We start from the raw sequence: 288,358 nt of genomic DNA, 5'->3' as shown, positions 1-288,358 counted from the left end.
ATGGCAAACTCTGTTGGAATTTTACAGCTGATACATAAACAGTGAAACCATCTACAGCGGAAGGCAATTCCCCATGCATGGAGCTTGAATCCTGAGCACAGTCGTGGCTGAGGGTGACTCCTGCGGGTGGACTGGGCTCCCCGCCCTCTGGTCAGTCCTGCTGAGTGAAGTGACTCTGATCATGGTACTAAGAAAAGGCAGATCCGGGTTCATCCCAGAGTGTCCAGGGCTGACTGGAGAGAGAGAAGCTTAGCAGGGGCCCAGGAGGGGCTGGGACTCGGGCTGGGAGGTGAGAGGGAGAGGCTGCTCAGATGCAGGGTTAGCTCGCACCCGTGTCTGCAGAGTGCTCACAGAGTGCTCTGGAGACCACGCGTTCTGCTGTGCTGAGAGCCACAGCCACGTGTCCTCGGATGCCTTGTCACAGCCTCTCCTGCTTTAGAGGAGACTGTCGGGAGGAAACCCAGAACCCATGTCCACCAGGACCCACCCAGTGCCTCCTCCCAGCAGAGCCCAGAGGGGCAGGACCAGCGGTGGACGCCTGGCGATCCCTGCACACAATGTGTCCACTGCTGCTCACCCCTGGGCTCCTGGGAAACGCAGTCCCTCTGCTCTCAGGGCAGAACCCCCTCAGGGACAGAGTCTGAGAGTCAAAGCTCAGCCCCACAGATGCTGAATTTCTCTATAGCTTCTCTTGATGACAGCTACAGCTGTGAGCATCTTTGGGAAGCTTTCACATTGGGGACAGTGTGAGGGAGTGTCCACTGTTCCTCCTGACTAGGGGAATCTATATAATCTGACCCAGGCCATGGAAGATATGGATCAGGAGGAGAGAAGCCCATGCAAACCCTCACCCTCACTGTCCTGTCTCTGGTTCCCAGAAAACCCTCTGTTTATGGCATGGCCAGATCACCAACCTTCAAGGAAGGGCTGGAGTGGGCAGTACCTTTGGTCCTGCTCAAGCTTAGACTACACACAACCTCCACAGTGACTCATCCCAGACACTCAGTCAAGAGCACCGTCCTCTGTGCCCTGAGCCCTGTGGTCACAAGGACACAGGACTGTGTGTGTGGGACCCAGGGAGGGGAGTGGGTGGTATCCCAGACTCATGCCTTCTTGCAGGGGGACAGAGGGCTGATCTGCAGGGTCCTGGACCTGAACCCCACCCTGCATTCTGGGTCAGCACAGCAGCAGTTGCAGAAGGAGGTTAAGGGGCTCCTTGTCTAGAGTTCCTCAGAGACATCTAGGTTCGTGATTCTCTATCTGTGCTTCGTGATATCCTGGAATATGGGCGTGTTTCCTGTTTGGGTGACAAAGGCAGAACCTTTAGTGGCTCATGACCTGCTCAGAAGCAAAGGCTTGGGGCTTCCTGAGGATGACTGACCCCTCTCACCCTCAGGGAAAAGCTCAGGGCTGTGGGAACTGCGCCGTTCCCACTGGGGTCCCCACAGGAGGAGGGGGCACTCTGAGTCTCACCCCCTTTTTCCTAGCTCATGGTCCCTGTGCCCTGCCTGAGGATCAGTCATTCAGAGGAATGCGGTACTGTCCTGAGGAAAATCGACACACTCAGGGGAGGGTTTGTTCTGACTCTGGGAGGGGGTGGAGTCAGGGGCCATCTACAAGCCAGAGAATTCCTGGTGATACTTCTTCAATATCCGTCAGATACCACAAAGACTTTAACACTTTGTCAGAGGCAGTTGATGGAGGAACCGAAATAGACTGCGGCATTATGGAGAGTGACAAGGCTGAGCACAGAAGGACACTCAGTGACAGATAATTCAGGCCCCAACTCTAAACCATCAATCCTAGAGTCAGGGTTTGAACCCTCCATAAGCTTCGTCTCATGGCTTTTTGGAAGTCGCTCTAGTTCTGTCCTAGAAAGCATTGGGGGCTGAGAGGAACATGTCTATTCTTTGGGTTTTTCTTGTCATCTCAGACAGGATGAGAGTTTCAATCAAATCTTGGACATGAATATTAGGCGGCCGTGCCCGCCCCCACAGCTGCCTCATGCCCACTTACCCACCGGTCCTGCTCCTCAGATTCCACCAAAATCTCCCAGGAGAGGCAGCCCAGCACCTGGAACTCACGGGCACACCTACACGGGCTGAGCATTAGAGGGCGCTCAGTAGCTGCACCCATCCGCACTGACCCACCACACCTACTGCCCAAGGCCTAACTCCAGGGCTGCAATGAGAGTCTCCTCAGACTCATCCCAGTCCTACAGATCCTAAAGTTTCAGGACTGACCGACATCTCCTCATTCCTCAGAACTGAAAATCCAGTTGGAGCTCACCAAGTAGATGACAAAGTAATGTAGAAGTCAACTAAACTCAAATATATATATACATACATATATATATATATATATATATATATATATATATATATAACGCTCAACCAAGACCACAGCTTAGCAAATTTTCAAAGACTCCATAAGCCTGAGATGAGATGGAGCAATTTCACAGATGTTATTTTACTGAAGTAATTTTGATTATTCCTTTAGCCATTTGATTGAAACAAGTAACATAGAATAAATCATCGTGTGTCTGATAAAAGGGGCTGGTTGGGGAAATGACGACAATGAGGAAGGAAGGTCACTAGGAGGTGGGATTGGTGTGGGAATGTCAAAAACCTATTATATCTTCCTTAGGAACAACTTTGCAAATGATGGTGTTTAAATAAAGAAAATAGGATTTAACTTTTGAGTTCTGAAGAACAGAAAGGGGAAAATGTGAACTATTTTATGTATATATGAAAGACCTGTCAATTGAGGGAATATCGATCCTCTCTTCTTCTCTGGTTATGAAGATGAATAAGTCAGGACCCTCCTATGACCTGTTTCAATGTGCCCCTTTGACCAATGCTCAATCCACCAGACAGGATTGTGAGTTCAGCATCGATTAGGACAAAGGGGACCTGAAGTCAGAGGTCTCTGCTAATAACAGACTTGTTCACCTCATGCAAATCCCTCTCAGGCTCTGGGATTAAATGCTCTCTGGGCTGTGGAGTTCACAGCTGTCTCCTCACTCAGGGCTGAGTCTCTGGGGAAGGCAGAGCTGTGGTTGAGAAGAAGATGATTCTGTGGGGTCTTCTCCTCTGCCTAGGGACAGCCCCCCTGGGTGAGTGTCCCAGATGTGACAGGGTCTAGGAGAGGGAGTGACTGCAGGGACTGACAGTGACTGACAGGGAACACCTCCTTGTTCCCAGGTGCTGTCTGCTCTGACACTGCAGGAGTTGGGCCCAGGCCTGGTGAAGCCATCCCAGACCCTCTCCCTCATCTGCTCTGTCTCTGGTAACTCCAGCTCCTCTGGTTACTGCTGGGCATGGATCCGTCAGCCCCCAGGGAAGGGCCTGCTCTGGTTGGGGCATATATGTTGGGATGGAAACACTTACTACAGCCCATCCCTCGAGAGTCGCCTCTCCGTCACCAGAGACACGAACAAAAACCAGTTCTCCCTGCAGCTGAGCTCAGTGACCCCCCAGGACACAGCTCTATATCACTGTGCTAGAGAGAGTCACAGTGAGGGGAAGGCAGGGTGAGCCCAACACAAACCTGCTGAGACAGGGTGGGCTGCAGGTCTCTCTAGGGCCACCTGAGGGCGCTCAGGACTGAGAGGGGTACAAGGACCAGGAGGGGGTCAGGCCCACAAAGGGAATACTAACAGCACAGTAACTAACCCTCACTGTTCTCAGAGTGACTGCGGGGTCACATAGGGGCCCCTGTCCTGCCATCACTCACTCTCAGGACAGGTCCATTCTCAAATCTCCCACAGGGATCTCTGTACCAACTTCCTCCAGCATCTCACACTTCCTGCACCTCCTGTTTCTGCCCACCCATATGGAGGAGAAGGTCTCTAACCCTCCCCCGCAGTGACCCCGCACACTCCCCTCCTGTCTGCTCCCCGGAGAGTCTCACTCCCCTGCTCAGGGACACGCAGAGATGGGCTCAGCCGAGTCTCCTGTCAGACGGTGCCTCTCACATGAGGAACCACCTGTGACCCCTGAGCCTTCTCTTCTGTGTGTCCACACTCTGCTGTGTCCCTCTGTGCGGGGCTAAGGGAGGGGCTGCAGGAGGACTCTGGGGGAAGCTCCAGCCCACACCCCTCGGCTCACTCCTGGGCACTCGCCTCAGGAAGGGGCCCTGTCACTCACTAGTGTCTAAGGTCAGGAAGATGCTGTGGGCGTCACACCTGAACTGAATCCAATTAAAACACTGATCCTGGAGCTAGAATGCTCATTAATTGCCAGCAAAAATGCCATCTGAAAAACATGCATCAATGATGATTAATTATTCTCTTGCTGTCCCCTGTGCATGCTGGGAACCAGGAAATCGGGGGCTGCAATTCCATCTCATTCTGCACCCTGAGACCCAGAGCCCCCGGATATGTCCCCCAGACAGGGGGAAAATGAACTGAGGTGCCAGAAGAAGGAAGGGAAAACGTTCATTCCTCCTGCATCTACTTTTTGTTTGTTTGGAACCTGAATAGCCTGGCTGCTGTCACTCTTTGGTAGAGAAAAACTGTTTTCTTAAAAACTGTCACTGTCACTGTCACTGGCCTCCCATTGTTCATCGATTTGCTTGAACTGGCCCAGTAACGTCTCCATTGTGACAATTGGTACTGTGTTTGGCATATAGAATACATCACGGGTAGCTTGCCAGGCTTTGCCGTGAGGGGGAGACACTCTCGGTAGCTTGCCGGACTTTCTGGAGGAGTATCTGGAGGAGTATCTAATCATTATCACTCTGGAGGAGTATCTAATCATTATGAAAATCTGTTATTATCCAAATCCCAAATAATATGTGTTTTCTTTGGTTTGGGGCCACATCTGGCATTTTCCATGTTTACTTCCTGTCTGTGTCCTGGTCCCCCCTGTAATGCTCAGGGTATCAGCTAGTGGTAATGTATAAAGACTTGAGACACTCATGAGTTATCATGTGCATATTCTATTGTACGTGCCCAAATTGCTGTCAAGAACAAAAATCATGAAAGTATTTCTGTCATGCCGGGAGTGTCCAATAATGAGAAATGCAAAATGAGTGATTTATGGTTTTTTTCATTTCTTTCATTTTTTTTTAGTAAACTACTAATTATGATCCAGGATGACTTACTTTACAATGTGTAAGGAATAAAAAAACATATAAAATGAGTATGGGAGGACTGATAAAAGAGATTTATCTTCATTAATGTACTGAATATAGAGTAAATCATGTTAATAAAATCTTTAGCTAAAGTGAGCTTTCATCAGTTTAAGAACGTTTTCATCGCCTTCCCCTACCCCAATGGGACTCTGAGGTGACTCCCACATACGGCCACTGTCTACTTAAAGTCCCACATGGCCATCATCCAGATACATACACATGAATCTCTGACTTGAACAATTTGCTGCAGAGATGTCTCTTAATTTTGCCATAGGCCACTTTCACTGGGCCACTCCAGACAGGGGCAGGTGTCATCCCTCCGCCTCCTCCCTACGAATACAGACTTCCTCCATCTTCTAGAACTCATCAAAAAGCTCCAGGAACAAGGTGGCAGTGGCAGGAAACACCAGACCTCACAGGACAGGGGAGATGTCGGCCCTTCTCTTTACCTCCACACCGATGGGACTCTGAGATGATGCCCACATATGGCCACTGTGTACTTAAGCTCCCACACGGCCATGATCCAGAGACACACAAATGAATCTCAGACCCCAGTAATTTGCTACAGCGATCTCTCCAGACCCTAATTATTAAAATTTTAAAATTCCTAGAGCACATGAAGCAATACAAAATACATTAGCATTGCCTTTTCGAAGATATGAGTGGTGGATGGTGGGACTGGTCTGAAATATCGAAGGTAACCACAGTAGAGAAAGAGAGTACTGTGCAAATTGTCTGCCACACAGGCAGGGGGATGTGTGGAATGGTGGTGTGTGGGGGAGGGATGATACTGGAGATTTGGGTAGTGGAAAGCGTGCATTGGTGAAGGGATGGGTGTCTGATTATTCTGTGATTGAAGCTCTAACATGAAAACTGTTACTGTACCTCACAGTGAATCAATAATAAAGGGGGGTAGTAGGATAAAGTTACCATAGGTTTTAGCGAAGTGGTTTAGGAAATGTTCCCATCATTGTTCATCTCCTGTTCACTCCATTTCTTCCTGAGCTCTGGGGTCCAGCCTCCCTGAAAACTGCTGGTTTGGGTGGGCATAAGGAGACAGCACAGGAGAGGGCAGGGCTGTGAGGATTCTGGGTCCTGAGCCTGCAGCTGTGCTGGGACAGGACCCCCAGGACAGAGCTATAGCAAGTCATGTGCTTTGCACACCAGAGAGTCGGTCAATCGTCTCAGTGTTATATCCTGTTTTGAAGAGATGGCGATAGTACCGAATTGGAAAGAGAACTTCAGCCATACTGGGCACTGCTGGGTCAAACAAGGATGGAATTTTGTCGCCAAGATACAAGGGCTCCACGTGTGCCCACTCTTTATCTATGTTTATCTCTAAGTCCTGACTAGTCTCTGGACTTCTGGATCACCACCTGAAAGGTCTCCCTGGTAAGGTCCGAGGAAGTTGCCTTCCCCCCCCAAGTTGTGTAAAAGAAATTGTTTTCTCCCATTTGTTCACGTGAATGTAAACATATCTTGGACCCCACACATCTAGTCAGGATGTGAGGCAGTTGTCTCTTTTACTGTTTAAAAAAAACATAAAAGGTTATCTAGTCTGCTCTTAAATACATGCTGGGATGTAGTTTTGAAGTATAAATCCAATAGGAGTCTTGGGGTCCTTGTTGGAGGTAAGAGGCCCTGCCCCAAGGTGCAGTGATAGGAGGACAAGTAACACTTCTTGTCCATGTCTCTGATTTGGCTCTGAGGTCTCAGGAGATCTCAGGGACAACATTAGAGCTACCGTTAATGTGAAGGGGAGACTCACCCAACCCCAATCCTCACACTGCCTGACTTGTTTGTGCATTTGAATTTATTTCAATTCAATTTGGTTAAATTAGTGGGGTACATTTTTCACTTTTGACTCTTCATGATGAATTATTTTTTAAATCATATTTTCTGGCTTCTTGGATTTATCTCAACCCCTGCACTGCATAGGAATAGGAGGTACAATATGTGACAAAGCCTGTGTCTAGGATCTATTCATCTGGGGATTGGGGTGGGTCATATCTGGCAGTGATCAGGGCTTGTGTGCTTGTACCCTTGTTGTTGTGTGAGTTTGAGTACTAAGATCAGGCTCCCTTCCCAATAGATTGTGCACTGAGAGTCTCTATAAGCTGTTTCTGTGCTCCTGACAGGGTCAGGCTTCCTCAGTGATGACCCCAGTACAGGGTCCTTAGGTTCAAGCTGGTCTATGGACACTGAATTATAGACAGGACAGAGTGGTGTCAGGCACTGTTACCAGGACAACCAGACCAGTCAGGTCACCGAACAGAGGCTCTTCACTGTCCATATATAAACCCGACAACAGTGACAATGATCATTCTAACACCACCTTGGCTCTACTTCAGGTGAGGGTATTTTCATCTAAGTGTGTGAAGAACCTAATGCAAACTTTGATTGACTTTCGGTTGAAACAAACTTTATCAGAATTCACGGTAATAATAAATCTGACTGTTTGAAACCAAAAGTTGGAAAGATAGTTGTAGAACAGGAGCAAACACAGATGGACACGGAGGGGCAGGGGCCTGTCTACAGGTAGAGACCCTGGAGTGCTGGGTTTGGTCATCAGAGACCTGAGACACGGGAACTCTCCTCCACAGCTGCTGTTGCCCCCTGAGCAATTCCTGTTCCCAGAGAGCTCCTCAGTACGTTTTTTTTTTGTGCTGGAGAAAGAGTCTCATCTCTGACAGTGACAGACCTGATCCTCCTGACTTCCTCCTCAGAGAGTCAGGGTCTGAGACACAGATTGGGGCTCACAGGGTCAGGCTTCATTTGAGAAGAAGGTTCAGGATCGCTCTCTGTCCTTCAGCAACAGACCATAGAAAGATGGCTTCTCTGGAGAACACCTAGTGTCCCTCATATTTTCTTCCAGGATTTTTTCGAAGTGACCAGATGGTACAGAAAGAACCACATGGAAGTTTGGGCTGGTGTCATTGCAGTTTCCTGAACTGTATGTAGGTCTACCCATTGCAGAATCTCAATGTTACACATTAAGGTTGAAATTCTGTCTCTGCTAGATATCCTTTTCTCTGAGGTGAATTCCTTGTGGTGGCCAGACCCCATTCTGGAGTTTCTGTGAAGACTTGTCCCTTTGTACATCTTCATATCTCTATATTCCTGAGCTGGAATCCTGCCATTGGACAAGGGCAGTGGAGGATATGAACCTATATGAAAGGAACCAAGGTTACATTTCTCCTATCACGTAGTGTTAAGGAAATGGTCAGAGTCAGTTTCTGTGAAATCCTGATGTTGGGGGCATCTAAACCCAGCTCTGGGGAAAGTCATGACCCAAGCACAGACACACGGTCTGGGGTGTGCTCAGGGGACTGGCAGTAGCATGGACCAGCAGACAGGATCTAGAGCAAGGCCTCAGGGACTGCTCCCTCCAATCCAGGGTCATGCATCCCAGATGAGTTTACCTGGGTCTGACCGCAGCAATTGACCAATATTCCTGGGAAATTAATGGTATTGAGTGAGACATTAATTTTTTGCGTGCCTTAAAATCTGGATATAACTAATTACAATTCAAAACTTTCTTTCAATTTATATGGAGGACCTGTGTTCATGGATATATATCCATGCACAAATGTATACTCTAGATGAGTGGAAAACAGAAATATATGTATATATGTGTATATACATTATACATATCCTATTAGTGTCCACTGGGAAGCCTCAGACAGCGTGACTACATGATGGACTATCAGTCATGCAGACCACAGTATTACTGGGAATATTTGTGCTTCTATAGTTGGACTATGAGTTTTACTTCTTAGGCTGAAACCAGATTCATACCTGCACTTTGAAAACTGTTACCATATTTATCAAAATAGTCAATTTAATAAAAAGGAACAAAACCCTTCCCAATGACAGGGAAAATGCTCATATCTGATGTGAGAATATTTTCATTCCCCTTCCTAGAAGAACATTGAATATATATGAATCAGGACGACCCTTCAATTCTTGAAGGCACAAAGAGCACAATATTGGGGAAAGTTTCGACCGAGGTCAATGCAGAGCACAGAAGAAGGGACCCGAACTGAAGGCCAGCCTGGATTGTAAATGTGGTAAACCAGAAAGACGCAGATTCCTGGGACAGGGCAGACCAGAAATCAAACCTCGAGGATTGTTCTCAATGCACCCTTCCTGACTCCACACAGAGCAACTGTCTAGATGGGCCTCGTTGGTGACTGAACTGTTACGTACAGTTCAGGAATGTCAGCCTGCTCTCAGTCTCCCACTGTCCTCTGTGTGTAGTGACAACTCCAAGTGACACTGGGAATCTCCAATCACTAACCACTCCCCTAATGCTACACACTTCCAGCTGATTCCAGAAAGTCTGGGGCATTGCCCTGAAGACATTTTACTCATAAATTTTACATACATGAGGAACAACTGAAAAGAGTCCTAATCCTGCCTACCCTCTGGGCCTTACCATGCTTACTGAGGTCCAGATGTGTCTCTGCAGTTTGTTATTGCTCTCCAAGATTTATTTGTAATCTCCGAATCGTGATCATTAATGAGTTTTCATGGCACAGAAGCTGTTCCTGGGCGTGACTGCTAGAGAACAGTGAGATGGTGCCAGGAGTGTGTCACAATGAGAAAACACAAAATGAATGATTGAGGCTTTCAATTAACCTCTAATTGGTTTCATTCATCATTTCTAATAAACTAGTAGTGATAATCCAGGGTATTTTATTAGTCAACATCTGTATGAATGAAACAGCCACAAATGAGTCAAGAACATTTTAACAAAGAAATCCATCTTATTTAATAGCCTTAAAACAAATTTTTTAAAAGTTTATAAAATGATCAATTAAGGTTGGTAGTTGGAAACCATTTTTCATAGATTTAAGAAGATTTAAGAAACTACCCTTTGCTCTGGTGAAGTAGCATTAGGAAACGGTCCCATCATTGTGCATCTCCCCATCCATCCGAATATATCTGAGGTACAGGGATCGCTACCCTGAAAAATGTTGCCAGTGGTGGAGCTCACAGAGAGAGTGCAGGTGGGTCAGAACTCGGAGGACTCACCGTTCTGGCCTGCAGCTCAGGCACAGGATACCTAGGCACAGAGAGCCATAGTGACTCACATGCTTTACATAAGAGAAGGTTTATTAATCCTATTAGAGCTATCTGTATGTGAGGTGCAATATTGATCCGTTTAATCCGCATCTTGTCTGAATTCTTTGTATATCTTTCTGTGTTTATTTTATAGAATTGTGTTGAACGTGCTAGTTGTTTCAATTACTTTGACCCTTAATGCTGACATTTTGAACATGAAAATTAAGAGCATATTTTCTTGTCCCTTAGATTGAACTCAAATTCCTAATGCTCCATAGAATCAGGGGTACAATTAGGTGACACAGGCTGAGTCTAGGTTCCATGCATTTGGGGGCAGGGTAGAGCCTCATGTGTCACTACTGAGGGCTTGCACACTGTATATTTGATCATTGCACAAAGACCAAAAGTCTGGCCCAAGAGATTATGTGTTGAGGACTGTTTACTGGGTCTTTCTAAGCACTTCCAAGGTTGCGATTCCTCAGTGATGACCACCAAGAACATAGTCATCTTTTGGACACTGAGCTATACACAGAACAGAGCAAGTTTTGGTACTGCTGATCAGGCCAACCATGCCTGGAAGTTTATCTAGGCAGAAGTAACTTCCTTGTCCTGAAACAAATGAATCATCAGAAAGAATTGACATCTATAACGACCTGTATACTTATGAATAATGCTACTACAGGCAAAGGAATGTTCATCTTTGCTAAGTGTCTGAATAAACTCTGTGAAATTTGATTGACCTGGGATTCGACCAAACCAAGTCAGAATTCACTGTGACAATTACACTGTGTGTTTGGTCTCAGATTTTGTATATACAGTAGAACAGGAGTCACCACAGAGTGACATGGAGGGGCAGGGGTCTGTCTGCAGGGTAGAGGCCCTGAGGGTGCTGGGATTGGTCATCAGGGATCTGAGACAGAGGGACTCTCCTCCCCAGCTGCCATTTCCCCCTCAGCAATTCCTGTTTCCTGAGAGCTCCTCAGCACATTTCCTGTGCTGGAGGAAGAGGCCTGGCTCTGAAAGGGCCCCAGGAACAGGCATGAGTGCTCTGAGCCACAGTCAGCACCTCACCAGCCCACACACCAGCCTTCCCCGGGTTCCCTCCTTCCTCTACAGAGGCTCCCCCATGCAAATCTGCACTCAGGACCCAGGATTAAAACCACCGTCACACTCAACCCAACTCAGGCTCCCTCTCCCCCTGACACAGTATCTGAGATCATGGACCTCGTGGGCAGGAACGTGCATCAGCGCTGGTTCCTCCTCTTTCTGGTAGCAGCTCCTGGATGTGAGTATCCCCTGGACAGAGGCTCCAAGGTGGGCATGGGGCCTCTGAGCCCGTGACTCACTGTGAATCTCTATTCCCAGGCGTCCTGTCCCAGATACAGCTGCAGGAGTCGGGACCAAGCCTGGTGACGCCCTCGCAGACGCTGTCCCTCACTTGCTCGGTCGCTGGATTCTCTCTAACCAGCTATTATGTCAACTGGGTCCGCCAGGCCCCTGGAAAGGGGCTGGATTGGATTGGTGTTATATGGAATCATGGAGGCACAGGCTATAACCCAAGTCTTAAGTCCCGAGTCAGCATCTCCAGGGACACCTCCAAGAACCAAGTTTACCTAAAACTGAGCAACTCGGTAACTGAGGACACAGCTGTGTATTATTGTGCAAGAGACACAGTGAGGGCAAGTCCCTTTGAGCCCAGACACAAACCTGCTGAGGGACACAGGGCAGCTGCAGGGGTGACTGTGGCCATCAGGGGACGCTCTGCTCCAAGTGATTCCAGGCTGTGCCAGGGGCAGGGGGAGAAGGGCCAGTAAGTCACTTTCTTTTTTTTCTTCTTCTTCTGAGTGGGGGGATCATTTTCCTCTGTATTAGAATATTTATACCAACTTAAAAAAAAAAAACAAGTATATACACTTCAGTCACCACTTCCTCTCCATGGGGACTCTCCTGCTTCTGGTGGGAATAAGTCAACAACTGCACGATTCTGTGTTCCCACCAGCAATGAATGAGAACTTCTGTTACTATGTATCTTTACCAGCATTTGGTGGTGCTGGTACTCTGAATTTTAACCCTTCTGAAAGGTTGCAGCTCTTTTTGTTTTCTTTTTGGGTCACACCCTGCAGAGCTCAAGGGTTTCTGCTGGCTTTGTACTCAGGAATTACTCCTGGTGGTTCTTGGGAGACCAGATGGGATGCTGGGAATCGATCCTGGATCGGCCGTGTGCAAGGCAAACGCCCCACCTACTGTACTATCACTCCAGCCCCAAGGTTGAAGCTTTCTTTGTTGTTGTTGTTTGTTGTTGTTGTTATTGTTGTTTTTGAGGGAGGAGTTACACCTAGCAGTGCTCTGGCCTCACTCCTGGCAGAGCTCAGTGGGACTCTATCTGGTACTGGGATTGAACCCAGGCCTGCTTTGTGTGACTCAAGTGCCCTGCCCGCTATACTACCTCTCTGGCCCCCAAGTAGCTTGTTGTTTTCATTGCAGTTTCCCAACAGCGCATAATATTGAGCATCATTTTCATGAGCCTAATGCTATCTGCTTCTCTCCACAGGTGTGAGTTCAGATCTTTAATCCATTTTAAAAATTGGATTTTTGTAGATGGGCTTTAAGAACTCTTTGTGTTGTGGGGTTGGGCCTAACCCAGAGGTGCTTGTGAGCATCTCAGTGATCCGTTCCTACCTCTTGCAGAGCTCAGGGCACTATGTGGTACCAGGAATTGAACCTGGGCCTCCAGCCTGCAAAGGATACACTCCAGCCCATTGAATTATTTATTATTATTATTATTATTATTATTATTATTATTGGGGCTAGAGTGATAGCACAGCGGGTAAGGCTTTTGCCTTGTATGCAACCGACTTGGCCGACACGAGTTCGATTCCACCGCCCTTTTGAGAGAACCTGGCAAACTACCGAGAGTATCTCGCCTGCACGGCAGAGCCTGGCAAGCTACCTGTGACATATTCAATATCCCAAACACAGTAACAAGTCTCACAATGTCACTGGCGAGCAAATCGATGAACAGCGGGAGGACAGTGACAGTGATGATTGCTATTATTATTTTTGCTTTTTGGGTCACACCCAGGGATGCTCAGGGGTTACTCCTGACTCTGCACTCAGGAATTACTCCTGGTGGTGCTCAGGGGACCCTATGAGATACCCGGGATTGAACCCAGGTCAGCCGCATTCAAGGCAAACACCCTTCCCACAGTACTATTGCTCCACACATCGTTTCCCCTTTCTCCCCGCCCACGCACCCCCCGAGGGTTGAACTATTTCCCCTGCATTTATAGGTTAAGTTTCATAGGATTGCATTCATCGGGAATTGTTTCTGGTCACTTTTGTGTTTCAGTAACAGACACTCCCCCTACGCTCCCCCACAATAATTTTAATTTGCTAGAAAATGTTTACATCTGGTTTCTATCTTTCTTTTTAAAAAGAACCTAATTTGGGTACACCTGGCAACTATATATATATATATATGTATATATATATATATGCAAGTAATTTGTCTAATTTTCAAAATTCTCCCAATATCTTCTTTCAAATTTTCAGCTAATTTATTTTCATCCAACAATCCTGCATCATTGCCTTGAGATGCATTACAAATAACGACTCTCTCAACCCCTGAAATGAAATTGAAGTGTCTGTTCTGTTCTTGTTTTCGCTTTTCTTTTTGTTTGTTACCCCTTCCCAATCACCTGGTGGTGCTCAAGGCATACTCTTGGTTTTGTCTGTGCTTAGGGATTAATCCTGGAATGGCTCAGGACACCATATGAAATGCCAGGGATGAACCCAGATCAGCCATGCGTAAGGCAAGCGCCCTGCCGCTGTACTATCTTTCTAGTCCTACAATTCGTTTTTTTCTTTTAAAGTTTTGTGGCTGCAGCGATAGCAAACTGGGTAGGGAGTTTCCCTTGCACTCAGCAAGCACGGCAGACCCGGCAACCCGGGTTCAATTCCTCCGCCCTTCTTGGAGAGCCTGGCAAGCTACCGAGAGTATCTCGCCCACAGGGCAAAGCCTGGCAAGCTTCCTGTGACCTATTCGATAGGTCAAACACAGTATCAACAAGTCACACAATGGAGACGTTACTGGGCACGATCGAGCAAATCGATGCACAACGGGAGGACAGTGCTACAGTGCTACTTCCTCTTCTAGTACAAATTAGTTTTCCTCTTCCTGTCTCAGAGTCCACCAGAGACTGTTATTTCCTGCTAGGGCAGGTGTGATTGATTTTTCTTCCAGTAGAGATCACTCCTCTTCACAGTAATGAGAGATTTCTCCCCTTCCCTTCTTGATTGTCACTGAGGGAACATGATGACAATAGTCTGAGTGTTGATGCTTGTGGGCCCCAAACTCCCTGTGCTTCTCCCAGCACCAAAACCTCACAGACCCCCAAAGACTCCCGTGGCCCCTGTGCTTGGCCTCTTATTCCCAGTGATATAAGCCCTCACCCGACTCCTCTTGGGAACCCGAGCATGTAGTTATGATGCAGGGGTTTTTAATCAATGGATCCTGTCCATCCTGATGCTCTGTTCTCTGTGTGCCACAGTTGAATGAGATTGTCCGAATTTGTCCTTCTCCCTCTGACAAACTTCACTTAATCTGATATTCTCTAGTTCCATCCATGGGGCAGAAAATACTGATATTTTGTCTTTTTTTTCTTAATAACTGCACAGTATCCCTTTTTGTATATATACCACAGCTTCTTACTCATGAAACTGTCATTAAGCATTAATCATTTCTGTGTCCTAGTCAGTATATCAAATGCTTCAGTGTATGTTTTCTTATAACTTCTTAATTCGATATTTTCACCTTCGGGTGAAGGTATCTAGCTCGAATCAGTGCGTTATATGGAAACTCTAATTTCACCTTTTAGAGAAATCTCCTGCTGTTTTTCATAGACATCAAATCAGACATTCCAAGCTAATGAGGAAACAGATTTGCTTTTGACAACATCCCAACTCTTGTTCTTTTGAGTCTTTTTCTGACATAGGTCTTTCTCCGTGACACCTCTCATTGTCCCTCTGTTTTATATTTCCTTTACATTCCCGCCATCTTTCTGTAGTTCTGGAATCCCAGGCAATCACACACATGCCCCAAAGGCGTCCCCAGTTGAAGATTTAACTTCAGCTACTTTACCTCTTTAAAAACTCTGGATTTCCTGGAGCGACACCTCAAACACTGCAACTTGATCAAACAGGAGTAGCACAGCAGATTGGAGATAGGATGAAATGTAATGTGGAGTTCCAGCTCCAATCTCAATTAACAAGATGTAATCACTGAAGGCTTAACCTGGAGGGGTGGAGGGAGAGAGAGACATAAACATAGACAGAGATGGAGTCTCTCCTGTGCACATTCTGGTCAGCAGCTCCTGAACGACCAGGTCACCAGGCCCAGGGCAAGGGCAGGCCTGTGTTAGAACAATCACCCCCTGACTCTCTGGGAGGGGCTGATGCACCATCTCCAGAGACCAAGAAACCCTGTGACCTGTCTGAAGGGGAGCAGCCTGAGAGCAGGTGAACCCGGGGTGTGACTGTGCAGGGGACTGTGGGTCAGTCAAAGGAGCCCAGACACCAAGTCCTGAGGGAACACGGAGCGGCTGCAGGGGCGCTGCCCACCACCAGAGGGTTTGGGAGCCACCTGGGAAAAGGCATCAGTCCCACCAGGGGACAAAGAGGGTCACCATGTGTTAGAAGCCCACAAGGGCCAATATTCTGTCACAACACATAGAAGCTCAGCCCCCCTCACCCGCATCCACTCCCATCCATGCCCAGTTCCAGAGTCCTAACCCTTCCCCATCACTCCCAGAGCAGCTCCACTCTCAGTGACACCCTCATACTCCCAAGCCCTTCCTGTGATCTGTCCTCCCTGTCCCCCACACTCACCCCGCAGGCCCCCAGGACTCCAATGCCTAGCAGGGTATTAATATGTACTTTTCCGTTTGTTATTATTTTTATAGTTTTCTCTTTGATATTCATGTAATATGTAGAAGAGCTTTTCCTCATTTTTATCCCTCTAGAAAGCTCATGTGACCTATTTTAAAGATCCAGGACTGAGAGTAATCCCAGACACCTTTTGGCTTGAGTAAAAACCCATAATATATCCCGAGAGTAGAAGGCTACTGAGAGTGAATCTCTGTCATCACACCCTTTATACACTCACACAAACAGGGAACACTGCAGAGAGCATGAGAGAGGGGTGAGGCATGGAGGGAGGAATAATATGGGTCAAGGGGAAACACTGGAGTAAGGGGTTCATCCACTGTTTTGAATGTGATTATCACTGCACAGGTTTGCCTATATACGTCAGTGCGCTGAAACATCAATGTCACATAAGTGAGTATTCTGTGTAGGGCGTAGACTCAAATGCTTACAGGGAAAGAAAGAGAGACAGAGATAAAATTGATGTGAAGAGTCACACTCCATGCACCTCGGTGCACCCCGGTGCCAACATCACTTGATCACTGGACTTCCCGTTAATCGTCGATTTGCTTGAGGGGGCGCCAGTAACATCTCTATTTGTCCCTGTTGCGTGTTAGTGTAGCTCAATGGCGTCTGTTTGCTCGAGAAACATGAAGAGTCTCAAACTGATCATTCATGATCTTGATGAAGAAGTCTGACCATCTGGTAGGTGGGCAGCCACGCGGTCTTTTGACATCCCGTGGAATGCAGTCGGTAACAGCTCTAGTCCAGCGGTCGTCTTTAAATCTCATTACGTGACCAGTCCATCTGATTTTTGACACCTTGGCAAACGAGACAGCGTCCCTGATTCTTGATCATCAACGGAGGTCGGAACTCCAGATTCTTTATCTCATTTGAGTGAAACGTGATATTCCAAGCATAGCTCTTTCAATTCCTCTTTGGGAGACCCGAATAGTGTTCTCATCCTGTTTGCGTAGGGCCCAGGTCTCTGAGGCATATGTTAATGCAAGAAGAACAGTGGAATCAAAAAGATGTGCCCGGAGCCGGAATTTCTTCGTCCTCTTAGCTATTTCTTCTATGCTTTTGACGGCGTTCCAAGCCGCTCTCTTCCTCCTGCGCCACTCGGGTGCCAGGTCATTTGTCATGTTGACTTCTCGACCTAGGTACACATAGCTGTTGCATTAGGAGATGGTCGTTCCGTTGAGAGCTAATGGGGCATCAGGAACAAGGCTGTTTCTCATAAACATTGTCTTCGTAAGATTCAGCTGTAGACCAACCTTTCCACACTCACGGTTGAAGTCGACCAGCATTTGTGCCGCTTGGCTGATGTTTGGTGTTATTAAAACAATGTCATCAGCAAAGCGGAGGTGGTGTAGTTGCCGACCATCTATCTTCACTCCCATTCCTTTCCATTCCAGTCATCGCATGATGTTCTCGAGGGTGGCATTGAAGAGTTTCAGTGAATTGGTATCACCCTGCCGAACCCCTCTCTTGACGTCGATGATTACCTCTTTGTAGAATGGTGAGATCCTGGTAGTGAATCCGCAATACAGCTCACAGAGGATCTTAAGGTATTGAGCTTGAATGTATTTGAATAGATGTGGCTCACTGCTGGCAGTTTCTATCTTCGTTGTCTACGCACCAACATCTCATTATGATGAAGGAGAAATTGAGAAATTCTACATGGAGCCGGAGAAGTTCTATAAAGAAGACCACACCATCTACAAGATCATTGTGGGTGATTTTAATGCCAAGATAGGACCGAGAAGATCAGCTGAAGAACATCACATCGGGACGCATGGCCTTGAATGGAACGAACAGGGTGAGAGACTGAGTTCATCATGTCGACCAAGACCATCCATGGTAACTCACAGTTCCAGAAGGCCCAATCTAAACTTGGACATGGGAGTTTCCCGGTGGACGATTCCACAACGAAATAGACCACATCATATTCAATCAACGGTTTTGCCTGACTGATGTCTCTGTTGTCCCAAAATTCCAAACGGGATTGGGCCACCATCTCATTCGTGCAAAATTCTACTTCACAGAGCGGGGAGAAAGGGTTTCAAAGTTTAAAAGGAGAACTCCCTGAACGACCACCAACTGGGAGCTCTTTGGCACTATTGCGGCAACATGGGAAGATGTCATAGTTGACAACATTGATGAGGAATACGATCAACTGGTTCAGCACCTTCATGAATGTGCGAGGAACGCCAAGAGAGAGATAGCCACAAAAAAACGCCTGTCTTCGAAAACTCTTGTGCTTGTTCGCCAACGTGGTTTGGCGCATGCCTCAGGCAACCACAAGCGAACGTCCGAGCTCGCAAAGCAGTGCAGAGATGCGATCAAGGAAGACCTCAAAGAGAGAAGAGGAGAAGTGCTGGTAGATGCGGCAGAAGCCGGGAAAAGTATTCGTAACGCCCACCTGTCCTTCTCTAACTACAAGACCAAGATGACTGCCCTCCATCATCCTGATGGATCTATCACATCCTCCAGAATGGCAATGGAGAAGATTATCCATGACTTCCACTAAAATCTCTTCGATAGCCATGTCCACCTGCCGACATACCAAATTCCACAGGATGGATTTGTTGTTCCCAATGTTCTCCCTTCCGAAATCCGACATGCCATTTCGTTGGTAAGGAAACGAAGAGCACCTGGCCCAGACAAGGTCAGACCTGAACACCTGAAGAACCTGCCGTCAGTACTCATCAATACACTGTCTCGGCTCTTCACATGCTACCTGTCTGAATGCAAGGTTCCATCCCAATGGAAAACCAGCAGGACTGTACTAATATTCAAGAAGGGAGACATCCATGACATTGGCAACTATCTTCCAATCTGCCTATTGTCTGTCATCTAGAAGTTGTTCAAGCGAGTCATCCTGAATAGGATTGGCAGAACACTAGATGAAGGACAACCATGCGAGCAAGCCGGATTCCGCAAAGGATTCAGCACCATCGACCATATCCACACAATAACCAAGCTCATTGAGGTTTCTCGGGAGTTCAAGATGCCGCTCTGTCTAACGTTCATTGATTTAAAGAAGGCCTTTGACTTTACTATATGCAAATATTGAAAGAGAATAAAGTGACATGAAGAAAATAATTCCATTCTCAATTGTGCCCCAGAAAATCAAGTACCTAGGAATCATCTTAACTAAGGAAGTAAAGGATCAGTACAAAGGAAACTACAAAACGCTACTTCACGAAATAAAAGAGGACACGAGGAAATGGAAAAATATCCCCTGTTCATGGATGGGGAGAATCAACATTGTCAAAATGGCAATACTTCTCAAGGCACTGTACAAATTCAATGCAATTCCTATAAGAATACTCATGACATTCTTCAAAGAAATGGAGCAAACGCTCCTGAAATTTTTATGGAACAATAAGCCCCCATGAATAGCTAAAGCAATTCTTGGGAAAAAGAAAATGGGAGGAATCAACCTCCCGAACTTCAAGCTCTACTACAAAGCAGTAATAATCAAAACAGCATGGTACTGGAACAAAGGCAGAGCTGCAGACCAATGGAACAGAGTTGAATATACTGACATTTCCTCACAAACATATAATCATCTAATCTTCGATAAGGGGCAAGAAAACTGAAATGGAGCAGAGAAAGCCTCTTTAATAAATTGTGCTGGCAAAACTGGACGGCTACATGCAAAAAAGTGGGCTCAGATCTCTGCCTAAGACCATGCACAAAAGTAAGATCGAAAAGGATTTATGACCTCAACATCAGACTGGAATCCATAATGTTTATTGAAGACAAAGTTGACAAAACTCTCCATGACATTGAAGCTAATGGTGTCTTCAAAGATGTCACACAACTGGCTAAGCAAGTAAAAACAGAGATAGACAAATGGGACTATCTTAAACTAAGAATCTTCTGCACCTCAAAAGAAACAGTGACCAAAATACAAAGACAGCCTACAGAATGGGAAAGAATATTCACCAAATACACATCCGACAAGGGGTTGATATCAATGATATACAAGGTACTGGTTAAACTACACAAGAAGAAATCACCCAACCCCATCAAAAAAATGGGGCGAGGAAATGAACAGAAACTTTCGCAAAGAAGAAATCCGAATGGCAAAAAGGCACATGAAAAAATGCTTTACATCACTAATCATCAGAGAGATGCAGATTAAAACAACAATGAGATATCATTTCACACCACAGAAACTGGCCCACATCCAGAAGAACAAAAGCAACATGTGCTGGCGCGGATGTGGCGAGAAAGGGACCCTCCTTCACTGCTGGTGGGAATGCTGGCTGGTCCAACCCTTTTGGAAAACAATATGGATGATTCTCAAAAAATTAGAATTTGATCTCCCATTTGACCCAGCTATAGCACTCCTGGGAATATATCCCAGAGAGGCAAAAAGGTATAGTCGAAGTGACATTTGCAATTGTTTTTTCATTGCAGCACTCTTTACAATAGCCAGAATCTGGAAAAAACCTGAGTGCCTGAGAACAGATGACTGGTTAAAGAAACTTTGGTACATTTACACAATGGAGTACTATGTAGCTGTTAGAAAAGATGAATTTATGAAATTTACATACAAGTGGTACTACATGGAAAGTATCATGTTAAGCGAAATGAGTCAGAAAGAGCGGGATAGACACAGAAAGATTGCATTCATCTAGGGAACATAAAGCAACAAAACGGGAGACTAACACCCAGGAATGGCTGAGATTAGTACCAGGAATTTTGCTCCATGACTTTAAGGCTAGCCACATGTGCTAGGTGAAAAGGAAGCTCAGATAGAGAAGAGAGCACCAAACAAAGGGTGTTGTGAAGACCCTCCCAGGGTGGGAGAGACATGCTAAAAGTAGTCTATAGACCAAACATAATTGCCACTCAATGCCTCTCTTGTAAAACACAGTACCCAAAAGAAGAGAGAGAGAACAAGGGGGAATGCCCTGCCACAGCAGCAGGGTGGTACGGGGGAAATGGGGGGTGGGAGGGATGCTGGGACCCGTGGGGGGGATGGGCACTGGTGGAGGGTTGGGTACTTGATCATTGTATAACTGAAACCCAAGCACAAAAATTTATAAGTCTATAACTGTACCTCATGTTGTTTCAAAATCTTTTATATTTTTTAAAATATAAATAAATAAATAAAAATAAATAAGTAAAGAAGGCCTTTGATTCTGTTGAGACGGAAGAGGTCATTGAAGCCCTAGCCAATCAGGGTTCCAACATACTCCAGGTGAAAACAAATTTAGAATAAAGACAAGTTTTTCTCAATACACGGAAAAAGTTCTTGAGAGTTCTATAGTCTATATTTTTTTTGTTATTTTTGTTTTTCTCTCCGTTTGGTTTTGGTTTTAGGGTTAGACTCAGTGATGCTTAGGGTTTTTCCTGGATCTGTACTCAGAAACTACTCTTGAACGTGCTTGGGGGACCACACGGAATATAGGGGATTGAACCTGGGTCAGCCGTGTGCAAGGCAAGTGCCCTACCACCGCACTATGTCTAAGTCCCTGTTGGTTTAGTTTTATTGTTTGTGCCACTTTGGGTATACTCCTGGCTCTGTATTCAGAGGCATACCTGCTAGGTGCATGGGAAACCAAATGAACTGCAGGGAATTAACTTGAATAACCACATTCAGGGGAGGAAACTTACCCCTCTACTACCTCTGTATCTCTAGTTACTGGGGACCGATCCTGGTGAACAGAGACAAACCCTGGGATGCTGTGAGTATCAATAGACAGACAGACTGAAGAGAGAAAGGTGTTGCTCAGGGGACTAACTCCCTAGTGGACTGAAAGCTCCAAATGCCCAAAACATTGAGAATTATTGCTTAGAGCCAGGAATCGTCAGGAGAATGACGTTCTTAGGTCAATTTTTGAGCTTAGTCTGTCTGGGCTTAGCTCTTACACATCTGAGGGTCATAAGTAATTGGGACAAATACCTTTAAGCCCAGAAGTGTTTCCTCTGAGATAAAGTACAAAAACAGCCAACACACGTTCTTGCTTCAGTGGAATTCAAGACATGAGGGCCCTGTTATCCTGCCATTCTGCCTTACTCCTGATTCTATCTTAACACTTGGTTCCCAAAACATTGACAACTGTGAGTGACTCAGTGGATTCCTTTTGTCTAGAGAGTGGGACCAATTCTGAAAATGTATTTGAGTAGTACTAGCACTGTCCTTCCATTGTTCATCAATTTTGCTCGAACGGGCACCAGTAACATCTCTATTTTGAGAATTGTTGTTACTGTTTATGGCATATTGAATACGCCATGGGTAGTTTGCCAGGCTCTGCCGTGTGGGTGGGATACTTTTGATAGCTCGCTAGGCACTCTGAGAGGGACGGAGGAATCAAACCCGGGTCGGTTGCATGCAAGACAAATGCCCTACCCGCTGTGCTGTCACTCCAGCCCCAGTAAAATGCTGCGCACCAGGGACTCAAGTATTTTGAGAACATTGTAAAAATCATTTAAACTTTTATGTGTCATGATATAACATTAAATAGAAGTAATACTGTACTTCTGTATATACTCACACAGCACACAGTACTCACAGAGTACTCTAATACATTAATACTCCTCCACCCAGACCCCCCACCGTTCAATAGCTAGACAGTTACACCCACCAACTGCTGTGTAACCTCGTCAACGACCCGGATCCAGAGACTATAAAACCAAGTTCCCGGACCTCTTATTCTCTAGTTCTCACTCTCAGAGAATCTGGCATACTGAGAGTATCATACCCGCATTTATGCATGACTGGGAACACCTGTAAAGGTCATTAGAGGCTTCCCCCAAAGCCTTCATCCCTCTCAGAGAGGCCGCAAGCTACAGAAAGTATCCCGCCCGCACTGCAGATCCTGGCAAGCTACCCGTGGTGTACTCGATATGCCCAAAACAGTAACAATGATGGTCCTCATTCCTCTGACCCTGAAAGAGTCCCCAATATGTCATCGGGCTACACTAGCACGTGACAGGGACGAACTGAGACGTTACTGGGTCCGGTTGAGCAAATCGATGAACAATGGAGTGATAGTGATAGTGACTGTACAGATCATAGGATTTATATTAAACATAAACTTTAAAGTATAACAATTAAATCAGTTATCTTGTAACAATTGCATGCGGACTAGCAGAGCTTCGAAATCTTTCCTGGTCACAGGCACCCCCAGAACCCCTCATATGCTCTGGAGTCCTCCCTTTTCTCTAGAAGGTCAAAGAGATCTTTTTATAAAGGTGGAGGATATGCAAATAAGACTCTTTCCACAGTGATGAAAACAGCTGCGCCCAGCCTCAGCTCCAGGAGAGGTGTCAGTTCAGGGGTTCCCAGGGGCTCCATCCTGACTCACACAGAACCAACATGGCATGTGGGCTGAACTGGCTTCTCCTGGTGGCTGTGTTAGGAGGTAACTCATGGGTGACAGAAACACAAAGCATGGGAGTGATGGGAGAGGCAGATCCTCTGTGTAAGGAGAGTTTCCTGACCAGGATGTCTTTGTGTTTGCAGGGGTCCAGTGTGAGGTGCAGCTGGTGGAGTCTGGGGGAAACTTGGTGCAGCCTGGGGGGTCCCTGACACTCTCCTGTGCAGCATCTGGATTCAATTTTGGCAACTATTATATGAGCTGGGTCCGCCAGTCTCCAGGGAAGGGACTAGAGTGGATTTCATACATTAGTGGTAGTGGTGGTGATATGAGCTATGCCGACTCTGTGAAGGGCTGATTCACCATCTCCAGAGACAACAGCAAGAACACGCTCTCTCTGCAAATGAGCCGCCTGAGGGAGGAAGACATGGCCCTATACTACTGTGCGAGATACACAGTGAGGAGAAGGCCCTGTGGGCCCAAACACAAACCACCTGCAGGAGGAAGCAGGGTGAGCTTCAGGGGTGCAGACCCCCAGGAGGCTCTGAGGACTCTCCCTTGAGGAAATGGTGCTCATGACCAGATGAATCATCTTTCTGTGGGGATCAGGCCTGACCTGCCCCTCAGCTCTCAGAAGACCCCATGGGCACCTTGTACTGTGGGTTGTGGCTCTGACTCCTCCATCCCCACTGGGCGGGAAGGAGTTTGTCTCACTTTTCTCATGTTGTAAGTTTTCACTAGTGGAACCATGACTTCCCTGGGGCCTGAGGGGCACATTATTCTCTTGTAGAAATTAAAATGACCCTGTAGGTATTATCATAGTCTCATGGTAAGGGTTACTTTGTCGGAAAGAGAAATCCTGATGTCCACTCAGCTGTGTGCTGGCTCCATCCTTCGGAAACACACTCTGTGACCACTGACCTCTACCCTCTGACCTACACCAGGTAGCCTCTATCTGGTAACCCCACACCTGGGAGTCCTGCTCTTTGGGAAGGGCTGACCTCTCATCCCCCATCTAGTCACTAAATGGACGTTCAGATTTCCCCATTCCCTCTCCAGCCCTCAGCCCTTGCAGAGGAGAGACCAGGTCTTGTGACACTGGCAGCTCTGAGCTCTTCAGAGTGAGACAAGATGCAAGGACCCAGAACATCTCCTGTGCCCCCACTTTCCCGACATCCAGAAATATGCCACACCCCAGAGCCCAAGGACTTTTCTTACACTGAGGCTCATACGGAGACCATTTAAGGTGTGAGTTTTAATGAATTTCTCATTGTGGATCAACCTCAACCTCCGTTCACCCTCCTGAGACACTGGAACTTGGAGATTAGAATCTACATTCCCCTCCTATCACATGGCGACACCACTGAGGCAGCTCTCCTGTTTTGCTGACCTTCCAAAGTCACCTGTTCAACATCACAAATGTGCAATTAAATCCTCTTCACTTTGAAAATAGAAAAAGTTTCATAGATTCAATGTCAATAATAAAGTTAAACTGTGAAGATATATTTCTTATTAGAATCACATTATCAGCCTAGATACAACACGACTAAATTGGGATAAAATGAATGGGTATCTAATCATTATGAAAACCTGTTCTTATCCAAATGCAGAAAATATATATTTTCTTTGGTTTGGGGGCCATACCTGACATTCTCCACGTTTACTTCCTGTCTGTGTCCTGGTTCTCCCTGTAGTGTTCAGGGTATCAGCTAGTGGTAATGAATAAATGCTTGAGACACTTATGAGCCATCTTGTGCATAGTCCATTATAGCACTGTACTGTCCTCCCGTTGTTCATCGATTTGCTCGAGTGGGCACCAGTAACCTCTCACAACAAATTGTGAGACTTCTTGTTACTGTTTTTGGCATATCGAATACGTCACGGGTAGCTTGCCAGGCTTTGTCATGCTGGCGAGATACTCTCGGTAGCTTGCCAGGCTCTCCAAGAGGTGAGGAGGAATCAATCCCAGGTCAGATGTGTGTAAGGCAAGTGCCCTCCCCGCTGTGCTATTGCTCCAGCCCCGTCTTTCGAAGTACAGACTTTAAATATATATATTTATTGTGATGAAATTCAGCATACCTGTGATTCCTCTTATAGGTACGTTTTTTGATGGGGGATTCTGCCCATAAAGTCTTTATGGAACTCAAGGTTGCAAATACTTCGCCCTATGAGTTTTAGAAGTTTATAGGCTTTTTTGTTTTGGTATGTTTTGCTTTTGGATTTGGTTTTGGTTTGGGGTCACATCGAGCAATGCTCAGGACTTACTCCTGGCTCTGCACTCAGGAATTACTCTGGCAGTGCTCGGGGAACAATATGGGATACCAGGGAACTAACCTGGGTTAGATATTCCATTCTACCTGTTCAAATTGCTGTCAAGAGCAAAATCACGAAAGTATTTCTGTCATTCTGGGACTGTCTAATAATGAGAAATGCAAAATTATTTATGGTTTTATTAATTTCTTTCATTTTTTTCGTAAATTACTAACTATGACCCAGGATCACTTACTTTACATGTGTAAGGAATAAAAAACACATAAAATGAGTATAAAGGACTGATAAAAGAGATATATCATCATTAATATACTGAATATAGAGTAAAGCATGTTAATAAAATCTTTAGCTAAAGTGAGCTTTCATCAGTTTAAGAACGTTTTCATCTCCTTCCCCCCACCCCAATGGGACTCTCAGATGATGCCCACATACAGCCAACATCTACTTAAAATCCCTCACGACCGTGATGCAGACACATACACATGAATCTCGGACCGGAGCTACTTGCTGCAGAGATGGCTCTACTTTGCAATAGGCCACTTTCACTGGGGCCACTCCAGGCGGGGTCAGGTGTTGTCCCTCTGCCTGCCTCCTTGGAATCCGGGCAGGTGCCATTTTCTAGAACTCAGCAAAAAGCTCCAGGTAAGGGGTAGCAGTGGCGGGAAATGCCAGGCCTCACAGTTCAGGGGAGAAATTGACCCTTCTCCTTCCCTTTGCCCTGATGGGACTCCGAGATGATATGGACACATATGGCCACCGTTTACTTGTACTCCCACACGGCCATGATCCAGAGACACACAAATAATCTCAGACTCCAGTAACTTGCTTCAGTGATCTCTCCAGACCCTAATTATTAAAAATTTAAAATTCCTAGAGCACACGAAGCAATACAAAACTTTGTCTAGCACGGCCTTTTCGGGAGGTATGAGCGGTGGTGGGACTGGTCTGAAATATCAAAGGTAACCAGAGTAGAGAAAGAGATTACTGTGCAAATTGTCTGCCACACAGGCAGGGGGAGGTGTGGGATTGTTGTGGGTGGGGGGTGGATACTGGGGATTTTGGTGGTAGAAACCGTGCACTGGTGAACAGATGCGTGTTTGACTATTATGTGATTGAAGCTTAAACATGAAAACTTTGCTATTATACCTCATGGTGAATTAATAATAAAGTGGGGGAAATAATGTTACCAGTGTGTTTTGGAGAAGTGATTTAGGAAATGTTCCCATCACTGTGCATCTTCCATTCACTACGGGTCCTTCCTGTGTATCTTCTGTTCACTACGGATCCTTCCTGAGCTCTGGGGTCCAGCCTCCCTGGAAACTGCTGGTTTGGGTGGAGCATGGGGAGACAGCACAGGTGAGGGCAGGGCTGTGAGAATTCTGGGTCCTGGGCCTGCAGCTGTGCTGGGAAAGGGCACCCAGGACAAAGCTACCGTGAATCATGTGATTTGTACACGAGAGTCTATCAATTGTCTCAGTGTTACACCCTGTTTTGAAGAGACGGCGACAGTATCGAATTGGCAAAGAGAACTTCAGCCATACTGGGCACTGTTGGGCCAAACAAAGATGAAAAGTTTGTCCTCAAGATTCAATGGCCCCATGTGGCCCACTCTTTATCTAGGTTTGTCTCCAATTCCTTACTAAACACTGGACTTCTCGAGAAACCACCTGGATGATCCTCCTGATAAGATCTGAGGAAGTTACCCTCCCCCTGAGCTGTGTATAAGAAATTGTTTTCTCCGATTTGATCACATGAGTATAAATATATTGTGGACCCCACACAACTGGTCAGGATGTGAAGCAAATTTTTCTTTTTTTTTTTTAACACGCAAGAGTCCATCTTGGCTGCTATTAAATGTATTCTGGGATGTAGTTTTGAGGTATGAATGTGACAGGAGTCTTTGGGTCCTTGGTGGAGGTTAGAGGCCGTGCCCCACAGTGCTGTGATGGGAAGACAAGTACCGCTTCTTGTCCGTCTCTCCTATTGGCTCGCAGGGCTCTCACTGAGCATTGGATAACTCAGATGCCAGATTAGAGATACCACAGATGTGAGGGGGAGACTCACCCACCCCCAATCCTCACACCGTCTGACATTTTTGTGCATCTGTGTACATTTCGGTTTAATTTTGTTGAATTTGTGGGATATATTTATTACTTTTGACAATTAATGTTGAATTAGTTTTTTCACACTAAAGAAGAGATTAATCACTTAATCACTGAACTTCCAGTTAGTCGTCGATTTGCTCAAGCGGGCACCAGTAACGTCTCCATTTGTCCCTGTCGAGTGCTACAGTAGTCCAATGGCATCTGTTCGCTCTGAGAACATGAAGAGCCTCAAACCGATCGTTCATGATCTTGAAGAAGAAGTCTGACCATCTGGTAGGTGGGCAGCCACGAGGTCTTTTGACATCCCGTGGAATCCAGTCGGTAACAGCTCTAGTCCAGCGGTCATCTTTAAATCTCATTACGTGACCAGCCCATCTGATTTCTGACACCTTGGCAAACGAGACAGCGTCCCTGATTCTTGATCGTCGACGGAGGTCGGAACTCTGGATTCTTTCTCTCATTTGAGTGAAACGTGATATTCCAAGCACAGCTCTTTCAATTCCTCTTTGGGAGACCCGAATAGTGTTTTCATCCTGTTTGCGTAGGGCCCAGGTCTCTGAGGCATATGTTAATGCAGGAAGAACAGTGGAATCAAAGAGATGTGCACAGAGCTGGAGCTTCTTCGTCCTCTTAGCTATTTCTTCGACGTTCTTGAAGGTGTTTCAAGCCACTCTCTTCCTCCTGCGCAACTCGGGTGCCAGGTCATTTGTCATGTTGACTTCTCGACCTAGGTACAGAAAGCTGTTGCATTCGGAGATGGTCGTTCCGTTGAGAGCGAATGGGGCATCAGGAACAAGGCTGTTTCTCATAAACATTGTCTTCATAAGATTCAGCTGTAGTCCTACCTTTCCACACTCATGGTCAAAGTCGGTCAGCACTTGTGCCGCTTGGCTGATGTTTGCTGTTATTAAAACAATCTCATCAGCAAAGCGGAGGTGTTGTAATTGCCGACCATCTATCTTCACTCCCATTCCTTCCCATTCCAGTCGTTGCATGTTGTTCTCAAGGGTGGCACTTAAGAGTTTCAGTGAAATGGTATCACCCTGCCGAACCCCTCTCTTGACATCAATGATTACTTCTTTGTAGAATGGTGAGATCCTGGTAGTGATTCCATAATACAGCTCATGGAGGATCTTGATGTATTGGGCTTGAATGCCCAGTTTGGCTAGGGCTTCCATGAGCGCTTCCGTCTCAACAGAATCAAAGACCTTCTTTAAATCAATGAACATTAAACAGAGTGGCAACTTGAACTCCCGAGAAACCTCAATGAGCTTGGTTATTGTATGGATATGGTCGATGGTGCTGAATCCTTTGTGGAACCCGGCTTGCTCGCATCGTTGTCCTTCATCTAGTGTTCTGCCAATCCTATTTAGGATGACTCGAGTGAACAACTTGTAGATGACAGACAATAGGCAGATTGGGAGATAGTTGGCAATGTCATGGATGTCTCCCTTCTTGAACAGTAGTACGGTTCTGCTGGTTTTTCATTGGGACGGAACCTTGCATTCAGACAGGTAGCGTGTGAAGAGCAGAGCCAGTGTATTGATGAGTACTGACGGCAGGTTCTTCAGGTGTTCAGGTATGACCTTGTCTGGACCTGGTGCTGTTCTTGTCTTTACCGACAAAGTGTCGGATATCGGAAGGGAGAACGTTGGGAACGACATATCCATCCTGTGGAATTTGGTATGTGGGCAAGTGGACATGGCTATCAAAGAGATTTGAGTAGAAGTCATGGATAATCTTCTCCATTGCCATTCTGGAGGATGTGATGGATCCATCAGGACATCGGAGGGCAGTCATCTTGTTCTTGTAGTTGGCGAAGGACAGGCGGGCGTTACAAATACTTTCCCAGCTTCTGCTGCATCTGCCAGCACTTCTGTTCTTCTCTCTTTGAGGTCTTCCTTGATCGCATCTCTGCACTGCTTAGAGAGCTCGGACAATAGCTTGCGGTTGCCTGAGGCATGCGCCAAACCACACTGGCGAATAAGCTCAAGAGTTTTGTAAGACAGGCGTTTTTCTGTGGCTATCTCTCTCTCGGTGTTCCTCGCACAATCATGGAGGTGCTGAACCAGTCGATCGTATTCCTCGTCAATGTTGTCAACAATAGCATCTTCCCATGTTGCCACAATAGTGCCAAAGAGTTCCCAGTTGGTGCTCTTTCTGGGAGTTCTCTTTTTAAACTTTGCAGCCCTTTCTCCCCGCTCTGTGAAGTAGAATTTTGCACGAAGGAGACGGTGGTCTGATCCTGTTAGGAATTTTGGGACAACAGTGACATCGGTCAGGCAAAACTGTCAATTGAGTATGATGTGGTTTATTTCGTTGTGGAATCGTCCACTGGGAGACTCCCATGTCCAACGTTTAGATTCTGCCTTCTGGAACTGTGAGTTACCATGGATGGTCTTGGTCGACATGATGAACTCAGACAGTCTCTAACCCTGTTCGTTCCATTCTAGGCCAGGGGTCCCGATGTGAAGTTCTTCAACTGATCTTCTCAGTCCTATCTTGGCATTAAAATCACCCACAATGATCTTGTAGAAGGTGTGGTCTTCTTTATAGAACTTCTCCAGCTCCATGTAGAACTTCTTGATATCTCTTTCATCATAATGAGATGTTGGTGCACAGACAACGAAGATAGAAACTGCCTGCAGTGAGCCACATCTATTCAAATGTAAACGTCCGATTCAGGTTGTTAGGCATTCGAATGAATCAATGCTCATGGCCAAGTTTGTTTTGACAAGAACACCGACGCCTCCGACACCTCTTTTATCACATGTTCCGATGAACAATTCTTCTCCAGTGTCAAAGACGGCAAGGCGAGTTTCGTGTCTTCTTGTCTTGGTCAGATCAATGATGTCGTACTTGATCATTCACGCTTGTACCATCAGGTCCTTGATGGATGCATCTGATGCTAGTGTACGTGCATTGAAAGTACAGACGATCATTTTTGTCTTCCTTCATCGTGGCAGCCTAGTTTGTCCATGAGATTTTATCGGCCTCTCCTTTCTCATCCTTCTCAGTGCTGCCATGTCGGTGAAGCCTTCAGGGACAGGTGAATGAGACCCATTGTAGTTACTGTTTTTGGCATATCGAATACACAATGGATAGCTTGCCAGGCTCTTCTGTGCGGGCGGAATACTCTCAGTAGCTTGCCAGTCTTTCCAAGAGGGATAGAGGGATAGCCTGACACAGGAACAATTTCAACATTTGATGGGAGTCTCCAACAGCAATCAGATACTTTCATACATCACCATGGAACTTACTGTCATTTCACAGGGATGTGTCAGTAAGAAATGTGTCATTAAAAAAGCACACAAACAGTGATTTTAAATATTTTGAAATATTAAAATCCAGGCTACTCTCTCAGATACAATGTTTAGTACACGTGTATGGCAGAACAATTTTTAAACATTTTCCAAAACTTGAAAACACAACTTAGAAACAATGGATCTATACCAAATTAAAAAACTAAAATTACATTTAAAAAAACCATGAAATAAGTTAAACTAACTGTATTTAGAGATAGGGAAAAAGGGATGTTTCTAAGTAACCTATATTTTTCAGGTGAATGAAGTAAATACATTATTTTTTTGTAGGAGTAGTGGTATTTATTCAGCCACTGATCATCTGATTGAATTGTGCATGAACTCCTCCTTACGTTTTTTTAAATTTTTTATAATTTTATTTATTGAATCACCGTGAGAGCAGTTACAAAGCTTTCGGGTTTAAGTCTCTGTCATACAATGAAACACCCATACCATCACCAGTGCCCATTCTCCACCCCCGACAACCCCAGTATACCTCCATCCCACACCCATCCCCTACCTGTGGGGCAGATGATTTCCACATTACGCTCTCTCTACTTTGATCACATTCAATATTTTCACACCAGATCCACCATTATTATTTGATATTTTACCCCAACACTCAGATCTGCTGAAAAGGCAACAGGAGACAATTTGTTTTCTATTGCTGGTTATGAATAATATATGATTTTGCGTGGCTGCAGTAGTGGCCGTGAGATTTTGACATTCTGAAATTTTAACATTTAAATCTGGAGGGATTTCTGCCAAAAACTGCTGGGTTCTGAGATTTTCTCCTGAGTCTCTGGCATTATGGCCGTTAAGCAGGTTGATCAGGAGCTAGAAAGGCCATTCGTGGACATGACTTGGGGTCTCGTTGGGGTGGGGAGGACAGAACCAGCTTCACCCCCATCCCGTGAGACCCAAAATGTCTCTTCACTGCGGGCCCAAACCTGACTATCCAATGGCCTCTGGAGAATGATGGCCACCGAGCCGCCAAGGGGAAGTAGGCGGAGGGACAACACCCTTCCCCCCCACCCCCGTGGTGACCTGGCAACAGTAACCTACTGCGGGGTTCAGACACATTTCTGCCAAAAACTGCTGGGTTTAAAGATTTGTTTCTGAGTCCCTGGGATCATGGCCATTAAGGAGCTTGATCAGGAGCCAGAGAGGCCTTTCGTGGGTGATGACTTGGGGTCTCGTTGGGGTGGGGAGGACGGGACCAGCTCCACCCCATCCCGTGAGGCCCTGCGTGTCTTGTCACTGCAGGCCCAAACCTGACTGTACAGTGGCCTCTGGAGGATGGCGGCCACCGGGGAGCCAGGGGGAACAAGCCAAGGCACGAAACCTATTCTCACCTGGGTTGGCCCAGCACCGGTAACCTACTGCAGGGCCAGACACATTTGTGCCAAAAGCCGCTGGGTTTCAAGATTTGTTTCTGAGTCTCTGGGATCATGGCCATTAAGCAGTTCCATCAGGAACCAGAGAGACCATGCCTCCAATTATATAGCTGAGCCAGAGGTGGTTAGTGGGTGTTTCCCACACACCTAACTTTTGGCTGTTTACTTTCTTTATAAACTTTGCCCCAAGTTTTTAGGGTCTGGCCAAAGGCACAGCAGCAATTTTGGGGTATCTGGAAGTCTGAAGGAGCCATCAGGCTTCTGATGCACTCGCCTTACAGGTACAGATTGACCTGCTGGTGGCACCATACCCCCTGAATTATTTTTTAAATCAAATTTTAGAGCATATGTTCTGGCTTCTTGAATTTATCTCAACCCCTGCACTGCATAAAAATAGGAGGTAGAATTATATGACACAGCCTGTGTCTATTTATTTCCATCTGGGGCTTGGGGTGGACCACACCTGGCAGTGTTCAGGGTTTGTGTACTTGTACCCTTGTCGAATGTGAGTCTGAGCACTAAGACCAGGATCCATGCCCAATTGATTTTGTGTTGAGGATCCTCCATGACCTATTTCTATGCTCCTGACAGGGTCAGGATTCCTCAGTGATGACCTCAGTACAGGGTCCTGTGGTTCATGCGGGTCTATGGACACTGAGTTTTATAGACAGGACAAAGCAGGATCAGGTGCTGTTACCAGGCCAACTACACCAGGCAGGCCACCTGGCAGAGACTCTTCCTTGTTCGTATATAAACTCATGATCAGTGAAAATGATCCTTCTAAGAACTACCTTGAATCTGCTTCAGGCAAGGGAATTTTCATCCAAGATAAGTGTATGAAGAAACTACTATAAAATTTGATTGACTTTGGGTTGAACCCAGATCTGTCACAATTCACGATAACAATAAATCTTGCTGTTTGAAACCAAATTTTGCACAGACACTGGGAAAACAGGAACACACAGAAAAACGGAGGGGCAGGGGCCTATCTACAGGTTAGAGGCCCTAGGGGGGCTGGGTTGGGCCATCAGGAACCTGAGACATGAGGACTCTCCTCCCCAGCTGCCATTTCCCCATCAGTAATTTCTGTTTCCTAAGAGCTCCTCAGCACATTTCCGGTGCTGGAGGACGAGTCCCGGCTCTCACAGGACCCCAGGGACAAGCCTGAGTGCTCTGAGCCACAGTCAGCACCTCCTCCAGGGAGCCCACACACCAGCCTCCCCGGGGTCCCCTCCTTTCTTGAGAGAGGCTCACCCATGCAATTATGCACTCAGAACCAGGGTTAAAACCACGTCCATACTCACCCCAACTCGGGCTCCCTCTCCCCCTAACATGGTGTCTGAGATCATGGACCTCGTGGGCAGAAACGTGCATCAGTTCTGGTTCCTCCTTTTTCTGCTGGCAGCTCCCGGATGTGAGTATTCCCTGGACATAGGCTCCAAGGTGGGCATGGGACCTCTGAGCCCGTGACTCACTGTGGGTATTTGTCCCCAGGTGTCCTGTCCCAGGTTACAGCTGCTGGAGTCGGGCACAAGCCTGGTGACGCCCTCGCAAACGCTGTCCCTCACCTGCTCGGTCTCTGAATTCTCTATAATCAGCAATGGTGTACACTGGGTCCTCCAGGCCCCTGGAAAGGGGCTGGATTGGGTTGGAGCTCTATGGGCTGGTGGAAGCACAGACTATAACCCAAGTCTTAAGCCCCAACTCAGCATCTCCAGGGACACCTCCAAGAGCCAAGTTTACCTAAAACTAAGCAATTCAGTAATTGAGGGCACAGCCATGTATTATTGTGCAAGAGACACAGCGAGGGTAAATTTCTGTGAGCCAAGACACAAACAAACCTGCTGAGGGAGATAGGGGAGCTGAGAGGGTACATGTGACCACTAGGTGGCGCTCTGCTCTTGAAGTCCTGGTAGGCTGAGAGGGATTCAAGGTATTACTTTTACCTCTTTTGTTGAAATGTATTTAAAAAATTACATTATCCGCATATATAAGTTTTAGTCATTACTTTCTCTTCTAGTTCAAAATTGTTTATTCTCTGTCTCCTTGTCTACTGGAGACTCGTGTGTTTTTATATAAGGTATGTTTGATTTTCCTTCTTAAATAAGTACCTTTAAACAAATGAGTGTTTTCACCCTTTCATATTTGTTATTTTAACTAAGGAAATACTCTGAGTATTGATGCTGGTGGGTCACAAACTCTGTGCACTACTCCCAGCACAAAATCCCCATAGACTCCCACACCCTCCTGTAGCCCCTGTGCTCAGACTCTTCTTCCCAGTGATCTAAGCCCCCACCTGACTCCTCTCGGGAACCCCAGCGTGTGGTTAGGATGCAGGGGTTGTTATCATTGGATCTTGTTCATCCTGATGCTCTGTTCTCTGTGTACCACAGTTGAATTTATCCTTCTCCCTCTGACAAACTTCATTTAATCTGTTATTGTCTAGTTCCATTCATGGTTCAGAAAACACTGGTATTTTGTGGTTTCTTATAACTGCACAGTATCCCATTGTGTATGTACATGACAACTTCTTATCTATGAAACTCATTAAGCATTAGATTGTTTCCTTGCCCTGGTAACTATTCTAAATTCTACAACTGACATATGTTTGCCTGTATTTTCTCTATTGACTGTTTTAATACTTGAGTGAAGTTACCAAATATAGAATCACTTGTAACTTGGAAATTCTATTTTCACTCTTTAGTTCAATCTTTTACTGTTTTCTGAAGATATGTTTCCACAAATATAGGAACATTGTTCCCTTTGGCAACCTTCCAATATTGATTGTTTTCATTATTTGATAATAAATGCTATTTTCACTGGGGAGATATGGTCTTTGTTGTACTTTATATTAACATATCCTCAATAGTAAGTGTTGATAAACACCTTTTCATATGCCTACAGCCCTTAAGAATGTTGTTTTAGGAAAGAATCTGTTTATTTCCCACACCATTTTATGATGGGTGATTGGTTCTGATGTTGAACTTGGTGAGTGCTGTGAATATCTTAGATATTAGGTTGGATCTGATGTTTGGTGGGTACACGTTTTCTTTCATTCAGTAAGGAATTTTAATTTTAATGTTATTTACATTGCCAGTAAAATCCTTTAATTGATATAGTGCAATTGATTGATTTTAGTTTGCCATCTCTTTGCCAATGGAGTGAAAATATAGATGTGTACTCTAAGATAATGTCACATAGACAAGCCTAGGTTTTTCTTTGTGTATGTTAAAGATTATGCTGTCAAAGCTGGATAAGTATTGAACTCTATCTTCTATTGTTGTTTTTGTATGTGGTGTTGTTTTCCCAACACCATTTGTGGAAGAGATTTTCCTTGCTTCACTCCATAGGATGGAATCCTTTCCCAAATATTCACTTTAAAGATCTAAGAATTTATTCTGGGCTCTCAATTCTGTACAATTTGACTGAGTTTATATTCCTGAAACTCACTGGATAAATTCTATAGCTTCATTATATTATTGAAAGCTTGTTCCCCAAGGGGTGTCATAGGTCTCAGTGAGGCTTGTCAGCACCAGAACCCACAGTTATTCCTGCCAACCGACCTCTGTCCTCCCCAGTCCCATAGAGAAAACACTATAGGCTTTGTGATTGCCAGAAGTTCCTAGAGTCACAGCCCTAGATGAACAGATTGATTCATGTCCAGACCACCGGGCACTTACACGATCACCTCCTATAGAGCACTAGGAACAATGAAAACATAATTCGATTGTCTAATGAATATGGGCTGAATCCAGGTAAGAACATCAGAACATCCGATGCTCTGTGGGTGTGTGGACAGAAACAATCCTCTCAGTGCTCTCTGACCTGAGGAAAACACTGACAGAGAGACTCAGAAATCTCAGGGACAGAAGGAAGGAAACAATGATCACTGTCCCTGAAACAGAACTGAAGGAGAGAAAGAACGGACTCCACGGCTGAAGGAGGAAACAGACAGAATTGAGTGCTGTGTTGTGTGTTGTGTGTGCATCTTGGTTACTGTACTTGGTGATGCCATGAACACGACTATGATCTTCTCCACCAGTTAATGCTTTTGGTTTTCCAGGAGACACATAAAGTACCCGAGGCTCATTTTTGTCTGAAAGGGAAGTGGTGAGCCCTGGTGACTCTCTGAGAAGGCAGTGCGGAGTGAGTCCAGAGCTGATTTTGTTTTGCCTTGTACTTGTGGAAGGAGGAACCACATCCTAACACTTCACTATGTGCACAGAGGCTGAGTGAGGCGCTGTGCTGTGAAGACGCATGAGATGTGTCCCGACTCTGGACCTGCAGTGATTCACCCACATTGATCATAATTTGACCTGAAGATTCACCCACTCTCTCAGCTGTTTGTGCACCCAACATTGAAGGTGACTTTGTGTTTGTGATTATGGTCAGCCCGTGACAAGCATTTTGTGTTGCCAACAAACACATGGTCTCTGTGTTCTTGTTTCAATTTTTCTCACGTAAACAAATAATTTTAAAATCAATCTGGAGCCAAAGTTTTCACTCATTTCATACTTTTTGGGTTCTCGGTCTCTCTTTATTTATTTATTTATTTTTATTTTTATTAGTGAAACACCATGAGGTACAGTTGTAAATTACAAATTTATGTGCTTGGGTTTCAGTTATACAATGATCGAGTACCCATCCTTCCACCAGTGCCCATTCTCCACCATCACTCATTTCAGTATCCCTCCCACCCCCTATCTCCCATCCCACCCTGCCTCAGTCTCTCTTTTTAAAATGGCCCAATCAATGTAAATTAAATGATGACCAGAATCAAAAAACAACACAAACCTGGGGGAAAATATCTGCCCACGCCTCATTTGATATAAGATTACTAAAACATATATAAAGCACTTAGAGAGCTTATCAAGAAAAAATCAACCCCATCTAAAATGGGAGTTTTGAACAGATAACATACTTAAGTAGACTTTGAGGCAGATAATTGAATGAACAAATTCTCCAAAGCTCTTATCAGAGAAATGCAAATTAAAGAATAATGAGATATAACCTCATAATGAGATGCGATCAAGGAAGACCTCAAAGAGAAAAGAGCAGAAGTACTGGTAGAAGCGGCAGAAGCCGGGAAAAGTATTCGTAACGCCCGCCTGTCCTTCGCCAACTATAAGACCAAGATGACTGCCCTCCGACGTCCTGATGGATCCATCACATCCTCCAGAACGGCAATGGAGAAGATTATCCATGACTTCTACTCAAATCTCTTCGATAGCCATGTCCACTTGCCGACATACCAAATTCCACAGGATGGGTATGTCGTTCCTAACGTTCTCCCTTCCGAAATCCGACACGCCATTTCGTTGGTAAAGAAGCAAACAGCACCCGGCCCAGACAAGGTCAGACCTGAACACCTGAAGAACCTGCCGTCAGTACTCATCAATACACTGGCTCGGCTCTTCACTCGCTACCTGTCTGAATGCAAGGTTCCGTCCCAATGGAAAACCAGCAGGACCGTACTACTGTTCAAAAAGGGAGACATCCATGACATTGGCAACTATCGCCCGATCTGCCTATTGTCTGTCATCTACAAGATGTTCACTCGAGTCATCCTGAATAGGATTGGCAGAACACTAGATGAAGGACAACCATGCGAGCAAGCAGGGTTCCTCAAAGGATTCAGCACCATCGACCATATCCACATGGTAACCAAGCTCATTGAGGTTTCTCGGGAGTTCAAGATGCCGCTCTGCTTAACGTTCATTGATTTAAAGAAGGCCTTTGATTCTGTTGAGACGGAAGCGGTCATTGAAGCCCTAGCCAATCAGGGCATTCAAGCCCAATACATCAGGATCCTCCGTGAGCTGTATTGCGGATTCACTACCAGGATCTCACCATTCTACAAAGAAGTGATCGTTGATGTCAAGAGAGGGGTGCGGCAGGGTGATACCATTTCACCGAAACTCTTCAGTGCCACCCTCGAGAACATCATGCGACGACTGGAATGGGAAGGAATGGGAGTGAAGATAGATGGTCGGCAACTACACCACCTCCGCTTTGCTGATGACATTGTTTTAATAACACCAAACATCAGCCAAGCGGCACAAATGCTGGCCGACTTTGACCGTGAGTGTGGAAAGGTAGGACTACAGCTGAATCTTACGAAGACAATGTTTATGAGAAACAGCCTTGTTCCTGACGCCCCATTCGCTCTCAATGGAACGACCATCTCCGAATGCAACAGCTATGTCTACCTAGGTCGAGAGGTCAAAATGACAAATGACCTGGAACCCGAGCTGCGCAGGAGGAAGAGAGCGGCTTGGAACGCCTTCAAGAACGTCGAAGAAATAGCTAAGAGGACGAAGAACCTCCGGCTCCAGGCACATCTCTTTGATTCCACTGTTCTTCCTGCATTAACATATGCCTCAGAGACCTGGGCCCTACGCAAACAAGATGAGAACGCCATTCAGGTCTCCCAAAGAAGAATAGAAAGAGCTATGCTTGGAATATCACGTTTCACTCAAATGAGAGAACGAATCCGGAGTTCTGACATCCGTCGACGATCAAGGATCAGGGACGCTGTCTCATATGCCAAGGTGTCGAAAATCAGTTGGGCTGGTCACGTAATGAGATTTAAAAACGACCGTTGGACTAGAGCTGTTACTGATTGGATTCCACGGGATGTCAAGAGACCGCGTGGCCGCCCACCTACCAGATGGTCAGACTTCTTTGTCAAGATCATGAACGATCGGTTTGAGGCCCTCCATGTTCCCGGAGCGAAGAGATGCCATTGGGCTACACTAGCACGCGACAGGGACAAATGGAGATGTTACTGGCGCCCGCTCGAGCAAATCGACGACTAACGGGAAGTTAAGTTAAGTGATTTAAGTGAACCTCATACCAGGGAGAAGGGCATACATCACAAAGAATGAAAACATTCTGTGTTGACCTAGATGTGGAGGAAATGCAATACTTATTCTTGTTGGAATTAATCAACAGGATAGACCTTTTTGGAAAAATCTTGGATACTTCCCAATATATGTAGAATTGACCTTCTATCTGACCCATAAATTCCATTGTTTGTATCAACCCCAAAGGATCTAAAACACTAATTTGGAAATATACTTGCACGTCTATGTTTACTGCATCAAAATATTGCATTCATAATAGCCAACTGAAAAAACCAGAGTGTCTGAGAAGAGACAACTGGATGAAATACAGTACATCTACATAATGGAATACTCTATGGCCACCAGGGAAAATGAAGTCATGAAATTTGCTTGTAAATGGATAGACATGGAGATTTCAGACTGAGCGAAATGTGTCAGAAAGAAAGGGATAGATACTGAATAATTGCACTCTTCCATGGGATTTATACTTTTTTATGAGATCAATATTCAGTGCCAGGAAACACAGGAGCCTTAATGACTACGGTTGGAAACTTGCTTCATGTGTGTGGGGGGTGAAGGAAGGAGGAGGAGCATTATGAAAGGAATAGGTAGATATGATCACTCCAGACAAGAACTGAGTATTGAAAGTAGGAAAAGGAATATATATATAATCTTTCAGTGTGTCTATTGCAATCTATAGACCAGAGAGAGTGAGTGAGAAAGAAAGAGAGAGAGAGAGAAGTAGAAATAAACAGAGAGAGATCCCTATAGATCCTATAGATCAATATAGGATCAATGCAGGATCCTATAGATCAATAAAGGAGAATGATGGCTCACATGATGATGACCAGATTCTGTGTTTGGACTGTCCTTCCTGTCACAATCTTGTGTAGCCGGATGGCGTATTGGAGTATTTCAGGGTCGGGGCAATGAGGACCATAACTAGCATGCGACAGGGACAAATGGACATGGCACACACTCGAGCAAATAGATGAACAACGTGATGACAGTAATAGTTATACTTATATATATAAATTATTGGCAAATCAAGTATATATGTGTGTATATATAATATATATATTCGAATATATATATATATATATATATTCGGAACCCGCGTGGCTTTGTCCCTCTGCCAGTACCTTCAGGTGTGCGGAGAGTGGTCTCAGCATGGTGGTGGCTGGTCCTGGAGGTCTCCGGCTGCCGTAGCCCTGGCCGGGGCGGGGAGGAAAGCTCAACCCGCTCCCCTCCAAGGGACTCCGGGAAGGAACACCGAAGCGCGGGGGCAGAAACTGCACTGCTCTCGTCCGGGATCTGGATTTTATAGTCTCTGAGTCTTGGCCGCTGATGGGATTACACGGCGCCAGGGGGCCAGGTGGTGGGTGTGACCCCCGCCTACTGGAATTTGGAGGATCTGGGTGGAAGATGCTCGACTCCAATTCGAGTAGGCTTGGAGGTCTCGGCCCCGGAACCCGCGTGGCTTTGTCCCTCTGCCAGTACCTTCAGGTGTGCGGAGAGTGGTCTCAGCATGGTGGTGGCTGGTCCTGGAGGTCTCCGGCTGCCGTAGCCCTGGCCGGGGCGGGGAGGAAAGCTCAACCCGCTCCCCTCCAAGGGACTCCGGGAAGGAACACCGAAGCGCGGGGGCAGAGACTGCACTGCTCTCGGGTTCCGGGGCCGAGACCTCCAAGCCTACTCGAATTGGAGTCGAGCATCTTCCACCCAGATCCTCCAAATTCCAGTAGGCGGGGGTCACACCCACCACCTGGCCCCCTGGCGCCGTGTAATCCCATCAGCGGCCAAGACTCAGCGACTATAAAATCCAGATCCCGGAACCGCGCGGCCGCATTCGCGGCCGCGCGACATCTTATTATCTCATTCCTACTTTGGACAAACTTGCAGGCTGTCGAATGTAGCCTGCCCACAGGGCAGAGTCTGGCAAACTCCCCGTGGCCTACCAAATATGCCAAATACCAGTAACAATGATGGGTCTCATTCTCCTAAAGAGCCCTGAATATAATCTCAGGGCTAGGATGAAAGAGACGTTACTGGGGCCTGCTCGAGGCAATCGACGATTAACAGGATGATGAAAATGAAAAATATATATTCGAGGATACATTGACCTCAGCAATATTTGAGTGCAAGCCAGAAGTCAGTCTTCGGAACGCCCGATGTGGCTCAATACCAAACCAAAAGTGCCATAAAAGAATATGATTCAAGAACAAGGCTTCTGAAGTGAACAGCCTGGATTCAGTCCTGTGTTAGAGACATGACAAATTAACGCACCTGTGAGCCCAGAGTCTCTCCTTGCATGGGGCGACTGGGCTGTAGGGGGCGCCAAGTCCCTAGACTGAACCCCGAGTTGCAGGCTTGAAGGGGTGTAGAAAGGGAAGAAATGAGTGCAGATACGCAGAAATCTCTTAGAAACGGGATTTCCTTCTTCAATAAAACTAAGTTTTGTTTTCTCAGGAAAATAGAAATTAAAATCAGTATAGGACACAGAATGTGAAATTGTGCATATTTATCTTGAGGACAGAACACATAACCTATTGATAAGGCAGTAAAACTTGTATGCAGGTGATGTCTCTGGACTTCTTAAAACCTCCAATGGAAACTACAGGAGCATTAAGATGGCTTTGTAGTCTCAATGTAGTATCCGTTGGACAGTTACAGGATCCCAGAAATAACCTCAAAGCTCAGGTGTGTCCAGATGTGTTCAGATTACACAGATGTGGGGGACCCTGAGGGGAAGGTCCTGAAAGGGCTTGGCCCCTCCGGAGGGGGAGCTCGGTTTGTACAGAGTCCTGGGACAGGGCAGGGTCTCGTCTCCTCATGAGGATGGACCGGTTGACTTCCACCAGCCCCTTCTCAGGTTGGACCAGGCCTTCAGCTATAAATTCTAACTCCCCATGAATATGCAAATGACACGAGAGACACTGAGTTAAATATAGATGTGTCTGTGTCCTGACAACCTCACACAGCAGGCACACCCACACCTTCACAAGCCCCTGAGGGCACGGTCCCCACCATGGACTGGACCTGGAGAATTCGTTTCCTGGTGGCAGTGGCTGCAGGTAAGCGTCCCATGTCTTAGGCTGAGAAACGGGGTCAATCAAGTGGATTCCAACCACTCTGTCTACTGTCCACAGGTGTGAACTCACAGGTGCAGTTGTTGCAGTCAGGGGCTGAGGTTCCCACCCAGGGAAAACCTGGGACATCAGTGAAGATCTCCTGCAAGGCGTCCGGATACACCTTCACGGCCTACTTGATGAGCTGGGTGCGGCAGGCCCCAGGACAAGGGCTCGAGTGGATGGGAGACCTATACCCTTACAATGATGTTACAAGCTACACACAAAAGTTCCAGGGCAGACTTACAATCACTGTAGACACGTCCACGACCACAGCCTTCATGGAACTGAGCAGGCTGAGCACCAAGGGCTTGGCCGTGTATTACTGTGCAAGACACACAGTGTGACAACCACATCCTGAGTGTGTCAGAAACCTGAGAGGGAGGCAGCTGTGTGGGTGAGGACATGACAGGGATTCTGATCCTCCTGACTTCCTTCCTCCTCAGAGAGTCAGGGTCTGAGTCAAAGAATGCGGCTCACAGGGCTAGGCTTTATCTGAGGGAAAGGCCCAGGATCTCTCTCTGTCCTTCAGCAACAGCCAAGAGGAGGATGGCTTCTCTCTAGAACACCTAGTGTTATTCACATTTTATTCCAGGATTGTCTAGTAAAGTGCCCCAGATGGTACTGGGAGAACCACTTGGCCTTTGGGCTGGGGTCATTGCAGGTTCCTGAACCATGGCAGCCTCCAAATGTTACACATTTTCTTCAAAATTCTATCTCTACAAGAAATCTTTTTCTCTGAGAAGAAATCCTGGTGTTTGCTAGACTCCCTTCATGAGTTTCTGTGGAGACTTACTCCTTTGCACATCTTCATATCTCTCTATTTCTGAGCTGGAATCCTGCCATTGAACAAGAGATAGTGGAGGAGATGACCCTACATGAAAGGGACCATGGTCATATTTCTCCTATCACTTGGTGGTAAGGAAATGGTCGGGGTCAGTTGTCTGTGAAAGACTGATGTTGGGGGCATCTCAGCCCAACTCAGGGTAAGGTCGTAATCCAAGCAGAGACACATGTCTGGGATATGCCCAGGAGGGCTGGCAGTATCCCGGACCAGCAGACAGGTTCTAGAGAGAGGCCTCAGTTGCAGCTTCCTCTGCCCCAGGACTCATGCACCTTAGCTAAATTTACTTCCGTTCTGATTTCACCAATTGATCAATAATCCTGGGAAATATATGGTATGGAGTGAGACATTAATTTTGTGCAACCATTCAACATAGGAATCACACGATCATGATCATCCTGTTGTTCGTTGATTGCCTCGAGCAGACCCCCGTAATGTCTCCTTTGTCCTAGCCCTGAGCTTTTAAAAAGTGCCATATTCAAGGCTTTTTCACGGTTAAGAGAATGAGACCCATCATTGTTACTGGTATTTGGCATATTGGGTATGCCACGGGCAGTTTGCCAGACTCTGCCGTGCGGGCAGGAAACATTCAGTAACCTGCCAGGTTGTCCAAAGAATGAGATAATAAGATACCTGGGTTTTATAGTCTCTGGGTCTTGGCCATTGGTGGGATTACACGGCTCTGGGGGTCAGATGGTGGGTGTGACCCCTGCTACTGGAAGATGGAGGATCTGGGTGGAGGATGCTCAGCCCTGATCCGAGCAGGCTTGGAGATCTCAGCCCTGGGTCCCGCATGCCTTTTTTCCTCTGCTGGTACCTTCATGCTTGTAGAGAGTGGTCTCAGCATGGTGGTAGCTGGTTCTGGAGGTCTTCGGCTGACGGAGCTCTGTTCAGGGCAGGGAGGGAAACTCAACCCACTCCCCTTCCAAGGGGACTCATCGAGGACAGCCAGGATTGGGGGCAGGAGACTCTGCACTGTTCTCTTCCGGGAGCTGGGTTTTATAGTCTCTGGGTCTTGGCCGTAGATGGGATTACACGGCACTGGGGGTCAGATGGTGAGTGTGACCTCTGCCTACTGGAAGATGGAGGATCTGGATGGAGGATGCTCAGCCCCAATCCGAGCAGGCTTGGAGATCTCAGCCTCGGGACCCGCATGCCTTTGTTCCTCTGCCAGAATAAATAATCAAAATGAATCACTTTTCCAAACTGATATCCAGGACATATATCAATGGACTTATATCTATGCACAAACGCATAGACTAGATGAGTGGAAAACAGCATCATATACAAACATATATGTATACATGTGTAAACTCAAAAAAGAGCACAGCAGAGGCGGTGGCTCTTTCTCTCCCACCGCCCGCGTTTCTCTCCCACCCTGCTTCCCCCACCCTGGGGAGGTCGATGGAGATGGGCAGGTGAAGAAAGGAAACGAGGGCCAGGCTGGTTGGTCTTAGTTGCCGTTTATTCCAATCCTCTCTCCATCCACTTCTGTTTCTGCCTCTCCTCCTGCTTCTTTCTCCCCCATGCTACTTCATTTTCCTTCTAAATCCCCATTCATCCTCTGTCTCTGGAGTCTGGATTCTGATCCTGATCTCTTTCTCCTCTTGCTCTGGAGTCTGGATTCTGATCCCTAAGCCCAGTCTTACAGTACAGTTATATCCCAAAGCATGAGGGTTTGGGGTAACAATTACACATAAGTGTGGTCACAATCAATAAGGGTAGAATTCTTTCCCTCGAAGAAAGTCGTTTCCAGTACAGATACTCTCTCAGCAGGACAACCCACCCTAGAGCAGAATCCCATGGGTTTGTTTCTCCTCTCCTTGTCCAACAAACATATAAGCATATATAATATAAATCATTTTGTATGGATACAGTAAGAAATACCTTAAACTTCTAGAATACCCTCCTAGGGCCATCTTGATCTCAGATTACAGTGTTCAGGCCAGATAGTCTTTCCTACCCCTAACAGGGTCCTACTCTCATAGTTACTTTTGGATCATGACAGCATTTGTCTATGATCAAGCTCTTAACTTATAGTTAAGAATTGTGGCACTTTTCCCTGGCCCATTTCGATGCCAGGGTAGCTCATCGATTGCCTGGTGTCCATTCAGTCCCTCGTCTGGACCCTGCTTTTGGGGTGTTAGGATCTAAGGGCAACTGAGGCTTAAGTCGAGAAAGCAGATGCCTGGGAGTGAATTATATTCAAAGTCAATTAAATCCTAAGTTACGAAGCATAATGTTAACGGTCTTCCTGTATCTATACAAAAAGGGCATTGCTTTAAAGTAAACTGTTCATAAGACATAAGGAGAGGAGAAAGGCAATATTTCACTCATACATATAAAATCATAGATTTCTGAGGAATCTAACCTTACAAGTTAAAAGAGTCTGTTTAGGGGGAAAGCTGATTAACTGGTTGTGGAAGAGAGCATGGGGAAGAATTTACAGATAAACAAAATGGAATGGAAGTGCCTCAGGAGCACTGTTAGGGGTGTATCCAGATAAACATAAGCTTCTTGTGGAGAAAGGGAGAAAGGACAAAGCAATGTCATCCTACATATATACATATATATATATATTTATAAAGTAAAGGCCCTCCCGTTGATCATCGATTTGCTCGAGCGGGCCCAGTAACGCCTCCATTGGAGACTTTGTTGTTACTGTGTCTGGCATATCGAATACATCACGGGGAGCTTGCCAGGCTCTGCCGTGCGGGCGAGATACTCTCGGTAGCTTGCCGGGCACTCCGAGAGGGGTAGAGGAATCGAACTCGGGTCGGCCATGTTGGCTGTATGCAAGACAAACGCCCTACCCACTGTGCTATCGCTCCAGCCAGTGTATATATATATATATATATATATATATATATATACACACACACATATATATATATACCATATATACCATATATACATATACATATATATCTCCTATTCATGTCCACTGTGAAGCCTCAGTCAACATGACTCTGTGATCAGCTATTAGTCATGCAGTCCACAGTATTAGTGGGAATATATGTGCTTCCGTAGTTGGACTATAACCTTAATTTCTTATGCAGTATCCAAGATTCATACTTGCACTTTCAATAATGTTACCAGATTTATCAAAACTGTCAATTTACAAAAAGTGAGCATAACTCTTCCCAATGACAGGTGAAATGCCCATATCTGATGTGAAAGTATTTTCATTCCCTCCTCTAGGAGAACATTGAACATACATTACTCACGACGACCCTTCAATTCCTGAAGGCAGAATAAGCTCAATATTGGGGAACATTCCAACTGAGGTCAATGTAGAGCACAGAAGCAGGGGCTTGACCTGAAGGCCAGCCTGAACTGTTATTGTGGGTAGAGCAGAAAGACGCAGACAGACTCCTGGGATGCGGCAGTCCAGAAATCAGACCTCTAGATTGTTCTCAATGCACCCTTCCTGCCTCTGCACAGAGCATGCACCTAGATGGGGCTCCTTGGTGACTGAACTGCTACCTACAGTTCTGGAGTGTCAGACTGTTCTCAGTCTCCCACTGTCCTCTGTGTGTAGTGACAACTCCAAGTGACACTGGGAATGTCATGTTCTCAAATCACCAAACACTCTCCTTGTGCTACACACTTCCAGCTGAATCCAGAAAGTTGGGGGCATTGCCCTGAAGACATTTCACTGATCACTTAATCACTTAACTTCCCTTTAGTCGTCAATTTGCTCGAGCGGGCGCCAGTAACGTCTCTATTTGTCCCTGTCGCGTGCTAGTGTAGCCCAATGGCATCTCTTCGCTCCGGGAATATGAAGGGCCTCAAACCGATCGTTCATGATCTTGACGAAGAAGTCTGACCATCTGGTAGGTGGGCGGCCACGCGGTCTCTTGACATCCCGTGGAATCCAATCAGTAACAGCTCTAGTCCAACGGTCGTTTTTAAATCTCATTACGTGACCAGCCCATCTGATTTTCGACACCTTGGCAAATAAGACAGCGTCCCTGATCCTTGATCGTCAACGGATGTCAGAACTCCGGATTCGTTCTCTCATTTGAGTGAAACGTGATATTCCAAGCATAGCTCTTTCTATTCTTCTTTGGTAGACCTGGATAGCGTTCTCATCTTGTTTGCGTAGGGCCCAGGTCTCTGAGGCATATGTTAATGCAGGAAGAACAGTGGAATCAAAGAGATGTGCCTGGAGCCGGAGGTTCTTCGTCCTCTTAGCTATTTCTTCGACATTCTTGAAGGCGTTCCAAGCCGCTCTCTTCCTCCTGCGCAGCTCGGGTGCCAGGTCATTTCTCATGTTGACCTCTCGACCTAGGTACACATAGCTGTTGCATTCGGAGATGGTCGTTCCATTGAGAGCGAATGGGGCGTCAGGAACAAGGCTGTTTCTCATAAACATTGTCTTCGTAAGATTCAGCTGTAGTCCTACCTTTCCACACTCACGGTCAAAGTCGGCCTGCATTTGTGCCGCTTGGCTGATGTTTGGTGTTATTAAAACAATGTCATCAGCAAAGCGGAGGTGGTGTAGTTGCCGACCATCTATCTTCACTCCCATTCCTTCCCATTCCAGTCGTCGCATGATGTTCTCGAGGGTGGCACTGAAGAGTTTCCGTGAAATGGTATCACCCTGCGCACCCCTCTCTTGACATCAACGATCACTTCTTTGTAGAATGGTGAGATCCTGGTAGTGAATCCGCAATACAGCTCACGGAGGATCCTGATGTATTGGGCTTGAATGCCCTGATTGGCTAGGGCTTCAATGACCGCTTCCGTCTCAACAGAATCAAAAGCCTTCTTTAATCAATGAACGTTAAGCAGAGCGGCATCTTGAACTCCCGAGAAACCTCAATGAGCTTGGTTATCGTGTGGATATGGTCGATGGTGCTGAATCCTTTGCAGAACCCGGCTTGCTCGCATGGTTGTCCTTCATCTAGTGTTCTGCCAATCCTATTCAGGATGACTCGAGTGAACAACTTGTAGATGACAGACAATAGGCAGATCGGGCGATAGTTGCCAATGTCATGGATGTCTCCCTTCTTGAACAGTAGTACAGTCCTGCTGGTTTTCCATTGGGACGAAACCTTGCATTCAGACAGGTAGCGAGTGAAGAGCCGAGCCAGTGTATTGATGAGTACTGACAGCAGGTTCTTCAGGTGTTCAGGTCTGACCTTGTCTGGGCCGGGTGTTGTTTGTTTCTTTACCGATGAAATGGCGTGTCGGATTTCGGAAGGGAGAACGTTGGGAATGACATACCCATCCCATTTCACTGATAACTTTCACATATGTGAGGAACATTTGGAAAAAGTCCTAATCCTGTCGACCCTCTGTGGGCCTTACCGTGCTTACTGAGTTGAAAATCATACAACTTTCTGCAATATAGATAAGACTAGAGGATATCATGCTGAGTGAGTCAGTCCGAAGGAAATGGAGAGATATAGAATGCTCTGTCTCATAATATCGGGCTTAAAGGATCCACAGCAAGATAGCAACAAGGGTTAAGAGCAGCTCAATGGGACAATTGGTCCTCACAGTTGAGTATTTTGGGGAAATGGCTTTAACCCTGACTTCAATCTCTGAATCCTCGCAACATTCAATTCCCTGAACACCAAGACTTGAACCTGTTTCAACCTCCCAAGCCCTGAACCAAGTGTCAGGGGCACAGAATGGTTGTCCCAGCTGCACATAGACAGGGCACTGGGACAGGAATTACTCCCTTATGATCAGAAGTGTGGTGGGGTCTCCTAGCCCTGATCCAGGTCGAACCATCCACCTGTGTCCTGGGAGAGACAGGAAACTCAGTTCCCCTCACTCAGTGCCTGAAGGAGACTTTCTGTTTCCTGTTCTGAGGAGGTTCAAGGTACACAGGCTCCTGTGTTCAACATTTCCTCAGGGGACTCTCAGGTCACATTCTAAATGACAAGAAGACAGGAAATATTTTGGCTGACATTGAGGGCATGTTTTCTGCACTTTCTATTTTCTCAGGAAAATACTCTCCTCTCAAAGGTGTTGAGTTCAAAAATCCCACATAGTTCGATCCATGCCCTGTCATCCCTGAGAGGTCTCAGCATGAAGTGTGGAGCATCTCCGTGGGACTGGGGAATCATCTCCTTTGCAGAGGTCATTGATCAAATTCTTGGGCCCGATGTCTCCCTACATGTAGTTATCTCGTACTACAGGGACTCTGGGAACAAGGAGATGGTCCGTCTCTCTTGGGCAGTAGATGCTCAAAGATTTATGAGTGCAGCATGGCTGAGACATAGCAGTCCACATGACCCTTAGTCATATGATAGAGTTTATTGGGAGAGCAATGGTCCCTAGAGGCTGAGGGAGGATGCCTGTGTGCAGTAAGGAGCAGGAGACAGAGAGAAGCAGGGGATCGTTATGACTGGAAGAAGTTTCTGGAGCACTGGCCTTGATGCTATAAGGCAGAGGCAAGTTTGAAGTATTGCTGACACCAAAAATGTCTATTTCCCAAGTCTCGAGCCATTGGATACCAGCAAATCAAGGCCAATTAATAAACATTATTCTTATAAATGTCACAAGTTGGGTCCTGGGGAACTCTCTACAGGCCCAATGTCTTCTAGTGGCCTAGAAGGGGCTGTGCAGGGATAACTGCAACACCTCCAGGCATCCAATGGGACACTGTCCCCTTAATAATGAGCCTAAAGGGGTGGTCCCCTGAGAATTCTGTGACTAACTAAAAGGATTCTAAAGCAGGCAAGATTTGAAAACTCTCATTGCTGTGCTCCAGATAAAAACAGTGTAGGAAATTTCCATCACTGTGTCATGCTTTAAATGTGATTGCTGGTTGTGTGATCACCCTAAGGCCACATGTGTGAATATCCCAGCCCTGCTCTTAAGCTATGGAACTCTTCTCAGTGTTTGTTGGATATTAACCGAAAATACTTTAGGCTTCCTCTGTGAATTGCCACTTTCCTCCTCCTTGAGAAGATTGCTAGCATCCTTAATTTAGGTAAAATTTATCTTTAACCTTTCCTTTGTATTTTACCTCTCATTGCCTCAGTTCCTCAGTTGATTACTTATAAGGCAAAAAATTCTGGTAATTCTGAACTTTGTATTTGGACTGCTTTGTATTTGAAGTGCTGTGTATCTGTACCTGCTTTTCTATTTCCCCTTATAGCCTTTTTATATATTTACTATAGAGTTATGTTCTTTGAATAAACACAGAAAGGCCATAACTGCTATGCTTCTAATATCTGGAGGAAGTTGATAGAATCAAAATATATCTATTCCTAGGCGTAATTACTTGGTCATAATTATTTGACTCACGCTTTAGTTGCTGTATTTCCTAACACCCCAAAAGGGACTGGGATGGACCCAGGCGAGAGGCAAAGCTACCCTGGCATCAAAACGGGACATTCTAGAAAGCATAAATGCATGGTCTTGATGCAGGCTGTTACAAATTAAGAGACAAGAGCCCATGGGAAAGGACAAGCTAAACTGGCCTGAGGGCTTAGTCTGGAATTTATGGTAAAAACCTTGCTTGCTCTCACAGCCCAGAGAACTAAGTGTTGAGATATTTGTCTCTTACTTTGTTTATCAAAACAACCACAAGTATTGGTAACTTATACAACTAGAGGGAAAGATGAAAGCAATATAGATGTGCCTGGGAGACAGAATGTCTCCTTGAATAAGGCTGTAAGGCTGTGTCCCCCCCCCCCCCCCCGCCCCGTGTAGGGAGGCCTGAGGAGGTGGGGAGGTAGCTCTGGGCTAGGCCACCAAACCCACAGGCATCTCAGCAGTGCCCCTCACCTTATACTCCAAACTAGGGCCAGAGAGAGGGTACAGTGGGCAGGGCCTTGCTTTGATCAATCTGGATATGATTTCTGTCACCACCACCCCCTCCCACCCCCCAACACAAACCTGAGCTCCACAAGAGTGATTCTTAAGAACAGAGTTGGGAATAAGCCCTGAGCACCACCAAGTGTGGTCCATATTTTTTAAAAATCAATTAAAAAACTTTCCAGCCTATTTCCTTGGTCAAGGCTTTTGAGGCTAGCTTGTAACCAGGACATCCCACAGAGTCTGTCTCACCTTTTGAGACTGTCCCTGAGGGAAAGAGGACAAAGGCTCCAAGTCTTTGACTTTATAGTGGTAAATTTAAACAGCATCTGAGTTTTCACATCTCCACTTTGAGTTTGGCACCATGAATTCATTTCTCTGAGAAGTGAGAGATACTTCTTTAGCTACTTCCTAACATTATTCTGTTACATTTTTCGATAATGCTATTAACTTGCCTTCGCCGCTCCAAATCTGCAGAGTGAGACGGTGTGTCTTTATAAGAGGCAGGCATTGAGCAAATTCCAGTTGCACATCCATATGTGAGAAACAAGCTCAATATGTTTATACAGTGGATCACTCCTCAGCAATGAATCAGTGTCTATCTGACCTGTCTAACCTGCATGCATGATCTGGCAGCATGTGGGAGGCTGGGTAGGGTGAGAAAGAGGAATTACTGGAACAACAGAAAGCACCTGCAGTGAGTGATCAGTACACTGTTCTGTGGCAATGGTTGCACAGAGCCAGTGCTGGAAACAAGATCTATGTGCAGACTTTATGGCATTACTAACAACTTTTTTAAGTTAGTTATAACATAGGTAATAGAATTTGAAAGTGTCAAAGTTTATGGGATCAGTGTACAGTTAGTGCACACCATGGTTACCAAGTGTCTGTTACCCCGCAAGTCCGACCCTATTTGATTGACGTGGACTGAATCCAGCCAAGTGAGAATTCACTGAGACAATGGTACAGTGTGATGGGCCCAGGATTTGCACACAGAGTGGGAGAAGAGGAGCCACCACCAAGGGACACGGAGCGGCAGGGGTCTGTCTACAGGGTAGAGGCCCTGGGGGGCTGGGTTTGCTCATCAGGAACCTGAGAGACGGTGACTCTCCACACCACCTGCCGTTTCCCCCTCAGCAAATCCTGTTTCCTGAGAGCTCCTCAGCACGTTTCCTGTGCTGGAGGAAGAGGCCTGGCTCTGACAGGGCCCCAGAGACAGACCTGAGTGCTGAGCCACAGTCAGCACCTCCTCCCAGGGAGCCCACACACCAGCCTCCCGCTGGTCCCCTGCTTTCTCTACAGAGGCTCCCCATGCAAATCTTAAAGAGGATTGGGAGTAAATCCTCTTTAAAGATTTGGAAGAATTCACTAGTGAATCCATCTGGGCCAGGACTTTTGTGCTTGGAGAGACTTTTTATTACCGTTTCAATTTCTTTGACGGTGATAGGTCTGTTCAGAAATTCCAGGTCTTCTTGATTCAGCCTTGGGAATCTATAAGAATCTAGGAATTTATCCATTTCCTTGAGGTTTTCATGTTCCGTGGCATAAAAATTCTCAATGTACTCCTTAAGGATCCTTTGAATTTCTGTAGTTTCTGTTGTAATGACCCCCTTTTCATTTCTGATTCAGTTTATTAGGGTTTTCTCTCTCCCATTCCTTGTGAGTTTTGCTAGAGGCTTATCGATCTTGTTTATTTTCTCAAAGAACCAGTTCTTAGTTTCATTGATCTTTCGGATTGTTTTTTGGGTTTCCATCTCGTTAATCTCTGCTCTGAGTTTTATTATTTCCTTCCTCCTGTTTGGGTTGGGCCCCTTTTGTTGTTCCTTCTCCAAGCTCTGAAACTGTGAGGTTAGGTTACTTTTGTGGGTTCCCTCCTTCTTCCTTAGGAATGATTGTAGAGCTATAAACTTTCTCTTAACACAGCTTTTGCTGTGTCGCATCAAGTTTTGGTAACTCGTGTCCTCATTTTCATTTGTTTCCAGGAATCTTTTGATTTCGTCTTTGATTTCCTTTCTAAGCCACTCTTTTTCCAATAGTGAACTGTTTAATTTCCAGGTGTTTGATTTAGTTTTCTGTTTTTGTGTGTGATTTACTTCTAATTTCAGCGCATTATGGTCTGAAAAGATTGTTGATATAATCTCTATCTTCTTAATTTTATGGAGATATGTTTTGTGGCTCATCATGTGGTCTATCTTGGAGAATGTTCCATGCACGCTTGAGAAGAATGTGTATTCAGCTTTTTGAGGATGAAGTGTCCTGAATATATCGACTAAGTCCCTTTCTTCCACTTTTTCCCTCCGATGAAGTATGTCCTTGCTAAACTTGAGTCTTGTTGATCTATCAAGAGGTGATATGCAGTGTTGAAATCTCCCACTAGTATTGAGTTGCTATCAATGTCTTTCTCCAAGTCTATGAGTAAAGGTAAAAGGTAAAGGTCCTCCCGTTGATCATCGATTTGCTCAAGCGGGCCCAGTAACGTCTCCATTGGAGACTTTGTTGTTACTGTGTCTGGCATATCAAATACTCTCGGTAGCTTGCCGGGCTCTCCGGCTGGAGCGATAGCACAGCGGGTAGGGCGTTCGCCTTACAAGCGGCCAACATGGCCGACCCGAGTTCGATTCCTCCGCCCCTCTCGGAGAGCCCGGCAAGCTACCGAGAGTATCTCGCCCGCACGGCAGGGCCTGGCAAGTTCCCCATGATGTATTCGATATGCCAGACACAGTAACAACAAAGTCTCCAATGGAGACGTTACTGGGCCCGCTCGAGCAAATCAACGATCAACAGGAGGACCTTTACCTTTCAGCAAGTCAGGATGGCCGAGCAGTCTAAGGCGCTGCGTTCAGTCTATGAGTAGTTGTTTTAAGTACTTTGCTGGTCCCTCATTAGGTGCATATACATTTAGTTCTTTAGTAAGTTCTTCCTGTTGTACAGATCCCTTGATCAATATGAAATGGCCTTCACTGTCTCTTGTGAACTTCTTCATTCTGAAATCAATGTGGTCTGACACTTGGATGGCTACCCCAGCTTTTTATGGGAGCTGGTTGCCTGTGGGATTGTTTTCCAACCTTTGAATCTGAGCCTGTGTTTGCTTTGACAATTACGATGTGTTTCTTGGAGGCAGCAGAATTTTGGGCTCAATTTTATAATCCATCCTGCCACTCTGTGTCTTTTAATTGGTGCGTTTAGCCCATTGATGTCGAGAGAGATTATTGTTATGGGGTTTTGTCCCATTTTTCTGTTGAAATTTGGTGTATTTGAGGTGCCTGTCCTGTCTTAAAGTAGCCCATTTAGCTGTTCTTGTAACCATGATTTTGAGTCTATGAAGTTCCTGAGCTGTTGTTTGTCTTTGAAACTGTGTGTTGTTCCTTCTGTTATAAATGAGAGTTTCGCTGGGTAAAGTATTTTTGGTGAATCATTTATTTCATTGAGTTTTTTCACTATATCCCACCACTGTTTTTGGGTCATGAGGGTTTCATCAGACAAACCAGCTGTGAATCTTAAGGATCCTCCTTTGTAGGAAATTTCTTTCTTTGATCTTTCTGCTTTCAGAATTTTGTCTCTATCTAAGGTTTTGGTCATTTTGATCAGGATTTGTCTTGGGGAATTTTTATTTGGATTTCTTCTAGCTGGTACCCTTGGGGCCTCCTTAATGTGGTCACATGTTTTCTTCAGCTCTGGAAAGGTCGTAGCAATGATGTCTTTGACAGTTTCTTCTTCATCATGGTTTTCTTCCTATCCCTCTGGAACTCCAATCATTCTTATGGTACACCTCTTAGCTTCATCACGATCTTCTCTTACCATCTGTTCCCGAATTGTGAGTCTCTTTTCCATTTTCTGCTCTTTTCTGGAGAGCGTCTGGACTTCGTCTTTGATCTCACTGATTCTGTCCTCAACAACTGTTACTCTGCTGCTGAGGCCTTCCACTGAGTTTTTCAATTCGCAAACCAAGTTTTTCAGGTCTGATATTTCTGTTTGCATTTTCCTCATTTCTGCCTTCAAATCCTCTTGTCTTTTATTGGCATTGCTTTCCATTGTTTCTTTTAGCCCCCTAAGGATCCTCAGTAGCTCCCTTCTGAATTCCTTGCCATAGAGATTGTCTAGCACTTCATTACGGTTGGTGTCTTCTGGGCTAGCCTCTTCAATAGGAAAGCTTGGTGGGCTTTTGCGTTGCTTTACAATATGCCAGACAAAGTAACAACAAAGTCTCCAATGGAGACGTTACTGGGCCCGCTCGAGCAAATCGATGATCAACGGGAGGGCCTTTACCTTTACCATTGTGACCAGTGTGGTTTAGACCTTTACGCTCACTGTTACTATTCTGCTTGAGATGCAGAATAAATTGAGATGGACCTAATTTTCATTTCATTTCATTTCATCATCCTGTAATTCGTCGATTGTCTCGAGCAGGCCCCAGTAACGTCTCTTTCATCCTAGCCCTGAGATTATATTCAAGGCTATTTAGGAGAATGAGACCCATCATTGTTACTGGTATTTGGCATATTTGGTACACCACGGGGAGTTTGCCAGACTCTGCCCTGTGGGCAGGCTACATTTGATAGCCTGCAAGTGTGTCCAAAGTAGGAATGAGACAATAAGATGTCATAAAAAAAAAGTTCTGATAAGATGTTCCGGGATCTGTATTTCATAGTCTCTGAGTCTTGGCCGCTGATGGGATTACACGGCGCCAGGGGGCCAGGTGGTGGGTGTGACCTCCGCCTACTGGAATTTGGAGGATCTGGGTGGAAGATGCTCGACTCCAATTCGAGTAGGCTTGGAGGTCTCGGCCCCGGAACCCGCGTGGCTTTGTCCCTCTGCCAGTACCTTCATGTGTGCGGAGAGTGGTCTCAGCATGGTGGTGGCTGGTCCTGGAGGTCTTCGGCTGCCGGAGCCCTGGTCGGGGCGGGGAGAAAAGCTCAACCCGCTCCCCTCCAAGGGGCCTCGGGAAGGAACACCCAGGCGCGGGGGCAGAAGACTGCACTGTTCTCGTCCGGGATCTGGATTTTATAGTCTCTGAGTCTTGGCCGCTGATGGGATTACACGGCGCCAGGGGGCCAGGTGGTGGGTGTGACCCCCGCCTACTGGAATTTGGAGGATCTGGGTGGAAGATGCTCGACTCCAGTTCGAGTGAATTATTGCTAATGTGTTTCTGGTGGTTAAGCTAACCTAGTTAAAGTTCCATCTAAGAGGGTAACTTATGATTCCCTATTGGATATGTAGTGGGAGAATACTTGGTGGCCGCGTTTGGCGCAGTGGCTCCGGGAAGGGCCCTAGTGCTGGGTGAATACCTGTTTTAGTGAGAAGAGAGTTCCTGGAGTTCTTCAGCTTTGTTTCTGTGCGGTGTGTCTCAGTTCCCATCCCCTGCAGACCAAAGGTGAAAACCGGCTATTCTCAGGGGGATCTAGTTAGCTACTCATGGTGTATTCATTATGCCAAAAACAGAAACACCAAGTCCCACAATGGAGACATTACTGGTGCCCGCTCCAGCAAATCGATGAACAAGGGGAGGACAGTGACAGTTCTACAATACATTTTTGTTTATGTTAAAGTCTTTTACTTAAAGACTTAAATTTTCTTTTAGTTTGATTTTTACTATTCTTATTTGAGTGAATTACGTATTTATTATATTACTTTTACATAATGTCAGCAAAGAGCACTGCAATAGCACAGCGGGTAGGGTGTTTTCCTTGCACGCGGCCGACCTGGGTTCGATTCCCAGCATCATATATATATATATATATATATATATATATATAATTAATTACTTGTTTTGCCAATATTTTCCTATGATGCATGTGCCTGAGTGATTCCTGAACACGGAGCTGGAAATAAGCCCTAAGAACAGCTGGGTGTGGCTCAAAACCAAAACAAAAGGCCCATGAAATAATATGACTCATGAACAAGGCTTCTGAAGTGAAGACCCAGAATTCAATCCTGTGTTAGAGATGCCAAGAGGTTGAAGCCCCTAAGAGCCCAGAGGCTCTCCCTACAGGGTGGGGACTGGGCTGCAGGGGGCGCCAAGCTCCAAGAGCACGGAGGAGTTGCAGGTTAGAAGGGGTGCAGAGATGGGGGAAATGGGTGCAGAGAGGCAGAAATCTCAGCATGGATTTTCTTTTTCACTAAAACTAAATTTTGCTTTCTCAAGAAAACCAAAATTAAAATACATATACGACAGTGAGAGTGAATTTGTGCAGACTTATCATTTTGCAAGAACATTTATCATATTGATAAGGCAGTAAATCCTATATGAAGGGGGTGTTTCTGTACTTCTTAATATCTCCAAAGGAAACCACTTGGGCATTGGAATGGTTTTGTAGTCTCATTGTGGCATACCTTGGGGAGTTACAAAATCCAAGAAATAACCACAATGCCCAGGTGTGTCCAGATGTGTCCAGGCCATAGAGATGTGGAGCTCCTGAGGGGAAGGTCCTGAAAGGGCTTGACCCTCCGGAGGGGAAGCTATGTGTGCACAGAGTCCTGGACAGGGCTAGATCTCATCTCGTCAAACATGGATCAGAACGTGAACCTCTTCGCTCCCCTTGACTATGGACCCGGTGGCTTCCACCAGTCTCTTTGAAGGTTGGACCAGGCCTTCAGCTATGAATTCTACCTCCTCATGAATATGCACATTACGCAAGGGATACTGAGTTAAATAGAGATGTGGCTGTGTCCTGACAACCTCACACAGCAGGCATACCCACACTTTCAGAAGCCCCTGAGTGCACGTTCCTCACCATGGACTGGACCTGGAGAATTCTCTTCCTGGTGGCAGTGGCTGCATTTAAGTGTCCCTATGCCTTGGGCTGAGGGAATGGGGCCAGTCAAGTGGAGTCCACCCACTCCTGTCTGCTGTCCACAGGTGTGAACTCCCAGGTGCAGCTGGTGCAGTCGGGGGCTGAGGTGGGAAAACCTGGGACATCAGTGAAGATCTCCTGCAAGGCATATGGATATACCTTCACCAACCACGCAATGAACTGGGTGCAGCAGGCCCCAGGACAAGGACTCGAGTACATGGGATGGATAAACACTAACAATGGTGTTCCAAGCTATATGCCAAAGTTCCAGGGGAAAGTCACCTTCACTCTAGACAAGTTCAAGAACACAGCCTACATGGAACTGAACAGGCTGAGCACTGAGGACTCGGCCATGTATTACTGTGCGAGACATAGTGTGACAACCACATCCTGAGAGTGTCAGAAAACTGAGGGGGAGGCAGCTGTGCCAGGTGAGGAGATGACAGGGACGCTGATACTCCTGACTTCCTCCTCAGAGAGTCAGGGTCTGCGACACCGAATGAGGCTCACGGGGCCAGGCTTCATCTGAGGGAAAGGCTCAGGATCTCTCTTTGTCATAAACAGCCAAGAGGAAGATGGCTTCTCTGTAGAACACCTGGTGTCACTCGTATTTTCTTCTAGGAATTTGTGTGGAGCGCCCCAGATGGTACAGAAAGAATCACACGGAAGTTTGGGCTGGTATCATTGTAGGTTTCTGAACTGTAGGTCTATGCATGGCCGACTCAAAATGTTACACATTTTATTTTAAATTCTGTCTATGCAAGAAATCCTTTTCTTTGAGACGAAATCCTTGTGGTGATCAGAGTCCCTTCTGTGAAACCCTGCCCCTCTGTGCATGTTTGTATCTCCATATTCCTGAGCTGGAATCCTGCCATGGAGAAGGAAGAGTGGAGGAGATGACCCTCTAAGATAGGGACCATGGTCACATTTCTCCTATCAGGTGATGCTAAAGAAATAGTCGGGGTCAGGGTTTGTGAAATTCTGATATTGGGGGCATCTCAGCCAAGCTCAGGGGAAGGTTGTGATCCAAACACAGACACAATGTCTGGGGTGTGCCCAGGAGGGCTGGCAGTAGCATGGACCAGCAGACAGGATCTAGAACAAGGCCTCAGGGGCTGCTCCCTCCACCCCAGTGACATGCATCCCAGCTGGGTTTACCTGGGTCTGATCTCACCAATTGACCAATATTCCTGGAAAATATATAATGTTGAGTGAGACATAAATATTGTGGATGCTTCGTAACTTTGGAATAAATAATCACAATTTTTCACTTTCTCTCAATTGATATCGATGACATATATCCATGGACATATATCCATGCACAAATGCATAAGTCTCACACAGTCCACCAGCAACATCTGTCCCCACACTCCCTGCCCACCCACAGTACCAGGGTGGAATTGACCTCAGACCCACATAAGAGCCCTTTCCATTCCTTGCTCCCCTGCTGATCACTGCCCCATCACCTGGGAGAGCCAGGTGAACCACCTCAGCACATGGCACCCCAACACTTCCCTCCTTGTCACCCCAAGGTGCCTCAATCTAGGGATTGAGAGAAGCCGTGTCCGCCCAGAGGCCACCTTGACAAGAGGCATCTGGTACCAGCTTCCATAAGACCTGGGGTTCAGTGCCCCCACACTGGGATGCACACAAGACACCCCCACACACTCCAGGGGTGCAGAGCCCCAACTCTGGAGTCCACAGTTTCCCGGTGTTGTAAAACACCCCAAGGAGATGCGGGTCTGTGTGGGGATCAAAGGGTTAATTCAGGAGGACTAAGAACAAGGGCAAGATGGGGCTGATCTGCACTTTCTAGAGGGTGAGCCAGCGCTGATGCAGAAAGCTGCTGAGGAGGGGTGGGGTCTCCTGTAAAGGCGTTATCTCTCCTCTTTCCCAAAGGAAACACCCCTGAGATAAAACCACTTTAAGACATTGTCCCTCAGTCCTGCAGTGCAGAGACCCTTTGACAGGGAGCAGCTTCCCTGGGCAGGTGAGCAGGGGAATGTCTGTAGTTGCCGCCCCTGTGCTTCTGATGGCCATTGGTGTAGAGCAGTGAGAAGGGGCGAGTCAGGACTCAGTCCACGAGCTGTGGGCCCTGACCCCGTGCTTCTGTCTCACGTATCTGTCTTGTTTTCTTAGTCCTGGTGGTGACCCTGCTTCAGCTCCGTTCCCCGGAGGCCAGTACCGGCAGGTGTGTGCTGACCCTCTGCGGGGCCTGCTGACCAGATGCAGCTCAGTTCCTCACTGCAGTTGCCTGTTCTGCTCCAGACCTTCCATGGGACCCTCTCCTGTCCTGGGGCCTGACCCCACTGTCTCTCCACATGGTTTCATGTGCGCTGAAAGACAGGAACAAGAGTCTTTGCTCAGGGACAGAGCAGGGGAGGGACAACACACGCAGGTCTGTGGTCCATGTTGTGACTCTGTGACTGGGATATCAGCTCATCATTCCTTGACACCACCCGTGTCCCCGAGTACCCTTGGCCCCTGCCCCTTTACTCCTCTTCTGTCTCCTCTCCCCTCCCCTTCAGTCTATTTCTTTCCTTCTCCTCCCTAAACTCTGCGGCCAATGGGGGATTTAGGCATCCACCCTGTACACCATTGCAGTTCCTCATCCAGTTCCTACAAATGCCACATATAACTGATATCACCCCATGTTTGTACTTCTTCTGGCTAACTTCCTTTAACATGGTATCTTCCAGTTCCATCCATGTGGCAGGAAATTGAATACTCTCTACATTCCTTACAAAAGTTTTAGTCTTTCTGTTTTATCAGTGTCTAATAATGAGAAAATACAAAATTAATGGTCTAGATTTTTATTCATTTCTAATTTTTTCCTTTCGGTAACACTCATATATTACTAATTATAATCCAGAATAGTATATTTACAATAAAAATGTTGTAGAACAATGTTTTTTTTCAAATTACATGTTAAGGTATGGAACACCATGAAATAAACCAAGAATGACTGAGAAAAACTATATATCTAATTTAATGACATGAAAATAAAGCAAAGAGATTAATAAAACCTTCAGTTAAAGTTGGTGATTGGAAACCCGTTTTCACAGAGTTAAGAGGTGTCCGTTGCTCTGTTGCTATGTCTCTAGGAAAGTTCCCCGTCCCTGTCATCTCCCTTCACTCTGCTGTCCTTCCTGAGGTCTGAGCTCCCTGGGAACTGCTGACTGAGACAGGCAGGCGGGTCAGTCTGTAAGGATTCACGTCCTGGACTCGCCTGGACAGACCCGGGGACAGGGGTCACCGTGAATGAGAGGCTTTATATCAGGGAACCTCAGTATCCCTGTCAGAGCCACCTAGTGCGGGAAGGGGACAGCGTGGCAGCCCTCGCCTGCACGCAGTCCTCCCAGATTGAAACCCAGAGCCCAGTCCAGTCCCCAGGAGGGTCCTGAGGGCAGAGCCCAGAGTGTCCCCGAGCCCTGCTGGTGACCACGAACTAAGAGGAAATGCAGAGAGTCAGAATTCTGTGCAGACGGGCCGGACGGTGTCAGGAGCACTAGGAGGGAAACTGAGTCACACCCAAACCTGAGCCCGGCCGGGGTCCCGGAGTGACACTAGGGGAGACCCGTCACTCGGCCGCGGGCACCTGGGGAGCAGCCGGGTCTGTCAGAGGCAGACGTGGGGACAGGGACATGATGACCAAGGGTCTCCTGCCCTCGCGGGGGGGGGGGGAGGGTGCTATCCGGCCTCGGTGTGACCCCCGGGGAGGCCCAGGGCAACAACCCTGAGGGTCCGGCCCATCTCCGGATATCCTCAGGCCCTTCTGACCCCCGAGACCCTCAGCCCCAGCGGCGGAGGGGCCTCTGTGGGGTCCGCCTGGCTCCTCCTGGAGGGGAGAGAGTGAGAGAGAGAGAGAGGGAGAAAGAGACGGAGAGGAAGAGAGAGGAGAGAGAGAACCCATATACAATCCTATAGATCAATAAAGGAGAAGGATGACTCAAGTGATGATGACCAGATTCTCGATTCTTGGTTTGGACTGTCCTTCCTGTTACAGTCCTGTGCCATGTCTCTCTCTCTCTCTCTCTCTCTCTCTCTCTCTCTCTCTCTCTCTCTCTCTCCTTGCTTCTCTGAGAAAATTTCTTTAGATAATACTGGTTTCTTCTCTCTCCATCTCTCTTTTCCTAGTATTCACAGGGAAACAGAACGTGAATCTCTGAGTTTTACTTGTTCAGGTTCCCATACGTGCTGAGTGGGAAGGTGTTTTCCAGATTCTAACATGTCTGACCAGAAATAAAGACTCAAAGATATTTCCCATTTGGAGAAGCCCATGTGTTCTCCTGAACCCGACTCTTTCTCTCCCCTTCCATTTCTCTAAGTAAATTTCTTTAAATAATACTCTTGTGTATCACTGAAAAAGTCAGAGTTCAAATCATATGTTCAATAAAACTTTATTAATTTTATCCTATTGATTTCTCTGGGTCTGGGTCAAGACCCAGAGACTATAAAACCCAGCTCCTGATAGCGTGAGGCTGCATTTGCAGCCATGTGACATCTTATTATCTAGTTCTTACTCTGGAGAACTCCGCAGGCTACTGAAAGCATACTGCCCCCATGGCAGAGTCTGGCAAACACCCCATGCTGTACTCAATATGCCAAAAACCAGTAACAATGATGGGTCTCATTCTCCTGACCCTGAAAGATCCTTGAATATGGCACTTTCTAAAATTTATGGACAAAGGAGACGTTACCGGTGCCTGCTCAAGGAAATCGATGAACAACAGGATAATTGTGATTGTGATTGATTTCTCATTTATTTGTCCTACTACTATAGTTAAATTGTAAACTTGTTGGCAGCCGTGTTTTAACAACAAAGTCTCCAATGGAGATGTTACTGGGCCCGCTCGAGCAAATTGATGATCAACGGGAGGGCCTTGTTTTAATTTAATAAATTTAATATGTTTTTGCTCATATTAAAGTCTTTATCCAAAGACTTAAATCCTCTTTATTTTGATGGTTTTACTACTTTATTTGATTAAATTAAATATTAATTGTATTACTTTACATAATCTCAACAATAAATTATGTATTAATTTACATGAATTGATCTTTAATTTTATGTAAAACATTTTATTTTACATAATAAAAGAACACTCACTGTCATCTTTTATTTTTTATATATAACTACTTGATTTGTCAATATTTTACTATAATGCATCTACCTGAGTGATTCCTGAACACAGAGCCAGGAATAAGTCCTCAGAACAGTGGGGTGTATCTCAAAACCAAATCAAAAGGCCTATAAAAGAATATGTCTCGTGAACAAGGCTTCTGAAGTGAAGTCCCAGAATTCAGTCCTGTGTTAGAGATGTCAAGAGGTTGAAATGCCTGAGAGCGAAGAGGCTCTCCCTGCAGGGTGTGAACCGGGTTGCAGGGGGTGCCAAGTCCCAAGAGCACCAAGTTGAAGGCTGAAGGGGTGCAGATATGGGGGAAATGGGTGCAGAGAGGCAGAAATCTCCTCAGCATGGATTTCCTTCTTCACAAAAACTAAATTTTGCTTTCTCAAGAAAATCAAAATTAAAATACATATACAACACAAGGTTAAATTGTGCACACTTATCATTTTGGAAGAACATTTATCATATTGATAAGGCAGTAAAACCTGTATGCAGGGGCAGTTTCTGAAATTTTAATATCTGCAGTGAAAACCACTGGTACATTAGTGTCATTGTAGTAACTCTTGGGGAGTTCCAGGATCCAAGAAACAACCTCAAAGTCCAGGTGTGTCCTAATGTCTACAGGCCATAGAGATGTGGGGGACCCTGAGAGGAAGGTCCCAAAGGGGCTTAGCCCTCCGTGGGGGAGCTCTGTGAGCACAGAGACCTGGGACAGGGCAGGGTCTCATCTCCTCAAAAAAGGGTCAGACCGTGGACCTCTTCACTCCCCTTGAGGACGAACCTGATGGCTTCCACCAGCCCCTTCTCAGGTTGGACCAGACCTTCAGCTATGAATTCTACCTCCTCATGAATATGCAAATTACACGAGGGGCACTGAGTTAAATACAGATGTGTCTGTGTCCTGACACCATCACACAGCAGGCATACCCACACCTTCACAAGCCCCTGGGTGTATGGTCCCCACCATTAACTGGACCTGGAGAATTCTCTTCCTGGTGGCAGTGGCTTCAGGTAAGCGTCCCATGCCTCGGGCTGAGGGAACAGGGCCAGTCAAGTAGAGTCCACCCACACTTGTCTGCTGTCCACATGTGTGAACTCCCAGGTACAGCTCATGCAGTCAGGGGCTGAGATAGGAAAACCTGGCACATAAATGGAGATCTCCTGCCAGGCGTCCGGATACACCTTCAGTGACTACTGGATGTACTGGGTGTGGCAGGTCCCTGCACAAGGGCTAGAGTGGATGGGAAGGATAAACACTAACACTGGTGTTCCAAACTATGCACCAAAGTTCCAGGGCAGACTCATACTCACTGTAGATGCATCCATCGACACAGCCTACGTGAAACTGAGCAGGCTGAGTACTGAGGACACAGCCGTGTATTATTGTGCGGGAGACAGTGTGACAACCACATCCTGAATGTGTCAGAAAACCGAGGGGGAGGCAGCTGTGCCGGGGAGAAAATGATAGGGACGCTGATCCTCCTGACTTTCTCCTCAGAGAGTCAGGTCTGAGACACAGAATGGGGCTCACAGGGCCTGGCTTCATCTGAGGGAAAGGCTCGGGATTACTCTCATTCAGCAACAGCCAAGAGGCAAATACATCTCTAGAACAACTGCAGTCACTCATATACTCTTGTTGGATTTTTCACTGGTGCTTCCCAGGCGCTATTCATAGAATCACTTTTTAAATATGTGCTGGGGGCTTTGCAGATTCTTGGACTGTTTTCTCTAGAAGAGTCATTCACTCCTGTTTCCGGTATGACTGAGATCCTTGTGTTTCACAGTTACCACAGGAGCTAACACATGTCATTGTGTGCTGGGACCATTGCAGGTTTGGGATCATGGCTCCAGCTCCAGAAAAATCTTTGATTATTCTACATTTTGGGACAAAAGTCTTGTCCTTTGGGAAATGTCAATAGATTGAAATGGTAGCTGAACTTCATTTTCTCTTCTCAGCATCACACAAAGGGCACTCAGCAGGACATGGGGACACAGGACACCATCTGTGGGGAGGAGTAACCCAGGTGCATCAGTGTCTGTGCCTGTCTACCCCTCATTTCCTGACCTCCTTTCTGTGATTTGTGCCTGAAAAGAAATGGACATTCCTGGGACTAATGTGTAAAAGTAGAAAACACTCTAGCATCTAAATATGCACATATTCACCTGCTATGGGCCAGCAGGCAATCATTTTTTCTGAGATGGAATCCAGGTGTTGGGAGACCCCTTCTGAGAGTCTGTAGGCCCCGCCCCATGTGCCTATTTACATCTCCATATCCCTCAGCTGGAATCCTGCCACTAGACATGGGGAGTGGAGAAGGTGACACTAGGATAGTGGCCAAGGTCAGAAGTACAGGACCACATGGTTTTGTGTAATGAGAGCATGTCCTTGTCTTGTCCCAGCCTCGCTGTGACTTTTCTCTGTGATCATGATGCAGTAGCATGAACACTGAGTGCCTCTCCCTCTATCCCGGTGAACCCTGATCTTGGAGGCGTCATACCCATGCTAAGGAGATGCTTCACTCGGAGAGGGCAGAGACACCAGAGGTATGTGCGCAGAGGGACTGATCCCTGAGTGACAGCAGCAGCAGATTCTGAGCAAGGTTCAGGGCACCCTGTTGGCAATGCCAGAACTCAGCGCTTCCAGCTGAGGGAAGGTGACACCTTAATTCACCTGCCGTAAAATTCCTAGGAAATAAATGCCATTTATTGAGCCACATTTGGAAGTATTTTGAGATGCAAAATGAATAACCAAGCAATTCCACTTGGTATCTGTTGGTAGAGAAGACAGACACCGAGGGAGAAATGCATGGACACTCAACATTTAAAATGAGCCTATGGGGGTATGGTGCCACAAGCAGGTCAATCTGTACCTGTGAGGCGAGTGCATCAGCAGCCTGATGGTGTCTTCAGACTTCCATATACCCCAAAATTGCTGCTGTGCCTTTGGCCAGATCCCAAAAACTTGGGGCAAAGTTTACCAAGAAAGTAAATGGCCAAAAGTTAGGTATGTGGAAGACACACCTACAAACCACCTCCGGCTCAGCTATATAATTGGAGGCAAAGGCCTCTCTGGTTCCTGATCGAACTGCTTAATGGCCATGATCCCAGAGACTCAGAAACAAATCCCAAAACCCAATGTTTTTGGCAGAAATGCATCTGGTCCCTGCAGTAGGTTACTGGAACCAGGCCACCACAGGTGGGAATAGGTTTCGTGCCTTGGCCTGTTCCCCCTGGCGACCCAGTGGCCGTCATCTTCCAGAGGCCACTGGACAATCAGGTTTGGGCCCACAGTGACGAGAAACGTGGGGCCTCACGGGATGGGGGTGGCGCTGGCCCTTTCCACCCCGTCCCAACGAGACCCTAAGTCGCCGCCCACGAACGGCCTCTCTGACTCCTGATCAAGATGCTTAATGGCCAGGATCACAGAGACTCATGCACAAATCTCAGAACACAGCAGGTTTTGGCAGAAATCCCTCCAGATTTAATTGTTAAAATTTCGGAATTTCAAAATCTTATGGCCACTACTGCAGTCACGTGACATCATATGTTACTCATAACCAGCAATAGAAAACAAATTGTCTACTGTTGTCTTTTCAGAAGATATGAGTGTTGGGGTAAAATCCCAAATAATAATGGTGGGTCTGGTGTAAAAATATTGAATGTAATCAAAGTAGAGAGAGAGTAATGTGGAAATCATCTGCCCCACAGGTAGTGGGAGGGTTTGGGATGGGGGTAGACTGAGGTTATTGGTGGTGGAGAATGGGCACTGGTGAAGGTACGGGTGTTTCATTCTACGACCAAGACTTAAACCCGAAAGCTTTGTAACTGCTCTCACAGTGAGTCAATAAATAAAATTAAAAAATAAAAAAAATGTAAGGTGGAGTTCATGCCCAATTCAATCAGCTAATCAGTGGCTAAATAAATAGCAGTACTCCTACATAAAAATAAAATAAAATAAAATAAAAATGAGCCTCAGAACCTAGAGAAAAGTGACAAAACCCAGAAATAAAAACTAGAGATTCGGGGGCTGGAGCAATAGCACAGCGCGTATGGCATTTGCCTTGCATGCGGCAGACCTGGATTTGAGTCCCAGGATCCCATATGGTCCCCCAAGCACCACCAGAAGTAATTCCTGAGTGTATGATCCAGAATTAACCTCTGTTTACAGCTGGGTGTGACCCAAAAAGCAAATAAATAAATAATTAACAAGAGAATCGGTACCTGGGGCGATAAGCACATCTCCCATTAGTGTCTATGGAGACTCCATGCAGACATGATAAAGGCCACAGGACGGGTTGCCACACACATGTTTACTCACAGTCTTCCTGCACATCTGGGGGCAGCAGAAGATATAGTATCAGTTTTACTTATTATGCTGTCCCAACATCTCAATTTTCCCCTTTAATATATCCCCAAATTACATTAGTAGTGGTGATTTAACACTTTATGAATCAGGGACTGAGTTCAAAGCCCCCACAATGACACCCTTGGTTCCCTCCCTAAGAGAAATATTGCCCACCCACAGCCACAAATCTGCTCCAACAGAGACCAAGGAAGATCAAGAAAACAAAGACCCTAATTAAGGGCCATTTTCGAGAACATGTGTGCCAACACAAATCTATGACAGGCAGAGGAACTTTCACAGGGGATCAAGTCCAGAAATGAAGCTTTTGTGATGGTTCCTGATGAACTTTTCCTGTCTTTGTTCCAAAACAGACACCTATGTGGGTCCCTGGATATTAAGCTGCTGCTTACTATGGTGCAGTGTCTCACTCTACCCTCATTTCTTTCTCTGTACATGGTGCCAATCTCAGATGTCACCTGGAATTTCCCAAGTTCTCAAGGCAACAACCACTGTCCTCGTCATCTTAAAGTTCTTACTTATTCTTAATCATGGAATACATTTCCCTGGGAGACATATGTCAATAACACAATGCTGGTCTGGAGCAACTAGATGACTGGTGGAAATTTCCATAATGACACAGTGGAAACCCACCTCAGTAAGGCCAGGAGAGAGACAGGACCCCCAGACATTGTCAGAGAGGAATGCTAAGGGCTGACTACCATAAAGGGAATCTCTCTCATACTGATGGCATCACCTAAGAGAGGTCTCTGCAAAGTTGGGAAAATATCTCTAAATTATTATTGCCCTGGTATACAGGTTTTATGTTGCTAACAACGGACTATCCCACCTGAATTACTCAAATGACAATTTTGATAATGGTAATCAAATTCATGGATCAAAGTTAAATTCTCTGCATAATACATCAAAGAAACTTACTTATTAGAGATTATGATAGTTTTGTGTGTAATCAGCTAATGTATCTGCTTCCTACCTGCAGTCAGAATTTTACAGGTTCAAAATCATATGGGAGATGACTGATAAAATTGTACCATTCTAGTAGAAACATTAAAAAACACATGAAATTCTTTCATGGATCAATTATTTGGTTTTACTTTTTACCCACTAACTATTCATGTATTCCTAATGTCCTTCTTGTGGGTGTGCAAATTCTGTGATAGATGCAATTTCCCCTGGGACATCCCTTGTCTGGACCGTGAGTGGGAACTGAGCAGAAACAGTTTCCTGCGGATGCTGACTTGCACAAACTTTAGACAGATTGTGTCTGGGCCTGACCTGGACTCGGTCCTGGCTGTGCATCATATTCGCATCCAGATATGATTTCCCGGTGCTCAGAGCAGAGGTGAGCTGCAGGACCTACAGAGGAAAGAGGTGGAGATAGTGACCTGGTGGCAGCCCATCAAGGAGCCTCCAGAAATCCAGATATTCCAAGGCAATTAGTCACTGAAATAATGGAAGGAGACTGAGCAGTAGGGGGAGCTCAGGTCCTCACAAAGGCTGGAGTCCAGCAGGAGGCACTGGGGGGTGAGTGAGTGTTACCTCAGGTCCTGGGTTTCCCTCATTCAATTAAAACAAATGAAATTATCCTAGGGAAGGACTTTGTGCTTGGCAGGCTGAACTGTTCATAAATACCTGATATTATGAGGAGAATTAAACAACAACAACAAACCTGATAATGACAATAATTCAAAGACAATTTCAAGTACTGCTTGAGGCTCTACAAGCCTACAGAACTTGATGATGAGATTAATCTATTTATTACAATGATTAATATTGCGGGGAAATCTAACTCTCAAACACGGGGCATGGAAGTATTCAAACTCTGATGTGAACCCTAGGTCAGGACTAGGGTTTCTGTACTCCTCAGAGGTGGATTCTGTGCTCCTCAGAGGTGGGTCACCTGAGGGGAGTGAGCTGAGGGGACTGTTCCTCAGAAGAGGAACTCTGCTCAGAGTTCATGGATAGGTAGGGCAGGGGTCAGGCTCACAAATAAGCACTGTCACGGACTTGGACACTCCTCACTCGGTGAGCACTGTACCCTGCGTCACCCACCTGATCTCCCTCAGATTGGGACAGGTCTTCAGCTCTGATACTTCATCATGAATATCAACATCAACCAAGGTACACTGAGTTAATACAGACAAATGTGTTCCCTGAGAACAGGTTACAACAGTACGACCCTCCTACCTATCCCAGAGACCTTCCCCCAAACCTCCTACACGAACCCGCACCTGGGACGGGCCTATATGATTGTCTCCCATGAGAACGGCTCTTGGTGAAGGTCTCCTGTCCTGGCGGAGGGGGCCAGGACCCTCAGGGGATGCCCACGCCCCATGTCCCCTCACAGGGCAGCAACCTCAGGTGCAGCAGGTGCCCTGTGGGCTGAGGGGGACTCTGGGCGTCTGCGAGGGTCTCTAAGGTATCCTGGTCCCTCCGCAGGCATCTCTGTGTGCATGTGGACTCAGCCCAGACCCAGTTTTGAGACGGGACAGACACCCTGGATGACGGGGACCTGGTCAGCACAGCAGTGGCCGGGCAGCGTCCCCCTGACTGGACACGTCTCAGCGCAACCCACACAGCGCTGCAAGTCTGGGGTCTCGGGATGAGCCTGGGGGACCCCCCACGCGCGGGACACCCGTGGCGGTGTGGGACAGTGACCACCGGATGCCCCTGAGGACAGTCCCATCGTGTCGGAGAAATGCGGGCTCTGGGTGACCATTAGGGAGAAGGACCTGGAACGTCAGGGCTCCAGGGAGCACCTCGAGATGAGCCTGATCCAGACGCGGGCCCGGATCTGGCTCGGCCAGGCCGGGGGAGGCCATGGGCAGCGCTGGCCACGGGGCCCGCGGCCTCGCGTGGACACAGGGAACCCCGGGACAGGCCCGAGCAGACACTGGCTCCCGCTGACCCGTCCAGCGGCCGCGCCCGACTTGGGCTGTCCGGGGCGCTGGGCCCAGAGAGGGTCGGTTGGAAGGAGCAGGAGGGCCAGTGCGGGGCTGCTCGACCTTTGCCCCCTGACCCTGAAACAGCTCCTATGGGCGAGCAGAGGGGTGGTGGTTGCAGAACCTTCCAGGGCTCCTGAGCCAGGTACCAGCTACTCCCCCCTTCTACCCTTCCCCCACATCTCGCTCTCTCTCCATCTCTCCCTTCCTCCCTTTCTCTCTCTCTCTCCCTCTCTCTCTCTCCCCCTTGTCCTTGTGTCCTGCCCTCCCTCCTCTCCCTTGGCCCCTACAGCTTCTCTGAGGAACGGAGGTGTGCGTGCTGGGTCCTGGGGCTCAACTGAGGCGCCGTCTCCCCCTGTGGTTTCCTCCTTTCCTCCACCCCGCGGGAGACCCTGGCCGCCCCATATTCTCTCTGTACCCCTCTGCCTGCACGGGGAGTTCTGCTTTGTTCTGGCTTTCCAGAAGGCACCAGAGCAGGGCCTGGGCCAGCACCTCTTGTGACTGGCCAATCTCGGGGGCAGGACCTGTTTGGACTGGCCGCCCTCCTGAACCATGACCCATGTTCCCAAAACAAGTAGAAAGTTCCATGGTCCCTGTATTTGCCTCCCTGTCCCGCTTTCTATGGCCCTTGCTCTGCTGCCCTCTCCCCAGATGGGTGGACTGAGCAGAATGGGCGCTCCCACTTCAGACAGCAAGGGAGATGTTGGGCGCAGGGACATGAGTCCTGTGCAGCCACTTCATGCTCTGGACATATCCAGACTCATCCTGCTGCTCTTCTACTGGTTCTACAGTGTAGGGGCTGGGAGTGTGTGCCTGAGTGGGGTACAAACCCATGGTCTCATCAGACCACTTCTGTCTGCCCCTGCACATGGGGAGCTCCTGCCTCCCCAAAACTGGCACAAAGTGGGATCCAATTGGTCTCAGAGATTAGGGTCATTCTGTGGATTATCTCCATGGCATTGAGTGGATCATCTCTGTGACACCTGCCAGGGATCAGGAGACTTGGCTGTTACTTTTGAGTTAACACACAGGTATAAACATTCTGAGGTATTCCAGGGCTGGTCAATCTGGGGGAGAGTCTGGGCACTAGCAGGGTGCTGAGCCCTTGGGCAACATCAGGGAAGGAGGGTGTGGAGCAGGGTGCAGGGTCAGAGCTCCTTTCAAGCAGGACCTTAAGCTTCCCTCATGCCATTTCTGTCACAAGTCCCCAGCAATATCCAGAACTCTCCCTCTTCTTCTGCCTGTCACGTCTGCTTCCAAAAAAAGAAAGCTTTGTGTAACAGCAATACTTAAGGAAGACATACATTGTGTGGGCTCTTTAACCAAAGGTTTCAGAGCAACTAGTTATATCTCAATCTGTACTGATAAGTAAAAACAAATATATCTACACTCTGAGAAACTGGACTGACATGAGAAATAAATGCCATTAGCAAAAATTTTGGTAGATGAAATGAAAAATGCAATCGTGTTCTTAACACTAGAGTAACAATGGAAAACATAACCTTGAGGATAAGATGCAGAAAACCTCCAGGCAACAACAAAAGTTGGGAAAACACCTCAAAAAACTCAAGGCCAAAGCAGAGATTGATTCAAGAGCAGTGTAAGAACCCTCAGAGACACAGAAGGAAAAGGAAGTAAGCAAAATGAGGTAATAACAGTTATGGACATCATTGTTGAAAACATTCACATCCAAAATGTACCAGCTAAAATAGACCCTAATAAAAGGCTCCAAGACATATCCTAATCAGAAGGACCAACACCATAAACAGAGAACAGTACTGAAAGCAGCAAGATCAAAGAAGGAAATTACATACAAAGGAGTTTCCCTAGATTTACAGCAGACCTATCGAATTGATATAGGCAGGCAGATAGGGAAGGCCCCTTCCCAAGGTAATAGCAGTAAATATCCTGTAAATTAATAGCCCTGGGAGAACTGGTGCCTGTCTATAACAGACCCTGAGGAGGCTGGACCAACTCCCTCCAACAGAAACACCTGCAGAAGCAAAAGTAAAGAAAGGAATTCCCAAAAAGACCATCACCATTCCCAATCCCCTGGGAACTTCCCTAGAATTTTACATAGGTAGAAGTGCCACATGGGAGCAGGTTGGAAAAACCCTATAAAGGCCACCTTGAATAAAGGAGGCACGTACAAATGCTGCCTGAGCTCATGTGCTGCCTGCTCCCATGTGGCTGAGCACATGAGGTGCCTGAGTGTTGGAGTACACGGAGCTTAGGTTTATCAGATTGTACCCATCACAGTGCTCCCGAGTCACTCCCATTACTTTGTCTGTCTGTAACCTCTTCTATGCTCTCTTCCCCAACCAATTTGTAAGGTCTCATCCTTCTTAGACACTGAAGCTGTACTGTAAGTCAATATTGCCTTTCTCCTCTCCTTATGTCTTTGAGCAGTTTACTTTAATGCAATGTCCTTTTGTATAGATACAGGAAGACAATTAATTAATATTATGCTTTATAACTTAGGAATTGATTGGCTTTGAATATTATTCACTCCTGGGCATCTGCCTTCTCAACTTAAGCCTCAGTTGCCCTCACTTCCTAGCACTCCAAGGGCAGGGTCCCGACGTGGGACTGGATGGAACCAGGGCAAGCCGGTAAGTTATGTGCTACCCTGGCATCGCGATGGGCCAGGCCAAGGTGCCACGATTCTTAACCATAAGTTAAGAGGTTGATCATAGACAGTTTTCAACACTGGAGAAGAATTGTTCCTCGGAACATGAGATAAAAGAGGTGTCGGAGGCGTTGGTGTCCTTGTCAACACAAACTTGGCCAAGAGCATTGATTCATTCGAATGCCTAACAACCCGAATCGGACATTTACATTTGAATAGATGTGGCTCACTGCCTGCAGTTTCTATCTTCGTTGTCTACGCACCAACATCTCATTATGATGAAAGAGAAATCGAGAAGTTCTACATGGAGCTAGAGAAGTTCTATAAAGAAGACCACACCTTCTACAAGATCATTGTGGGTGATTTTAATGCCAAGATAGGACCGAGAAGATCAGCTGAAGAACTTCACATCGGGACCCATGGCCTAGAATGGAACGAACAGGGTGAGAGACTGTCTGAGTTCATCATGTCGACCAAGACCATTCATGGTAACTCACAGTTCCAGAAGGCCGAATCTAAACGATGGACATGGGAGTCTCCCGGTGGACGATTCCACAACGAAATAGACCACATCATATTCAATCGACGGTTTTGCCTGACTGATGTCGCTGTTGTCCCAAAATTTCGAACGGGATCGGACCACCGTCTCCTTCGTGCAAAATTCTACTTCACAGAGCGGGGAGAAAGGGCTGCAAAGTTCAAAAAGAGAGCTCCCAGAATGACCACCAACTGGGAACTCTTTGGTACTATTGCGGCAACATGGGAAGATGCCAATGTTGACAACATTGACGAGGAATACGATCGACTGGTTCAGCACCTCCATGAATGTGCGAAGAACGCCAAGAGAGAGATAGCCACAAAAAGTCGCCTATCTTCGAAAACTCTTGAGCTAATTCGCCAGCGTGGTTTGGCGCATGCCTCAGGCAATCGCAAGCTAATGTCCGAGCTTGCAAAGCAGTGCAGAGATGCGATCAAGGAAGACCTCAAAGAGAGAAGAGCAGAAGTACTGGTAGATGCGGCAGAAGCCGGGAAAAGTATTCGTAACGCCCGCCTGTCCTTCGCCAACTATAAGACCAAGATGACTGCCCTCCAATGTCCTGATGGATCCATCACATCCTCCAGAACGGCAATGGAGAAGATTATCCATGACTTCTACTCAAATCTCTTTGATAGCCATGTCCACTTGCCAACATACCAAATTCCACAGGATGGGTATGTCGTTCCCAACGTTCTCCCTTCCGAAATCCGACACGCCATTTCGTCGGTAAAGAAGCAAACAGCACCCGGCCCAGACAAGGTCAGACCTGAACACCTGAAGAACCTGCCGTCAGTACTCATCAATACACTGGCTCGGCTCTTCACTCGCTACCTGTCTGATTGTATTCCACGGGATGTCAAGAGACCGCGTGGCCGCCCACCTACCAGATTGTCAGACTTCTTTGTCAAGATCATGAACAATCGGTTTGAGGCCCTCCATGTTCCCGGAGCTAAGAGATGCCATTGGGCTACACTAGCACGCGACAGGGACAAATGGAGACGTTACTGGCGCCCGCTCGAGCAAATCGACGACTAACGGGAAGTTAAGTGATTAAGTGATAGGCATTATGTCATGATCCAATAGTAACGATGAGACTAGGGCCCTGCTGCTAGGAATAGGAAAGATATCTGGCCTGAGCACTGCAGTCTGAGATCGAGATGGCCCTAGGAGAGCAATTCTATAAGCTCAAAGTATTTCTTACTGTGTCCATACGAAATGATTAATATTATGTATGCTTATATGTTGTTTGGACAAGGAGAGGAGAAACAAGTCCTAGAAGCAGTTTTCTGTGTGTCCTGACTAGCTTGGATGAGACTGCTTTTTTGGAGATGTAGATTCCAAGCTCTAGCAGACTGGTCTTTGTTGTGCTAATCTAAGTGCTTGTAGCTTGTGAAAAGGTGAGGCCAGGATTACTGGCCTGCGGATGTAAGGAAACTATGTATGTTTGCCACCTGTTCTTTCTGTAACTCCTTTTGATGACATCACTATATTGCGCCCTTTAGAGGTACTATGATCTATATAAGGGAGATTTCAGGGCTCTCTGGGGGGACACGTGCATCAGAGAACCTGGGAAGATGGGGCTGAGGACAGAAGCGGAGAGAACAAAGGCGCATGTGCTCGAGGATTCCTGAGGCCTCCATGACATACATCTCTTCCTTGTAATAAACGGCTACTAAGACCAACTAGCTTGGCCTCGTTTCCTTCCTTCACCTGACCATTGCCATCGACCTCCCTGGAGTGGGGAAACGGCAAGACTGCCGGCCGTTTTATTTTTTGTGTGTTTACACACCTGAGCACATGTGTCATCCGCATCTCGCCTCTTGAGATGTGTACTTTCATGTTTTCATGCCTAATGCTGAGATGTGTGTAGGGGCTCTCTCTTGAGCAGGATACTGTCCACTCTCTCCCACTTTCCCTCCCACCTTCCGTTCAAAACCTCCAAATAAAAACTGTCATTTCACTGCTCGTCTACTCCTGAAATTCCTTTATTTGAGGTGAGACAAGAACCCAGTAACCCTGGGTCCCGGGTGAAAGAGGCGGATGGGGAGAAAGAGATCGTCTTTCTCCTGCCCTCTTCACATAAGTCACCCGTGGAGCACACCTACATCAAAATGAATCGTCTGGGTCCAAGAAATATGGTAGTATATCACTTCACTTAATCACTTAACTTCCCGTTAGTCGTCGATTTGCTCGAGCGGGCGCCAGTAACGTCTCCATTTGTCCCTGTCGCGTGCTAGTGTAGCCCAATGGCATCTGTTCTCTCCGGGAACATGAAGGGCCTCAAACCGATCTTTCATGATCTTGACGAAGAAGTCTGACCATCTGGTAGGCGGGCGGCCACGCGGTCTTTTGACATCCCGTGGAATCCAATCAGTAACAGCTCTAGTCCAACGGTCGTCTTTAAATCTCATTACGTGACCAGCCCATCTGATTTTCGACACCTTGGCAAATGAGACAGCGTCCCTGATCCTTGATCGTCGACGGATGTCAGAACTCCGGATTCGTTCTCTCATTTGAGTGAAACGTGATATTCCAAGCATAGCTCTTTCTATTCTTCTTTGGTAGACCTGGATAGCCTTCTCATCTTGTTTGCGTAGGGCCCAGGTCTCTGAGGCATATGTTAATGCAGGAAGAACAGTGGAATCAAAGAGATGTGCCTGGAGCCGGAGGTTCTTCGTCCTCTTAGCTATTTCTTCGACGTTCTTGAAGGCGTTCCAAGCCGCTCTCTTCCTCCTGCGCAGCTCGGGTTCCAGGTCATTTGTCATGTTGACCTCTCAACCTAGGTAGACATAGCTGTTGCATTCGGAGATGGTCGTTCCATTGAGAGCGAATGGGGCGTCAGGAACAAGGCTGTTTCTCATAAACATTGTCTTCGTAAGATTCAGCTGTAGTCCTACCTTTCCACACTCACGGTCAAAGTCGGCCAGCATTTGTGCCGCTTGGCTGATGTTTGGTGTTATTAATAAAAATGTCATCAGCAAAGCGGAGGTGGTGTAATTGTAATGGTAGTATATAGTATAAAAATATCATAGCAAAATGGAGCTTCACCAAGAGTACTTTATCCAGTGCTTTCATTCACATTCAAAAGAAATATACAGAGGTACAGTCACAGGCAGTGAGGTTGGTGGCGGTGGTGAATCACGTCAGAGATGTAGAGCTGGTGGGGCTGACACAGCTCTGGGGGGTGGCGAGCAGGCGGAGTTAGTTGGATGGTGGGAGAAGGAGGCTATGGCGAATCACTTATAAATGTCGTCCAAACTTTCACCGAATACCACATATCCCAGCCTGTATTTAAGGATATTGATTATTTCTGTGTCAGAAATGCTCCAGGACAATGAATCAATCTCCGATTATAATGGACTGCCACAGAAACTGAGTCTTACCTCATAATTTGTTTCTTTCCTATATTTACATCTCTTTGTACTGGCCCTTTGCTCTCCCTTTGCAGGGCTTCTCCTATCCGGCCCTTTCTCTGTAACCCAGACTTACTCTAAGGTCTCCGTGAGCTGTGATGTGACTCAGGCATGAGATACCTCCACGTGGAGGCAGGAAGGATTCCCTTCTCCATGGAACTGTCTCTGAACACACTTCCCTGGGGAAACTGGTGTGAATCAAGCCCGACTCATTTCCCAGTGCTCACACTTCCTATCCCCAATGGTGCTGAGGACACACTTCCTCTATTCACTCTGGGAATTGTGGAACTCTGAAGGACCCCTCCAGACCATAGGAGGGGCTACAGGGACTCTGACGACCACCAGTGGGCACTAGAGAGCCACTTCAGAAAAGGCCTCAGACTCACCAGGGAACAAAGAGGGTCACCATGTGCTAGAAGCCCACAGGGGCCAATATTCTGTCACAACACAGAGACACTCAGCCTCCATCAACCCCACCCAGTCCCATTCATGCCCAGTTCCAGCGTCTTTCCTGGGACCCCTCCCCATCACTCCCAAAGCAGCTCCACTCTCAGTGACACCCTCACACTCCCAAACCCCCTCCCGGTGATCTGTCCTCCCTGTTCCCCACAGTAACCCCACCAGGCCCCCAGGACTCCAACGCCTTGCAGAGTGAGTATTAATCGGTGCTTTCCTGTTTGTTACTATTTTTATAGCTTTCTCTTTGATATTCATGTAAGAGCTTTTCGTCCTTATACCTCTTCCTTCTAGAAAACTAGTGTGACCTATCTTAAAGGTCCAAGACTGAGAGTTATCTAAGCTTTTAGTCATGAGTAAACACCCATAATATATCCCTAGAGTGGGAGGCTACTGAGAGTGAATCTCTGTCATCCCACCCTGCATACACTTACACGAACAGAAGGCACTGCAGAGAGCATGAGAGAGAGGTGAAGCATGGGGGGAGGAATAGCATGGGCCAAAGGGAAACACTGGAGTGAGGGGTTCATTCACTGTTTTAGGTGTGATGATCTCTGGATAGGTGTCCATATATGCCAGCGCTCATGAAACATTAATGACCTATAAGTCAGTATTGTGTGTAGGGCTTGGCCTCCTGTGGTTTTTACTGCTAATCAAATATTGTTATGGTAAGAAGGAGACGTGTGGTAGGGCTGATGTGAAGAGTCACACCCCATGCCCCTCCATGCACACTAGTCTCCAACATCCTTCTCCAGGTAAAGGCAAAAATTCAGAATAAATACAATTTGTTCTCATTACAGGGAAGAAGTTCTTGACAGCAGCTAGCCCATATTTTGTTTGGCATTATTTGTGAGTTTTTGTCTGGTTTGGGGGCTATTCCTGGCGATGCTCATGACTCTGCACTCAGCAGTTACTCTTGAAATTGCTGGGGGAAGCATATGGGATACAAGAGTTCAAACCTGGGTTACCATGTGCAAAGCAAGCTCCCCGCAACTATGCTATCCTTCAGCCCCAGTTGTTTTGGATTTGTTATTGTCCCACTCTGGGTATACTGCTGGCTCTGTACTCAGAGGTCACTCTTAGTGGGGGCATGAGAAACCATATGAAGTGCAGGGAATGAACCTTGATCTGCCACATGCATGGGAAGAAGCTTACCCCTCTGCTGCCTCTACATCTCTTGTTACTGGGGAATGAACCCGGTGAACAGGGACAATTCATGGGATGCAGTGAGTATTTTAAACACAGACTTAAGAGAAAAGGGGTAGGGATCAGAGGACTAACATGCTCGTGGACCTAGAGCTCCTAATGCCCAACACAGTTAGAGTTTTCAATTAGAACCAGGAATCATCAGAAGAATGGCATTCTTAGGTCATTTACCTGACTTAGTCTATCTGAGCTAAGCTTTTACACATCCGAGGACCTTTGACATAACGACAAACATGTTTAACCTTGGGGATGTTTCCTCTGGGAGAAACAGCAGAGACAGAGCAGACACAGGATCCTGCCTCAGGTTTCCCAGATATCAGGGCTATGCTGTCTGGCCTATCTGCCTTACTCCTGATTCTGTTTCAGTTCTGGGTTCCCAACTCATTCATAACTTGGTGTGATTCAGTGGATTACTTTTGTCTCAATAATGGGTATCAGGGTATCAGTTAGTGGTAACAGATAAAGTCTTGAGACACTCATGAGCTATCATGTGCAAATTCCATTGTACCTGCCCAAATTGCTGTCAAGAACAAAATCATGAAAGTGTTTCTGTCATGCCGGGAGTGTCTAATAATGAGAAATGCAAAATGAATGATTTATGGTTTTATTCATTTGTTTCATCTTTTAGTAAATTACTAATTATGATCCAGGATGACTTACTTTACATGTGTAAGGAAGAAAAAACACATAAAATGAGAACGGGAGGATTGATAAAAGAGATATATCTTAATTAATGTACTGAATATAGAGTAAGGTAAAGGTAAAGGTAAAGGCCCTCCCGTTGATCGTCGATTTGCTCGAGCGGGCCCAGTAACGTCTCCATTGGAGACTTTGTTGTTACTGTGTCTGGCATATTGAATACTCTCGGTAGCTTGCCGGGCTCTCTGAGAGGGGCGGAGGAATCGAACTCGGGTCGGCCATGTTGGCCGCTTGTAAGGCGAACGCCCTACCCACTGTGCTATCGCTCCAGAGTAAAGCATGTTAATGAAATCTTTAGCTAAATTGAGATTTCATCAGTTTAAGAACGTTTTCATCTCCTTCCCCCTGCCCCAATGGGACTCAGAGGTGACACCCACATCGACCACTGTCTACTTAATGTCCAGCATGGCCATGATCCTGACACATACACATGAATCTCGGACCTGAGCAACTTACTGCATAGATGTCTCTTGAATTTGCCATAGGCCACTTTCACTGGACAACTCCAGACGGGGGAAGGTGTCCTTCCTCCACCTGCCCCCTATGAATCCAGGCTTCCGCCATCTTCTAGAACGCAGCAAAAATCACCAGGTACAGTGGGGAAGTGATGGGAAACACCAGGCCTCACAGGACAGTGGAGAAGTCAGCCCTTCTCCTTCCCCCCACCCCGGTGGGACTCTGAGATGATGCCCACATATGGCCACTGTGTACTTGACGCTCCCACACGGCCACGATCCAGAGACACACAAATGAATCTCAGATCCCAGTAATTTGCTTCAGCGATCTCTCTAGACCCTAATTATTAAAAATTTAAAATTCCTAGGGCAAACGAAGCAATACAAAACAATGTCTAGCATGGCCTTTTCAGCATGTATAAGTGGTGGTGGGACTGGTCTGAAACATTGAAGATAACCAGAGTAGAGAAAGAGATTACTGTGCAAATTGTCTGCCACACAGGCAGGGGGAGGTGTGGAATGGTGGTGGTGATGGGGTATGATACTGGGGATTTGGGTGGTGGAAAGCATGCACTGGTGAAGGGATGGGTGTCTGATGATTGTGTGATTGAAGCTCAAACATGAAAACTTTGTTACTGTGACTCACAGTGATTCAATAATAAAAGGGGGGGATAATGTTACCAGTGGATTTTAGCTAAGTGGTTTAGAAAATGTTCCCATCATTTTGCATCTCCTGTTCACTCCATTCCTTCCTGAGCTCTGGGGTCCAGCCTCCCTGGAAACTGCTGGTTTGGGTGAGCATGTGGAGACAGCATAGGTGAGGGCAGGGCTGTGAGGATTCTGGGTCCTGAGCCTGCAGCTGTGCTGGGACAGGACCCCCAGGACAGAGCCACGGCGATTCATGTGCTTTGCACACCAGAGAGTTGGTAAATCGTCTCAGCGTTATACCCTGTTTTGAAGAGACGGCAATAGCACCAAATTGGAAAGGGAACTTCAGCCACACTGGGCACTGCTGGGTCAAACAAGGATGGAATTTTGTTGCCAGGATTCAAGGGCCCCACGTGTGCCCACTCTATATCTAGGTTTGTCTCTAATTCCTGACTAGTCTATGGACTTATCAAGCAACCACCTGAACGGTCTCCCTGGTAAGGTCCGAAGAAGTTGCCACCCCCCCCCCCCCCTTAAGTTGTGTAAAAGAAATTTTTTTCTCCCATTTGATCAAGTGAATGTAAACATATCTTGGACCCCCACACATCTAGTCAGGATGTGAGGCAGTTGTCTCTTTTACTGTCATTTAAAAAAAAGTTTATCTAGTCTGATCTTAAATACATGCTGGGATGTAGTTTGGAAGTATAAATCCAATAGGAGTCTTGGGGTCCTTGGTGGAGATAAGAGGCCCTGCCCCAAGGTGCAGTGATTAGAAACAAGTAACACTTCTTGTCCATGTCTCCTATTTGACTCCGAGGGCTTTCACTGAGCTCAGGAGAACTCAGGGGCAACATTAGAGCTACCGTGGATGTGACGGGGAGACTCACCCAACCCCAATCCTCACACTGCCTGACTTGTTTGTGCATTTGTAGTTATTTCAGTTCAGTTTGGTTGAATTCGTGGGGTATATTTTTTCGCTTTTGACCTTAATGCTGAATTATTTTTTAAAACCATATTTTAGACCATATTTTATGGATTCTTGGATTTATCTTAACCCCTGTACTGCATAGGAGGTACAATATGTGTGACACAGCCTGTGTCTAGGCTCTATTCATCTGGGGGGTGGGGTGGGTCATATGTGGCAGTGATTAGGGCTTGTGTACTTGTACCCTTGTTGCTGTGTGAGTTTGACTACTAAAACCAGGCTCCCTGCCCAATAGATTGTATGCTGAGGGTGTCTATAAACTGTTTCTATGCTCCTGACAGGGTCAGGCTTCCTCAGTGATGACCCCAGTATAGGGTCCTTAGATTCATGCTGGTCTATGGACACTGAGTTATAGACAGGACAGAGTGGGGTCAGGCGCTGTTAACAGGACAACCACACCAGTCAGGAAACCGGACAGAGGCTCTTCATTGTCCATATATAAACCCGACAACAGTGACAACAGTGATCATTCTAACAACCACCTTGGCTCTACTTCAGGAGAGGGTATTTTCATCTAAGTGTTTGAAGAAACTAATGCAAACTTTGATTGACTTTGGGTTGAAACAAACTTTGTCAGAATTCACGGTAATAATAAATCTGATTGTTTGAAACCAAAAGTTGGAAAGACAGTGGTAGAACAGGAGCAAACACACAGGGACATGGAGGGGCAGGGGCCTGTCTACAGGTAAAGGCCCTGGGGGGGCTGGGTTTGGTCATCAGGGACCTGAGACATGGGGACTCTCCTCCCCAGCTGCTGTTGCCTCCTGAGCAATTCCTGTTTCCAGAGTGCTCCTCAGCAGTTGTTTGTGCTGGAGAAAGAGGCCCATCTCTGACAGGACCCCAGGGACAGGCCTGATACTCTGGACTTCCTCCTCAGAGAGTCAGGGTCTGAGACACAAATTGGGGCTCACAGGCTCAGGCTTCATTTGAGAGAAGGGCTCAGGATCTCTCTCTGTCCTTCAGCAACAGCGCAGTGGAAGATGGCTTCTCTGGAGAACACCTGGTGTCCCTCATATTTTCTTCCAGAATTTTGTGTGAAGTGACCAGATAGTACAGGAAGAACCACATGGAAGTTTGGGCTGATGTCATTGCAGGTTCCTGAACGGTATGTATGTATGTCACCCATGGCAGACTCCCAATGTTACACATAAAGCTTGAAATTTTTTCTCTGTAAGAAATCCTTTTCTCTGAGGTGAATTCCTCTTGGTGGCCAGACCCCATTCTGGAGTTTCTGTGCAGACCTGCCCCTTTGTACATCTTCAGATCTCTATATTCCTGTCCTGGATTCCTGCCATTGAGCAAGGGACAGTGGAGGAGATGACCCTCTATGAAAAGGACCAAGGTCACATTTCTCCTATCATGTGGTGTTAAGGAAATGGTAAGGGTCAGGTTCTGTGAAGTCCTGATGTTGGGGGCATCTCAGCCCAGCTCTGGGGAAAGTCATGACCTAAGCACAGACACATGGTCTGGGGTGTGCCCATGGGGGCTGGCAGTAGCATGGACCAGCAGACAGGATCTAGAGCAAAGCCTCAGGGACTGCTACCTCCACTCCAGGGTCATGCATCCCAGATGAGTTTACCTGGGTCTAACCACACCAATTGAACAATATTCCTGGGAAATAAATGGTATTGGGTGAGACATTAACTTTATGCATGCCTTGAAATCTGGGAATAACTAATTACAATGCATAACTTTCTTTCAATTGATATGGAGGACACGTATTCATGGATATATATCTGTGCACAAATGTATACACTAGATGAGTGGAAAACATAATATGTATATATAATATACATATATTATTAGTGTCCTTGGGAATCCTCAGACAGCGTGACTACATGATAGACTATCAGTCATGCAGACCACGGTATTACCGGGAATATTCGTGCTTCTTTAGTTGGACTATGGGATTTACTTCTTATGCTGAAACCAGATTCATACCTGCACTTTGAAAACTGTTACCATATTTATCAAAATGGTCAATTTAAAAAAGGGAACAAAACCCTTCCCAATGACATGCAAAATGCTCATATCTGATGTGAGAGTATTTTCATTCCCTCTCCTAGAAGAACATTGAATATATATATGAATCAACACGACCCTTCAATTCTTGAAGGCACAAAGAACACAATATTAGAGAAAGTTCCAACTGAGGTCAATGCAGAGCACAGAAGCTAGGGCCCGACCTGAAGGCCAACCTAGATTGTCAGTGTGGTAGAGCAGAAAGACGCAGATTCCTGGGACAGGGCAGTCAGGAAATCAGACCTCGAGGATTCTTCTCAATGAACCCTTCCTGCCTCCACACAGAGCAGCTGTCTAGATGGGCCTCCTTGGTGACTGAACTGCTACCTACAGTTCGGGAATGTCAGCCTGTTCTCAGTCTTCCACTGTCCTCTGCGTGTAGTGACAACTCCAAGTGACACTTGGAATGCCACGATCTCAAATTACCAACCACTCCCCTAGTGCTACACTCTTCCAGCTGATTTCAGAAAGTCTAGGGCATTTCCCTGAAGACATTTTACTCATAAATTTCACATATATGAGGAGCACCTGGAAAGAATCCTAATCCTGCCTACCCTCTGGGCCTTACCGTGCTTACTGAGTTGAAAATTACTCAATTTTCTACAATATAGAAAAACCGAGAGGATATAGTGCTGTGTGAAGCAATTATCAGAAAAGGGAGAGATACAGAATGATCTGTATCATAATAAAGGATCCGCAGCAAGGTAGCAACAAGGGTTAAGAGCAGTGCAATAGGAGAACTGATTTGCACAATTGAGTATTTTTGGAGCAGGGGCTATAACCCTGACTTCAGTCTGAATTCTCACAACATCCTATTCCCTGAACTCCAAGACTTGAACCTGTTTCAATCTCCCAGGCCCTACACCTAGTGCCAGGTTGTTGTCCCAGCTGCCAACAGACAGGGCACTTGGACAGGAAGTGCTCCCTGATGAGCAGAGGTGTGGGGGAGTCTCCTAGCCCTGACCCATATCTAACCATTCACTTGTGTCCTGGGACAGACGTGAATCTCAGTTTCCCTCACTCAGTGCCTGGAGGAAACTTTCAGTTTCCTGCTCTGGGGAGGGCCAAGGCACCAAGGTTCCTGTGTTCAACATTTCCACAGGGAACCCTCAGCTTACATTTGAAATAACCGAAGAAAGGAAATGTTATAGCTGACACTGGGGACATTTTTTCTACCATTTCAAGATTTTAAGGAAAATACACTCCTCTCAAAGCTGGCTCGGCTCTTCACATGATACCTGTCTGAATGCAAGTTTCCATCCCAATGGAAAATCAGCAGGACTGTACTACTGTATAAGAAGGGATACATCCATGACATTGGCAAGTATCGCCCAATTTGCCTATTGTCTGTCATCTACAAACTTTTCACTCGAGTCATCCTGAATAGGATTGGCAGAACACTAGGTGAAGGAGAGCCATGAAAGCAAGCCGGGTTCTGCAAAGGACTCAGCACCATCGACCATATCCACACAATAACCAAGCTTATTGAGGTTTCTCGGGAGTTCAGAATGCTGCTCTGTCTAACATTCATTGACTTAAAGAAGGGCTTTGTTTCTGTTGAAACGGAAGCGGTCATTGAAGCTCTAGCCAATCAGGGCATTCAAATTTAATACATCAGGATCCTCCGTGAGCTGTATTACGAATCCACTACCAGGATTTCACCATTCTACAAAGAAGTGATCATCAAAGTCAAGAGAGGGGTTCTGCAGGATGATACCATTTCACTGAAACTCAGTTAACCCTTGAGAACATCATATGACGACTGGAATGGGAAGGAATGGGAGTGAAGATAGATGGTTGGCAACTATACCACCTTCGCTTTGCTGATGACAGCATTCTAATATCACCGAACATCAGCCAAGCAGCACAAATGCTGGCCGACTTCAACCATGAGTGTGGAAAGGTCAGACTACAGCTGAATCTCACAAAGACAATTTTTATGAGGAACAGTCTCGTTCCTGACTCTCCATTCGCTCTCAACGGAATGACCATCCCTGAATGCAATAGTTATGCGTACCTAGGTCGAGAAGTCAACATGATGAATGACCTGGCACCTGAGCTGTGCAGGAGGAAGAGAGTGGCTTGGAACACCTTCAAGAGCTTCGAAGAAATAGCTAAGAGGAAGAAGAACCTCAGGCTACGGGGGCACATCTCTTTGATTCAACTGTTCTTCCTGCATTAACATATGCATCAGAGATCTGAGCCCTAGGGAAACAGGCTGAGAATGCTATTTGGGCTCCCAAAGAAGAATCTAAAGAGCTATGCTTGGAGTATCATGTTTCACTCAAATGAGAGAAAGAAACCGGAGTTCTGACCTCCATCGATGATCAAGAATCAGGGACGCTGTCTCGTTTCCCAAGGCATCAAAAATCAGATGGGCTGGACACATAATGAGATTTGGAGATGATCGCTGGACTAGAGTCATTACTGACTGGATTCCATGGGACGTCAAAATACCTCGTGGCCACCCACCTACCAGATGGTCAGACTTCTTCATCAAGATCTTGAACTATCGATTTGAGGCTCTTCGTATTCCTAGAACAAACAGACGCCACTGGGCTACACTAGCACGTGACAGGGACAAATAGAGACTTTACTGATGCCTGCTCGAGCAAATCAATGATTAACGGGAAGTCAAGTGATCAAGTGGTACTCTGAGCTAGGTCGTCAAGGCTCCAGGGAAGGGTCTAGTCTGGGTCTCAATCATTACTAAAGATGGTGGAATATATTATGATGATCCTGTGAAGAGCTGATTCACCATCTCCAGAGAAAATAGCAAGAACTCTCTCTCTTTGCAAATGAGCCACCTGAGGGAGGTGAACACAACCCTATATTACTGTGTGAGACACAGTGAGCGGAAGGCACTGTGCCCCAAACACAAACCACCTGCAGGAGGAAGCAGGGTGAGCTTCAGATGTGCAGACCCTCAGGAGGCTCTGAGGACTCTCCCCTGAGGAAACGTTGTTCATGATCAGATGAATCAAGTTTCTTTGGAGATCAGGACTTACCTGCTTCTCAGCTCTCAGAAGGCCCCACGGGCACCTTGTTTTGTGAGTTGTAGATCTGAGTTCTCCATTCCCATTACGGGAAGAAAAGGTTTTGTTACACTCTCTAACTCCTGATGGAAATTTCAAACAATGAGACCAACCTGAAGGCCCATTATCCTATTATCCTCTTGTAGAAATTAAAATGACCTTGTAGCAATTATCATAGTCTTCATCAGAAAGAGAAATCCTGGTGTCCACTCAGTTGTGTGCTGGGCTCCTTCTTATGGTCTCTCTCTCTCTATCTTTCTGTCTCTCTGTCTCTCTGTCTCGCTCTCTCTCTTTCACACACACACACACACACACACACACACACACACACACACACACACACAGAATCTGTCCCCTCTGACCTGCACCCAAGTAGTCTCTTCACACTACACCTGGGAGTGCTGCTCTCTATGATAGGTTCTTTGTTCCGCCATTCATTTTCAAAATGGACATTCAAGTCTTCCTATTTTCTCTGAAGGCCTTAGCCATTGTCGTGAACAAATCAGGTCCTGTGACATGGGCAGACCTGACCTCTTCACAGTGAGACAAGCAGAAAGTCCCCTGTGACCCCATCTAGCCACTCACAGAGTCTTGGGGGTCACCACAGCAGCCCTGGATAAGTGCTGACACAAGCTTCCAGTGCCCACAGGGAGACACCCTGAGCTATGGGACCAGCTGCTTCTCCTCAGGGAATCTGACTCTCTCAGAACTGGGTAACATACACTTTGTCTTCAACAGTCACGCAGGGCCATGAGCTATGACCTCAGGCTGCTCAGTATTCTGTAGACTGTGCTCAGAGGAGGCTTTATGGTGCCTCTCAGGGTCATAGGGAGTCGCAGACACTGGGAGAATCTCCATCATTTATTTGAGCTCCTCATGCATCCTTAAAAGTTCTGTTCTGAAATACTTCACAGAGACTTACATAGCTCAGTATTATTGATTGGGACAACTGTGCTAGCGTCTTCAATCATCAGCCTGGTGGTTTTCTGGGTTGCTTTAACACTATGACCTTGGCAGTTTGGAGTTGTTTCTTGAATGTTTCTGTGTGGTTAAACGAGTACGTTAGGATGCCTTTGTATGTTAACGAGAAGATATGGAGTGGTACAGAAGTTTGTGGCCAAGAGCAGACTCCCCCTCTGTCTGCAGGTGCTTCTCTGGCTCCTGGAGAGAAGGATGCTGCTCCCGGCTCAAGCCTCCCGAATCCATGCCTGTCTATACAACCAGAGGTTCTCAAATCCTGGGCTGTGGTCCTTGTCCCTATGTCCTCTGTCTTGTACAGGCCTTGTAGACCTGCTCAGGTGTCAGAGCCCTACAAGACCTTCTCTGCACCCCAAGTCTTCTCAACTCAACCCCACGCTTCACAGGTGGAACTTGGACATGGAACTGTTTGTGGTCCTATGCTGCCCTCCCCGCGACCACACATTGACCCTTGTCTACACCACAGCACGGGCAAAGATTTCCTAGGAGGGATTATCAATTTCTCAGGAGTAGTTGGGGTCACCCATGACGGCTTCTGTGCATGGACGGGTGGGTGTTTAACCCAGGACACCTCTGTTTCATTGACACTCACATGACAGATTTTTTGTAGCTCACTTCTGGTCCATCGTGAAAGCAAATATACTTCTCAGGGATATTACTTCCTGGGTCTGAGTTTTACCTGACTTCATATTCTCTTTTGTTTTGGGACCACACCCGGCATTGCGGGGGATATTGTCCTGGCTCAGTTCTCAGGAATTACTTCTAGTGGTGAATGGGGGACTATGGGATGCCAAAGATCAAACCCAGGTTGGCCACATCCAAGGCAAGTGCCTCACCCAAGTCACGCCCCTCTGACTTGATATTTATTTCCCATCACATCCTCCACCCAGATCCTCCAAATTCCAGTAGGCAGGGGTCACACCCAGCACCTGGACCCCTGGCGCCATGTAATCCCATCAATTGCCAAGACTCAGAGACTATAAAATCCAGCTCCCGGAACCGCGCAGCCGCATTCGCGACTGCGCGACATCTTATCAGGACATCTTTTTATGACATCTTATTATCTCATTCCTACTTTGGACAAACTTGCAGGCTATCGAATGTAGCCTGCCCACACGGCAGAGTCTGGCAAACTCCCCGTGGCGTACCAAATATGCCAAATACCAGTAACAATGATGGGTCTCATTCTCCTAAAGAGCCTTGAATATAATCTCAGGGCTAGGATGAAAGAGACGTTACTGGGGCCTGCTTGAGGCAATTGACGAATAACAGGATGTTGAATGAATGAATGAATGAATGAATCACAACTGGAACTCTGTGTCAACAGGTCTGCCATGTAAACCACATACAAGGCTATAATCACTAGGGGCACCGATTCTAGCCCGAGCTTATCCCCACACTCCCACGCAATCCTCAGACACTCTCCTTGTGCCCTACAATTCTCCTTGATTCTGAACCTCGCCCTGGAGACAGCATCAGGTTCCATCTGCCACAGGTTCCATCTCAGTGCGGGAAGGTCACACAGGCTTCCCCTGTGCTTCTGACCAACACCCACCATGCAGATGTCTCAGTCAGGTTACTGTGATTGACTTGCTCTCGGATCTTAGAAAACGTTTTCTTGTAACATAGCAAGAGAACTCCGCATGGTGGTGGCTGGTCCTGGGTTGGTCAGGGTGTAGCCACCGGGAAGAGCTTTGGCTGTTTATGGGCTTTCACTGTGCAGCCTTTTGCTTCTGTTGGAGTCTCTCCTCACCTGCAGGGCTCCAGGCTACCCTCAGGCCACTGTGGCCTCAGAGTCTCATCAGGCCTCAGGTTGTGTGTTCAGAAAGTGGGTCAGACCCAAATGCTTGGAGAGGCTTGAGTGCTAGAGATTTAGTCACTTCTGCAAGTCCCATCGTGGCTTTATTACTCCTCAAGTACTATTGCCCAGTCCACAACCTACACACACACACACATATTCATGCACACATAGTCCTACACATACAGTCACAAACATTCACAGACACACACGTACACACATACAACCACACATAAACACACACTCTCTAACACACAGAGAGACATACCTACATTTCTGCTTCAGAGGGGCCAGATATCAGCCTTCATTCCTCCCAGATCTCCTGAAAATCACAAACCAGAGCCCACCGAACATCATGTCCTGAATTCTCAGAGCCCATTGCAGATATAACTCTTACTGTATTTGTCTATTGATCACCCTCACTCTCCAGTCTCCCCACCGGAGACACTGAAATTCGGGGATTAGAGTCTGTATTCCTCCCTTCCGGCACATGGTGACCGCAATGAATCAGTGCTCCTCTTTGGCTGACCATCCCAAGCCAGGTGTTAAACATCGCAAATACACCACGAGGTCTTGACTTAGAAAACTGAAAGACATTTAAAAGTTCAGTGTCAGCAAAACACAAAGATCGAAATATGTTTCTTATTAGAAATCATGCTATCAATGAAGGGAGCAAATGAATAAATTAAGATAAAATTAATGGATATCACTAAGGATACTTGATGTAGCATTTTCAGAGGTTTCTCATAACAAACAATATAAAATATATTATCTTAGTTCTGCTTTGGGTCAGGGATTTGGGTTCAGGAGGGAAACATCTGAAATATGGTGGTGGGAAGGTGTAATGGTGTTGGGATTGGTGTTTGAATATTAAATGTAGTCAAATATTCTGAACTATTTTATAAAACAAAAAAATTGAAATTGATGAATCTCTAATCATTATGTTAAAATAAAATTCTCCAAATATGGGCAATATATGGTTTTCTTTGATTTGGGGAACACAGCTGGGTACTCGTGTTTACTTCCTATCAGTCCTGGATCAATTGTAATGCTCAGGTATCAATCACTGCTCCTGCAAAATAAATTTGGGACTCTCACATTCAAAGAATTCCATTGAGCCTTAACAAATTGCTATAAAGAACAAATTAAAAAGTATTTCTAATACTCTTAATTTAATTTTATTAAGTGGCTCACATTAATGTATTATTTTAACTGTTCCAACTCCAGTCGCACCACCCTTACACCTTCCCACACCATTATTTCTCCACCACCACACAAACCTGCTCCCAAAGAAGGTCCTAAATTATTTTGTATTGCTTGGTATGAAAAAATCCGTGAAAAATGATCCCAAAATGTACCCTTAGAGGAAAATGTGTGAGATTGTTGTGTCTCACCCTGGAGCTATTGAGTCTTTGTATGAGATTACTAACATGTTGGTAGAGGTTGAGCCTTCCGTGCTATTATTATTTTTTGAACTGAGATCGATTTGTTTCTATTTTACACCCCATGGACACTACTTCCACTACCCAGCCATCGCCACACTCCAGGACGCTTTCCGGACCCGCGTGGCAGCTCCGGCCGAGACCCACGCACGACTGAACACCCACAGAACAAGATAAGCGGAACTCTCTGAGACCTTGGACTCCAGGCTCGGCAGACCCAGGGACAGAGCTTCTCTGCTTGCTCCCACCACCACAGGTGACAAAGGGATTCTAATCAGGAGTCCCACCCTACCCTGCCCTGTCTGCTCCCATCAACCACCCAGGGATCGAATTGTGCACAGGAGACCCACCCTACCCAGATAAATATCCCACTGGCAGCCTTCCACTCTCGACACTACTTCCACTACCCAGCCGGTCACCACACTCCAGGACGCTTTCCGGACACATCATAAGACACTAAGTACCCATCTTCCGGAATTGTCGTACCATATTTGATAGGGTTCAAATATGGTAACACCTACAAGGGTGATTAGAGGTCGCCCCAAAAGCCTCTATCCCTCTCGGAAAGACTGGCAAGCTATCGAGAGTATTCCACCCACACGGAAGAGTCTGGCAAGCTATCCGCTGTGTATTCGATATGCCAAAACCAGTAACTACAACTGGTCTCATTCACCTGACCCTGAAGGCTTCACCGACATGGCAGCACTGAGAAGGATGAGAAAGGAGAGGCTGACAAAATCTCAAGGCCGACCTAGGCTGCCACAACGAAGGAAGACAAAAATGATCGTCTGTACTTTTAATGCACGTACGCTAGCATCACATGCATCCATCGAGGACCTGATGGTACAAGCGCGAATGATCAAGTACGACATCATTGGTCTGACCGAGACAAGAAGGCACGAATCTCACCATGCTGTTTTCGACACTGGAGAAGAATTGTTCCTCGGAACATACGATAAAAGAGGTGTTGGAGGCGTTGGTGTCCTTGTCAACACAAACTTGGCCAAGAGCATTGATTCATTTGAATGCCTAACAACCGGAATTGGATGTTTACATTTGAATAGATGTGGCTCACTGCCTGCAGTTTCTATCTTCGTTGTCTATGCACCAACATCTCATTATGATGAAAGAGAAATCGAGAAGTTCTACACGGAGCTAGAGACCTTCTATAAAGAAGACCACACCTTCTACAAGATCGTTGTGGGTGATTTTAATGCCAAGATAGGACCGAGAAGATCAGCTGAAGAACTTCACAATGGGACCCATGGCCTAGAATGGAACGAACAAGGTGAGAGACTGTCCGAGTTCATCATGTCGACCAAGATCATTCATGGTAACTCACAGTTCCAGAAGGCAGAATCTAAATGATGGACATGGGAGTCTCCCGGTGGATGATTCCACAACGAAATAGACCACATCATATTCAATCGACGGTTTTGCCTGACTGATGTCGCTGTTGTTCCAAAATTTCGAACAGGATCGGACCACTGTCTCCTTCGTGCAAAATTCTACTTCACAGAGCAGGGAGAAAGGGCTGCAAAGTTCAAAAAGAGAACTCCCAGAATGACCACCAACTGGGAACTCTTTGGTACTATTGCGGCAACATGGGAAGATGCCATTGTTGACAACATTGACGAGGAATACGATCGAATGGTTCAGCACCTCCATGAATGTGCGAGGAACGCCAAGAGAGAGATAGCCACAAAAAATCGCCTATCTTCGAAAACTCTTCAGCTAATTCGCCAGCGTGGTTTGGCGCATGCCTCAGGCAACCACAAGCTAACGTCTGAGCTCACAAATTAGTGCAGAGATGCGATCAAGGAAGACCTCAAAGAGAGAAGAGCAGAAGTACTGGTAGATGCGGCAGAACCCGGGAAAAGTATTCGTAACGCCTGCCTGTCCTTCGCCAACTATAAGACCAAGATGACTGCCCTCCGATGTCCTGATGGATCCATAACATCCTCCAGAATGGCAATGGAGAAGATTATCTATGACTTCTACTCAAATCTCTTCGATATCCATGTCCACTTGCCGACATACCAAATTCCACAGGATGGGTATGTCGTTCCCAACGTTCTCCCTTCCGAAATCCGACACGCCATTTCGTCGGTAAAGAAACAAACAGCACCCGGCCCAGACAAGGTCAGACCTGAACACCTGAAGAACCTGCCGTCAGTACTCATCAATACACTGGCTCGGCTCTTCACTCGCTACCTGTCTGAATGCAAGGTTCCGTCCCAATGGAAAACCAGCAGGACCGTACTACTGTTCAAGAAGGGAGACATCCATGACATTGGCAACTATCACCCGATCTGCCTATTGTCTGTCATCTACAAGTTGTTCACTCGAGTCATCCTAAATAGGATTGGCAGAACACTAGATGAAGGACAACCATACGAGCAAGCAGGGTTTCGCAAAGGATTCAGCACCATCGACCATATCCACACAATAACCAAGCTCATTGAGGTTTCTCGGGAGTTCAAGATGCTGCTCTGTTTAACGTTCATTCATTTAAAGAAAGCCTTTGATTCTGTTGAGATGGAAACGGTCATTGAAGCCCTAGCCAATCAGAACATTCAAGCCCAATACCTCAGGATCCTCCATGAGCTGTATTGCAGATTCACTACCAGGATCTCACCAAAGAAGTGATCGTTGATGTCAAGAGAGGGGTGCAGCAGGGTGATACCATTTCACCAAAACTCTTCAGTGCCACCCTCGAGAACATCATGCGACGACTGAAATTGGAAGGAATGAGAGTGAAGATAGATAGTCGGCAACTACACCACCTCCGCTTTGCTGATGACATTGTTTTTTTTTTTTCTTTTTTTATTAGTGAAAAACCATGAGGTACAGTTATAGGCTTACAAATTTTGTGCTTGGGTTTCAGTTATACAATGATCAAGTCCCCATCCCTCCACCAGTGCCCGTCATCCATCCCCATGGGTCCCAGCATCCCCCCCACCCTCATCCCCCCCCCCGTCCCATCCTGCCTCTGTGGCAGGGTATTCCCCCCTGTTCTCTCTCTCTTCTTTTGGGTACTGTGTTTTGCAAGAGAGGCTTTGAGTGGCAATCATGTTTGGTCTATCGACTACCTTCAGCATGCTTCTCCCACCCTGGGAGGGCCCTCACAACACCCTTCATTTGGTACTCTCTTCTCTATCTGAGCTTCCTTTTCACCTAGAGTCTGTGGCTGGCCTTCCATTCATGGAGCAAAATTCCTGGTACTAATCTCAGCCATTCCTGTGTGTCACTCTCCCTTTTTGTTGCTTTATGTTCCCCAGATGAATGCAATCTTTCTGTGTCTATCCCGCTCTTTCTGACTCATTTCGCTTAACATGATACTTTCCATGTAGTACCACTTGTATGTAAATTTCATAACTTCATCTTTTCTAACAGCTACATAGTACTCCATTGTGTAAATGTACCAAAGTTTCTTTAACCAGTCATCTGTTCTTGGGCACTCAGGTTTTTTCCAGATTCTGGCTATTGTAAAGAGTGCTGCAATGAACAAACAATTGCAGATGTCACTTCGACTATACCTTTTTGCCTCTCTGGGATATATTCCCAGGAGTGCTATAGCTGGGTCAAATGGCAGATCAAATTCTAATTTTTTGAGAATCGTCCATACTGTTTTCCAAAAGGGTTGGACCAGCCGGCATTCCCACCAGCAGTGAAGGAGGGTCCCTTTCTCGCCACATCCGCGCCAGCACCGGTTGCTTTTGTTCTTGTGGATGTGGGCCAGTCTCTGTGGTGTGAAATGATATCTCATTGTGGTTTTGATCTGCATCTCTCTGATGATTAGTGATGTAGAGCATTTTCTCATGTGCCTTTTTGCCATTCGAATTTCTTCTTTGCGAAAGTTTCTGTTCATTTCCTCACCCCATTTTTTAATGGGGTTGGGTGATTTCTTCTTGTGGAGTTTAACCAGTACCTTGTATATCCTTGATATCAACCCCTTGTCGGATGTGTACTTGGTGAATATCCTTTCCCATTCTGTAGGCTGTCTTTGTATTTTGGTCAATGTTTCTTTTGAGGTGCAGAAGCTTCTTAGTTTAAGATAGTCCCATTTGTCTATCTCTGTTTTCACTTGCTCGGCCAGTGGCGTGACATCTTTGAAGATACCATTAGCTTCAATATCATGGAGAGTTTTGCCGACTTTGTCTTCAATAAACATTATGGATTCTGGTCTGATGTTGAGGTCATAAATCCATTTTGATCTTACTTTTGTGCATGGTGTTAGGCAGAGATCTGAGCCCACATTTTTGCATGTAGCCGTCCAATTTTTTTGACATTGTTTTAATAACACCAAACATCAGCCAAGCGCCACAAATGCTGGCCAACTTTGACCGTGAGTGTGGAAAGGTAGGACTACAGCTGAATCTTACAAAGACAATGTTTATGAGAAACAGCCTTGTTCCTGACGCCCCATTCGCTCTCAATGGAATGACCATCTCCGAATGCAACAGCTATGTGTACCTAGGTCAAGAGGTCAACATGACAAATGACCTGGCACCCGAGCTGCGCAGGAGGAAGAGAGCGGCTTGGAACGCCTTCAAGAACGTCGAAGAAATAGCTAAGAGGACGAAGAACCTCTGGCTCCGGGCACATCTCTTTGATTCCACTGTTCTTCCTGCATTAACATATGCCTCAGAGACCTGGGCCCTACGCAAATAAGATGAGAACGCTATTCAGGTCTACCAAAGAAGAATAGAAAGAGCTATGCTTGAAATATCACGTTTCACTCAAATGAGAGAAAGAATCCGGAGTTCTGACATCCGTCGACAATCAAGGATCAGGGATGCTGTCTCATTTGCCAAGGTGTTGAAAATCAGATGGGCTGGTCGCGTAATGAGATTTAAAGATGACCGTTGGACTAGAGCTGTTACTGACTGGATTCCACGGGATGTCAAAAGACCGCGTGGCCGCCCACCTACCAGATGGTCAGACTTCTTAGTCAAGATCATGAACGATCGGTTTGAGGCCCTCCATGTTCCCGGAGCGAAGAGATGCCATTGGGCTACACTAGCACGCGACAGGGACAAATGGAGACGTTACTGGCGCCCGCTCGAGCAAATCGACGACTAACGGGAAGTTAAGTGATTACACCCCATCAAATGTGGTGTTGGCTGTGTGCAAGGCAAACGCCCTACCGCTGTGCTATCGCACGCAGCAAACATGGCCGATCCGAGTTCGATTCCTCCGCCCCTCTCAGACAGCCCGGCAAGCTACCGATAGTATCTCACTTGCTTGGCAGAGCCTGGCAAGCTCCCCGTGACGTATTCGATATGCCAGATAGAGTAACAATAAAGTCTCCAATGGAGACGTTACTGGGCTCGCTCGAGCAAATCGATGATCAATGGGAGGGCCAAATGTGGTGTAGTGCTCTTGGTACATCAGTGGGTAGAGTATGAGATGTCCACGAATTCTAAAATTTGTAATAGGGTGATAGAGGTGGAGTTAAATTTTTAACTGATGGTGACTTTGAGGTCCAGATGCATCTCTGCAGCGTGTTGCTGTTCTTCAAGATTTATTTGTTATCTCTGGATCATGGCGATTAATGAGTTTACATGGGTGGCACAGGGGCAATACCTGGGCGTCACTGCCAGGCTCCCCAAAGAACAGGGAGATGGTGCCAGGAGTGTGTCACAATGATAAAACACAAAATGAATGATCAAGGCTTTCAATTCATATCTAATTTATTTTTTAATAAATTACTAGTGATAAATCAGGGTATTTCATTAGTCTACATCTATGAGTGAAACACCCACAAAATGAGTCAAGAACCATTAAGCAAAAAAAAAAAATCAATCTTATTTAATATCCTTGCTCGAGCGGGCCCAGTATTGTTACTGTGTCTGGCATATCGAATACTCTCGGTAGCTTGCCGGGCTCTCCGAGAGGGGCGGAGGAATTGAACTCGGGTCGGCCATGTTGGCTGCATGCAAGGCAAATGCCCTACCACTGTGCTATCGAAATGAAATTTTTAAAAGTTTATAAAATTGGGCTGGAGTGATAGCACAGCAGGTAGGGTATTTGCCTGGCACATGTACAACCCAGGTTCTATTCTCAGCATCCCATAGGGTCCCCTGAGCACCTCCAGGATTAATTCCTTAGTGCAGGAGCCAGGAGTAACCCCTGTGTATCGCTGGGTGTGACCCAAAAAGAAAAAAAAAAAGTTTATAAAATCATTACTTAAAGTTGGTGGTTGGAAACAAGTTTTAACAGATTTAAGAAACTGCCCTGTTGGTCTGGTGAAGCAGCTTTAGGAAACAGTCCCATCACTGTGCATCTCCCCATCCATCCAGATTATATTTGAGGTCCGAGGATCAAGTTACCCTGGAAATTGCTTCCAGTGGTGGAGCTCACAGAGACAGTGCAGGTGGGTCAAAACTCGGAGGATTCACCGTCCTGGGCTTGCAGCTCAGGCACAGGACACCTGGGGACAGAGAGCCATAGCGACTCACATGCTTTCCATAATAGAATGTTTATTAATCCTATTAGAGCTATCTGTATGTGAGGTGTAATATTGTTTTGTTCAATCATCATGTTGTCTGAGTTCTTTGTATATCTTTCTGTGTTTATTCTAATAGAATTGTGTTGAACTTGCTAGGTGTTTCAATTACTTTGACCCTTAATGCTGACATTTTGAACATGAAATTTTAAGAGCATATTTTCTTGTCCCTTAGATTGAACTAAACCCCCTGATGCCCATGGAATTAGGGGTAGAGTTATGTGACACAGGCTGTGTGTCTAGGTTCCATGCATTTGGGGTCAGGGTGGGGCCTCACATGTCACTGCTCAGGGCTTGCACACTGGACATCTGCAGCATGTGTGAGTCTTTGCATTAGGACCAGAACTCTGGCCCAATAAATTATGTGCTGAGGACCCTTTACTGAGTTTTTCTAAGCATAATAGAAGGCTGGGATTCCTCATTGATGACCACCAAGAATAGGGTACTGAGGTTCATTGTCATCTTTTGGACACTGAGTTGCACACAGGACAGAGTAGGTTTTGGTACTGATGATCAGGTCAACCACGCCAGGAAACTCACCGAGGCAGAAGTATCTTCCTTGTTGTCATAAAAACCGTCATCAGAGAGAATGTACATCTAACAACTACCTGCATACTTATGAATAAGGCTGCTACAGTTGAAGGAATGGTCATCCTTAGAATGTGTCTGAATAAACTTTGTGAAATTTGATTGACCTGTGACTTCACCAAAAGAAGTCATAACTGATAGTGTCAATTACACTGTGTATTTGGTCCCAGGTTTTGCACATACAGTGGAAGAACAGGAGCCATCCCCGAGGGACACGAAGGGGTAGGAGCCTGTCTAAAACGTAGAGGACCTGAGGGTCTGGGTTTGGTCATCAGGGACCTGAAACACGGGGACTTTCCTCCCTATCTGCTGATTCCCTCTCAGGAATTCCTGTTTTCTGTGAGCTCTTCAGTATGTTTCCTGTGCTGCAGGAAGATGCCCTGCTCTCACAGGGCCCAGGGACAGGGACAAGCCTGAGTGATCCGAGCCACTAGCCTTCCCCGGGTCCCCTCCTTTCTCTACAGAGACTCTCCCATGCAAATCTGCCCTTGGACCCAGGGTTAAAACCACTTTTATACTCATCGCAACTTGGGCTCCCTCTCCCCTGACACGGTGTCTGAAATCATGGACCTCGTGGGCAGGAAAGTGTATCAGCGCTGGTTCCTCCTCTTTCTGGTGGCAGCTCCCAGATGTGATTATCCCCTGGACAGAGGCTCCAAGGTAAGCATGGGGCATCTGAGCTAGTGACTCACTGTGGGTCTCTGTCCCCAGATGTCCTGTCCCAGGTACAGTTGCAGGAGTCAGGATCAAGCCTGGTGACTCCCTCGGAGACGCTGTCCCTTACCTGCTCGGTTTCTGGATTCTCTCTAACTAGCTATGGTGTACAATGGACCCGCCAGGCCCCCTAAGGGGCTGGATTGGATTGGTGGTATATGGAGTGATGGAAACACGCTTATAACCCAAGTTTTCAGTCCCAAGTCAGCAGCTCCAGGGACACCTTCAAGAACCAAGTTTACCTAAAACTGAGCAACTCAGTAACTGAGGACAAGGCTGTGTATTATTGTGCAAAATACACACAGTGAGGGCAAGTCCCTGTGAGCCCAGACACAAACCTGCTGAGGGAGACAGGGAGTTGCAGGGATGCGTGTGACCACCAGGGGTGCTGTGATCCAGGGATTCTAGGGCTGTGATGTAGAGGCACGGGGAGAGGGGCTGTAAGGGGGGGGGGGGGGGCTTCTTTACTCTTTAGTTGAAATATATGAATAAAATTTAATATATTGCCTATATGTATTTTAATACATTTTAGTAATTGCTTTCTCTCCTATTACAAATTTGCTTATTTCTCTTCCTTTCTCATAAGACTCTTAGAGACTGTCTAAGACTGTCAGAAGAGTCTTAGAGACTGTTATGCCCTGCCAGGTCAGGTGTTGTTGATTTTTCTTTAATCAAGATAATACCTTTTCACAGAAAGAATTTCTCTCCTTCCCTTCTTACTGTCACTGAGGGAACACCATGACAATAGTCTGAGTGTTGATACTGGTGGGTCACAAACTCACTTATAACTTGAAGATTTTTTAGATAAATCTGATAGTGTTTTCCTTAGATAAGTTCACACAAACATAGAAACAGTGTTTCTCTTGGCAACCTTCCAAATATCGTTAAGGGGGCAAGGAAAGTGAAGTGGAGCAGGGAAATCCTCTTTAACAAAACTGGATGGCTACGTGCAAAAAATGTGCTCAGATCTCTGCCTAACTCCATCTACAAAAGTAAGATCTAAGTGGATTAAAGACCTCAACATCAGACCGGAATCTACAAGGTACATTGAGGAAAAAGTTGGCAAAACCCTTCATGACATAGAAGCTAATGGTGTCTTCAAAGATGTCACATCGCTGGCCAAGCTAGTGAAAACAGAGATAGACAAATGGGACTATCTTAAACTAAGAAGCTTCTGCACCTCAAAAGAAACAGTGACCAAAATACAAAGACAGTCTACAGAATGGGAAAGGATATTCGCCAAGTACACATCTGATAAGGGGTTAATTTCAAGGATATACAAAGTACTGTTTGAACTCCACAAAAAGAAAACATTCAACCCCATCAAAAAATGGGGAGATGAAATGAATAGAAACTTTCACAAAGAAGAAATTCGAATGGCTAAAAGGCACATGAGAAAATGATCCACATCATTAGTCATCAGGGAGATGCAGATCAAAACCACAGTGAGATATAACTTCACACCACAGAGACTGACCCATATCCACAAGAACAAAAGCAACCGGTGCTGGCACGGATGTGGTGAGAAAGGAACACTCCTTCACTTTTGGTGGGAATGCCGACTGGTTCAGCCCTTTTGGAAAACAGTATGGATGATTCTCAAGAAATTAGAAATTGAGCTTCCATTTGATCCAACAATACCACTCCTGGGAATATATCCCAGAGAGGCAAAAAGTATAGTCGAAGTGACATCTGCAATTGTCTGTTCATTGCAGCACTCTTTACAATAGCCAGAATCTGGAAAAAACCTGAGTGCCTGGGAACAGATGACTGGTTAAAGAAACTTTGGTACATTTACACAATGGAGTACTATGTAGCTGTTAGAAAAGATGAAGTTATGAAATTTACATACAAGTGGTACTACATGGAAAGTATTATGTTAAGCGAAATGACTCAGAAAGTAAGGGATAGACATAGAAAGATTGCATTCATCTGGGGAACATAAAGTAACAAAATAGGAAACTAACACCCAAGAATGGCGGAGATTTGTACCAGGAATTTTACTCCATGACTTGGAGGCCAACCACACAAACTAGGGGAAAAGGGAGCTCAGATTAAGAGGGGAATACCAAATAAAGGTGTTGGGAGGATCCTCCCAGGATGGGAGAAGCATGCTGAAAGTAGACTATAGATCAAACATGATTGCCACTCAATGTTTCTTTTGCAAACCACAACACCCAAAAGGAGAGAGAGAGAACAGAGGGGAATGCCCTGCCACAGAGACAGGGCGGGATGGGGGGGGATGGGGGGTGGGAGGGATACTGGGATCCGTGGTGGTGGGAAAATGGTACTGGTGGAGGGATGGGTGTTTGATCATTGTATAATTGAAAGCCAAGCACAAAAATGTGTAAGTATACAACTGTACCTCATGATGTCTCACTATTAAAATTTTTTTAATAAAAAATAAAATAAAATTATTGTATAATAAGAAAAGTGTTAGGATAGTTTCCATGTCCTTGCCACTACAAAAAGCATAACACTACAAAAGGCATATGTTCACGTATATCTTCTCAAATTATTTTTTTCCCATTTGGCTGTATTTATCTGGGTGGAATCAGTTGGTCATATAGGAACTATTTTTGATAGTTTTATTAAAATAGTTTTATAAAACTTTATTTAAACATCATTAATCACAAAATTACAAACCTATTCATGATTGTTGAAATATTTCCACTTCTTTTGAGAAATCTCCTTAGTATTTTTTATAGAAATAGAACCAAGCATGGACATTCAAAACCTACCTTGAGGAGCTGGAGCGATAGCACAATGGGTAGGGCGTTTGCCTTGCACGCAGCCAACATGGCTGACACAGGTTCGATTCCCAGCATCCCATATGGTCCCCCGAGCACTGACAGGAGTGATTCCTGAGTGCATGAGCCAGGAGTAACCCCTGAGCATCGCCGGGTGTGACCCAAACGCAAAAAAAAAAAAAAAAACCCTACCTTGAAACCGTGTTCCTCTTTGAGGACATCCCAGCCACACTGGTTGTTTCCAGTCTTGATATCGGCCAGTCTGACTGGGCTGAGAGGATCCACCACTGTCCTTATTATTGACATTTCCCTGACAGTCAGTGCTGAAAAACACTTTCTATACCTACAGCCCACAGGGATGTCACCTCCAGGGAAGTCTCTGTGCATGTCCCCACACCATTTAAGATGGGTGATTTACAGTCAGGGATTTCCTGGTGTGAGCTTTGTAAGCACTATCAGTATCTTTGATAGTAGGGCCACAATTATGATGAGTGTGGATAAACATTTCCTCCTTTTTCAATTATTATCTTTTTATCTTAATGTAGTTTTCCTTGCCCTGTAAAATCTTTTTTTTTTTTTTTTTTTATTTATTGAATCACCTTGGGAAAGGTTACAAAGCTTTCAGGTTTAGGTCTCAGTCAAGCAAATATCAAACACATTTCCCTTTACCAATACTTTTTTTTTTTTACCATGAAGAACCCCAATAAAACCCCACCCCCCACCCCTCCCAGTCCCTGTGGGGCAGATGAATTCTAGTTAACACTCTATCTGCTTTGATTAGATTCATTGTTTCAATAAAAGATTCACCACTACAATTTAGAGTTTACCCCCCCCCCCCCCAAATCAGACATGCTGAAAAAGCATTGTGACGTGATTTGCGTTCTACAGCTGGGTTCAAGAATTAAATGTTGGTTTTGGATTTCTGATATTTTACTTATTGACCCTGGAAGTATTTATACTGAAAGTCAGATAGTTAAGAAATTGGTTTCTGTGCTCTGGAGTCGTGGCCGTGCTGGAGAGCCGCTAGTGGGGGGCAACTGGTGGCCTCAGTAGGGCGTGAAGGGCGGACCGAAACGCCCCCTTCCCATGAGGTTTTAGTCGCCCCCCCACTCCCCCGGCTCATACCTGCTGTCCACAAGGCTCCCATGCAGCCGCCATCTTTCTTTCCAGAGAGGAGAAGGCGACTGGGGCAACACCCTTTCCCCTCCGGACAGACATGATGGCCTGGATTAACGCATAGTCCTTTCACTTTTCTGCTCCAAGCTGCCGGGTTCTGCATTAAGTCCCTGTGCTTCTGGGGCTGTGGCCGTGCTGGAGAGCCGCTCGCGGGGGGCAACTGGTGGCCTCGGTAGGGCGTGAAGGACGGACCGGAACGCCCCCCTTCCCATGAGGTTTTAGTCGCCCCCACACCCCTGGCTCATACCTGCTGTCCACAAGGCTCCCATGTGGCCGCCACCTTTCTTTCCAGAGGGAGGAGGGCGGAAGGGACCAACACCCTTTCCCCTCCGGGCAGACATGATGGCCTGGATTAACGCATAGTCCTTTCACTTTTCTGCTCCAAGCTGCTGGGTTCTGCATTAAGTCCTTGTGCTTCTGGGGCTGTGGCCGTGCTGGAGAGCCGCTCGTGGGGGGCAACTGGTGGCCTCGGTAGGGCGTGAAGGACGGACCGGAACGCCCCCCTTCCCATGAGGTTTTAGTCGCCCCCGCTCCCCCGGCTCATGCCTGCTGTCCACAAGGCTCCCATGTGGCCGCCATCTTTCTTTCCAGAGAGGAGAGGGCGAATGGGGCAACACCCTTTCCCCTCCAGCAGATTTGATGGCCTGGATTAACGCATAGTCCGTTCACTTTTCTGCTCCAAGCTGTTGGGTTCTGCATTAAGTCCTTGTGCTTCTGGGGCTGTGGCCGTGCTGGAGAGCCGCTCGTGGGGGGCAACTGGTGGCCTCGGTAGGGCATGAAGGACGGACTGGAACGCCCCCCTTCCCATGAGGTTTTAGTCGCCCCCACACCCCCGGCTCATACCTGCTGTCCACAAGGCTCCCATGTGGCCGCCACCTTTCTTTCCAGAGGGAGGAGGGCGGAAGGGACCAACACCCTTTCCCCTCTGGCAGACTTGATGGCCTGGGTTAACACATAACCCGTTCACTTTTCTGCTCCAAGCTGCTGGGTTATGCATTAAGTACTTGTGTTTCTGGGGCTGTGGCCGTGCTCAAAGCTTAACTATGATTTTCAGAGAGAAACGTTAGGTGGTTTACTTCCCATGGATCACTTTGTATATAGAGAGATGTCGCGCGGCCGCGTAAGCGGCCGCGCGGTTTTGAGGAAAAGTCCTAGTTCCCGCATACTCGAGCTGTGCTTGTAGAGGTTTCTGGTCACCGGGGTTCCATCTGGGGGAGGCGGGATGCGGTACCTACCCCATCTGGGACTTCCCGATGATATCGGCTCTTTTTGGAACCTGTTTTTTTTTTTTTCCTTCGGGATCTGTGGATCCCGCCCTCCATGTTGTCCTTCTCTTCGGCTAAATGCTGTCAAGATGGCGCTGGGGGGCGGGCTGTGGGCGTGACTTCCGGAATCTGAGGTTACCTGGGAGGTGTAGTCCCGGCATTTTTGAGGAAAAGTCCTAGTTCCCGCATACTCGAGCTGTGCTTGTAGAGGTTTCTGGTCACCGGGGTTCCATCTGGGGGAGGCGGGATGCGGTACCTACCCCATCTGGGACTTCCCGATGATATCGGCTCTTTTTGGAACCTGTTTTTTTTTTTTTCCTTCGGGATCTGTGGATCCCGCCCTCCATGTTGTCCTTCTCTTCGGCTAAATGCTGTCAAGATGGCGCTGGGGGGCGGGCTGTGGGCGTGACTTCCGGAATCTGAGGTTACCTGGGAGGTGTAGTCCCGGCATTTTTGAGGAAAAGTCCTAGTTCCCGCATACTCGAGCTGTGCTTGTAGAGGTTTCTGGTCACCGGGGTTCCATCTGGGGGAGGCGGGATGCGGTACCTACCCCATCTGGGACTTCCCGATGATATCGGCTCTTTTTGGAACCTGTTTTTTTTTTTTTCCTTCGGGATCTGTGGATCCCGCCCTCCATGTTGTCCTTCTCTTCGGCTAAATGCTGTCAAGATGGCGCTGGGGGGCGGGCTGTGGGCGTGACTTCCGGAATCTGAGGTTACCTGGGAGGTGTAGTCCCGGCATTTTTGAGGAAAAGTCCTAGTTCCCGCATACTCGAGCTGTGCTTGTAGAGGTTTCTGGTCACCGGGGTTCCATCTGGGGGAGGCGGGATGCGGTACCTACCCCATCTGGGACTTCCCGATGATATCGGCTCTTTTTGGAACCTGTTTTTTTTTTTTTCCTTCGGGATCTGTGGATCCCGCCCTCCATGTTGTCCTTCTCTTCGGCTAAATGCTGTCAAGATGGCGCTGGGGGGCGGGCTGTGGGCGTGACTTCCGGAATCTGAGGTTACCTGGGAGGTGTAGTCCCGGCATTTTTGAGGAAAAGTCCTAGTTCCCGCATACTCGAGCTGTGCTTGTAGAGGTTTCTGGTCACCGGGGTTCCATCTGGGGGAGGCGGGATGCGGTACCTACCCCATCTGGGACTTCCCGATGATATCGGCTCTTTTTGGAACCTGTTTTTTTTTTTTTCCTTCGGGATCTGTGGATCCCGCCCTCCATGTTGTCCTTCTCTTCGGCTAAATGCTGTCAAGATGGCGCTGGGGGGCGGGCTGTGGGCGTGACTTCCGGAATCTGAGGTTACCTGGGAGGTGTAGTCCCGGCATTTTTGAGGAAAAGTCCTAGTTCCCGCATACTCGAGCTGTGCTTGTAGAGGTTTCTGGTCACCGGGGTTCCATCTGGGGGAGGCGGGATGCGGTACCTACCCCATCTGGGACTTCCCGATGATATCGGCTCTTTTTGGAACCTGTTTTTTTTTTTTTCCTTCGGGATCTGTGGATCCCGCCCTCCATGTTGTCCTTCTCTTCGGCTAAATGCTGTCAAGATGGCGCTGGGGGGCGGGCTGTGGGCGTGACTTCCGGAATCTGAGGTTACCTGGGAGGTGTAGTCCCGGCATTTTTGAGGAAAAGTCCTAGTTCCCGCATACTCGAGCTGTGCTTGTAGAGGTTTCTGGTCACCGGGGTTCCATCTGGGGGAGGCGGGATGCGGTACCTACCCCATCTGGGACTTCCCGATGATATCGGCTCTTTTTGGAACCTGTTTTTTTTTTTTTCCTTCGGGATCTGTGGATCCCGCCCTCCATGTTGTCCTTCTCTTCGGCTAAATGCTGTCAAGATGGCGCTGGGGGGCGGGCTGTGGGCGTGACTTCCGGAATCTGAGGTTACCTGGGAGGTGTAGTCCCGGCATTTTTGAGGAAAAGTCCTAGTTCCCGCATACTCGAGCTGTGCTTGTAGAGGTTTCTGGTCACCGGGGTTCCATCTGGGGGAGGCGGGATGCGGTACCTACCCCATCTGGGACTTCCCGATGATATCGGCTCTTTTTGGAACCTGTTTTTTTTTTTTTCCTTCGGGATCTGTGGATCCCGCCCTCCATGTTGTCCTTCTCTTCGGCTAAATGCTGTCAAGATCACCCTGTAAAATCTTTTTAACTGATTGTATTATGGTTTGTTTCTTTGATTTTACTTTTCATGTAAAAGTACATTTTCAATGTGATTTTCAATCAGAGTCAAATTATTGATTATACCTCTCAGAACAGTATTGAGAACTCTGCCTACATTTTCCTCAATGTTCTTAAGGACTTTGGCCCAGTATCCGGGCCTTTAATGTACCTTAAATAAAATTCTGTAGACGATGTGAGACATGGATTCACTTGCTTTGTGTTCTTTATTCCTGCACTTTCCTTGTTCTGCTTTAAGTTCAAGCAACCCTTTGCCAACAATTACTGTGGTAGATTTAAGGAATTATCTCTGGGCTGCAGGTTTCATTCCATTGTGTGATCATGTATGCATATTCTTACAACAAGCACATAGTTCACACAACTCTTTGAGGCCCTAGCCATCACCAAATCTCACCCTGCTCATTCCAACCTAGCTCAGACCCTGCCAGTCCCACTAAGATTATGTCACAGGCACCTGTGGCTGCCTGAAGTTCTAGAGTCTCAGCACTAGTGAGATATTTGAGCAGAGCACAAATCCATGTCCAGATTACCCAGCACCTACCCCCTAATCCCGAGGAGCACAAGGAATAATGAAAAACAGAGAAATACTATGATTTCAATGGGTGGGGACCGAATCAGGTAAATACTCAGGTACATCAGAACATTCGATGCTCTCTGTGGAGACCTGAGAGTAACACTTCTCTCAGTAGTCACTGAGCCTCAGAAAACATTGACAGGAAGACTCAAAAATCTCAGTGAAGGAATGAATGAGTTAATGAAAATATCATTTCAGGGTGGGAGGGATGGTGCAATGGGCCGGGTGCTTGCCTTGCACATAGCCGACCAGGGTTTGATTCTGGCATCTCATGCGGCCCCCACACCTGACTGAAGTTTGCCACTGAATACAGAGCCAGGATTAAGCCCTGAACTGGGTGTGGCCACAAAACACAAATAAACAAAAAGAAAAACATCACTTCAATATAAAGGCACTTAAGAATGGGGAATGAAAGAAGACAAAATTGGAATCGAGGGCTGGAGTTCAAGCACTGTGTGTGCATCTTGTTGCTGTGCCTCGTGCTGTAGTGAGCACAACCACACAAACATCTCTCAGATTAACGTTTTATGCACAAGTACCCAAGGCTCATCTTCGTGTGGAAGGTAAGTCTGAAGATCTTGGACCGCGTGAATCGCCTGAGAAATTAGTAGTAGTTATGAGTTCAGTGTCAGTTCTGGTTTGCTTTTGTGCTGTGAAAGTTGGAATCGCACCCCTGCCTGTGTTGTTTGCACAGAGACACTGAGGGGAGAGCAACATGCACTGTGAAAGCACGGAAGGGGAGTGTCCCGACTCCAAACACACCATGATTCGCGTTCTTCACAATTCCTTATCTGAGAATTCACTGACAATCTGGAATGTGCTTGCACCCAGCATGGAAGGTGACTGGTGTTGTGCATGTGGTCAGCACGGGACAAGCATTGTGGATTTCCAACAACACACACTTCAAGTACAGAAAGACACATGATTCGCTGATTTCTCTCTCCCCAGTCCTCCATGCTCGTCCTCCTGAAACAAGTTTCCTACATGTAGCTTCAGCTCTGTAGGGAAAGAGCTACTACTCACCTGCTTTCACCTTGAGGGTGCCCATTGGTTCCATTTCTCCTTGAAGAACATCACCACTGATCTCTGACTCCCCTCCCTCCCAACCCCCCAGACCCCTCAGCCCAGAACAGAAATGGCTCCTCTTGGGGTTCTGACATGGCACGTGCCAACACTGTTCCCTGAAATTTGCTACTGAGCTCAGGCTCTGAAGCTCTGAAACAAGTCGTGGAACCCAGTGGCTTTTGGAAGAAATGCATCCAGTCTCCACAGAGTGGGGAAGGTGTGGGATGCAGTGTATTCTGAGGGGTTTTGTTGGTAGAAAATGGGCACTGGTGAAGGGACGGGTGTTTCATCATTGTGTGACTGAGACTTAGACCCGAAAGTTTGTAACTGCTCTCACAGTGATGCAATAAATAAATTATATTTATTATTGAATAAATAAATTTATAAAAAGAAAAAAAGTAAGGCGGAGTTCATGCCCAATTCAATCAGCTTAACGAATGGCTGAATAAATAGTAATACTCCTACATTTAAAAAATAATAAAAATGGGACCAACTCTTACAATGTGTTATGAGAATATTGAATAAAGTGTTTAAGCTTTTCTCTGACAAATGATGCATGAAACAGAAGTATGACTGTAGATGTTATGTGATAGTCATCAAAGATAAGGAGAAAATATCACAAATTAAATTGATTGTCGTATAATAATTGCATGACATAATCTTTTCCGGGTCACAAGTCACCCCCAGAACCTGAATTTTGCTCTGGAGTCCTACACTTACTCTAGGTTCAAACAGAATGTTTTATGTAGGAGGAGAATATGCAAATGAGCCTCTTCCTGCTATGATGAAAACAGGCCAGCCCAGACTCAGATCTGGGAGAGGCGTCAGTTCAGGGGTTTCCAGGGGCTCCATCCTGACTCAGACAGAACCAATATGGCGTGTGGGCTGAACTGCCTTCTCCTGGTGGCTGTGTTAGGAGGTAACTCATGGGCGACAGAGACACAGAGCATGGGAGAGATGGGAGTGGCGGATCCTCTGTGTGAGGAGAGTTTCCTGACCAGGATGTCTTTGTGTTTGCAGGGGTCCAGTGTGAGGTACAACTGGTGGAGTCTGGGGGATCCCTGACACTTTCCTGTGCAGCCTCTGGATTAGACTTTAGCAAATATGGGATGCATTGGGTTCGACAGGCTCCAGGGAAGGGCCTAGAGTGGGTTGCAATAATTTATTAGGATGGTGGTACTAAATACTATGCCGACTCTGTGAAGGGCCGATTCACCATCTCCAGAGACAACAGCAAGAACATGCTCTCTCTGCAAATGAGCCGCCTGAGGGAGGAGGACACAGCCCTGTACTACTGTACGAGACACAGTCAGAGGAAGGCCCTGTGGGCCCAGACACAAACCACCTGCAGGAGGAAGCAGTGTGAACTTCAAGGAAGCAGGCCCCCAGGAGGTTCTGAGGACTCTCCCCTGAGGAAACCTCACTCATGACCAGATGATTCTTGTTTCTTTGGAGATCAGGACTCACCTGCCTCTTAGCTCTCAGATGACCCCAAGGGCACCTTTTCCTGTGAGTTGTGGCTCTGACTCCTCCATCACCACTGTGGTTAGGAAAGAGTTTGTCTCACTCTTGCTTCATGATGATAGTTTTTGTTAATGGGACCATGACTTCCCTGGGGCTTAATAGGCACATTTATTCTCTGGTAGAAATTAAAATTACCCTATAGAGATTATCATGGTGTCCTAGTAGGAGTCACTTCATCTGTAGCAATGTAGCACTGTCCTCCCGTTTTTTCATTTATTTGCTTGAGTACGCACCACTAATGTCTCCATTGTGAGACTTGTTCTTACTGTTTTTGGCATATCAAATATGTCATGGGGAGCTTGCCAGTCTTTGCCATGTGGGCAAGATACTCTCGGTAGCTTGCCAGGCTCTCCAACAGGAGTGGAGGAATTGAGTAGCAGCAGTAGTAGTAATAATAGTAATAATAGTGATAATAACAATAATAATAATAAAATGGGTCTAGGACCAGGAAGAGAGTACAGCGGGGAAGGTACTTGTCTTGCATGCAGCTGACCCAGGTTGGATCCCCGGCACCACCTCCAGTCCCCTAGCACCTCCAAGAGTGACCCAAGGTGCCAGAGAGATAGTACAGTGGGTAGGGCATTAGCCTTACATGTGGCCAACCTGGGGTTTGATACCTGCCTGAACACCACCAGGAGTAATTTCTAGGTGCAGAGCCAGGAATAATTGCTGAGCACTCCCAGTTGTATCCCCAAAAAACAAAACCAACCACAAAGAGGGCAGAGCCAGGAATCAGCCCTGCACAGAGCTGGCTGTAGCCATAAGTAAAAGGGTTTACTGCCAGGGAGACAGCCCAAAGGACCACCATAGAGGCTCCACATGCAGGAAGCCCAGCTCTGGTTTCCAGCATATGCCATCACCTCCCCAGCACTGTGGAGAGCGACTCCACATAACCGAGCTGGAGTAGCCCCTGAAGACCCCGAGTGTGGCCCCCAAACCCAAATCAAGCAACTGAACAGAACAAAAACAACGTCCCAAGATTTTTTTTTCCACTGCAGCAGGGGCCTAGATTCCAGCCTGGCCCAGGGCCCGGGAGAGCCCAAACACACACATAGACCCCAGAATCCTGCGTGGGGGGGTCCTGGAGGCTGTCAAGGGCTCTGGGGGTAAGGAGCACGACAGTCATCCCTCAGGACCCAGTGGGAAGGGCCAGACGCAGTGTGCACACACCCACCTGCTTGCCTCCACCCGTTTTCCCGTGCCGAACCCTCCTCCTTGCAAGGCTGGGTCAGCGATTGCTCCAGAGCATCTTCCCAAACCACAGGGGCCACAGAACTCGACAGCCGGAGCACAGGCAGGCAGGCCAAGAGGCCTGGGTACAACCCCGACCCACGGCCTGGAAGGCGGGCAGGCCAGGAGGTCCGTGCTGACCCTGACCCAAGGCCTGGAGTAGCCCCCAGCAAGCCTGGGCTGGCTCCCCGAGAAACAGAAAAGGAGCGTGCCAAACCCGGGGCGGGAAAGGGGAAGGGGCCTTATCAGCAGGTGCCCCACAACCTGAGGGGCCGACTGGCCTTCAGGTGAGCAGGCAGGGGGGCCGTGACCCATGGCCCCACTGCAAATGTGGGGTTGTGGAGGGCGGGGGCAGACAGCAGAGATGATAGGAACCAGAGGGCTGTCAAGGCCCAGACCCGGGTAGAGGAGGGAGGCACATTCCCCACCGGCAGAGAGCGAGGTCCCCCCTGCCTCCTCTCCGCACTGCATCTGGCTTTACTGAAATGCCCAATTTTCATCAAGCCCATGGGGAAACAAAACTTGCCCTCCGGCCACCTTCTTCTCTGAGACAGAGCAAAGGCAAGACAGGGAGGACCCCCGTGACCTGTCTGAGACACAAAGAGGGGCTCAAGAATGAATGACCTGGGCTGGAACAATAGCACAGCCGGAGAGTGCTGGCCTTGCACACGGCCTACCTTGGTTCGATTCCCAGCATCCCATAGGGTCCCCCGAGCATCACCAGGAGTAATCCCAGAGCATCTTCAGGTGTGACCCAAAAATTCCAAAAAAAAATAATAATTAATGATCTGTGGCTGCAGCGAAAGACAGTGGATAGAGCATTTGCTTTGCACGCGGCTGACCAGCCCCAGGTCATTTTCTTTTCTTTCTTTTCTTTTTTTTTGTGGGGGAGGTCACACCTGGCAATGCTCAGGAGTCACTTCATCAGAAAGAAAAATTCTGGTGTCCACTCAGCCGTGTGCTGGCTCCTTCCTTCTGCTCTCAGACACACACTCTGTGCCCACTGACCTCTACCCTATGACCTGCACCCAGGTAGCCTCTACCTGGTCACCCCACACCTGGGAGTCCTGCTCTCTGGGATGGGCTGACCTCTAGTCCCTCATCCACTCACTAAATGGACATTTAGGGTTCCCCATTCCTTCTTCACCCCTCAGCTATTTTAGAGGAGAAACCCTGTCTAGTGACACCTGCAGCGCTGACCCTTCACAGTGAGACAGAGGAAGGACCCAGAACTTCGATGCTCTCCCTGAGCCCCCACTCTCCAGCACCTCCAGATGCACCACACCCCAGAGACTAAGGGTCTTCCTTACACTGAGGCTCCTTACTGAGACCATTGCAGATGTGACTTTTAATGAATTCCTCATTGTAGATCAACCTTAGTTTCCTGTCTGCCTTTCCAAGACAGAGAAACCTGAAAATTAGAATCTGCGTTCCTCCCTCCCCTCACATGGCGACATCACTTGGCAGCTCTCCTGTTCTGGGGACCTTTCAAAGTCACCTCTTTAAAATCACAAGTGCACCATTAGTTCTTTACTTAGGAAACTCAAAGAATTTTGAAGGTTCAGTATCCATAATAAAGACTTATGTTGAAGGTAAATTTCCCATTAGAAATTACACTCTGAGTGATGATTGTAACTGGCTAATTTGGAGTCAAACTAATGGATACACAGTCATTCTGAAAAACTGCATTATTCAAATATGGATATTCTGTTTTTTTTTAGTTGTGGGGCCACCCCTAGGAGTACTCTGTCTGTGTCCTGGTCTCCCTTGTAGTGCTCAGGGATCAGGCTAGTGGTGCAGGAAAATGAACATGTGCAAAGATGCTCCAATTCCATTGATCCTGCCCAAGTTGCAGTGAAAAACAAAATTTTAAAGTTTCTGTCATGCCAGGAGTGTCTAACAATGATAAAATATGAAATGAATATTCTAGGTCTCTTTCTTTTCAAATTTGGTTCTTGCACTATTTCTAATACATTACTAATTATAAACAAGAATATTTTATTTATTCTATATCTGAAATAGTGGGGAGGGAGCAATAGCACAGAGGTAGGGCATTTGCCTTGTGTGCAGCCGGCCCGGCCAAGCCGGGTTACATTCCTCCACCCTCTCTCGCAGAGCTTGGCAAGCTATGGAGAGTATCTCGCCTGCACGGCAAAGCCTGGCAAGCTACCCGTGTCATATTCAATATGTCAAATACAGTAACAACAAGTCTCACGATGGAGACATTACAGGTCCCTCTCGAGCAAATCGATGAACAACAGGAAGACAGTGCTACAGTGCTAGAGTGCTGAAAGAGTGAAATAGCTACAACATAAGTCAAGAAAGGGAAAAGAAATATGGGTAATTTAATAAGATTAAAATAAAAAAAATGTTAATCTACAGTTAATATTGGTCTGTGAAAACAAGCTCTCCTAATTTTAAGAAACTGTCCTGTTGGTCTTACTGCAGCAGCTTTAGGAAATATTCCCAACATTCCCCAGATACTCTAGCATCCTTCCCGAGGTCTGGGGTCCCGGCTTCCCTGGAAACTGCTGACTATGGAGATACAGAGACAGTGTAGGTGGGTCAGGTCTGTGAGGATTCAGTGTTCTGGCCCTCCAGGAGCTCTGGGACAGGACACCTGAGGACAGACAGAGTGAGTCACGTGCTTATACACGAGAGTGGCTATGAATCCTATAGTCACCGGTACATGAGGTGCGACATCATCCATCTGAATCCTCACATTGCCTGCGTTGGTGTTTGCGTGTCTCTGTGTCTGTCTTAGAAAATTTTGTGGAACCTGCTGGGTGCGTAGATTACTTTTGATCCTTAATGCTGAGTTTTTTAAACATCAAATTTTAGAACATATTTTCTGGTCCTTTCAATTGAACTCAGCCGTCAGGTGCTCCATGTAATTACGGGGTACACGTATGTGACACAGCCTGTGTCCAGGTTCCAGGCATTTGGGAGATGGGTAGAGGGCAGTCCACTCCTCAGGGCCAGCACACTTGTGCCCTTGTAAAATGTGTGAGTCTGAGCACTAAGACCAGGTTCCAGACCCAATAGTTTGGGGTTGAGGACTCTCCATGAACTCTTTTCAGGTACCTGATGGGGCTAAGATTATGCAGTGATGACCCCAATAACAGGGTTCTGAGGTCCATGGTCATCTTCTGGGTGCTGAGTTACATACAGGGCAGAGCGGTTTAAGATACTCCTGGCCACGCTAACCACACCAGGAAGGTCACTAGTCGAGGCATCTTCCTTGCCCATAAATAGACTCAGCACCGTGAGAAAGAACAAATCCATCCTAATAACTGCCTTGAATATTTCAGAGTGAAGCTGCTCAAGGAAAATGGATTTTTATCCAAGGTACATGAATAAATAAATGTGTGGGGGAAAAAAAAGCTCAGTCCATAATTCTATGGAACACCTGAGGGCTGAATAAAAAAAAAAAGTGAAATTTGATTGACATGGATTGGACCAGACCAAGTCATGATTCACAGGGACAATTACACTGTCCGTTAGGCCCCAGATTTTCCATATGCAGTGGGAGAACAAGAGCCACTACATGCACATCGAGGGGCAGGGGCCTATTTACAGGGTAGAAGTTCGGGGGGCTGGGTTTGGTCATCAGGGACCTGCTACACGAGGACTCTCCTCCCCAGCTGCTGTTTCCCCCTGAGCAATTCCTGTTTCCTGAGAGCTCCTCAGCATGTTTCCTGTGCTGGAGGAAGAGGCCCAGCTCTGAAAGGGCCCCAGGGACAGGCCTGATTGCTCTGAGCCACACTCAGCAACTCCTCCCAGGAGCACACACACCAGCCTCCCCCAGGTCCCTTCCTTTCTCTACAGAGCCCCCATCCTATGCAAATCTGCACTCAGGACCCAGGATTAAAATCATGTTCACACTCACCCCATCTCAGACTCCCTCTTCCCCTGACACGGTGTCTGACATCATGGAGCTCATGGGCAGGAACGTGTATCAGCGCTGGTTCCTCTTCTTTCTGCTGGCAGCTCCTAGATGTGAGTGTCCTCTGGACAGAGGCTCCAAGTTGGGCATGGGACCTCTGAGCCTGTGATTCATTGTGGTTCTCTGTCACCAGTGTCCTGTCCCAGGTACAGCTGCAGGAGTCAGGACCAAACCTGTTGATGCCCTTGCAGACACTGTCCCTCACCTGCTCAGTCTCTGGATACTCTCTAACCAGCTATGATGTACAATAGGCCTGCCAGGCCCCTGGAAAGGGGTTAGATTGGATTGGTGGTATATGGAGCGATGGAAGTACATACTATAAGCCAAGTCTTCAGTCCTGAATCAGCATCTCCAGGGACACCTCCAAGAACCAAGTTTACCTAAAACTGAATAACTCAGTAACTGAGGACAGAGCTGTGTATTATTGTGCAAGACACACACAGTGAGGGCAAGTCCCTGTGAGCCCAGACACAAACCTGCTGAGGGAGACAGAGCAGTTGCAGGGGTGACCACCAGGATGTGCTATGATTCAGGGATTCCAGGGCTATGCTCCAGAGGCAAGGGGAGAGAGGGGAGAAAGGCTGTAAGGGGGGGGGGGGGGTCCTTATTTACTGTTTAGTTGAAATATATGAGTAAAGTTTAATATATTACCTATATATATTTGAATCCATTTTTCTGGGGGGAAAAAGAGAACTCCCAGAACTCCCAGAATGACCACCAACTGGGAACTCTTTGGTACTATTGCGGCAACATGGGAAGATGCCATTGTTGACAACATTGACGAGGAATACAATCGACTGGTTCAGCACCTCCATGAATGTGCGAGGAACGCCAAGAGAGAGATAGCCACAAAAAGTCGCCTATCTTCGAAAACTCTTGAGCTAATTCGCCAGCGTGGTTTGGCGCATGCCTCAGGCAACCGCAAGCTAACGTCCGAGCTTGCAAAGCAGTGCAGAGATGCGATCAAGGAAGACCTCAAAGAGAGAAGAGCAGAAGTACTGGTAGATGCGGCAGAAGCCGGGAAAAGTATTCGTAACGCCCGCCTGTCCTTCGCCAACTATAAGACCAAGATGACTGCCCTCCGACGTCCTGATGGATCCATCACATCCTCCAGAACGGCAATGGAGAAGATTATCCATGACTTCTACTCAAATCTCTTCGATAGCCATGTCCACTTGCCGACATACCAAATTCCACAGGATGGGTATGTCGTTCCTAACGTTCTCCCTTCCGAAATCCGACACGCCATTTCGTTGGTAAAGAAGCAAACAGCACCCGGCCCAGACAAGGTCAGACCTGAACACCTGAAGAACCTGCCGTCAGTACTCATCAATACACTGGCGCGGCTCTTCACTCGCTACCTGTCTGAATGCAAGGTTCCGTCCCAATGGAAAACCAGGAGGACCGTACTACTGTTCAAGAAGGGAGACATCCATGACATTGGCAACTATCACCCGATCTGCCTATTGTCTGTCATCTACAAGCTGTTCACTCGAGTCATCCTGAATAGGATTGGCAGAACACTAGATGAAGGACAACCATGCGAGCAAGCAGGGTTCTGCAAAGGATTCAGCACCATCGACCATATCCACACGGTAACCAAGCTCATTGAGGTTTCTCGGGAGTTCAAGATGCCGCTCTGCTTAACGTTCATTGATTTAAAGAAGGCCTTTGATTCTGTTGAGACGGAAGCGGTCATTGAAGCCCTAGCCAATCAGGGCATTCAAGCCCAATACATCAGGATCCTCCATGAGCTGTATTGCGGATTCACTACCAGGATCTCACCATTCTACAAAGAAGTGATCGTTGATGTCAAGAGAGGGGTGCGGCAGGGTGATACCATTTCACCGAAACTCTTCAGTGCCACCCTCGAGAACATCATGCGACGACTGGAATGGGAAGGAATGGGAGTGAAGATAGATGGTCGGCAACTACACCACCTCCGCTTTGCTGATGACATTGTTTTAATAACGCCAAACATCAGCCATGTGACACAAATGCTGGCCGACTTTGACCGTGAGTGTGGAAAGGTAGGACTACAGCTGAATCTTACAAAGACAATGTTTATGAGAAACAGCCTTGTTCCTGACGCCCCATTCGCTCTCAATGGAACGACCATCTCCGAATGCAACAGCTATGTGTACCTAGGTCGAGAGGTCAACATGACAAATGACCTGGCACCCGAGCTGCGCAGGAGGAAGAGAGCGGCTTGGAACGCCTTCACGAACGTCGAAGAAATAGCTAAGAGGACGAAGAACCTCTGGCTCCGGGCACATCTCTTTGATTCCACTGTTCTTCCTGCATTAACATATGCCTCAGAGACCTGGGCCCTACGCAAACAAGATGAGAACGCCATTCAGGTCTCCCAAAGAAGAATAGAAAGAGCTATGCTTGGAATAACACGTTTCACTCAAATGAGAGAACGAATCCGGAGTTCTGACATCCGTCGACGATCAAGGATCAGGGACGCTGTCTCATATGCCAAGGTGTCGAAAATCAGATGGGCTGGTCACGTAATGAGATTTAAAGACGACCGTTGGACTAGAGCTGCTACTGATTGGATTCCACGGGATGTCAAGAGACCGCGTGGCCGCCCACCTACCAGATGGTCAGACTTCTTTGTCAAGATCATGAACGATCGGTTTGAGGCCCTCCATGTTCCCGGAGCGAAGAGATGCCATTGGGCTACACTAGCACGCGACAGGGACAAATGGAGACGTTACTGGCGCCCGCTCGAGCAAATCGACGACTAAGGGGAAGTTAAGTGATTAAGTGATTTTCTGGGGGGGGGGTCACACCCGGTGATTCATAGGAGTTACTCCTGGCTTATGCACTCAGCAATTACTCCTGGCGGTGCTCGGGGGACCATATGGGATACTGGGAATTGAACCTGGGTCGCTGCCTGTAAGGCAAACACACTACCGCTGTACTATCACTCCAGCCCCCTTAATACATTCTACTAATTGCTTTCTCCCTGTTACAAATTTGCTTATTTCTCTTCCTTTCTCAGAGTCCACCAGAGACTGTTATGTCCTGCCAGGTCAGGTGTTGTTGATTTTTCTTTAATCAAGATCGTTCCTTTTCACAGAAAGGAAAGATTTTTCTCCTTCCCTTCTTTCTGTCACTGAGGGAACATGATGACAATAGTCTGAGTGATGATGCGGGTGGGTCACAAACTCCCAGAGCTTCTCCCAACACCAAATACCCACAGACCCCCACATTCTGCTGTGGCCCCAGTGCTCAGCCTCTTCTTTCCAGTAATCTGAGTCCTCACCTGACTCCTCTTGGGAACCCCATAGTGTGGTTAAGATGCAGGGACCGTTATCATTGGATCCTGTTCATCCTGACGCTCTATTCTCTGTGTACCACAGGTGAATTAGATTGTCTGAATTCTTTTCCCTCTGACTAACTTCACTTAATTTGATATCCTCTAGTTTCATCCATGGTGCAGAAAACGCTGCTATTTTGTCTTTGCTTATAACTGCACAGTATCCCATTGTGTATATGCACCACAACTCCTTATCCATAAAGTTGTCATTAAGCATTAGGATTGTTCCCATGCCTTGGCAACTATTCTAAATGCTGCAGTAAACATATGTCTACATGTATTTTCTCAAATGACTGTTTTTATGCTAGGGTGAAGCTACCAAAAATATAATCACTTGTAACTTTGAGATTCTATTTTCACTTTTCAGAGAAATCTTATAGTGTTTTCCTTAGATAAGTTCACACAAACATAGAAATAGTGTCTTTTTTCTTGGAAACCTCCAAATATAGTTATTTCTAGTATTTTTGATCTAAGCTATTCTCACTGGGGAGAGATGGTTTCATTGTCCTTTGTATTAATATTTACCTCATAATAAGTGTTGATAAACACCTTTTCATATGTCCACAGCCCATAGAAATGTTGCTTTAGTAAATAATCTGTTTATTTCCCACACCATTTTGTGGTGTGTTGTTTGTTCTGATGGGCTTGAGCATTAGCACAGCAGGTAGTGTATTTGCCTTGCAAGCGGCCCAGCTGGGTTCAATTCCTCTGCCCCTCTCAGAGAGCCCGGCAAGCTACCGAGAGTATCTCGCCCACACAGCAAAGCCTGGCTAGCTAATGTGACATATTCGATATGCCAAAAACAGTAACAACAAGTCTCACAATTTGTTCTGAGATGTTACTGGTTCTCCTCAAGCAAATCAATGAACAATGGGAGGACAGTGCTACAGTGCTATTTGTTCTGATAGTGAGCTTGGTGAATGCTATGAATATCTGATGTTTGGTGGGTACACGTTTTCTCCCAATCAGTAGGATACTTCAATTTTAATATCATTTACAATCTCATTAAAATCATGTAATTGATTTAGTTCCATTTATTTATTTCAGTTTCTCTTCTCTTTTGCCAATAGAGCGAAACTATAGATGAGCCCTTTAAAGATTAGCGTCGTGGAGAGACTGGTCGAGGTTTTCCTCTGTGTATTTTAAGGATTCTGCTGTCAAAGCTGGACCATAAGTCCACTTTTAATGAAATTCTGCATCTTCTGTGAGATATGGATTCAGTCTATCTTCTATTGTTGTCTTTGTGTGTGGTGTTGTTTTTCCATTACACCATTTGTTGTAGAGTGTAGGATAACATTGATTTGTCCTTTCTGCCTTGCCGCAGACAGGTTAGGTTTATTGGGTTGCTCCCATCATAGTGCTTCCATTCCTCTGCGTTTATTTGTAACTTCTTTTTTTTTTCTGCTCTATTGACTTGTAAATATTGTTTTTCTCTTCTCCTTAGCATAGCATAGTAAATTCAGAGCAATGTCCTTTTTCTATGGACACAAGAAGATAGTTAATTCTATGCTTTAGTAACTTGGGAGTTATTTGACTCTGAATGATTTTTACTTCCTGGACATCTGTTCTCTCAACTTAAGCCTCAGTTGCTCTTATTTCCTAGCACCACAAAATCAGGGTCCCAACAAGGGACTGATGGGCCCAGGGTAAGCTGTGAGCTATGTGCTACCCTTGTATCGAAATGGGCTTGGCCAATGTATCATAATACTTTACTATAAATTAAGAGCATGGTCATGGACAGATTCTTTTATGATCCAAAAAGTAATAACTATAATCTTACCCTTCTAGGATTAGAAACAATTAATCCGGCCTGAGCACTATAGTCTGAGTCTATGGAGAGATGTTCCCAGGAGAGCCACCCTATAAGCTCATTGTATCTTTTACTGTGTCCATACAAAATAACTAATAATAATAAGTAGGATTAAGATGTTAATTAAGATGTTAATTAAGTTACTAGACTAAGGATAAGGGAGCACCCATAGGTAGTGTTTCAGTCCTTGAGCCTGATGGGCAGTCAGGAAGGGTTTTCTTAGGTTGATCTTGCTACTGACAGGGTGTGGTGGCTACCTCCAGTGCTGGGGAACTGGAGAATCAAGAGAGAGAGAGAGAGAGAGAGAGCAGGACAGCAAATGGAGCGCAGAGAGACTAGCAAGGGGGACAGAGAGAGAAGAATGTAGAAGAAGAATACAGGAGCAGGCACATGGAGAGAGAGAGCCCAGGCTGTGAGATGGAGCATGGAGAGATTAGCGGGAGAGACTGGGGAGACGGGAATGAAGGGCAGTGTGAGACTAGAATGGGGAGCTCAGAGAGACTGGAACAGGAGCGTGGGGAGAATGGAATAAATGGCAACTGATCAATCAACCGGGTTGACCCTCATTTCCTCCTCCGTCCACCCAGGACATGGACCACCCCGGTGGGGTTGCTGCTCGAGCCCACTCCAACTCGGGCAGTGAAGGGGAGAGGCGCTTTGGCTTCCCTAGCTGGCCAGAGATTACACAGGAGAGAGTTTCTTTGCTTCACTCTAGGGGATGGAATCCTTTCCTAAAGATTCACCATAAAAAATGCAAGGGTTTGTTCTGGGTTCCGAATTCTATACAGTTGGACTGAGAGTTTATATTCCTGAGACTCACGGGTAAATTTCTATAAGTTCATGATATTCTTTAAAGCCTGTTCTCCAAGGGATGTCACAGGTCTCAGTGAGGCCCCATCAGCACCAGAATCCAGTTATTCCTGTTACCGGACCTTTAGCCCTCCCAACTGAGAAAACAACACAGGCTTTGTGGCTGACAGAAGTTACTAGAGTCACAGCCCTAACTGAATAGATTGTTTATTTGGGAGGAACTTCACCCAATACATGCCCAGACCACCGGGCATTTACACGCTCAGCTCCCACAGAGCACCAGGAACAATGAAAACATAATTCTATTGTTTAATGGACGTGGACTCTATCCAGGTAAGAACATCAGAACATCCAATGCTCTGTGGGTGTGCGGAGAGCAACAATCCTCTCAGTGCTCTCTGACCTGAACAAAACATGGACAGGGAGACTTGGGAGTCTCAGAAAAGGAAGAAAATAATGATCACTGTCCCTCAAACAGAACTGAAGGAGAAAAAGAATGTACACCATGGCCGAATGAGGAAACAGACAGGACTGAACGCTGCGGTTGTGTGTTGTGTGTGCATTGTGGCTACTGAACCTGGTGTTGCATGAACTCGATTATGATCACCTCTACTAGTTAATGCTTTTGAGTTCCATGAGACACAGAAAATACCCGACTCTCATCTTACTCTGAGAAGGAAGTGCAGAGCCCTGGTGACTCTCTGAGAAGCCAGTGGAGAGTGATTCCAGAGTCGATTTTGTTTCACTTCGTGTTTGTGGAGGAAGGAACCACATTCTAGGACCTTGCTGTGTGCACAGAGGCTGAGTGAGGCCCTGCGCTGTGAAAACACGTGAGTTGTGTCCTGAGTCTGAACCTGCAATGACCCACCCACATTGGTCACAATTCCACCTGAGGCGTCATCGACTCTCTAGGCTGTTTCTGTACCCAACATTGAAGGTTATTTTGATCTGTGATTGTGATAAGTCCATGACAAATATTTTGTGTTTCACCTGAGTTCAAACACATGGTCTCTGTCTTCATGTTTGAATTTCCCTCCCATAAACTAATTATTTTGGATCAATGTGGAGCCAAAGTTTTCACTCATTTCATGCTTTATGTTGTCAGTCTTCCTTTTTTAAATGGCTCAATCATAGTAAATGAAATGGTGACCAGAATCAAAAGACAACTCAAAAACCTGGGGAAAAATATATGGTCGCTACTCATCTTATGTAGAATTAATAAAACTCACTACTTATCCTTATTATTGTAGGATTAATAAAACTTATTTAAAGCACTTGAAAAACTTAAGAGAAAAATAAATCCCATCTAAAAATGGGGTTTTAAACGGATATATCCTTAAAGTAGAATTTGAGGTAGAGAACTGTATGAACAAATTCTCTACACTACTTATCAGAAAAATGCAAATTAAAACAATATTGCGATATCACCTCACACCAGGGAGAAGAGCACACATCACAAAGAACCATAACATTCTGTGTTGGCATAGATGTGGAGAAAATGCAATCCTCATTCTCCGCTGGTAAAAATATCAACGGGATTAAACTCTTTGGAAAAATTTGGATACTGCACAATATGCAAAAAATTTAGCTTCTATCTGACCCAAAAATTCCACTCTTGGCATTGGCCCAAAGGACCCAAAACACTAATGTGGAAATATTTTTCCAAATTGCCTAAATGGACATGTCTATGTTTACTGCATCACAATATTATATTCACAAGAGTCAATTCTGAAAAAAAACTGAGTATCTGAGAACAGATGACTGGATGAAATATAGCACATCTACACAATGGAATACTATCCAGTCACCTGGAAAAATGAAATCATGAAATTTGCTTATAAAAGGAGGGAAATGGAGCATATCAGGCTGAGTGAAATGAGTCCGAAGGAATGGGACAGATATAGAATAAATGCACTCTTCTGTGGATATAAACTTTGGTATGACATTAACTTTGGTATGACTTTGGTATGACATTTGGGCTGGAGCGATAGCACAGTGGTAGGGCGTTCGCCTTACAAGCGGCCAACATGGCCGACCCGAGTTCGATTCCTCCGCCCCTCTCGGAGAGCCCGGCAAGCTACCGAGAGTATTCGATATGCCAGACACAGTAACAACAAAGTCTCCAATGGAGACGTTACAGGGCCCGCTCGAGCAAATCGACGATCAACGGGATGGCCTTTACCTTTTTATGACATTAATATTCAGTGTCAGGAAACACAGGGGACAGTGGGACTGATCAATGGTTGGAAGCTTGCTACAAGTGTGTGGTTTGTGAAGGACAGATAAGGACCAGTATTACAGGAAGAGTTAGATATGATCACTGGACAAGAACAAAATGTTGAAAGGTGGAAAAGAGATACACACAATAACATTTCAGTGTCTGTATTGAAATCAATAGACCTGAGAAAGAGCAGACAGACAGAAAGACAGAGGGAAATAGAGAACCAATACAGGACCCTGGGGATCAATAAAGGAGGAGGATGGCTCACATGATGATGTCCAGGTTCTGTACTTGGGCTCTATTTGTCCTTCCTGTCACAATCCTTTGTCTCCCCTCCTTCTCTCTCTCCTTGCATTTCTATAAGTAAATTTCTTTAGATAATCCTATTTTACTTCTCTGACCATCTCTCCTTTCTTACTATTCACAGAGAAAATGAAAGTGAGTCTCTGAGTTTCACTTGTTCAGGTTTTCACTCGTGCTGGGTGGAAAGATGTTTTCCAGACTTCTGACATATCTGACCAGAAATCAGAACTCAAAGATATTTCCCATTTGGAGAAGCCCATTTGCTCTCCTGAACACGGCTCTCTCTTTCTCTCCCCTTGCATTTCTCTAAGTAAACTTCTTTAAATAATACACCCGAGTTCGATTCCTCCGCCCCTCTCGGAGAGCCCGGCAAGCTACCGAGAGTATCTTGCCCACACGGCAGAGCCTGGCAAGCTCACTGTGATGTATTCGATATGCCAAACACAGTAACAACAAGACTCACAATGGAGATGCTACTCTTGTGTATCAGTGAAAAAGTCAGAGTTTAAGTTATATGTTCAATGAAACTTTATTAATTTTATCATATTGATTTCTCATTTATTTGTCCTGCTACTCCAGTTATATAATAAACTTGTTAGCAGCTGTGTTTTAATTTAACAAATTTAATATACTGTTCTTTCTAATAAAGTCTTTACCTAAAGACATAAGTACTCTTTATTCTGATGGTTTTTACTATTTTTATTAGAGTGAATGAAGTATTTATTGTATTACTTTTACATAACCTCAGCAAAGAACACTCAGTGTCACCCTTTAATTTTTATATATATAACTACTTGATTTGCCAACATTCTCCTGGGCTGGAGCGATAGCACAATGGGTAGGGCGTATGCCTTGCACGCAGCCATCATGGCCCACTCGAGTTCATTCCTCTGCCCCTCTCCGAGAGCCCGGCAAACTACTGAGAGTATCTCGTCTGCACTGCAGAGCCTGACAAGCTACTCATGATGTATTCGATATGCCAAACACAGTAATAAGTCTCACGATGGAGACGTTACTGGGCCCACTCGAGAAAATCGATGAACAATGGGAGAACCATGACCGTGATCTCCTGGGATGCATCTACCTGAGCGATCCCTGAGCACAGAGCCGGGAGTAAGCCCTGAGCACTGCTGTGCGTGGCTCAAACCCAGATCAAAAGGCCCATGAAGAACCTGAGTTCTGAGCAAAGCTTCTGAGTGAGTCTCAGGACCCAGGACTGTGTTAGGGGCGCCAAGAGGCTTGAGCCCCTGAAGGTGAGCACGAATGCCCACGCATAGCATGGAGTCCTACTCTGACCCCTGGAGCTGGGCTGCAGGTCCGGCTAGAAGAGGGCGCCGGGCCAAAAGATTCCAAAGGGACAGACGTGCAGGACACGAGGCTGGAGACTGAGGCAATGACCGACATCCTGTTCGCCCGACAGCACATTCGTTGCAGTTCCCTACGCAGTGCCGACCAGGTGTCCTCTGTCCACGCAGAGACCTGGAGAGCGGGGCCAGGCTGCGGATGGCAGGTCGCGCTCTGACCGCGTGCATGACCCGGTCCAGAACCCTTGCCCTGAGACCAGGACTCCCTGCTGCACACGCCCAGCCCTGCCACCTGGCGGCACCTGGAAATGCGCTTCTCCCAGGCTGGAAGCGTCGCAAAGCAATGACCAAGCTCCACAGTGTGGAGTGCTCGACGGCTGGTCCAGAATACTGGCCGAAGGCTTGAGATTTCCGCCGGAGGCCAGGTTGGCATTGTCACGACGGAAAGCGCATCTTTGGTTTGTGTTTTGATCATTTCTTCAGATGTTGGCTTTTGACTCCTAATATTATTGACTAATAAATTGTCGCTTTATTTCCTCATTCATCGAGGCGTTGCTGGAACACCATCCTTTAGACTCTCGAATTTCTTTGCATAGTCTCTGTCCATCTCAAAACCTGACCAGTATTTCATTCCATTACAGGGCTTCAATGCTGCCAGCACATTCTCTTATTGAGGAAAATCTAGATTTGCACAATAATTCAGAAGTGGAAATGACCTGATTTCAGACTTGGATTCAGTTGGCTAAATCAGGGGGTTTACTACTAGCTTGAGCTGATTTTGTAGCCATCACTAAACTATTGGCCTTATTGGAAACAAATTATCAACTAGTCTCCCCTGCACAAATTTGAAATTCACTGCTTCTCTAAATCTATTTACTAATATGGACTGATAAACGTGAATAATTACATATGACTTAGTATTAAATGAAAAGCGGGTACTGAAATAATTCTGATTCCTTATTTGCCACAGCCAGCCAACTAAGAAGACAAACCACTAGCAAATGAATGTAATAATTTTTCTAATATATTTAAGCACATGAGCAAATGTAGGAAAGGCTTCGTTCTTTTTCTTAACAAAAAAATCATCTTCAATATGTATGATTGAAAATGAAGACGATTCTGATTTCCTAGAAAACACTATTTTGACCTGTGTTGATTCTTAGTCTGAATGTTTGTTTACATATGAGTGTATATTCAGAAGGTATTTTTGCGTCAACATTTACTCTCTATGATGTAGTGCTTTGGTATTCCCATAACACCTTTCCTTCCCAGCAGATGTGCAGTGTTCTGTCTCAGTGCTAAGTTTACAATGTCATATGAGTTCATTGTATGGGTCTGAAACCAAAGGATGAATGAAGAATTCAGACACTTGATAATTGAAAAGGAAGACTGTGTATTTTGTATTTTCTTACAGGTATTAAAATTTATGAACTGAATAATCTAAACTAAATAAATTAATCAATCCCCTGAGAGCCCAGAGGCTCTCCCTGCAGGGTGGGGGCCGGGCTGCAGAGGGCGCCAGATCCCAAGAGCACCGAGTTGCAGGCTAGAAAGGGCACAGAGATGGGAGAAATAGGTACAGATAGGTAGAAATCTCAGAATGGATTTCCTTCATTAAAACAAAATTTTTCTTTCTCAAGAAAACCACAATAAAAATATATATATTACACAGAAGGTTAAATTGTGCACACTTATCATTTTGGAAGAACATTTATCTTATTGATAAGGCAGTAAAACCTGTATGCAGGGGGCATTTCTGGACTTCTTAATATCTACAATGGAAACCACTGGAGCATTACAATGGTTTTGTAATGTCATTGTGGCATCCCATGGGGAGTTCCAGGATCCAAGATATAACCTCAAAGCCCAGGTGTACCCAGATGTGTCCAGGCCATACAGATGTAGGGGACTCCGAGGGTAAGGTCCTGAAAGGGCTTGGCCCTTCAGAGGGGGAGCTCTGTGTGCATAGTCTTGGGACAAGGCAGAGTTTCATCTCCTCAAACAAGGATCAGAATGTGGACCTCTTCACTCCCCTTGAGGATGGGCCCGGTGACTTCTACAAGTCTCTTCTCAGGCTGGACCAGGTCTTCGGCTATGAATTCTCCATCCTCATGAATATGCAAAGTACACAAGAGACACTGAGTTAAATATAGATGTGTCTGTGTCCTGACAACCTCACACAGCAGGCACACCCACACCTTCAGAAGCCCCTGAATGCACAGTCCCCACCATGGACTGGACCTGGAGAATTCTCTTCCTGGTGGCAGTGGCTGCAGGTAAGTGTACCTATGCCTTGGGCTGAGGGAACGGGGCGAGTCAAGTGGAGTCCACCCACTCCTGTCTGCTGTCCACAGGCATGAACTCCCAGGTACAGCTGGTGCAGCCGGGGACTGAGGTGGGGAAAACCTGGTACATCAGTGAAGATCTCCTGCAAGGCGTCCGGATACACCTTCACCAGCAAATTTATAAGCTGGGTGCGGCAGGCCCCAGGACAAGGGCTAGAGTGGATGGGATTCATACACCCTTACAATGATTATATAAGATACACACCAAAGTTCCAGGGAAGACTCACACTCACTGCAGACAAGTCCAAGGACACAGCCTACATGGAACTGAGCAGGCTGAGTACTGAAGACACGGCCGTGTATTACTGTGCGAGATACACAGTGTGACAACCACATCCTGAGAGTGTCAGAAAACTGAAGGGGAGGCAGCTGTGCCGGGTCAGGAGATAACAGGGGCGCTGATCCTCCTGAGTTCCTCCTCAGAGAGTCAGGGTCTGCGACACAGAATGAGGCTCACAGGGCCAGGCTTCATCTGAGGGAAAAGCTCAGGATCTCTCTCTGTCCTTCATCAACAGCCCAGAGAAAGATGGCTTCTCTCTAGAACACCTGGTGTTATTCATATTTTCTTCCAGGATTGTGTAGTAAAGTATCCCTGATGGTACTGGGAGAACCACGTGGAAGTTTGACTGGGGTCATTGCAGGTTCCTGAACAGTAGTCTACCCATGGCAGTCTCCCAATGTTCCATGTTTTCTTTGAATTTCTGTCTCTAAAAGAAATCCTTTTCTCTGAGAATAAATCCTGGTGTTGGCCAGACTCCCTTTCTGAGTTTCTGTGGAGACCTTTCTCTTATCACGTGGTGGTAAGGACATGGTCGAGGTCAGTTGTCTGTGAAACACTGATGTTGGGGGCATCTCAGCCCAGCTCAGGGGAAGGTCGTTACCCAAGCACAGACAAGCAGTCTGGGATGTGCCCAGGAGGGCTGGCAGTAGCATGGACCAGCAGAGAGGATCTAGAGCGAGGCCTCAGTTGCAGCTCCCTCTGCCCCAGGACTCATGCACCTTAGCTGAGATTACTTCGGATCTGATCTCACCAATTGACCGATAATCCTGGGAAATATATGGTATGGAGTGAGACATTAATTTTGGGCAGTCATTCAGTATGGGAATAAATAATAGAAATGAATCACTTTCTCTCAATTGATATCCAGGACACATATCCATGGACGTATATCTATGCAAAAATGTGTAGACTAGATGAGTGGAAAATAGCAACATATACATATAAAAACATATATGTATATATAATATATATAAATATACATATAAATATATATCTCCTATTCATGTCCACTGGGAAGGCTCAGACAGCATGACTCTGTGATTGGCTATCAGTCTTGTAGACCACAGTATTACTGGGAATATATGTGCTTCCGTAGTTGGACTATGACCTTTATTTCTTATGCAGTATACAAGATTCATACCTGCACTTTCAATAATGTTACCAGATTTATCAAAACTGTCAATTTACAAAAAGTGAGCAAAACTCTTCCCAATGACAGGGAAAATGCCCATATCTGATGTGAAAGTACTTTCATTCCCTCATCTAGGAGAACATTGAACATACATGAATCAGGACGACCCTCCAAATCCTGAAGGCACAATAAGCACAATAAGCACAATATTGGGGAAAATTCCAACCGAGATAAATGTAGAGCACAGAAGCAGGGGATCGACCTGAAGGCCAGCCTGGATTGTCAATGTGGGTAGAGCAGAATGATGCAGACCGATTCCTGGGACAGGGCAGTTCAGAAGTCAGACCTCAAGGATTGTTCTCAATGCACCCTTCCTGACTCTGAACAGAGCAGCCGCCTAGATGGGGCTCCTTGGTGACTGAACTGCTACCTACAGTTCTGGAGTTTCAGACTGTTCTCAGTCTCCCCACTGTCCTCTGTGTGTATTGACAACTCCAAGTCACACTTGGGAATGCCACGTTCTCAAATCACCAACGACTCCCCTAGTTCTACACACTTCCAGTTGAATCCAGAAAGTATGGGGCATTGCCCTGAAGACATTTCACTGATAACTTTCACATTCATGAGGAACACCTGGAAAAAGTCCTAATCCTGTCTACTCTCTGTGGGCCTTACCATTATTACTGAGTTGAAAATCACTCAACTTTCTGTAATATCGAAAAAACGAGAGGATAACATGCTGAGTGAATCAGTCCAGGAAATGGAGAGATATATAATGATCTGTTTCATAATATGGGGCTTAAAGTATTCACAGAAAGGTAGCAACAAGGGCTATGACCAGCTCAATGGGAGAACTGATCCTCATAGTTGAGTATTTTGGGGAAGTGGCTTTAACCCTGACTTCAATCTCTGAATCCTCATAACATCCTATTCCCTGAACTCCAAGACTTGAACCTGTTTCAACCTCCCAGGCCCTGAACCAAGTGCCAGGGGCACATAATGGTTGTCCCAGCTCCACACAGACAGGGCACTGGGACAGGAATTGCTCCTTTGTGAGCAGAAGTGTGCTGGGGTCTCCTAGCCCTGACCCAGGTCTAACCATCCACCTGTGTCCTGAGAGAGACAGGAACCTAAGTTCCCCTCACTCAGTGCCTGAAGGAGACTTTCAGTTTCCTGTTATGGGGAGGCCCAAGGCTACACAGGCTCCTGTGTTCAACATCTCTTCAGGGGACCCTCAGGTCATATTTGAAATGACAAGAAGAAAGGAAATGCTTTGGTAACACTGGGGGTATGTTTTCTGCCCTTTCTATTTTCTCAGGAAAATTCTCTCCTCTCAAAGGTGTTGAGTTCAAAAATCCTAGATAGTTCGTACCATTGATCCATGCCCTGTCTTCCCTGATGAGGTTTCAGCGTGAAGTGAGGAGCATCTCCATGGGACTGGGGAATATCCACCTTGCAGAGACTATTGATCAAATGCTTGGACCCCATGTATCCCTGCATGTAGTTATCCTGCAACTCTAGGAACAAGGGGCTGATCCATCCAGTAGATGCTCAAAGATTTATGAGTGCAGCATGGCTGAGACATAGCAGCCCACATGGGCCCTTGACCAGTAGTCATATGACAGAGTTTATTGGGAGAGCAATGGTCCATAGAGGCTGAGGGAGGATGCCTGTGTGCACTAAGGATCAGGTGGCAGAGAGAATCAGGGGATTGTTATGACTGAAGAAGCTGTTGGAGCACTGACTTTGATGCCCTGAGGCAGAGGAAAGGTTGAAGTATTGCTGACACCAAAAATGTCTCTTTCCGTCTCAAGCCATTGGGCACCAGCAAATCAAGGTAAATTAATATACATTATTCTTAGAAATGTCATAAGTTGGGGCCTGGGTAACTCTCTACAGTTCCAATGTCTTCTAGTTGCTAAGGGGCTATTCCAGGGAGAACTGCAACACCTCCAGGCATCCAGTGGGACACTTTCCCCTTATTAATGAGCCTATTGAAATGACATCTGCACTTGTTTGTTCATTGCAGCACTCTTTACAATAGCCAGAAACTGGAAGAAACCTGAATGCCCAAGAACAGATGATTGGTTAAAGAAACTTTGGTACATCTACACAATGGAGTACTATGTAGCTGTTAGAAAAGATGAAGTCATGAAATTTACATACAAGTGGTACAACATGGAAAGTATAATGCTAAGCGAAATGAGTCAGGAAGAGAGGGATAGACATAGAAAGAGTGCATTCATCTGGGGGATATAAAGTTACAGAATATGATATTAATACCCAAGAATAGCTGAGATCATCACCAGGAGGATTACTCCATAGCTTAGAGGCCAGGTGGGCATTCTAGGGGAAAGGGCAGCTCAGATAGAGAAAGGAGCACCAAATAAAGGGTGTTTGGAGGATCCTCCCAGGAGGGGAGATGCATGTTGACTGATCATGTTTGCCACTCAATGCCTCTTTTGCAGACCACAACACCCAAAAGGAAAGAGAGAACAAAATGGATTGCCCTGCCACAGAGGCAGGGTGGGATGGGGGGGATGGGGGTGGGAGGAATATTATCCATGGTGGTAGAAAATGGGCACTGGTGGAGGGATGGGTATTTGATCATTGTATAATCGAAACCCAAGCACAAAAAAATTGTAAATCTACAACTGTACCTCATGGTGTTTCACTAACAAAAAAAATAATGAGCCTAACAAGGACTTAATGCAGAACCCGGCAGCTTGCGGCAGTAAAGTGAATGGACTATGCGTTAATCCATGCCACCATGCCTGCCTGGAGGGAAAAGCATGTTGTTCCCTTCTGCCTTTTCCCCTCTGGACAGCAAGATGGCAGCCGCCTCGGAGCTTTTTGGAAAGCCAGGTATGAGCCGGTCATTACAGGGTGACTGAAACCTCATGGGAAGCGGAGGTTCCGAGCTCATCCTTCATGCTCTACCGAGGCCACAAGTTGCCCCCAGGAGCGGCTCTCCAGCACGGCCATGGCTCTAGAGCCATAGAAACCAATCTCATAATTATCTGACTCTCAGCAGAAATACTTCCAGGCTGAATAAGTAAAATATCAGAAATCCAAAATCTATTGAGGCTATTGCGGCCACACGTCATCATTTGATTCTTGTAACCAGCTATAGAAACAAATTATTTCACAATGTCTTTTCAACAGGTCTGATTTGGGGGTGTAAACTCTACATAATAATGGTGAATCTTTTGTCGAAACAATGAATCTAATCAAAGTAGAGAGAGTGTTAACTAGAATTCATCTGCCTCACAGGCATTGGGAGGGTTGGGAGGGGGGTATATTGGGGTTCTTCTTGGGGAAAAATAAGTACTGGTGAAGGAAAATGTGTTTGATGATTGCATGACCGAGACTTAAACCTGAAAGCTTTGTAACTTTTCCCACAGTGATTCAATAAATAAATAAATTAAAAAATAAAATAAAATAAATGAAAAAGAAGGAAAAAATAATGAGCCTAAAGGAGTGGTCCCCTGAGAATTCTGTAACTAATTAAAAGGATTCTAAAGCAGGCAAGATTATAGAACTCTCAGGTCTGTGCTACAGACAAGAATAGTGTAGGAAATTTCCATCACTGCGTCATGCTTTCAATGTGATTGCTGGTTGTGTGATCACCCTAAGGCCACTGCTGTGTGAATATCCCAGTCCTGCTCTTAAGCTATAGAACTCTTCTCAGTGTTTGTTGGATATTAACCGAAAATGTTTTAGGCTTCCTCTTTTTATTGCCCCTTTCCTCCTCCTTGAGAAGCTTGCTAGCATCTCTAATTAAGTTAAAGTTTATCTTTAACCTTTCCTTTGTATTTTACCTCTCATTGTCTCAGTTCACCAAGTTAGCCTTGATTGTTTATAAGGAAAAATTTTCTGGTAATTCTGAATTTTGTATTTGTACTGCTTTGTATTTAAAGTGGTATGTATTTCTACCTGCTCTTCTATGTCCCGTACATCCTTTTTATATGTTTACTATAGAGTAATGTTCTTAGGTTAAACACAGAAAGACCATTAGTGCTTTGCTTCTAATATTTGGAAGTTGATTGAATCTGAAATATATCTACTCCTGGGCATAATTACTTGGTTATAATTACTTGACTCAGGCGTTAGTTGTATTTCCTAATGCCCTAAAAGTGAAATCCCACCTTGGGACTGGGATGGACCAGAGGCAAGTGGCAAAGCTACCCTGGCATCAAAATGGGACATTCTAGAAAGCATAAATGCATGATATTGATGCAAGCTGTTACAACTTAAGAGACAGGACCCCCATGGTAAAATACAAGCTGAACTGGCCTCAGGACTTATTCTGGAATTTCTGGTAAAAACCTTGCTTGTTCTCAGAGCTCAGAGAACTAAGTGTTGAGATCTTTGTCTCTTACTGTGCTTATCGAAACAACTGCAACTATTGGTAACTTATACAACTAGAGGGAAAGATGAAAGCAATATAGATGTGCCTGGGAGAAAGAATGTCTTCTTGAATCGGGCTGTGCCCCGCTCCCCCCACCCCACTTGTGGGGAGGCCTGGGGAGGTGGGTAGGTGGCTCTGGGATAGGCCACCAAACCCACAGGCATCTCAGCAGCGGCCTTGACCTTATACTCCAAACTGGGGCTAGAGAGATGGTATAGTGGGCAGTGACTTGCTTTGCATTTGGCCTGATCAATCTGGAGATGATTTCTGTCATCTCCACCCCCTCCCACCCCTTCCCCCAAAACCTGAGCCCCACGACAGTGATCATTAAGAACAGAGTTGGAAATAAGCCCTGAGCACCACCAAGTGTGGTCCATATTTTTAAAAAATCAATTAAAAAACTTTCCAGGCTATTTCTTGGTCAAGGCTGTTGAGGCTAGCTTGCAACCAGGACATGCCATACAGAATCTGTCTCACCTTTTGAGACTGTCCCTGAGGGACAGAGGACAAAGGCTCCATAGTCTTGGGCTTTATAGTGGTAAATTTAAACAGCATCTGAGTTTTCACATCTCTAATTTGAGTTTAGCACCATGACTTCATTTCTCTGAGAAGTGAGAGATACTTCTTCCTTAGCTGCTTCCTAACATTATTTTGTTTTGATTTTCCATAATGCTATTAACTTGTCTTCACCTCTCCAAATCTACAGAGTGAGACGGTGTGTCTTTATAACAGATAGGCATTGAGCAAATTCCAGTTGAACATCCATGTGTGGAGAAACAAGCTCAATATGTCGATACAGTGGATCAATCCTCAGCAATGAATCAGTGTCTCTCTGACCCGTCTAACCTGCATGCATGATCTTGCTGCATGTGGGAGGCTGGGTAGGGTAGGAAAAAGGGTGGGACAACAGAAATCATTGGGGTGGGTGATCAGTACACTGTTCTGTGGCAATGGTTGCACAGAGCCAGTGCTGGAAACAAGATCTATGTGCAGACTTTATGGCATTTCTAACAATTTTTAAGTTAGTTATAACATAGGTAATAGAATTTGAAAGTGTCAAAGTTTATGGGATCAGTATACAGTTAGTGCACACCACAGTTACCAAGTGTCTGTTACCCCACAAGCCCGACCCTATTTTATTGACGTGGACTGAATCCAGACAAGTGAGAATTCAATGGGACAATGACACAGTATGATGGGCCCAGGATTTGCACACACAGTTGTTCCACCAAGGGACATGGAGAGGCAGGGCCCAAGAGGCTGTGGGGGGCTGGGTTTCCTCATTAGGGACCTGAGACACCAGGACTCTCCTCCTCAGCTGCCGGTTCTACCTCAGCAATTCCTGTTTCCTGGGAGCTCTTCAGCACATTTCCTGTGCTGGAGAAGAGGTCTGGCTCTGACAGGGCCCCAGGGACAGGCCTGAGCGCTCTGAGTCACAGTCAGCACCTCCTCCCAGAGAGTCCACACACCACCTTCCCCCAGGTCCCCTCCTTTTTCTAAAGAGGCTCCTCCATGAAAATATGCACTTGGAATACATGATTCAAACCACGTTCGCACTCACGCCAACATAGGCTCCTTCTCCCCTGACAGGTTTCTGAGACCATGGACCTCGTGGACAGGATCGTGCATCAGCGCTGGTTCCTCCTCTTTTTGGTGGCAGATCCCGCATGTGAGTATCCCCTGGACAGAGGCTTCAAGGTGGGCATGGGGCCTCTGAGTCCGTGACTCACTGTGGTCTCTGTCCCCAGATGTCCTGTCCAGTTACAGCTACAGGAGTCGGAACCAAGCCTGGTGACGCCCTCACAGACGCTGGCCCTCACCTGCTCCATCTCTGGATTCTCTTTAACCCACTATGGTGTAATCTGGTTCCTCCAGCAACCAGGAAAGGGACTGGGTTGGATTGGTGTTATATATGGTTACAGGATATGTTACAGAATATGACCCAAGTCTTCAGTCCTGAGTCACCATCTTCAAGGACACCTCCAAGAACCAAGTTTACCTAAAACTGAGCAACTCAGTAATTGAGGACACAGGACTCAGTAATTGAGGACTCAGTAATTGAGGACACAAATTGTGTATTTTTCTGCAAGATTCACACATTGAGGGCAAGTCCCTGTGAGTTCAGACACAAACCTGCTGAGGGAGACAGGGGAACTGCAGGGGTGCGTGTCACCACCAGGGGGCGGTGTGCTACCGCGACTCCAGGGCTCTGCCCATTGGTAGCCGGAGAGGCGATGTATATGGGTTGGTTTCTTTTATTTCTTCATTTTGTTTACAATTCTTTTACTCTATTTCGGGGAGAACATTTTCTTTTTTATTATAATATATAAGCCAGATTTAGTAAAGCAAGTGTAAAAATTTTAGTTATTATTTCCTTGTCTACTACAAATTCGTTTATTCTTCTTCTAGCCTCAAGTGCACTAGACTGTTCTATTCCTTTAGGTCAGGTGTGGTCAGTTTTCCTTCATATAAAGATCGCTCCTTCTTTCACAAAAGGAAGTTTTTTTCCCCATTACCTTTTACCTTAGCTATAGTTACTGAGGAAACACAATGACAATAGTATGAAAATTGATGCCTGTAGGTCCCAAACTCCCTGGGCTTCTCCCAGTACCAAATCCCCACAGACCTTCCCACTCTACTGTGGCCCCTGTGCTCAGACTCTTCTTTCCAGTGATCTAAGCCCCCACCCGACTCGTCTCGGGGCTCCCAGAGTGTGGTTAGGATACAGGGGCCATTATCATTGGATTCTGTCCATCCTGACTCTCTGTTCTCTCTGTACCACAGATGAATGAGATTGTCTGAATTTCTCCCTCTGACAAACTTCACTTAATCTGATATTCTCTAGTTCCATCCATGGTGCAGAAAACTTTGATGTTTTGTATTTTCTTATAACTACACAGTATCCCATTTTATATATACACCACAAATTCTTATTCGTGAAATTCTCATTAAGCACTAGGATTGTTCCCATGCCCTGGCTACTATTCCAAATACTATACCTGACATATGTTTACATATATTTTCTCAAATAACTGCTTTCACACATGGGAAAAGATACCAAAAATACAAACACTTGTAACTTGGAACTACTATTTTTACTTTTTAGAGAAATCTCTTAGCGTTTTCCATAGATAGGTTCCCACAAACATAGAAAGTGTCTTTCCTTTGACAATGTCCCCGCACTGGTTGATTCCAGTACTTATGATATAAGCCATTGTCACTGGGCATAGATGGTGTTCATTTACCTTTAAGTTGACATTTTACTCATAGTAAGCATTGAATAAACATCTCTTCATATGCCTACAAAAATATCTGTTTATTTGCCTCACCACTTTCTGACGGGTGATTTGTTCTGATGTTGATCTTAGTGAGTGCTATGAATTTTTACATATTAAGTTGGATCTGATGTTCGGTGGGTACACGTTTTCTCCCAGTCAGTATGGTACCTTAATTTTAATGTTGTTTACATTGCTGGTTAAAATCTTTAATTAATTTCATCCTATTTATTTATTTTAGTTTCCCTTGTCTCTGCCAATGGAGTGAAACTATAAATGAGCTCTCTAAGATCAGTGTCATGGAGAGACCGGCCAAGGTTTTCCTCTGTGTATTTTAAAGATTCTGTCAAAGCTGGACCATAAGTCAACTTTTCATTAAACTCTGTATCTGGAGTGAGATATGGATTCAATTCTACTTTTTATTGTTACTTTTGTATGTTGTGCTGTTTTCCCAACAACATTTGTTGAAGAGATTTTCCTTGCTTCACTCCATAGGATGGAATCCTCTCCCAAAGATTCGCCGTAAAAGATCTACGGATTTATTCTGGGCTCTCGATTCGATACTATTGGACTGAGAGTTTATATTCCTGAAACTTATGGGTTAATTTAAATAGTTTCAAGATATTATTGAAAGGCTGTTCCCCAGGGGATTTCACAGACCTCATGAGGCCCCGTCAGTACCAAAATCTACATATTATTCCTGTCAACTTACATCTGGCCCTCCCAGTCCAACTGAGAAAACACCACAGGCTTTGTGGCTGCCAGAAGTTACTAGAGTCACAGGCCTAGCTGAATAGAGTGAGAAACTTCACCCAATCCATGCCCAGACCACCAGGCACTTACACGCTTAGCTCCCACAGAGAACCAGGAATAATCAAAAATAATTCTATTGTTTTAATGAATGTGACTGACACCAGGTAAGAACATCAGAACATCCGATGCTCTGTGAGTGTGTGGACAGCAACAATCCTCTCAGTGCTCTATGATCTGAAGAAAACATTGACAGGGAGACTCAGGAATCTCAGGGAGAGAAGAAGGAAACAATGATCACTGTCCTTCAAACAGAACTGAAGGAGAGAAAGAACAGACTTCATGGCTGAATAAGGAGACAGAAATGAACGCTGCGGTTGAGTGTTGTGTGTGCCTCTTGGTTACTGAACTTGGTGCTGCCGTGAACACGACTATGATCATCTCCACTAGTTAATGCTTTTGGGTTTCCAGAAGACACATAAAGTACCCGAGGCTCATCTGAGTTTGAAGGTGAAATGCTGAGCCCTCGTGACTCTCGGAGAAGGCAGTGGGGAATGAGTCCAGAGTCAATATTGTCTTGCCTTGTGCTTGTGGAAGAAGGAATCACATTCTAAGACCTTGCTGTGTGCACAGAGGCTGAGTGAGGCTCTGTGCTGTGAAGACACGTGAGGTGTGTCCTTACTCTGGACCTGCAATGACACACCCACATTGATCACAATTCCACCTGAGGACTCACCGACTCTCTCGGCTGTTTGTGCACCCAACATTGAAGGTGACTTTGTGTTTGTAATTGTGGTCAACCCATGTCAAGCTTTTTATGTTGCCAACAAGCAGCTATTCTCGGCTGAGTTCAAACACATGGTCTCTGTCTTTTTCTTTCAATTTCCTTCACCTAACTTAATTACTTTGGGATCAACATGAAGCCAAACGATTCACCTATTTTGTGCTTCTAGTAATTGTCAGTCTCTCCTTTTTAAATGGCCCATTTAAAGGCTCAATCAATTACAATGAGTGTAAATGAAATGACGACCAGAATAAAAAAAAAACAACCAAAAGCCTGCTGGAAAATATCTGTCAACCCCTCATTTGATGTAGGATTAATACATCCTATAAAACACTTATAAAACTTAACAAGAAAAAGTCAACTTCATCTAAAATGGGGGTATTAAACAGAAATATCCTTAAAGTAGACTTTGAGCAGAGAACTGAATTGAATGGACAAACTCTCCTCATCTCTTATCGGAGAAATGTAAATTAAAACAATAATGATATATAACCTCATACCAGGGAAAAGGGCACACATAACAAAGAACCAAAGCATTCTGTGTTGGCATAGATGTGGGGGAAATGCAATTCTTATTCTCTACTGGTGGCAGTATCAACAGGATAGACCTCTTTGGAAAAATGTTGGATACTGCCCAAAATATGTAAAATTGACCTTGCATCACTTGATCACTTGACATCCAATTACTCATCTATTTGCTAGAGTGGGCGCCAGTAACGTCTCCATTCATCCCTGTCACGGGCTAGTGTAGCCCAATGACATCTACTTGCTCCAGGACGAAGAACTTCAAATCATTCTTGAAGAAGTCTGACTATCTCGTAGGTGGGGGGCCATGCGTTCTTTTGACGGTGTGGAATCCAGTCAGTAACAGCTCTAGTCCAGTGGTAGTCTTCAGATCGCATTATATGTCCAGCCCATCTGATTTTTGACCCCTTGGCAAACAAAACTGTATCCCTGATTATCTGAGAACAGATAACTAGATGAAATATAGTACATCTACACAATGGAATACTATGCAGCCACCAGGAAAAATGAAATCAAGAAATCCGCTTATAAATGGATGGACATGAAGATTTCAGGCTGAGTGAAGAGTCAGAAAGAAATGGATAATATAGAATAATTGCACTCTTCCATTTGATTTATAATTTTCTAAGAGATTTATATTAAGTTCTAGGAAACACAGGGACATTAATGACTAGTAAAGGTTTGGAAGCTTGCTTTCATTGTATGGGGATGAAGGACAGAGAAGGACCACTTAATCACTTCTTAATCACTTAACTTCCCGTTAGTCGTCGATTTGCTCGAGCGGGCGCCAGTAACGTCTCCATTTGTCCCTGTCGCGTGCTAGTGTAGCCCAATGGCATCTCTTCGCTCCGGGAACATGGAGGGCCTCAAACCGATCGTTCATGACCTTGACAAAGAAGTCTGACCATCTGGTAGGTGGGCGGCCACGCGGTCTCTTGACATCCCGTGGAATCCAATCAGTAACAGCTCTAGTTCAACGGTCGTCTTTAAATCTCATTACGTGACCAGCCCATCTGATTTTCGACACCTTGGCAAATGAGACAGCGTCCCTGATCCTTGATCGTCGACGGATGTCAGAACTCCGGATTCGTTCTCTCATTTGAGTGAAACGTGATATTCCAAGCATAGCTCTTTCTATTCTTCTTTGGGAGACCTGAATGGCGTTCTCATCTTGTTTGCGTAGGGCCCAGGTCTCTGAGGCATATGTTAATGCAGGAAGAACAGTGGAATCAAAGAGATGTGCCCGGAGCCGGAGGTTCTTCGTCCTCTTAGCTATTTCTTCGACGTTCTTGAAGGCGTTCCAAGCTGCTCTCTTCCTCCTGCGCAGCTCGGGTGCCAGGTCATTTGTCATGTTGACCTCTCGACCTAGGTACACATAGCTGTTGCATTCGGAGATGGTCGTTCCATTGAGAGCGAATGGGGCGTCAGGAACAAGGCTGTTTCTCATAAACATTGTCTTCGTAAGATTCAGCTGTAGTCCTACATTTCCACACTCACGGTCAAAGTCGGCCAGCATTTGTGCCGCTTGGCTGATGTTTGGTGTTATTAAAACAATGTCATCAGCAAAGCGGAGGTGGTGTAGTTGCCGACCATCTATCTTCACTCCCATTCCTTCCCATTCCAGTCGTCGCATGATGTTCTCGAGGGTGGCACTGAAGAGTTTTGGTGAAATGGTATCACCCTGCCGCACCCCTCTCTTGACATCAACGATCACTTCTTTGTAGAATGGCGAGATCCTGGTAGTGAATCCGCAATACAGCTCATGGAGGATCCTGATGTATTGGGTTTGAATGCCCTGATTGGCTAGGGCTTCAATGACCGCTTCCGTCTCAACAGAATCAAAGGCCTTCTTTAAATCAATGAACGTTAAGCAGAGCGGCATCTTGAACTCCCGAGAAACCTCAATGAGTTTGGTTATCGTGTGGATATGGTCGATGGTGCTGAATCCTTTGCGGAACCCTGCTTGCTCACATGGTTGTCCTTCATCTAGTGTTCTGCCAATCCTATTCAGGATGACTCGAGTGAACAACTTGTAGATGACAGACAATAGGCAGATCGGGCGATAGTTGCCAATGTCATGGATGTCTCCCTTCTTGAACAGTAGTACTGTCCTGCTGGTTTTCCATTGAGATGGAACCTTGCATTCAGACAGGTAGCGAGTGAAGAGCCGCGCCAGTGTATTGATGAGTACTGACGGCAGGTTCTTCAGGTGTTCAGGTCTGACCTTGTCTGGGCCGGGTGCTGTTTGCTTCTTTACTGACAAAATGGCGTGTCGGATTTCGGAAGGGAGAACGTTGGGAACGACATACCCATCCTGTGGAATTTGGTATGTCGGCAAGTGGACATGGCTATCGAAGAGATTTGAGTAGAAGTCATGGATAATCTTCTCCATTGCCGTTCTGGAGGATGTGATGGATCCATCAGGACGTCGGAGGGCAGTCATCTTGGTCTTATAGTTGGCGAAGGACAGGCGGGCGTTAGGAATACTTTTCCCGGCTTCTGCCGCATCTACCAGTACTTCTGCTCTTCTCTCTTTGAGGTCTTCCTTGATCGCATCTCTGCACTGCTTTGCAAGCTCGGACGTTAGCTTGCGGTTGCCTGAGACATGCGCCAAACCACGCTGGCGAATTAGCTCAAGAGTTTTCGAAGATAGGCGACTTTTTGTGGCTATCTCTCTCTTGGCGTTCCTCGCACATTCATGGAGGTGCTGAACCAGTCGATCGTATTCCTCGTCAATGTTGTCAACATTGGCATCTTCCCATGTTGCCGCAATAGTACCAAAGAGTTCCCAGTTGGTGGTCGTTCTGGGAGTTCTCTTTTTGAACTTTGCAGCCCTTTCTCCCCGCTCTGTGAAGTAGAATTTTGCACGAAGGAGACGGTGGTCCGATCCCGTTCGAAATTTTGGGACAACAGCGACATCAGTCAGGCAAAACCGTCGATTGAATATGATGTGGTCTATTTCGTTGTGGAATCGTCCACCGGGAGACTCCCATGTCCATCGTTTAGATTCTGCCTTCTGGAACTGTGAGTTACCATGAATGGTCTTGGTCGACATGATGAACTCAGACAGTCTCTCACCCTGTTCGTTCCATTCTAGGCCATGGGTTCCGATGTGAAGTTCTTCAGCTGATCTTCTCGGTCCTATCTTGGCATTAAAATCACCCACAATGATCTTGTAGAAGGTGTGGTCTTCTTTATAGAATTTCTCTAGCTCCATGTAGAACTTCTCGATTTCTCTTTCATCATAATGAGATGTTGGTGCGTAGACAACGAAGATAGAAACTGCAGGCAGTGAGCCACATCTATTCAAATGTAAACGTCCGATTCGGGTTGTTAGGCATTCGAATGAATCAATGCTCTTGGCCAAGTTTGTGTTGATAAGGACATCGACGCCTCCAACACCTCTTTTATCGCATGTTCCGAGGAACAATTCTTCCACTACCAGCCGTCGCCACACTCCAGGACGCTTTCCGGACCCGCGCGGCAGCTCCGGCCGAGACCCACGCACAACTGAAGACCCACAGAACAAGGTAAGCGGAACTCTCTGAGACCTTGGACTCCAGGCTCGGCGGACCCAGGGACAGAGCTTCTCTGCTTGCTCCCACCACCACAGGTAACAAAGGGATTCTAATCAGGAGCCCCACCCTACCCTGCCCTGTCTGCTTCCATCAACCACCCAGGGATCGAATTGTGCACAGGAGACCCACCCTACCCAGATAAATACCCCACTGGCAGACTTCCACTCTCGACACTACTTCCACTACCCAGCCGTCGCCACACTCCAGGACGCTTTCCGGACCCGCGCGGCAGCTCCGGCCGAGACCCACGCACAACTGAAGACCCACAGAACAAGGTAAGCGGAACTCTCTGAGACTTTGGACTCCAGGCTCAGCGGACCCAGGGACAGAGCTTCTCTGCTTGCTCCCACCACCACAGGTGACAAAGGGATTCTAATCAGGAGCCCCACCCTACCCTGCCCTGTCTGCTTCCATCAACCACCCAGGGATCGAATTGTGCACAGGAGACCCACCCTACCCAGATAAATACCCCACTGGCAGACTTCCACTCTCGACACTACTTCCACTACCCAGCCGTCGCCACACTCCAGGACGCTTTCCGGACCCGCCGCACGACACATCATAAGACACTAAATACCCGTCTTCTGGAATTGTCGTACCATATTTGATAGGGTTCAAATATGGTAACACCTACAAGGGTGATTAGAGGTCACCCCAAAAGCCTCTATACCTCTCGGAAAGACTGGCAAGCTACCGAGAGTATTCCGCCCGCACGGTAGAGCCTGGCAAGCTATCCGCTGTGTATTCGATATGCCTAAACCAGTAACTACAACTGGTCTCATTCACCTGACCCTGAAGGCTTCACCGACATGGCAGCACTGAGAAGGATGAGAAAGGAGAGGCCGACAAAATCTCAAGGCCGACCTAGGCTGCCACAACGAAGGAAGACAAAAATGATCATCTGTACTTTCAATGCACGTACGCTAGCATCAGATGCATCCATCGAGGACCTGATGGTACAAGCGCGAATGATCAAGTACGACATCATTGGTCTGACCGAGACAAGAAGACACGAATCTCACCATGCTGTTTTCGACACTGGAGAAGAATTGTTCCTCGGAGAGAAGGACCATTAGTTAGATAATACTATTTAACTTATCTCTCCATCTCCCTTTTCCTACTATTCACAGAGAGAGGTAAAGTGAATCTCTGAGTTTCACTTGTTCAGGTTTTCACGTGTGCTGGGTGGAAAGAAGTTTCCAGACTTTTAGCATGTCTGACCAGAAATTAGAACTCAAGGACTTTTTCCCATTTGGAGAAGCCCATATTCTTTCGTGAACCTCTCTCTTTCTATCCCTTTGCAATTCTCTAAGCAAATTTCTTTAAAGAATACTATTCTGTATCACTGAAAAGACAGAGTTCAAGTCATATGTGAATAAAATTTTATTAATTTTATCCTATTCATCACTGTCACTCTCACTGTCCTCCCACTGTTCATCGATTTGCTTGAGCGGGCCTAGTAACGTCTCCATTGTGACACTTGTTCCTGTGTTTGGCATATCGAATACATCACGGGTAGCTTGCCAGGCTTTGCAGTGCGGGAGAGATACTCTCGGAATCGAACTCGTGTGGGCCATGTTGGCTGCATGCAAGGCAAACGCCCTACCTGCTGTGCCATCTTTCCAGCCCATCCTATTCATCATATTTACTTATACTTTTTCCACTAATAAAGGTAAAGGCCCTCCCGTTGATCGTCGATTTGCTCGAGCGGGCCCAGTAACGTCTCCATTGGAGACTTTTGTTGTTACTGTGTCTGGCATATCGAATACTCTCGGTAGCTTGCCGGGCTCTCCGAAAGGGGCGGAGGAATCGAACTCGGGTTGGCCATGTTGGCCGCGTGTAAGGCGAACGCCCTACCCGCTGTGCTATCGCTCCAGCCCACTAATACTACTATGTAATAAAGTCGTTGGCAGCTGTGTTAGACTCATGCCCGGTTTTTAAATTCTTTTCATTAAGTTAGCAAATTTAACATAATTTTTGTTTATATTAAAGTCTTTATTTAAAGACTTAAATCCTCTTTTGACTGCTTTTTCTATTTTTATTTGAGTAAATTATTTATTGTATTCCCGAGTTACTGGAGACTGGGGGAAGCAGGCAGGGGATCTCTGTTCTGGGTCCTATTGAGTCCAGAGTCCAAGGTCACAAATTTCTGCATTGTCTTCGTTCCATGGGAGTTTATTCTTGCGTGAGGCTCAGCTTGAGCATCCAGAAAGCAGCCTGGAGCTTGGGGGTGGTTGGGCAATAGAGGTCCGGTGACTCAGAGATCACATCCATAAGCCAAACTCTGCCGTCACCAGATAATCTCCATAAAGGAGGCTCCCAGAACCTACCACCGGACTTTGCGCCAGGCTGGGGGTGGGTGAGAGCCTTCCCCAGCCCAAGGGACGCAGCTGCTAAAATCTCAGGGCTGGAGGGAATAAAGACTTTACTGGCGCCTGCTCAAGTAATTCGACAATCAATGGAATGGCGGTGATACAATGATTTATTGTATCACTTTTACATAATCTCAGCAAAGAATACTCAGTGTCATGTTTTAAGTTATATACATAATATATATTACATATATATATATAAAACAATTTGATTTGCCAATATTTTCTAGGATACATCCACCTCAGGGATTCCTGAGCACAGAACCAGGAGTAAGTCCTCAGAACTGCCAAGTGTGGCTCCTAACCCAAGCAAAAAGGTCAATAAAAAAATATGACTCCTGAGCAAGGCTTCTGAAGTGAAGTCCCAGGATTCAATTCTGTGTTAGAGACCCCAAGAGGTTAAAGCCCACGAGAGCTCAGAGGCTCTCCCTGCAGGGTGGGGACCGGGCTGCAGGGGGCGCCAATTCCCAAGAGCACCGAGTTGCAGGCTAGAAGGGGTGGAAAGATGGGGGAATGGGGGCAGAGATGCAGAAATCTCCTCAGAAACTGTATTTCCTTCTTCAAAATAACTAAATTTTGCTTTGTCAAGAAAACCAAAATTAATATAAGTATAGAACACAGAGGCATATAGATATCCCTTTAACATATTGATAAGGCAGCAAAACCTGTATGCAGGGGGTGTTTCTGGACTTCTTAATATCTCCAATGGAAATCATCTGTGCATTGGGATGGTTTTGTAGTGTCATTGTAGTATCCATTGTGCAGTTACAGAATCCCAGAAATAACCTCAAAGCCCAGGTGTGTCCAGATGTATCCAGGCCATATAGATGTGGGGGACCCTGAGGGAGCTCTGTGTGCACAGAGTCCTGGACAGGGCAGGGTCTCATCTCCTCAAACAAGGATCAGAACATGGACCTCTTCCCTTCCCTTCAGGATGAACTGAGTGGCTTCAACCAGCCTCTTCTCAGGTTGGACCAGGACATCAGCTATGAATGCTCCCTCCTCATGAATATGCAAATTATGCGAGGGAAACTGAGTTATATACAGATGTGTCTGTGTCCTGACAATCTCACACAGCAGGCACACCCACACCTTCAGGAGCCCCTGAGTGCACAGTCCCCACCATGGACTGGACCTGGAGAATTCTCTTCCTGGTGGCAGTGGCTGCAAGTAAGCATCCCCATGCCTTGGGCTGAGGGAACAGGGCCAGTCAAGTGGAGTCCACCCACTCCTGTCTGCTGTCCACAGGTGTGAACTCCCAGGTGCAGCTGGTGCAGTCGGGGGCAGAGGTGGGAAAACCTGGTACATCAGTGAAGATCTCCTGCAAGGCGTCTGGATACACCTTCACTGACTACAGGATGTACTGGGTGCGGCAGGCCCCAGGACAAGGGCTAGAGTGGATGGGATATATATATACCCTGACAATGATTATACAAACTACGCACCAAAGTTCCAGGGAAGACTCACACTCACTGCAGACAAGTCCAAGGACACAGCCTACATGGAACTGAGCAGGCTGAGCACTGAGGACACGGCCGTGTATTACTGTGCGAGAGACACAGTGTGACAACCACATCCTGAGAGTGTCAGAAAACTGAAGGGGAGGCAGCTGTGCCACTTAAGATGTAAGGAACGCTGATCCTCCTGACTTCCTCCTCAGAGAGTCAGGGTCTAAGACATAGAATGGGGCTCACATGGGCAGGCTTCATCTGAGGGAAAGGCTCAGGATCTCTCTCTGTCCTTCAGCAACAGCTAGAGGGAGATGGCTTCTCTCTAGAACACCTGGTGTCACTCATTTTTTCGTCTAGGATTTTGTGTGGAGCACCCCAGATGGTACAGGAAGAACCACATGGAAGTTTGAGCTGGGGTTATTGCAGGTTCCTGAACTGTAGGTCTACACATGGCAGACTCAAAATGTTCCACATTTTGTTTTAAATTATGTATCTTCAAGAAATCCTTTTCTCGGAGATGAAATCCTGGTGTTGGTCAGAGCCCTTTCTGGAGTTTTTGTGCAGCTCTGCCCCTTTGTACATCTTCGCCATATCTCTATATTCCTGAGCTGGAATCCTGCCATTGGATAAGAGCCAGTGGAGGAGATGACCCTATATGAAAGGGATCAAGGTCACATTTCTCCTATCACATGCTGGAAAGGAAATGGTCAGGGTCAGGGTCTGTGAAGTCCTGATGTTGGGGTCATTTCAGCCCAGCTCAGAGGAAGGTCATAACCAAATAACAGACACAGGTTTTGGGGTGTGCCCAGGAGGGCTGGCAGTAGCATGGACCAGCAGACAGTATCTAGAGAGAGGCCTCAGGGGCTGGCCCTCCACCCAAGGGTCATGCATCCCAGCTGAGTTTACCTCATATCTGATGTCACTAATTGATCAATATTCCTGGAAAATATATGGTATTGGGTGAACATTAATTTTGTGCATATACATATATATGTCTCCTATTTGTGTCCACTGGGAAGTCTCAGACAGCATGACTACATGATGAGCTATCTGCCATGCAGACCAGAGTATTACTGGGAATATTCATGCTTCTGTAGTTGGGCTATGAGGTTTGATTCTTAGGTTGAAACCAAGATTTATACCTGCACTTTGAAAAATATTACCAAATTTATCAAAATGGTAAATTTACAAAAAAAGAGCAAAACCCTTCCTTCCCAATGACAGAGAAATTGCTCATATCTGAGTGAGAGTATTTTCCTTCACTCCCCTAGGAGAACATTGAACATACATGAATCAGAATAACACTTCAATTCCTGAAGGCACGATGAGCACAATATGGGCTAAAGTTCAAACTGAGGTCAATCCAGAGTACAGAAGCAGGGGCCTGTTAGGGCACGACTCTGGATCTCCGACCGCAAGCAAGGACCACGCAGGAATGCAATTAGCAAGCAGGTAGTTTATTGAGCTGGCTAGCCAGGGTCAAGCTGTCAGGGAAGACACCGAGCTTCTTCAAAAAAGTAAAGTAAAGGCCCTTCCGTTGATCATCGATTTGCTCGAGCGGGCCCAGTAACGTCTCCATTGGAGACTTTGTTGTTACTGTGTTTGGCATATCGAATACATCACAGAGAGCTTTCCAGGCTCTGCCATGCGGGCGAGATACTCTCGGTAGCTTGCTGGGCTCTCCGAGAGGGGCGGAGGAATCGAACTTGGGTCGGCCATGTTGGCTGCGTGCAAGGCAAATGCCCTACTGCTGTGCTATCTTATATAGGCCTTCACTGGCCATTACAGCAAAGCCCGCACATTTCATAGCCAATAGATTTGGAACAGCATATACTTTCTTAACCAATCCATTTAAAAGTACATCACTCCTTAGCCTATAGATTCAAAGATCAGCATTTATGTACATAGGTGTAGGTGTGGCTAGTGGGTGTCTGGTAACTCAGACATTTGGTTATCACCTGGCTCCCTTTGATTCTCAGCTCATGGTCCCTGCATTCTGGTGGAGTTGGATAAGGGAAAAGTTCCTAACAGAGGTAACAGATAAGGAAGGGCCAACAAATGGTTTCAGAATTTACATCCCTATAAGGAAGGGTCAACAAATGGAGACAGAATTTACATCCCAATTAGGAAGAGTCAACAAATGGAGACAGAATTTACATCTCAAGGCTTTACCAAGGAGGTGCAGGTAAGGAAGAATTACTAATTAGCAGAGTTTAGCGCTGGAATTTTCCTGGGTCCCAAGGGACCTCACAGGGCCCGACCTGAAGGCCAGCCTGGATTGTCAGTGTGGTAGAGAAGAAAGGCACATTCAGATTCCTGGGATAGGGCAGTCCATAAGTCAGACCTCTAGATTGTTCTCAATGCACCCTTCCTGCCTCTGCACAGAGCAGGCACCTAGATGGGGCTCCTTGGTGACTGAACTGCTACCTACAGTTCTGGAGTGTCAAACTGTTCTCCGTCTCCCACTGTCCTCTGTGTGTAGTGACAACTTCAAGTGACACTGGGAATGCCACGTTCTCAAATCATCAGCCACTCTCCTAGTGCTACACACTTCCAACTGAATCCAGAAAGTCTAGGATATTGCCCTGAAGACATTTTACTCATAAATTTCACATCCATGAGGAACACCTGGAAAGAGTCCTAATGCTGTCTATTCTCTGTGGGCCTTACTGTGCTTACTGAGCTGAAAATCACTCAACTTTCTGCAATATAGAAAAAAAAACTAGAGGATATCATGCTCAGTGAATGACTCAGAAGGAAAGGGAGAGATACAGAATGATCTATTTCATAATAGCACTGTGGCACTGTCACCCTATTGTTCATCACTTTGCTAGAGCAGGCACCAGTAATGTCTCCATTTTGAAACATGTTGTTACTCTTTATGGCATATCGAATACACCATGGGTAGATTGTCAGGCTCTGCCGTGTGGGCAGGATATTCTCGATAGCTTGCTGGGCTCTCCAAGAGAGACTGAGGAATACAACCCGGGTTGATCTCATGCAAGGGAAAAACGCCCTACCATTGGAGTGATAGCACAGCTGGTAGGGTGTCTGCCTTGCATGTAGTCGACCCGGTTCGAATACCAGCATCCCATATGGTCTCCGGAGCACTACCAGGATTAATTCCAGAGTTCAGAAGAGTCAGGAGTAACCACTAAGCATCACCGGGCGTGACACAAAAAGCAAAAAACAAACAAACAAAAAAAACCTGGGCTGCTTTGGGGGCCTGGAGTGAACGCTGGCCTGTGTGAGCCCCGGATTAGGGGCTGGGATGGGCCACTAAAAAACCCCGCCTTGCTGGCCAAGTAGGGCAGGCAGCGGGTGCCTAGGCAATTCTTGCGAGCCCCCCAGATTCCCCAAATCTGGCTTCTTTTAGTCAGCATAATTGCATCCAAATCCCTCCCTGGGGTTGAATCTGTTGGCTTTCATGTGCAGAGGAAGCTGTCTCATAATATGGGCCTTAAAGGATCCACAGCAAGGTAGCAACAAGGGCTAAGAGCAGTGCAATAGGAGAACTGATCCACATGGTTGAATGTTTTGGGAGAAGGGGCTTTTACTCTGACTTCAATCTCTGATTCCTCACAGAATCCTATTCCCTGAACTCCAAGATTTCAACCTGTTTCAATCTCCCAGGCCCCACGCCCAGTGCCAGGGTCACAGAATGGTTGTCCCAGCTGCACACAGATGGGCCACAGGAAGTGCTCCCTGGTGATCAGAGGTGTGGGGGAGTCTCAGCCTGACCCAGGTCTAACCATCTTTCTGTGTCCAGGGACAGACAGGAACCTCAGTTCCCCTCACTCAGTCCCTGGAGGAGACTTTCAGTTTCCTGTTCTGGGGAGGTCCAAGGCACACAGACTCCTGTGTTCAACATCTCCTTCAGGGACCCTCAGGTCACATTCTAAATGACAGAAAGAAAGGAAATGTTTTGGCTGACACTGAGGGCATGTTTTCTGGCCTTTCTAGAGTCTCAGGAAAATTCTCTCCCCTCAAAGGTGTTGAGTTAAAAAATCCCAGATAGTTTCTTTCATGCCCTGTCTTCCCTGATGAGTTTCAGCATTAAACGAGGAGCATCACCGTGGAACTGGGGAAATATCCCCCTTGCAGGAGCCATTGATCAAATGCTTGGACCCTCGTCTCCCTAAATGCTGTTACCTCCTAACCACAGGAACTCTGGGAACAAGGAGAACTTCAAACCTCCAGGCAACTAATGGGACACTTTCCCCTTAATAAGGACCCTAATGTTGGAGTTGTCCCCTGAGTATTCTGGGATTATCTAAAGGGATTCTAAAGCAGGTAAGATTAGAAAACTCAGGGCTGTGCTCCAGGCAAGAACAGAGTAGGAAATTACCACCAGTGTCATGCTTTAAATGTAATCGCTGGTTGTGTTATCACCCTAAGGCCACAGCTGTGTGAATATCCCAGTCCTGCTCTTAAGCTATCTAACTCTTCCCCGTGTTAAAGGAAACAATGGTTCATGTGTCTGGAGCCAAGGTGCTGGGGTAGTGGATCAGATTTTATGTTCAATAAATGGCCTAACTGGGGGCAGAGAGATGGTACAGTGGGAAGGGCCTTGCCTTTCATTTGGCCTGATCAATCTGGATATCGTTTGCCACCCCTCACTCTCTCCCCACCAACACACACAAACCCTGAGGCCCACAACGGTGGTTCTCTGAGCACAGAGTCAGGAAGAACCCCTGATCCCCACCAAGTGTGGTCCACCTTCTCCCCCTTCATCACTGTATCACTGTATCACTGTCATCCTGTTGTTCATTGATTTCCTCAAGCAGGCACCAGTAATGTCTCCTTCGTCCTAGCCCTGAGATGAAGCTCTTTCAGGGTCAGGAGAATGAGACCCATCATTATTACTGGTTTTTGGCATATTGAATATGCCACAGGGAGTTTTCCAGACTCTGCCATGTGGGCGGGATACTTTCAGTAGCCTGCCAGGTTCTCCAGAGTAAGAACTAGATAATAAGATGTCGCGCTCCCGTTTCTGGGAGATGAATTTTATAGTCTATAGGTCTTGGCCATTGATGAGATTACACGGCACTGGGGGCAGTTGGTGGGTGTAATGCCTACATGTTGGAAGATGGGCAATCTGGGTGGAGGAGGCACAGTCCTGATCCGAGCAGGCTTGGATATCTAAGCCCTGGGTCCTGCACACCTGGGTTCCTCTGCCACAGCCATGCTTAAGACCTCCCCTTACATGTTTTTGAAAAAATCAATTAAAAAACTTTCCAGGCTATTTCCTTGGTCAAGGATGTTGAGGATAACTTGTGAACAGGACATGCTAAAGAGCCTGTTTAACCTTTTAAGACTAACCATGAGGGACAGAGGACAAAGTCATCAAAGTCTTTGGCTTTATAGTAGTTAGTTAAAACAGAATCTGTGTTGTCCCATTTCTACTTTCTGTTTGGCAACATTACTTCAGTTCTCTGATAAGTGAGAGATACTTGTTCCTTAGCTGCTCCCTAATTTTCTTCTGTTATGTGTTTTCCATAATGCTATCAACATGCCTTCACTTCTCCAAATCTACAGAGTGAGACTGAGTGTCTTTATAACAGTCAGGCACTGAGCAAATTCCAGGTGCACATCCATGTGTGGAGAAATAAGCTCAATATGTTGATACAGTGTATCACTCCTCAGCAATGAATCAGTGTCTATCTGACCCGTCTAACCTGTATGCATGGTATGGCAACATGTGGGAGGCTGGGTAGGGTGGGAAAGAGGAATTACTAGGACAACAGAAAACACCTGGGGTGGGTGATCAGTACACTGTTCTGTGGCAAGTGTTGCATAGAGCCAGTACTGTAAACAAGATCTATGTGCAGACTTTATGGAATTTCTAACAAATTTTTAAGCAGTTTTTAAGAAAGTGTCCTGTTGATTTTGGTGCAAAAGCTTTAGGAAATAATCTCAACATTCCCCAGGCACCCCAGCGTCCTTTCTGAGGTCTGGGGTTCCAGGTCTCCTGGAAATTGCTGACTGTGGAGATACAGAGACAGCACAGGTGGGTCAGGTCTGTGAGGATTCACTGTCTCAGCCCTGCAGGAGCTCTGGGACAGGACACCTGGGGACAGACACTGTGAGTCACGTGTTTATACACAAGAGTGGTTATGAATTCTATAGCCACCTGGTCCCTGAGGTGTGACATCATCTATCTCAATCCTCACTTTGTCTGAGTTGGTGTTTGTGAGTCTTTATGTCTATCTTTGCAGAATTTTGTAGAACCTAATGAGTGTGTAGATTGCTTCTGATACTTAATGCTGACTTTTTTTGTTTTTTTTTTTTGTTTTTGTTATATTCATTTATTGAATCACTGTGGGAAAAGTTACAAAGTTTTCAGGTTTAAGTCTTGGTCATACAATGATCGAACACCCTTCCTTTCACCAGTACTTATTTTTCACCAAGAACCCCAAGGTATCCCCCTCCCTTTCCTATGCCTGTGAGGCAGATGATTTCTTCTTAACTCTCTCTCTACTTTGATTACATTCATTATTTCGACAAAAGATGCACCATTATTGTTTAGATTTTCCCCCCAACAATAAGAACTGCTGAAAAGGCATTGTGAAATAATTTGTTTTCTATAGCTGGTTATGAGAATCACATGATGATTTTGGATTTCTGATATTTTACTAATTAAGTCTGGAAGGATTTCTGCCAACAGCCAGATTCTTAAGAGATTGGTTTCTGTGCGTCTGGTACTATGGCGATGCTGGAGAGCCGCTCATGGGGGGCAACTCATGACCTCGGTAGGGCATGAAGGATGAGCCAGTACTGCTCCCCATCCCATGAGGCTGCAGTTTCCCAATCCCTGCTGGCTCATACCTGGCTCTCCAATAAGCTCTGAGGCAGAGCGAAGGCGGAAGGGACAGACACCCTTACCCTCCCAGGAAGGCATGGCGCTGTGGTTTAACACATAGTCCATTCACTTTTCTGCCTCAAGCTGCCGGGCTCTGGATTAAGTCATTGTGCCTCTGGAGCCATGGTCTCGCTGGAGAGCCACTCGTGACCTCGGTAGACTGTGAAGGATGAACCGGTCAATGCTAACTTTTTAAACATCAAATATTAGAGCATATTTTCTGGCCCCTTAGATTGAATTCAAACCTCTGTTCCTTCATGGAAGTAGGGGGCCCACGTATGTGACACAGCCTATGTCTAGGTTCCGTGCATTTGGGAGGGTGTGGCGGGTCATGCCTGGCACTGCTCAGGGCCAGCACACTTGTACCCTTATAGAATATGTGAGTCTGAGCACTAAGAGCCGGTTCCAGGCCCAAGAGATTGTGTGCTGAAGGTCCTCCACTAGCTCTTTCTATGCTCCTGACAGGGTCAGGATTCCTCAGTGATGACCCAATGCAAGGTCCTGAGGTTCATGCTGGTCTATGGACACTGAGTTATAGACAGGACAGAGCAGCATCAGGTGCTGTTACCAAGACAACCACACCAGGCATGTCACTGTGCAGAGGCTCTTCTTGTCCAGATATAAACCCATCATCTTGTACACGTTCTAACAAATACCCTGAATAAATAGTTATGGGTAAATATACCCAGGAAAAGGAATTTTAATCCAAGATAAGTGTGAGAAGAAACGACTGTAATATTTGACTGACTTTGGGTTGAATTAAGCTCTGTCAGAATTCACTGTAACAAACCTGGCTACCACCATATTTCTACAACAAATATTCACAGTTGGATAGAAAACAGAAGCCACCACTGAGGGGCACAGAGAGTCAGGGGACTGTTTACAGAACACGTGGGTTTGGTAATCAGGGACCTAAGACATGGGGACTCTCCTCCCCAGCTGCCGTTTCCCTTTCAGCAATTCCTATTTCCTGAGAGTTCCTCAGTACGTTTCCTGTGCTGCAGGAAGAGGCCCAGCTCTGACAGGGCCCCAGGGACAGGCCTGAGTGCTCTGAGCCAGAGCCAGCACCTCCTCCCAGGGAGCCCACACACCAGCCTCCCCTGGATTTCCTCCTTTCTCTACAAAAGCTCCCCCATGCAAATCTACACTCAGGACCCAGGATTAAAACCATGTTCACACTCAGCCCAACTCGGGCTCCCTCTCCCCCTGACATGGTGTCTGAGATCTTGGACCTGGTGGACAGGAACGTGCATCAGTGCTGGTTATTCCTCTTTCTCGTGGCAGTTCCCGGATGTGATTGTCCCATGGACAGAGGCTCCAATATGGGCATGGGGCCTCTGAGCCGTGACTCACTGTGAGTCTCTGTCCCCAGGTGTCCTGCCCCAGGTACAGCTGCAGGAGTTAGGACCAAGTCTAGTGACACCCTCACAGACACTGTCCCTCATCTGCTCTGTCTCTGGATTCTCTATAATCACCTGTAATGTGAGCTGTATCTGCCAGGCCCCTGAAAGAGGCTGGATGGATTGGTCGTATATGGGGTGATGGAAGCAATAACTATTACCCAAAGCTTAGGTCCCGACTCAACATCACTAGTGACACCTCCAAGAACCAAGTTTATCTAAAACTGAGCAACTCAGTAATGGAGGACAAAGGCGTGTATTATTGTGCAGGAGACACACTGAGGGCAACCCACATCTGGCTCTCAGTATTGCAAGAAAATGGCTCGTCTTAAGGATTGATCTCAGAGAGGCCAGAGAATCACCTGCACTTGAGCTTCCCAGCTCAAAGCCTGAGGCCTGCCGTTACATGAAGCTGTGCAACAGCCCCAAACTTCACAGGGCTGCTAGCCCTGGAGAAATGCGGGAATTAGATGGGAATATTGAGTGGAAACCCACTGGGCTCATGAGTGAAACACTACCACAGAAAGCCCAAGTGCTCCTAAAAGCTCAGGAACTCCTCAGGCTGGGATTGTAGCAACACCATCAGGATAAAGTTGCTGTAACAAACAGTGTAAAGTCAATGAATTAGTGCCTGCTCAGGGAGCCGGCTTGGGTGGTGGGGCTGTTGGTGGAGGAAAGAGCATATGGGTATTGGGACTGGTGTTGGCATGCTGAATACCTGAAACAACTGTATTGTGAAGAACTTTCTAAATCACAGTGTTTAAAGTAAGAAAGGAGACACACAGACAGACAGAGAGGACAGTGTTTCCAACAGTTACTGAGTATGAACAGGTCAGTTCAGACTGAGCTCGTGTCTGGCCTGCAGTGAAGAGGGGATTTGGGGAAAGTGTCTGTCACACTCCCTTCAGTCATCTCCAGAAATCCACTCCTCCCTGGACATTTGTTCTACTTCAGTGTCATTTAATGTTAAATGGCAGAGGCACCTGATGAGCAAAAGAACTGACCGTAGTCCTGATGGAGGGTGACAAACATGGGAACAGCAGGAACCTTGAGCAGGGATACTCAAGCTCTGATAGAGATAAAAGATATGCAGATACGGACAGAAGCAGAGTGACTTCAGTGGAAACATTGAGACAGGGCAGTTGTGGATAAATTTTTGAAAGTTAGAAAAACTACAGATTCCATGAAAATTTTAAAAGCAGTATATTAATAGTCTGCTTGCTCCCACCACTACAGGTGACAAAGGGATTCTGATCAGGAGCCCCACCCTACCCTGCCCTGTCTGCTTCCATCAACCACCCAGGGATCGAATTGTGCACAGGAGACCCACCCTACCCAGATAAATACCCCACTGGCAGACTTCCACTCTCGACACTACTTCCACTACCCAGCCGTCGCCACACTCCAGGACGCTTTCCGGACCCGCGCGGCAGCTCCGGCCGAGACCCACGCACAACTGAAGACCCACAGAACAAGATAAGCGGAACTCTCTGAGACCTTGGACTCCAGGCTCGGCGGACCCAGGGACAGAGCTTCTCTGCTTGCTCCCACCACTACAGGTGACAAAGGGATTCTAATCAGGAGCCCCACCCTACCCTGCCCTGACTGCTTCCATCAACCACCCAGGGATAGAATTGTGCACAGGAGCCCCACCCTACCCTGCCCTGTCTGCTTCCATCAACCACCCAGGGATCGAATTGTGCACAGGAGACCCACCCTACCCAGATAAATACCCCACTGACAGACTTCCACTCTCGACACTACTTCCACTACCCAGCCGTCGCCACACTCCAGGACGCTTTCCGGACCCGCCGCGCGACACATCATAAGACACTAAATACCCGTCTTCTGGAATTGTCGTACCATATTTGATAGGGTTCAAATATGGTAACACCTACAAGGGTGATTAGAGGTCACCCCAAAAGCCTCTATATCTCTCGGAAAGACTGGCAAGCTACCGAGAGTATTCCGCCCACACGGAAGAGCCTGGCAAGCTATCCGCTGTGTATTCGATATGCCAAAACCAGTAACTACAACTGGTCTCATTCACCTGACCCTGAAGGCTTCACCGACATGGCAGCACTGAGAAGGATGACAAAGGAGAGGCCGACAAAATCTCAAGGCCGACCTAGGCTGCCACAACGAAGGAAGACAAAAATGATCGTCTGTACTTTCAATGCATGTACGCTAGCATCAGATGCATCCATCGAGGACCTGATGGTACAAGCGCGAATGATCAAGTACGACATCATTGGTCTGACCGAGACAAGAAGGCACGAATCTCACCATGCCGTTTTCGACACTGGAGAAGAATTGTTCCTCAGAACATGCGATAAAAGAGGTGTTGGAGGCGTCGGTGTCCTTGTCAACACAAACTTGGCCAAGAGCATTGATTCATTTGAATGCCTAACAACCCGAATCGGACGTTTACATTTGAATAGATGTGGCTCACTGCCTGCAGTTTCTATCTTCGTTGTCTACGCACCAACATCTCATTATGATGAAAGAGAAATCGAGAAGTTCTACATGGAGCTAGAGAAGTTCTATAAAGAAGACCACACCTTCTACAAGACCATTGTGGGTGATTTTAATGCCAAGATAGGACCGAGAAGATCAGCTGAAGAACTTCACATTGGGACCCATGGCCTAGAATGGAACGAACAGGGTGAGAGACTGTCTGAGTTCATCATGTCGACCAAGACCATTCATGGTAACTCACAGTTCCAGAAGGCAGAATCTAAACGATGGGCATGGGAGTCTCCTGGTGGACGATTCCACAATGAAATAGACCACATCATATTCAATCGACGGTTTTGCCTGACTGATGTCGCTGTTGTCCCAAAATTTCGAACGGGATCGGACCACCGTCTCCTTCGTGCAAAATTCTACTTCACAGAGCGGGGAGAAAGGGCTGCAAAGTTCAAAAAGAGAACTCCCAGAAAGACCACCAACTGGGAACTCTTTGGTACTATTGCGGCAACATGGGAAGATGCCATTGTTGACAACATTGACGAGGAATACGATCGACTGGTTCAGCACCTCCATGAATGTGCGAGGAACGCCAAGAGAGAGATAGCCACAAAAAGTCGCCTATCTTCGAAAACTCTTGAGCTAATTCGCCAGCGTGGTTTGGCGCATGCCTCAGGCAACCGCAAGCTAATGTCCGAGCTTGCAAAGCAGTGCAGTGATGCGATCAAGGAAGACCTCAAAGAGAGAAGAGCAGAAGTACTGGTAGATGCGGCAGAAGCCGGGAAAAGTATTCGTAACGCCCGCCTGTCCTTCGCCAACTATAAGACCAAGATGACTGCCCTCCGACGTCCTGATGGATCCATCACATCCTCCAGAACGGCAATGGAGAAGATTATCCATGACTTCTACTCAAATCTCTTCGATATCCATGTCCACTTGCCGACATACCAAATTCCACAGGATGGGTATGTCGTTCCTAACGTTCTCCCTTCCGAAATCCGACACGCCATTTCGTTGGTAAAGAAGCAAACAGCACCCGGCCCAGACAAGGTCAGACCTGAACACCTGAAGAACCTGCCGTCAGTACTCATCAATACACTGGCTCGGCTCTTCACTCGCTACCTGTCTGAATGCAAGGTTCCGTCCCAATGGAAAACCAGCAGGACCGTACTACTGTTCAAGAAGGGAGACATCCATGACATTGGCAACTATCGCCCGATCTGCCTATTGTCTGTCATCTACAAGCTGTTCACTCGAGTCATCCTGAATAGGATTGGCAGAACACTAGATGAAGGACAACCATGCGAGCAAGCAGGGTTCTGCAAAGGATTCAGCACCATCGACCATATCCACACGGTAACCAAGCTCATTGAGGTTTCTCAGGAGTTCAAGATGCCGCTCTGCTTAACGTTCATTGATTTAAAGAAGGCCTTTGATTCTGTTGAGATGGAAGCGGTCATTGAAGCCCTAGCCAATCAGGGCATTCAAGCCCAATACATCAGGATCCTCCGTGAGCTGTATTGCGGATTCACTACCAGGATCTCACCATTCTACAAAGAAGTGATCGTTGATGTCAAGAGAGGGGTGCGGCAGGGTGATACCATTTCACCGAAACTCTTCAGTCCCACAATCGAGAACATCATGTGATGACTGGAATGGGAAGGAATGGGAGTGAAGATAGATGGTCGGCAATTACACCACCTCCGCTTTGCTGATGACATTGTTTTAATAACACCAAACATCAGCCAAGCGGCACAAATGCTGGCCGACTTTGACCGTGAGTGTGGAAAGGTAGGACTACAGCTGAATCTTACGAAGACAATGTTTATGAGAAACAGCCTTGTTCCTGACGCCCCATTCGCTCTCAATGGAACGACCATCTCCGAATGCAACAGCTATGTGTACCTAGGTCGAGAGGTCAACATGACAAATGACCTGGCACCCGAGCTGCGCAGGAGGAAGAGAGCGGCTTGGAACGCCTTCAAGAACGTCGAAGAAATAGCTAAGAGGATGAAGAACCTCCGGCTCCGGGCACATCTCTTTGATTCCACTGTTCTTCCTGCATTAACATATGCCTCAGAGACCTGGGCCCTACGCAAACAAGATGAGAACGCCATTCAGGTCTCCCAAAGAAGAATAGAAAGAGCTATGCTTGGAATATCACGTTTCACTCAAATGAGAGAACGAATCCGGAGTTCTGACATCCGTCGACGATCAAGGATCAGGGACGCTGTCTCATATGCCAAGGTGTCGAAAATCAGATGGGCTGGTCACGTAATGAGATTTAAAGACGACCGTTGGACTAGAGCTGTTACTGATTGGATTCCACGGGATGTCAAGAGACCGCGTGGCCGCCCACCTACCAGATGGTCAGACTTCTTTGTCAAGATCATGAACGATCGGTTTGAGGCCCTCCATGTTCCCGGAGCGAAGAGATGCCATTGGGCTACACTAGCACACGACAGGGACAAATGGAGACGTTACTGGCGCCCGCTCGAGCAAATCGACGACTAACGGGAAGTTAAGTGATTAAGTGATTAAGTGATATTAATAGTTTAAATCACAATCACAATCATGACCATCCTGTTATTCGTCGATTGCCTCGAGCAGGCCCCAGTAACGTCTCCTTCATTCTAGCCCTGAGATTTTTAAAAAAGTGCCATATTCAAGGCTCTTTCAGAGTTAGGAGAAAGAGACCCATCATTGTTGCTGGTATTTGGCATATTGGGTACGCCACGGGGAGTTTGCCAGACTCTGCCGTGTGGGCAGGCTACATTCGGTAGCCTGCCAGTTTGTCCAAAGTAGGAATGAGATAATAAGATGTCATAAGATGTTGCGAGGCCGTGAATGTGGCCATGCGGTTCCGGGAGCTGGGTTTTATAGTCTCTGGGTCTTGGCCGTTGATGGGATTACACAGCGCCAAGGGGCCAGTTGGTGGGTGTGACCCCTGCCTACTGGAATTTGGAGGATCTGGGTGGAGGATGCTCAGCCCCGATCCGAGCAGGCTTGGTGATCTCAGCCCCGGGACCCACATGCCTTTGTTACTCTGCCAGTACCTTCATGCATGTGGAGAGTAGTCTCAGCATGGTGGTGGCTGGTTCTGGCGGTCTTCGGCTGCCGAAGCCCTGGTCGGGGCGGGGAGAGAAACTCAAACTGCTTCCTCCAAGGGGCCCTGGCGAGGACAGCCAGGCGCGGGATCAGGAGACTCTGCACTGTTCTCTTTCGGTAGCTGAGTTTTATCACTTAATCATTTAAGTAAGTGATAATAATAATAATAAATTTCTACCCCTTGAGAATGCACGTTAGACCCCATCTCCAAAATGCAAAAATCAGAGCCAGAGTGATAATAAAATTTGTAGAGTGCTTTTCTTGTCCTCGCCAATGGGGGTCATTCTCAACATCCCAAATGGTCCCCCTGACCACTACCAGGAGTAATTCTTTCTTCTTAATTTAATTTTATTTTTATAAAGGTGGTGATGTGTGTGGACTGCGTGGGGACCGCCCTTGTTCCTAGGCAACATCTGATTCTGGAAGTCATGCCCACAACCCACCCCAAGCGCCATCTTACAGCACACAGCAGAGAATACAACTGGCTGGTGGGCTCCACAACTCCAGGAGAATTCTTCGGGCCCCATATTGAGCCGATATCACTGGGAGGTCCCAGATGGGGTAGGTGTTGTCTCCCCGCCTACACCCGATGGAATTCCTGGTGATCATAAGCTTCTACATGGCTCTGGTATGCGGGCACCAGGATTATTTTCTGATATTTCCTGATCTGCAGTGATCAATGGAAAGCAAATGATCTAGCGTTTGTCCCTGAAAATCAGGCTTGAATGGTGGCGGGAAAATCTGAGCAAAACACAATGTCCAACTGAAATGCATCTGGACGGTGCATTTAACTATGGTGACATGCTGCCCTGGGAGGGAAGGGTTTCTGTCCCTCCATCTGACCCCCTTGCAGTGGCAGCATGGTGGCCTGCATCTTCTAGAGCCTAATGAACAGCCAGGTATGAAACTGTATTGACAAGGCACGTGAGGCCTCGTGGAATGGAGGGTGGAATCAGCCTTGCTCCCCGACATGACAATGCTCTGGGTTGCCACCCTCAAATGCCTCATCCGGCTTCTGAACGACCATGATCCCAAAGGCACACAAACCAATCTCGGAACCCAGGGGCTTTTGGCAGTAATCCCTCTAGGTTTATTACTAAAATATCAAAAATCCAAATTCGCATGGCCACTATTGTGGTCACACGAAATTATATGCTCTTCATAATTAGCAAAAGAAAACAAATTTTCTAATGATGTCTTTTTGGCAGGTCTGAAAGTTGGGGAAAATTCCAAATATAATGTTGAGTCTTTTGTCATAAGATTGAATGTGATAAACATAGAGAGAGAGAGAGTAAAGTGGAAATCTGCCACACAGGCAGGGGGTGGGTGTTGTAGTACACAGAGCTTAGGTTTGTCAGGTTGCACCCATCACAGTGCTCCAGAGTCATTACCATTACTACATTTGTCTGTAACCACTTCTATGCTCTCTTTCCCAACCAATTTGTAAGGTCTCATCCTTCTAGGACGCTGAACTTGTACTATAAGTTAATATTGCCTTTATCCTCTCCTTATGTCTTTTGAATAGTTTAATGCAATGTCCTTTTTGTATAGATACAGGAAGACAATTAATATTATGCTTTATAATTTAGGATTTAATTGACCTTGAATATTATTCACTCCTGGGCATCTGCCTTCTCAACTTAAGCCTCAGTTGCCCTCACTTCCTAGCACTCCAAGGGCAGGGTCCCAACGAGGGACTGAATAGAACCAGGGCAAGCCGGTAAGTTATGTGCTACCCTGGCATCGAGATGGGCCAGGCCAAGGTTCCACGATTCTTAACTACAGGTTAAGAGTTTGATCATAGGCAAATGCTGTCATGATCCAAAAGTAATGATGAGACTAGGACCCTGCTGCTAGGAATAGGAAAGATATCTGGCCTGAGCACTGCAGTCTGAGATCGAGATGGCCCTAGGAGAGCAATTGTACAAGCTTAAAGTATTTCTTACTGTGCCCATACAAAATGATTTATATTACTTTGAAAATAGAAAAAGTTTCATAGATTCAATGTCAATAATAAAGCTAAACTATGAAGGTATATTTCTTATTAGAATCACATTATTGGCCCAGGTACAAGACGACTAAATTGGTATAAATGGACGGGTATCTAATCATTATGAAAACCTGTTCTTATCCAAATGCAGATGCGTTTTCTTTGGTTTTGGGGCCACATCTGGGCTGGAGCGATAGCACAGCGGTAGGGTGTTCGCCTTACAAGTGGCCAACATGGCCGACCCGAGTTCGATTCCTCCACCCCTCTCGGAGAGCCCGGCAAGCTACCGAGAGTATTCGATATGCCAGACACAGTAACAACAAAGTCTCCAATGGAGACGTTACTGGGCCCGCTCGAGCAAATCGACGATCAACGGGAGGGCCTTTACTTTACTTTACTTTTCTGGGGTCACATCTGGCATTCTCCATGTTTACTTCCTGTCTGTGTCCTGGTCCCCCCTGTAGTGCTCAGGGTATCTGTTAGTGGTAATGGATAAAGTCTTGAGACACTCATGAGCTATCATGTGCATATTCCATTGTACTTGCCCATAATACTATCAAGAACAAAATTATGAAAATGTTTCTGTCATGCCAGGAGTGTCTAATAATGAGAAATGCAAAATGATTTATGGTTTTATTCATTTCTTTCATCTTTTAGTAAATTATTAATTATGATCCAGGATGACTTACTTTACATGTGTAAGGAATAAAAACACATAAAATGAGAAGGGGAAGTTTGATAAAAGAGATCTATCTTCATTAATGTACTGAATATAGAGTAAAGCATGTTAATAAAATCTTTAGCTAAAGTGAGATTTCATCAATTTAAGAACGTTTTCATCTCCTTCCCCCTGCCCCAATGGAACACGGAGGTGACACCCACATACGACCACTGTCTACTTAAAGTCCAGCATGGCCATGATCCAGACACACGCATATGAATCTTGGACCTGAGCAACTTGCTGCATAGATGTCTCTTGACTTTGTCATAGGCACTTTCACTGGGCCACTCCAGTCGGAGGTAGGTATCATTCCTCCACCTGCCCCTAGGAATCCAGGCTTCCGCCATCTTCTAGAACTCACCAAAAAGCACAAGGTACAGGGTAGCAGTGACGGGGATCGCCAGGCCTCACAGGACAGGGGAGAAGTCAGACCTTCTCCCCCACCCCACCCCAATGCGACTCTGAGATGATGCCCATATATGGCCACTGTGTGCTTACTCTCCCACACGGTCATGATCTAGAGACACACAAATGAATCTCAGACCCCAGTAATATGCTGCAGCTATCACTCCAGACCCTAATTATTAACATTTAAAAATTCCTACGGCAAATGAAGCAATACAAAACATTGTCTAGCATGGCTTTTTCAGCATGTATGAGTGGTGGTGGGACTGGTCTGAAATATTGAAGATAACCAGAGTAGAGAATGAGACTACTATGCAAATTGTCTGCCACACAGGCAGGGGGAGATGTGGAATGGTGGTGGTGATGAGGGGGATGATACTGGGGATTTGGGTGGCGGAAAGTTTGCACTGGTGAAGGGATGGGTGTCTGATGATTGTGTGATTGAAGCTCAAACATGAAAACTTTGTTACGGTGACTAACGGTGATTCAATAATAAAAGGTGTGTGTGTGGGGGGAGGATAATGTTACCAGTGGGTTTTAGCTAAGTGATTTAGGAAATGTTCCCATCATTTTGCATCTCCTGTTAACTCCATTCCTTCTTGAGCTCTGGGGTCCAGCCTCCCTGGAAACTGCTGGTTTGGGTGAGCATGTGGAGACAGCACAGTTGAGGGCAGGGCTGTGAGGTTCTGGGTCCTAAGCCTGCAGCTGTGCTGGGACAGGACCCCCAGGACAGAGCTACGGCGATTCATGTGCTTTGCACACCAGAGAGTCGATCAATCGTCTCAGCGTTATACCCTGTTTTGAAGAGACAGTGATGGTATCAAATTGGCGAAGAGAACTTCAGTCATACTGGGCACTGCTGGGTCAAACAAGGATGGAATTTTGTCGCCAAGATACAAGGGCCCCACGTGTGCCTACTCTTTATCTAGGTTTGTCTCTAATTCCTGACTAGTCTCTGGACTTCTCGAGCATTCACCTGAATGGTGTCCCTGGTAAGGTCCAAGGAAGTTGACTCCCTCCCGCTCCCAAGTTGTGTAAAAGAAATTGTTTTTTCCCATTTGATCACGTGAATGTAAACATATCTTGGACCCCACACATCTAGTCAGGATGTGAGGCAGTTTTCTCTTTCACTATTAAAAAAAAAATAAGAGTTTATTTTGTCTGATCTTAAATACATGCTGGGATGTTTTTTTGAAGTATAAATCCAATAGGAATCTTGGGGTCCTTGGTGGAGGTAAGAGGCCCTGCCCCAAGGTGCAGTGATGGGAAAACAAGTAACACTTCTTGCCCATGTCTCCTATTTGGCTCCGAGGGCTCTAACTGAACTCAGGAGAACTCAGGGGCCACATTATAGCTACCGTGGATGTGACAGGGAGACTCACCCAACCCCAGTCCTCACACTGCCTGACTTGTTTTTGCATTTGTAATGATTTCAGTTGAATTTGGTTGCATTCGTGGGGTACATTTTTCGCTTTTGACTCTTAATGCTGAATTATTTTTTAAAATCATATTTTAGACCATATTTTCTGGCTTCTTGGATTTATCTCAACCCCTGTACTGCATAGAAAAAGGAGGTACAATATGTGTGACACATCCTGTGTCTAGACTCTATTTATCTGGGGGGTGGGGTGGGTCATATCTGGCAGTGATCAGGGATTGTGTACTTGTACCCTTCTTGCTGTGTGAGTTTGAGTACTAAGACCGGGCTCCCTGCCCAATTGATTGTGTACTGAAGTTCCCCATGAGCTGTTTCTATGCTCCTGACACGGTCAGGCTTCTTCAGTGATGACCCCAGTACAGGATCCTGAAGTTCATGCTGATCTATGGATACTGAGTTATAGACAGGACAGAGCAGGGTCCGGCACTGTTACCAGGACAATCACATCAGGCAGGTCACGAGACAGGCTCTTCCTTTTTCATATATATACCCGACAACAATGACAATGATCATTCTAACAACCACCTTGGCTCTACATCAGGCGAGGGTATTTTCATCTAAGATAAGTGTGTGAATAAACCAATGCAAAATTTGATTGACTTTGGGTTGAAACACACTCTGTCAGAATTCATGGTAATAAGAAATCTGACTGTTTGAAAGCAAAATTTGGACAGACAGTGGGTGAACAGGAGCAAACACACAGGGACATGGAGGGGCAGGGGCCTGTCTACGGGTAGAGGACCTCGGGAGGGGCTGGATTTGGTCATCAGGGACCTGAGACACGGTGACTCTCCCCCCCAGCTGCTGTTGCCTCCTGAGGAATTCCTGTTTCCTGAGAGCTCCTCAGCACATTTCCTGTGCTGGAGGAAGAGGCCCGTCTCTGACAGGACCACAGGGACAGGCCTGATCCTCCTGACTACCTCCTCAGAGAGTCAGAGTCTGAGACACAGAATAGGGCTTATAGGGTAAGGCTTCATTTGCGAGAAAGGCTCAGGATCTCTCTCTGTCCTTCAGCAACAGCGCAGAGGAAGATGGCTTCTCTAGTGAACACCTGGTGTCCCTCATATTTTCTTCCAGGATTTTGTGTGAAGTGACCAGATGGTACAGGAAGAACCACATGGAAGTTTGTGATGGTGTCATTGCAGGTTCCTGAACTGTATGTAGGTCTACCCATGGCAGACTCCCAATGTTACACATTAAGCTTGAAATTTTGTCTCTGCAAAAAATTCTTTTCTCTGACGTGAATTCCTTGTGGTGGCCAGACCCCATTCTGGACTTTCTGTGCAGACATTCCACTTTGTACATCCTCATATCTCTATATTCCTAAGCTGGAATCCTGCCATTGGACAAGGAACAGTGGAGGAGTTGACCCTCTATAAAAAGGACCAAGGTCACATTTCTCCTATAACGTGGTGTTAAGGAAATGATCAGGGTCAGGTTCTGTGAAGTCCTGATGTTGGGGGCATCTCAGCGCAGTTCTGGGAAAAGTCATGACCCAAGCACAGACACACGGTCTGGGGTGTGCCCAGCGGGGGCTGGCAGTAGCATGGACTACCAGACAGGATCTAGAGCAAAGCCCCAGGGGCTGCTCCCTCCATTCCAGGGTCATGCATCCCAGATGAGTTTACCTGGATCTGACAACACCAATTGAACAATATTCCTGGGAAATAAATGATATTGGGTGAGAAATTAATTTTATGCATGCCTTGAAATCTGTGAATAACTAATTACAATGCATAACTTTCTTTCAATTGATATGAAGGACATGTATTCATGGATATATATCCGTGCACAAATGTATACAATAGATGAGTGGAAAACAGAAATATATGTATATATGTATATATAATATACATATCCTATTAGTGTCCACTGGGAAGCCTTAGACAGTGTGACTACATGATAGACTATCAGTCATGCATACCACAGTATTACTGGGAATATTCGTGCTTCTGTAGTTGGACTATGAGATTTACTTCTTAGGCTGAAACCAGATTCATACCTGCACTTTGAAAACTGTTACCATATTTATCAAAATGCTCAATTCAAAAAAGGGAACAAAACACTTCCCAATGACAGGGAAAATTGTCATATCTGATGTGAGAGTATTTTCATTCCCGCTCCTAGAAGAATATTGAATATATATGAATCAGGACGACCCTTCAATTCTTGAAAGCACAAAGAGCACAATCTTGGGAAAAGTTCTGACCAAGGTCAATGCAGAGCACAGAAGAAGGGGCCTGACCTAAATGCCAGTCTGGATTGTCAATGTGGTAGAGCAGAAAGATGCATATTCCTGGGACAGGGCAAACCAGAAATCAAATCTTGAGGATTGTTCTCAATGCACCCTTCCTGCCTCCACACAGAGCAGCTGTCTAGATGGGCCTCCTTGGTGACTGAACTGCTACCTACAGTTCAGTAGTGTCAGCCTGTTCTCATTCTCCCACTCTCCTTTATGTGTAGTGACAACTCCAAGTGACACTGGGAATGCCAAGTTCTCAAAATCACCAATTACTCCTCTAGTGCTACACTCTGCCAGCTGATTTCAGAAAGTCTGGGGCATTGCCCTGAAGATATTTTACTCATAAATTTCACATATATGAGAAACACCTGGAAAGAGTCCTAATCCTGCCTACCCTCTGGGCCTTACCATGCTTACTGAGTTGAAAAATCACTCAACTTTCTGCAATATAGAGAAACAAGAGAATATCATGCTGATTGAAGCAGACATCAGAAAAGGGAGATATACAGAATGATCTGTCTCATAATAAAGGATCCGCAGCAAGGTAGCAATAAGTATTAAGAGCAGTGCAATAGGAGAACTGATCTGCACAATTGAGAATTTTTGGAGCAGGGGCTTTAACCCTGACGTCAGTCTCTGAATTCTCACAACATCCTATTCCCTGAACTCCAAAACTTGAACCTGTTTCAATCCCAGGCCCTGCACCTAGTGCCAGAGGCACAGAATTGTTGTTCCAGCTGCACACAGACAGGGCACTGGGACAGGAAGTGCTCCCTGATGAGCAGAGGTGTGGGGGAGTCTCCTAGCCCTGACCCAGATCTAACCATCCACTTGTGTCCTGGGACAGACATGAATCTCAGTTCCCCTAACTCGGTGCCTGGAGGAGACTTTCAGTTTCCTGTTCTGGGGAGGCCCAAGGCACACAAGTTCCTCTGTTCAACATTTCCACAGGGAACCCTCAGCTTACATTTGAAATAACAGAAAGAAAGGAAATGTTATGGCTGACACTGGGGGCATTTTTTTTACCCTTTCAAGATTTTCAGGAAAATCCAGTCCTCTCAAAGGTGTTGAGTTCAAAAATCCTCGATAGTTCGATGCATACCTTGTCTTCCCTGCTGAGATTTCAGCATGAAGTGAGGAGCATCTCCATGGGTCTGAAGAAACATACCTCTTTCAGAGGCCATTGATCAAATGCATGGGCCCCCGTCTTCTTGCATGTAGTTATCTCGTAACTACAGGGACTCTGGGAACAAGGAGCTGGTCCATCTGTCTTGGGCAGTAGATGCTCAAACATATATGAGTGCAGTGTGGCTGAGACATAGCAGCCCATATAGGCCCTTGACCCTTAGTAATATGACAGATTTTATTAGGAGAGCAATGACCCATAGAGGCTGAGGGAGAATGCCTGTGTGCACTAAGGAGCAAGTGGCAGAGAGAAGCAGGGGATTGTTATTCCTAGAAGAAGTTGCTGGAGAACCGGCCTTGATGCTCTAAGGAAGAGGCAAGATTGAAGTATTGCTGACACCAGAGATGTCTCTTTACCAAGTCTTGAGACATTGAGCACCAGTAAAATCAAGGCCAGTTGATCTATGCTACTCATAGAAATGTCAGAGAACTTGGTGCCTGGGAAAGCTCTCTACAAGTTCAGTGTTCTCTAGAAGCCAAGGGGACAGCCAGGGAGAACTCCAAACCTCCCGGAATCTGGGTTGGCCATGTGCAACATAAGTGCCTTACCACTGTACTATCTCTCAGCCCCTGTTGGTTTGGTTGTGTTGCATGTGCCACTTTGGTATACTCCTGGTTCTGTGCTCAGGGATCAATCCTGGTGGGGGCATGGGAAACCATGTGAAGTGCAGGGAATCAGCCTGTATAGTATTACATTGTGTAGATGTAGGGCCCAGGTGTAAGGCATATGTTAATGCAGGAAGAAGAGTGGAATCAAAGAGATGTATCCAGAGCCAGAGTTTCTTCATCCCCTTAGCTATTTCTTCAACGCTCTTGAAGGCATTCCAAGCTGCTCTCTTCCTGTGCAACTCAGGTGCCAGGTCACTCGTCATGTTGACTTCTTGACCTAGGTACACATAAATGTTGCATTCGGAGTTGGTCGTTCCCTTGAGAGTGAATGGAACGTCAGGAACAAGACTGTTTCTCATGAACATTGTCTTTGTGAGATTCAATGGTAATCCAACATTTCCACACTCACGGTTGAAGTCGGTCAGCATTTGTGCCGCTTGGCTAATGTTTGGTGTTGTTAGAATGATGTCATCAGCAAAGCGAAGGTGGTATAGTCGCTGACCGTCTATCTTCACTCCCATTCCTTCCCATACCAGTTGTCGCATGACATTCTCAAGGGTGGCAATGAAGAGTTTTGGTGAAATGGTTATCACCCTGCTGAACCCCTCTCTTGACATTGATGATTACTTCTTTGCAGAATGGTGAGATCCTGGTAGTGAATCCATAATACAGCACACAGAGGATCCTGATGTATTGAGTTTGAAAACCCTGATTGGCTAGGGCTTCAATGACCACTTTCGTCTCGACAGAATCAAAGGCCTTCTTTAAATCAATGAAAGTTAGACAGAGGGGCATCTTGAACTCCCAAGAAACCTCAATGAGCTTGGTTATCGTGTGGATATGGTCGATGGTGCTGAATCCTTTGTGGAACCCAACTTGTTCGCATGGTTTTCCTTCATCTAGTGTTCTGCCAATCCTATTCATGATGACTCGAGTGAACAGCTTGTAGATGACAGACAATAGCCAGTATATTGATGAGTACTGACAGCAGGTTCTTCAGGTGTTCAGGTCTGACCTTGTCTGAGCCAGGTGCTCTTATTTCTTTACTGACGAGATGGCGTTTCACATTTTGGAAGGGAGAACATTGGAAATGACATATCCATCCTGCGGAATTTGGTATGTGGGCAAGTGGACGTGGCTATTAAAGAGACCTGAGTAGAAGTCAAGAGTAATCTTCTCCATTGACCTTCTGGAAGATGTGATAGATCCATCAGGACGTCGGAGGACTGTCTTCCTGGTCTTGTGGTTAGTTAAGGACAGGTGGGCTTTATGAATGCTTCTCCTGGCTTCTGCCGCATCTACTAGCACTTCTGCTCTTCTCTCTTTGAGGTCTTCCTTTATCTCTTCTCTGCACTGCTTTGCGAGGTCAGACAGACTTCTGCTTGAAGTTGCCAGAGGCATGCACCAAGACATGTTAGTGAATAAGCTCAAGATTTTTTAAAGACAGGCTTGTGTGTGTGTGTGTGTTTGTGTGTGTGTGTGTGTGTGTGGCTATCTCTTTCTTGGTATTCCTCGCGCAATCATGGAGGTGCTTAACCAGTCGATCATATTCCTCGTCAATGTTGTCAATGACGGCATCTTTCCATGTTGCAGCAACAGAGCCAAAGAGCTCCAAGTTGGTGGTTGTTCTATTAGTTCTCTTTTTAAACTTTGCAGCCCTTTCTCCCCTCTCTGTGAAGTAGAATTTTACATGAAGGAGACGGTGGTCCGATCCCGTTTGGAATTTTAGGATAACACTACATCAGTCAGGCAAAACCTGGATTGAATATGATGTGGTCTATTTGGTTGTGGAACTGTCCACCAGGAGACTCCTATGTCCAACGTTTAGATTCGTCCTTCTGGATCTGTGAATTACCATGGATGGTCTTGGTCGATATGATGAACTCAGACAGTCTGTCACCCTGTTCGTTCCATTCTAGGCCACTGGTCCCTATGTGGATTTCTTTGGCTGGTCTTCTCGGTCCTATCTAGGCATTAAAATTACCGGCAATGATCTTCTAGAAGGTGTGGCCTTCTTTATAGTACTTATTCAGCTCCATGTAGAACTTCTCAATTTCTCCTTCACCATAATTGGATGTTGGTGCATAGACAACGAAGATATAAACTGCCGACAGTGAGCCGTAGCTATTCAAGTGTAATCGTCTGATTCGGGTTGTTAGGCATTCGAATGAATCAAAGTACAGAAAGTCATTTTTGTCTTTCTTCGTTTTGGCAGCCTAGTTCTGCCTTGAGATATTATCAGCCTCTCCTTCCACATCCATCTCAACGCTGCCGTATTCAGGGTCACGAGAATGAGATCTATTGTATTTACTGGATTTGGCATATTGAATACACCATGGATATCTTGCCAGGCTCTGCCATGTGGGTGGGATATTCTCGGTAGCCTGAAAACATGAATAAAATTTACAGGTGTTCCTATTCAGGCATATGTGCTGGAATGATATTCTCAGTAGCCTGCTGGGTTCTCTGAGAGCAAGAATTACAGAATAAGAAGTTGCGTGGCCACGAATGCAGCCACAAATGCTTCCGGGAGCTTGGTGTGATAGTCTCTGGATCCTGGCTGTTGATGGGGTTACACGGCAGTTGGTGGGTGTAACTGTCTAGCTACTGGAAGGCCAAGTACCGAGCCATGCAGGCTTGTATATCTCAGCCCTGGGCCCTGCACACCTGGGTTCCTCTGCCAGTTCCTTTATGCATGACGCTCATCCAAGCATGTGGAGAGTGGTCTCAGCATGGCTTTGGCTGGGTCCCGAATCATCCGCTATCAGCTCACTAAATGGACATTCAGGTTTCCCTGTGTAAACTCACACAAGATGGGGGGCTCGGCACCCACAGCGGCGGCTCTATCTCTCCCGCCACCCGCGTTCAGTAGTCTCACCCTTCTTCCACCCCGGAGAGGTCGATGGCGATGGTCAGGCAGAGGAAGGAACGAGGGCCAGGCTGGTAGGTATTAGTCGTAGTTTATTCTGATTCTCTACTCATCTGTCTCTATCTCTGCCCCCATTTTTCCTCCCCCAGCTACTTCATTCTCCTTCTCCATTCCCCTTCATCCTCCTTCTCTGAAGTCTGGGTTCTGATCCTCTCTGAACTCTCTTCTTCCTTCTCTCCCCAACCCACTCCTCCAGTACAGTTAAATCCTCTCTCCATGAGGAATTGGAGAAAACAATTACATAGGTGCAGTCACAATCAATAGGGGTAGAAATCAACAGGGGTAGAAATCTTAGCCTCAGGGAAGACCGCTCCTAGGACAGATCCTTCCTCAGCAGGAGGACCCACCCTAGAGCAGAATCCCATGGGCATGCCTCTCCTCTCCTTGTCCGACAAGCATACAAGAATATAATATAAATCATTTTGTATGGATACAGTAAGAAATATCTTAAACTTATAGAATTGCTCTCCTAGGGCCATCTCGATCTCAGACTACGGTGCTCAGGCCAGATAGTTTTTCCCACCCCTAGCAGGATCCTAGTCTTGTCGTTACCTTTGGATCATGACAGCATTTGTCTATGATCAAACTCTTAACTTATAGTTAAGAATCGTGGCACTTTGGCCTGGCCCATTTCGCTGCCAGGGTAGCTCACTGCTTGCCCTGGGTCCATTCAGTCCCTCGTCGGGACCCTGCTTTTGGGGTGTTAGGAACTAAGGGCAACTGAGGCTTAAGTCGAGAAAGCAGATGCCCAGGAGTGAATAATATTCAAGGCCAATCAAATCCTAAGTTACAAAGCATAATGTTAACGGTCTTTCTGTATCTATACAAAAAGGATATTACCTTAAAGTAAATTGTTCATAAGGCATAAGAAGAGGAGAAAGGCAATATTTCACTCATACATATAAAATCATAGATTTCTGGGAAACTGATCTTACAAACTAACAAAGTCTGATTAAGGGGAAAGCTGATTAACTGGGTAGGAAGGAGAGCATAGTAAACATGTAAACACAATGGAAGTGGAAGTGCCTCTGGAGCACTGTGGTGGGTGTAACCAGATAAAACCTAAGCTTCTTGAAGGACAAAACAATGTTACCCAACATTTCCCCATTCCCTCTCCACCCCTCAGCACTTGCAGAAGTGAGAACAGGTCCTTTGGCATGTGCAGCACTGACCCCTTCACAGTGAGGCAAGAGGCAGGACCCAGAGTATCGATGCTCTCCCTGAGACCCCACTCTCCTGGTACCCCCAGACACACCACACCCCAGAGCACAGGGACCCTCCTTACATTGAGGCTCCATAAGAGGCCCTGGCAGATGTGACTCTTAGTGAACTTCTCATTGTGGATCAACCTCAATCTCGGTTCACCCTCCTGAGAACTGGAACTTGGGAATTAGAATCTACATTCGCTTCCTCTCAGCACATGGTGACACCACTGAGGCAGCTCTCCTGTTTTGGTGACCCTCCAATGTCACATGTTAAACATCACAAATGTACAATTCAATCCTCTTCACTTAGAAAATAGAAACAGTTTTATAGTTTCAATTTCAATAATAAAGTTAAACTGTGAGACATATTTCTTATTAGAATCACATTATCAGCCAAAACAATGTAGAGTGATAGCAAGCGGGTAGGGTGTTTGCCTTCCATGGGGCCAACACGGGTTCTGTTGTGGTTTCAGTAGCCGGTCTGAGCCCCTGGCCAAATCCCCTACCCTTAGAAACAGGAGCTGGCTCTGTTCATAAGGCCACAGGGCCCTGTCCACACTCCACCCAGAAAGGCTCTCTGGTTGAGAGGATAACGGGGTTAGGACGCACCCTTAACCGTCTGTTAGTGTCAACACACCCAGCCCTGAAGACGGGCTATGTTGATCATCAATTAACATCTGTACTGTGCCTATGCCGTTCTGTGTACACTGCCCTCGAAAATGTGTGTATAAATATCCCTGTGGGCTCGAGTGATAGCACAGCGGGTAGGTCATTTGCCTTGCAAGCAGCCAACATGGCGGACCCGAGTTCGATTCCTCCACCCCTCTCAGAGAGCCCGGCAAGCTACCGAGAGTATCTCTCCCACACGGCAAAGCCTGGCAAGCTACCCGTGATGTATTTGATATGTCAAACACTGGAAAAACAAGTCTCACAATGGAGACGTTACTGGGCCTGCTCGAGCAAATCGATGAACAACGGAAGGACAGTGGCAGTGAAATATCCCTGTGTGAGAGCTAATAAATGGAGAGCTGCTTGACCTCCAGCTTTGCCCCTCTCTGTGCGGTTCTTTCTCGATGGCGGCAGGGGTCCGTTGGCACGGGAGGCCAGGGCAGAGGCTTCTCCCCATCCCATTCCCTCTCCTATAAAGAGAAAGTCCAGTGCCTTGGGGGATCATACTCCAATTTGCCAGGGTCGGCAGGCCATCACCCCAACAGGGTTCAATTTCTCCATCTTTCTCAGAGAGCCCAGCAAGCTACCGAGAGTATCCCGCCTGCACAGCAGTGTCTGGCAAGCTCCCTGTGGCGTATTTGATTTGCCAAAAACAGTAACAACAAGTCTCACAATGGAGATGTTACTGGTGCTCGCTCGAGCAAATCGATGAACAATGAGAGGACAGTGCTACAGTTCTATCAGCCAAGATATCACAAGACTAAATTGAGATAAAATTGATGGGTTTACATATTATAAAAGGTAAAGGTAAAGGCCCTCCCGTTGATCGTCGATTTGCTCGAGCGGGCCCAGTAACGTCTCCATTGGAGACTTTGTTGTTACTGTGTCTGGCATATCGAATACTCTCGGTAGCTTGCCGGGCTCTCCGAGAGGGGCGGAGGAATCGAACTCGGGTCGGCCATGTTGGCCGTTTGTAAGGCGAACACCCTACCGCTGTGCTATCGCTCCAGCCCTTACATATGAAAATCTGTTATTATCCAAATCCCAGACAATATGTGTTTTCTTTGGTTTGGGAGCCACACCTGGCATTTTCCGTGTTTACTTCTTGTCTGTGTCCTGGTCTCGCTATAGTGCTCAGGGTCAGCTAGTTGTACTGGAAAATGAACTTGGGACACTCATGAGCTAGCATGTGCCTACATTGTGCCTGCCCAAATTGATGTCAAGAACAAACTTATAAAAATATTTCTGTCATGCAAGGAGTGTCTAATAATGAGAAAATATAAAATAAATGATTTTTGGTTTATATGGCAGAGCCTGGAAAGCTACCTATGGCGCGTTCGATACACCAAAAACAGTAACAATAACGGGCCTCATTCCCCTGGCCCTGACAGAGCCTCCAATATGTTGGGAAAGACGAGTAAGGAGAGGTTGCTAAAATCTCAGGGCAGGAACAAATGGGACATTACTGGTGCCCGCTTGAGTAAATCTATGAACAACGGGAAAACAGTGGTACAGTGATAGAGTGTTGGTTTTATATTCTTTTAATTTTTTAGTGAGTCACTAATAATGATCCAGGATGGTTTACTCTACATTTGTAAGAAATGAAAAGCACATAAAATGAGTCTACAAGTATTGAAAAAGGAGATATGTCTTCACTACCGTGCTGAAAATAGAGTAAAGCATGTTAATAAAATTTTTAGCTAAAGTGAGTTTTCATCAGATCAAGGAGATTTCAGTGGATTTAGATGAAGTTGCTTTAGGAACTGTTTCCATCATCGTGCATCTCCCTTTCACTCCAGGTCCTACCCGAGCTCTGAGGTCCAGCCTCCCTGGAAACTGATAGTTTAGGTGGTGCATGTGGAGACAGCACAGGTAAGGGCAGGGATGTGAGGATTCTGGGTCCTGAGCCTGCAGCTGTGCTGGGACAGGATATGTGGGACAGAGCAACAGCGAACTGTGTGCTATGTACAATTGTTTCAGTCTTACACCCCATTTTGAGGATACTGCAATAATATTGAATTGGCAAAGAGAAAATAAGCCACATACTGGGCACTGTTGGGCCAAAAAGAAGAAAAGTTTGTCCCCAAGATTCAAGGACCCCATGTGTGCCCACTCTTTATCTAGATTTATCTCTAATTCTTATAGTCTCTGGACCTCTGGAACACCTGGACGGTCTCTCTGGTAAGGTCTGAGAAGGTTGCCTCCCCCATCCCCGGAGTTGTGTGAAAAAAATTGTTTTCTCCGATTTGATCATGTGAGTGAAAACATATCTTGGAACCCACATATCTGGGCAGGATGTGAGGAGATCTCCAAGCCTACTTGGATTGGAGTCGAGCATGCTCCACCCAGATCCTCCAAATTTCAGTAGGCGGGGGTCACACCCACCACCTGGCCCCCTGGCGCCATGTAATCCCATCAACGGCCAAGACTCAGAGACTATAAAATCCAGCTCCCAGACGAGACCAGTGCAGTCTCCTGCCCCTGCGCCTGGCTGTTCCTCGCCGAGGTCCCTTGCAGGGGAGCGCATTGAGCTTTCCTCCCCTCCCCGACCAGGGCTCCGGCAGCCGAAGACCTCCAGGACCAGCCACCACCACGCTGAGACCACTCTCCGCACACATGAAGGTACTGGCAGAGGGACAAAGCCACGCGGGTTCTGGGGCCGAGATCTCCAAGCCTACTCGGATTGGAGTCGAGCATCCTCCACCCAGATCCTCGAATTTCCAGTAGGCGGGGTCATACCCACCACCTGGCCCCATGGTGCCGTGTAATCCCATCAACGCCCAAGACTCAGAGACTATAAAATCCAGCTCCTGGATGAGACCAGTGCAGTCTCCTGCCCCTGCGCCTGGCTGGTCCTCGCCAGGGTCCTTTGGAGGGGAGCGGGTTGAGCTTTCCTCCCCACCCTGACCAGGGTTCTGGCAGCCGAAGACCTCCAGGACCAGCCACCACCACGCTGAGACAACTCTCCACACACATGAAGGTACTGGCAGAGGGACAAAGCCACGCGGGTTCCGGGGCCGAGATCTCCAAGCCTACTCGGATTGGAGTCGAGCATCCTCCACCCAGATCCTCCAAATTCCAGTAGGCGGGAGTCACACCCACCACCTGGCCCCCTGGCGCCGTGTAATCCGATCCAACTCCCGGACATCTTATCAGGACATCTTTTTATGACATTTTATTATCTCATTCCTACTTTGGTCCAACTTGCAGGCTATCGAATGTAGCCTGCCCACAGGGCAGAGTCTGGCAAACTCCCTGTGGCATACCAAATATGCCAAATACCAGTCACAATGATGGGTCTCATTCTCCTAAAGAGCCTTGAATATAATCTCAGGGCTAGGATGAAAGAGACGTTACTGGGGCCTGCTCGAGGCAATCGACATATCTTGGGCCCCACACATCTGGGCAGGATGTGAGACAGTTGTTTCTTTTACTTTTTTTTTTTTAAAGAAAAAGCAATAGTTTATCTTGTCTGCTCTTAAATACATGCTGGGATGTAGTTTTGAAGTATAAATTTGACAGGAGTCTTGGGGTCTTTGGTGGAGGTTAGAAGCCCTGCCCCACAGTGCAGTGATGGGAAGACAAGTAACACTTCTTTTCTGAGTCTCCTATTTGGCTCCGAGGGCTCTCACTGAGCTCAGGTGAACTCGGGGGCCACATTAGAGCTATCGTGGACGTGAGGGGGAGACTCACCCAACTCCAATCCTCACACTGCCTGACTTGTTTGTGCATTTGTATTTATTTCAGTCCAATTTTGTTAATTTGTGGGATACATTTTTCGCCTTTGACACTTAATGCTGAATTATTTTTTATGTAGGACTATATTTATTCAGCCACTGAATAGCTCATTGAATTGGGCATAAACTTCATCTTACTTCTTTATTTTTTATAATTTTATTTATTGAATCACCATGAGAGCAGTTACGAAGGTTTCGGGACTAAGTTTTGGTCATACAATGAAACACCCGTACCTTCACCAGTGCCCATTCTCCACCCCCTACAACCCCAGTATAGCCCCATCCCACACCCTCCCTCTGCATGTGGGGCAGATGATTTTTTTATTAAAATTTTTTTTATAGTTAGACATCATGAGGTACAGTTGCAGACTTACACATTTTTGTGCTTGGGTTTCAATTATACAATGATCAAATACCCAAACCTCCACCAGTGCCCATTTCCCACCACCGCAGATTCCGGTATCCCTCCCACCCCCCCATCCCCCACATCCCACCCTGTCTCTGAGGCAGGGCATTCCCCTCTGTTCTCTCTCTCTCTTTGGGTGCTGTGGTTTGCAAAAGAGACATTGAGTGGCAATCGTGTTTGGTCTATAGTCTACTTTCAGCATGCTTCTCTCATCCTAGAAGGATCCTCCCAACACCTTTATTTGGTGTTCTCCTCTTTATCTGAGCTCCCTTTTCCCCTAGTATGTGTGGCTGGCTTCCAGGTCATGGAGTAAAATTCCTGGTACTAATCTCAGCCATTCTTGGGTGTTAGTTTCATATTTTGTTACTTTATGTTCCCCAGATGAATGCAATCTTTCTATGTCTATCCCTTTCCTTCTGAGTCATTTCGCTTAACATGATACTTTCCATGTAGTACCACTTGTATGTAAATTTCATTAATTCGTCTTTTCTAACAGCTACATAGTACTCCATTGTGTAGATGTACCAAAGTTTCTTTAACCAGTCATCTGTTCTTGGGCACTCAGTTTTTTTCCAGATTCTGGCTATTGTAAAGAGTGCTGCAATAAACAGACAATTGCAGATGCCACTTCGGCTATACTTTTTTTGCCTCTCTGGGATATATTCCCAGGAGTGGTATTGCTGGGTCAAATGGGAGCTCAATTTCTAATTTTTTGAGAATCATCCATACTGTTTTCCAAAAGGGCTGAACCAGTCGGCATTCCCACCAACAGTGAAGGAGTGTCCCTTTCTCACCACATCCCCGCCAGCACCGGTTGCTTTTGTTTTTGTGGATATGGGCCAATCTCTGTGGTATGAAGTGATATCTCATTGTGATTTTGATCTGCATTTCCCAGATGATTAATGATGTGGAACATTTTCTCATGTGTCTTTTAGCCATTCGTATTTCTTCTTTGTCAAAGTTTCTATTCATTTCATCTCCCCATTTTTGATGGGGTTAAATGTTTTCTTTTTGTGGAGTTGAACCAGTACTTTGTATATCCTTGAAATTAACCCCTTATCAGATGTGTAGTTGATGAATATCTTTTCCCATTCTGTAGACTGTCTTTGTATTTTGGTCACTGTTTCTTTTGAGGTAAAGGCCCTCGCGTTGATCATCGATTTGCTCGCGTGGGCCCAGTAAGGTCTCCATTGGAGACTTTGTTGTTACTGTGTCTGGCATATCGAATACATCACGGGGAGCTTGCCAGGCTCTGCCATGCAGGGGAGATATTCTCGGTAGCTTGCTGGGCTCTCCGAGAGGGGCGGAGGAATGGATCTCGGGTCGGCCATGTTGGCTGCGTGAAGGCAAACGCCCTACCGCTGTGCTATTACTTTACTTTCTTTTGAGGTGCAGAAGCTTCTTAGTTTAAGATAGTCCCATTTGTCTATCTCTATTTTCACTTGCTTGGGCAGCGGTGTGACATCTTTGAAGACACCATTAGCTTCTATGTCATGAAGGGTTTTGCCAACATTTTCCTCAATGTATCTTATAGATTCTGGTCTGATGTAGAGGTCTTTAATCCACTTAGATCTTACTTTTGTACATGAAGTTAGGCAGAGATCTGAGCCCACTTTTTTGCATGTAGCTGTCCAGTTGTGCCAGCATAATTTGTTAAAGAGGCTTTCCCTGCTCCACTTCACTTTTCTTGCCCCCTTATTGAAGATTAGATGCTCGTATGCTTGGGGGGAGACGTTAGTATATTCAACCCTCTTCCATTGGTATACAGCTCTGCCTTTGTTCCAGTACCATGCTGTTTTAATTATTACTGCCTTGTAGTAGAGTTTGAAGTTAGGGAGGTTGATTTCTTTAGGGGCAGATGATTTTCACAATACTCTCTCTCTATTTTGATCACATTCAAATTTTTGACACCAGACCCACCTTTATTATTTGAGATTTTACCCCAACACTCAGATCTGCTGAAAAGGCAACAGTACACAATTTGTTTTCTATTGCTGATTATAAATAACATATGATGTAGCGTGGCTGCAGTAGTGGCTGTGCAATTTTGAAATTTCAAAATTTTCACACTTAGATCTGGAGGGATTTCTGCCAAAACCTGCTGGGTTCCGAGGTTTGCTCCTGAGTCTCTGGAATCATGGCTCTTAAACAGCTTAATCAGGTGCCAGAAAGGCCGTTTGTGGGCGATGACTTGGGGTCTTTTTGGGGTGGGGAGGACAGAACAGGCTCCACCCCCATCCCATGATGCCCAAAATGTCTCATCACTGCGGGCCCAAACCTGACTGTCCAATGGCCTCTGGAGGATGGCAGCCACCAAGCCACCAAAGGGGAGCAGGCAGAGCAACAGCACCCTTTCCCTCCTTGGGTGGCCTGGCTACAGTAACCTACTGTGGGGTCCGGACACATTACTGCCAAAAGCCACTGGGTTTCGAGATTTGTTTCTGAGTCTCTTCAATCATGGCCTTTAAGCAGCTTGATCAGGAGACAGAGAGGCCATGCTTCCAATTATATAGCTGAGCCTGAGGTGGTTTGTGGGTGTGTTTCCAATATACCTAACTTTTGGCTGTTAACTTTCTTGGTAAACTTTGCACCAAGTTTTTGGGGTCTGGCCAAAAGCACAGCAGAAATTTTGGTGTATCTGTAAGTCTGAAGGTGCAATCAGGCTGCTGATGCACATGTCTCACAGGTACAGATTGACCTTCAACCAGCACCATACCCCCAATGATGAATTATTTTAAAATCATATTTTAGACCATATTTTCTGGCTTCTTGGATTTACCTCAACCCCTGCACTCCATAGAAATAAGAGCTACAGTATGTGACACAGGCTATGTCTAGGTTCTATTCATCTGGGGGATGTTTTGGGCCACATCTGGCAGTGATCAGGGCTTGTGTACTTGTACCCTTGTCATTGTGTAAGTTTGAGCTTTAGGATCAGGCTCTCTGCCCAATAGATTTTGTGCTGAGGGTCTCCATGAGCTGTTTCTATACTCCAGACAGGATCAGGGTTCCTCAGTGTAGACCCCAGTACAGAGTCCTGAGGCTCATGCTTGTCTATAAAATGAGTATAGACAGGGCAGAGCAGGATTAGGCCCTGTTTTCAGTACAACAACACCAGGTAGGTCACCTGACAAAGGCTCTCCCTTGTCCATATATAAACACGTCAACAGTGACAATGATCATTTTAACAACAACCTTGGCTCTGCTTCAGGCGAGGGTATTTTCATCTAAAATAAGTCACTTGATCATTTGATCACTTGAGTTCCTGTTAATCATAGCTTTGCTCGAGTGGGCACCAGTAACGTCTCCATTTGTCCTTGTCACGTGCTAGTGTAGCTCAATGGCGTCTATTCGTTATAGGAACATGAAGAGCCTCAAAACGATCATTCATGATTTTGATGAAGAAGTCTGACTATCTGGTAGGTGGGCTGCCACGTGGTCTTTTGATGTCCCTTGGAATCCAGTCAGTAATGGCTCTAGTCCAGTGGTCGTTTCTAAATCTCAATACGTGTCCAGCCCATCTGATTTTTGACACCTTGGCAAATGAGACAGCGTCCCTGATTCTTGATCGTTGATGGAGGTCGAAACTCTGGATTCTTTCTCTCATTTGAGTGAAACGTGATACTCCAAGCATAGCTCTTTCAATTCCTCTTTGGGAGAACTGAATAGTGTTCTCATCTTGTTTGCATAGGGCTCAAGTTTATGAGCATATGTTAATGCAGGAAGAACAGTGGAATCAAACAGATGTGCCCAGAGCCGGAGGTTCTTCGTCCTCTTAGCTATTTCTTTGATGCTCTTGAAGGCATTTCAAATCGCTCTCTTCCTCCTGCACAAGTCAGATGCCAGGTCATTCATCATATTGACTTCTCGACCTAGGTACACATAACTATTGCATTCAGAGATGGTTGTTTCGTTGAGAGTGAATGGAGTGTCACGAACGAGGCTGTTTCTCATAAACATTGTCTTCGTAAGATTCAGCTGTAGTCCAACCTTTCCACACTCACTGTTGAAGTTAACCAGTGTTTGTGCCACTTGGCTAATGTTTGGTGTTATTAGAACAATGTCATCAGCAAAGCGGAGGTGGTATATTTGCCGACCATCTATCTTCACTCCCATTCTTTCCCATTCCAGTCATCACATGATGTTCTCGAGGGTGGCACTGAAGAGTTTCAGTGAAATGGTATCACCCTACCAAACCCCTCTCTTGACATCAATGATTACTTCTTTGTAGAAAGGTGAGATCCTGGTAGTGTATCCGTAATACAGCACACGGAGGATCCTGATGTATTGAGTTTGAATGCCCTGATTGGATAGGGCTTCAATGACTGCTTCTGTCTCAACAGAATCAAAGGCCTTCTTTAAATCAATGAACGTTAGACAGAGTGGCATCTTGAACTCCTGAGAAACCTCAATGAGCTTGATTATCGTGTGGATATGGTCGATGGTGCTGAATCCTTTGCAGAACCCGGCTTGCTCGCATGGTTGTCCTTCATCTAGTGTTCTGCAAATCCTATTCAGGATGACTCGAGTGAACAACTTGTAGATGACAAACAATAGGCAGATTGGGCGGTAATTGCCAATGTCGTGGATGTCTCCCTTCTTGTACAGTAGTAAAGTCCTGCTGGTTTTCCATTGGGATGGAACCTTGCATTCAGACAGGTAGCGTGTGAAGAGCTGAGCCAGGGTGTTGATGAGTATTGACGGCAGATTCTTCAGGTGTTCAGGTCTGACCGTGTCTGGGCCGGATGCTGTTCGTTTCTTTACCGACGAAATGGTGTGTCGGATTTCGGAAGGGAGAACATTGGGAACGACATATTCATCCTGTGGAATTTGGTATGTGGGCACGTGGACAAGGCTATTGAAGAGATCTGTGTAGAAGTCATGGATAATCTTCTCCATTGCCCTTCTGGAAGATGTGACAGATCCATCAGGACTTCGAATGGCAGTCATCTTGGTCTTTTAGTTTGCGAAGGACAGGCGGGCATTATGAATATTTTTCCCGGCTTCTGCCACATCTACCAGAACTTCTGCTCTTCCCTCTTTGAGGTCTTCCTTGATCGCATCTCTGACTGCTTTGCGAGCTCAGACGTTTGCTTGCGGTTGCCTGAGGCATGCACCAAAGCACATTGGCGAACAAGCTCGAGAGTTTTCAATGACAGGCATTTCTTTGTGGCTATCTCTCTCTTGGCATTCCTCAGACAATCATGGAGGTGTTGAACCAGTCGATCTTATTCCTCATCAATGTTGTCAACAATAACATCTTTCCGTGTTGCAGCAATAGTGCCAAAGAGCTCCCATTTGATGGTCGTTCTGGGAGTTCTCTTCTTAAACTTTGTAGCCCTTTCTCCCCGCTCTGTGAAGTAGAATTTTGCACGAAGGAAATGGTGGTCCAATCTTGTTTGGAATTTTGGGACAACAGTGATATCGATCAGACAAAACCATTGATTGAATATGATGTGGTCTATTTCGTTGTGATAAGTGTGTGGAGAAATTAATGCAAAATTTGATTGACTTTGGGTTGAAGCAAGCTCTGTCAGATTTCACTGTAATAATAAAACTGACTGTTTGAAACAAAAATTTGGACAGACACTGAGAGAACAGGAGAAACCCACAGGGACACAGTGGGGCACGGGTATGTCTACAGAGTAGATACCCTGGGAGAGATGGTTTTGGTCATCAAGGACCTGAGACACGGGGACTCTCCACCCCAGCTGCTGTTTCCTCCTGAGTAATTCCTGTTTCCTGAGAGCTCCTCAGCATGTTTCCTGTGCTGGAGGAAGAGGGCCCCAGAGACATGCCTGAGTGCTCTGAGCCACAGTCATCACCTCCTCCCAGGGAGCCCAACACCAGTCTCCCCCGGGTCCCCTCCTTTCTCTACAGAGGCTCTCCCATGCAATTCTGCACTTGGGACCCAGGGTTAAAACCACATCCACACTCACCCCAGTTCGGACTCCCTTTCCCCCTGACATGGTGTCTGAGATCATGGATCTCGCAGGCAGGAATGTGTATCAGCACTGGTTCCTCCTCTTTCTGCTGGCAGCTCCCAGATGTGAATATCCCCTGAAGAGAGGCTCAAGTATGGGTATGGGACCTCTGAGTCTGTGACTCACTGTGGGTCTCTTTCCCCAGGTGTCCTGTCCCAGGTACAACTGCAGGAGTTGGAACCAAGGCTGGTGCTACCCTCGCCAATGCTGTCCCTCACCTTCTCGGTCTCGTGATTCTCTCTAACCAGCTATCATGTGCTCTGGGTCCCCCAGGCCCCTGGAAAGTGGCTGGACTGGATTGGTGTTATACGTAGTGGTGGAAGCACAGCTTATAACCCATGTCTTCAGTCCCGAATCAGCATCACCAGGCACACAGCCAAGAACCAAGTTTACCTAAAACTGAGCAACTCGGTAACTGAGGACACAGCCGTGTATTATTTTGCAAGATACACACAGTGAGGGCAAGTGCCTGTGAGATCAGACACAAGCCTGCTGAGGGAGACAGAGAGCTGCAGGGGTGCTATTGACCACCAGGAGGTGCTCTGCTCCTGAGACTCCAGGGCTGTGCCTAGGAGCAGGAAAGAGTGTCCTTTCAGGCCTGATTTTCTTTCCTTTTTTATTGAAACGTAGAAACAAATTGCACAAAGCGAGTAGGTATCCGTTATTACGTTCTTTACTGAGACTCACATATGAATCTCGAAAGAGGGCTTCTTCACTCTGCAAATATATCTCCCTACCCTGCGCCATTCTGAGTTCATTCAGGCACCTCGAAAGGGGCATTTATGACCCCCCCATCTGTCCCCAATAAACCTCAGCAGCCACAAACCTCCATAACTCAATTGTCGTCATGCTCAGGTCCGACATTCACAGCCTCGTCCATTCCCCCCACGCATGAAAATCCGCTGAAAAACCAGGTGTCCAGGACCAGTGACTGAAAACTCCAGTTTCACGGAGTCGGGGATGGGTCCCTTCTTCCCATCTCCCATCTTCTGCTTTGTGGCAGTCAAACCCATGTACCGCCTCTGGGTGGCATTTAAGTGCATTAAAGGCCTTGATCCAGAGAGTCACATAAAAGTCTTGGAAGAGAGAAACTTGCTGCAGAGATGCCTCGGATCCCAAAATCACCATCCAGTTAAAAAATTTAACTCCAGCAATCTCTTGTACAGGTGCTGAATGGCTTTAAAATGCGATACAACAATTTTCAAACCTTTCCTCTAAGAAAACTTTTCACATCATTTTTACTCAATTATTCATAACAAGCAATACAAAACAAATTATTTAGCATCTGCCTGTGGAGCAGGCTTGGGTGATGATGGGAAAGTTCAAAATAACGGTTGTAGAAAGTTTTAAAGGTGGGGGGAATGGAATTGAAATATTGGATGTAATCAATTATTGAGAACAATATCATCAAATTAAATTTATTTTTTTTTAATTTCCTTTCTTCTAGTATGAATGGTTCACTCCATTTCTTATTGTTGACTCTATAAACACACTCTGTTCAATCTCAATTTTTAAAAATAGGTTGCATGTTGCTTTCCTGAGGATATTCTTTTCATGGAAAAAAGGTTTTTTCCACATTCTCATTTCTTATTGTAATTGAGATACGCCTGACTACATTAGTCTTATTATCCAAGCTTGTGGTTTACAGAGTTACGGTGTTTTTACCAGAGCCAAATTGTAAAGACCATCCTCACCCGCTTGTCACTTCTGTTTAGCCTCTTTTTCTCAAGAACATATGTACTCACCAGTGTGCACACGGCACACATACACACTCACATATACACACTCATACACTCATAACTCTCACACACTCACACAGACACAAATTCACGCATACACATTGACACAAACTCACACATAAACACACGCTAGCACATATCCACTCATAAACATGCATTCACACAGTGACACTGAAACATACACTGGTCACACACACTGACACACAGACACACAGACTGATGCACACACAGACACACATACACACAGACACAAACACGGTGACACATACACTCACACACTCACACAGACACACACACATTCACACACAGAGAAACACACTCACACAAACACTAAGACACACTCACACACACTCACACACAGACACATATTCCTGGTAACCACAGAGTGTAGTTTCAGTGAGTGCGTTTGTTATCGCAGGAAACTCTGTCCCATTGCTGTTTCCTATGTACCACAGGTGAACGAGGTCATCTGGAATTTATTCTCCTTCCTCTAGTTCCTTCAGTGGTCCTGACCCCCCAGTGCCGTCCCAGTATCAGTAAGGTTCCTGACTGCATCTGTGGTAGAGTGCACAGTACCCATGGTGTGTGGAACCAGAACTTTTTTCGATTCGTCTCTTGTTGACCATTAGGATTTTTCCCATGTCATGAATAACATTCTAAATGATGCAATGAAAATAGATTGTTTTTATTTTGCACATCACATTGAGAAATACACAAAATATACTTCAGCCAGTTCTTTTTAAATATAAGGCATTCTCACTGCATGAGGTGATATATTATTGCCCTCTCTTACTGCATTTCTCTCACAAGTAACAAGCACACTGCGGCACTCAGAGGTTATGGTGGGTGCCAGATTATTCCTGGATTGGTTGCATGAAAGTCAAAGCGCCTGCAGTATTATCTCTCCAGACCAAATGCTTCTTTTCAAACAAATATTTTTCCATTTCCAGCATACATGCCTGAAGAACGTATAATCATATGGAAATTCAGTTTTTAATTTTTTGAGAAATAAAATTCCTGCTGTTTACCGTAAAGGCTGAGCCAAAAACATATTCACCAACAGTGAAACAACATCCCGTATCTCCATATAACCAACTCTGGTATGTTGGTCATCTGCTTTAAATCTTTTTTATTTTATGGGGCTGGTATCATAGCCAGCATGCAGGGTGTTTGCCATGTATGTATAGTTTCCTGTTTGGGCCTCTGGATTCTTCAAAGTCCCCCCCAAAACCAGAATAATTCCAGGAATAACCAGGAATAACTCGTGAGCATCCCTGCGTGTGAACCCAAAACAAATAACACACACTTAGTTCACTGAAGTAACTAGAGGGAGGAGGATTAATTCCAGATGGCCTCGTTTTATCTGTGGTACATAGAGAACAGAGCAACAGAACAGAGAGTTTCCTGTGATAAGAAGCGCTCACATGGAAACTACAGTCTGTGGTTATCAGGAGCATTTGTGTCTGTGTGTCTGTGTGTCTGTGTGTGAGTGTGTGAATGTGTGTGAGTGTGTATGTGTTCGTGTGTTTGTGTCTGTGTGTGAATGTGCGTTAGTGTATGTTTCTGTGTTTGTGAATGTGTGTGTGGTGGATTTGGGCCACACCTACTGTGCTCAGGATTTGCTCACTGCTCTGTACTTAGGGATCACTCCGAGTGATCCTCAGAAGACACCTGCAGTGTTTGGGATTCAAAGCAGGGATGGCTGTGTATATTATACACTGTCCCATCACTGTGACAATGAATTTCTTTTATTTCTTTATCCAGTTCTTTTAAAATATAAGGCATTCTTACTGCATGATATATTATTTCCCTCTCTTACTTCATTTCTCTCACAAGTAATAACAAACACTATTTCGTGTATCTCTTAACTGCCTCAAAGTCCACTTAATCACTTAATCACTTAATCCCCGTTATTCATCGATTTATTCGAGCGGGTGCCAGTAACGTCTCCATTCATCCCGGTTGCGTGCTAGCGTAGCCCAATGGTATCTGTTCGTTTTAGGAACATGTAGAGCCTCAAACCGATCATTTAGGGTCTTGACGAAGAAGTCTGACCATCTTATAGGTGGGCGTCCACGTGATCTTTTGATGTCTCGTGGAATCCAATCAGTAATGGCTCTAGTCCAGCGGTTGTCTGTAAACCTCATTACATGTCCAGCCCATCTGATTTTTGATGTCTTGGCAAATGAGACAGCGTCTCTGATTCTTGAGCATTGACGAAGATCAGAACTCCGGATTCTATCTCTCATTTGAGTGAATCGTGATATTCCAAGCATAGTTCTTTCGATTCCTCTTTGAGAGACCCGAATAGTGTTCTCATCCTGTTTTCGTAGGGTCCAGGTCTCTGAGGCATATGTTAATGCAGGAAGAATAGTGGAATCAAAGAGATGTGCTCGTAGTTGGAGGTTCTTTGTCCTTTTAGTTATTTCTTCAATGCTCTTGAAGGCATTCCAAGCCGCTCTCTTCCTCCTGCGTAACTCAGGTGCCAGGTCATTCATCATGTTGATTTCTCGACCTAAGTATATATAACTGTTGCATTCGGAGATGGTGGTTCCATTGAGAGCGAATGGAGCGTCAGGAACAAGGCTGTTTCTCATAAACATTGTCTTCGTAAGATTCAGCTGTAGTCCAACCTTTCCACACTCACGGTCAAAGTCCGCAAGCATTTGTGCCGCTTGGCTGATGTTTGGTGTTATTAGAACGATGTCATCAGCAAAGCGGAGGTGGTGTAGTTGCCAACCATCTATCTTCACTCCCATGTTTTCCCATTCTAGTCGTCGCATGATGTTCTCGAGGGTGGCACTGAAGAGTTTTGGTGAAATGGTATCACCCTGCCAAACCCCTCTCTTGATATGGATGATTACTTCTTTGTAGAATGGTGAGATCTTGGTAGTGAATTCGCAATAGAGCTCACGAAGGATCCTGATGTATTGAGTTTGTACCCCCTGATTGCCTAGGGCTTCCATGACCGCTTCCGTCTCAACAGAATCAAAGGCCTTCTTTAAATCAATGAACGTTAGACAGAGCGGCATCTTGAACTCCCGAGATACCTCAATGAGCTTGGTTATTGTGTGGATATGGTCGATGGTACTGAATCCTTTTCGGAATCCAGCTTGTTCACATGGTTGTCCTTCATCTAGTGTTCTGCTAATCCTATTTAGGATGACTCGAGTGAATAGTTTGTAGATGACAGACAATAGGCAGATTGGGCGATAGTTGCCAATGTCGTGGATGTCTCCTTTCTTGTATAGTAGTACAGTCTTGCTGGTTTTCCATTGGGATGGAACCTTGCATTCAGACAGGTAGCGTGTGAAGAGTCGAGCTAATGTATTGATGAGTACTGATGGTAAGTTCTTCAGGTGTTCAGGTCTGATCTTGTCTGGGCCAGGTGCTTTTTGTTTCTTTACCGACGAGATGGCATGTTGGATTTCGGAAGGGAGAACATTGGGAACGACATATCCATCATGTGGTATGTGGTATGTGGGCAAGTGGATGTGGCTATTAAAGAGATCTGAGTAGAATTCATGAATAATCTTCTCCATTGCCCTTCTGGAAGATGTGATAGATCCATCATGATGTCAGAGGGCAGTCATCTTGGTTTTGTAGTTGGTGAAGGACAGGCGGGCATTACGAATGTTTTTCCCAGCTTCTGCTGCATCTACCAGTACTGCTGCTCTCCTGTTTTTGAGGTCATCCTTGATGGCTTTTCTGCACTGTTTTGCCAGTTCGGACGTTTGCTTGTGGTTGCCTGAGGCACGTGCCACGCCACGTTGGCGAATAAGTTCAAGAGTGTTCGAAGAAAGACGGTTTTTTGTGGTTATCTCTCTCTTGGCATTCCTTGCACAATCATGGAGGTGCTGAATCATTCGATCGTATTCCTCATCAATGTTGTCAATGACGGCATCTTCCCATGTTGCTGCAACAGAGTCAAAGAGTTCCCAGTTGGTGGTTGTTCTGGGAGTCTTCTTCTTAAACCTTGCATTCTTTTCTCCTCGTTCTGTGAGGTAGAATTTTGCACGAAGAAGACGGTGGTCTGATCCCGTTTGGAATTTTGGGACAACAGCAACATCGGTTAGGCAAAACCGCCGATTGAATATGATATGGTCTATTTCATTGTGGAACCGTCCATCGGGAGACTCCCATGTCCAACGTTTAGATTCAGCCTTTTGGAATTGTGAGTTACCATGGAAGGTTTTGGTTGACATGATGAACTCAGACAGTCTGTCACCTTGTTCGTTCCATTCCAGGCCATGGGTTCCGATGTGGAGTTCATCGACTGATCGTCTTGGTCCTATCTTGGCATTAAAATCACCGACAATGATCTTGTAGAAGGTGTGATCTTCTTTATAGAATTTCTCCAGCTCCATGTAGAATTTCTCAGTTTCTTTTTCACCATAACTGGATGTTGGTGCGTAGACAACAAAGATAGAAACTGCTGGTAGTGAGCCACATTTATTCAAGTGTAATCGTCCGATTCGGGTTGTTAGGCATTCAAATGAATCAATGCTTGTGACTAAGTTTGTGTTGACAAGGATACCGACACCACCGACGCCTCTTTTATCACATGTTCCAAGGAACAGTTCTTCTCCAGTGTCGAAAACAGCATGATGGGATTGATGTCTTCTCGTTTCGGTCAGACCAATGATGTCGTACTTGATCTTTCGTGCTTGTACCATAAGGTCTTCAATGGATGCAGCAGATGCTAGCGTACGAGCATTAAAAGTACAGACAATCATTTTTGTTTTTCTGCGTTTTGGCAGCCCATGTCTGCCTTGGTGTTTTATCAGTTTCTCCTTCCATATCCTTCTCGACTCTGCATAATCGGGCTAGGGGAATGAGATCCATTTATTACTGGATTTGGCATATCAATTTGGTCTATTTGGCATAGATCACGGATAGCTTGCCAGGCTCTGCCTCAAAGTCCAGTTTAGGGAATTGTCTGTCCATGCCCATTGCCTATTTTATTAGGTGGTGAGAGCCTTTGTGTGTTGATTTCTGTGAGTTTTTAGGTATTTTAGGCATTCATATTATCTGATGCTAATAGTCATATATTTTCTTCCATTTACCAGCATTATTGGATCTATTCGATAACCACGTCCACCTGCCCACATACCAAATTCCGCAGGATAGATATGTCATTCCTTTTCCAAAATCTGACACATCACTTCATCAGTGAGGAAGCGTACAGCACCCGGACCAGACAAGTTCAGACCCGAACAACTGAAGAATCTATCACCAGTACCTGTCAATACACTGGCTCGATTCTTCACATGCTGCTTGTCTGAATGCAAGGTTTCGTCCCAATGGAAAACCAGCAAGACTGTTCTGTTGTACAAAAACGGAGACATCCACGACATCGGCAACTATCGCCCAATCTGCCTGTTGTCTGTCATCTACAAGCTGTTCACTCGAGTCATCCTGAATAGGATTGGCAGGACACTAGATGAAGAACAACGATTCGAGCAAGCCAGGTTCTGAAAAAGATTCAGCACAATCAACTGTATCCACACAGTAACCAAACTGATTGAGGTTTTGAGAGAGTTAAAGATGCCACTCTGTCTAAGGTTCATTGATTTAAAGAAGGCCTTTGATGCTGTTGAGACTGAAGTGGTCATTGAAGCCCTAGCCAAACAGGGCATTCAAATTCAGTATATCAGGATCCTCCTTGAGCTGTATTACAGATTCACCACCAGGATCTCACCATTCTACAAGGAAGTGGTCATTCGTATCAAGAGAGGGATTTGGCAGGGTGATACCATTTCACTGAAACTCTTCAGTGCCAGCCTCGAGAACGTCGTGGTACAACTGAAATGTGAAGAAATGGGAGTGAAGATAGATGGTCGGCAACTACACCACCTCTGCTTTGCTGATGACATCATTCTGATAACACCAAACATTAGCCAAGTGGCATGAATGCTGGCCAACTTCATCCATGAGTGTGGAAAGGTCAGACTACAGCTGAATCTCACCAAGACAATGTTCATGAAAAACAAACTAGTTCCTGACATTTCATTTGCTCTCAATGGAACAATCACAAATCATAAATCATCCTGTTAGTCATCGATTGCCTCGAGCAGGCCCCAGTAACGTCTCCTTCATCCTAGCCCTGAGATTATATTCAAGGCTCTTTAGGAGAATGAGACCCATCATTGTTACTGGTATTTGGCATATTGGGTACGCCACAGGGAGTTTGCCAGACTCTGCCATGTGGGCAGGCTACATTCGGTAGCCTGCCAGTTTGTCCAAAGTAGGAATGGAACTAACTCAATGGAACAAACATCTTCAAATGCAGCAGCTATGTGTACCTGGGTCGGGAACTCAACATGAAGAATTACTTGGCACCAACTGCGCAGGACGAAGAGAGCAGCATGGAATGCCTTTAAGAGCATCGAAGAAATTGTTAAGAGGATAAAGAACCTCCAGCTCTGGGCACATCCTTTCAACTCCACTGTTCTTCCTGCACTAACATACGCCTCAGAGACCTGAGCCCTACAAAAACAGGATGAGAACGCTATTCGGATTACCCAAAGAGGAATTGAAAGAGCTATGCTTGGAGTTTTGCACTTCACTCGAATGAGAGAAGGAATCCGGAGTTCCAAACTCCATAGATGATTGAAGATCAGGGATGCTACCTCGGTTTGCCAAGGTGTCGAAAATAAGATGGGACGGACACGTAATTTGATTTAGAGATGACCACTGACTAGAGCTGTTACCAGCTGGATTCCATGGAATTTCAAAAGAACATGTGGCTGCCCACCTACAAGATGGCCAGTCTTCTTCGTCAAAACCCTTCGTCAAAACAGTTTGAGGCTCTTAGTGTTCCTAGAGTGAGCAGACGCTATTGGGTTATAGTAGCATGCAACGGGGACGAATGAAGACATTACTGGTGCCTGCTCAAGCAAATCAATGATCAAGGGATGACAAGTGATACAAGTAATTTACCAGCATATACTTAATTTTAATATAGTTTATTTATCATGCAAATGGTATTAATTGATAAAATACCACTATTCATTTTATTTTTATTTTCTTTGCCAATGGAATCAAAGCATCGCTGACATCTCTGAGATCAATGCCATGGTGATTTCTGGCTGGTTTCCACAATAGATTTTAGGGGTTCAGGTCAAATCTTGAGACAACTAATAGATTTTCAAATAACTTGGTTTTATGTTTGTTTGTTTTGGGTTTTGGGATCACACCCAGTTTTTCTTAGGGATTTTTCCTGCTTATTCCTGGAATTATCCTGGTTCTTTGGGGATATAAGAAATCCAGGGACCTAACCAGGAAACTCCACTGCTGGCTATGACACAATCCTCATGAACCAACTTCCATATTTAGTCTGATATAGGATCCAGTTTCTTATTTCTTTTTGTCTGTTGTCCAATTTTCCTGTTACCAATGTTCAAGAGGCTTTCTTTGCTGTACTTTGTGCATCCAGTCCTTTGGTAGATTAACTGTCATAAATTGGAGGATTTATCCAGGATTGTGATTCTAATTCTAATTGTTCAGAATCACTTGATAACTTGACATCCCATTACTCATCGATTTGCTTGAGTGGGTGCCAGTAACGTCTCCTTTCGTCCCTGTCGTGTGTTAGTGTAGCCCAATGATATCTTCTCGTTCTAGGAACACGAAGATCCTCAAACCGATCGTTCAGGGTCTTGACAAAGAAGTCTGACCATCTTGTAGGTGGGCGACCACGTGGTCTTTTGATGTCTCGTGAAATCCAATTGGTCACGGCTCTAGTCCAGCGGTCATCTCCAAATCTCATTACGTGTCCAGCCCATTCGATTTTCGACGCCTTAGCAAACGAGACAGCGTCCCTGATTCTTGACTGTCGATGGAGGTCAGAACTCCAGATTTTTTTCTCTCATCTGAGTGAAACGTAATACTCCAAGCATAGCTCTTTCTATTCCTTTTCGGGAGACCCATATAGTGTTCTCATCCTGTTTTTGTAGGGCCCAGGTAGGAATGTCAACGAATATTCTAATCCATTCATCTGAGCATCTACATATATTCTAAGCCATTGGTCTGAGAGGATAGATAGATAGATAGATAGATAGATAGATAGATAGATAGATAGATAAATGATGGATATTCTAAACGGTTTGTCTGAGAATCTACCTCTATTCGATAACTATAGTTTTGATTTCTATAACTCATGGTGCAATTTAAGACAGTCCCCCTTGTGAGCCTGCAGGACTCAGTAAGGCCCTGTTCAGTAAGAGAAGCCACAGAGTTAAAGATCCTAACCAGCCCTGCCAGTCCCTGAGAGAGCTCCATAGGGAGTAGAGCAATGGCTGCCTTCTGGTCCTGAATAGTCTCATTAACCAGCCATGATCCAGAAACTGAAAAATAAATCTTGAAAGAGATAAGTCAGCTGCAGAGATGCCTCCAAAACCCACACCACGCTGAATTTCAGATTCAGGGGCCCTTGGAGGGGACGGGTGAGCCCCTCCACCCCCCTTATAAAACCCTAGCAGCTGAAACCCTCCAGAACCCAATCACAGCTGGATTCCATAGGTTCAATTGAGCCTCCTTCATGAATCAATCTGTTGAAAAACTCAGGAATGCAAGTTTTGTGACTGAAATTTCCAGACTCCCACAGAGTCTGAGATGGGTGGCCTCCCCCCATCTTGCGGTTCTTATGGGAGCCTGGAAGTCACACCCATGAACTGCTTTGGGTGGCAAATAAGCTTATTAACTGGCCATGATTCAGAGGCTCATAAAGAAATATTGAAAGAGATCACCAAGCTGTAGAGATGCTTCTGGACTTCAAAGTTACTGGCCAGTTTAAAGTTTAACCCCATTATATCACCCCATCAACATTTTAGAATTCCTGGAGCGATATCACCTACTCTGCATCAATGATATGCCAGGAGTAGCACGCCACATTGGATGGGATGTAAAGTGGAAGGCAATCCATGTCATTGAAGAAAATAGTAATACACAAGGATTAACCTGTAATGCAGGTTAGTAATCTCCTATACAAGAGCCTAATGGCTCCAGGGTGAGACACAACAACCTTCCACAAATTTTCTCCTAAGGAAATGTTTTTGATAATTTTTAGAGAATTGATCATATCAAGCAATAAAAAAACCAACCATTTCAGGCCTGCTCTTGGGGCAGGATCGGTGGTGATTGGGAAAATAGGTAATAATGGTTGTGGGAAGCTGTAATGGTGGTGGGACTGGTGTTGTAATAGTGAATCTAATGAATCACCGTCAACCATTTTATAAAATTAAATTAAAATATAAATAAACAGGCCCTCCTGTTAATCATCGATTTGCTCGAGCGGGCCCAGTAACGTCTCCATTGGAGACTTTGTTGTTACTGTGTTTGGCATACTGAATACGTCACGGGGAGCTTGCCAGGCCCTGCCGTGCGGGCGAGATACTCTCGGTAGCTTGCCGGGTTCTCCGAGAGGGACAGAGGAATTGAACTCGGGTTGGCCATGTTGGCTGCGTGCAAGGCAAACGCCCTACGGCTGTGCTATCGCTCCAGACCCTAAAATTTTATTCCCAAAATTAAATTAAATTAAAAAAAATAATAGTGGCAGCCTGGAATGACTCCTTCAGACACCAGGCAACCAGGGTGAGTACAATCACCTGAGCACAACACAGACCACTTAGAGTTATGCAAGGAGTTTCCAAAGCACCAGAAACATTGAAAGAGAAAAGAATTGTAATGGCTTTAACGAATGGGTATAAAAGTCTGCAAAGAGCTCAAGTACCTCAGAACATTTGATGCTTTCTGAGAATCACCTCAGAGCACCATCCACTCAAGGATCACTGAAAACAACAGTGAAAGTTTTGACTATATATAATAATCAACACTACTTCCACTACCCAGCCATCGCCACACTCCAGGACACTTTCCGGACCTGCGTGGCAGCTCCGGCTGAGACTCACGCACGACTGAAGACCCACAGAACAAGATAAGCGGAAATCTCTGAGACCTTGGACTCCAGGCTTGGCTGACCCAGGGACAAAGCTTCTCTGTTTGCTCCCACCAACCACAGGTGACAAAGGGATTCTAATCAGGATTCCCACCCTACTCTGCCCTGTCTGCTTCCATCAACCACACAGGGATCGAATTGCACACAGGAGACCCACCCTACCTAGATAAATGCCCCACTGGCAGACTTCCACTCTCAACACTACTTCCACTACCCAGCCATCGCCACACTCCAGGACTCTTTCTGTACCCGCTTTGCGGCCGCGCGACACATCATAAGACACTAAATACCCATCTTCGGCAATTGTCGTACCATATTTGATAGGGTTCAAAAATGGTAACACCTACAAGGGTGATTAGAGGTCATCCCAAGAGCCTCTATCCCTCTCGGAAAGTCTGGCAAGCTACCGAGAGTATTCCACCCGCACGGAAGAGTCTGGCAAGCTATCCGCTGTGTATTCGATATGCCAAAACCAGTAACTACAACTGGTCTCATTCACCTGACCCTGAAGGCTTCACGGACATGGCAGCACTGAGAAGGATGAGAAAGGAGAGGCCGACAAAATCTCAAGGCCGACCTAGGCTGCCACAACGAAGGAAGACAAAAATGATTGTCTGTATTTTCAATGCATGTACGCTAGCATCAGATGCATCCATCGAGGACCTGATGATACAAGCGCGAATGATCAAGTACGACATCATTGGTCTGACCGAGACAAGAAGGCACGAATCTCAGCATGCCGTTTTCGACACTGGAGAAGAATTGTTCCTGGGAACATGCGATAAAAGAGGTGTTGGAGGCATCAGTGTCCTTGTGAAAACAAACTTTGCCATGAGCATTGATTCATTCGAATGCCTAACAACCCGAATCAGATGTTTACATTTGAATAGATGTGGCTCACTGCCTGCAGTTTCTATCTTCGTTGTCTACGCACCAACATCTCATTATGATGAAAGAGAAATCGAGAAGTTCTACATGGAGCTAGAGAAGTTCTATAAAGAAGACCACACCTTCTACAATCATTGTGGGTGATTTTAATGCCAAGATAGGGCCGAGAAGATCAGCTAAAAAACTTCACATCGGGACCCATGGCCTAGAATGGAACGAACAGGGTGAGAGACTGTCTGAGTTCATCATGTCAACCAAGACCATTCATGGTAACTCACAGTTCCAGAAGGCAGGATCTAAACAATGGACATGGGAGTCTCCAGGTGGACGATTCCACAACGAAATAGACCACATCATATTCAATCGGCGGTTTTGCCTGACTGATGTCGCTGTTGTCCCAAAATTCCGAACGGGATCGGACCACTGTCTCCTTCGTGCAAAATTCTACTTCACAGAGCGGGGAGAAAGGGCTGCAAAGTTCAAAAAGAGAATTTCCAGAATAACCACCAACTGGGAACTCTTTGGTTCTATTGCGGCAACACGGGAAGATGCCATTGTTGACAACATTGATGAGGAATACGATCGACTGGTTCAGCATCTCCATGAATGTGCGAGGAACGCCAAAAGAGAGATAGTCACAAAAAATCGCCTATCTTCGAAAACTCTTGAGCTAATTCGCCAGCGTGGTTTGGCGCATGCCTCAGGGAACAGCAAACTAACGTCCGAGCTCGCAAAGCAGTGCAGAGATGCGATCAAGGAAGACCTCAAAGAGAGAAGAGCAGAAGTACTGGTAGATGTGGCAGAAGCAGGGAAAAGTATTCGTAACGCCCGCCTGTCCTTCGCCAACTAAAAGACCAAGATGACTGCCCTCCGACGTCCTGAATGATCCATCACATCTTCCAGAATGGCAATGGAGAAGATTATCCATGACTTCTACTCAAATCTCTTCGATAGCCATGTCCACTTGCCGACATACCAAATTCCACAGGATGGATATGTCGTTCCCAATATTCTCCTTTCCGAAATCCGACAGGCCATTTCGTTGGTAAAGAAACAAACAGCACCCGGCCCAGACAAGGTCAGACCTGAACACCTGAAGAACCTGCCGTCATTACTCATCAATACACTGGCTCGGCTCTTCACTCGCTACCTATCTGAATGCAAGGTTCTGTCCCAATGGAAAACCAGCAGGACTTTACTACTGTTCAAGAAGGGAGACATCCATGACATCGGCAACTATCGCCCCATCTGCCTATTGTCTGTCATCTACAAGTTGTTCACTCGAGTCATCCTAAATAGGATTGGCAGAACACTAGATGAAGGACAACCATGCGAGCAAGCAGGGTTCCTCAAAGGATTCAGCACCATCGACCATATCCACACGATAACCAAGCTCATTGAGGTTTCTCGGGAGTTCAAGATGCCGCTCTGCTTAACGTTCATTGATTTAAAGAAGGTCTTTGATTCTGTTGAGACGGAAGCGGTCATTGAAGCCCTAGCCAATCAGGGCATTCAAGCCCAATACATCAGGATCCTCCGTGAGCTCTATTGCGGATTCACTACCAGGATCTCACCATTCTACAAAGAAGTGATTGTTGATGTCAAGAGAGGGGTGCGGCAGGGTGATACCATTTCACAGAAACTCTTCAGTGCCACCCTCGAGAACATCATGCAACGACTGGATTGGGAAGGAATGGGAGTGAAGATAGATGGTCGGCAACTACACCACCTCCGCTTTGGTGCTGACATTGTTTTAATAACACCAAACATCAGCCAAGCAGCACAAATGCTGGCAGACTTTGACCGTGAGTGTGGAAAGGTAGGACTACAGCTGAATCTTACGAAGACAATGTTTATGAGAAACAGCCTCGTTCCTGATGCCCCCTTCACTCTCAATGGAACGACCATCTCTAAATGCAACAGCTATGTGTACCTAGGTCGAGAAGTCAACATGACAAATGACCTGGCACCCGAGCTGCGCAGGAGGAAGAGAGTGGCTTGGAACGCCTTCAAGAACGTCGAAGATATAGCTAAGAGGATGAAGAACCTCCGGCTCCGGGCACATCTCTTTGATTCCACTGTTTTTCCTGCATTAACATATGCCTCAGAGACCTGGGCCCTACGCAAACAAAATGAGAACGCTATTCAGGTCTCCCAAAGAAGAATAGAAAGAGCTATTCTTGGAATATCATGTTTCACTCAAATGAGAGAAAGAATCGGAGTTCTGACACCCGTCGACGATCAAGAATCAGGGACACTGTCTCATTTTCCAAGGTATCGAAAATCAGATGGGCTGGTCACGTAATGAGATTTAAAGACGACCGCTGGACTAGAGCTGTTACCGACTGGATTCCACGGGATGTCAAAAGACCACGTGGCCTCCCACCTTCCAGATGGTGAGACTACTTCGTCAAGATCATGAACGATCGGTTTGAGGCCCTTCATGTTCCTGGAGAGAACAGATGCCATTGGGCTACACTAGCACGTTACAGGGACAAATGGAGACCTTACTGGCGCCCTCTCGAGCAAATCGATGACTAATGGGAAGTTAAGTGATTAAGTGATAATAATCATTGAAGGAAGTAACTTTAAGTATATCCTTTAAACAGACATTAAGGAGATAAATAGTAGACTCCATGTCTGAACAGAGAAGCAAAAAGCAAATCCAGGGTCTTGTGCACATCTTCCTACATCATTTAGTGTTGCAATGACAAAATCACACAGACGTTGCTACACTATAATGTATTTTGTGCTTCTGGGAGCCACATACAGGTACTTGAGACTCATCTTGAAGATGAGCCTGATATAAATAAACACGTTGCATCTCCCAGGAAGGCAGTGGGGACCTTGAATCTGGTCTGGTCTGTTTTGCTGCTATACTTGTGGAAGGAGGAACCATGTCACAGGGCTGTGTTTGCACAGACAGGCTGAGAGCTGTGTAGCATTCACCGTGCAGATGCGAGTTGAGCATCCTGAGATGGATGTTCAAAGGGTCTCATTGTTCAGTTTTGTATCTAGGAATTCAAAGACTCTCTAGAACTTATTTACACACAATGGTAAAAATGTATTTGTCTTTGTGATTGTGACCAGCATGCTGAGCGGCCGACAAGCATATATTCCCAACTGGTTAAGACACATGGTTTCTACCCTCTTGATTCAGCTTTCCTCAAGCAAGCAAAGTATTTGCGGATCAATTTGGATCTCAATTTTTCACCTGTTTGATACTGTGAATCCTCAATATCCCTGTTTTCTATGTCCTCTTGCATAGTGCAGAGGAACTGGCTAGCACACCCATTTCAGAGGTTTGTGAGTCAGATTAGGAGACTGTCAGGTGAGAGATGAGGACCGCTGAGGCAGGAATGCCAGTGCCCTTGGCTGGGAGACTGAGGCTAATGCTTCAAACATCAGTCACATCCCAAAAGAACAAACTTCTTGCTGTAAAATTTATGCATCCTTGAAAATCTGAATCAACCCGAAACACTGCATGTGCATGCTGTGATTTGTGTTAAACATCAGAAAAGTATAAGAAGGCTCAGAGGAGGGGAGTTACCAGGCTGAGGTGATCCTGAGGGGCTGATTCTAGGCTTCTTGCTGAAGGGAGGATGAGGAGACATGACCTGGGGATTGGAGGGAACCACAAAGGTGATCGACTATAGAGGATACCCAGATGTCCAGGAAGAGAAATTTTATTAATATGAGTTCAAAAGTTTCTAGCTAAAACTGGGTCATGCAAAAATAGCATAGACTCTCAAGTGAATATCTATTTGAAGAGAACATTGCAAAAGCCTTGATTAATGTAATTTCAAGACACTTTGGGGAACAAAAAACGGATTCATACAGTGAGAGAAAGATACAGAGAGACAGAGACAGAGATACTGAGAATATTTAAAATGAATCATAGCTTAAATGAAATCACAGTTACAGCATTGTAGAAGATGGTTAGTTTTAGAGTTTCTTAAAGTATTGAAAAGGGAAAAATGTGAGCTACTCTCATTATATATTTCAAGGCGGTCAAACAAAAGGAATTGTGATGTTGTCAATGTCGCTGACACTGATTATTATGCAGACTGAGTCAGGACACTCTATAAGCTCTTTAAAAGTGTCACATGGACTGAATCCTCAATACACCACACAGGGTGTGTGACATCAGCACCCCAATGCGACAAAGGGGACCTGAGGTCAGAGGTCTCCACTAATAACAGAGGAGGTCACCTCATGCAAATCCCTCTCGGGCCCTGGGGTCAAATGCTCTCTGGGCTGTGCAGCTCACAGCTGTCTCCTCACTCAGGGCTGACTCTCTGGGGAAGGCAGAGCTGTGGTCGAGATGATTCCGTGGGGTCTTCTCCTCTGCCTAGTGACAGCTCCCCTGGGTGAGTGTCCCAGATGTGACAGGTTCTAGGGGAGGGAATGACTGCAGGGACTGACAGTGACTGATTCTCCTTGTTCCCAGGTGTTCTGTCTGAGGTGCAGCTGCAGGAGTCGGGTCCAGGACTGGTGGCCCCCTCCCAGACCCTCTCCCTCACCTGCTCTGTCTCTGGATACTCCATCTCCTCTGGTTACTGCTGGCACTGGATCCGCCAGCCCCCAGGGAGGGGCCTGCTCTGGTTGGGACTCATATGTTATGATGGAAGCACCTACTACAGCCTGTCCCTCAAGAGCCAAGTTTCCATCACCAGAGACACGAGCAAGAACCAGTTCTCCCTGCAGCTGAGCTCAGTGACCCTGAGGACACAGCCATGTATTACTGTGCTAGAGAGAGTCACAGTGAGGGGAACAGGGTGGGCCCAGACAAAAACCTGCTGAGGCAGGCTGGACTGCAGGGCTCTCCAGGGCCACCAGAGGGCGCTAAGGACTGAAAGGGGCACAGGAATCAGGAGGGGGTAAGGTTCACCAGAGAATCAGATCACTGTAAAAACTAATCCATCCTGTCCTCGGAGTGACCTCGGGTCCCTGACCTGCCATCCCTCAGTCTTAGAGCAGGTCCATTTGCAACCCCCCTGCAAGTGTCATTGTACCAACTTTGACCAAGCTTCTCACACTTCCTACAACCTATTACCACCCAACCTTAATGAGACTCGTGTCCAGATCCAGCGTCTGTACCAGGACCCTTCCCCATCTCTCCCTCAGATCAGGCTCCATGTTTAGTGACACCCTCACACCATAGTCCCCGTCCCTCTTCCCCCAGCATTCACCCCACCCATCAGAGCCTCCAGAGCTGGTTCATGCAGCTGCCTCTGTCCCTCACTGACCCAAACGCTTTAGCTCCTCTGTCGTCCACTCAGCCTGGAACTTCTTGAGCTGTTTCTGTTTCTGTCTCTGTTTTTATCTCCATACATGCCTTTCTGTTCTTTCCAACACATCGCCACACTGCGCCTTCCTTGGTCTTCATTAGGGCTCAGGAATCTCAGCTTTCACCTAAGGTCCTTCAGCTCAGGTCTCAGGGAGGCCCAGTCAGGTCAAGTTCCTGTGTGTAAACTGTGATCCCTGCATGTTCTGCAGGAGATTGTGATGTCAGGTGAACTATTCCGATACAAATGCCTCAGGGTCCTTCACTTCTGGGACTCCTCCTGGTGGGGCTGTCCCACAGCCTCTCCTCTTAGTCCCAGCAGTGGCCATCCTGGGTTCACACATGACGTTGCATTTCTTGTCATAGTGGATGTTTCTTGGTTTGTCTTAGTATCTTGGAACTCCGTTTAATTGGCCCATAAGTATTGATTGCAATTTTCAAGCACAACAGGATGATAGTGATAGTTGCTCAGCGCACACCAGTGCACCTGCCCACCCCAAATGCATACCGGTCTGAGGGAAGGGAAGTCTAAGAACTCGACAAAGAGTCTTCTCTTCTCAGGCAGATGTGGAGCCCTACTCATATTATTGCCATGGGGCACTTGCCCTCAACAAAATGTACATTACAGACTCACAGAAAAACTTGTTGCTCTTTCCTGAGAAACATCACAGCGTGGGTGGGCCTGGACAGGCCTTCGGCACTGCCTGAGTGCGTCCATCCCTTCCCTGTCGGGGATGATGGACTGTGGCCTGAGGGAGAAGTAATGCTTAAGGAAAGTCTCTGCAGCCCCTCCAGGAACCAGCCCTTTCCCTGACCCTCTGGAAGACACAGGAAGTGCTTCCCTCCAGGGCCACACCCTGAGGGGCTCAGAGGCTCCCATGGGGTCTTCCATTCTGTGCCCTGAGCAGTAGGACAGGCCCTTCCCTTATGTCCCAGATGAGAATCTGCTGGGATGGTGCTCGCTCCACAAGTAGTCAGGCCACTTCCCATTTTCTATAACTGCCGCATTCCACAGTGTGTGTCTTTGATGGTTCAGGGAACTGTGAAAATAATTGTCTACTGAGCTGACCTGTGATTCTCTCTGTGTTTTACCCCTGGGCCATGTAGAGTCACAGAGAACAGTGTCTTTAACACACCGTGTCCTGCTCAGAAATGTGCAGTTGGAAATAATGTTCCCTCACCCAAGTCTGGGAGGATGGAGTCCCTGAGGCCAAGTTACATGAACCCTTCTTCACAGAGTGTGCACTGGCTCATGCTCCCTCGGCTGGGGCATCAATCCCCCCACAGATACCCCCGTCACTCTCTTCTGAGCTACTGCTCTGCTTCAGAACTTTGGGCGAGATGCCCTGACACAGACTTGCAGGGGAGGAAGGAGGACAGTACGGACTCAGCTGTGGCCCTTTCTGCCCACAAAGCCAGTACGTTGGTGACTCATCCTGGATTTCCCATGTTTCTACTCGGAACGAGCCCCGTAAAATTAACTCCTTTGCAGCCGGAAGATAAGTGCTTTCTGTGTCTCTAGCTTCTGTTGTTGACATTGCTTTCAGATATAGAACATTTCTCCTCCTCTCCGTCTACACAGCGAGTGCAGAATCTACCCACTGAGTGGACACACTGAAGGTTCATCTATTTTTGAACCACGCAAACAGGATGCACTGCTGGGAGCATGAGGGAGGGATGAGGAATGGAGGGATGAATAAATTGGCCAGAAAAAACACGGGGGTAGGGATTCGTCCACAGTTTGGGAGTGATGATCACTGCCCTGTGTCCAGTATGTCAGGGCTCATCATACACAAACGACCTATAGGCCGGTCTCTGTGTAGGGCTGGTCATGTGACTTTTCCTACTAATCAATTGCTGACAGGTAAGAAGGAGAAGCCCAGCCAAGGCGGATGTGAAGAGTCACACTCCGTGCACCTCCATGCACCCTGGGCTCCAACAGTTAACCCAAATTTACAGGAAAGACAACTGGTTTCCACAGCAGGGAAGAAATTCTTGACAATTCACTAGTTATTGTTTTTGCTTTTGCTTAGGTTTTCAGTTTGGAGTTTGGTTTCAGGGCCACACTCAGCTCTGGTAAAGGTGACTTCTGACTCTGTGCTCAGCGATCCCTCCTGGCATGGGATTGAAGATAAAATGCAGAATCAAAAATTAACTCTATGTTCAGTCAACTCTATGCATGATAAGAACCAGAGTCCTGTACTGCCTCGACAGCCCAAATCCACAGTTATCTGTACGTTCAGGGGATACACTTGCATGATAACATGGTCTAGTATTACCCAATGTGTGCTATTACCAAGTACACACATCTTTTAAACTTTTCCATGTCAATATACATCAGAGTAATAGAAGTGAAATTAAATACAATGCATGATTTATCACAATATATAAAGATGAACAAATATCCTTAAACTCTTTATCACAAAGCAATGACAGAGTAAAGATAATGATTTCCCAACCTTTCTTATTCATAAACATCTCCAGATCCCTGCCTTTGACTAGAGTCTTATCTCTCTCTGCATGTTCAAAACACATATTAAGTAGAGAAAGAGGACATGCAAATGAGTCTCTCCTTGTTATGATGAAAACAGCCCAGCCCAGCCTCAGCTCCAGGACAGGAGTCAGTGCAGGGGTCCCCAGGGGCTGCATCCTGACTTAGACAAAACCAAAATGGCATATGGGCTCAGCTGGCTTCTCCTGGTGGCTGTGTTAGGAGGTAACTCACGGGCAACAGAGATACGGAGAATGGGAGTGAAGGGAGTGGCAGATCCTCTGTGTGAGGAGAGTTTCCTGACCAGGATGTCTTTGTGTTTGCAGGGGTCCAGTGTGAGGTGCAGCTGGTGGAGTCTGGGGGAGACTTGGTGCAGCCTGGGGGTTCCTGAGTCTCTCCTGTGCAGTCTCCGGATTCACCTTTAGTGACTACAGTATGAACTGGATCTGCCAGGCTCCCAGGGAAGGGCCTGGAGTGGATTTCAGACATTAGTAGTGGTGACACACCAAGGTACGCTGACTCTGTGAAGGGCCGATTCACCATCTTCAGAGACAATAGCAAGAACACACTCTCTCTGCAAATGAGCCACCTGAGGGAGGAGGGCACGGCCCTGTACTACTGTGCAAGATACACAGTGAGGGGAAGGCCCTGTGGGCCCAGACACAAACCACCTGCAGGAGGAAGCAGAGTGAGCTTCAGGGGCGTAGGCGCCCAGGAGGCTCTGAGGACTCTCCCCTGAGGAAATGTTGCTCACGACCAGAAGAATCATCTTTCTGTGGAGATTAGGCTTGATCTGCCTCTCAGCTCTCAGATGGCCCCATGGGCACCTTGTCCTGTGGGTTGTGGCTCTGAGTTCTCCATCCCCACGCTGGGCAGGACAGAGTCTATCACACTCTCTTCCTCCTGATGGAAGTTTCCAGTAATGGAACCATGACTTCCCTGGGGCCTGAGGAGCATATTATTCTCTTGTACAAATCAAAATGACCGTGTGGAGATTATCATGGTTTTCTGGTAGGAGTCGCTTGGTCAGAAAGAGAAATCCTCATGTCCACTCAGCTCTGAGCTCGCTCCTTCTTTCTGCTCTCCGACACATACAATCTGTGCCCACTGACCTCTACCCTCTGACCTACACTCAGCTCATACCTAGTTATTTTATACCTGGGCGTCCTGCTCTCTGTCAAGGCTTGACTTTGTCCCCTCATACACTCCTCAGATGGATATTCAATGTTTCCCATTCCCTCTGCACCCCTCAGCCATTGTAGTGGACAAACCAGGTCCCATGATACGTGCAGTTCTGACCACTCCTCAGTGAGACAAGAGGCAGATCCCATGGCAACCCTCAACCCTAACTCAGGGAGTCATGGCACCCCACAACAGCCCTGGATGAATCCCGAAACGGGCTTCCAGCACCCACAGAGAGACACCCTGAGCTATGGGACCAGCCACCTCTCCTCAGGGAGTCTGACTCTCTCAGGACTGGGCTCCTCACACTGTGTCTCCAACAGTCACAGGCCGTGAGCTCAGACCTCAGACTGCTCAGTACTCTGTAGATTGTTCTCAGAGGGAGCTTCATGGTGCCTCTCGGGGATACTGGGATTCACTGACAATGTGGGAATTTTATATCCCACCTGGGGTCTTTGTTCCCTTGTGCTTCTTCTGGGCCCTGTAACACCTGCTCAGGTGAGTGAGCCTTAAAAGTCCTTCTTTGATGCCAAGTTTTCTCCCCTCACACCACCTGATAGGTGGAACTAGGAATGGAGCCGTGCAGGGTGGATGGACCTGGAAGTGTTTGTGGCCATGTCCTGTCCTCTCCCTTACACATGACCCTCGTTTGTCCAACCACCATGAGAAAGGGATTCCGACTCCTGAGGAGAACTTGGGTCCCCAAAGAGGGCTTCTGTGCACAAACAGGTTAGTCAGGGCTTTCCTCTTAACAATTACTCCTAGTGGGGCATGGGGGACTCTTTGAGATACTGGGATCAAACTCTGGTGGCCGTGTATAAGGCAAACACGGTTCCCGCTGTTTTATCACTCCAGCCCCTCTGACTTGATATTTCTTCTCCATCACACCTGGAACTCTGTGCCAACAGGTCTTCTATGTAAACCATGTACAAAGTTACAATCATTATAGGCACCAATTCCAGTGCTGAGTTTATCCCCACACTCCCACGCGATCCTCAGACACAGGCCTGGTGCCCCATGGTCCCCTAGATTCTGAACCTCTTCGTGGACACAGCATCACACTCCCAGGTACCATGTCAGCGTGGGAAGGTCCCACAGGCCTCCCCTGTGATTCTGATCAACATCCACTGGTCAGAGGCTTGCAGCTTCAACCTCGGCCACATTACTCTGAGCGACTTGCTCTCACATCTTAGAGAATGTTTTCCTCTGACAATTCCCAATGTATTTTCAAAAAGTAGAACTAAAGAGGAGCCAGATGGAAGAGATGCACAGGCCAAATAGTGAAGTAGGACCCGGAGCATCGGTGCTCTCCCTGAACCCCCACTCTCCTGGTACCCCCAGATACACCACACGCCAGAGCCCAGAAACCATCTTTACTCTAAGGCTCCATACGGAGACCATTGCTGATGTGACTCTTAATGAATTTCTCATTGTGGATCAGCCTCACTATCCCTTCTGCTCTCCCAAGACAGAGAAAATTGGGTATTAGAATCTACATTCCTCCCTCCCCTCACATGGTGACACCAATGGACAGCTCCCCTGTTCTGGTGACCTTCCAAAGTCACCTCTTTAAAAATCACAAGTGCACCATTAATTCTTCTCGTAGGAAACTTGAAGAGTTTTAAAAATTCAGTATCAATAATAAAGACTATTACTGAAGATATATTTCTTACTAAAAAATTATACTATTAGTCATGGTTGCAAATGGCTAATTTTGAATAAAATTGATAGATAAACAATCATTATGAAAAACTGCACTATTCAAGTACGGACAATCTGTTTCCATTAGTTTGGTGGCCACACCTTTGAGTACTCTGCGTTTACTTCCTGTCTGTGTCCTGGTAGCCGCGATAGTGCTCAGGTATCAAACTAGCAGTGCTTTCAAATAAAATTATGCAAAGAGTGCTCCCATTTCATTGATCCTTCCCAAGTTGCTGTAACAAAAAAAAAATTGTAAGTATTTCTGTCATGCCAGGAGTGTCTAACAATCACAAAATATGAAATAAATGTTGTAAATTTTCTTTTGTTAACAATTTGCTCCTGTCACTGCTTCTAATAAAAGTAATTATGAGCCAGAGCTATCAAAAGTATCCTGCCCACTTGGCAGAGTCTGGCAAACTCCCGTGGCGTATTCAATATGCCAAAAGCCAGTAAAAATGATGGGTCTCGTTCTCCTGACCCTGAAAGAGCCTCGATTTTGGCACTATTTAAAATCTCAGGGCTAGGACGAAGGAGACGTTACTGGGGCCTGCTCGAGGCAATCGATGACTAACAGGATGACAGTGATACAGTGATGAGCCAGAACATTTTATTTACTTTACATTTGAAAGAGAGAAACAGCTACAAAATGAGTCAAGAAGGTTAAAGAAAAGAAATGTATCTCATGTAATAAGATGAATATAAAGCAAGAATTATTAATAACTGCAGTTAATGTTGGTGGTTGGAAACAAGATTTCATAAATTTAAGAAAATGTCCCGTTGGTCTCGGTTCAGCAGCTTTAGGAAATATTCCCAACATTCTCCAGGCACTCTAACATCCTTCTGAGGCATGGGAGCCCCGGCTCCCCTGGAACCTGCTGACTGTGGTGATACAGAGACAGAGTGCAGGTGGGTCAGGTCTGTGAGCATTCACTGTCCCAGCCCTACAGGAGCTCTAGAACAGGACACCTCTGGACAGACACAGAGACTCTTATACACGAGAGTGGTTATGAATCCTATAACCACCAGTATGTGAGGTGTGACATCATCCATCTCAATCCTCACGTTGCTTGAGTTGGTGTTTGTGTGTCTTTGTGCCTACCTTTGCAGAATTTTGTAGACCCTAATGAGTATTTAGATTGCTTTTAATGCTTACTGCTGACTTTTTTAAACATCAAATTTTAGAGCTTATTTTCTGGCCCCTTAGATTGAACTCAACCTCTGGTCCTTCATGGAATTAGGGGTCCCACGTACATGACACAGCCCATGTCTAGGTTCTCTGCATTTGGGAGGGGGTGGAGGGCCATGCCTGGTGCTGCTCAGGCACAGCACACTTGTACCCTTACAGAATGTGTGAGTCTGAGCACTAAGACAAGGTTCCAGGTCGAATAGATTGTGTGCTGAGGGTCCTCCACTAGCTCTTTCTATGCTCCTGACAGGGTCAGTATTACTCAGCGATGATCCAGTGCAACGTCCTGAGGTTCAAGCTGGTCTATGGACACTAAGTTATAGATAGGACAGAGCAGCATCAGCTGCCGTTACCAGGCCAAACACACCAAGCAGGTCACAGTGCAGAGGCTCTTCTTGTCCAGTTATAAATCCATCATCAGGGAGCATATATGTTCTAACAACTACCCTAAATAAATAATTATGAGTAAATCTGCTCCTTCGCCACTACTTTGCCACTACTTCCACTACCCAGCCGTCACCACACTCCAGGGCACTTTCCGGACCCGCATGGCAGCTTCGGCCGAGACCCATGCACGACTGAAGAACCACAGAACAAGATAAGCGGAACTCTCTGAGACCTTGGACTCCAGGCTAGGCAGACCCAGGGACAGAGTTTCTCTGCTTGCTCCCACCACCCACCCTACCCTGCCCTGTCTGCTTCCATCAACCACCCGGGGATCGAATTGCGCACAAGAGACACACCCTACCCAGATAAACACCCCACTGGCAGACTTCCACTCTCGACACTACTTCCACTACCCAGCCGTCGCCACACTCCAGGACGCTTTCCGGACACATCAAAAGACACTAAATACCCATCTTCTGGAATTGTCGTACCATATTTGATAGGGTTCAAATATGGTAACACCTACAAGGGTGATTAGAGGTCACCCCAAAAGCCTCTATCCCTCTCGGAAAGACTGGCAAGCTACCGAGAGTATTCCGCTAGCACGGAAAAGCCTGGCAAGCTATCTGCTGTATATTCGATATGCCAAAACCAGTAACTACAACTGGTCTCATTCACCTGATGCTGAAGGCTTCACCGACATGGCAGCACTGAGAAGGATGAGAAAGGAGAGGCCGACAAAATATCAAGGCCAACCTAGGCTGCCACAACGAAGGAGACAAAAATGATCGTCTGTACTTTCAATGCACGTACGGTAGCATCAGATGCATCCATCAAGGACCTGATGGTACAAGCGCGAATGATCAAGTACGACATCATTGGTCTGACCGAGACAAGAAGGCACGAATCTCAGCATGCTGTTTTCGACACTGGAGAAGAATTGTTCCTGGGAACATGCGATAAAAGAGGTGTTGGAGGCGTCAGTGTCCTTGTGAAAACAAACTTGGCCAAGAGCATTGATTCATTCGAATGCCTAACAACCCGAATCAGATGTTTACATTTGAATAGATGTGGCTCACTGCCTGCAGTTTCTATCTTCGTTGTCTACGCAACAACATCTCATTATGATGAAAGAGAAATCGAGAAGTTCTACATGGAGCTAGAGAAGCTCTATAAAGAAGACCACACCTTCTACAAGATCATTGTGGGTGATTTTAATGCCAAGATAGGACCGAGAAGATCAGCTGAAGAACTTCACATCGGGACCCATGGCCTAGAATGGAACCAACTGGGTGAGAGACTGTCTGAGATCATCATGTCGACCAAGACCATTCATGGTAACTCACAGTTCCAGAAGGCAGAATCTAAACGATGGACATGGGAGTCTCCCGGTGGACAATTCCACAACGAAATAGACCACATCATATTCAATCAGCGGTTTGGCCTGACTGATGTCGCTATTGTCCCAAAATTCCGAACGGGATCGGACCACCGTCTCCTTCGTGCAAAATTCTACTTCACGGAGCGGGGAGAAAGGGCTGCAAAGTTCAAAAAGAGAACTTCCAGAATGACAACGAACTGGGAACTCTTTGGTACTATTGCGGCAACATGGGAAGATGCCATTGTTGAAAACATGGACGAGGAATACGATCGACTGGTTCAGCACCTCCATGAATGTGCGAGGAACGCCAAGAGAGAGATAGCCACAAAAATTCGCCTATCTTCAAAAACTCTTGAGCTAATTCGCCAGGGTGGTTTGGTGCATGCCTCAGGCAACCGCAAGCTAACGTCTGAGCTCGCAAAGCAGTGCAGAGATGCGATCAAGGAAGAACTCAAAGAGAGAAGAGCAGAAGTACTGCTAGATGCGGCAGAAGCCGGGAAAAGTATTCGTAACGCCCGCCTGTCCTTCGCCAACTATAAGCCAAGATGACTGCCCTCCGATATACTGATAAGGTAAAAGGTAAAGGTAAAGGCCCTCCCGTTGATCATCGATTTGCTCGAGCGGGCCCAGTAACGTCTCCATTGGAGACTTTGTTGTTACTGTGTCTGGCATATCGAATACTCTCGGTAGCTTGCCGGGCTCTCCGAGAGAGGCAGAGGAATCGAACTCGGGTCGGCCATGTTGGCCGCTTGTAAGGCAAACGCCCTACCCGCTGTGCTATCGCTCCAGCCACCGACATACTGATGGATCCATCAAATCCTCCAGAACGGCAATGGAGAATATTAGCCATGACTTCTACTCAAATCTCTTCGATAGCCATGTCCACTTGCCGATATACCAAATTCCACAGGATGGATATGTCGTTCCCAACGTTCTCCCTTCCGAAATCCGACACGCCATTTCGTCGGTAAAGAAACAAACAGCACCCGGCCCAAACAAGGTCAGACCTGAACACCTGAAGAACCTGCCGTCAGTACTCATCAATACACTGGCTCGGCTCTTCACTCGCTACCTGTCTGAATGCAAGGTTCCGTCCCAATGGAAAACCAGCAGGACCGTACTACTGTTCAAGAAGGGAGACATCCATGACATTGGCAACTATCTCCCCATCTGCCTATTGTCCGTCATCTATAAGTTGTTCACTCGAGTCATCCTAAATAGGATTGGCAGAACACTAGATGAAGGACAACCATGCGAGCAACCCGGGTTCCGCAAAGGATTCAGCACCATCGACCATATCCACACAAAACCAAGCTCAATGAGGTTTCTCAGGAGTTCAAGATGCTGCTGTGTTTAACGTTCATTGATTTAAAGAAGGCCTTTGATTCTGTTGAGATGGAAGCGGTCATTGAAGCCCTAGCCAATCAGGGCATTCAAGCCCAATACATCAGGATCCTCCGTGAGCTCTATTGCGGATTCACTACCAGGATCTCACCATTCTACAAAGAAGTAATCACTGATGTCAAGAGAGGGGTTCGGCAGGGTGATACCATTTCACGGAAACTCTTCAGTGCCACCCTCGAGAACATCATGCGACGAATGGAATGGGAAGGAATGGGAGTGCATATAGATGGTCGGCAACTACACCACCTCCGCCTTGCTGATGGCATTGTTTTAATAACACCAAACATCAGCCAAGCGGCACAACTGCTGGCCGACTTTTACCATGAGTGTGGAAAGGTAGGACTACAGCTGAATTTTACGAAGACAATGTTTATGAGAAACAGCCTCGTTCCTGATGCCCCATTCACTCTCAATGGAACGACCATCTCCAAATGCAACAGCTATGTGTACCTAGGTCGAGAGGTCAACATGACAAATGACCTGGCACCCGAGCTGCGCAGGAGGAAGAGAGTGGCTTGGAACGCCTTCAAGAATGTCGAAGATATAGCTAAGAGGACGAAGAACCTCCAGCTCTGGGCACATCTCTTTGATTCCACTGTTTTTCCTGCATTAACATATGCCTCAGAGACCTGGGCCCTACGCAAACAAGATGAGAACGCTATTCAGGTCTCCCACAGAAGAATAGAAAGAGCTATGCTTAGAATATCACGTTTCACTCAAATGAGAGAAAGAATCCGGAGTTCTGACATCCGTCGACGATCAAGAATCAGGGACGCTGTCTCATTTGCCAAGGTGTCTAAAATCAGATGGGCTGATCACGTAATGAGATTTAAGGATGACCGCTCGACTATAGCTGTTACTGACTGGATTCCACGGGATGTCAAAAGACCGCGTGGCCTCCCACCTTCCAGATGGTCAGACTTCTTCTTCAAGATCATGAACGATCGCTTTGAGGCCATTCATGTTCCCGGAGTGAAGAGATGCCATTGGGCTACACTAGCACGCGACAGGGACAAATGGAGACATTACTGGCGCCCTCTCGAGCAAATCGATGACTAACGGGAAGTTAAGTGATTATGTGATTAAATCTGCTCCAGGAGAAGTAATTTTCATCCAAGAAAAGTGTGAAAGGAAACGACTGTAATATTTGACGGACTTTGGTTGAAACAAGCTCTGTCAGAATTCACTGTAACAATAAAACTGGCTACCACCATATTTCTACCACAATTATTCCACAGACAGAGAGAGAACAGAATCCACCACCGAGGGACGTACAGAGACAGGGGCTGTTTACAGGACAGCTGGGTTTGGTCATCAGGGACCTAAGACATGGGGACTCCCCTCCCCAGCTGCTGTTTCCCCCTCAGCAATTCCAGTTTCCTGAGAATGTTTCCTGTGCTGGAGGAAGAGGCCCCCTTTTGACAAGGTCCCAGGGACAGGCCTGAGTGCTCTGAACCACAGTCAGCACCTCCTCACAGGGAGCCCCCACACCAGCCTCCCTCAGGTCCCCTCCTTTCTCTACAGAGACTTCCCATGCAAATCTGCACTCAGGACCCAGGATTAAAACCACGTTCATACTCACCCCAACTCGGACTCCCTCTCCCCCTGACACGGTGTCTGAGATCATGGACCTGGTGGGCAGGAACGTGCATCAGCACTGGTTCCTCCTCTTTCTGTTGGCAGCTCCCGGATGTGAGTGTACCCTGAACCAAGGCTTCAAGGTGAGCATGGGGCCTCTGAGTCTGTGACTCACTGTGGGTCTCTGTCCCCAGGTGTTCTGTCCCAGGTAGAGCTGCAGAAGTCAAGACCAGGCCTTGATGCCCTCGCAGGCGCTGTCCCTCACCTGCTCAGTCTCTGGATTCTCTATAACCAGCTATAGTGTGAGCTGTATCTACCAGGCCCCTGGAAAGGGACTGGATTGGATTGGTTATATATGGGAATATGGAAACACTAACTATAAGCCAAAGCTTAAATCCCTACTCAGCATCTCCAAGGACATTTCCAAGAACCAAGTTTTCCTAAAACTGAGCAAGTCAGTAACCGAGGACACAGCTGTGTATTATTGTGCAGGATACACACTTTGGGCAAATCCCTGTGAGCCCAGACACAAACCTGCTGAGGGAGACAGGGGAGCTACAGGGTGCATGTGACCACTAGGGGGCGCTGTGCTCCGGGGATTTCAGGGCTTGACCAGGGGCAGGGTGAGAGGCACTGTAAAGCGTTCACTTTCTTTTCTCTCTTCTTCACATTAAAAAAAAAAAAAAACTTTCCCCCCAGCTTTTTGTGGATCATTTTCTTTTTCCATTAGAATATGTAAATTGAATTCAGTAGAACAGGCCTATGTCTGAGCATTGAATGGGGGTGTGGGGATAAACTCAGTGCTGGAATTCGTGCCTGTGATGATTCGCATTCTTCACAATTTCATATCTGAGAATTCACGGACGATCTAGAATGTGTTTGCACCCAGCACGGAAGGTGACTTTGATTTTGTGCCTGTGGTAGGCCTGGGACAAGCATTGTGGATTTCCAACTACACACACTCAAAGTGCAGCAAGACACATGATTCACTGATTTCTCTCTCCTCGGGCCTGCATGATGCTCCTCCTGACACACCTTTCCTATATGTAGACAGGAACTTCGGGTCTGTAGGGAACGTGCTACTAGTTACCTGCTTCCCATTCAAGGGTGCCCATCGGTTTCTTTTCTCCTTGATGAATTTCACCACTGAACTCAGACTCCCCTCCCTCCCAATCCCACAGGCCCCAACAGCCCAGGACAGTGGGGGCTCCTCTAGGGGTTCAGACATGGTTGATGGCAACACTCTTCCCAGAAGCACTGACTCCCGAGCTCAGACTCTGCAGCTCTGGGGTCATAGTGGAGCGGAACAGGATAAGTGTCACCCTGGGGTCTTCTCTGCCTACCATCTCACTTTACAATGCTTGGGGGATATCACGCCAAATCTGGGGACCACTGGGGACAGGGTCAGCCTGTCAAACACATGGCCCCGAACAGTTTTCCCTTCCCAACACCAGGGTCTCACAGCCCCATCTGCTTGAGGTTACAGCGCTCTGGAGAGACATTTGCAACTGACCTATCCCGGGAAGGCCCAACTGCCCCCGAGTCAAGATCTCTTGAACCTGGGCTGGAGAGGGACAGATAGTGTCCCTGCCCCACCTAAGGCCCAGCGCTTGACCCACCCACATCTGGCTCTCATTATTGCAGAAAATGGATCCTCTTCAGGATTGATCTCAGAGAGGTTAGAGAATCACCTGCACTTGAGCGTACCTGCTCAAAAGCTGAGGCCTGCTGCCACCTATGCAGCTGTGCAACCACCCCAAACTTCACAGGGATGTCAGCTCAGGAGCAACGTGTAAATTAGATGGGAACATTGAGTTGAAACACTACCACAGAAGGCCTAAGCACATTTAGTAATTTAGAAAATCCTCAGATTGGGATTATACCAACACCATTAGGAGATAGATGTTGTAAAAAACACTGTAAAGTCAATTAATTTGTGGCAAACGGGGCAATAGAATTGACCATGGCACTGGTGGAGGTTGACAAGGGTGGTAACAGCAGGACCCCTGAGCAGGGACATCCAAGCTCTGATAGAGATGAAAGAGGAACAGATACAGACAGAAACAGAGTTACTTCAGTGGAAACATTGAGACATGGCAGTTGTAGATTTATTTTCAAAAGTTAGAAAAACTACAGGTTCCATGAAAAACTTAAAGGAAGCATATGGAATAGTTTAAACATAGACTATAACAAATGTGTGCCCCATGAGAATGCACAGCAGATCCCAACTCCAAAATGCAAAAATCAGAGAGCCAGAGTGATAGTACAATTCATAGGGTGCTCTCCTTGCCTTCGCCAATGGCTGTCATCCTCAGGGTCCCATATGGTTCCCCTGAACACTGACAGGAGTGACTTTTTAAAAAAAATTCATTTTATTTTTATAAGGTTGTTCACAATATTTGATACGTTTAATATTTGAACACCAATCCCACCACCATTACACATTACCACTACCATATTTCCATCCGAATTCCAAACCCTGCCCCCAAAGCAGAACCAAAATAATTTATTTTGTATTGTTTGTTATAAGTTGTCCACTAAAAATTACACAAAAAAGTTTCTTAGAGGAAAGTGTTTAAAGATCATTATATTTCACCCAGGAGCTATTAAAACCTTTTATAATACATTAGTAACATATTGTCAACGGTTGAGCAGCCTTACATGCTTATATACATATTTGTAGAAATATATTTCCCACTGAGATGGCTGCCGTCTACTTTACACGTTATCAAATGTAGTGTGCTACTCTTGGTATATTGGTGGTGTAAATTGTGCAACGTCCAGGAATAGATTCACTCCTCGGAGAGGCCTATCCAAGAGAGTGGCCTTGAGCATGAAAGCTGTTGAATTTTAGAGGTTTTCGACTGCTGGGGCTGGCTCCATTGGGACCTCACCCACCCCACTCTGGGTTGTCCCGAATGAAACAGCTGTTGCCAGGAGTAATTCTTGAGTGCAAAGCTAGGAGTTACTACCAAGCATCACTGACTGTGGCCCTAAAACAAAAATACAAAAATAAAACTCAAACAGGAATTTTCGAATTAACTATGTATTTTATAAACAGTTATCAAATGCAACCATATAATAATTTCTTTTTTTTATGTAGGAGAATTTCTATTTATTCAGCCATTGATTAGGCTGATTGAATTGGGCATGAACTTCACCTTACTTTTTTTTCTTTTTATAAATGTATTTATTGAATCATCGTGAGAGCAGTTACAAAGCTTCAGGTTTAAGTCTCGGTCATAAAATGATGAAACACCCGTCCCTTCACTAGTGCCCATTTTTCACCACCCAAAACCCCAGTATACACCCCATCCCACACCCTCCCCCTACCTGTGCGGCAGATGATTTCCACATAACTCTCTCTCTCTCTAATTCGATCACATTCAATATTTTTACACCAGACCCACCATTATTATTTGGGATTTTATCCCAACACTCAGATCTGCCGAAAAGGCAACATTAGACAATTTGTTTTCTATTGCTGATTATGAAAAACATATGATATCACACAGCCACAGTAGTGGCTGTGTGATTTTGGAATTCCAAAATTTTAACAATTAAATCTGGAGGGATTTCTTCCAAAACCAGCTTGGTTCTGAGATTTTTTTCCTGAATCTCTGGGATCATGGACATTAAGCAGCTCGGTCAGGAGCCAGAGAGGCTACTTGTGGGCAGCAACCTGGGGTCTCGTTGGGGAAGGGATAAGGGGCCCGTTCCACCCCTATCCTGTGAGGCCCTACGTCTTGTCACTGCGGGCCCAAATCTGACGGTACAATGGCCTCTGGAAGATGGTGGCCACTGAGACGCCAAGGGGGAGCAAGCAGAGGGATAGCACCCTTTTCCACCTGGGGTGGCCTGGCACTGGTAACCTACTGAGAGGACCGGACACATCTTTGCCAACAGTTACTGGGTTCTGAGATTTGTCTCTGAGTCTCTGGAATCATGGCTGTTAAGCAGTTCTATCAGGAACCAGAGAGTCCTTGCCTCCAATTATATAACTGAGCTAGAGGTGGTTTGTGGGTGTGTCTACCACATACCTAACTTTTGGCTGTTTACTTTCTTGGTAAACTTGGCCCCAGGTTGATGAAGTCTGGCCAAAGGCACAGAAGCAATTTTGGGGTATCTGGAAGTCTTAAGGTGCCATCAGGATGCTTATAAACTCGCCTGAGAGGTACAGATTGACCTGCTGGTGGCACCATACCCCACTAAATCATAATTGCTTTATGGAAAGTAATGAGTACTGGGAAGGGAAGTTTTTTTTTTGGTTTTATAGAGACACATGCCATGCTAATCTTCTCTGTATCGTTCCAATTTTTAGGATATGTGTTGCCGAAGCGATATAGATATGTCGTTCCCAACGTTCTCCCTTCCGAAATCTGACACGCCATTTCGTCGGTAAAGAAACAAACAGCACCCGGCCCAGACAAGGTCAGACCTGAACACCTGAAGAACCTGCCGTCAGTACTCATCAATACACTGGCTCGGCTCTTCACTCGCTACCTGTCTGAATGCAAGGTTCCGTCCCAATGGAAAACGAGCAGGACCGTACTACTGTTCAAGAAGGGAGACATCCATGACATTGGCAACTCTCGTCTGATTTGCCTATTGTCTGTCATCTACAAGTTGTTCACTCGAGTCATCCTAAATAGGATCGGCAGAACACTAGATGAAGGACAACCATGCGAGCAAGCAGGGTTCCGCAAAGGATTCAGCACCATCGACCATATCCACACGATAACCAAGCTCATTGAGGTTTCTCGGGAGTTCAAGATGCCGCTCTGTTTAACGTTCATTGATTGAAAGAAGGCCTTTGATTCTGTTGAGATGGAAGCGGTCATTGAAGCCCTAGCCAACCAGGGCATTCAAGCCCAATACATCAGGATCCTCCGTGAGCTCTATTGCGGATTCACTACCAGGATCTCACCATTCTGCAAAGTAGTGATCGTTGATGTCAAGAGAGGGGTGCAGCAGGGTGATACCATTTCACTGAAACTTTTCAGTGCCACCCTCGAGAACATCATGCGACGACTGGAATGGGAAGGAATGGGAGTGAAGATAGATGGTCGGCAACTACACCACCTCCGCTTTGCTGATGACATTGTTTTAATAACACCAAACATCAGCCAAGCGGCACAAATGCTGGCAGACTTTGACCGTGAGTGTGGAAAGGTAGGACTACAGCTGAATCTTACGAAGACAATGTTTATGAGAAACAGCCTTGTTCCTGATGCCCCATTCGCTCTCAACGGAACGACCCTCTCCGAATGCAACAGCTATGTGTACCTAGGTCGAGAGGTCAACATGACAAATGACCTGGCACCCGAGCTGCGCAGGAGGAAGAGAGTGGCTTGGAACGCCTTCAAGAACGTCGAAGATATAGCTAAGAGGACGAAGAACCTCAGGCTCCGGGCACATCTCTTTGATTCCACTGTTCTTCCTGCATTAACATATGCCTCAGAGACCTGTGCCCTACGCAAACAAGATGAGAACGCTATTCAGGTCTCCCAAAGAAGAATAGAAAGAGCTATGCTTGGAATATCATGTTTCACTCAAATGAAAGAAAGAATCCGGAGTTCTGACATCCATCGACGATCAAGAATCAGGGACGCTGTCTCATTTGCCAAGGTGTCTAAAATCAGATGGGCTGGTCACGTAATGAGATTTAAAGACGACCGCTGGACTAGAGCTGTTACCGACTGGACTCCACGGGATGTGAAAAGACCACGTGGCCTCCCACCTTCCAGATGGTGAGACTACTTCGTCAAGATCATGAACGATCGGTTTGAGGCCCTTCATGTTCCTGGAGCGAACAGATGCCATTGGGTACACTAGCACGCGACAGGGACAAATATAGACGTTACTGGCGCCTGCTCGAGCAAATCGATGACTAACGGGAAGTTAAGTGATTAAGTGATTATAGAGACACAGTTTATAGTTTGCTGCAGGTTGACTTTAGAGACACAGATATGAAACACAGTTAGGTACGATTATGATTATAAACATTCTAAATGGTGGTTATATTAAAAATATTTTTGAAACAAATAATGCAAACTATTTTCATTAGCAACTTGAAATTGAAATAATTGTGATAATTTTAACTTGTCTAATACAGATTATTAAAATAAGTGAGGAGCCTTCTATGGCCTGTTTCAATGTGCTTCATTGCCAAGTGCTCAATCCACAAGACAGGGTGTGTGAATTCAGCGCCCCAATGGGACAAGGAGGTCCAATGTAAGAAAGATTCCCCTTGTAACAGGCTGGGTCATCTAATGCAAATCCCTCTCAGGTTCTGGGGTCAAATGCTCTCTAGGTTGTGGATCACACAGCTGTCTCCTCACTCAGGGCTGAGTCTCTAGGGAAGGCATAGCTGTGGTAAAGAAGAAGATGATTCTGTGGGGTCTTCTCTTCTGCCTGGTGACAGTCCCCCTGGGTGAGTGTTCCAGAAGTGACAGGGTCTAGGGGAGGGAGTTACTGCAGGGACTGACAGTGACTGATTCCCCTTGTCCCCAGGGGCTGTGTCTGCTCTGACCCTTCAGGAATCGGGCCCGGACCCGGTGGCCCCCTCCCAGACCCTCTCCCTTACCTTCTCTGTCTCCGGATCCTCCATCTCCTCCTGTTACTGCTGGAACTGGATCCACCAGCCCCAGGGAAGGACCTGTTCTTGTTGGGGAGAATTTGTAGGAATGGAGTCACCAACTATAGCCCATCCTTCAAGAGCCGCTTCTCCATCACCAGAGACATGAACAAGAACCAGTTCTCCCTGCAGCTGAGCTCTGTGACCCCTCAGGACACAGCCGTGCACCACTGTGTGAGAGTCACAGTGAGTGGAAGTCAGGGTGAGTCCAGACACAAACCTCCCTGCTGGGAGAGTGTGGACTGCAAGAGGCCATGACCAGCAGCGGGCACTATGGCTCCTACCTAGAGGAGACATCTCAGAGGAGCAGGAGCTGATGGGTGACTGGTTCTCTGCCTCTCCAAGGAACGTTTCTAGGTTCCTGACTCTACACCTTCCACTGATGTCTCCAAATTTGATGCTCCAAGGCACTTTTACTTGACATGACTATATTAAAGAAAGCTTATAACTTAGGAATCACAAGATAAACATGTTTGTTAAGTCACGATCACGATTATCCTGTTGTACGTCGATTGTCTCGAGCAGGCACCAGTAACGTCTCCGTCTTCCTAGCCCTGAGGTTTTAAAAGAGCCATATTCAATGCTCATTCAGGGCTAGGAGAATGAAACCTATCATTGTTACTGGTATTTGGCATATCGAGTACGACACGGGAAGTTGCCAGACTCTGCCATGCGGGCAGGATACTTTCGGCAGCCTGCCGGGTTCTCCAAAGTAAAAACGAGATAATAGGATGTTGGATAGCCACATTTGCTTCTGGGAGCTGGGTTTTATAGTCTCTGGGTCTTAGCCATTGATGGGACCACCTGGCGCTGGCAGCAGCTGGTGGGTGTAATGCCTACCTACTGGAAGATGGGGGATCTGGGTGGAGAAGGCCCAGTCCTGATCTAAGCAGGCTTGGAGATCTCAGCCCCCGGACCCGCATGCCTGGGTTCCTCTGCCGGTTCCTTCATTCATGAGGCTTGTCCGGATGTGTGGGCAGTGGTCTCAGCATGGCTATGGCTGATTCTGGAGGTCTTCAGCTGCTGGGGCTCTGCTTGAGGCGGGGAGGCAAACTGAACCTACCCCCCTCCAAGGGCCCCAGGTGAGGACAGCCAGGCGCAGGGGCAGGAGACTCTGCATTGTTCTCTTCTGGAAGCTGGGCTTTATAGTCTCTGGGTCTTGGTTATTGATGGGACTGCCTGGCGCCGGTAGCAGCTGGTGAGTATAATGCCTACCTACTGGAAGATAGAGGATCTGGGTGGAGAAGGCCCAGTCCCGATTCGAGCAGGCTTGGAGATCTCAGCCCCGGGACCCGCATGCCTGGGTTCCTCTGCCGGTTCCATCATGCATGAGGCATGTCTGGACATGTGGACAGTGGTCTAAGCATGGCTGTGGCTGGTTCTAGAGGTCTTCGGCTGCTGTGGCTCTGCTTGGGGCGGGGAGGCAAACTCAACCTGCCCCCATCCAAGGGGCCCGAGTGAGGACAGCCAGGCACGGAGGCAGGAGATTCTGTTTGTTAAGTATTTTTTTTTATTCCTTGCTTTTTTGCTTTCCTGGATGGGTTCTCTCTATATCACATGTGCTTACACGTTTATCCCTTCAATGAGCCATAAGTCAGTCTCCTGGGATCAAGAGGACAACAGATGGATTAAGACATGATGTCCCCAGGGTGCTCAGGGCACCTGTTCTTTATGCTGAGAAATGAGACTTAAGATGGTCAGAGCACCGGGCCATATTCATCTACATACTTCTCTTCATCACTTCAGCACTGTGTACCCACCACAGGATTTCTCTGCAGCCTCCTTTTGTCTGCAATATTTTCCACCAGAAATCACAAAAGAGGTTCCTTCTGTGGATAGAGTCCACATCACAACAGACGATGATCCCATGGTCCATCCCACAGATAGACTTGGTGAGTGATGCCCAGTCATGTGATATGCATGGCAATAGTATCTCATGCATGCACAGGGTGTGAGAGAGACTTTCCATTAGAGTGTGGACCCAGTTATCAGTCTTCAATGATGATGGATTTTCCCACTGACACTCTCTTCTGCACACAAGCAACCCACAGGGACATCTTTGCACAGGGAGCAGTTTCTCCCTGAGTGACCTGAGTAAGAGCATCAAACCCAGTTAGGTCACAACCCGTCACAAGTAACAGTCCTTGTCCTTAATTTCAGATGAACGCGGTTTATCCTTTATAAGGGGCCCCTGGAGCTCCTCAGCTCCCTCCTCAGTCCTGGGCCTGAGATTTCACATCAGAAAAGGGTCCCCAGATTCCCCGGGGAGCAGGATCTGAACTCACTGTTCCTGGGTGGCGACCAGGCATTGCCTGTGCCAATGTTGATGGAGCGTTTCAGCTTCCTACTGTGGTGTTAGCGGACCCCAGATACATGCTGGAAATAGCAGCATCTCAATTCCTACATGTTTATGTGTGAACGTGTGTGCATGCAGGGAAAGGAAGAGTCACCATAAAAGTGCATAGTTACCTTCATTAACTTCTCAGGTTTGAAGAAAGACCAGCATTAAACAAAAAATAAAAGTACTAGATAGCAAGCTAAAATATCCACCATTTGATGTGAATGAATAGCTAACGGGACTCCACGCCAGCCTGTTTTCACTCTGTTTACCCCAGAGAGGGCCAGCGACGGCCTCCTCGCCCCAGGGAACTCAGCCCTGGCAGTCGACCTCCACTACTAACCACTGCCACTCTTCAGGCCACATTCCGACTGCTTTTATAATATACTTCCTACCCATTTTCCATAATTACCACACCATGTTTGATGGGGTTTAGACAGTACGCAACTAATCATAGATATATATATGTGTGTGTGTGTGTGTATATATATATATATATATATATATATATATATATATATATCCCCGCCCATTCGGGCAAAGCCTGGCAAGCTCCCCGTGGTGTATTCGATATGCCAAAACCAGTAACTATAACAGATCTCATTCCCCTGACCCCGAAAGAGCCTCAAATTGTTAAGAAGGACGAGTAAGGAGAGGCTGCTAAAATCTCAGGGCTGGGACAAATAGAGATGTTACTGGCACCCACTCGAGTAAATCAACAAGCAATGGGATGACAGTGAGACAGTGAATAGCTCACATAGTAATAGTCATTCCCACAGTGAACACTGAACATAGCAGCAAGGTTTTCATGAACCACAATTTCTCATCTCATTTTCCTCCATTCATATGACTCATTTTGAGATCTACTAATCCCCTGGTGTTCCACAGTCTCAGTTCTAAAGCACACATTCTCTGTCTTCATGTGTTACCTATTGACACACAGCAGAGGTCACCCCATCTGTCTCGCTCTCACTCTTCACATATAATTAGCCAATCCCTCAGTGTGACTCTGCCTCTCTCCCTCCATCTCTCCTTTAACCCCTCCACGATGTCTACTCTGGTCTTCCAAATCCATCTGCCATTAACATCACCAGCATGTCTTTGGACTTCTTCAGAATTGCCATCACTCACGTCTCTCAATCCGTTCAGTTTCATCTTAAATTTCTCTGCTTAAAACAGATCAGTTAACAAACACTCATCCTAGATATTAAAATAAATTCTAGGGATATAATAAATATTGGAAATTCTATAAACAGATATTGTCAGTGTAGCAATGATGATTAATATTGGTAAACAGGGCAGTGATCTAAGTTACACAGGGGAAAAAGATGATTATTAATGAAATAATGATTTTCCTGATTGTGCTGGTGGGGGACACACGGGATATACAGGCCACATTTATGGCTATGTGAGACATCATACTCTACAGCACTGATGTACCAAGAGTAGTACACTACATTGGATGGAGTGCAAAGAGAAGGTAACCTTTCTCGTGGAGAAAAAAAGTACACACACACACACACACACACACACACACACGTAGACAAGTCTCATCCTTAAACAACATGTTACGAATCTCTCATACCTCTTATATAAAGGCATAATGGCACAGGGGAAAATACAAAAATCTTTACACATGTTCTCTAGGAAAACTTTTATGGATTACTTTTAGTGGATTAATCATAACAAGCAATACAAAATAAATGATTTAAGTCCTCCTTTAGGGGCAGGTTTTCGGGATCAGCATGGAAACATTCAAAATATGGTAGTAGGAACGTGTAATGGTAGTGGAATGTTAAATGTAATAAATTATTATGAACAAATTTATAAAAATGAAACTAAATATAAATACAAAAATTATTTAAAATATAATTAAAATTCATTTTGGTTGTGCAGGTTGGGGTAAGGTGGCTTTGCCATTGTTTCTGAGTTAACACACGGGTGTTAACCAGGTCAATATTCTGGGCTACCCCAGGTCCGATTGGTTATAAGGATAGTTGGGACTTAGCAGGGAGCTGAACCCAGAACCAAGAAATAAGTCTGACACTTCTGAAATTCATGTGAAACAATACACCCCCATGACTAATTACAGCAATTCTGGAGGAAAAGATGTGAGGCATTACCTTCCCCAACTTCACACTGTAGCACAAAATGGTAGGAATTAAAAGAGCATCATATTGAAAAAAGGCAAACCCCAGATCCAAGATAAAGTAAAGTAAAGGCCCTCCCGTTGATCATCAATTTGCTCGAGCGGGCCGAGTAACGTCTCCATTGGAGACTTTTTTGTTACTGTGTCTGGCATATCGTATACTCTCGGTAGCTTGCCGGGCTCTCCGAGAGGGGCAGAGGAATCGAACTCGGGTCGGCCATGTTGGCCGCGTGTAAGGTGAACGCCCTACCCGCTGTGCTATCGCTTCAGCCCATTGACCAATATTCCTGGGAAATATATGATATTGAATGAGACATTAATTTTGTGCATGTGTTGAAATCTGGGAATAATCGCATTATTGGCCCAGGTACAAGATGACTAAATTGATATAAATGGACGGGTATCTAATCATTATGAAAACCTGTTCTTATCCAAATGCAGATGTGTTTTCTTTGGTTTTGGGGCCACATCTGGCACGCAGCCAACATGGCCGACCCGAGTTCGATTCCTCCGCCCCTCTCGGAGAGCCCGGCAAGCTACCGAGAGTATTCGATATGCCAGACACAGTAACAACAAAGTCTCCAATGGAGACGTTACTGGGCCCGCTCGAGCAAATCGATCATCAACGGGAGGGCCAGATCCAAGATATAGAGATGAATATCCAGACAGAGACCCTGACATATACGATCATTTAATCTTTGAGTAAGTAGTAAGAAATATGAACTGGAGCAAAGAAAGCTGCTTAAAGAAGTGGTGTTGGGTACACTGGGCATCTACATGTTAAAAAAAAAGGAACTCAGACCTTTCTCTAACACCATGCACAAAAGTCAGGTCAAAGTGGATTAAAGACCTCAACCTCAGGCTTGAATTCATAAGTCACATGGAAGAAAAGGTAAAAAAAGGTAAAGACCCTCCCGTTGATCGTCGATTTGCTCGAGCGGGCCCAGTAACGTCTCCAAACGCCTACACGACCTTGAAGCTAAAGGTACCTTCAAACACAAAGACTAAGCAAGTGGAAGCAGAGATAAACATATGGGACTTCATTAAACTAAGAAGTTTCTGGCACATAAAAAGAAATTATGCCCAAGCTACAGAGACAGACCACATAATTAGAAAAGTATTTATGGTTTACCCATCTGAAAACAGATTAATATCAAAGATATACAATGCACTGGGCTGGAGTGATAGCACAGTGAGTAGGGTGTTTGCCTTGCACGTGGCTGATCCGGGCTCGATTACGCCATCCCTCTTGGAGAGCCCAGGAAGCTACCGAGAGTATCCCGCCCACACAGCAGAGCCTGGCAAGCTACCCGTGTGGTATTCGATATGCCAAAAACAGTAACAACAAGTCTCACAATGGAGATGTTACTGGTGCACTCTCGAGCAAATCCATGAATGGGAAGACAGTGCTACAGTGCTACAGTGAATATAATGCACTGTAGGGCACTACAACAAAAGACATCCAACCTGATTAAAAATGGAGAGCAAAAAGATGAGCAGAAAACATTCTCCAAGAAGAAACTCAAATGGCCAAATGGCACATGAAATAGCAGTCTACACAACTAATCATCAGGGAGAGGCAAATCAAGCAACAATGAGATATAATCTCACACCACAGAGTCTGGAACACACCCAAAAGAACAAAAGCAACCAGTGATGGCTCAGATGTGGGGAGAGGGGAGAAAAGGGTTCTCATTCATTGTGGGAATGCCATCTGGTTGAGTCTTTTTGGAAAACAAATATGCACTTTCCTCAGAAAACTAGATATGATCCAGCAATACCACCATGGGGGTCCAAAACACAGAGCAGAAATGCCATCTGCATTTCTTTGCTCATTGAATTACTATTCACAATAGGCAGAATCTGGAAACAACCCAAGTGCCGAGAACAGATGACTGGTTCAGGAAACTATGGTACATTTACATAATGGAATACTATGCAGCCACTAGGAAAACTGACGTGAGGAAATTTGCTTGTAAATGGATGGACATGGACAATATCTTGCTGTGTGAAAGTTTCAGAAGGAGAGGGACAGATATAGAATGACTGCATTCATTTTTGCAATATTAAAAAAATAGTACGAGCTAATATCCAAGGTCCTAAAACCAGGAGCCAGAAGGACTGGTGCATGGTTTGAAGCCAGCCAAAAGCGTGTGTGGGGCGAAGGGCAGTTAGGATAGAAAAGGGACAAGTATGACAGTAATTGGTGGAATTGATCACTTTGGGCACAAACTGAGTATTGAACATAGATAAAGGGATATACCTGGTAACCTCTCAGTATCTTTCTTGCAAACCATAATTCCACAATGAGAAATATCCAGACACAGAGAGACAGACGGAGAGAGAGAGAGAGAGAGAGAGAGAGAGAGAGAGAGAGAGAGAGAGAGAGAGGAAAAGATATGGGGGGGAGAGAAGAATAGTGCCTGCCATAGAGGCAGCTGGGGTAAGAAAGGGCAAGAGCGTAACTGGGCACATTGGTGGTGGTAAATGCACCCTGGTGAAGGGATGGGTGTTGGAATATTATATGTTGGAAACCTAGTCATAAACAACTTTGTAATTGTGTATGTCACTGTGCTTCAATTCAAAATACATAAGTATAATTTTCTTAAAAATGATGGATATCTAGTCATTATGTAAAAATGATATTATCCAAATATGGACAATCTTTATTTTTCTTTGACTTGGGGAACACACCTGAAGTACTATGTGTTTACTTCCTATCTGTGTCCTGGTTCCCTCTGTAGTGCTCAGTTATCAATTAGTGGTCCTGGAAAATGATCTTGGGACACTTACGTGGAGAGCATTTCATTGAACCTGTCCAAATTGCTATTATGAACAAAATTAAAAGTTAACTCTTTCATCCAGAACTGTCTAACAATGAGAAAACAAAAAATGATAATCTAGGCTTTCATTCATTTCTAATTAACTTCTTACAATCTTTCTAATAAATTCCAAATGAAAAACAAGGATGTTTAGTATACCTCTGTAAGAGTGAAACCCCTACAAAATGTGTTAAGAAGCATTGAAAATAAAAATGCATCTTTCTTAATATGCTGAAAGTAAATTTTAAATATATTATAAAATCTACGGTCAAAGTTGGTTTTGGGAAACAAGGAATGTTCATGGAAGATGAGAGAGAGAGTAAATTGAGTGAAAATTGATTAACCATGGATTGGACGGAGTCAACTCAGAATTTCCTGTGACAGTTACACTGCCCATTTGGTCCCAGGCTTTCCATGTGCAGTGGGAGAATAAAAGCCACCACCAAGGGACACGGAGGGGCAGGAGCCTGTCTACAGGGTAGACGCCCTTGGGGGCTAGGTTTGGTAATCAGGAACCTGAGACACGAGGACTCTCCTCCCCAGCTGCCGTTTCCCACTGAGCAAATTCTATTTCTTTTATTTTTTAAAAATTTTTATTAGTGAGATACCATGAGGTACAGTTGTAGACTTACAAATTTTTGTGCTTGGGTTTCAATTATACAATGATCAAATAACCATCCCTCCACCAGTGCCCATTTCCCACTACCATAGATCCCAGTATCCCTCCTACCCCCCCATCCCACCCTGCCTCTGTGGCAGGGACATCATAGCTGCCTTTCAAATTCTGTTTCTTGAGAGCTCCTCAGCATGTTTCCTGTGCTGGATGAAGAGGCCCGGCTCTGACAGGGCCCTAGGGACAGGCCTGAGTGCTCTGAGCCACAGTCAGCACTTCCTCCCAGGAAGCCCACACACCAGCCTGCCCCGGGTTCCCTCCTTCCTCTACAGAGGCTCCCCCATGCAAATCTGCACTCGGGACCCAGGGTTAAAACCACGTTCACACTCACCCCAACTCGGGCTTCCTCTCCCCTGACACGGTGTCTGAGATCATGGACCTTGTGTGCAGGAACGTGCATCAGCGCTGGTTCCTTCTCTTTCTGGTTGCAGCTCCCAGATGTGAGTGCTCCCTGGACAGAGGCTCCAAGGTGGGAATGGGACCTCTGAGCCCATGACTTACTCTGGGTCTCTGTCCCCAGGTGTCCTGTCCCAGATACAGCTGCAGGAGATGGGACCAAACTTGGTGACGCCCTCGCAGACGCTGTCCCTCACCTGCTCCGTCTCTGGATTCTCTATAACCAGCAATGATATGAACTGGGTCCGCCAGGCCCCTGGAAAGGGTCTGGATTGGGTTGGTGTTATATGGGCTGGTGGAAGCACATACTATAACCCAAACCTTAAGTCCCGAGTCAGCATCACCAGGGACACCTCCAAGAACCAAGTTTACCTAAAACTGAGCAACTCGGTAACTGAGGACACAGCCGTGTATTATTGTGCAAGAAACACACAGTGAGGGCAAGTCCATGTGAGCCCAGACACAAACCTGCTGAGGGAGACACGGGAGCTGCAGGGGTGCGTGTGACCACCAGAGGGCACTCTGCTCACGGTGATCCAGGGCTGTGTCAGGGGCAGGGGAAGAAGGGCCAGTTAGAAGTCACTTTCTTTTCTTTTTTTTTCCAATTGTTTTCACATATTTTTCTTCTTCTGGGCGGTATCATTTTCCTCTGTATTATAATATTTATACCAACTTGATTCGTGACTGTGAGACTTCTTGTTATCTAGTTCTTGCTGTGGGAGAACCCGGCAAGCTACCGAGAGTATCCCATCCACACGGAAGAGCCTGGCAAGCTTCCTGTGGCGTATTCCATATGCCAAACACAGTTAAAACAAGTCTCACAATGGAGACTTTACTGGTGCCCTCTCGAGTAAATCGATGAACAACAGGATAACAGTGATACAGTATAGCAACTTAAAAAAAAACAAGTATATGCATTTTAGTTATTACTTCCTCTTCTAGTACAAATTAGTGTTTTCCTCTTCCTGTCTCAGAGTCCACTAGAGACTGTCTGTCCTGGTAGGTCAGGTGAGGTTGATGTTTCTTCCAATAAAGATCAGTCCTCTTCACAGAAAGAAGAGATTTCTCCCGTTACCTTTTTTTTTTGTCGCTGAGGGAACACGATAACAGTAATCTGAGTGTTGATTCTTGTGGGTATCAAACTCCCAGCGCTTTTCCCAGCACCAAATCCCCATAGACCCCCACACTCTTCTGTGGCCCCTGTGCTTGGCCTCTTCTTCCCAGTCATCTTATCCCCCACCTGACTCCTCTCGGAAACCCCAGAGTGTGGTTAGGATGCAGGGGCCATTATCATTGGATCCTGTCCATCCTGACGCTCTATTCTCTGAGTACCACAGGCGAATGAGATTGTCTGAATTTGTCCTTCTCCCTCTGACAAACTTCACTTAGTCTGATATTCTCTAGTTCCATGCATAGTGCAGAAAGCACTAGTATTTTGTCTTTTCTTATAACTGCACAGTATCCCATTGTGTATACACACCACAACTTCTTGCCCATGAAACTGTCTTCAAGCATTAGGATCATTTCCATTTCCTAGCCAATATATCAAATGCTTCAGTGTATGTTTTCTTATAACTTCTTAATTTTATATTTTTCCCTTCAGGTGAAAGTATCTAGTTTAAATCAGTTTGTTAGATGGAAACTCTATTTTCACTTTTTGGAGAAATCTCCTACTGTTTTTCATAAACATTAAATCAGACAATATTGCAAGCTAATGATGAAACAGATTTGCTTTTGACAACATCCCAACTCTTGTTGTTTTGAGTCTTTTACTGATATAGTTCTTTCTCGTGATATCTCTAATTGTCCCTCTGATTTATATTTCCTTTAAATTCCTGCAATCTTTCTGTACTTCAGGAAGCCCTGTCAGTCATGCACATGCCCCGAAGCTGCTACCAGTTAAATATTTAACTTCAGCTATATTAGCATTGTAGCACTGTACTGTCCTCCTGTTCTTTATCGTTTTGCTTGAGCGGGCACCAGTAACATCTCCATTGTGAGACTTTGTGTTACTGTTTTTGGCATATCGAATATGTCAGGGGTAGCTTGCCAGGCTTTGCCGTTTCAGCTAAATAAGCCCATTAAAAATTCTGGATTTTGTCGAGCAACATCTGAGATACTACAACTCGATCAAACAGGAGTAGCACAGCAGGTTGGACATTGGATGGGATGTAATGTGAAAGGCGTCCGATCTCAATTAACAGCATATAATCACTGAAGCCTTAACCTGGAGAGATGGGGTGGGGGAGGGAGAAAGAGAGAGAGAAAGAGAGAGAGACTGTCTCCAACAGCCAAGCAGGTCCATGAGCTCTGACCTCAGGTTGCTCAGTGCTCTGTAAACTGTGCTCAGAGGGGGCTTTATGATGCCTCTGAGGGATACAGGGAGTTGCAGACACTGGGAGAATCTCCATCATTTCTTTGAGCTCCTCATGCATCCTTAACAGTTCTGTTCTAAATTCCTCCTCAGAGAGTTTTCACAGCTCAGTATTGCTCGTTGGGCAACTGGCCTAGTGTCTTCACTCATAAGCCTGGTGGTTTTCTGTGTTGCTTTACCATTGTGTCCTTGGCATTTTGGAACTGTTTCTTGCGTGTCACTCTGTGGTTAGCAGCCTACATGAGGATGTCTTTGTATGTTTGCGACAAGTTATGAGTGCTGAAGAAGTTCATGGCCACGAGCAGACTTCCCCTCTCTCTGCAAGAGCTTCTCTAGCTCCTGAAGAGGATGCTGCTCCCGACCCAAGCCTCCCAACTCCATGCCTGTCTCTACAGTTCGATTTTCTCATGTCCTGGGCTGGAGTCCTTGTCCCTGTGTCCTCTGTCTTGTCTGAGCCTTGTAGTCTGCTCAGTTATTAGAGACTTACAAGACCTCCTCTGCGCACCAAGTCTTCTCACCTCAACCCCATGCTTCACAGGTGGAACTTGGACATGGAATTGATTGCGGTCCTGTGCTGTCCTCCCCGCCACACATTGAGCCTTGTCTACACCACAGCCCAGAGAAAGGGTTTCTCAGGAGGGATTATCACTTCCTCAGGAGTATTTGGGGTCACCCATGATGGCTTAGTGGTCGTTCTGTGAAGTTCTGGAAGCTCTTTGGCACGATTGCGGCAACATTCACTCCTATTTCATGTGTGGCTGAGCTCCTTGTGTTTCACACTTGTCACAGGAGCTAACACATGTCAGTGTGTGCTGGGACCACTGCAGATTTGGGACCATGGATCCAGCTCCAGGAAAATCTTTGATCATTCTACATTTTAGGACCAAAAAATTGTTATTTGGAAAATCTAAATAGAATTCTGTGTTGAACTTCATTTCCACATCTCAGCATCACAGGCGTGGCACTCCGTGGGACATGGGACACAGACACCAGCTGTGGAGAGGAGTGACCCAGGTGCATCAGCACCTGTGCCTGTCTACCCCTCATTTCCTGACCTCCTTTCTGTGCTTTGTGCCTGAAAAGATAGGGACATTCCTGGGACTAATGTGTAAAATAGAAGTAATCCGAGCATCTAAATATGCATATATTCATCTGCTATGGGCCAGCAGAAAATCTTTTCTCTAAGATGGAATCCAAGTGTTGGGAAACCTTTTCTGAGAGGCTGTGGGTGAGGCCCCATGTGCATATTTGCATCTCTGTACCCTTGAGCTGGAATCTCGCCACTAGACACTGGGAGTGGAGAAGGTGACACTAGGATAGTGGCCAAGGTCAGAAGTCCAGGATCACGTGGTGTTGGGTAATGAGAGTGTGTCCGTGTCCTGTTCCAACCTCGATGTGACTTTCCTCTGTGACCATGATGCAGTAGATTGAACTGAGTGTGTGTCTCCCTCTGTCTCTGTGCCCCCTGACCTTGGAGACGTCATGCCTTTGCCGAGGAGATTCTTCACTCGGAGTTTGCAGAGACACCAGGTGAATGGGTTCGGAGGGGCTGATCCCTAAACGACAGCAGCAGCGTTCGTGAGCAAGGTTCAGGGTGTCCTGTTGACAATGCCATGACTCAGCACTCCAGCTGAAGGGGTGTGGCTCCTTAATTCATCTGCCATAAAATTCCTAGGAAATAAATGTCATTTACTGTGACAGGTTTGGAAGTATTTTTGAGATGCAAAAGGGATAACCAAACAACTCTACTTGGTATTTGTAGGCAGAGAGGACAGACACCAAGGGAGAAATACTTGGACACTTACCATTAAAAATGAGCGTAGTTTTAAGATCCTAGAGAAAAAGAATTTAACAAAACCCATGAATTAAAAACTAGAGAATTGGTACTCGGAGAACTAAGCGCATCTCCCATTACTGTCCATGATGGTTTCATGCAGACATGATAGAGACCATGGGATGCCTGCCACATAGTGTTTACCCACAGTCTTCCCGGGGGGCAGTAGAAGAAGTAGTATAAGAAGTAGTATAATCTGGGGGAAGTAGAAGAAGTAGTTTAAGTTTTTCTTATTATTCAGTCCCAACAGCTCAATTTTTTCCTTTAAAATACCCCAAATTACACTAGTAGGGTTGAATTAAGAATTTATGAATCAGGGAGTGTGCTCAGAGTCCACCCAATATCACCCTTGTTTTCCTCCCCAAAGGGAGAAAATTGCCCACTCAAAGCCCCACTGATGCGTAGATAACCCCATTGGGGTTTTGTTTCAAATATGGGCACAAATCTTCTCCAACAGAGGCCAAGGAGGATCGAGAAGGCAAAGATCCTAACTGAGGGCCAGCTTCGAGAACATATGTACTAAAACAAATCTATGATAGCCAGAGGCACATTCTCAGGGGGTCAAGTCCAGAAATGAAGCTTCTGTGGTAGTGCCTGATGCATTTTTCTTGTCTGTGTCCAAGAACAGACTCCTATGTGTGTCCCTGGGTATTACGCTGCTGCTTACCAAAGTGCAGTGCCTCAGTTCTACCATCATTCCTCTCTACATCGTGCTAATCTCAGATGTCACCCGAGAATTCCCAAGTTCAACAACCACAATAACCACTTGCCTCATTATCCTAAAGTTCTTACTTATTCCTGAACACAGAACACATTTCCCTAGGAGGCATTTTGTCAATTATGTAATGCTGGTCTAGAGCAACTAAACGACAGGGTGGAAATTTCCATAATTATGCACAGTGAGAACCCACCTCCAGCCATAAACAAAGAGGAATGCTGAGTAGTGATGACCATGAATGAAATCTCTCTCATACTTATGCCACGGACATCAGCTAGCAGACTTCTCTGTAAAGTTGAGAAAATATTGAAGAATTATTATTGTCCTGATATACAGGTTTCACATTGCTAACTGGAGCGATAGCACAGCGGGTAGGGCGTTCGCCTTACAAGCGGCCAACATGGCCGACCCAAGTTCGATTCCCCCGCCCCTCTCGGAGAGCCCGGCAAGCTACCGAGAGTATTGGATATGCCAGACATAGTAACAACAAAGTCTCCAATGGAGACGTTACTGGGCCCGCTCAAGCAAACAATGGACAATTCTACCTTAATTATTCCAATGACAGTGTTGATAATACTACACAAAGTCATGGATCAAAGTTAATTCTCCTCTGCATAATATATCAAAGAAACTTCCTTGTCAGAGATTATGATAGTTTTTTGTATAATCAGCCAATGTATCTGCTGGATACCTACATTCAGGATTTTTACAGGTTCAAAATCATATGGGACATTACAGGGAAAATTTTACCATGCCAGTAGCACTGCACTGTAGCACTGTCCTCCCATTGTTCATCGATTTGCTCGAGTGGACCCAGTAACGTCTCCAACATGAGACTTGTTGTTACTATGTTTGGCATATTGAATACGTCACGGGTAGCTTGCCAGGCTTGGCCATACCGGCAAGATACTCTCGGTAGATTGCTGGGCTCTCCGAGAGGGACGGAGGAATAAAACCTGGCTCGGCCGGGCCGGCTGCGTGCAAGGCAAGCACCCTACCACTGTGCTATAGCTCTAGCCCCGGTAGAAGCATTAAAAAAAAAAAAAACAGATGAAATTCTTTCATGAATGAACTATTTGGTGTTTACTTTCATATTAAACCATTTGAAACCCACTAACTATTCATGGTTCCTGATGTCATTCTTGTGGGTGTGCAAATTCTGTGTTAGATGCAGTTTCCTCTGGGACAGCCCTTGTCTGGATCGTGAGTGAGGACTGGGCAGAAACGATTTCCTGCGGAGCCCGACTTGCACAAGCCTAAAGACAGACTGTGTCTGGGCCTGACCTGGACTTGGTCCTGGCAGTGCATTATATTTGCATCCGGATTATTCTCCCTGGACAGTGGGACCCTGTTTCCTGTTAGAGCGCAATGGAGGCAGATGGAGGCAGTGTGGGGAGTGTGTGCAACACTACAGTTCCCAGAGTCCCCAGGAGGGGTCGCTCCAACTAATGACTACACAGGGGTTCAGCCCCAGAGCAGCAATGGACATGATTTCTGGGTGATCAGAGCAGAGGTGAGCTGCGGGACCAACAGAGGAATGGAGGTGGAGTCAGTGACCTCCCGGTAGCCCTTCAGAAGCCACCATAAATTCAGTATTCCAAGGAAATTGGTCACTGAAATAACGGAAGGAGACTGAGAGGCAGGGGGTGCTCAGGTCCTCATAAAGCCTGCAGTCCAGCAGCAGGCACAGCGGGGTGAGTGGGTGTTACCTCAGGTGGTGGGTTTCCCTGATTCAATTAAAACAAATGAAATTATACCAGGGAAGGACTTTGTGAATGGCAGCTGAACTGTTCATAAATAACTGATTTTATTGGGAGAATTAAACAGCAACAACAAACAAGATAATGACAATAATTCAAAGACAATTTCTAATACTGCTTGGGGATCTACAAGCTTACAGAGCTTGGTGATGTGATTAATTTATTGATAGAAATGATTCCTATTAGGAAAAATCTAACTCTCAAACATGGGTCATGGAGGTATCCAAACTCTGATATAAAACCTCGGTCAGGACTCGTGGTTACTGTGCTCCTCAGAGGTGGGTCACCTGAAGGGAGTGCCCTGGTGGGACTGTCCCTCAAGGAAGGAGCTCTGTATGTTCAGAGTTCAGGGACAGGGCAGGGGCCAGGCTCACAAATAAACACCGTCAAGGATTTGAACACTCCTCACTCAGTGAGCACTGGATCCTGTATCACCCACTGATCGCCCTCAGATTGGGACAGGTCTTCAGCTCTGATTCCTCCACATGAATATCGGCATCAACCTAGGTAAACTGAGTTAATACAGACAAATGTGTTCCCTGAGAACAGGTTCCAAAAGTACGACCCTCCTGCCTACCCCAGAGACCCTCCCCACAAACCTCTTACATGAACCTGCACCTGGGACAGGCCTATAATAATCGTCTCCCACTGAGAATGGCTCTCATTGAAGGTCTCCTGTCCTGGCTGAGAGGACCAGGCCTTTTAGGGGATGCCCAAGCCCCGTGTCCCCTCACAGGGGAGCACCCCCAGGCGCAGCAGGTGCCCTGTGGGCTGAGGAGGACTCTGGGCGTCTGAGAGGGTCTCTGAGGCATCCTGGTCCCTTCGCCAGCATCTCTGTGTGCGTGTGGACTCAGCTCATACCGGGCTTGGGGACGGGACAGACTCCCTTGTTGGCGGAGACCCGGCTAGCACAGCAGTGGCCGGGCAGGGTCCCCCTGACTGTACACGTCTCAGCTGAGCATCTGGGGTCTCGGATGGGACAGGGAAACCCCCACGCACGGGACACCTGGTGGGAGGCAGGAAAGTGACCGCTGGACAACCCCTAGGACAGTTACGTCGGGTCGGAAGGACGCGGGCTCGGGTGACCATTAGGGAGAAGGACCCAGAGTGTCAGGGCCCCTGGGAGCACCTCGGGAATGAGCATGATCCAGACGCGGTTCTGAGTCCTGCTCATCCGGACAGGGAGGAGGCCACTGGCAGCACTGCCCAAGCAGCCCCACAGCCCCGCATGGACACAGAGAGCCCCAGGACAGGTCCGAGCAGACACCGGCTCCCTCAGACACGTCCAGTGGTCGCACTGGACTCGGGCTGTAGGGAGCACCGGGGCGCAGAGAGTCAGTCGAAAGGAGCTGGAGGGGCAAGACGGGGCTGCCCGGCCTTTACCCCTGACACGGAAACAGCTCCTGAGGGCCGGCAGCAGGAGCGGAGACTCCTGCGTCAGGTACTGACTGCTCCCGCCCTTCTACCCTCCCACCACCTCTCTCTCTCTCTCTCTCTCTCTCTCTCTCTCTCTCTCTCACTCTCTCTCTCTCCTTGCATTTCTCTAAGTAAATCTCTTTAAAGAATATTATTATGCATCACTGAAAATGTCCAACGTTTAGATTCTGCCTTCTGGAACTGTGAGTTACCATGAATGGTCTTGGTTGACATGATGAACTCAGACAGTCTTTCACCCTGTTCTTTTCATTCTAAGCTATGAGTCCTGATGTGAAGGTCTTCAGCTGATCTTCTGGATCCTATCTTGGCATTAAAATCACCCACAATGATCTTGTAGAAGGTGTGATCTACTTCATAGAACTTCTTCAGCTCCATGTAGAACGTCTCGATTTCTCTTTCATCATAATGAGATGTTGGTGCGTAGACAACGAAGATAGAAACTGCCGGTAGTGAGCCACATCTATTCAAATGTAAACGTCCGATTCGGGTTGTTAGGCATTCGAATGAATCAATGCTCATGGCCAAGTTTGTGTTGACAAGGACACCGATGCCTCTGACACCTCTTTAGTCGCATGTTCCGAGGAACAATTCTTCTCCCATGTCAAAAACGGCATGTTGAGATTCGTGCCTTCTTGTCTCGGTCAGACCAATGATGTCGTACTTGATTATTCGCGCTTGTACCATCAGGTCCTCGATGGATGCATCTGATGCTAGCATACGTGCATTGAAAGTACAGACGATCATTTTTGTCTTCCTTCGTTGTGGCAGCCTAGTTCGGCCTTGAGATTTTATCAGCCTCTCCTTTCTCATCCTTCTCAGTGCTGCCATGTTGGTGAAGCCTTCAGGGTCAGGTGAATGAGACCAGTTGTAATGACGTTGGACATGGGAGTCTCCCGGTGAACGATTCCACAACGAAATAGACCGCATCATATTCAATCGACGGTTTTGCCTGACCGATGTCGCTGTTGTTCCAAAATTCCGAACGGGATCGGACCACCATCTCCTTCGTGAAAAATTCTACTTGACACAGTGGGGAGAAAGGGTGGCAAAGTTTACAAAGAGAACTCCCAGAACGACCACCAACTGAGAGCTCTTTGGCACTATTGCGGCAACATGGGAAGATGCCATTGTTGACAACAGTGATGAGGAATACGATCGACTGGTACAGCACATCCATGAATGTGCGAGGAACGCCAAGAGAGAGATAGCCACAAAAAAAATGCCTGTCTTCGAAAACTCCTGAGCTAATTCGCCAGCGTGGTTTAGCATATGCCTCAGGCAACCGCAAGCTAATGTCCGAGCTCGCAAAGCAGTGCAGAGATGCGATCAAGGAAGACCTCAGAGAGAGGAGAGTAGAAGTGCTGGTAGATGCAGCAGAAGCCGGGAAAAGTATTCGTAACGCCTGTCTGTCCTTCGCCAACTACAAGATCAAGATGACTGCACTCCGACGTCCTGATGGATCCATCATATCCTCCAGAACCGCAATGGAGAAGATTATCCATGACTTCTCAAATCTCTTCGATAGCCATGTCTACTTGCTGACATACCAAATTCCACAGGATGGATATGTCGTTCCCAACGTTCTCCCTTCTGAAATCCGACACGCCATTTCGTCAGTAAAGAAACGAACAGCACCCGGCCCAGTAAATGTCAGACCTGAACACCTGAAGAACCTGCCCTCAGTACTCATCAATACACTGGCTCGGCTATTCACATGCTACCTGTCTGAATGCAAGGTTCCAGTGGAAAACCAGCAGGACTGTACTACTGTTCAAGAAGGGAGACATCCATGACATTGGCAACTATCACCCGATCCGCCTATTGTCTGTCATCTACAAGTTGTTCACTCGAGTCATCCTAAATAGGATTGGCAGAACACTAGATGAAGGACAACCATGCAAGCAAGGCAGGTTCCGCAAAGGATTCAGCACCATCCACCATATTCACACGATAACCAAGCTCTTTGAGGTTTCTCAGGAGTTCAAGATGCCGCTCTGTTTAACGTTCATTGATTGAAAGAAGGCCTTTGATTCTGTTGAGATGGAAGCGGTCATTGAAGTCCTAGCCAATTAGGGCATTCAAGCCCAATACATCAAGATCCTCTGTGAACTGTACTGCGGATTCACTACCAGGATCTCACCATTCTACAAAGAAGTAATCATTGATGTCAAGAGAGGGGTTCGGCAGGGTGATACCATTTCACCGAAACTCTTCAGTGCCACCCTCGAGAACATCATCCGACGACGGAATGGGAAGGAATGGGAGTGAAGATAGATGGTCTGCAACTAGACCACCTCCGCTTTGCTGATGGCATTTTTTTAATAACACCAAACATCAGCCAAGCGGCACAAATGCTGGCTGACTTTGACCGCGAGTGTGGAAAGGTAGGACTACAGCTGAACCTTATGAAGACAATGTTTATGAGAAACAGCCTTGTTCCTGATGCCCCATTCGCTCTCAATGGAACGACCCTCTCCGAATGCAACAGCTATGTGTACCTAGGTCGAGAGGTCAACATGACAAATGACCTGGCACCCGAGCTGCGTAGGAGGAAGAGAGCGGCTTGGAACGCCTTCAAGAACGTTGAAGATATAGCTAAGAGGACGAAGAACCTCCGGCTCCGGGCACATCTCTTTGATTCCACTGTTCTTCCTGCATTAACATATGCCTCAGAGATCTGGGACCTACGCAAGCAAGATGAGAACGCTATTCAGGTCTCCCAAAGAAGAATAGAAAGAGCTATGCTTGGAATATAACTTTTCACTCAAATGAGAGAAAGAATCCGGAGTTCTGACATCCGTCGACGATCAAGGATCAGGGACGCTGTCTCATTTGCCAAGGTGTCGAAAATCAGATGGGCTGGTCACGTAATGAGATTTAAAGACGACCGCTGGACTAGAGCTGTTACCAACTGTATTCCATGGGATGTCAAAGACCGCGTGGCCGCCCACCTACCAGATTGTCAGACTTCTTCATCAAGATCATGAACGATAGGTTTGAGGCCCTTCATGTTCCCAGAGCGAACAAACGCCATTGGGCTACACTAGCATGTGACAGGGACAAATGGAGATGTTACTGGCGCCCGCTCAAGCAAATCAACGACTAACAGGAAGTTAAGTGATTAAGTCAAAATGTCAGGATTCATGTCATGTGTCCAATAAATCTTAACTATTTTATTGTATTCATTCCTACGCCCCGGCCCAGGCGGTTGATGCGGGCGGGTGGGAAGGACGAGGTGGGACTGGATGGTCCGCAGGTAACTCTGGGCCAAGCAGGGCTGGAACTGCTGCAGGGTGGGGAGACGCGCAGTGGCAAGGACTGGTACGGAGGCTGGCGTGGCCGGGGGCTGGGCGTGGGCCTCCCATCCGTGGGGTCGCAAGGGCAGGACCCGCAGTGTGGCCACAGCACTGGCCGACAGCAGGTAGCGGCCTGGCCAGGGATGCCTGGGGCACGTCGGGCGCGTGGGACACTGCGTGTCCTGCCCGTCCCCTTCCGAACTCAGCTCGCCATGAGTGTGTGGTGGCCAGGCCTGGGGCTCGTGCTGGGCCCACTGTCTCTGGGGAGCCAAGGCCACCACGACCAACTCGAAGGCTGGGGGCAGCGGCCTACGCCAGGCAAGTCTCCCCCTTCACCCAGCCGAAGGGAGCCCCCCAGCTGGGGGCGTATGGGGACCACCCATGTGTCTTGAGGCGTGCAACCTGACCCACCACGGCCAGAGGACAGGACGCCAGAAGCCGGGACCCAGAGCAAGAGATCAGACCCGGGGACTCTAGCCCCATACTCAGCAGATACTGCCGGACCCCCAGTGGGTGTCTGACCTGGGCACTGCTACGCGTGGCCTGGCCAGTGAGTAAATACTGGAGGGGTCAGAGGGGAAGCTGCACCATGATGACCCCTGCTATGATTACAGACCCTAAGTGCGGCTTTCCCATGAGTTTCATTCTTACTTGGGCAAATCGGTTGACATAGTTTTGCCCCAAGACCTTGGATCATGCGCATTACCGGATAAAAGTGAGTGGGTGGTTAGGAGAGTTGGTTGGAGGGATAGCACAGGGATTGGACGTTTGCCTTACACATGGCTCACCAGCCGATCCAATTTCCTGCGCCCCTCTTGGAGAGCCCAGCAAGCTACCGAGAGTATCCCGCTTGCATGGCAGAGCCTGGCAAGCTCCCCATGCCACATTTGATATGCCAAATATAATCACAACAAGTGTCACAATGCAGACGTTACTGGGCCCACTCCAGCAAACAATGGGAGGAAACTGCTACAGTGCTATTCATTAATTTACTTATATTTATACTATTAATACAGTTATAAAATAAACTTGTTGGCAGCTGTGTTCGACTCATGGCTGGGTTTTGAAACAGCCTTCATAAATTTAACCAATTTAATATATATTTGTTTATATTAAAGTTTTTACTTAAAGACTTAAATCCTTTTATTTTGATGGTTTTTATTTGAGTGAATTAAGTATTTATTGTATTACTTTTACATAATTTCAGCAAAGAATACTCGGTGTCACCTTTCAATTGTTAGATATATAACTATTTGATTTGCAAATATTTTCTTAGGATGCATCTACCTAGAAATTTCAGAGCACAGAGCCAAGAGTAAGTCCTCAGAACTGCCAGGTGTGGCTCAAAACCAAAACAAGATACCCAGAAAAGAATATGACTAGTGAATAAGGCTTCTGAACTGAAGTCCCAGGATTCAATCCTGTGTTAGAGACACCAAGAGGCTAAAGAGCCTGGGAGCGCAGAGAATCTCCCTGCAGGGTGGGGACCGGGCTGCAGGGGGCGCCAAGACTCAAGACCAGAGTTGCAGGCCTGAAGGGGTGCAGAGATGTAAAGGATTTCTCTTCAAAACCAGGAATACTCTGTGACTGAAATCAAATCACGAACAGCTTTGTAAGGGTCTATCTCGCAGAGATTTAATAAAAATAATAAATAAAAACATTTTCAAAAACCCAGAAAACTAAATTTTGCTTTGTTGAGAAAACCAAAACAAAAATAAGTATAGGACACAGAAGGTTAAATTGTGCTAACTTAACTGTTTTAGGAGGAACATTTATCGTATTGATAAGGCAGTAAAATCTTTATGCAGGGGGTGTTTCTGGACTTCTTAATATCCCCAGTGGAAACCTCTGGGGCACTAGGATTGTTTTGTAATCTCATTGTAGTATGCCTTGGGGAGTTACAGGATCCCAGAAATAATCTTAGGGCCCCGGTGTGTCAAGATGTGTCCAGGCCACAGATATGTGGAGGGCCCGGAGGGGAAGGTCCTGAAAGGGTTGGCGCTCCAGAGGGGGAGCTCTGTGTGCACAGAGTCCTGGGACAGGACAGGGACTCATTTCCTCAAACAAGGGTCAGAATGTGGACCTCTTCACTCCCCTTGTAGATGGACCCGGTGACTTCCACCAGCCCCTTCACAGGTTGGACCAGACCTTCAGCTATGAGTTCTCCCTCCTCATGAATATGCAAATTATGCAAGGGATACTGAGTTAAATACAGATGTGTCTGTGTCCTGACAACCTCATACAGCAGGCACACCCACACCTTCAGAAGCCCCTGAGTGCACGGTCCCCACCATGGACTGGACCTGGAGAATTCTCTTCCTGGTGGCAGTGGCTGCAGGTAAGTGTCCCCGTGCCTTGGGCTGAGGGAACGGGGTCAGTCAAGTGGAGTACACCCAATTCTGTCTTCTGTCCACAGGTGTGAACTCCCAAGTGCAGTTGGTGCAGTCGGGGGCTGAGGTTGGAAAACCTGGGACATCAGTGAAGATCTCCTGCAAGGCGTCCGGATACACCTTCACTGACTACTGGATGCACTGGTTGCGGCAGACCCCAGGACAAGGGCTTGAGTGGATGGGAAACATATATCCTGGTAATGGTAATACAAACTACGCACAAAAGTTCCAGGGCAGACTCACACTCACTGCAGACAAGTCCAAGGACACAGCCTACATGGAACTGAGCAGGCTGAGCACCGAGGACACAGCCGTGTATTACTGTGCAAGAAACACAGTGTGACAACCACATCCTGAATGTGTCAGAAAACTGAAGGGGAGGCAGCTGTGCTGGGTGAGGGGATGACAGGGACACTGACCCTCCTGACTTCCCCTTCAGAGTGTCAAGGTCTGAGACACAGAATGGGGTTCACAGGGCCAGGCTTCATTTGAGGGAAAGGCTCAGGATCTCTCTGTCCTTCAGCAATAGCCAGGAGGGAGATGGCCTCTCTCTAGAACACCCGGTGTTATTCATATTTTCTTCTAGGATTTTGTGTGGAGCACCCCAGATGGTACAGGAAGAACCACGTGGAAGTTTGAGCTGGGGTCGTTGGAGGTTTCTGAACGTTAGGTCTACTCATGGCAGAACCCCATTTCTCCACATTTTTGAAATTCTATCTCTGTAAGAAATCCTTTTCTCTTAGATAAATTACTTTAAAACAATGTCCTTTGGTATAGACACAAGAAGATAATTAATATTATGCTTTTGTAACATGGGATTTAATTGACTTAGAATATTATTCATTCCCAGGCATCAACTTTCTCAACTTAAGCCTCAGTTACTCTCACTTCCTAGTGCCCCCCAAAGCAGGGTCCCAATGAGGGACTGGGTGGAACCAGGCAAACGGTAAGTTATGTGCTACTCTGGCATCAAGATGGACCTGGCCAAAGTGCCACAATTTTTAACTATAAGTTAAGAGTTTGATCACGAACAAATGCTCTCATGATCCAAAAGTAACAATGATACTAGGACCCTGCTAGGGATAGGAAAGACTAATCTGGCCTGAGCACTGTAGGCTATGATCGAGATGACCCCAGGAGAGCAATTCTATAAGCTTAATGCATCTCTGTGTTTATACAAAATGAATAATATTATAATTGCTTATATGTTTGTTGGACAAGGAGAGGAGAAACACACCTATGGGATTCCTGCGGAAAGAGACTCTGTCCTAGAAGAAGCATCCCTTGAGGGAGACAATTTTAACCCTATCTAGTGTGACCACACCCATGTGTGAGCCCAGCCTCTCATGGTTTTGGGATATAACTAGACTGTAAGAGTGGGCTGGGGGATAAGGACCAGAGACAGAGTGAGAAGGACCAGGAGTTCCAGATTGGGGCCCTAGAGAGAAGGAGAGAGAGAGAGACAGGAGTGAAGGGGGATGAGAATGGAATAAAAAGCATCTGATAAATCATCCGGCTTGGCCCTGGCTTCATGCACCGTCTGCCCCATGGCCAGGGATGGGAGAGTGTCCCGGGCCCCCCAGGATCCTGGGCGGCTCGGGGAAGAGTCGTCGGGGCAATTCCCGGGCCGCCCTCGGAGATTTTTTACAACTCTCCTAGTGCTACACACTTCCAACTGAATCCAGAAAGTCTGGGGCATTGCTCTGAAGACATTTTACTCATAAATTTTACATACATGAGGAACACCTGGAAAGAGTCCTAATCCTGTCTACCCTCTGTGGGCCTTACCCTCCTTACTGAGTTGAAAATCACTCAACTTTCTGAAACATAGTAAAAACTAGAGGATATCATGCTGAGTGAACCAGTCAGCAGAAAAGGGAGAGATAAAGAATCATCTGTCTCATAATATGGGCTTAAAGGATACACCGTGAGGTAGCAACAATGGCTAAGAACAGTGCAACAGGAGAACTGATCCACACAGTTGAGTTTTGGGGGAAAGAGCTTTAAACCTGACTTCGATCTCTGAATCCTCACAATATCTGATTCCCTGAACTCCAAGACTTGAACCTGTTTCAATCTCTCAGGCCCTTCACCAAGTCCCAGGGGCTCAGAATGGTTGTCCCACCTGCACACAGACAGGGCACTGGGACAGGAAGTGCTCCTTGGTGAGCAGAGGTGTGGGGGAGTCTCCCAGCCTGACTCAGGTCTAACCATCTTTCTGTGTCCTGGGACAAACAGGAACCTCAGTTCCCCTCACTCAGTCCCTGGAGGAGACTTTCAGTTTCCTGTTTTGGGGAGGCTCAAGGCACACAGGCTCCTGTGTTCAACATCTCTAAAGGGGACACTCAGGTCACATTCTAAATGACAGGAAGAAAGGAAATGTTTTGACTGACACTGGGGGCACGTTTTCTGCCCTTTCTAGAGTCTCAGGAAAATCCTCTCCTCTCAAAGGTGTGAGTTCAAAAATCCCAGATAGTCCTATCCATGCCCTGTCTTCCCTGATGAGGTTTCATCATGAAGTGAGGAGATTCTCCGTGGGACTGGGGAAACGTCCCCCTTGCAGAGGACATTGCTCAAATGCTTGGATCCCCATCTCCCTGCACGTAGTTATCTCATGAGTACAGGGGCTCTGGGAACAAGGAGATGGTCGTCTGTCTTAGGCAGTAGACGCTCAAAGGTTTATGAGTGCAGCTTGGCGGAGACATAGTCACCCACATGGGTCATTGACCCTTAGTCATATGACAGTTTATTAGGAGAGCAGTGGGTCCATAGAGGCTGAGGGAGAATGCCTGTCTGCACTAAGAAGCAGGTCGCAGAGAGAAACAGGGGATTGTTATGCCTTGAAGAAGCTGCTGGAGCACTGGCCTTGATGCTACAAGGCAGAGGCAAGGTTGAAGTATTGCTGACACCAGAGATGTCTCTTTCCCACTGGTCATCAGAAAATCAAGTTCCATTAATCTACATTATTATTAGAAAAGTCAGAGAAGATGCAGTTTGGGAAACTCTCTAAGGTCCAATGTCCTCTAGTGGCCAAGGGGCTGTGCCAAGGAGAACTCCAACACCTCCACGCGTCCAGTGGACACTGTCCCCTTAGTAATGTGCCCAAAGTTGGGGGTGGTCCCCTGAGTATTCTGGGACTCTCTAGTGGGATTCAAGGCAGGCAAGATTAGAAAACTCTCAGGACTGTGCTCCATACAAGAATAGAGTAGGAAATTACCATCACTGTGTCATGCTTTAAATGTGATTGCTGATTGTGTGATCACCCTATGGCCACAGCTGTATGAATATCCCAATCCTGCTCTTAAGCTATCTAACTCTTAAACATATTAAGGGAAACAGTGGTTCGTATGTTTGGAGCTAAGGTGCTTGGGTAGTGGAGCAGATTTTGTGTTCAATAAATGGTCAAACTGGGGCCAGAGAGATGGCACAGTGGGCAGGGCCTTGCCTTGCATTTGGCCTGAGCAACCTGATATGATTTCTGTCCCTCCAACACACAAACCTTGATCCCCACAGGAGTGATTCTCTGTGCACAGAGTCAGGAATAAGGCCTGAGCACCACCAGGAGTGACCCATTACCTCTGACCTCCCCTCGCTGTCGCATATTTTTTAAAAAATCAATTAAAAACCTTTCAGGCTATTTCCTTGGTCAAGGCTTTTGAGGATAACTTGCAACCAGGACATGACACAGAGTCTGTCTCACCTTTTGAGACTGACCCTGGAGGGACAGAGGAAAAAGCACCATAGTCTTTGACATTATAGTGGTAAATTAAAAGAGGGTCTGAGTTTTCCCATCTCTACTTTGTGTTTGGCACCATGACTTCAGTTCTCTGAGAAGTGAGAGATATTTGTTCTTTTGCTGCTTCCTAACTTTATTCTATCATTTTTTATAATGCTATCAACCTGTCTTCTCCTAAATCTACAGAGTATGACTAAATATCTTTATAACAGCCAGGCACTGAGCAAATTCCAGATGCACATTCATGTGTGGAGAAACAAATTCAATATGATGATACAGTGGATCACTCCTCAGCAATGAATCAATGTCTATCTGATGCTTCTAACCTGAATGCATGGTCTGGCAGCGTGTAGGAGGCTGGGTAGGGTGGGAAAGAGGAATTACTGGGACAACAGAAAGCTCCTGGGGTGAGCGATCAGTGCACTGTTCTGTGGCAACGCTTGCACAGTGCCAATACTTGTAAACAAGATCTATGTGCAGACTTTATGGCATTTCTAACATTTTTTTCTAACAAATTTTTTAAAGTTAGTTATAACATAGGTAATAGAATTTTAAAAAGTTTCAGTTTCCCCGGAGCTGTGGCTGAGCGTGTTCAAGCAGCCCCTCCCGGCCGGTTTTTCACCTGGAACTGTGGGGGATGGGAACCAAGGAACACAATGTGCATCTATAGCTCCAAGTTCTGGGGAACTTCTTTCCGCATCCACCCAGGTACCCCCGGGCAGATGGGTTCTTTACTGGAGCTCTGGCTACTAATTCAGCAGCGAATTATTCTCCCCCTCTATATCCTGTTAGAACCATAAATTATCCCCTTAGGAGGAACTTTCATTAAGTCACCTTAACCACCAGAAACACATTAAGCCAATAAGTCATTAGCCCCACCTCACTTAAGACTACACCCAAACCGAAAACTTAAAAGGGTGCATGAAGGTCTAAACCATACAATTCACAATGGTAAAGCAATGCAGATGCCTACCAAGCTTACTTTGTGAAGAGTCTAACCCAGAACACCCCAATAGTAATGAAGCACTAGACAACCTCTCTGAAACTCAATTTAGAAGGGAGCTAATGAGGATGCATAGGGAGCTAAAAAGAAGCAATGGAACACACTAGCAATACAATGCAAGAGGATTTGAAAGTCAAAATGAGGAAAATGCAAACAAAATTACAAATGGAAATACCAGACTTGAAAAACCTGATAGGCGAATTGAAAAACTCAGTGGATGGCTTCAGTAGCAGAGAAACAGCGGCTGAGGACAGAATCAGTGAGCTGGAAGACAAAGTGCAGAGACTCTCCAGACAACAGAAGAAAATGGAAAAGAGACTCACTACCTGGGAACTGATATCAAGAGAAGATCGGGATGAAGCCAAGAGGAATAACATAAGAATTATAAAAGTCCTAAAGGGACAGGAAGAAAACCCTGATGAAGAAGAAACCATTGCTACAACAAAGACATCATTGCTACAACATACCCAGAGCTGAAGAACACACGCGACCACATTCAGGAGACCCGAAGTGTAGCAGTCAGAAGAAATTCCAATAACTATACTCCAAGACACATTCTGATAAAAATGATGAAAACCTTAGACAGAGACAATATTTTGAGAGCAGCAAGATCAAAGAAATAAACTGCCTATAAAGGAGCATCCTTAAGATTCACAGCCGACTTATTTGATAAAACCCTCAGGGCCCAAAAACAGTGGTGGCATATCGTGAAAAAACTCAATCAAATTAATGCCTCACCAAAAATTTATTACCCAGCTAGACTCTCATTCATAACAGAAGGAACAACACACAGTTTCACAGACAAACAACAGCTCAGGAACTTCATAGACTGAAAATCATGGCTACAAGAACAACTAAATGGGCTACTTTAAGTCAAGACAAGCCCCTCAAATACACCAAATTTCGGCAGAAAGATGGGGCAAAACCCTGTAACAGTAATCTCTCTCAACGTCAATGGGCTAAATGCACCAATTAAAAGACAGAGTGACAGGATGGATCAGAAAATTGAACCCAACATTCTGCTGCCTGCAAGAAACATATCTCAACAGTCCGAGCAAACACAGACTCAGAATCAGAGGCTGAAAAACAATCCTACAGGCAAACAACTCCCATAAAAAAGCAGGGGTGGCCATTTTGGTATCCACATTAATTTCTGACTGAAGAAGGTCATAAGAGACAGTGAAGGCCATTTTTTATTAATCAAAGGATCTGTACAGCAGGAAAAAATTATACTTCTAAATGTAAGTTTATCCAAGTAACGAGGGATCAGCGAAGTACTTAAAACAACTACACATAGACTTGAATAAAGACATTGATAGCAACACTGCATTATCACCTCTCGGTAGATCAACCAGACTCAAACTTAATAAGGATATACTTTATCTGAGGGAAGAAATGGAAGAAAGGGACTTAGTAGATATATACAGGTCACTTCATCCTCAAAAAGCTGAATACACATTCTTCTCAAGTGTGCATGGAACATTCTCCAAGATAGACCACATGCTGACCCAATAAAAATACCTCCATAAAAATAAGAAGATAGAGGTAGTATCAACGATCTTCTCAGACCATGATGTGCTGAAAATAGAAGTAAATCACACATACAAACAGAAAATAAAATCAAACACCTGGAAATTAAACAGCTCACTATTGGACAAAAAGGGGCTTAGAAAGGAAATCAAAAAGGTAATCAAAAGATTCCTGGAAGCGAACGAAAATGAGGACATGAGTTACCAAAACTTATTGGGACATGGCAAAAGCTGTGTTAAGAGGAAAGTTTATAGCTCTACAGCATTCCTCAGGAAGGAAGAGCGAGCCCACATAAATAACCGGACCTCACAGCTCAAGAGCTTGGAGAAGGACAAACAAAAGAAGCCCAACCCAGGCAGGAGGAAGGAAATAATAAAGCTTGGAGTATAAATAAATGAGATGGAAACCTAAAAAACAATCCGAAAGATCAAGGAAAACAAGAACTGTTTTTTTTGAGAAAATAAACAAGATCGATAAACCTCTAGTAAGACTCACAAAAAAGTGGAGAGAGAAAATACTAATAAACCCAATGAGAAATGAAAAGGGGGTCATCACAACAGAAACTATAGAAATTCAAAGGCTCCTCAGAGATTACTTTGAGAAACTTTATGCCACGAAACAAGAAAACCTCGAGAAAACGGATAAATTCCTAGATTCCTGTAGCCTCCCAAGGCTGAACCAAGAAGACCTGGAATACCTGAACAGACCTAACACCATCAAGAAAATTGGAATGGTAATAAAATTCTCCCCAAGCACAAAAGTCCTGGCCCAGATGGTTTCACTAGTGAATTCTTCCAAATCTTTAAAGAGGACTTACTTCCAATCCTCTTTAATGTTTTCCACGAAATTGAAGTATCAGAAACACTTCCAAACAGTTTCTATGAAGCAAATGCCACCCTAATACAAAAAGCAGACAGAGATATCACAAAGAAATGCCGATATCCCTGATGAACACAGACACAAAGGTCCTCAACAAAATATTAGCCAATAGAATCCAACGACTCATCGAAAAGATCATACACCATGACCAAGTAGGATTTATCCCAGGGATACAAGGATGGTTTAATATTCGCAAGTCAAATAACATAATTAATCATATAAATAAAAGAAATGAGAAAAAACATATGATAATATCAATAGACTCAGAGAAAGCATTTGACAAGATCTAGCACCCGTTTATGATGAAAACCTTCAGCAAAATGGGCATCGAAACAAATTTCCTCAATATAGTCAAAGCCATCTACCACAAGTCCACAGCAAGTATCATTCTCAATGAGGAAAAACTAAACACCTTCCCTCTAAGATCGGGAACAAGACAAGGTTGCCCGCTTTCACCACTCCTATTCAATATAGTACTGGACTCCTGGCCGTAGCAGTTAGGTAAGAAAAAGAAATCTGGGGCATACAGATAGGAAGCTTCATGGTTCGCCGAAGTAACTGCTGAGCTAAAGCCACAGCGGTAGGGTGTTTGCCTTGCACACAGCCAGCATGGCCAACCCGAGTTCGATTCTTCCGCCCCTCTCGGAGAGCCCAGCAAGCTACGGAGAGTATCTCGCCCGCACGGCAGAGCCTGGCAAACTCCCCGTGACGTATTCGATATGCCAAACACAGTAACAACAAAGTCTCCAATGGAGACATTACTGGGCCCGCTCGAGCAAATTGACGGACAACGGGCGGGCCTTTACCTTTACCTTACAGATAGGAAAGGAAGAGGTCAAGCCATCACTATTTGCAGACGATATGATACTATACTTAGAAAACCCTAAAGACTCTACAGAAAAGATCCAAGAAACAATAGGTCGGTATAATAAAGTGGCAAGCTACAAAATCAACACCCAAAAGTCCATGGTTTTCTTATATACAAATGACAAAAGAGAAGAAAGAGATGTTTAAAAAAGATCCTGTTCACAATAGTACCTCAGAAAATCAAGTACCTCGGAATCAGCTTAACCAAAGAGGTGAAGGACTTATACGAGGAAAATTTCAAAACACTACTTCAAGAAGTAAAAGAGGACACTAGGAAGTGGAAACACATCCCCTGCTCATGGATAGGGAGAAGTAACATTATCAAAATTGCAATACTGCCCAAAGCACTATACAAATTTAATGCGGCCCCTATTTTTTTTTCAGGATATTCATGACATTTTTCAAAGAAATAGACAAAACACTCCTAAAATTCATATGGAACAATAAATCTCCACGAATAGCTAAAGCAAACCTTGGGAAAGAGAAGATGGGTGGCATCACCTTCCCCAACTTCAAACTCTACTACAAAGCACTAGTAATTAAAACACCATGGTATCTGGCTAGAAACAAACCCACAGACCAATGGAACAGAGCTGAATATTCTGTCACAGACCCCCAAATATATGACCACTTAATCTTTGGCAAAGGAGCAAGAAACATGATATGGAACAAGGAAAGCCTCTTCAACAAGTGGTGCTGGGAAAACTGCATAGCTGCCTGCAAAAAAAAAAAAAAATGAACTCTGACCTCTGTCTAATGCCAGGAACAAAAGTCAGATCAAAATTGATTCACTTAATAACTTAATCACTTAACTTCCCATTAGTCGTCGATTTCCTCGAGCGGGCGCCAGTAACGCCTCCATTTGTCCCTGTCGCGTGCTAGTGTAGCCCAATGGCATCTGTTCTCTCTGGGAACATGAAGGGCCTCAAACCGATCGTTCATGATCTTGACGAAGAAGTCTAACCATCTAGTAGGTGTGCAGTAACGCGGTCTTTTGACATCCCGTGGAATCCAGTCGGTAACAGCTCTAGTCCAGCAGTCGTCTTTAAATCTCATTACGTGACCAGCCCATCTGATTTTCGACACCTTGGCAAATGAGACAGCGTCCCTGATTCTTGATCATCGACGGATGTCAGAACTCCGGATTCTTTCTCTCATTTGAGTGAAACGTGATATTCCAAGCATAGCTCTTTCTATTCTTCTTTGGGAGACCTGAATAGCGTTCTCATCTTGTTTGCGTAGGGCCGAGGTCTCTGAGGCATATGTTAATGCAGGAAGAACAGTGGAATCAAAGAGATGTGCCCGGAGCCGGAGGTTCTTCGTCCTCTTAGCTATTTCTTCGACGTTCTTGAAGGCGTTCCAAGCCGCTCTCTTCCTCGTGCGCAGCTCGGGTGCCAGGTCATTTGTCATGTTGACTTCTCGACCTAGGTACACATAGCTGTTGCATTCGGAGATGGTCGTTCCATTGAGAGCGAACGGGGCATCAGGAACGAGGCTGTTTCTCATAAACATTGTCTTCATAAGGTTCAGCTGTAGTCCTACCTTTCCACACTCACGGTCAAAGTCGGCCAGCATTTGTGCCGCTTGGCTGATGTTTGGTGTTATTAAAACAATGTCATCAGCAAAGCGGAGGTGGTGTAGTTGCCGACCATCTATCTTCACTCCCATTCCTTCCCATTCCAGTCGTCGCATGATGTTCTCGAGGGTGGCACTGAAGAGTTTCCGTGAAATGGTATCACCCTGCCGCACCCATCTCTTGACATCAACGATCACTTCTTTGTAGAATGGTGAGATCCTGGTAGTGAATCCGCAATATAGCTCACGGAGGACCTTGATGTATTGGGCTTGAATGCCCTGATTGGCTAGGGCTTCAAGGACCGCTTCCATCTCAACAGAATCAAAGGCCTTCTGTAAATCAATGAACGTTAAACAGAGCGGCATCTTGAACTCCCGAGAAACCTCAATGAGCTTGGTTATCGTGTGGATATGGTCGATGGTGTTGAATCCTTTGCAGAACCCGGCTTGCTCGCATGGTTGTCCTTCATCTAGTGTTCTGCCTATCCTATTTAGGATGACTCGAGTGAACAACTTGTAGATGACAGACAATAGGCAGATGGGGCGATAGTTGCCAATGTCATGGATGTCTCCCTTCTTGAACAGTAGTATGGTCCTGCTGGTTTTCCATTGTGACAGAACCTTGCATTCAGACAGGTAGCGAGTGAAGAGCCGAGCCAGTGTATTGATGAGTACTGAGGGCAGGTTCTTCAGGTGTTCAGGTCTGACCTTGTCTGGGCCGGGTGCTGTTTGTTTCTTTACCGACGAAATGACGTGTCGGATTTCGGAAGGGAGAACATTGGGAACGACATATCCATCCTGTGGAATTTGGTATGTCGGCAAGTGGACATGGCTATCAAAGAGATTTGAGTAGAAGTCATGGATAATCTTCTCCATTGCTGTTCTGGAGGATGTGATGGATCCATCAGGGCGTCGGAGGGCAGTCATCTTGGTCTTAGAGTGGGCGAAGGACAGGCGGGCGTTACGAATACTTTTCCCGGCTTCTGCCGTATCTACCAGTACTTCTGCTCTTCTCTCTTTGAGGTCTTCCTTGATCGCATCTCTGCACTGCTTTGCCAGCTCGGACGTTAGCTTGCGGTTGCCTGAGGCATGCGCCAAACCACGCTGGCGAATTAGCTCAAGAGTTTTTGAAGATAGGCGATTTTTTGTGGCTATCTCTCTCTTGGCGTTCCTCGCACATTCTTGGAGGTGCTGAACCAGTCGATCGTATTCCTCGTCAATGTTGTCAACAATGGTATCTTCCCATGTTGCCGCAATAGTACCAAAGAGTTCCCAGTTGGTTGTCATTCTGGGAGTTCTCTTTTTGAACTTTGCAGCCCTTTCTTCCCGCTCTGTGAAGTAGAATTTTGCACAAAGGAGACGGTGGTCCGATCCCATTCAAAATTTTGGGACAACAGCAACATCGGTCAGGCAAAACCGTCGATTGAATATGACGTGGTCTATTTCATTGTGTAATCGTCCACCAGGAGACTCCCATGTCCATCGTTTAGATTCTGCCTTCTGGAACTATGAGTTACCATGAATGATCTTGGTTGACATGATGAACTCAGACAGTCTCTCACCCTGTTCGTTCCATTCTAGGCCATGGGTCCCAATGTGAAGCTCTTCAACTGATCTTCTCGGTCCTATCTTGGCATTAAAATCACCCACAATGATCTTCTAGAAGGTGTGTTCTTCTTTATAGAACTTCTCTAGCTCCATGTAGAACTTCTCGATTTCTATTTCATCATAATGAGATGTTGGTGCGTAGACAACGAAGATAGAAACTGCAGGCAGTGAGACACATCTATTCAAATGTAAACGTCCGATTCGGGTTGTTAGGCATTCGAATGAATCAATGCTCTTGGCCAAGTTTGTGTTGACAAGGACACCGACGCCTCCAACACCTCTTTTATCGCATCTTCCGAGTAACAATTCTTCTCCAGTGTCGAAAACAGCATGGTGAGATTCGTGCCTTCTTGTCTTGGTCAGACCAGTGATGTCGTACTTGATTATTCGCGCTTGTACCATCAGGTCCTCGATGGATCCATCTGATGCTAGCGTACGTGCATTGAAAGTACAGACGATCATTTTTGTCTTCCTTCGTTGTGGCAGCCTAGGTCGGCCTTGAGATTTTGTCAGCCTCTCCTTTCTCATCCTTCTCAGTGCTGCCATGTTGGTGAAGCCTTCAGGGTCAGGTGAATGAGACCAGTTGTAGTTAGTGGTTGATTAAAGACTTCAATATCAGACATGAATCCATAAGCGACATAAAGGAAAATGTGGGTAGAACCCCCCCCCACACACACACGACATTCAAGCTAAAAGCATCTTTAAGAATGAAACAGCACTGGCCATGCAAGTGGAAGCAAGCATAAAGAAATGGGACTACATAAAACTAAGAAGCTTTTGCACTTCCAAAGAAACAGTGACCAAAATACAGAAAGAGCCCACAGCATGGGAAAGAATATTTACCCAATACCTATCTGATAAGACCCAGTGTATTTACTGGTTTGGCATATCGAATATGCCATGGATAGCTTGCCAGGCTTTGCCATGTGGGCAGGATATTCTCGGTAGCTTGACAGGCTCTCCGAGAGGGATAGAGGCTTTTATATGGCGGCCTCTAATAGCCCCTGCAGGTGTTCCTATGATTCAAACCATATTTGAACCCTATCAAATATGGTGAGGTAATCCAGGAAGATGGGTATTAAGTGTCTTATAATGTGTCACAGAGTTCTGCTTATCTGGTTCTGTGGGGCTTCACTCATGTGTGAGTCTTGGCCCGGGTGTCCGGAAAGCATCCTGGAGCGTGGCAGCAGCTGGGTAGTGGAGGTATTGGAGGTTGCCTTTGATTCTGTTGAGACTGTAGCGATCATAGAAGTCCTAGCCAAACAGAGCATTCAAACTCAATACATCAGGATCCTCCTTGAGCCGTATTATGCATTCACTTCCAGGATCTCACTATTCTACAAAGAAGTGATCATCGATGTCACAACAGGTGTTTGGCAGGGTGATACCATTTCACTGAAACTCTTCAGTGCCATCCTCAAGAACGTCATGCAACGACTGGAATGGAAAGGAATGGGAGTGAAGATAGATAGTCAGCAACTACACCACCTCCACTTTGCAGACGACATTGTTTTAATAACACCAAACATTAGCCAAGTGGCACAAATGCTGGCTAACTTCGACCAAGAGTGTGGAAAGGTCAGACTACAGCTGAATCTCACAAATTTATAAAAAGCGAACTCATTCCTGATGCTTCATTCGCTCTCAATGGAAAGAACATCTCTGAATGCAACAGTTATGTGTACCTAGATCAAGAAGTCAACATGACAAATGACCTGGCACCTGAGTTGCGAAGGAGGAAGAGAGCAGCTTGAAACGTTAGGAAATAAAAGAACCTACGGCTCTGAGCACATTTCTTCAATTCCACTGTTATTCCTGCATTAGCATACGCCTCATAGACCTGGGCCAGAGGATGAGAACGCGATTCAGGTCTCCCAAAGTGGAATTGAAAGAGCTATGCTTGGAGTACCACGCTTCCCTCAAATGAGAGAAAGAATCCGGAGTTCTGACCTCTGTCAACGGTCAAGAATCAGGGATGCTGTCTCATTTTCCAAGTCTTCAAAAATCAGATGGGCTGGACACGGAATGAGATTTGGAGATGACCGCTGGACTAGAGCTGTTACAGACTGGATTCCATGGGACATCAAAAGACCTCATGGCCGCCCACCAACGAGATAGCAGACTTCTTTGTGAAGAACCTGATCGTTCAGTTTGAGGCTCTTCACGCTCCTAGATTGTAACCCAAACATGAAAGCTTGTAACTATCTCATGGTGATTCACTAAAGTAAAAAAAAATAGTGTCAGTTTCCGGTATCAGTGTCAATTACTGCACACCACGGTTACCAAGTTCCCGTATCCCACAAGTCCGACCCTATTTCATCTGTGACCTGCACTTTCTTCCCTCTCTCCATCCCCTCATCCTTCCCTGATTGGCAGCTACAGTTTCCGTGCACACTGTCACTTCCCTTAGCACCACCCCTGTACTCCAGATTCTCTGTCCTCGTCCCTGGGTCACTTCCAGTCAGCCTCTTTGCTACCCTCACCCCAAATCTGCACTCTCAGGCCTGTATTTCCTTATGAAGGTGTATTAAAGATTGATAGCGTTCATTCTCTTGATTTGTTTCTTTCATTATTTATTTTTATATTTATGTGTTTTGGTTTTAGGGTCACACACAATAGTGCTCAGGGTTTCTTCCTGCTCTCTAGGCTCAGAGATCACTCTGGGTAGACTCATTCAACCATTCGTGGTCCTCAAAACCCAACCCTCATCAGCCACAAGCAAGGCAAGCGCCCAACCCTCTGTCCGTTACGTTGATTTGTTTCTTTGCATAAATGAGTGAAATTACCCTCCATTTGTCCTCTTCTCCGTGGGATTATTTAGTTCATCATCATGTCCTCCATCTTCATCCCAGCTGTTATGAATAGCATGATTTACTTTCATTTGGTTGCATAGAATTCCACTGAGTATAACTATGTGCCACGCTCACACTAACAGTTGATTTCAGATTGGGGAGATACATGTGATTCCCACAAATGTGAGGTGATACTCATTGCTTTGTGTTTCCCTGATATTAAGTGATAAACTATCACTTTTCCACTGACTGATAAACTACCCACATGCCTTCTTTCTCTCTCTCTCTCTCTCTTTCTTTCTTTCTTTCTTTCTTTCTTTCTTTCTTTCTTTCTTTATTTCTTCTTTTTTTCTTTTCTTTATTTTCTTTCTTTTGAAATTTTTTATTATTTAGTGAATCACCTTGAGGTACAGTTACAGACTTAACAAACTTTCGTGCTTATGATTCAGTCATACAATGATCGAGTACCCATCTTTCCACCAGTGCCCATTCATCACCAATGTTACCAGTATCCGTCCCATCCCCCACATTCACCCCCCCAACCTCTGTGGCAGGCACATTCCCTTTTACTCTCTCCTTTATGGTGTTGTTGTCTGCAATGCAAGTATTGAATGGCCATCATGTTTGGTCTATAGTCTACTTTTGGCACTCATCTCCCATCCTGAGCGGACCCCCTCCAAACACCCTTTATTTGGTGACCCCTTCTCTATCTGAACTGCCTTTTCCCCCAGCACCACATGCCTTCTTTGGAGAACAATATGTCTGTCTCTTCTTCCCATTTTTTCGATGAGGCTATTATTTAGTGGCTGCATGATAGATTTTGGATGCTAGTCTTTCATCTGAAGCAATAGGAGTGAATATATTTTATCCCGAGATTCTTATGCCATAAAAGGAATTTTCATTTTCCTATAACCATACTGCTTATTTTTGTTTCTCTTATTTTTGGCTACTGGAAACAGATGATTGAAGATCCTTTGATACCCAGATTCTGAAGAATTTTGCCTATTTTTTTCTCAGTTTAATATAGAAATTTCCTCATACATATATACATTTTTACAAACAACTGCCTGTATGGGTAAAGGCAAAAGGTAAAGGCCCTCCCGTTGTTCATCGATTTCCTCAAACGGGCCCACTAACTTCTCCATTGGAGACTTTGTTGTTACTGCGTCTGGCATATCGAATACATCACGGGTGGCTTGCCGGGCTCTGCCGTGCGGGCGAGATACTCTCGGTAGCTTGCTGGGCTCTCTGAGAGGGGAGGAGGAATCGAACTTGGGTCGGCCATGTTGGCTGCGTGCAGGGCAAACGCCCTACCGCTGTGCTATCACTCCAGCCCTGTATGGGTAAGTAGGAAAAGCTGGATGATAGTTAAATGTTGTGTATCATTTCAGTGCAACTGAGTGGACCCTGATTTTTTTTCTCTAACAACTTTCAGGTTAACAGATTCAGAAAAATCATGTCACATTCAATTTAGTAGAGAAGATTTTACAAACTATAAATACACACATAAGTACAATTCTGATGTAGGATAGTTCAGGATAGCATTTATGCCTAAATTCTTAAGCTTATTTTAGCTAATCTGTATCCTTAATGCATTACAAAGTCATTTGTTCTTCTGAGTATAGCTTACATATATAAAAGAAGGAAAATTAATGCATAACATTTCTGAAAATAGGGAAAGGAAAACTATTGGGTTAAATTAAGGGTTCATTAAAAAATAACCAAATACTCAGAAATCGTAGTATTTGGAAGTTTTCATGAATACCTTACACGCCCAGATCACACATTCCAGAAATTTCCCAGGCCAGAACGTGCTAAATCTAAAGAGGAAATACAACCCTTACTCTGCTGAGGAAACCCAGCCCAGCCCAGCCCTCAACTCTGGGACAGGAGTCAGAACTTCAAGAATTGAGAAGTTCTACATGGAGCTGGAGAAGTTCTATAAAGAAGATCACACCGGGTTTCACCCCTGGTCTGCGTGGGACAGATACGGAGGCCCAGCTCTGGGCAACCAAGCGAACGGCTCCTATTCCAACCAGGTATAGCCCGTACCCAAGAGCCCTGGGACCCTCTGTGCACATGCCCAGCTAGCTCCACCTACTAGAAAGCCGGTTTCACCCCTGGTCTGCGCGGGACGGGCACGGAGGACCAGCTCTGGGCAACCAAGCGAACGGCTCCTATTCCAACCAGGTACAGCCCGCCCCCAAGGGCCTGGGACCCTCTGTGCGCATGCCCAGCAAGCTCCAACTCCTAGAAAGCCAGTTTCACCCCTCATCTGCATGGGACGGGCACGGAGGCCCAGCTCTGGGCAACCAAGCGAACGGCTCCTATTCCAACCAGGTACAGCCCGCCCCCAAGGGCCTGGGACCCTCTGTGCGCATTCCCAGCTAGCTGCACCTCCTAGAGAGCCGGTTTCACACCTCGTCTGAGCGGGACGGGCACGGAGGCCCAGCTCTGGGCAAACAAGCGAACGGCTCTAATTCCAACCAGGTACAGCCCGCCACCAAGGGCCTGCGAACCTCTGTGCGCATGCCCAGCTAGCTCCACCTCTTAGAAAGCAGGATTCACCCCTCATATGGCCGGTACGGACACGGAAGCCCAGCTCTGGGCAACCAAGTGAACGGCTCCTACTCCAACCAGGTACAGCCCGCCCCCAAGGGCCTGAGACACTCTGTGCGCATGCCCAGCTAGCTCCACCTCCTAGAAAGCTGGTTTTAACCCTCGTCTGCGAGGTACAGGCACGGAGACCCAGCTCTGGGCAAACAAGTGAACGGCTCCTATTCCAACCAGGTACAGCCCGCCACCAAGGGCCTGGGACCATCTGTGCGCATGCCCAGCTAGCTCCACCTCATAGAAAGCCGGTTTCACCCCTCATCTGAGTGGGACGGGCATGGAGTCCCAGCTCTGGGAAACAAGCGAACGGCTCCTATTCCAACCAGGTACAGCCCGCCACCAAGGGCCTGGGACCCTCTGTGCCCATGCCCAGATAGCTCCACCTCCTAGAAAGCCGGTTTCACCCCTGGTCTGCGCGGGACGGGCACGGAGGCCCAGCTCTGGGCAATCAAGCGAACGGCTCCTATTCCAACCAGGTACAGCCTGCCCCCAAGGGACTGGGACCCTCTGTGAGCATGCCCAGATAGCTCCACCTCCTAGAAAGCCGGTTTCACCCCTGGTCTGCGCGGGATGGTCACGGAGGCCCAGCTCTGGGCAAACAAGCGAGCGGCTCCTATTCCAACCAGGTACAGCCCGCCCCCAAGGGCCTGGGACCCTCTGTGCGCATGCCCAGCAAGCTCCACCTCCTAGAAAGCCAGTTTCACCCCTCATCTGCACGGGATGGGCACGGAGGCCCAGATCTGGGCAACCAAGCGAACGGCTCCTATTCCAACCAGGTACAGCCTGCCCCCAAGATCCTGGGACCCTCTTTGTGCATGCCCAGCTAGCTCCACCTGCTAGAAAGCCGGTTTCACCCCTCGTCTGCGCGGGATGGGCACGGAGGCACAGCTCTGGGCAAGCAAGCGAACGGCTCCTATTCCAACCAGGTACAGCCCGCCCCCAAGGTACTGGGAACCTCGATGCGCATGCCCAGCTAGCTCCACCTGCTAGAAAGCCGGTTTCACCCCTCGTCAGAGCGGGACGGGCACGGAGGCCCAGCTCTGGGCAACCAAGCGAACGGCTACCAATCTAACCAGGTACAACACGCCCCCAAAGGCCTGGGACCCTCTGTGCGCATGCCCAGCTAGCTCCACCTCCTAGAAAGCTGGTTTCACCCCTGGCCTGCGTGGGACGGGCGTGGAGGCCCAGCTCTGGGTAACCAAGCGAATGGCTCCTATTCCAAGCAGGTACAGCCCGCCCCCAAGGGCCTGGGACCCTCTGTGAGCATACCCAGCTAGCTCCACCTCCTAGAAAGCCGGTTTCGCACCTCGTCTGCACGGAATGGGCACGGAGGCACAGCTCTGGGCAACCAAGTGAACGGCTCCTATTCCAACCAGGTACAGCCCACCGCCAAGGTCCTGGGACCCTCTGTGCGCATGCCCAGCTATCTCCACCTCCTAGAAAGCCAGTTTTACCCCTCGTCTTCATGGGAGGGGCACGGAGGTCCAGCTCTGGGGAACCAAGCGAACGGCTCCTATTCCAACCAGGTACAGCCCACCCCCAAGGGACTGGGACCCTCTGTGCGCATGCCCAGCTAGCTCCACCTCCTAGAAAGCTGGTTTTAACCCTCGTCTGCGAGGTACAGGCACGGAGGCCCAGCTATGGGCAACCAAGTGAACGGCTCCTATTCCAACCAGGTACAGCCCGCCACCAAGGGCCTGGGACCATCTGTGCGCATGCCCAGCTAGCTCCACCTCATAGAAAGCCGGTTTCACCCCTCATCTGAGTGGGACGGGCACGGAGTCCCAGCTCTGGGAAACAAGCGAACGGCTCCTATTCCAACCAGGTACAGCCCGCCACCAAGGGCCTGGGACCCTCGGTGCGCATGCCCAGCTAGCTCCACCTGCTAGAAAGCCGGTTTCACCCCTGGTCTGCGCGGGACGGGCACGGAGGCCCAGCTCTGGGCAATCAACCGAACGGCTCCTATTCCAACCAGGTACAGCCTGCCCCCAAGGGACTGGGACCCTCTGTGAGCATGCCCAGATAGCTCCACCTCCTAGAAAGCCGGTTTCACCCCTGGTCTGCGCGGGATGGGCACAGAGGCCCAGCTCTGGGCAAACAAGCGAACGGCTCCTATTCCAACCAGGTACAGCCCGCCCCCAAAGGCCTGGGACCCTCTGTGCGCATGCCCAGCTAGCTCCACCTCCTAGAAAGCTGGTTTCACCCCTGGTCTGCGTGGGACGGGCGTGGAGGCCCAGATCTGGGCAACCAAGCGAATGGCTCCGATTCCAAGCAGGTACAGCCCGCCCCCAAGGGCCTGGGACCCTCTGTGAGCATACCCAGCTAGCTCCACCTCCTAGAAAGCCGGTTTCGCACCTCGTCTGCACGGAATGGGCACGGAGGCACAGCTCTGAGCAAGCAAGCGAACGGCTCCTATTCCAACCAGGTACAGCCCGCCCCCAAGGTACTGGGAACCTCGATGCGCATGCCCAGCTAGCTCCACCTGCTAGAAAGCCGGTTTCACCCCTCGTCAGAGCGGGACGGGCACGGAGGCCCAGCTCTGGGCAACCAAGCGAACGGCTACCAATCTAACCAGGTACAACACGCCCCCAAAGGCCTGGGACCCTCTGTGCGCATGCCCAGCTAGCTCCACCTCCTAGAAAGCTGGTTTCACCCCTGGCCTGCGTGGGACGGGCGTGGAGGCCCAGCTCTGGGTAACCAAGCGAATGGCTCCTATTCCAAGCAGGTACAGCCCGCCCCCAAGGGCCTGGGACCCTCTGTGAGCATACCCAGCTAGCTCCACCTCCTAGAAAGCCGGTTTCGCACCTCGTCTGCACGGAATGGGCACGGAGGCACAGCTCTGGGCAACCAAGTGAACGGCTCCTATTCCAACCAGGTACAGCCCACCGCCAAGGTCCTGGGACCCTCTGTGCGCATGCCCAGCTATCTCCACCTCCTAGAAAGCCAGTTTTACCCCTCGTCTTCATGGGAGGGGCACGGAGGTCCAGCTCTGGGGAACCAAGCGAAAGGCTCCTATTCCAACCAGGTACAGCCCACCCCCAAGGGACTGGGACCCTCTGTGCGCATGCCCAGCTAGCTCCACCTCCTAGAAAGCTGGTTTTAACCCTCGTCTGCGCGGTACAGGCACGGAGGCCCAGCTATGGGCAACCAAGTGAACGGCTCCTATTCCAACCAGGTACAGCCCGCCACCAAGGGCCTGGGACCATCTGTGCGCATGCCCAGCTAGCTCCACCTCATAGAAAGCCGGTTTCACCCCTCATCTGAGTGGGACGGGCACGGAGTCCCAGCTCTGGGAAACAAGCGAACGGCTCCTATTCCAACCAGGTACAGCCCGCCACCAAGGGCCTGGGACCCTCGGTGCGCATGCCCAGCTAGCTCCACCTGCTAGAAAGCCGGTTTCACCCCTGGTCTGCGCGGGACGGGCACGGAGGCCCAGCTCTGGGCAATCAAGCGAACGGCTCCTATTCCAACCAGCTACAGCCTGCCCCCAAGGGACTGGGACCCTCTGTGAGCATGCCCAGATAGCTCCACCTCCTAGAAAGCCGGTTTCACCCCTGGTCTGCGCGGGATGGGCACAGAGGCCCAGCTCTGGGCAAACAAGCGAACGGCTCCTATTCCAACCAGGTACAGCCCGCCCCCAAAGGCCTGGGACCCTCTGTGCGCATGCCCAGCTAGCTCCACCTCCTAGAAAGCTGGTTTCACCCCTGGTCTGCGTGGGACGGGCGTGGAGGCCCAGATCTGGGCAACCAAGCGAATGGCTCCGATTCCAAGCAGGTACAGCCCGCCCCCAAGGGCCTGGGACCCTCTGTGAGCATACCCAGCTAGCTCCACCTCCTAGAAAGCCGGTTTCGCACCTCGTCTGCACGGAATGGGCACGGAGGCACAGCTCTGGGCAACCAAGTGAACGGCTCCTATTCCAACCAGGTACAGCCCGCCCCCAAGGGCCTGGGACCCTCTGTGCGCATGCCCAGCAAGCTCCACCTCCTAGAAAGCCAGTTTCACCCCTCATCTGCACGGGATGGGCACGGAGGCCCAGCTGTGGGCAACCAAGCGAACGACTCCTATTCCAACCAGGTACAGCCTGCCCCCAAGATCCTGGGACCCTCTTTGTGCATGCCCAGCTAGCTCCACCTGCTAGAAAGCCGGTTTCACCCCTCGTCTGCGCGGGACGGGCACGGAGGCCCAGCTCTGGGCAAGCAAGCGAACGGCTCCTATTCCAACCAGGTACAGCCCGCCCCCAAGGTCCTGGGACCCTCTATGCGCATGCCCAGCTAGCTCCACCTGCTAGAAAGCCGGTTTCACCCCTCGTCAGAGCGGGACGGGAACGGAGGCCCAGCTCTGGGCAAACAAGCGAAAGGCTCCCAATCTAACCAGGTACAACCCACCCCGAAAGGCCTGGGACCCTCTGTGCGCATGCCCAGCTAGCTCCACCTCCTAGAAAGCTGGTTTCACCCCTGGTCTGCGTGGGACGGGCGTGGAGGCCCAGCTCTGGGCAACCAAGCGAATGGCTCCTATTCCAAGCAGGTACAGCCCGCCCCCAAGGGCCTGGGACCCTCTGTGCGCATACCCAGCTAGCTCCACCTCCTAGAAAGCCGGTTTCGCACCTCGTCTGCAAGGAATGGGAACGGAGGTCCAGCTCTGGGGAACCAAGCGAACGGCTCCTATTCCAACCAGGTACAGCCCACCCCCAAGGGACTGGGACCCTCTGTGCGCATGCCCAGCTATCTCCAATTCCTAGAAAGCCGATTTCAGCCCTCTTCTGCGCGGGAAGGGCACGGAGGCCCAGCTCAGGGCAACCAAGCGAACGGCTCCTATTCCAACCAGGTACAGCCCGCCCCCAAGGGCCTGGGACCCTCTGTGCGCATTCCCAGCTAGCTGCACCTCCTAGCGAGCCGGTTTCACACCTCGTCTGAGCGGGACCGGCACGGAGGCCCAGCTCTGGGCAAACAAGCGAACGGCTCTAATTCCAACCAGGTACAGCCCGCCACCAAGGGCCTGCGAACATCTGTGCGCATGCCCAGCTAGCTCCACCTCTTAGAAAGCCGGATTCACCCCTCATATGGCCGGTACGGACACGGAAGCCCAGCTTTGGGCAACCAAGTGAACGGCTCCTACTCCAACCAGGTACAGCCCGCCCCCAAGGGCCTGAGACCCTCTGTGCGCATGCCCAGCTAGCTCCACCTCCTAGAAAGCTGGTTTTAACCCTCGTCTGCGCGGGACAGGCACGGAGGCCCAGCTCTGGGCAACCAAGTGAACGGCTCCTATTCCAACCAGGTACAGCCCGCCACCAAGGGCTTGGGACCATCTGTGCGCATGCCCAGCTAGCTCCACCTCATAGAAAGCCGGTTTCACCCCTCATCTGAGTGGGACGGGCACGGAGTCCCAGCTCTGGGAAACAAGCGAACGGCTCCTATTCCAACCAGGTACAGCCCGCCACCAAGGGCCTGCGACCCTTTGTGCGCATGCCCAGCTAGTTCCACCTCTTAGATAGCCGGATTCACCCCTCATCTGCCCGGGACGGGCACGGAGGCCCAGCTCTGGGCAACCAAGCGAACGGCTCCTATTCCAACAAGGTACAGCCCGCCCCCAAGTGCCTGGGACCCTCTGTGCGCATGCCCAGCTAGCTCCACCTCCTAGAAAGCCGATTTCACCCCTCGTCTGCGCGGGACGGGCACGGAGGCCCAGCTCAGGGCACCCAAGCGAACGGCTCCTATTCCAACCAGGTACAGCCCGCCCCCAAGGGCCTGGGACCCTCTGTGCGCATTCCCAGCTAGCTGCACCTCCTAGAGAGCCGGTTTCACACCTCGTCTGTCTGGGACGGGCATGGAGGCCCAGCTCTGGGCAAACAAGCGAACAGCTCCTATTCCAACCAGGTACAGCCCGCCACCAAGGGCCAGGGACCATGTGTGCGCATGCCCAGCTAGCTCCACCTCATAGAAAGCCGGTTTCACCCAACATCTGAGTGGGACGGGTACGGAGTCCCAGCTCTGCGAAACAAGCGAACGGCTCCTATTCCAACCAGGTACAGCCCGACACCAAGGGCCTGGGACCCTCTGTGCACATGCCCAGCTAGCTCCACCTCCTAGAAAGCCGGTTTCACCCCTCATCTGAGCAGGACGGGCACGGAGGCCCAACTCTGGAAAAACAAGCGAACGGCTCTAATTCCAACCAGGTACAGCCCGCCACCAAAGGCCTGGGACCCTCTGTGCGCATGCCCAGCTATCTACAGCACTTAGAAAGCCGGATTCACCCCTCATCTGCCCGGGACGGGCACGGAGGCCGAGCTCTGGGCAACCAAGCGAAGAGCTCCTATTCCAACCAGGTACAGCCCGCCCAGAAGGGCCTGGGAACCTCTGTGTGCATGCCCAGCTAGCTCCACCTCCTAGAAAGCCGGTTTCACCCCTCATCTGAGCAGGACGGGCACGGAGGCCCAGCTCTGGGCAAATAAGCGAACGGCTCCTATTCCAACCAGGTACAGCCCGCCCCCAAGGGCCTGGGACCCTCTGTGCGCATGCCCAGCTAGCTCCACCTCCTAGAAAGCTGGTTTTACCCCTCATCTCCGCAGGACGGGCACGGAGGCCCAGCTCTGGGCAACCAACTGAACGGCTCCTACTCCAAACTGGTACAGCCCGCCCCCAAGGGCCTGGGACCCTCTGTGCGCATGCCCAGCTAGCTCCACCTCCTAGAGAGCCGGTTTCACCCCTCATCTGAGCAGGAGTGGGCACGGAGGGCCAGCTCTGGGCAAACAAGCGAACGGCTCCTTTTCCAACCAGGTACAGCCCGCCACCAAGGGCCTGGGACCCTCTGGGCGCATGCCCAGCTAGGTCCACCTCTTAGAAAGGCGGATTCACCCCTCATCTGCCTGGGACGGGCACGGAGGCCCAGCTCTGCGCAACCAAGCGAACGGCTCCTATTCCAACCAAGTACAGCCCGCCACCAAGGGCCTCGGACCCTCTGTGCGCATGCCCAGCTAGCTCCACCTCCTAGAAAGCTGGTTTTACCCCTCGTCTGCGTGGGACGGGCACGGAGGCCCAGCTCTTGGCAACCAAGTAAACGGCTCCTATTCCAACCAGGTACAGCCCGCCCCCAATGGCCTGCGACCCTCTGTGCGCATGCCCAGCTAGCTCCACCTCCTAGAATGCCGGTTTCACCCCTTGACTGAGCAGGACGGGCACGGAGGTCCAGCTCTGGGCAAAGAAGCGAACGGTTCCTATTCCAACCAGGTACAGCCCGCCACCAAGGGCCTGGGACCCTCTGTGCGCATGCCCAGCTAGCTCCACCTCTTAGAAAGCCGGATTCACCCCTCATCTGCCCGGGACGGGCACGGAGGCCCAGCTCTGGGCAACCAAGCGAACGACTCCTATTCCCAGCAGGTACAGCCCGCCACCAAGGGCCTGGGACCCTCTGTGCGCATGCCCAGCTAGCTCTACCGCCTAGAGAGCCGATTTCACCCCTTATCTGAGCGGGACGGGAACTGAGGCCCAGCTCTGGACAAACAAGCGAACGGCTCTAATTCCAACCAGGTACAGCCCGCCACCAAGGGCCTGCGAAACTCTGTGCGCATGCCCAGCTAGCGCCACCTCTTAAAAAGCCGGATTCAGACCTCATATGGCCAGTACGGGCACGGAAGCCCCGCTCTGGGCAACCAAGTGAATGGCTCCTATTCCAACCAGGTACAGCCTGCTGCCAAGTGCCTGGGACCATCTGTGCGCATGCCCAGCTTGCTCCACCTCATAGAAAGCCGGATTCACCCCTCATCTGCCCGGGACGGGCAAGGAGGCCCAGCTCTGGGAAACAAGCGAACGGCTCCTATTCCAACCAGGTACAGCCCGCCACCAAGGGCCTGGGACCCTCTGTGCGCATGCCCAGCTAGCTCCACCTCCTAGAAAGCTGGTTTTACACCTCGTCTGCGCGGGACGGGCACGGAGTTCCAGCTCTGGGCAACCAAGTGAACGGCTCCTATTCCAGCCAGGTACAGCCCGCCCCCAAAGGCCTGGGACCCTCTGTGCGCATGCCCAGCTAGCTCCACCTCCTAGAAAGCCGGTTTCACCACTCTTCTGAGCAGGACGGGCACGGAGGCCCAACTCTGGGCAAACAAGCGAAGGCTCATATTCCAACCAGGTACAGCCGGCCACCAAGGGCCTGGGACCCTCTGTGCGCATGCCTAGCTAGCTACACCTCTTAGAAAGCCGGATTCACCCCTCATCTGCCCGGGGCGGGCACGGAGGCCGAGCTCTGGGCAACCAAGCGAACAGCTCCTATTCCAACCAGGTACAGCCCGCCACCAATGGCCTGGGATGCTCTGTGCGCATTCCCAGCTAGCTCCACCTCCCAGAAAGCCGGTTTCCCCCCTCATCTGTGCAGGACAGGCACGGAGGCCCAGCTCTGGGCAAACAAGCGAACGGCTCCTATTCCAGCCAGGTACAGCCAGCCCCCAAGGGCCTGGGACCCTCTGTGCGCATGCTCAGCTAGCTCCACCTCCTAGAAAGCTGGTTTTAACCCTCGTCTGCGCGGGACGGGCACGGAGTTCCACCTCTGGGCAACCAAGTGAACGGCACCTATTCCAACCAGGTACAGCCCGCCCCCAAGTGCCTGGGACCCTCTGTGCGCATGCCCAGCTAGCTCCACCTCCTAAAAAGCTGGTTTTACCCCTCATCTGCACGGGACGGGCACGGAGGCCCAGCTCTGCGCAAACAAGCGAACGGCTCCTATTCCAGCCAGGTACAGCCCGCCCCCAAGTGCCTGGGACCCTCTGTGCGCATGCCCAGCTAGCTCCACCTCCTAGAAAGCTGGTTTTACCCCTCATCTGCACGGGACGGGCACGGAGGCCCAGCTCTGGGAAACAAGCGAACGGCTCCTATTCCAGCCAGGTACAGCCCGCCCCCAAGGGCCTGGGACCCTCTGTGCGCATGCCCAGCTAGCTCCACCTCCTAGAAAGCCGGTTTCACCCCTCATCTGAGCAGGACGGGCACGGAGGCCCAGCTCTGGGCAAACAAGCTAACGGCTCCTATTCCAACCAGGTACAGCCGGCCACCAAGGGCCTGCGACCCTCTGTGCGCATGCCCAGCTAGCTCCACCACTTAGAAAGCCGGATTCACCCCTCATCTGCCCGGGATGGGCAAGGAGGCCCAGCTCTGGGCAACCAAGCGAACGGCTCCTATTCCAACCAGGTACAGCCCGCCGCCAAAGGCCTGGGACCCTCTGTGCGCATGCCCAGCTAGCTCCACCTCCTAGAAAGCCGGTTTCAACACTCATCTGAGCAGGACGGGCACGGAGGCCCAACTCTGGGCACACAAGCGAACGGCTCCTATTCCAACCAGGTACAGCCCGCCAACAAGGGCCTGGTACCTTCTGTGCGCATGCCCAGCTAGCTACACCTCTTAGAAAGCCGGATTCACCCCTCATCTGCCCGGGGCGGGTACGGAGGCCGAGCTCTGGGCAACCAAGCGAACAGCTCCTATTCCAACCAGGTACAGCCCGCCACCAAGGGCCTGGGACGCTCTGTGCGCATTCCCAGTAGCTCCACCTCCTAGAAAGCCGGTTTCCCCCCTCATCTGAGCAGGACAGGCACGGAGGCCCAGCTCTGGGCAAACAAGCGAACGGCTCCTATTCCAACCAGGTACAGCACGCCACCAAGGGCCTGGGAACCTCTGTGCGCATGCCCTGCTAGCTCCACCTCCTACAAAGCTGGTTTTACCCCTCGTCTGCGCGGGACGGGCACGGAGTTCCAGCTCTGGGCAACGAAGTGAACGGCTCCTATTCCAACCAGGTACAGCCCGCCCCCAAGGGCCTGGGACCCTCTGTGCGCATGCACAGCTAGCTCCACCTCCTAGAAAGCTGGTTTTACCCCTCATCTGCGCGGGACGGGCACGGAGGCCCAGCTCTGGGCAAACAAGCGAACGGCTCCTATTCCAGCCAGGTACAGCCCGCCCCCAAGGGCCTGGGACCCTCTGTGCGCATGCCCAGCTAGCTCCACCTCCTAGAAAGCCGGTTTCACCCCTCATCTGAGCAGGACGGGCACGGAGGCCCAGCTCTGGGCAAACAAGCGAACGACTCCTATTCCAACCAGGTACAGCCCGCCCCCAAGGGCCTGGGACCCTCTGTGCGCATGCCCAGCTAGGTCCACCTCCTAGAAAGCTGGTTTTACCCCTCGTCTGCGCGGGACGGGCACGGAGGCCCAGCTCTGGGCAACCAAGTGAACGGCTCCTACTCCAAACTGGTACAGCCCGCCCCCAAGGGCCTGGGACCCTCTGTGCGCATGCCCAGCTAGCTCCACCTCCTAGAAAGCCGGTTTCACCCCTCATCTGATCAGGACGGGCACGGAGGCCCAGCTCTGGGCAAACAAGCTAACGGCTCCTATTCCAACCAGGTACAGCCCGCCCCCAAGGGCCTGGGACCCTCTGTGCGCATGCCCAGCTAGCTACACCTCTTAGAAAGCCGGATTCACCCCTCATCTGCCCGGGGCGGGCACGGAGGCCGAGCTCTGGGCAACCAAGCGAACAGCTCCTATTCCAACCAGGTACAGCCCGCCACCAAGGGCCTGGGACGCTCTGTGCGCATTCCCAGCTAGCTCCACCTCCTAGAAAGTCGGTTTTCCCCCTCATCTGAGCAGGACAGGCACGGAGGCCCAGCTCTGGGCAAACAAGCGAACGGCTCCTATTCCAACCAGGTACAGCCCACCACCAAGGGCCTGGGACCCTCTGTGCGCATGCCCAGCTAGCTCCACCTCCTAGAAAGCTGGTTTTACCCCTCGTCTGCGCGGGACGGGCACGGAGTTCCAGCTCTGGGCAACCAAGTGAACGGCTCCTATTCCAACCAGGTACAGCCCGCCCCCAATGGCCTGGGACCCTCTGTGCGCATGCACAGCTAGCTCCACCTCCTAGAAAGCTGGTTTTACCCCTCATCTGCGCGGGACGGGCACGGAGGCCCAGCTCTGGGCAAACAAGCGAACGGCTCCTATTCCAGCCAGGTACAGCCCGCCCCCAAGGGCCTGGGACCCTCTGTGCGCATGCCCAGCTAGCTCCACCTCCTAGAAAGCCGGTCTCACCCCTCATCTGAGCAGGACGGGCACGGAGGCCCAGCTCTGGGCAAACAAGCTAACGGCTCCTATTCCAACCAGGTACAGCCCGCCACCAAGGGCCTGGGACCCTCTGTGAGCATGCCCAGCTAGCTCCACCTCATAGAAAGCCGATTTCACCCCTCATCTGAGCAGGACGGGCACGGAGGCCCAGCTCTGGGCAAACAAGCGAACGACTCCTATTCCAACCAGGTACAGCCCGCCACCAAGGGCCTGGGACCCTCTGTGCGCATGCCCAGCTAGCTCCACCACTTAGAAAGCCGGATTCACCCCTCATCTGCCCGGGACGGGCACGGAGGTCCAGCTCTGGGCAACCAAGCGAACGGCTCCTATTCCAACCAGGTACAGCCCGCCCCCAAGTGCCTGGGACCCTCTGTGCGCATGCCCAGCTAGCTCCACCTCCTAGAAAGCTGGTTTTACCCCTCATCTGCGTGGGACGGGCACGGAGGCCCAGCTCTGGGCAAACAATCGAAGGGCTCCTATTCCAACCAGGTACAGCCCGCCCCTAAGGGCCTGGGACCCTCTGTGCGCATGCCCAGTTAGCTCCAACTCCTAGAAAGCCGGTTTCACCCCTCATCTGCGCAGGACGGGCACGGAGGCCCAGCTCTGGTCAACGAAGTGAACGGTTCCTATTCCAACCAGGTACAGCCTGCCACCAAGGGCCTGGGACCCTCTGTGCGCATGCCCAGCTAGCTCCACCTCTTAGAAAACCGGATTCACCCCTCATCTGCCTGGGACAGGCACGGAGGCCCAGCTCTGGGCAACCAAGCGAACGGCTCCTATTCCAACCAGGTACAGCCCACCACCAAGGGCCTGGGACCCTCTGTGCGCATGCACAGCTAGCTCCACCTCCTAGAAAGCTGGTTGTACCCCTCGTCTGCGCGGGACGGGCTCGGAGGCCCAGCTCTGGGCAAAGAAGCGAACGGCTCCTATTCCAACCAGGTACAGCCCGCCCCCAAGGGCCTGGGACCCTCTGTGCGCATGCCCAGCTAGCTTCACCTCCAGAAAGCCGGTTTCACCCCTCATCTGAGCAGGACGGGCACGGAGGCCCAGCTCTGGGCAAACAAGCTAACGGCTCTATTCCAACCAGGTACAGCCCACCCCCAAGGGCCTGGGACCCTCTGTGCGCATGCCCAGCTAGCTCCACCTCCTAAAAAGCCGGTTTCACCCCTCCTCTGCGCGGGACGGGCACGGAGGCCCAGCTCTGGGCAAACAAGCGAACGGCTCCTATTCCAGCCAGGTACAGCCCGCCCCCTAGGGCCTGGGACCCTCTGTGCGCATGCCCAGCTAGCTCCACCTCCTAGAAAGCTGGTTTTACCCCTCGTCTGCGTGGGACAGGCATGGAGGCCCAGCTCTGGGCAACGAAGCGAACGGCTCCTATTCCAACTAGGTACAGCCCAACCCAAGTGCCTGGGACCCTCTCTGCGCATGCACAGCTAGCTCCATCGACATTCCCAACTCCTCCCTCAGTGCCAGGGACTCTCCTGGAGCCGCGGCCGCTAATGCAGCCGCGAAATATTTTCCTCCTACATATGCCTTAGGAATCATAAGCTACCTTCTTAGGTGGAAACTTCTTTAGTTTAACTCTGTCACTAGAAACACAGTAGCCAATAATGCATATGACTATCTTAACTCACACTGCACATCAAGCAGAATAGTAACAGTGAATGTTAAGGACTAAACCACAGTTTTCACAATGGTAAAGCAACGCAAAAGCCCACCAAACTTTCATATTGAAGAGTCTAGCCCAGATGACACCAACAGTACTGCAGTGTTAGACAACCTCTCTGACAATGAATTCAGGAGGGAGCTACTTAGGATGCTTAGGGAACTAAAAGAATCAATGGAATGCAATGCCAATAGAAGACAAGAGGATTTGAAGGCAGAAATGAGGAAAATGCAATCAGAAATGTCAGACCTGAAAAATCTCGTAGGCGAATTGAAAAACTCATTGGAAGGCCTCAGCAGCAGAGTAACAGCTGCTGAGAACAGAATCAGTGAGCTCGAAGATGAAGTTCAGAGACTCTCCAGAAAAGAGCAGAAAATGGAAAAGAGACTCACAATTCGGGAACAGATGGCAAGAGAATATCTTGATAAAGCCAAGAGGGGTAACATAAGCATTATTGGAGTCCCAGAGGTACAGGAAGCAAACCTTGATGAAGAAGAAACTGTCAAAGACATCATTGCTACAACGTTTCCAGAGCTGAAGAAAACTTGTGACCATATTCAGGAGGCCCGAAGGGTACCAGCTAGAAGAAATTCGAATAAAAATACCCCAAGACACATTCTGATCAAAATGACCAAAACCTTAGACAGAGACAAAATTCTGAAAGCAGCAAGATCGAAGAAAGAAATCTCTTACAACGGAGCATCCTTAAAATTCACAGCTGATTTTTCTGATGAAACCCTTATGGCCTGAAAACAGTGGTGGGACATAGTGAAAAAACTCAATGAAATAAATGCCTCCCCCAAAATACTTTACCCAGCGAGACTCTCATTCATAATAGAAGGAACAACACACAGTTTCACAGACAAACAACAGCTCAGGAACTTCATAGACTCAAAACCGTGGTTACAAGAACAACTAAATGGGCTACATTAAGGCAAGAAATGCCCCTCAAATACACCAAATTTCAACAGAACAATGGGACAAAATCCCATAACAATAATCTCTCTCAATGTCAATGGGCTAAACGCACCAATTAAAAGACATAGAGTGGCAGGATGGATTAGAAAATTGTACCCAACATTCTGCTGCCTGCAAGAAACACATCTCAATAGTCAAAGCAAACACAGACTCAGAGTCAAAGGCTGGAAAACAATCCTACAGGCAAACAGCTCTCATAAAAAAGCTGGGGTAGCCATCCTAATATCAGACCACATTGATTTCAGAGTGAGGAAGGTCATAAGAGACAGTGAAGGCCATTTCTTATTGATCGAAGAATCTGTACAACAGGAAGAACTTACAATAATAAATGTATATGCACCTAATGAGAGACCAGCAAAGTACTTAAAACAACTACTCATAGATTTGGATAAAGACATCAACAACAACACAATACTAGTGGGAGACTTCAACACTGCTTTTTCACCTCTTGATAGATCAACCAGACTCAAGCTTAGCAAGGACATACTTCATCTGAGGGAAACAATGGAAGAAAGGACTTAGTAGATATATACAGGGCACTTCATCCACAAAAAGCTGAATACACATTCTTCTCAACCGCACATGGAACATTCTCCAAGATAGACCACATGCTGAGCCACAAAAAATGCCTCCAAAAAATTAAGAAGATAGAGATGAGCGATAGCACAGCGGGTAGCGCGTTCGCCTTACACGCGGCCAACATGGCCGACCCGAGTTCGATTCCTCCGCCCCTCTCGGAGAGCCCGGCAAGCTACCGAGAGTATTCGATATGCCAGACACAGTAACAACAAAGTCTCCAATGGAGACGTTACTGGGCCCGCTCGAGCAAATCGACGATCAACGGGAGGGCCTTTACCTTTACCTTTAGAGATTGTATCGACAATCTTCTCAGACCAAATTAGAAGTAAATCACATACAAAAACAGAAAACTAAATCAAACACCTGGAAATTAAACAGTGCTCTACTGAACAACGAGTGGCTTAGACAGGAAATGAAAGAGGACATCAAAAGATTCCTGGAAACGAATGAAAATTAGGACACGAGTTACAAAAACTTATGGGACACAGCAAAAGCTGTGTTAAGAGGAAAGTTTATAGCTCTACAAGCATTCCTCAGGAAGGAGGAGCGAGCACACATAAGTAACCTAACCTCACAGCTTAAGAGCTTGGAGAAGGACCAAAAAAAGGAGCACAACCCGAACAGGAGAAAGGAAATAATAAAACTCAGAGCAGAGATTAACGAGATGGAAACCCAAAAAACAATCCGAAAGATCAGTGAAACCAAGAGCTGGTTCTTCAAGAAAATTAACAAGATTGATAAGCCTCTAGCAAAACTTACAAAGAAAGGGAGAGAGAAAACCCTAATAAACCGAATCAGAAATGAAAATGGGGTCATTACAACAGAAACTACAGAAATTCAAAGGATCCTCAGGGAGTACTTTGAGAAACTGTATGCCACGGAACATCAAAACCTCGAGGAAATGGATAAATTCCTAGACTCCTACAGACTCCCAAGGCTGAACCAAGAAGACCTGGAATACCTGAACAGACCTATCACCATCAAGGAAATTGAAATGGTAATAAAAAGTCTCCCCAAGCACAAAAGTCCTGGTCCGGATGGATTCACTAGTGAATTCTTACAAATCTTTAAAGAGGATTTACTCCCAATCCTCTTTAAGCTTTTCCACGAAATTGAAATATCAAAAACGCTTCCAAACAGTTTCTATGAAGCAAATATCACACTGATAACAAAAGCAGACAGAGATACCACAAAGAAAGAGAATTACAGACCGATATCCCTGATGAATACAGATGCAAAGATCCTCAACAAACTACTAGCAAATAGAATCCAACTACTCATCAAAAAGATCATACACCATGACCAAGTAGGATTCATCCCAGGCATGCAAGGATGGTTTAACATTCGAAAATCAATCAACATAATTCATCATATCAACAAAAGGAAAGATAAAAAGCATATGATTATATCAATAGATGCAGAGAAAGCATTTCACAAGATCCAGCACCCCTTTATGATGAAAACCCTAGCCAAAATGGGTATAGAGGGGACCTACCTCAACATAATTAAAGCCATCTACCACAAGCCTACAGCAAGCATCATCCTCAATGGGGAAAAACTGAGAGCCTTCCCTCTAAGATCAGGGACGAGACAAGGATGCCCACTCTCTCCACTGCTGTTCAATATAGTACTGCAAATACTTGCAATAGTAATTAGGCAAGAAAAATATATTAAGGGCATTCAGGTAGGAAAGGAAGAAATCAAGCTCTCACTATTCGCAGATGATATGATACTATACTTAGAGAACCCAGTAACCTCCACCAAAAAACTCCTAGAAACAATAGACTCGTATAGTAAAGTTGCAGGCTATAAAATCAATACCCAAAAGTCCATGGCATTCCTATATGCAAACAGTGAGAGAGAAGAAAGCAACATGAAAAAAACAATCCCGTTCACAATTGTGCCCCAGAAAATCAAGTGCTTAGGAATCAGCTTAACTAAGGAAGTAAAGGACCTGTACAAAGAAAACTACAAAACGCTACTTCAGGAAATAAAAGAGGACATGAGGAAATGGAAAGATATCCCCTGCTCATGGGTCGGGAGACTTAACATTGTCAAAATGGCAATACTACCGAAAGCATTGTATAAATTCAATGCAATCCCTATAAGGATACCCACGACATTCCTCAAATAAATGGAGGAAACACTCCTGAAATTTATATGGAACAATAAGCCCCCACGAATAGCTAAAGCAATTCTTGGGAAAAAGAAAATGGGAGGAATCAACCTCCCAAACTTCAAACTGTACTACAAAGCAGTAATAATTAAAACAGCATGGTACTGGAACAAAGGCAGAACTGCAGACCAATGGAACAGGGTTGAATACACTGACATCTCCCCTCAATCATATGATCATCTAATCTTTGATAAAGGTGCAAGTAATGTGAAGTGGAGTAAGGAAAGCCTCTTTAACAAATTGTGCTGGCATCACTGGATGGCTACATGCAAAAAAATGGGCTCAGAACTCTGCCTAATACCGTGTACAAAAGTAAGATCAAAATGGATTAAAGACCTCAACATCAGACCAGAAGCCATAAGGTACATTGAAGACAAAGGTGGCAAAACCCTCCATGACATTGAAGCTAATGGTATCTTCAAAGATGCCACGCCACTGGCCGAGCAAGTGAAAACAGAGATAGATAAACGGGACTATCTTAAACTAAGAAGCTTCTGCACCTCCAAAGAAACAGTGACCAAAATACAAAGACAGTCTACAGAATGGGAAAGGATATTCGCCGAATACACATCTGACAAGGGGTTGATATCCAGGATATACAAAATACTGGTTAAACTCCACAAGAAGAAAACATCCAACCCCATCGAAAAATGGGGCAATGAAATGAACAGAAACTTTCTCAAAGAAGAAATCCGAATGGCAAAAAAGCACATGAGAAAATGCTCTACATCATTAATCATCAGGGAGATGCAGATCAAAACCACAATGAGATATCATCTCACACCTCGGATACTGGCCCACATTCAAAAGAACAAAAGCAACTGATGCTGTCGCGGATGTGGCGAGAAAGGGACACTCCTTCACTGTTGGTGGGAATGTCGACTGGTTCAGCCCTTCTGGAAAACAGTATGGACGGTTCTCAAAAAATTAGAAATTGAGCTCCCATTTGACCCAGCAATACCACTCCTGGGAATATATCCCAGAGAGGCAAAAATGTATAGTCAAAGTGACATCTGCACTTGTTTGTTCATTGCAGCACTCTTTACAATAGCCAGAAACTGGAAGAAACCTGAATGCCCAAGAACAGATGACTGGTTAAAGAAACTTTGGTACATCTACACAATGGAGTACTATGTAGCTCTTAGAAAAGATGAAGTCATGAAATTTACATACAAGTGGTACAACATGGAAAGTATCATGCTAAGCGGAATGAGTCGGAAAGAGAGGGATAGACATAGAAAGATTGCATTCATCTGGGGGATATAAAGTAACAAAATATGAGATTAATACCCAAGAATAGCTGAAATCAGCACCAGGAGGATTACTCCATAGCTTAGTGGCCAGTCGGGCATTCTAGAGGAAAGGGCAGCTCAGACAGAGAAGGGAACACCAAATAAAGGGTGTTTGGAGGACCCTCCCAGGAGGGGAGATACATGTCGAAAGTGGACTATGGACTGAACATGTTTGCCACTCTATGCCTCTTTTGCAGACCACAACACCCAAAAGGAGAGAGAGAACACAGGGGATTTCCCTGCCACAGAGGCAGGGGGGATGGGGGGTTAGGGTTGGGGGGGATATTATCCATGGTGGTGGAAAATGGGCACTGGTGGAGGGATGGGTATCTGATCATTGTATAATCAAACCCAAGCACAAAAAATTGTAAATCTACAACTGTACCTCATGGTGTTTCACTAATAAAAAAAACATTTAAAAATTTAAAAAAAGACCACACCTTCTACAAGATCATTGTCGGTGATTTTAATGCCAAGATAGGACCGAGGGAATATGTAGTTAAATGAAATATATGAATCTTTGAGTATTTTTATCCTTTTTTATCCATGTTTTCCTACAGTTTGGGATTCTATATCATAACATCTTTAATTATGGGCATTGTAAATCTTTTAAAATACATGTAATGCTTTTGATAGAGTATTGCAGAGTACAGCTTAAGGTATAGTAATTGAGAAAATTATTATCAAACTTCTTTCCAAAATTCTTGGTAGATCAAGCTATATTAAGTTCGATAAAACAAGGAAGTTAAAACCTGTGGGATATGACTCTAAGGAAAGAATATAAGTGTGCATTTTAAGTAAGAAGAATGATGGATTCAGATATCATTGATGGAAAAAGGGAAAGAATCCTGTTAGAGTAAAACTGGTTTTGAAGAACAGGACAGAATGACTATAAAATATGCATAAGTGTGAGGTGGTGTTTTAAGAAAGAAATTGTGATTAAACACTATATTTTTATTTAAAAAAACCCTTTAAATTATATCTGCAGAATTGTTCTACTATCCAGACTTCTATTACAGTGCTCTTAGACATTGGAAATTGAGGTTTTCAATATGGGACTAAACAAGACTAGCTAAGATGTTGTCAAACTGTGTGTTCTGCCTCTGCAGACCTTGGTGCCTAACTAGAACTGTTAGAATGAGCCCTTGGAGACTCACCCACAAGCGGGGAGGAGCACAGACCCCATGAAAATGGGCGAGCCATGACTTGTGAGTCCAAACTGGTCAGGGCAGGGTTAACGTTTCTTCCGCTGTGGCCCTTTAGCTCTTAGGGTCACATAGAAGCAATCCTCCCTTTCTCACAGATCCCTAATCAAGCTCAGCTTTGGAATACAGACATTCTCTCACATCCCCCATCACTCCAGGTGCAAGGGGCTGTAGCTCCTGGTGCCAGGCTGCTCGGCCTTGCATTCCTCTCTGGAGGCTGCGACCCTTGGGCTTGCAGATGTGACAGAACAAAGTAGTCTTGATGTCCTGATGTCCCTCCTGTAACCCCTTTTCCCCGTTAATGCTTTCTTGTACTGAGTGCATTATATGTGTGTACGTAGGATAGTAAATAAAAGAGACCGTGGGACGCTTCTTCGCAGCTGCCCTGCCAGAGTGAGCTAGCAGCCCTCCAGCCATTTTTAGAATTCTTCTCGAGGTTCTATCTCTGCACTCCCGATGGAAAGAATATTCACACAACACTTTATTTTATTTTATTTATTTCGTGTTTACTTGTATTTTTCCACTAATACTGCTATATAATAAACTTGTTGGCAGCTGTGTTTGACTCATGCCTGGTTTTTGAAGTCGTCATTAACTTAGCAAATTTAATATAAAATTTTTGTTTAAAATATTACTTAAATTCTCTTTTAGTTTGATCATTTATATTACTTTTGAGTGGATAATTTATTGTATCTACTTTACAGAATCTCACAAAAGAACATTCAGTATCAACTTTTAATTTTTATATATATAAATTAATTTGATTTGTCAATATTTTCCTAGGATGCATCTACCAGAGCGATCTTTAACCACAGAGCCAGGATTAATCCCTCAGTAGTGCCAGATATGGCTCAAAACCAAAACAAAAGGCCCATAAAAGAAGATAACTAGTGAACAAGGCTTCTATTCTGTAGTAGAGACACCAAGAGGTTAAACTCTGAGAGCCCAGAGGCTTTCCCTGCAGTGTGGAGACCGGGTGCAGGGGGCGCCAAGTCCCAGGAGCACTGAGTCCAGGCTAGAAAGGGCGCAGAGGTAAGAGGGGTTTCTCTTCAAAATTAGGAATACTATATAAGATAAATCTAATCATGAACAGCTTTGTAAGGGTCTAACCCACAGTGATTTAATAACAAACATATAATAATTATTAAAAAAATTTAAAAACCAGAAACATAAATGTTGATTTCTTGAGAAAACAAAAATAAAAATACTTATAGGACACAGAAGGTTAATTTGTGCGAACTTATCACTTACCAACTGGCCCCCTGGTGCCATGTAATCCCATCAACGGCCAAGATCCAGAGATATAAAACCCAGCTCCCGGAAGCACGTGGCCCACATTTGGTGGGTGTGACCCCTGCCTACTGCATTTGTGGCCGCGTGACATCTTATCTCATTCTTACTTTGGACAAACCGGCAGGCTACCCAATGTAACATGCCCACACGGCAGAGTCTGGCAAACTCCCCGTGGCATACTCAATATGCCATCAATGATGGGTCTCATTCTCCTAAGCCTGAAAGACCCTTGAATATGGCACTTTTTAAAAAATCTCAGGGCTAGCACAAATAAGACGTTACTGGGGCCTGCTCAAGACAATTGATGAATAACAGGATGGTCGTGATCGTGATCGTGATCACTTTGGAGGAACACTTAACATATTGATAAGGCAGTAAAACCTGTATGAAGGTGGTGTTTCTGGACTTCTTAATATCCCCAGTGGAAACCAGTGGAGCATTAGGATGGTTTTGTAGTCTCATTGTAGTATCCCTTGGGGGAGGTACAGGATGCCAAAATAACCTCAAAGTCCAAGTATGTCCAGATGTCTCCAGGCCATACAGATGTGGGGGCTCTGAGGTAAGGTCCTGACAGGGCTTGGCCCTCCTGAGAGAGAGCTCTGTGTGCACAGTGTTCTGAGACAGGGCAAGACTCATCTCAAACAAGGATCAAAACTTGCACCTCGTCACTCCCCTTGAGGATGAACCCGTTGGATTCCACCAGCCCCTTCTCAGGTTGGACCAGGCCTTCAGCTATGAGTTCTCCCTCCTCATGAATATGCAAATTATGCGAGGGACACTGAGTTAAAAACAGATGTTTCTGTGTCCTGAAAACATCACACAGCAGGCACACCCCCACCTTCAGAAGCCCGAGTCCATGGTCCTCACCATGGACTGGACCTGGAGAATTCTCTTCCTGGCGGCAGTGGCTGAAGGTAAGTATTCCCATGCCCTGGACTGAGGGAACGTGGCCAGTCAAGAGGAGTTCACACTCCTGTCTGCTGTCCACAGGTGTGAACTCCCAGGTACAGCTGGTGCAGTCAGGGGCTGAAGTGGGAAAACCTGGGACATCAGTGAAGATCTCCTGCAAGGCTTCCGGGTACACCTTCACCAGCTACAATATACATTGGGTGCAGCAGGCCCCGGGACAAGCGCTCGAGTGGATGGGAGGGATAAATCCTAGCAATGGTGTTACAAGCTACGCACAGAAGTTCCAGGGCAGAATCACACTCACTGCAGACAAGTCCAAAGACACAGCCTACATGGAGCTGAGCAGGCTGAACACTGAGGACACGGCCATGTATTTCTGTGTGAGAGACACAGTGTGAAAACCACATCGTGAGTGTGTCAGAAAACTGAGGGGGAGACAGCTGTGCCTGGTGAGGAGATGACAGGGACGCGGATCCTCCTGACTTCCTCCTCAGAGAGTCAGGGTTGAGACACGAATGGGGCTCACAGGACCAGGCTTCATCTTAGGGAAAGGCTCAGGATCTATCTCTGTTCGTCAGCAACAGCCAAGAGGAAAATGGCTTCTCTCTAGAACACTTGCAGTCACTGATAGATTCTTCTTGGATTGTACACTGGTGCCCTGTAGACACTAGTGGAAGAACCACTTGTAAGAATGTGCTGGGGACTTTGCAGGTCCGTGGACTGTTTCCTCTAGAACAGTCATCCATTCTGTTTCCTGCATGGCTGAGCTCCTTGTGCTTCAGTTCCCACAGGAGCTAATACATGTCAGTGTCGCTGCGACATTGCAGGTTTACCACAATGCTCCAGCCCCAGGAAAACCCTTGATTATTCAACATTTTGGGCGCATCATTTCACTTCTCAGCATCACACTCAAGGCACTCAGCAGGACACAGGGACACAGACAACAGCTGTCATGGAGGACTGACCCATATGCATCAGTGTCTGTGCCTATCTACCCTTCATTTCCTGACCTCCTTTTTGTGATTTGTGCCTAAAGATGTGGACATTCCTGGGACTAATGTGTAAAACTAGAAAACACCCCAGCATCTAAATATGCACATATTTACCTGCTGTGCACCAGCAGGAAATCATTTTCTCTGAGATAGAATCCAGGGTTTGGGAGACCCCTTCTGAGAGGCTGTGGGCCTTGCCCGGTGTTCAAATTTGCATCTCTGTATCCCTGAGCTGGAATCCCACCACTAGACACGGGGAGTGGACAAGGTGACACTATAATAGTGGCCAAGGTCAGAAGTCTAGGATCACATGGTGTTGGGTAATGAGAGCGTGTCTGTGTCCTGTCCCAACCTCGCTGTGACTTTCCTCTGTGACTATGATGTAGTATCGCGAGCCCCATGTGCCTCTCCCTTTGTCCCTGTGACCCCTGACCTTGGAGGCATCATGCCCATGATAAGGAGATACTTCACTTGGAGAGTGCAGAGACACCAGAGTATGTGTACAGAGGGGCTGCTCCTGGAGCGACAGCCGCAGTGGTTCCTGAGCAAGGTTCAGGGCACCCTCTTGGCAATGCCAGAACTCAGCTCTTCCAGCTGAGGAGAGGTGGCACCACTAAATTCACCTGCTGTAAAATTCCTAGGAAATAAATGCCATTTATTGAGACAGATTTTGAAGTACAGTGAGATGCAAAATGAATAGGCAAACATTTCCACTAGGTATCTGTTGTCAGAAAGGACAGCCAGGGAGGTAAAGGTAAAGGTAAAGGCCCTCCCGTTGATCGTCGATTTGCTCAAGCGGGCCCAGTAGCGTCTCCATTGGAGACTTTGTTGTTACTGTGTCTGGCATATCGAATACTCTCGGTAGCTTGCAGGGCTCTCCGAGAGGGGCGGAGGAATCGAACTCGGGTCAGCCATGTTGGCCGCGTGTAAGGCGAATGCCCTACCCGCTGTGCTATCACTCCAGCCCTTAACAATGTCTAGTTTTAAGAACCTAGAGAAAAGTGTTTGACAAAAGCCATAAGTTAAAAACTAGGGAATTGGTACTTGGAGAAATAAGCACATCTCCCATTAGTGTCCATGGAGTGTCCTTTCAGACATGATAGAGGCCACGAGGCAGGCTGCCACATGTGTGTTTGCCCACAGTCTTCCTGGACATTTGAGGGCAGGAAGAAGTTGTAGAGGTTTTTCTTATTATGCTGCTGTCACAGCTCAATGTTTCCTTTAAAATACCCCCAAATTACACTAGCAGGGGTGAATTAAGAACTTATGAATCAGGGAGTGAGCTCAGAGCCCACACAATGATACACTTGGTTCCCTCCCCAAAGGGAAGATTGTCCGCCCAAAACCCCACTAATGCTTAGATAATCCGTTGGAATTTTGTTCCAAATATGGTCACAAATCGGCTCTAACAGAGGCCAAGGAAGATCGAGAAGGCAAAGGCCCTAACTGAGGGTGAGTTTCAAGAACATGTGTGCCAATACAAATCTATGATGGGCAGAGGCACATTCACAGTGTGTCAAGTTCAAAATGAAGTTTCTGTAGTGGTCCCTTGTCGGGGTCCTGGCCAGTTGACCCCGGGACACAGGAGTACAATCCCCTGGTGACTGGACTTACTCTTATAGGAGAGGAGAGGGCAGGAGAGAAGCCTCTCCCCTGGCCCTCCACACACAGCAAACTCCAGCCGCTTCAGAGAACTACATGGAGTGGGAAAAGCTGGTGGTCAATCAGCAATCTGTTTATTAGCTCTCACACAGGGGTTTTTATACATATATTTCAGGGGGCAATCCACGTGTATCACATTTACCTCATCAGGCTCAGTACAGATGTTAGTTAATGACTTACATCTCCCACTCTCAGGGCCGGGTGTATCAGCTCAGGCAAATCGTAACTGTTATGACCCTCATCCTCAACCAGAGTACCCACGTGTGTGAAGTGCTGAAGCAAGCCCCTGGGCCCATGTAAACAGAGCCTTCTCTTGCTTTCAGGGGCAGGGGATTTGGTCCAAGTCTCAGGCTAGTTGCTGAGATACCAACAGTCCCTGATGCACTTTTCTTGTCTGTGCCCAAGAACAGACTCCTATGTGGGTCACTGGGTATTAAGCTGCTGCTTACTGTGGTGCAGTGCCTCAGTCTACCCTTATTATCTGTACATGGTGCCGATCTCAGTTGTCACCTGGGAATTCCCAAGTTCTCAAGGCAACAACCACTGACCTCGTTATCCTAAAGTTCTTACTTATTCCTGAATACTAAACACATTTCCCTAGGAGACATTTTGTCAATAACACAAAGCTGGTTTGGAGCAATTGAACAACAGGGTGGAAATTTTCATAAAGACACATAGTGGAAACCCACCTCAGTAAGGGCAGGAGAGAGTCAGGACCTCCTGCCATTGGCAAAGAGGAATACTGAGCGTTGACTACAGTGAAGGAAATCTCTCTCATACTTACTCCAGGGACAATGGCTGGGAGAAGTCTCTGGAAAATTGGTAAAATACTGCAGAATTATTATTTTCCTGGTATACAGGTTTCACATTGCTAACAATGGACAATTCCACCTTAAATACTCCAATGACAATTTTGATGATAAAGTCATGGATCCAATTCAATTCTCCTCTGCATAATATATCAAAGAAACTTCCTTGTCAGAGCTTATGATAGTTATGATAGTTTTGTGTATAATTAGTTAATGTATCGCCAGATATCTACATTCAGGACTCTTACAGGTTCAAAATCATATGGGATATGACTGGGAAAATTTTACCATGCCAGTAGAAACATTAAAAACACATGAAATTCGTCTCTGGAAAGAAAGATGGCGGCCGCACGGGAGCCTTGTGGAAAGCAGGTTTGAGCCGGGCTCGGGGGAGCGGCGGGGACCTCATGGGAAGGGGGGCTTTGTGGGCCGTCCCCCACGCCCCACCGAGGTCGCCAGCTGCCCCCCCACGAGCGGCTCTCCGGCACGGCCACGGCCACGGAGGCACAAGGACTTAGCACAGAGAACCAGCCGCTTGGAGCAGAAAAGCAAATGGACTTGTGTTGATCCGTGCCACCAAGCCTGCGCGGAGGGGGAAGGGCGTTGACCAGCCCGCCCGCTCCTCTCTGGAAAGAAAGATGGCGGCCGCACGGGAGCCTTGTGGAAAGCGGGTTTGAGCCGGGCTCGGGGGAGCGGCGGGGACCTCATGGGAAGGGGGGCTTTGTGGGCCGTCCCCCACGCCCCACCGAGGTCGCCAGCTGCCCCCCACGAGCGGCTCTCCGGCACGGCCACGGCCCCGGAGGCACAAGGACTTAGCACAGAGAACCAGCCGCTTGGAGCAGAAAAGCAAATGGACTTGTGTTGATCCGCGCCACCAAGCCTGCGCGGAGGGGGAAGGGCGTTGACCAGCCCGCCCGCTCCTCTCTGGAAAGAAAGATGGCGGCCGCACGGGAGCCTTGTGGAAAGCGGGTTTGAGCCGGGCTCGGGGGAGCGGCGGGGACCTCATGGGAAGGGGGGCTTTGTGGGCCGTCCCCCACGCCCCACCGAGGTCGCCAGCTGCCCCCCCACGAGCGGCTCTCCGGCACGGCCACGGCCCCGGAGGCACAAGGACTTAGCACAGAGAACCAGCCGCTTGGAGCAGAAAAGCAAATGGACTTGTGTTGATCCGCGCCACCAAGCCTGCCCGGAGGGGGAAGGGCGTTGACCAGCCCGCCCGCTCCTCTCTGGAAAGAAAGATGGCGGCCGCATGGGAGCCTTGTGGAAAGCGGGTTTGAGCCGGGCTCGGGGGAGCGGCGGGGACCTCATGGGAAGGGGGGCTTTGTGGGCCGTCCCCCACGCCCCACCGAGGTCGCCAGCTGCCCCCCACGAGCGGCTCTCCGGCACGGCCACGGCCCCGGAGGCACAAGGACTTAGCACAGAGAACCAGCCGCTTGGAGCAGAAAAGCAAATGGACTTGTGTTGATCCGCGCCACCAAGCCTGCGCGGAGGGGGAAGGGCGTTGACCAGCCCGCCCGCTCCTCTCTGGAAAGAAAGATGGCGGCCGCATGGGAGCCTTGTGGAAAGCGGGTTTGAGCCGGGCTCGGGGGAGCGGCGGGGACCTCATGGGAAGGGGGGCTTTGTGGGCCGTCCCCCACGCCCCACCGAGGTCGCCAGCTGCCCCCCACGAGCGGCTCTCCGGCACGGCCACGGCCCCGGAGGCACAAGGACTTAGCACAGAGAACCAGCCGCTTGGAGCAGAAAAGCAAATGGACTTGTGTTGATCCGCGCCACCAAGCCTGCGCGGAGGGGGAAGGGCGTTGACCAGCCCGCCCGCTCCTCTCTGGAAAGAAAGATGGCGGCCGCACGGGAGCCTTGTGGAAAGCGGGTTTGAGCCGGGCTCGGGGGAGCGGCGGGGACCTCATGGGAAGGGGGGCTTTGTGGGCCGTCCCCCACGCCCCACCGAGGTCGCCAGCTGCCCCCCACGAGCGGCTCTCCGGCACGGCCACGGCCCCGGAGGCACAAGGACTTAGCACAGAGAACCAGCCGCTTGGAGCAGAAAAGCAAATGGACTTGTGTTGATCCGCGCCACCAAGCCTGCGCGGAGGGGGAAGGGCGTTGACCAGCCCGCCCGCTCCTCTCTGGAAAGAAAGATGGCGGCCGCACGGGAGCCTTGTGGAAAGCGGGTTTGAGCCGGGCTCGGGGGAGCGGCGGGGACCTCATGGGAAGGGGGGCTTTGTGGGCCGTCCCCCACGCCCCACCGAGGTCGCCAGCTGCCCCCCACGAGCGGCTCTCCGGCACGGCCACGACTCCAGGGCCCAGAAACCAATCTCTTAACTAGCTAACTTTTAATAGAAATTCTTCCAGGGTCAATAAGTAAAATAGCAGAAATTCAAAACCGCGCGGTCGCTATTGTGGCCGCGCGACATCATTTTATTCTTAAACCAAGTTGTAGAAAGCAAATCATTTCACAACGCTGTTTCAGCATGTCTGATTGGGGGGGGGTGGGTCGTAAACTCTAAACAATAATTGTGCATCTTCTATCGAAATAATCTATCTAGTCAAAGTAGATAGAGTATTAACTAGAACTCATCTGCCTCAGAAGAATTGGGAGGGGTGGGAGGTGGGGGTCTATTGGGGTTCGGGGTTAAAAATGAGTATTGGTAAAGGGAAATGTGTTCGGTATCTACATGACTAAGACCTAAACCCGAAAGCTCTGTAACTTTTCCCACAGTGATTCAATAAATAAATAAATTATTAAAAAAAAAAACACATGAAATTCTTTCATGGATTAATTATTTGGTTTTTACTTTCATATTAAACCATTTGCAACCCACTAACTGTTCATGTATTCCTGATGTCCTTCTTGTGGGTGTGAAAATTCTGTGTTAGATGCAGTTTCCCCTGGGACAACCCTTGTCTGGACCGTGAGTGAGGACTGGGCAGAAACAGCTTTCCGCGGAGGCCTGACTTGCACAAGCCTTAGACAGACGGTGTCTGGGCTCGATCTGGACTCGGTCCTGACAGTGCATCACAATCACATCTGGATTATTCTCCCTGGTCATGGTGACTGCGTTTCAGAGCTTGGACTAGCTTAGCTCCCTGACGGACAGTTGATGGACAGTGGGAGCCTATTCCCTGTTAGGGCGCAATGGAGTCAGTGCGTGCAGCTCTACAGGTCCCAGAAAGTTCCCAGGAGGAGTCGTCCCAACTCAGGACTACACTTGGGTTCAGCCCCAGGAGCAGTGAGGGATACGATTTCCAGGTGCTCAGAGCAGAAGTGAGCTGCGGGCACACAGAGGAATGAGGTGGAGACAGTGATCTGGTGGCAGCCCTTCAAGGAGCCTCCAGATCCAGATATTCCAAGGCAATTGGTCACTGGAATAATGGAAGGAGACTGAGCAGCATGGTCTCTCAGGTCCCCACAAAAGCTGCAGCCCAGCAACAGGCACAGCGGGGTGAGTGGGTGTTATCTCAGGTTCTACATTTCCCTGATTCAATTAATAAAATGAAATTATCCCAGGGACTATGTGCATGGCAGGCTGAACTGTTCATAAATACCTGATTTTGGGAGAACAAAACAAAAGCAACAACAACAAAAAAATATAATGACAATAATTCAAAGACAATTTCAAGTACTGTTTGGGGTTCTACAAGCTTACAGAGCTTGGTGATGTGATTAATTTATTTATGGAAATAATTCCTATTAGGGGAATTCTAACTCTCAAACACAGGACATCGAGGTATCCAAACTCTGATGTAAACCCTAGGTTAGGACTCGTGGTTTCTGTGCTCCTCAGGGTCAGTCACCTGAGGGGAGTGGACAGGTGGGACTGTCCCTCAGGTGAGGAGCTCTGTCTGCTCAGAGTTCAGGGATAGGGCAGGGGTCACGCTCACAAATGACCACTGTCATGGACTTGGACACTCCTCACTCGGTGGGCAATGGACCCCTCAGCACCTACCTGATCTCCCTCAGATATGGACAGGTCTTCAGCTCTTCTTGCTCCTCATGAATATCGGCGTCAACCAAGGTGCACTGAGTTAAGACATACAAATGTGTTCTCTGAGAACAGGTTACAAAAGTATAACCCTCAACCTACCCCCAGAGACTCTCCCCACAAACCTCCTGCACAAACCCGCACTTTGGACGAGCCTATATGATTGTCTACCATGAGAACTGCTCTTGGTGAAGGTCTCCTCTCCTGGCCTGAGGGGGCCAGGGCCATCAGGGGACATCCACGCCCCGTGTCCCCTCACAGGGGAGCACTCCCAGCCGCAGCAGGTGCCCTGTGGGCTGAGGGGGACTCTGGGTGTCTGAGTTGGTCTCTGAGGCATCCTGTCCCTCCGACAACGTCTCTGTGCGTGTGTGGACTCAACCCAGACCCGGTTTGGGGATGGGACAGACCCCGGGATGACAGGGACCCGGTCAGCACAGCAATAGCTGGGCAGCGTCCCCCTGACTGGACACGTCTCAGCGCAACCCACACGGTGCTGAGCGTCTGGGGTCTCGGGACAAGCCAGGGGGACCCCTTGCGTGGGACCCCTGGGGGAAGGCGGGACAGGGACCACCAGATGCCCGCGAGGACATTCCCGTCGGGTCCTATGGGTGCAGGCTCGGGGTAACCGTTAGGGAGAAGGACCTGGAGCGTCAGGGCTCTGGGGAGCACCTCGGGATAAGCCTGATCCAGACGCGGGTCCTGATCCTGCTCGGCCAGGAGGGGGGAGGCCACGGGCAGCCCCGCTTGGACACAGGGAGCCCCGGGACAGGCCTGAACGGACACTGGCTCCTGGTGACCCGTCCAGCGGCCACGTCCGACATGGGCTGTCTGGGGTTGCTGGGCCTAGAGAGGGTCTGTCAGAAGGGGCAGGAGGGCAGGGCGGGGCTGCCCGACCTTTGTCCCCTGACCCGGAAACAGCTCCTGAGAGCCGTCAGAGGGGCAGCTGTTCCAGAACCTTCCAGGGCTCCTGCGCCAGGTACTGGCTGCTGACCCCTCTACCCTTCCTCCTACGTCTCTACCACTCTCTCTTTCCCTCTCTCTCCCACCCTTTCTCCCCCCACCTTCGTCCTTGTATCCTTCCTCCCTCCTCTCCCTTGGCCCCTGGAGCTTCTCTGAGGGATCGAGGTGTGGGTTCTGTGCTCTCCTCCTTTCCTCCACCCCGCGGGAGACCCCGGCCGCCCTATGTTCTCTCTGCTCCCCTCTGCCTGCACAGGGAGTACTGCTTTGTTCTGGCTTTCCAGAAGGCACCAGAGCAGGGCCTGGGCCAGCACATCTTGTGACTGGGCAATCTCGCGGGCAGGATCTGTTTGGACTAGCCACCCTCCTGGACCAAAACCCATGTTCCCAAAACAAAGAGAAAGTTACGTGGTCCCTGTATTTGTCTCCCCGTCCCGGTTTCTATGGCTCTTGCTCTGCTGCCCTCTCCCCAGATGGGTGGACTGAGCTGAATGGGCGCTCCCACTTCAGACAGCAAGAGAGATGTTGGGCGCAGGGACATGAATTCTGTGCAGCCACTTCATGCTCTAGGCATGTTCAGACTCATCCTGCTGCTCCTCTACTGATTCCCCATTGTAGTGGGCTCGGAGTGTGTGCCTGAGTGGGCTACTAACCCATGGTCTCATCAGATCTCTTCTGTTTGTCCCTGCACATGCGGGGCTCCATCCTCCCCCAAAATGGCCCAAAGTGGGACCCATTGGTCTCAGAGATTGGGGTCACTCAGTGGATTATCTCCATGGTATTGAGTGGATCATCTCTGTGGCACCTGCCAGGGACCAGTATGCTTTGCTGCTGATTCTGAGTTAACACACGAGTATAAACATTCTGAGGTATTCCAGGGCTGGTAAATTTTGGGGGAAGTCTGGGCCCTAGCAGGGTGCTGAGCCCTTGGGCAGCATCAGGGAAGGAGGGTGTGGGGCAGGATGCAGCGTCAGAGATCCTTTCCAGCAGGCCCCTCAGCTTCCCTCATGACATCTCTGTCACAAGTTCCTAGCAATATCCATAACTCTCCCTCTTCTTCTACCTGTCACGTCTACTTCTGAAATAAGAAAGTTTTGTGTAACACCAATACTTAAGGAAGACATACAATGTGTGGGCTCTTTAACCAATGGTTTCAGAGCACCTACTTATATTTCAATCTGGACTGATAAGTCACTTAATCACTTAATCACTTAACTTCCCTTTAGTCATCGATTTGCTCGAGCGGGTGCCAGTAACGTCTCCATTTGTCCCTGTCGCGTGCTAGTGTAGCCCAATGGCATCTGTTCGCTCCGGGAACATGAAGGGCCTCAAACCGATCGTTCATGATCTTGACGAAGAAGTCTGACCATCTGGTAGGTGGGCGACCACACGGTCTTTTGACATCCCGTGGAATCCAGTCGGTAACAGCTCTAGTCCAGCGGTCGTCTTTAAATCTCATTACGTGACCAGCCCACCTTGGCAAATGAGACAGCGTCCCTGATTCTTGATCATCAACGGATGTCAGAACTCCAGATTCTTTCTCTCATTTGAGTGAAACGTGATATTCCAAGCATAACTCTTTCTATTCTTCTTTGGGAGACCTGAATAGCATTCTCATCTTGTTTGCATAGGGCCCAGGTCTCTGAGGCATATGTTAATGCAGGAAGAACAGTGGAATCAAAGAGATGTTCCCAGAGCCGGAGGTTCTTCGTCCTCTTAGCTATTTCTTCGACGTTCTTGAAGGCGTTCCAAGCCGCTCTCTTCCTCCTGCGCAGCTCGGGTGCCAGGTCATTTGTCATGTTGACCTCTCGACCTAGGTACACATAGCTGTTGCATTCGGAGATGGTCATTCCGTTGAGAGCGAATGGGGTGTCAGGAACGAGGCTGTTTCTCATAAACATTGAAGGATGAGAAATGACTGATAAGTAAAAACAAATATATCTACACTTTGGGAACCTGA

At 47.1% G+C, this 288,358-nt stretch overlaps 2 pseudogenes and 3 gene segments (V, D, J or C); all 5 read left to right on the top strand.

Annotated features, from left to right (window-relative positions):
* Window positions 1–42,413: 42,413 nt before the first annotated feature.
* LOC130023205 (immunoglobulin heavy variable 1-69D-like) lies at window positions 42,414–42,860 on the top strand. The segment is given in 2 exon segments: window positions 42,414–42,459; window positions 42,535–42,860. Coding segments are annotated over 2 exon segments (372 nt in total).
* An 83,325-nt stretch (window positions 42,861–126,185) lies between these two features.
* LOC130023208 (immunoglobulin heavy variable 1-69-like) lies at window positions 126,186–126,627 on the top strand (annotated as a pseudogene).
* A 17,859-nt stretch (window positions 126,628–144,486) lies between these two features.
* On the top strand, window positions 144,487–278,402 carry LOC130023201 (immunoglobulin heavy variable 1-3-like). The segment is given in 3 exon segments: window positions 144,487–144,515; window positions 277,949–278,009; window positions 278,086–278,402. Coding segments are annotated over 2 exon segments (375 nt in total).
* On the top strand, window positions 144,532–144,974 carry LOC130023212 (immunoglobulin heavy variable 1-69-like; annotated as a pseudogene).
* LOC130023210 (immunoglobulin heavy variable 1-3-like) lies at window positions 240,126–240,566 on the top strand. The segment is given in 2 exon segments: window positions 240,126–240,171; window positions 240,250–240,566. Coding segments are annotated over 2 exon segments (363 nt in total).
* Window positions 278,403–288,358: the final 9,956 nt, after the last annotated feature.

Source organism: Sorex fumeus, unplaced genomic scaffold (assembly GCF_029834395.1).
Source record: "Sorex fumeus unplaced genomic scaffold, SorFum_2.1 ptg000022l, whole genome shotgun sequence".
Classification (NCBI taxonomy): Eukaryota; Metazoa; Chordata; class Mammalia; order Eulipotyphla; family Soricidae; genus Sorex; species Sorex fumeus.
This window is presented reverse-complemented; position numbering and strand designations above follow the sequence as displayed.